Genomic DNA, 243,793 nt, shown 5'->3' on the forward strand with positions numbered 1-243,793 from the left:
TTAGGCATGTTCGTTGCAGGAAGCTGTGAACACATAAAAAACATTACTATATTAATCATGCAGATTATTTACGAGATTAATTTTTTTCACTCTAATGAAATGAAACTGGATTAAATATTTCAAAGGTTGCTCAGAATTTTTTTAACCCAACTATTTATAACTTTTTTTTTTTTTTAAAGTATTCTATTCTTATCTCAAATCTATCTTAGAATTAAAACAGTGTATACATGAAATTTGTGTGTGTATTATTAAATTTAAATTAAATTTAACTTATCTTATCACTTTATATCAATGATATTGTGCAACGTAGAAATTTTTGCTATAAGCGAGTTTTTTACTGAAAAGCCGCATATGTGTCAATGCGATCCTGTGGTTTATCTTACATTTCGATTGCAAAGATTTTAAAAAACGTGTCGCAGAAATAATGGAAAACCTTGATTATGATATTGAATTATAATTAATCGTACACGAAATATTTGGATTAAATTAATCCATTTACAAATATTCCATTTCTTCTCCCCGAAATTATGCGAAATAACATTCGAGTTTTCACGAACGTTTTATCGAATACGTTTTTAATTTCTCATTTAAACGAACAATAGGAAATTAAAGAGTAAACAGTACAAAATTATCCCATATTGCGCGTGTACCACAGATCTGACCCCCTTTCATTGTCAGTCTTTTCTTCGGGTTCACTGGCGTGTGTCGATTCACGCGGCATGCACGTTCCTAGTTCTGACGTTTTCGATGCACTTGACGCATACCGTATTACAATCCTGTTTCATTATTACAATTATCAACTCATTACTATTCTCTCAGAATCTGTAAAACAATTAAAAGAATGAATTTTTTTCTCATCGTTCTATAAAATGATAATTAATATCAATGATATTCTAGTACAACATTCTGATCTAATTAGTATTTAATAGTAATGCAGATTAAAAATATGAATCTTTCCTTTGTTGACTCTTTTTTCTTACCTAAATAATTGGTAATGGTAATCTTGAATTTTTGTTTACTGTAACATTTTAATATATGATTTAATGAAAGTTCTAACATAGAATTATAATATAATATAATATTGAGTATAATTCAAAATAATAATGCATTGAAAATTTTTATGATATCTTTTTCTTATCACCAGACGAAATGATTAATATCAATAATCTTGAATTTTTCCTTTAATGCAATAATAATGCGAATTAAAATTATTTTCAATCGTGTATTTTTTTATTTGTTCGATAATCGATAATTCTATTATAATATTCGTGTTCATTAAAAAAAACAAATTAGCATCGCCCGTAATCAGTTAAGTAAAATAATTTATCCGACTGACCTGAAATTGAGGTTAGACTTGTCATGAAAATTATTACGATAAAAAAATAAAACTATCATTTTAATTTTGTAATTTTTTTTCTCGTAACAAACACATAATTATTATTTTAATCCTTCCTAATTTTTTTACACCAAAGGATCGATTAATTTATATTTATCGTCGATATTGAAAGAGATAGTCATGTGTGACAAGAAATTGATGGACAAACGTCAAGAGCAAATGGTCGGAGGCAAGAGTGCGCGTATATCGTTACACAAAGTGGTGTAACCCCGTAGAAAAGCTTGAAAGCGGACCAGATGCCTGCTGTGCAAAGGCCCGTGATAGGTATACTCGGTTCCTTGTGCAATCAACAATGAACGAGTGCAAACGGTTGCAATATAACGTAGTACGAGGGACACGTGCAAACACCTTTCCTTACCCTTGGAAGAAGGAAGCCTCTGAACAAGATCGAGAATTATTGCGACCACTTTCCATCCGATGTATAACGCAGATACGTGGTGACAGGTAAAATTCTAGAAATTTAAATAATATTTAAATTATGAATTATTTTGTAACTTATATCGAATCGTAATTAAATTATGAATGTCATGGGAAAAACATAAATTGTAATTAAATTTATGTAGATTAAAATGATTTGACTTTATTATCTTTATCATATATTGTCAATATAAATTTTGTTTTATTATTTTGTAATAATATATATATATATATATATATATATATATATATATATATATATATATATATAAAAGAGAACAAATTCGGATCTCTGAGTGTGTTAAACTCGTTTGTAAAGATGTATCTTAAAAGATCTCGTTCTCTTTACGTAAAGAATTACATAACTTTTATTCTCTGCAAAATACATAACGAAACCACCCAAGACGGATCAATTTTTAATTTTCCGTTCAAACAAATTCATAAATGAGTTATGATGTTATCGATTCTATATATTTTCGATTCGATACGTGAGATATGCTTAGAAAAAATATATTTTCTGATATCTTTTTGAAATAAATATTAAAAATGGATATATAATTATTCTTAATTTGACTGGTGTTACATAACCTATATCGAACTTGTAAAATTTTATTACCAAAATTGGTACATAAATTACACAAACATGACGTGAATATATATTTGATAAATTATGTAAATATTTCAAATAATAGATTTATATTTTGTTTAGATTTTTTCACAAATTCTAGACTAAGAAAGGTAAAGAAACGCATAAGTATATTAAAAAAAAATGTTACCAATATACATATAAATGCATATCATTATAAGTCTTGATTTGTTTATAATTTTAGAATATAGATATTTTTGATTGAATTATATTTATTAACAAAATACTTAGCTTCTTTTCTCTCTAAAATCCAAAAAAAAAAAAATTAGAATCAGGATTAAGGATTAATTTAATCCTTAAAAAATAATTAATTCGAATAACAAAATAATTAAAAATATGTATAAACTTATAATATAATATAAATCTCGGATTTTTCTTAATACAATTAAATGAACTATAAAACATTATAAATGTAGCCGGAACAAAACCCTCATTAAAAGAGAATAAAAAGAAGGGATATACGTGGCACAAAGCTAGATTTCGTAATTTCTTGGTTACACTTGCACGACAATTCCGTGATTCACGCATGGTTATGCACGCGTAACGGTAGTGATAAATTATTATTCAACATCTATAGGATCTTTTGTCATCCTTTGAGATTGATTTGAATGAATGCATAAGGATCTGTTTAACTCCTCCATAGAATAACAATTGATCCTTATCATTAATAAGATATAGTCAATTCAAAACTTCTATTCGACGATATACTGAAATAAATATCAAATTTATGCATATTATGAAACGTCATTATTTCGATTGTTGCAATATTTTTATTTCAAATATATTTTAAATATATGTAATGCTCAAGATCTATAAGAAATTTAATATACGATAAAGCGAAACTCTGAAAGAACATTTCATATGATTAATCAATTCTTCCTGTTGTTTTTTTATTTTGTTCACAGTAAATGGTTTACTTTTTTCGGTTTATTTGAGACTGGAATTCGAAGGTGACAAGGACCAACGCCCACATACTTCAAGTATCATTCCGACCATCGATCATAATGAATTAACAATTCTGATGCAAGAGATTTGTACTTCTCTTTTGCTACAGATATCAAACATTCATGTTCAGAAAGTATGATGTTCGATTATCGTTCAGTATCACATCCTACCGATGTCTCGTTCTTGGATAATGAGAATATAAAAATCAACTTATCGTAAGGTAAATTTTTAGAATGATCGTGATATATATGTGATTTTAAAAGACGGCTCACATGCGAGATTGAACATAAAATTTGATTACTGATCGGAATGCAAATATTATCAATATCAGAGAAAAGGTGAACGTAGCCTTTCTCTTCGCTTTAATTTTAAACACTGGCTAAGTAACCGTTTGTGTATGTAATGTTTTCCAATGTAAATTTTTAATTAAAAATATTTAAAAATATATCGATTGAAAATACGATAATTGTAAAATCTTTGAAAAGTTTATTAAGTAAAATTCATTTGATTCTTTGTTACCTTTCTTTCAGTCATTAAATAAATATTTGTTATATTAGTATAATAAAAATTAAAAATTTGTTTTATATTTCCTTTAATATATTTTCCATTGAAATAAATTAGACAATAATTTCCATACAATTTTAATATATAATTTTTCCCCAAATTTTACATATCCCAAACGATCTGAAAACAACAAATTTAAAATTAGAATAACGATATTTGCCAAATAAATAAATTGAAAATAAAAATAAGCGAACAGACACAAACAAATGCAATTGTTACTGAAAATAAACGTCAGATTCTCGATGCAGAAAGGGTTAAGCCATTATTCGAACAAAATATCGTCGTATCTGAGTGCGTCTGGCCATGAGAACCACACCCGTGATACTTGAATACCCGTGGTGTTAAGATAAAGTTCTCTTAACCATGTACTATACTCTACACCGCAGGAACACAATAGCGTTTATCGTCGTTTCACCATTTACAATACGTTGGTCCTGTGACAACGCGAAATATTCGTTTTTGTAGATCACATTCGTTGCTTGTACACAAAGGGACGATTTTCCTTAAAATGACCACTATGAATCGACGTTCCTAAAACATTGTCATCAGGGCGCATAAATTTTCTTCACGACACTTAACGCGCAAATTCACAATAACTTTAAGTTAGAAATGTCACCAACGACCACACCTCGAATGACATTTGGTTCGATTCCTCGAAGAAATTTTTGCTTAACTATAAATGTTTATATGTATTAAAATCGATTTGCTTAAATCGATTTATTTAATTGTGAACAATATTGCGCATATGCCTATGTAAATAAATTTACATTCGATTTCTTCATTCAGTTTTAGTTTCGATAAAATAAATTAGATATTTAGCTAAATGTAACAATACGTCGATATTAGGGACCATTGTAAAACCAAAGTGATAGCAGTTGGCCTTCGCTTATGGGGGAGTGATCAACTTTTCTTAAAGTGGGTGTAGGATGTATAATCGATTGTAGAGACATATTTACTGCTCTTGCAAAAGCGCCACGACGTATACTAATTGTATTACAATTTGAACCCGATATATTATGCCGCTCACAATCTTAATCATAACATTATGACAATGTTAGAAGAAAAAACAGAATTATAATTTATATTTTTTATTATATGCAGAATAAATGTATTTTAAAAAATATCTTTACTTATTTAACGATATATATATTTTTATACTATTGGTTTTATTTTCTCTATTTTATAATACAAAAAAAAATTTATTAAATATTTTATTAAATAATTATATTAAATATTAATTATTGGATTTTTTAATTTGAAAAAAACTTAGAAATAATTTGAATATTTAAATTTTTTATGTTTATGATGTTCGAAAAAATTTTACATAAAATTTTATATAATATATTTTATTTAATTGAACGTTTGTCATCGTAATTATTAATTATTAAATAGAAAAAATAAACATTTCGTAAATCTATCAGGTTTTCTTACATTATAATTCAAAAAATTAAACGAATACGTTTCCTTATAATATTTTAGGCGCAAAAATGTTACATCCTACTTAACGATTAATTTCTAAGTTATAACATATTCAAAGATATGTGTGAAATTGTCCTTTTAAAAGTTTAAATATTACATTCTATTTTATTAAATTCAATACTTCTTCCAATATGAATATATAAATTCATATTGAACAATCTTTAAACTTAACCAATCAATCAAATCACTTGAGAAAGTAAAACTTTACAAGGACAATAATACTGATTCATACATAATTTTTATTAACATAATAGATATTTTCAAGATAAAATCGTGTGTATAAAAATTCTAATCGATTTTTAACGTCATTTTTTTATGAACAATAATCGTTATAAATTTATATTTACACTATCGAATTTAAATTAAAACTTATTATGATTAACGTATTCTATCGCAATAGTAATTATAAAACGCTTCCTAAAAATAATATATAATCTTAATTTTTTTTAAATTTTTTCTAGTTTCTGAAAGAATGCATTTGTGCTTTGTTTCGAAAAATCTTAATTACTAAAATTGAAAAATATGACAAAAGCATTCTCTCTTTGGCTCAATGATGCCCAAAGAAGGTACATATATGAAATTGAATTATAAAAATTACAATTTTTATACAATTCTTATACTCTTAAGATTCTATATATTCTAACGTATATATATATATATATCTGTATATAGAACACAATTTCTAAATTATTTGATAAAATACATATAATTAATTTTTTATTTGTAGATTAGTTGAAAATTATTTATCGAATTAGTTTCCATGATCGTACAAAGTTTTATAAATGAAATAAAATATAAAATTTTGATTATTGCTATATCTAGCCTATTTATTATTTCTAAATATATGACTGAAATTTATATACAGTATCTTAAATTATTAATACACATATAAAGCAATTTTATTGTCAATACATGCATAAATTGTCTTTATATATTCATAAAAATTCAACAAATAATTTATAATTTAAAATGAAGATTTTAATTTTAATTTCTAATTATAATTTTCTTATATTCTTGAAAAAAATGAATAACAAATGAAAAATTAAATATACTATAATCAAAATATTATCATATTAATTGCACATAGAATATATTTTTTAATTTTATATCACAAAATATAATATTATTTAATTATAATTATGATCAATTTAAGCGTAATAATAATAATATTTATAAAAAAACCAATAAAACCAAATAAAAAATATTTGATGAAAATTTATAGATCAAAATATTAAATAATATTTTTGTTTTTTAATAATACAAAGAATACTATAAAACAAAAATTTTGAAATTAAGTATCATCACTATCACTTTCTTGTTGCTCTCGAGATTCTTCCTCCATTGGAGGAACAGTGTCCATATTCCTATCAAAATGAGGATTCCAAGCTGGTAACCATCTATTTACAAACCACCAATGCACAGATAATCTACTATGATTACATTCTGCTCTTTCACATCTACCAAGAAATTGACAAATACCAGTAACGCTTCCACTCTGATTTCTGATACAAGAATCATCACACGTATGTTGACGTTCTGTTGAACGGTTAGCAGAACAAACGGAAGGATGTGAAGTTGAAGAATTGTGCGATGAAAAGATTGATCTAATATTTGATGATGTACTAGGTTCATTGATTGTAGATACAGGAACTGACATATTTGAAGTCGAAGCGCCAGGATCTGCGCTGCTGGATGAATTTCCTGCACTACTTGTATTTCCAAGAGCTGAAACACAAGGTCTACCAATATGAACTGTTGCATAAAGTGGATTATTAACTGATGGACTGCCTCTACTTATCCAATCAAGATATTTACTAAATTGAGCGGCAGAATTAGAATTAGATAAAACTTTTGATCTGCAAGTACAATTATTAGGATTTCTACAATGGCATTCCATTCTCAAAGATTCGGTAGGTCGACAAGCAGGCAGTTTTATATAAGAATATTCACCACGGCAAAAAGGGCATCTACAATTTCTTGGTAATTGATATATATAATGTCTAGAATTACTTGCAAATCCATCTTGATAACGTAATCTGTTATGCAAGTTATGGCAATGATGACATAAATATCTCGTATCTATATGTCTGCAAAACGAACACATACAATTGTAACCAAGCGGATAAATGGCACGTCCAGTTGACGCATAAGCAATGTTTTCAGTCGAAAAACAGTTACGACCTAGTCTACCTAATCTATTCTGGCAAAATTGGTTAGATAATCGTGACGAATCTAGATACAATTGTCTTGGTTGATCATATTGATTTCTGCCTTCCATTTCATTTAAAAAATTTGGAATATAATGATTTAAAATATGATATTTATAACAACGAGGATACGTTCTACTACTATAAGAATATCGATCATCTATTCTTTCGTATGTGTGATCATCCACATTGTTTTGATTATTTTGAACTGTGGACTCATTATGAGCAACCTCGTTATTATTTTCAGTATTATCGTCATCATCGTTATCCAGTCTTTCATAAATATTTTCTTCCGGTTCTTGTAACTGTCGATTACGATTATAATTATGGACTAAATCCACTGGATTTTGATAATTTGGATTGAGATTTGAGTGCATCTGTATCGAACCACCAGGACGATTTTGGAAGCCTCGTGAACCACGACCTACATTTTGATAGCTATCATCTCTTTCTTGATTATTTCTATTGTTCATGACCGCAGCTGCCACTTCACCATTTTCATACCGCTGACATACACAACGTGAACCTTGACAATTATGCCCAGCACCACGATATTGCTGAAGTACATTTTGGTCTGGATTCTGGACTTGCACACCGCTGGGCCCGGCTTCCCGTGATTGATCCGATATTTCGGCACCCGGGTCTATATTCTGCTCTGATATATGCCCAGCGGATTGCAATCCTCACATCGATGTTGTAGATGGCATTGGTTTATCGATTATTGCTACTCCGGCATAACTACGACCAATTCCCATACAAGTTGGAAGAGTTGTCCAAGTATCCGTTCTTGGAGAATATACTTCTACAGATGCCAAACTCGATGAACCATCGTCACCACCAACCACATATAAAAGACCATTTAATGCAACAACACCTAAAAATATTGATTTTTATTATATTATTATTTCTAAAAAAAATTTAAGCTGCATTTTTGATCATTTATTTTTCAAGAGAGATAATTTCTATTACTTTTACATCTATTTTTTTATACTATTATTATCATTGTAATTTCAATAAAAATAACATTATTTACCAGCATTTCTACGACAAAGAGCCATATCACTAACTGGAGTCCATTGATTAGTATCTGGATTGAAAGCTTCTACACTTTTTCTGACTAATGGGCCATCATGTCCTCCTACAGCATATAGAATTCCATCTAAAACTCCAACTCCGGCGCCACTTCGACGTGCAGACATATCAGGCACAGGTTTCCATTGATCTTTTTCTGGATTGTAACATTCAACACTAGATAAACATTGTCTAGATACTCCATCATAGCCACCAACCTATAATAATTTTGAATGAATGTTTAATAATTTTTTATAATTGCATTATTTCAAACTTACAGCATATAGTAATCCCTTAACAACTCCCACTCCAACACTACTTCTACGTGTTGACATTGGTGCAATAAACCTCCATTCATGAGTTCTTGGATCATAAACTTCAGCAGAATTAAGACCAGTTGATCCATCAAATCCACCAACCTATTTTTTTTTTTAATATATTTTTTTAAATACTTTATAGTAGAATGATTTTAATAAAATAAGATAAAATAGATTTATTATATATTATATATAATTTTGCACATAAATATAGTTTAATAAATATAATATAAAAAAAAAATGAAATAAAAAAATAAATTACATACAGCATATATGCAATTTCCAAGGACTGCTACACCAAGTGTTGATCTTCTTGCTTCCATTTCTGGACAAGGTGACCATTGATCTGTAGCTGCATCATAAATATCTACTGTTCGTACTCTAAGAGATCCATTAAATCCACCAACAGCATATACACGACCACCGAGGACGGATAAACCTATATATTACAAAAATAATGCAATAAATTTATAAAAAAATTGCATTATAAAAATTTTATCTAAAATATAAACATTATTTACCAGCTCTACAACGACGCGTAGGTAATTCAGATACTTGATACCATTTTTCTTCTTTGAAATCATAACATTCTACACTTCTAATTGCTTTTGGAGCCTGTCCTCCAACAACTAATAACACTTTTGGTAAACCTCTTGGTTGTCTAGGTTTTGTACGAGGTGTTTTGAATAATGACTTTTGTTCTCCTTTAAGTAAATGATATTTCAAAGCTTCAATCAAAAAATCTTTACCTACATAAATGAAAAAAATATATTATATTTATTTTATTAAATTATTAAGTATGTTATAATTTTATATATGACTTATGTTTATTTTATTATTTGTTTACATTGTAAATTTGCTTTAAGAAGTGGTTCTTCTTCCACACGTTGTACTAAATATTCTTGGGATAATAAAGGTAAGCGTACATGTTCCATTAATTGTGCTAAATGAGCTTGTCTTTTTTCCAAATCATGATGCACCCATGATATTACACATTCAAACACTTTTTCTTCTGAGGGGACCATTAAGCGATCACTGCAAATTAATTTAGCTACTTGCTGTGGTGCTAATGTCAAAAATTCTTCTCCGTCCACTACTTCTCTGTATATATAATGAGATTTTTAATTAGATATAAAAAATGTATTAATCGTAATGTAAAAATATACAATAATATTATATAAAGATATTGTAATCTCTTACGAAAAATGTTGTTCAATATAACTATCAGCATGTGACAATAACTCTAAACAACTATGAAGGTCAGCAAATGCACGAATTCCTAAACAATTTGATGGATGTAGTTGAGCTTGTAAAAAATCACAACATGCATCACGGACATCAGTTAATTGTAAAAGATTTGCAGCTGGTAACAACACTTGTACATTATCTTCAGTGACATGAACTTCTGCAGAATATACATAATCTACCAATAATTCAAGTGCAGAATAATCTACACCTTGTAATGTTATTCTTTCTTGATCTCTTTCCTCAAAACTGGTAAACATAGCATAAAAATAAGGACTACATGCAGCCAGAACCATTTTATGAGCAGGTACTTCTAAACCTCCATCTGCCACCAAGATTACATCACATAATAAATTTTTCCTAATAAATAATTACATTATATTATATTCTGAACATGATATGGAAAATCCAAAAAAAGACTCTGATATAATTCTCTTTTTTTTGGATATTTTCAATATTATTTTAAATTAACACAACAAAACAAATATTAAATGTTTCTTACTTTCTCATTTCATTAATAACATCAAATGCCCGATTTGTATGATGATGATTTCTATATGGTGGTTTATCTTTTCCACTCTCACGGGGTATGTGCTTTTGTGAACTTTCGTCCAATGAATTTTGACTAGCATATCGAAGTAATAAACAACTAGAAAAAAATAATAAAAAATTCATCAATTCAAAAAAATGATAAAAACAAAATAAATATATTAATAAATCAAATGATGAAAAATATATCACAAAATTATACAAATTAAAAAATAATAATTAAAAAAATATGTATGTAAATTATATGTAATATAATTTTACCTTCCCTTGTTTTCAGAAGTATCAGCATTGTTAGAGGCACTTTGTACCTGATTCTGATTTGCTGACTCCATTTCAATTATGTGACACTTAATAAAGTTAAGAGAAAAAATTAACCTGAATTAATGACAGGTAATAAAGATCCAATTCTTTTGCACAAATATCGGTTCATCGAGTTGAACAATCATTATCGAATGTAAAATCAGTTGAAAAAAACGAAAATGACGCTACTGATTTTATCGGCTCCGTGCACCGAAATGGAAAACATTTACAAATACATATTACATGATATTAAATCCACGAAATAATATAAGAAACTATAATTACAAAAGTACCAATAATAATATTCTAGTAAAGAATACAATCACTAGAAACAAACTTTCTTATTCAATTCTTGAATGTCATTTGCTACTTTTAATAGTTTCGTTAAGGAAAAACACACGTTGGTGTCGACATCTATATATGAATTTTTGTGTCTTTAAATTTTTATTTAATATTTATTTATTATCATTATTAAACGATTTACTAATCAGATGTATATATGTAATATATGCATAATAAAAAATTATATAGAAATTATATAGAAAAATTAATATAATAGGAAAGTAAAAATGAAAAAAATGAAATGCAAATATAATAAATATAATATAAATATAATATATTTTGAGTTTATTTTTTTATTGCGATTAATTGAATTGTTTTAATTTATTTAATTTTTATTTTTATTTATGCAGATTATCATTTAATTTTGAAAAAATAATTTTTTTATCATAGATTAGTAATTAATTGCGCGTATTTAATTTTAAAGGCTGGAAAAATATCAATATAGACGCTATAATGATAAATAACTAAGATAAATAATAAATTTTGACATTTTGTAGCAAAAACAAAATTTTATATATATATATATATATATTATATTCTCTTCTAAACTATTAATAATATATATTATTTTATAAAACGCAAATGTGTGTAATATTATTTAAAAAAAGTGTAAAAAATCTTAAAAATAGACATATTTAAAAGACTTGTGAATAAAATGTGTATTACAAACGTGAAATTTTTACATAATTTTAAATTATATATAATATTAAACGCGCGCAAATTTCCTCCATGTAAACACTACAGCGGTCGAATCGAAACTGTTTCTTCTCATTTGATACGCGTAGCTCGACGAGTAAAGTCACGTGTATTGGACTATATCGATAACTACGCAAGTAATTGTTAATAGATTTCAAATATTTTAATACAAAATATTTAAATATTAAAAAATAAATATATATTTATGTAAATAAACATTATACGTTTTTATATAAGAAAAATGGATAGAATATCGTTTCAATAAGTTTCAATAAAATCTAATAATAAATCATAGAGGGCGTAAAAAACACTTTTTTTTTAAAGTCGGTATTTCAGAACACATAATATAAAATTTCATAAGATATTACATCTATTCTATACATTGTTTATGATATTATATTATAAATATAAACTATAATGTAAGTTTTCTAGTGAATTTGTTGAAATTTATTTGAAAATTGAAACATAAATATGTATTTATATTGAATTTATTACAAATTTTCTAATCAAATATGTGTTGAGTGTATAAGTAATAATAATAATAATTAATTTTTTAAAGTGCATATTGTATATTGATTATATATACAGATTATAATATTTAAGCATATATAATTATATATGTTTATGTTAATCTGTATACTTTTCTTAACTATACTAAATTTTTTCAATAGAAAAGATATAAAAACAAAATTATTGGTAATTAACAATTTTAGTTTTTAACAGTATCATGTTATATTATAGTTAAACTATTAGTGGAACTATATAGTGGAACTTTTAATAGTTTAAAAATATTACTTGCAAAGTTATTCAGACAACTTAATTTTCATACCATAATATAATACCTATATAGTTATATAACAGTTTACAACGTATTTTCATCATGAAGCAAAGTACAAACTTATGTCATCACTATATACCATCTTTTTTATTGCAAAAAAGAGCACGACAAATTAAAATATATATCATAAAAATTCTGTTTTATCGGAGTTATTTATTATATAAATTTTCAAATGTATATATATATATATATCATTTAACTCATTTAACTTTAATCTAAATTTTAAAATACAAGTAAAATTAAAATTATAAAACTATTATTAATTATTAAAATTATAAAACTTATTATTAATTATAAAAAATTATAAGTAAATATATTATGATATTATAAATTCATATTATTTATCTAAAATAGCAAGAAAAAATTGAGTAATATTCCAATATGTGGAATTTATTGATCAAAATAAATCTAAGCGCATTTTTTAATTAAAAATCTAGTTTGAAAGCGGGAATCTGTTATATTTATTATGAAATTTGAATTTTTGTAGAAATTCGAATATTTTCTAAAATAAAATTTGTTTCTAATAAATATATAACAAATGTAATTTTTGAGATTTTTAACGTTGAAAAAATAGTTATAAAATTATAAACATATTTCGATAATAGTTGGAACATTATTCTTACAGATTCGGTATTAAATGTGTTTCAAAGCTCAGGGCGCCAGGTGTCGCAGTTCGAGTAGTGAGGATCGGCCGCGATATGGCTAGTCAGTTATCCAGCAGATTGCTGTGAGAGCGTTTCGTCGCGCCATAAGAGGCGTCGATGCTTTCTTACTTAGTCTTTTCTTTCTTTTTCTCGCCCTCGTGTTGCGAGAATTGGCGCGTCTCAAATTTCGAAATTCAAAACCCCGCGGAAACGATCGTTTATACATCTTGCACGATCAATCGCGTACCTGCAACACAAAAACTATCAGAGAAAACGTCAAGAAAACAAGCAAAAAGGAATTTCGCGTTGATCGTGAAAGTTGATCCGGTCCTCTCGACGTGGAATCCTATTGGCAAGGAGCAGCTTCTTCGTAACTTTCCTTGTTTTCGTTTCTTCGAAAGGTATGTTAGATTCGTAAATATATAACTCGATTGCGTCTTTAATTTCTTTGTTTATCTGTGGCCATGATGTAACGACTTTCTTAACATTTCAGTTATTTTTCAATTTTAAATTTATCGAAATCCAATCAAATTATATATTTCAATATATTTCAATATTATATATAAACGAAAGAATATGATTACGATACGAATCATCTTGATAGAATTTATTCGTTTAATTATTTCGCAAAATAGTTATTAAATTCGATTCGAGTTTTGCTGATTCGATAGAAACGCTTAAAAATTACATACATATATATATATATATATTATCGTATCGATGTATTCTATCGTATACACAATACGATATTTTCGTAAAATCGAAAAATACATCCAACAATCGATTAATACGAAAAAATCGATTTTTAAATAGAAATAAATCGTTAATAAAATTGAAGATTATATATGATTACGATGCATGAATGGCCATGAGATGTATCATTATAAAAACGTGTTCTTAAACACGATTCTTGTGCGTTGCTTCGTTTTACACTTTCGCAGAAACACACGTGGTTCAAAGTCACATCGCGTGGAGAGTAGCGGTATCTTCAGGAAGTCTGCAAGATTATTTTTATTTTTTTTTTTTTTTTCTTCGCCTCTATATATACATTCTAACTATGTTTTCCTTTTATTCTTACAAATTATATTTGATATTATCTGTTTATGATTAATCTAATCTGTCTGATTAAGAAATTTTAGATAATTCATTGAACTATTTCCCAATTTTCATTAGATACAGTAATAATATAATTAAATTTTATATTTAATTTCATTTCATTAATCTTATTTAATTTTAATCTATAATAAGATTATAATTACATGATGTATTTTTTCATTGATCACACTGTTTACTCAAATTGTGCGACATTTCAAAATACACGTATGCTAAGATATAACTTTTATATATAAGTATACCATTCTGTTTTGACTTCTGTTTAAAATTGCGAGCTGATGACACCATTGTAATAAATCGTATCTTCATTCCGTTAGACTTTCCATTGTATCATGTTATGCTATATTATTAATAACATAATTAATAATCGTCTCTTCGGTTATTTAATTAATATTTAAACGTAAAAATATGAAAAGCAAAATTAAATAGACGATGCTAACAGGTAATTCTAGATTATTTCAATAATTAATGGAACATATAGCAAGTAATAAACTGCATACATCGCATTCAATTAGAATTATCTTTACTAGTATATTGCACACCACGTAGTAATAATTAAATACATTATCGTCACTGTTTCGATTCATGCGAAACATAAATATTTTAATTACGAATCTAAACAATTAACAACGGTAATTTCGATTTCGATCGTATTTGCATATTAATTTTTATCGATTTATCTTAATATGAATTTTATAACTTTATTTGCCCCCCATGCAATATACATAAAATTATTACGATTCTTTCGAAAATAATTTCAGAAAAATTTCCGAAAATTTTAACGAGATAATTTCCCTAGATTGTTCGATGAAACTGAAATCTATAGAACGAAAACAGGAAAAGAGAGAGAGAGAGAGAGACAAGTAAAAAGAAAGAGGTAATAGTTATCACAGGATGAAAGGTGCCGACAGTGAGAATAAATACGTTCCTACGTATATATATATATACCATTGTTACAAGTGCAAGGTTACATGCAACGTGCATTGTGTATCTGGACGATTATTTTCCCACTAGTGGTAGACGATCGTCGATTCGCTGTTTGCACAATATGAACGGTTCTTTCCAGGCTTGTCGCCTTTCAGTTTCATACTCGACCTTCCGTCTAAATCATTCGGGGAACAACTTTATCGTGTAATTCCCGTAATAATTCCCTTCGCGTATATACGGCATTCCAATGCATACATTTTCATTGTCAAATCGTTTAAACGATCTAAATAGCCAGTTCAGCCGTACGAATTGTAAAATCGGAGATTTTTTTTTTTTCCTTTTTTTTTTTGGAATTTCATTCCACTCAGCCTTGTAATTACCGTATGTCATTTAATCGAAAGATAAAAACATTGCCGCAAATTATTATTATCTTTCGAGTAATTAGAAGTGTAATTAAGTTTATGATAATTCCTGGTTGGAATAATTATATTTCAAACGATAAATAATTTTTTTTTTACCATTTAACTTATTATTATTATTATTATTATTATTACTATTACTTTCTTTCTTTTTGATTAATATTTCGAGAAATTGGTATGTAAAGGTGATCGATCGGTATTCGAATTCGATTGTGATTTTCTCTATAATGCGAAAATAAAATGTTAAATACGCTCGTGTTTCGAATAATTTAAAAGTTCGATCGATCATTCCTGGTCGAAACAAAAAAAAAAAAAAAAAAATATCTATACCAGTTGATGATACAAGTTGGTTGAAATTTTTATGTGATCCAACATTAAAAAAAAAAAGCTTTAAAAGCCAGTCGGGAATTTTTTTTTTTTTATAATCGCGTCGTTGTTTTTTCATCGGAATTTAAATGGCAGAAATTAATTAAAAATACCGTCTGAAAATTTTTTTTTTTTCTCTCTCTTTTCGCGAATAAACTTTTTTCCAATTCCTCGAAATCGAATGTAAAGAAACCGTCACGACGTCACGGTTATATTACGTCGGCTTATTATCAGTCGAAAAAATTCGAGAACGTAAGGTGCACACGTGACACGAAGCGGGCAACGAAACATTGGTCGGAAACGAAAGTCGGACGATTTGATTTACGTTGCCACCATGAAATTTCTAATACGTGTACGCGCGTGCCATGCTTATCAAACGCAATGCCCCCAACACTTTACATGGCGATGGGTGTTTGGCAAAACGCCAAGCGGTGAACGAAAGCAGTTTAACCACGATAAAAACAGCGTTTCCAGGAAGGGTAATTGTATGAAGAAATAATTATTGCCGGCCGAGGCAGACGTTTCGCACAACTTTCGATAGCAAGCACACGTATTTTATTATAACGCGAATTCGCGAGGTTATTTTAGATTATTGGAATATTCATCAGCCACAGCACAGGATGTTGTCGCGTTTTAAAAGGGAATTCGTTTCGTTTCGCTTTGAACGAGAAAGGGAAAAATAACGATGGACAAAATTTTCTTCTCTTCTCTTTTATCTTTCTTTTATTTTTTTTTCGAATCGTTTGCGTCCGATCTCTTCCGTTCGTTTTCCTCCTCCTGTTTTCCTCATCGATGTAAAAAATTTCGTTTAATGAGATTATTTCAACGTTTACGTTTCGGATAGAGGAAGTAGTTTTTAACGCTTCGATTCAGTATTCAATAGTCGGACGGAAGGGAATCGTTTATGGATCAATAATACGTGGCTAATCAACCGGCAATGATGTCTTTACACATTTTTAGCTTGCGATAGAAGATACGCTATCGTAGATACACGCTCTTAAATCGAAATCAATAACATGGTGTTGTAACAGTGGCGATATATTTGTGCATATGTTTAAAATTGTAAACAACGAATGTATTCGTAATATACGATTGATACGTGACGATAATCTTGGGAGGGGGAAATTTTCAAGCGATATTTTGAATAAACAACTATTTTTTCTCAAAGTTACTTTTCTTAAATTTCCCTCTTTTTTTTTTTAAAGCAGTTTTAAACACACTTTGAACGATCAAATTTCGAATTTCCAATTTTTCGAAGTTGTAATTAATCCGTCGCTCCAAAGACACCTTTAGTCATTAAAAGAAAGGAAAGAAGCTTACGTAACGTGAAATATTAAAATCGATAGTTCGAAAGTACTTCGGTAAACGCGAGCAATACTCTTTCGATAAAATCGATGAAACGTGTAATGAAACGGGGCATCCTTTAACCCTTCTGAAAAAAAAAAAAGTTTCTCACACACAATTAATAAACATCCGCCAATTGATAAACATTAGAGGAGGGAGAATTGAAGGGAAAGTGAAACAAAGAAAAGCGAGGAGAGATAAAAGAGAGAGTCTTGTTTCTTATAAAGGGGACAAAGACCTTTGTGGAAAAGGGTAGTAAGCACGAGTTGATAGATTCAACGTCGATACGGGAGATGGAAAAGACGAGCGCTCTGGTAGAAAGAGGCGAAAACGTTTGTGGGCATAGGTGAGTCAACGAGTGCAGCGAACTCGTCGCGAAAACCACTTTAGATAATACTGGATAGAACGCATATCGTTATCTCCACTCGTCGCAACGTTATCGGGGACGGCAAAGTACTATATATCGGTGGCCAAACTATATGGTACACGATGCTCTATCCTCTACCCTTCTCAACCATTTCCGTATATACGATTCTTATTTCTTTTCATTTTTTTTTTTCTTTCAAATAAAATTTCGTTTAAACAGCGGATATCGAGGATTTTATTAAGAATCTTGCAAACGTTTCAAAACGTTTCTCGCGTGTTATTATTATTATTATTTGATAAAATTTAATGAATCTCTTTCTATTTTCAAAAATTTTTACAAAAATTTTTTAGATTAGTTTTATTATTTACAAAATTTGGTTTAAACACCACACTCTATCAAAAATGTTTTATACCTTTCACATACTATTAGTTTTATTATTTATTACAAAATTTGGTTATTCGTATCAAAAATGCTTTTTTAAGAATTTTTAATCTTTCCAAAGCTTATATATATCATATATATATATATATAATTGGTTTTATTATTTACAAAATTTAACAGCATATTCCATTTAAAAATTTTTTTTAGATTGGTTTTATTATTTACAAAATTTGTTTTTTAAACTGCACACTCTATCAAAAATGTTTTATCATCTTTCTAAAGCTTTCACATATATCACATACCATTAGTTTTATTATTTATTACAAAATTTGGTTATTCGTGTCAAAAATGCTTTTTTAAGAATTTTTAATCTTTCCAAAGCTTATCATATATATCACGGTATATAATCGGTTTTATTATTTAACAGCACATCCTATGGAGGATCCATTTAAAAATTTTTTGTCCTTTTAGATTGGTTTTATTATTTGCTAAATTCAAAAGCACGAAGGATCCATTCAACAATTTTTTCCCCCTTTAAATTAGTTTTATTATTTACAAAATTTAACACCACATCCCACGAAGGATAGAATTTCATTATTTTACAAAATTTCGTTTAAACACCACAATTCTTCAATCTTTTCATATCTTTCACAAATATATATATACATACCGATTAGTATTATTATTATCATACAAAACTTCGTGCAAACATCCTATCGGATGCGGCTTTCTAATCAAATTCCTCGTATCGCCACCTATTATTATTATTATTATAATTATTTACACACAAAATTTCGATCGAAATCGACGAATCCACATCCTCTTTTAAAACATTTCAATAATGACAAGGCGATCGCTCGCACCTTCGAAATCCGCATCCGCCTTTTTTCCCTTAAAATGGACGCGTCGATCGCTGCCGCCCCTCATTTCGATCGAGGATCGCCATACGCCGAGATAAAATTGGCGCGTCGGTGGCCGCCACCTTCCATAGATCGATCGGTGAGTCATCCTCATTTCACATTAATTAAACGGTTTCCGCTATGACGTTAGCCGTTTTCAAGGATCCGCGCTTTCCATAAGGAGCCAATTTTTCGAAATTGTTTACGATAATTTTCTCCTTTTCTCTTTTTGTTCCTCGAAATCGATAAAGACGGGAGAATCGTTTTTCCAAGAATACCTTTTGATATATGTAATATTGTTTCGTGTATGTACATGTATTTTTTTTTATCCTCGCTCGTTTCACGCTCGACTTGCAAAGAAACTAGTTTGTCCATTTTCTTTGCTCTTTCCATTTGCGACCGACGATGGCAGAATTCGCGACGATATTCTTTTTTCTCTCTCTCTCTCTCTCTATGCCAGCTTCCTATACACACGATTTGATAAAACGATAAAGATCGATGTTTGTTAGTATTTAGATTATAGAATTATCGTTCTCATCTGGCTTATTAAATTCGATTAAAAATTGTACGAGGTTGGAACGATTGTTGTGCGTTATTTCGTCTCTCTCTCTGTTTTGTGTATAGTGTTAGGAAAATTTCGTACATTGTACAAAATATCTGTAGAAGAAACACGAAGAATTCGGCCGTATCTCTAATAGACCGATCCAAAGAGGTGCAAGAATCATTGAATGAATATATTAACGTGTATAATAAGGTGAATTTAAGCAATAGTTGTTGGTTGGATATGATAAAAGTGAATATTCGAAGCAATGTTATTATTTAATTTTTATTCGTGTAATAATTGTCGAGTGCAATTTTTTTTTAAATTATATATTACGAGAATTATTTTGAATTTGAATCTCTCCGGTTCCGTGTGGACAATTAAGTTTTAAGGAATTGCCATTCGAGTTATTGAAGATATTTGTTAGAGATATTTGTTTGTTGTTGAGGTTGAGAATCATCGTTTGCGGTAGAATTTTTTTTTTTTTTTTTTTTCCGTCATATGTATGCATTATATTTTCTTATTTGTTCCTTTGTTCGGACAATTCGTTAAGGAATTATGGTACAAAGTGTTCAATTATTTACGAGACACAATGTGTTTTGTTAATGACAGAATTTTAGTCTTTTTTTTTTTTTTTTAATACGTTATTTTAAATTACTTACTGTTCTTAATTAATTTGAGAGTTGAGAAATTACTGCAGGAGTAAAATATTTGTATAAATTTTGTAGAAATATATTATTTCGAATTATTCCCTTTAATTTAATTTGATTAATTTTTTCAGGAGACCATAAAATGGTATAAGTAGTCGTATCAAAGATTGAGAACCACTGAACAACAGAATTTCAAATTCATTTCTCGTTAACGTTCGTTATTTTAAATTAAAATTACTCTCTTTGTATTAATTAATTTGTTGAGAAATTGTGAGACACAGGTTGAGAATCACTTAACAACAAAATTTTTTTTTTCGTTATATTATTTCGAATTATTCCCTTTAATTTAATTTGATTAATTAAGAAGGATACCATTAATGGTAATAGTCACGATATCAAAGATTGAGAACCACTGAACAACAGAATTTCAAATTCTTTTTTCGTTAACTTTAAATTATTCGTTATTTTAAATTACTCTGCTTGTATTAATTAATTTGTTGAGAAATTGTGAGACACAGGTTGAGAATCACTTGTAACAAAATTTTTTTTTTCGTTATATTATTTCGAATTATTCCCTTTAATTTAATTTGATTAATTAAGAAGGATACCATAGAATGGTAATAGTCACGATATCAAAGATTGAGAACCACTGAACAACAGAACTTCAAATTCTTTTTTCGTTAACTTTAAATTATTCGTTATTTTAAATTACTCTCTTTGTATTAATTAATTTGTTGAGAAATTGTGAGACACAGGTTGAGAATCACTTATAACAAAATTTTTTTTTTCGTTATATTATTTCGAATTATTCCCTTTAATTTAATTTGATTAATTAAGAAGGATACCATAGAATGGTAATAGTCACGATATCAAAGATTGAGAACCACTGAATAACAGAACTTCAAATTCTTTTTTCGTTAACTTTAAATTATTCGTTATTTTAAATTACTCTGCTTGTATTAATTAATTTGTTGAGAAATTGTGAGACACAGGTTGAGAATCACTTAACAACAAAATTTTTTTTTCGTTATATTATTTCGAATTATTCCCTTTAATTTAATTTGATTAATTAAGAAGGATACCATAGAATGGTAATAGTCACGATATCAAAGATTGAGAACCACTGAATAACAGAACTTCAAATTCTTTTTTCGTTAACTTTAAATTATTCGTTATTTTAAATTACTCTCTTTGTATTAATTAATTTGTTGAGAAATTGTGAGACACAGGTTGAGAATCACTTAACAACAAAATTTTTTTTTTCGTTATATTATTTCGAATTATTCCCTTTAATTTAATTTGATTAATTAAAAAGGATACCATAGAATGGTAATAGTCACGATATCAAAGATTGAGAACCACTGAATAACAGAACTTCAAATTCTTTTTTCGTTAACTTTAAATTATTCGTTATTTTAAATTACTCTCTTTGTATTAATTTGTTAAGAAATTACTGCACGAATTAAATATTTGTATATTCGAGACACAGAGGTTGAGAATCACTTGCAATAAAAATTTTTTTTTTCCTTTACTTCCTTTATTTATAATCTTTTAATTAATTTTTTAAGGATAACCGCTAAAATTATGGCTAAAATATTTATAAGATGCACGATGGTAATAACTATGATTCAAAGATTGAGAGCCACTGAACAACAGAATTTCGAATTTTTTTTTTTTTTTTTTTTTTTTTTTTTTTTTCCGTTAAACAAAATTGCAGTATAATAAAAATTGTGAGCGCAGAAGGGAAACCGAGTTTTATGACTTGGGGACTCTTGGGGAGTCGCCACGCATCCGAGTCTCGGCCTCACCCAGGCCGAGGCGTGCAAGAATCTTATTGGATCAATTTCACGTCAAGTACGATCATATATCACCTGTGAAATATGACGAATAATTATATTCGAATAAATAAGTGCCATTAACTTAAAAACAGAATGAATTTCTTTCGGGGCCTATGGATTGAGAACCACTGTTTTGTAACATTAATCTGAAATCTTTTTTGTCTTTACCTACTCAATAATGATATTTTAATTGCCACTCGAACCTTGTATCGTTCTATCATTAATTGATATTGTTTCTTTCGTTTTTGATTTTATTTCTTTCTTATTAGTCTTATTCGTTCGATTAATTCGTTCGTTTTTTTTTTTTTTTTTTCTAAAATCTACGCGATCTTTTTAAAAACAAATTAATTCGCGGTACGACGAACCTTTCTTTTATGCAATCAGCAAATTTTCGAAATTTTCGATTTCTCGCTTCTTAGAAAGCATACTTTTGTTGACAGTGCAACTATTTGACCACTCGTTTTCGAGATACTTAATTCTTCTCCTTTTCGCAGCCATCTTGCTCTCGCGATCTTCTTCAAACAAGACTGATTTCGACAGAAGGATCGAATGGTCTTTAAAAGCCGCGCTTTTATCTTTTTAAGTACGCTTTTTAAGTCCACAGAGACGGCGGGAGACTTGTATTAAAGCAACGCATTAACTATAAAAAAAAAAAAAAAAAAAAAGAAAAAAAGAAAAAAAAATCACAAGAAAATGACGTATATAAAATTACAAACTATCTAATTTCTATCCAATTTCGTATAATTAAGAAAACAATTTTCATGATTACAATTCCATCAAAACTTGCTTACGCGCGCTCGCACACACGTGTCTCTTACATTACACAAATATTATTTGCCTTGCCAGATCTCACGAAATTCTGTGGGGAAGATGGTTTAATCAACGAAGTGCCTCATAGGCATCGAAGTCTTGGATATTTGTGTATTTTGCCACGCATCGGCGGTTTTCGCTCACTGGCGAGGTATCAGGGGCGCCTAGGTGACGTAAGAATCGCAATTATAATACAAAAGTTGAAAGAAACGCGATATACCTGGACTTTAATGGTATTGGATTAATGTCGGTACCGTACACGACCTCTTGATCTCTCAATAAATCAGAAACACCGGTGGTGAGGATCATTCTTGGCGATAAATCAAACGAGGCAACGATTACTTTTGTATTTATATGCAAATAACTTGAGTGGAGTGTCACTTGGGACTAAAGACTTGCACGTTAGTCGCGGATAATGACCAGTGGATGAAATAATCGATAGCAATAAAGGATAAGTGATGTGGCCTCACGTTTTACACGCCCGTTAAATCGACCAAACTGACGAAAGACACGAAACGATGTTAACAGCTGCCACTTTAATTAAGTAACGTTCCATAAACGTATGTAGATATCATAAATGCACAAAACAAAATATTTTTATACGCAAGGAAAAATTTACACGCGACTATAGACGCAGCGAGAACGTTCTTTACGATATTAAGAAAAAGGAAAAAATTGTTTTTATAAAATTTTTCTCCGTGCACGATTTAATTTAGGTATTTTAGGTATTTTAAGTAATAAAATTCGCAAATGAAAATTTCCCGGTGTTAATTTTTCACGATATGACACTTTTTTCGCTTTGACGTCGATGCGTTCGCATATTATTATTATCGCAATAAATAATTTTTTTACATTTGTAACATGAAATACTTGCTACAAAATAGAACAATTTTTTCTGGATCCAGCGAAGAATTAATATTGATAGTAAACATGAGAGAGTAATTTGCAAACATTAATGTCCCTTTCAAAGCTCTCCCTTTGAGAAAAGCTCTCTAGAAAGAAACGAGACGAAATTTAGAGAAAGGTATCGAAGAAGAAAATCAAAGAGAAGATAAAACCGAAACGGGAGAGGTCAATTTCCTTACGCGATGAAAACGTTGCATATGCATATATGACTTAACCTGTTTATTATGTTTTATATTTTTCACAACGTTCGATTGGATATTTCTTTCGTTCTAATTTCTTTTTCGTCCTTTGAAAAGTAATGGTGTTTGATTGAAAACATTTAGTATTGTCGATCTACTTGCATTATCTCGATTATAATAGTATACATATGCATTTGTACACACTTTGAATTGAGACTCAAAGAATAATCGTTATCTTTGAAACGATGGCAGTGTTAGTCGCATTACCAATTACCTTTATCTGTCAATAAGCAAACGGCCTTAACGATTACCTATATGTCCCACGTGTATTGCGCACCGGTTGTAACTATTCCTGTGATATACTCGCGTGCTTCAGATATGTGTTATTTGCGAAACGAGAGCATTATTTGTCAGAGAGAAGATCGATACGGTAGTGTCAATAAGGAACTCTATGCTAGTCTACCTTGTTCTGGTTTTTCCCTTTCTCGAAGATCTAAGACGTGGCTCGTTTCTCGGTTTTCATTTCTTTCGTTTCTTCCATCTCATAAATCATTGTTTCTATATATATATATATATTGAAATATATTTCAATACAAATAAAAATAGAATTTATAATAAGAATAAAATCGATTTATTAATTATTTTTATATAATTATTAAAGATTTTCTATATTTATATAAATAGAAAAAGATTAATAGAGAATTTATTTTTATTTATTTCTATGAATCTATATTTATTTTTTCAATTACAAAAATAACGATAAAAAAAATTGAATTTTAAAATTATATTTCGTATATGATTCGAAACATTATTAAAGATCAGAATTATTAATTGATGGTTTAAATAATCATCTGTAAAATATAATAAATATGTTTATAATTAGTTTCCTTCCAGTAAATAAGTTATCATCTTTTGGTAAGGTTGTGAGGTTAACTTCCTAGTTAGTTTTCAAATATCCCGTTTGAGTGCGTTACTTGTAAGTCTCGGAGAATTTGTATATCATTGTTGATAAAGTAGATTTCCTTGATTCAAAATTTAAAATTAAAACTTATAAAAAAAAAAGCATTTCTTCCTAAAGCATTTCTTGATTGATTAATATAATCATTTAGAAAATCTAATTAAACTATAGTTTGCAACATTCTGAATATAACTCATTATTCAGAATATAACAATTTTCTTATCTAATGATAAAAAAAATCTACTCTCTTGTTTTTGGTATTTATTGAAATTTAATTATTTCATAGATATTCGTAATTTTTTAGATATTCGTATTATATGTAAATGAATTAATCTATTTATATATCTTTAATTATATATATTTGTAAAATATATATATAATAAACTTCAATTAAGATATGCTTTAGTTAATTATTTATTCGTATACATAATATAAATTGTATTGGTTTTGTTGTTATTATTTAAAAATTCAAAAATATAAAATTGATATGATAGTCAATTATTCACGTATGCGTTTTCGAAATTATTTTTTTTATAATTAATTCTTGTTATATTTGTATTCCATTTCTATATATATATAATGTATCCTAATATGTCTCCATAATTTTAAATTATTCTCTTTTTTTTTCTTTTTAAATATAATAGAACAATTGCATCGTAAAAATAAAAGTCACTTGAAAATTGAACCTTTCCAAAAATTACTGTACTCTGCTCTTTAGTAGTCTTTCAGAATTATAGCTTGCAATACAATGTGGAGAGGGAACAAACCGTACTCTTTCTTTATGAAGGTTTTATACAACTGTATGGACTATATAGACAGTATATATATATGCAGCACTATACATATGATTGTACGATGGCGAGTAGCGTGGTGTGTAGTCTAGACTGCTGTGCTATAGTCAGGGGCGAATCAAGAATGGATGCCAACACCCTGCATAATAATGCAGTGAGATATAATTAACCTTACAGTGTACTTCTATAATTAGCTATCTTCCTGTCTTTGAATCTTGTCTTTGTATTCTATATTAATATCATATGTACATAATATACGTATAATTTATATATATTTACATTTATTAAAAAATAAATTAATTTAATTATTAAAATATCTATAATAAATTCAATTAATTTATTATCTTTGCATTTCACTTTAATAGAATACCAAGATAAAACAAACTTATAAATTATTTTCAATAGAAGATATGGTAGCTTTTTAATATTAAAATAAGTGTCACAGAAGTAATAAAATTTTACGTTCTCATACTTGTATGGTAAAACGTTACTTACGTAATGCTCACGGTAATCAATTTCTGTAAATGGACAACTTCTACGGTGACCTTATGCTAAGTATTCTAAGAAGTAATAAGCCTAGGTAGATTAGCTCGACTAACGTAATTGATTGTCAGTTATATCCACAAGCTCGTCTGTATTTGGTATATTACATAATTCCTGAAACGATTTCTTCACTTTTATTAAATTATGATTTAAATGTACTAACTCATAAAAATAACTGTAACAAAGTTGGGAATTTTTAAAGTGTCATTAACTTATATAATTGATATAAATTGCACCAAACAATCGCAACGTAATATCTATACAATATACATAACTTCTTTTCACAAAGATTAAATCATTTCGTTTTAATTGATCAATAAATCAATTTTAGCCAAATCTATTGAACAAGATTGTATTTTCTATTTGAAAACGAATGGTGTGTAACGAGGAATCAAAGAGATACGGCCCTGAATGTAACGCGTATAGCACGCGGTCGTACAGTGAGAGTTCAGGTTTTGTCGTTCAAGCAGACGATAGTCAGTGCATGCAGGTCGTGCGGTAGATTCGTCTGTGTCAGCTTTTCGTCTGAGAATCGTCGATATTATTCCCGGTTTGAAAAGCACCTTTCTATCGAATCTCGAATACAAGGCGATAAACATACGTGCATTTATCTTACCACGTTGTCGATATTGCGCGCCACGGACTAAGAATTTCCGCAATGAAGGTAAACACAGTGATGTGCGTTGTTCGGTTTGACGATCAGAATGATGATTCGAACCAAGTCGTTTTCCATTCGATTTCAATCGATTTGTCATGTCACATGTCACATCATACTAACGATATTTAAAATACTGGTCAATGATTGATATAAAGAATAAATCGATTATATTGTCTAGCATTGCTATGTAACAGTATCAAATGATTGTATAATAGGACTCCATATTCGTATCATAATTCTATGATTCAAATTTAAATTCTATATATATTTTTATCAGATTTATCGAAATATGATATAATTTTCAATAATTTATTATAATACTTTACATCGTTAAACAAAGGTAAATAATATACGTAAGTTAGTGTTTTGAATGGTCGTTTATTTTGATATATCGAATGGAATACAATATGATAATACAAAATGTTGTTACTGATTAAATTAATAGGCTGAAATTAATTTTTATCAGTCCACACAAGCGTCGTGTAAAAATTTCAATAAAAATTGAACGCAATTTTGAAATATGAACGTTTCAGATATCACTCATACAATATCGACTGGATAGATTTATCAAAGATTTACTTCGTTTATCATGTATTATTGATTGATCGCTATGATAATAATATTAAGTAATAACTTTAGCTCAGATAAAAGCGAAATTTTTAACTAACTAAAATTATATAAAAGATTTTATGTTAAATCAAATAAAAATATTTTATTTTTTTTTATCAATGAATTTTAATTTTTTCACTAATTTTTTTTATAAAAATTCCATTTTACATGAAATTTATAAATATGGAAATGTTTTCTAAAAATATGTATGTATACATATTCAGTATTTTACGAAAATAGTAACATAGTTGATCTAATAATATAACTCTTACATAATACTGTATGCAATTCAAAAAAACTATTGCATATTATTATAATACAATTTTATTTGTATTGAATATTAAATGATGATGTTTTAAATGTTGACAAAATTCTTATTTTAAAATTTATACACATAAAAAAAAAGGAACTTTGTTATACAATTTTTTCTACAAAATGAATAAATTTAACTAAATTTAGTATCACTTGTTTAATATGTATAAGTTAACATATTTTCATTACTGTTAATTCTTTTTATAAATATTTATGTTTAAAATGCATTTTGTTTATATGTATACAACATGGAAGTTTTTATAACATTTTTAATTATCAAATATTATTTTATGCTTTTACTTATTAATAAATATATTAGGGTGCTTCAAAAATAGATAATCACTTCAATATATACAATATAATTATTAGTCAGTTATAAATTATTATGCAAAAAGATTCAGATATTTCAATTACTAACAAGTACATATATTATATATTAATCAAAGTTATAGCAATATGATTTGCGTAGTAAGCCATGTTACATCAGCGCCGCCACTTGGTTGTGGCGTTACAGCTAACAAAATATTTTTCTTCGACCGTTGAAATCTCTACTTCATCAAAAATGTTAATTATAGAAGAGGCCGTGATCTCGTTGTGAATATTCAAATTTTGCTTTCATGAATTCTTATATTCACGAAATAGTGTTTATTTAAAAAGTTACTTGGACTATTTCTGTTTTAAAAAAAATCAGGATTTCACGTTAATTTCAAGTCAATAATCGACGTCAATAGTGATATCTAAAGTTGCTGATCATTTGTTGTTCAATATTGAAATGGATGGAATATTAAAAAATACCTCATTGTTACTTCAATGAGGATACAACCTTAATAGTATGCGCGCTTTTATTATCTTCATTTACGCCAAGAAAGATCAAACGTATGTTTTAGTAATAAAAAACGTTTCATAAGGATATTCACGTTTATCACTTATACATGCATTGCGACACCGTGTTATGTGATCCATAATTCCATCGGTGTTCATAACTTTCCAATCTTTGTCTCATTATGCAAGACATAACAATGTAACTGCCAACGGTAAGATAGAAAAATATCTTTTTAAAAAGATGCATATGTCATGATATATCATTACTCTCGTAAAGTACTTTTCCAATGTAAAAAATTGTACGTACATGTTTAGAAATTTTAAAATACTTTTAATATTTGCAATTTAAAGAAGAAATGACAAAAGTGAAGTTGATTATTTTATTAGTAGATTTATTAGAGGTTATATAGCAGTAGTTCTCAATCTATCGTAATCTCCAAAGTTTGAAAGTATTTTTTGGAATCGTGGATCGATTATTTTTCGTTAACAATTACTAATATTCATAATAATATTCATAAATAATAACAATAACATATTTTTTTTTTCAATCATAACACGTCATCTAACTAGTTAATGAGAATATATGCTAAGATGAAACGAAAAAAAGAAATGATGATTTTATGTGAGATCGAAAGAATCGGAAGAATATTAACTTTTTAAAGAAAATAAATAAAATGAAACTACAGTGATCGTGTTTCGACGGAAGTATTTTTTCAAGAATGAAAACCAACAATGAAAAATACGACTTGATACGAAAAATTTCTCGGCCTATTGGATCTCGTAGAAGAAAAACTGGATAGGAGCAACCGAAAACAGAAGTTGTGAATTCACGGTATACCAATCATGTAAGTCTTTTCTCACAAATATGAAAATATTGAAACATATTTTAAAAAAAAGATTTTTTAATCTGAACTAATATTAATACGAATACTAATAGAACGAGTCTTTATGGTAGAATACTTTAATGCATAATTAACCAATATCAAACAACATCGCTTTCACTCGACAGCAACAAAATGTTATTAGTCACATTTATTTTTGGTGAAAGTAACTAGTTGAAAAAAAGAAACTAACCTTTCTTATTAGTAAACACATCTATTATGAAGGCAGATACATATATCGAGTATCGATGTACATTAATTATTATTTTTAACTATTTGATAATCTAAATTATTTCTAAGAACTGATAGTTTTGTTTTTTTTTTTAACCTAATAGGATAATAAAATTTCAAAATAACTTTGCAAGGATCAATGGATTTTTTTAATATTATCAACATAAGATATATCGAAGCGTAGAATTTCAAATGGAAATAGAATTGCATGTTCCGTTTCATAAATTAGATTCAACTTATTTTTGAAAATAGTGAAGAAGGTGGTGATTGCAAACTAGATTGTCTCCACAGAGACCACCTTTCGCTGCGAATTCGATTCAAAGCTTGTTCGCTCTTTCTAAAACCCGAGTTTTAATCTTTCTGCGATTTAACTATCTCGATAAAAACTTCATATGCGCGTTAATATTTATCAGTCAACTTTTTCTACGCGATGTTTTATTGCGATAGCGAAAGTAAGGAGGAAAATTGAAGTGCTTATCGATAAGATAAGAATGCTAAAACTTTTTGCGAGAACGTCGACTTGTTGCAGAGCAAGGATGGAAAATCGTTTTAAACGTATGAAACTGGTTTAAATTCAACCGGAAACAGAGTATCATTAACCAGTAGGTAATTCAGTTTCCTCGTTTGTTGAATTGTTTGTTCGAAAGTAAAAGTTACTCGAATTAAATGCTGCCACGATTCTAGATCTTTCTCGAATTAGTGGCTAATGAGTGTTTTTCGTGTCGATTGAAAAAAGTAAATTTAAAAAAACGATATACTTTCCCTGTTTTCGTGAAATATGTTCGTATCTGTGCTTTATATTTATTGCATGATGAAATACAATCTCTGATAGAAAATATTTGATCATTCTTCAAAATTTTTTAGATTTTGATACTCGTTGTTTGTTTTTATATCAATCGATTTTGATAAAATTTTCAATATGCATTATAATTAATATTATAACATAACAAAAAATGTATTGTTTAATTTTTCATTATGAAGTTTAAGTGAAAAAATTTTAAATTAAATTAGAAAGCGACTAACCTAACCTAACTTTATTATTTTCTTCGCAATTTCGATTAATTATAATTTTTCAAAAATTTTCTTCACATATTATTTAATAAACTGATTCTAACTTTCCAAAAAAAAAAAAAAATTAAAGTTGTTTGTATAATTTAAAAAAAAAATCATTCTATTTTAAAGAATGATCGAATATTTTTTTGCCAGATGTTTAAAAATATTATATAAAATTATTTGTCTTTGATTTTAGGAAAGTTTAACGTGTATCTTTGTTGAAATATGGCAATTTTCGTTAGTAAATTTGTGACACGTTTTCAAAGACAAGGAGGGTATTTATGAGTCACGATTTTAGCATACTAACAACGACACTCATCGTTCGTGACGATGTGTCATATATAATTTCTATGTGTTATCGTGAAAATATCGAGAAATAATTGAAAGAGCATCAGAATTCGTTATTATTCGATATAAAAAAAAAAAAGGGTATTGGTGTTAATGGATACCACTTTGAACATTCAAATAATACGATATAAACAGCATATTTACTTGCATCATTCTAACAGTATCTTGGAATTTCATTACATCGTCTGATATTTATATAGATGCCTTTAAGCAATAATTCATATAAATATTTCGTCGTTGTGTCAATATCAATTACAAGATGAAAAAATACGTAACTTCTCATGCTTCCTCGTGATAAAAAATGTCGCTATCTTAAAAAAAAAATTCGTGTTACATTTTAAAATACTATTCGAATTGTTATTTACGATAAATGAAAATATTTAATTATTATTCCCTTTATGCTGGAACAACAATGGAAAGTTGACTCTGTTTAATTAAAAAAAAAAAAAAAAATCTCGAGTTCTTTGACATTTCTTATTTGAATAGATTAATGCACGATATAAGCAATTGTTATTAAATGGGAAAATATTTGATCGGACGATTTCGATCAATTTTACGATTGATTTTTATTCGAATATATTCCGATACATTATCATTATATTGATAACCTCGCATCGTTTTTTTATTTGTTCATGTTTATATATATATATATATATATATATATATATATATATATACATATATACATGACTCATTGATCATCTAACGGCAATATGAATATGAAATATGATTTTACAATGTGAAATATTGTAAAGTAAAATTAACATATTTGTTTATAATACAAACTGTAATATATGTATCTCATATTGTATACTAAAAATATTCCTAAAAAAAAAAGTGAATCGTTTAATTTTATTTCTTTGTGTGTATGTGTGTGTGTGTGATAATATTAAACATCACTTCATCGTTTGTTATAATATAATTTGAAATAAGATCGAAAGAGTGGAGGTTATGGTGATATCATTTGTACTTCATCATCATTTCCTAATTTTTTTTAATTTGATGTTTCATGGTTTGACAGAAAAATATAATCTATAATGAAACTATAGTATTGTATCGAAAATGTAATCGCAAATTTGTTTTAACTATTAATTGTTAAGTACACATTGGAATAATGAAATTAAATTTTTGGAATGTTGCCTCATAAATAAGAAACTTACACTTTGGTGACTCAGGTATGTTTAAATTGACGTCACTAAGTAATCTGATTATTAAAGGTAAAACGAATGAACATGTACAATGTGAATCTGTGATAAAGTCAAACAAATATATGATATTTCTTATTTAAAATTATAATTGCGCATAAACATTCGTTTAGATACATTCTCATTTATGAATACGCCCACTTAAGTTGCAACGTTACCGGATGTACACTGACATATTGTAATATGTTACAGTTCGCCATTGTGACGTAACACGTCATTCCGCTTCGTTTATTCTATTTACAATAATGGTTAAATTTATAATGCATCATTAAACTCAACAATATTATCGTTAATATGATATAACTGTTAAAAAATATAATAAATATATAATCTTGTTATGTATATAACCTCAAAACATTATTCTGAACCTTTTTGAAAATGACAATAATTTCGCTTGGACATACGTACAAATCTAGCACGAGTAGAAATTTCTTGTTCGTAACTAGAAAAGAGGATATCAAAGTACATTATCGACTTTTCTTTGATCGTGGAGTTCCGAGTTTCGAGATATATATTTCTTTCTACTTCCGATAAACTGATGATATTTCGCTTTTATATTTAAAAAACGACAACGCTTTTTCTTTAAAAAATGATGAGGTTAGTTATAGTTCTAAACATGGTTGGAATTACATCAAGATATTAACGATACTTTATCACGAAGGTATGACAATTTTTACAATTATTTATAAAATATGTATTCTCAATAACTATTTCACAAATCATTACGAAAAATATTTCTCTTCGAATATTATTCTGCCTTTCAAATTTCCCCTAAACACGTGGTCCTAGTTACAAGATTTGGGGTCCCTAGCCTCATATTCCCTAGTACCCTTGCGCTCGAACGAATCGACTCGACTTTTTGCGTTTCAGAACGCAAACGCAATCACGCTCGAAGTAGGAGAGAACGTTACTGTAACGAGCAACAGATTGGTGAATAGGATAGTGTCAAGGTCCCGTTTGACAGTGAATCGTTCCTCGTCGCAATGCCGATCGTTGAGTATGCTAGTGGCAATGCTAATGGCCACAGCTTATCCCAAGTATTGTCGGCTTCTCAAGCCTTTTCAATTCGTCAGATGGCGGCTGATACGTAGACATGCGATCGCAGCGTGCATCCTCGCGATTATTATCAAAGCAGGAACAAGTGACACCGAAAATGTCACGTAATTCTGTAAAATCAAAATTTATTGTAAGGAAAATATTCGTCTGTTTTATTTTTTATTTTCTCTCTCTCTCTCTCTCTCTCTCTCTCTCTCTCTCTCTCTCTCTCTCTCTCTCTCTCTCTCTTTGAAAAATCTGATAACCTAGAAATATTTCGAAGGACATATTGTTCAATCGTTGTAAGTTCTTTCGAGGAAGGAACCGTCATCTTGCTCGTGAAATTGCAGTTGTCAGATTGCCAAACTTTTCCCCCCCAACTTTTTTATTAAAATTTTTCGTATAAAAATTTCTTTCTGATCCAATCTCTCTTTTGCAATAAAATCTCGCCAAGTTATCTCGCGAGATGGAAATAAATTTACAACGAGAGAACGAGATAAATATTCGAAATAACTCGATTGGAATATTGATAATAAAATTTTTGGACAATTGTTGTACCGCGTCTCTGAAGAAAATTTTTGATACTTTGGCGTCACAGTGTATAAATATCATCTTTACACACCTTGTACACGTATATACGCATCAGGTGGATTTTTCACGTTTCCCAAGAGGAAAATCCATCGTGCAAAAAATTTATGATTATAGACAAATTATATTCATAAATAGGGAAATAATATTGATCGATCGTATTTAATCAGGCCTTTCCAACAATGTTCCTAGTTACGAAATTAGAAAATACGTTGTAATTTATCCAGATAATCGTTAGGGGAAAACCAGGTTGACAGTGTATATATTACATACATATTACATACATATAAAGTGATATCATATGTATGCTATACATGTATCGATAATACATTCGTATCTCTAATCTTTCAAAATGTGTCTCATTTTATGTATATCTGATTCTTATCGGTATTAATAGTCAGTTATTGAATTAAATGAAATAACTTTATCAAAATTTCTAGCAAAGAAAAGGAAAAAAAAAAAAAAAAAGAACCATGTTTTCACGATTACACAATCGTCTCTATATGGGAAAGATTAGATATTTCTGAGGTCAGTGACGTGGTTAATTAAAAATTAGCCTTCCCTATACGTTTTATGGGACATGATAATTACACGTTTCGCTATCCGTATACACGATTATATCCCTGTGTATTCTCATTTTGTGTAACGTTTGATACACGATTACTTATACATACATATACACGCGTCTACACGGGTCTTAACTCTTTCAAGATTGACGTGATGATACGTTTCAAGGTAATTTTTACAAAGTGTGCATGATTGTTATTATTTTTCTTTTTCTTTTCTTTTCTTTTCCTTCTGTCACTATATCATACAGATAGATATAGATGATCTCATTCTGAAAGATTAATGAGGCTATATAAGGTGTCTCAGTTAAATCGAAACTATTTCCGTTGCTCGATTAAAAAAAAAAGGTGAGAAAATACGACTAAGAAGGATTTTTAATGGTTTCAAGGAGCGCATCTGATGGCGATCGAAGAAGAAAAAAGAAAAAAAAAAAAGTCTCTTCAAGGATGTTTTTTGACAAAGGTCATTCCAAAATAATCGATATTTTTTTTCTTTTTTTTTTTTTTTATACGTGTTAACATCTGCTTTTTGCAACGTAACTTTGCGCAGTCGACGAATGTAAAAGACTTGGGTTCAAAAATGTTGTGCCCTTGAAGTGACCTTGGAGAAGAAAAATGAGTTTAAATTGGAACGAGCGTAAAAATAATAAAAAAAGATGTAGAGAAGAATGATAAGCCGGTTTATTTCATATGAATATTTAAAAAGTAGACTTTTGCAGACACATTCGCACATTTCGTTTTCTCTGTAAACAAATACCATGTCCATTTCTTTTTCTCATTAAAATATTTTAAGCTATTTAAGTTCGGAATAAAAAAAAAAAAAAAAAAAAAAAAAAGAAAATTCGTTGCATGAAATTTTCAAAATTTAAACATCCGTTTCGTATATAAAGGGCATGAAAGAAGATCAGCCATAACATGCGTTTAAAAACTTGTGGGATCTGAAAGAAAATATAGAAAGATTATCTTAAAAAGTTTGCAATTTTGTAAATCGATATGTACATGTTTCACCATTTGATTCATTTAGCTATATTAGTGATTAAAAATTGAAATATCTTTGTGATAATTGAAAAAAAGTAGCGAAAGACTTTAGATACTATATTTTGTAAAGTATTTTGCGAAATGAAAAAAATTCGAGACGCAAAATTGTACTAATTTATATCTTTTCAACTTTCGAGCGCGTGTCGCGCGCTTTTCTTATTTTTCAAAGCGTGGAACAGAGACGACAATGAAAAATGCCAACGATAAATTATGACCAGTGCTATCCCTCGTCGTCCTCCTTTTGTATTCTCATTACGGCGATACGGTTAATATTTTATAATCAAAATTTGCATGAAAACGAAATTTCCAATTTTCGCATTGATATATTGTTAATCTCTCTGGAAAAAAAAATTATAATAAAAGATTAACGATAACAATTTTTTAACAATTTCACTTTTCATATTTGTTAATTTCGTTGATTTTAAATTTTTAAAAAAAAGCAAAAAAAGTCTCTATAATTCTAACGTATACAAAATTTAAATCATACTTCTTGCTTTGACCTGAAGATACAATTTTTTAGCTCACTTTTGTGTCGTAACAACACGTCGAATTCCACTAAAATCGGAAATTTAAAGGATTCGTTCGATTAGCATTTACTATTTCCTCGTGATCGAAAATGATTTGTCGTGTCGGTATACTCCACGCGAACGATGCCAAAAATAACATTTCGTCCAAGCATCGATAATTATAACATCGACCATTAGCCTGATGAGTTTGGAAACTGGATCTAATAATCGTAGGGCGTTTAATTAACCTCTATAATCGCGTCAAACACGAAAAGATGCGCGCGCATACGCACACGCGAAAATATCAGAATTACATTTTAATAATAAGAAAATTTGTTTACCACTCTTTTAACTTACCTAAATTAAGAACGAAAAAATTATCCATTCAATTCTTCACGAAATTTATCTCTGCATTCGCCTTAATGCACACCTCATCGTAGGCAAGGAATCCTTTGCGAACTCGAATTCAAATCTAACCTAACATTGTCTCGATGTCGTAAGATGGCGGGCATGGGATGACTCGATGAGAAATTGTAACGGAACACGCACGTCCCTTCTTCCTTTCCACTTACCAATGCTATTGCCATGCTATAATCAGTCGTACCAGAGGAAATTTGCCCGATTATTCCACCTCCTTTCTCACCAACTAGCCTGCCTTCTTCCATCCACCCTCTTCCTTTGAGACTCGACTCGACACGATGAACGCGTGGTGACGAGCTGTGTTGCTTGATCGGTATGGCGCTCGATCGGCAGAGTCGTTGCGAGACCGTTCGCGACACAAAAAGGAAACTCTTCTGCATTTGCACTTGCAGTTATACCGCAGCCAGTCCCGAGAACGACGATACGATTCATTGTTTTCGTAAGTCTGTGTCTTGTAACAAAATTTAATTGTTTCATTCATGTTTTTGAGTGTTGTTGTCTCGATACATTTTTATTCGTGATTTTTTATACAAAAATTTTTCGCGTGTATTATTTTATCGTCGAAATGAAACGACGAGTTGTATTTACGTAGATTAAACATCGAACGGAGGAAGGAAAGACTGGATTCAATTGTATAAATATAAATAAATTCATTTGAAAAGTGTGGATACATTTTTTTTACGTGATCATTGAAATTTTTGTACATAAAAAATTTTTCGTATGTACTATTCTATCGTACTTTTTTTTTTTTTCGTCTAAGCGAGACAAATTGTTTTTTAATTTATGCAAGTTAAATTAAAAAAAAAAAAAAAAAGAAAATGGAAAGAAAGTTTGGATGCAATTATAAATATAAATAAATCCATTTGAAAAGTGGTAAAGTGATTTTTTTTTCTTTTTTTTTTTTTTTTTTTTTGTTTAATATTTATTCTACGTATTAAGTTAACGCGACGAGTGATTAGAGATAATGCAAACGAGACGATAATGAAATTTGTTTATGCGTAAAACGATCTTGTTATATCGTGAAAAATGAAAGTAGCGGACCACTTATTTAGATATTATCGTTGCTGCAAGGATTGTCGATTGAGCTTATTAAAGCGAATGTAAGACGAAGTAATCCGATACACTCGCACGTGTTTTATTTCACTAATCAAAAATGATAAATACACGATTGTTAAAGAAGTAGCGAGCGTACGTATTTTGTCCGTGTCGTATCATTTTTCATAATACCGAAGAAGGAAGTACAGGTTTAACCGTATTCCCATTTCTTTTTTGTATTTAATTAACGTTCGAAGTAAAATTAATCCATTAATATTCAAGTTAATGAAGAGTAAGAAAAAAAAATTAAAAATAAGAAATGTGTCTGTTGTACTTATTACACTACTTTGAGCAGACGTGCGATACACTTTCTTACGAATGGAAAAAAAAAAAAAAAAAAAAAAAAAGAAAGAAAAATAGTACAGAGTGTACGATCGAAGGCTTAACTGCACATAGCTGTTTTGATTTTGTTCTGACGTTGTTTTGATTTTATTTCAGGTACGCGGAACGCAGTCAAGCTGGCTGCCTCCGCCGGTAACCCCTCCGCTGCCGTCGCCGCCTCCGCGCATCCTCCTGTGCTTTGGAGCTCGCGCAGGAAGCCCGGTAAGTCCATCTATGCAAATTATAAACGTGGAATTAGCATTTTTTATAAATTATTTTCAACGAAAAAATTTTTTCTCCCTTGGAATACCAATACCTTCGAATTCAGATCGAGATATCGATTAAATGAATATTAAACGATATGCAAATACGAATTATAAAATAAAACGTGTAGCACAATAACGATTTAAATATAGCCATTGGTTCTGAAAATAAACATAAATAAATATAAATTCGATCGTGGGAAAAATGAAAGAGAAAATCAAGCGATCCGTAATTATTTAAAATATCATCGAACTCGAGGTACACGCATAACCTTTATCGTACCGTTCGTTTTCTCCGACGCAAGATAAATTGCTCACAGGGAACGCGACGATTTCCTGCGTTGGAATGGAAAATTGTTACGCGCATTCAAAGATATGATTCGAAGGGAAAAAAGATTGGCGCGATTAATGTAACGATTGCAGCGATTGGCCGCTCGTCCCCGATTGCGCGCGCATCTGACAGGGCTGCGGACGCGAAGCGTGCAATTGGCTCTCGGGGGTTAATTTCTCCGCGACCGGCTAATTCGATACGAGTCGTGCTCGTTTGACCCCCACTTATTGACCCTGCCCGATTAATTCACAACCTCTCGGAGGTCTTTTGGGATTGCAGCGTGTGCAACCTCGTTTCCTGTGCCTTGTGTATTTTAATAATCGAGTCCGCGACAATAATAATTTTGCGATACTGTTCATTTATAAAACCGATAATTGTACGATCGGTGATACCGAACGTGATCATTACAATCGCGTTAATTTAATCTGTACGATTGCTTAATAATACTAAACGATTTGTTCCTCTATTTTAAATGTGGTGGCTCATTGAAAAATTTATAGGTTATAGGAGAATAAGATACAGTGATGAATAACTGAACATTGCGCATGCGCGCATTTCTTTCGCTATATAGAGACATTACACGTAAGGTGAAAAATGTAATAAACTTATAACACCGCACGAGCGTTATAAACTAAACGTAAAACACGAACGAATAGCGTGTACACTAAAAAATAAAAGTTTGAAATTACCATAAGGTCGAGAAATATATCGTTTATATTTTTTGGTACGAAATTCGGTCACAATTTCGATCGTTCAATTATTCGTAATATAATTAATTCGAGTAATCGTAGATAAAAAATTACGAAAAAATTTATCACGAAAGAAAAAAACAATCTTAAGTATTTTTTTTTTTTTGCCGTTATTATATACCACACGCAAAAATGTTCGAAACGGATGAAAAATGACAGATGACCTTTCGATCGTGATACGACGAAACTACCGTGACCTTGTTCGTACTAGCAGCGAAATGAAATCGAGGCAAGCGGTTCTCGCGGCATTGACACGCTTGTCAATGCCAATGGCAGCTTCGGTACCAAGACACGCTTTCAGACCGATCCTTTACCCCCTCCACCGATCTTGTCCCGCGATATATCTCGTGTTCCAAACAAGTTACGTTATTACTTTGGCCCGTACGTGGGCCGAGAGAGGAAGGTCGCAACCTCCGTGAATTAGCGGCGTCCTAATTGACGTATCCGTTCGAGCGTTTCCAGCTTGAAGAAGCGCAGCTGCGCGCGAGGATCAAAGTGGTTGCGGAGGAAGAAAGGAAGGATTTCGTTGAAGATCGGTTAAGATTATGAAATTTTGTCGACAGATAATTTGTAATTTAAACGCGTTGCTTTATTAAGACACAAATTTCGTTGATTTTATCAATAATTTTTTTTCTCTTTTTTATCATTTATCGAGAGATTATATTAATCAAGATAGGAAATTATATGTTTTCTCTTTTTTGTGAAATTATATATTTTTTGATTATAATTCATTTTGTCCCTTGGAAAATTATCAACTTTTTAATCGAGAAATCGGTTTATTCGATTGTTATGCAGTTTCTACGCGCTTCGATTATGAACGCGGCAACGAATTGCGTGTTTTAATTGATACCTATATCTATACTTGGTCGAATAAACATCACGTTGGAATAACATGGAAATTATCATCTTTGCTCTCCTCGTTACATTTTACATCGTACAATTTTCCTCATAATCGTAATATATATATATATCGTTTTAACACGGCCTCGATATAACGTAAATGAAACATCTCCATTGATTATTTAAAAGAGAGAGAGAGAGAGAGAGAGAAAAAATTACGTTAGATAAATAAAACGGGATAAAAAGGAGAAAAATCAGAAAGCAATTGAACGATACGATCGCAAGGAATCGCAATTACACGATCTATATTACATTCTCGCGGATGTCGCCGCTTTTGACGACACAACTAATGAAAAACGGCTGGAAGCGCGGGCGTGTCCGGTCGTGGTAGCGCAGAAACGTCGGCCGCAGATCGGGGATTACCTCATGTTTCAGGAAACGTTGCATTAACCTCTTGTCTCTCTTTTCTTTCCGTCGACGGAACATGGAAAAAAGAAAAGGAGTGGTCAAACGTGTTTACGATTCCCCGAAGCTTCAACCTTGCCTTATTCAACATATTTTAATTATTTTATCATTATTTTTAACCCGTTGACTTTTCCGACGAAAAAGGAGAAATTAAATTCCGGAAAAATTCTGATCGTACCAGGAAAGAAGAAGTCGTGTTTTACGTCAAATCCTCCTCCTAGAAGTGGATGAATATCTTGTGGACATTTTTATAAATCTCTTTATAAAATATTCGGATTAATTTTCGACAAAATTATTTCGATAATTATTCAACGATATATCCTTTTGTTGTGGAACGAGTAAATAGATTTTACAATCTTCAAGGAAATCGTCGTCGTCGTCGAAATGTTTTGACAATGAGAAATGAATAAGTGTTTCACAGGTAAAAGCGTTTCTCCGTTCGAAAGATAAATTTCATCGTAAAATTGGATACGCGATTTCGAGATTTCCATCTGGCGTATTACTCGTCATGGGTGAGGAAGAGGAACGAAAGGAAGAAGATTTCTCTTTTGAAGTCGCGGGTCTCTCGACCGTTACCTCACGAGACGACGACCGTCAATTGCAACTCTCTAATCGACGGCTGGGTACTCGTTAAGGAATTCTCTTAGCGGCGATCTCGTAATTAACTCGTGCATCGTTTTCTCCTTACCGTGCTAACTTTGCATTTTCGTGTCACAGTCTTGAGCAACATTGCCATTTTACACTTCCACAAGTTCGTAAAAAGCATCTTCACTTTTGCACAATAATGACAGTGCTTGAATACTCGTTTTTCAAAAGGTGTTTCTCGAATCGATGAAACGCGTGTTGTAATTTGGGCAATTTTTTCTTTTCTTTTTTTTTTTTTTAATGACAAAAAGATCTATTTGAAAAACGTCTAGAGAAGCTCATAGGGAATTTTAATCTAGGTATATAATTTCGCAAATCAGAAGTAAAAAAAGGAATTGAAACAAGTGGAAGAATTAAAAGAAAAAAAGTCGTAAGATCAACCATGCACATAAATTTATAGAACCTTCACTCGACAGCGGAGTAGTAGCGGAAAAGAAACAATAGAGCAGACTAATCGAGAAAGAGGAAGAGAGAGAAAGAGAAGGAGAAGAGAGGAAAAAGAAGGAGGGACGAAGAAAGAAAACGACAGCTAAGTTAGTTGGCTATTCTGTCACGTTTTCACGCGGTAAGCACACGCGCGTGCGCAGGCGTGTTGTCTGCTAAGGGGCCTAGTCGCGTACCTACACGATTTCGTTTAGGTTATGCAACTGATGAGCTAGAACAAGCTGGTTCGAAATATTATATCAATATTCGTACTATTACATCGGTATCCATATCCTTTAATCTCATTTCTGCTTCTCTTCTATCAGAGAAAATTTCTTCTTTCTCGTAATTTAATTATCTCGATCGAAATAATAGAATTTCCTTGCGTTAATTTATCTAATGTCATACGGTGATACGTGACGATTATTAGAATGGTGAGTCAATTTTTGCAGTTTTATTGAAAATATTTATTTAGGAGTATGCGAAAGTAGAAATTTTAATGATCTTTGTTAATCGAATAGCGAAAATATTTAACGATAACTAACATATTTTGACGGTTATTTCGCCATACGATGACGGGATTGTTAGATAAAGTTCAGAACCTCTCAACTCTAAAACGTCATTTATTTCGACATGTGTTAAATCGTTAATTAATAATTCGCCCACATAAACCAGTGCAATTTATTCAATATATGTGGGAGACGGAAACAGAGAAAAGGAAAAAGATGCGCGATACAAAAATATTTACTTGTGAAACATATAATACATGGCGGCTGATCAATGTATTTATCAATTTCGTGAAATTTATTATAATCGCTTTAATTTGCATCTAATATGTTTATCTTCAATCAAATAAGAACGATTTTAATTACACGTTATTGAAAACTATTCTTTAATTTCATTATACAAAGTTTATCGTTAAATCGTATTGTGAATTTTAATTTTCCATAGTAAAAATGTATTTTTATTTATGCAACCTTGATGTAATCGATGGAAGTGTTCGTAGCGCAAAGAAGTTTAATTGTTTTGAAACGACGCACAATATATATGATTTCATGCAGGCAATCTTGGTTTTCATGTTTCATGAGATAAGCAGGATTGCCTTCGTAAAATAGTCATACACATATATACTCTGTACGGAACGTTCTATCATGCAAAACGTGATTCTCTTTTGACTAGAATCAGAGACTAAAGAGTGATGAAGACTAATCATATTTGTTTTGACAAATTTGCACGATACCAAAAAATCTACTAATACTATATATTACACATCTAAGTATATTCTATATATATATATATATCTTCTTCTCACCTATGAGTTTCTCTCATTTCTCACTAGTCATTCGTATACTTATGTAAATAGATGAACGTACCCGTGGTTATCACACGAAAGTCGATGTAAGCACATACACGTCGACCAACAGAATAGATAACAATTTTTATCTGGCCTCCCGTCTTCCAAGCCATCGTTCTCTTTCGCTTTGGTGACGCCAATGCACTTTACCATTTTGCCGGTAAGCTAAACCAGCAAGGGACATAAATTTTGATAGCTAATTCAAAAATTCATATTATTACGATAGATTAATTTTTTTTTCACGCAGATTTATTTTTCAGATGATGGAGTAACATATAAATGTTAAATTTTGCAAATATAAATCGCGACATTAAATATTTGCATAAGCGTGAAAACGATTCTTCTGGAATTTTTTCCTTTTCGATCTCGTTCCTTTTTTTTTTTAAATTTTGTGCATTAAAAGGATTTTTGTTTTTCCTTTCATTTCGTTAATCTCTTGCCTTTTATTTCCCATTTGTGAGTTTGTGTTTATCGGCGATATCTGGATTTCAAATCGATACGTTCCGTAATCGATTATCGTTCACATTGTCGTATTTGCAATTCTTAATACAAGTATGAAAATTTCAAGAGAAATTGAAATTTATTTATTTTATTTAATTAATTTAATTGTAATATAAAAATTTAGATTTAAAATGAAATAACAATGAATGTTTAAATGATTATTGCAATATTATTCGATTGATTAGTTACGTTTAGTACGAATTATAGGTTATATACTGTTTCATTGAAATTTTACGTGAATAGAATAATCAAGTTTTCATAGTTGTAGAAAAAAAAAGATGATATTAAATTTTTCGTTATAATTGTCAATTTTCTTACTTTTCTTAAGTTTGAAAAAATCCTTTTTCTTTTCTTACTGTGAAATTTTTCCTTCTCTTTCTCTGTTCTTTTCCTCCTCTTGAATCCGTGAAATCCGTCTCTGTCAATCGTTTTGGCACAATTGTTGCGGTCTCTTTCTTTTCCCTCTCTTGTACTTAATCTTTTCTCTCTCTTTAGCTAACCTATCGTTGTTCTCGTCAGTCATACGCGTTTCTCTCTTTCTTGCGCTCCCTCTCTCTAGCTTGTTCGACTCTCGAGACCGTGACTGACTCGATTCGCTTCGACTCGGCAGTCGCGGTTAAACTCGCGCAGGAGGCGTTACGTGCGATTTTCGCGTCACGCGCGTTATTCATAACATAACGAGAGAGAGGAAAAAAGAAACCGTCATAACGGCCGGCTTTTTGTTTCTCAAATGTATAAATCCGAAAGTATGTTGTGTCGTAAAGAGTGAACTTTTGTATTTGCACATACCGATCGTTCTTCAAAACAATCGATTCAATTCGAGATGTAATGTTTAACAAGAGAATCGCGTTTATCCTAGTCTGTTGTTTGAAGGCGAACGTATTATCGTCAAATGTGGCACACGATGAAAAGAATTTCAGCGTGTTGAAATTCTGATTGTATCGAATATAAACGTCGTTTCGCAAGACAGTGAAAATTGTCCGCAAGAGAACGATCGATATTCGAATTGCGATCGAAGTCTGGTGACAAAGGTGAGAAAGTAAACAAGCTGCGCGTGCACCGTTGTCGTGTACGCCATGTGCGTCCCAGTCACATCCACAAGTGCTTTGAAGAAAGGTGGTTTTATCGTACGATAAGTCTTCGAATTCTTCGATAGCAAGAGAACGAAAATTATTTGTAATCAAATAGAAAATTTAAATTTAAAAGTGTCGTTAAGAATAACAGCGTGATATTGCATCTGCAAATGCAATTGTCTCGTTTTCTAAATTGTGAAAGAAACGGAATATTAAATTTCTCTCTCTTACTCTTTGTTGGAATAGTGCGATAAGGTTAGGTCGCAACGTTTCATCGAACGAAAAGAAACAGTTGGAATAATTAAAAGATACGATTCGAGCATTCTTGTTTCGCGTACTAAAAAAGTGGACAGGAAAAGGATTGCTCGTAAATCTCTCGTTTCTCATCTGTATTCTGTGTCGAATGTTGGATAAGATTGGGGTAAAAAGAAATTGGGCGCGATAAATTTGAAAGTCAGCTGTCGTTGAAGTGGGTGAGCGTTAATTCCTCTACAACGATTGACGTTCGATCGTTAAAACTATTTTAACGTCACGTATTTCGACAAGACGATCGCGAGATCATAACAGTAGTTCGGAATTCAACTCGAAAGTTGATCCATCCTGCATCCAGTCGTTAGAACTACAGTATTCGAGAGTGTTGAATTCATTTAAATACTGTTCACTGAAAACTAGTTACTCCTTCGTTTTCCCAACAGTATTAACAATTAGTGCCACGTCTTTTAACGAACAGTTTGATCGATCGTTAAACATTCTTTATGACTAACGATCATTTGCCGAGATGAAGAAATGATCGGCGTCGCGAATCGGAGGCGCAGCAGTCGGCTTCCAGCTCGAGAACGAGTCGATTGAACATCGTCTCCGACGAGCGACGTTTTCGACATCGTAATATCGATTAATGGGAAAAAAAAAAAAAGAAAACGATCGAATTGAGAACGATCGATTTCATCCATCTCTACCTCCATCGCGAAAACGAAGTTTCTGTGCGTGTTCAGGCCTCCCCAGGCACGTGGATGTTATCGAAGGAAATTTGCCCCGAGAGGTCGGTTCGCTACGTGGGAGCGATTACAACACAAGCGAGTTCATTCATCGTAGGGATTCCAGTGCACCGGAAGTGACGAGACGAGAGAGTGCTTCCCCGAAGTTGGTTGCGTGCGCGCGGGCGCACGAGTCGTCAACTTCTCTAGCGGAACGCGCGGTGGAGCGGTTGAAGAGCGTGTAACGTGCGTGTATAGCGGCGTTCCGTGTGGAACGGGAAACTGCTAGCGCGGAGTGGAGAGGAGAGGAGAGGAGAGAGTCGAAGCGAGTCGCGCGCGAGCGGTAAGCCGTTCGAGAGAAGAGGCTCGAGAAGAAGAACGCGCAGCTGGGGCGAAGAACGGTGAAGAAAGGGGGAGAAAAGGAAGCGACGCAGAAGAGGAACAAGGATGCGGTCGTGGTGGAGAATAGCGGGCTGCCGGACGACCGAGCAACGTCCTGCGAGACGCACGGTCGCTCCTTGAAGGACACCGCGGTTTTCGTGTCCGAAGGATGGACTGCTCTCTGTCGAAGAAGGAACGAGTTGCGTGCGAGACGAGCGGCGCTCGATTCTTACATGTCGACCACGCTGTTTTATGAACCTGATTGTTCCACTTCGTCGAGGCGCCTCGCCACACTGAGCGCACGATTATGCAGCTGAAGAAAGCGATGCTTAAGATATTCGATCAATGTGAGTTGCCGATTTTTGCTTCTCTATGTTCTTTTGTTTCGTTTCTTCTTCCTCTTCTTATTTAGATTGTTTTTGTATTCACGCGTGTCACGTTGTTTCATCCTTAATTAATAATTTAGATTAGCTTGGAAAAAAGAAAGTGTGAATTCAATATTTTGTTAAAAATTGTTTATTTTAGCAAATTAATCCGATGATACGTATAACTTTCGTTTTAGATCAATTGTAGAATTTTGGACTTTAATCAATAACGAAGATTCGATCTTTTTAATTTTCGTTTTAGCAAATAATATAAAACTTTCTACATTTTTCTCTCATCAATTGATTATTCGTTGGAAATTAAACACGTGAGATATTTCGTTCAAAGTGTCACGTAAACGATATCGCGTGACGAGATATCTTGTCCGCAGAGAGGTTAACGATATGCGGGAGAAAAAAAAAAGAATTTGTTTTTCATCTTTATTAGGTTAATACGTGTTTAGTTGCGCGTAACTACGAAACGTAATCGCCGCATTAACATTCAGAAAGAGTTTAAAACTCTGAAAGATGTTACGTTTTTGAGGTTATGGAAGAACAACTGTCAAAAGTAACGATGCCATCCGATATCGATTGTAATATATTTCTTCGTGCATCGTTTTCTCGATGAGCAAATATCATTGCGCGTCGCTATTCTATAAATTTTCGTATCTTCGTGCGTTATTCATTGCCCGAATTCGTTCCACGAGGAGACGAGAGCGCGCACGTAGTATCTCTTACGATCGCGAAACGAAAGTTAAAAAACGTGTTCGAGGGAGGGGGAAAAAAGGACCACCGCGCTTCAACACTCGCGCATTTATAGATAAGAAGCACGAACGAGCATCATGTATACGTACATACTAACGACGTAGTTGTCGCGGCTCTGTTATCAATAGCTCGGTGCAATCGCACGGGTAATAAATTAGATCCGCTCGTAGAAGAGCATCACCGAGCGTTTCTATTAAACAGTAGAAAAAGAAAGAACGTTGGTCGTGTCTTCGTCGCGTTTTGAGTCACGGTAGCTGCGCGCTATATCCAATCCCCTCCCCCCGATGGAAAAGTTTCGGTAGTAACAGACGCGTATCACCACCACGGGGCTGCGGTGGCTGTAAATGCAGCCGCTTGCTCGAACGTCACGTACCGAAAGTATTGTATTTCGTGTGTAACCGTTTCTTCCAGCATGGAGAGCAGCAGCACTCGGTGGATCGGAGGATGGGTGTATGCAATAAACGCAGCGACGCGAGGCGCATGACTACGCGTTTTCTGTACGCGCGTGTACACACGGTTGACCGTAGCTGCATGCGTACGTAACGTGATTCCTTCGTGCACAGCATGGGCCCCATTAGTGGCCCCCAGGTCGTAATAGCGTAATAGCTACGATAGGTTACTGGAAGGTATCCGCGAAAACCCATAGCCTCTTTAGGATAACTCGATCCGCCTCAACGAATAAATCTTTTATTTCAAGCTTCTCTGTATTTCCTAGTCGATGATGATTTTATTCTTTTTGAATTTTTATTCGTCAAAAAAATTGGAATTTCCTAAATTTTTTACAGAAAAATTAATTCTCCAAAATCGTGTTGAGGTTCTTACTCGAGCTCTTCTCGATTATCGTCTCGGTTTCTAAATAATTTCGATCGATCGATGCTCTGTGAAAATTTCTGTTGTAGATGTTGAATAGAGATTCATCTCTCTCTCTCTCTCTCTCTCTCTCTCTCTCTCTCTCCTCATATATATCGTGTCGCAATTTTCGAACGTGCGTAAATATGATTTAAGTAACACACGCAATCGCGTATTAGCGTATTTCATTGAAAACTCGCTATGAATTTCACCTAATTAAAATGGTAAGGCGTATATGGTGGAGAAGTGTGTATACTAAGAAAGCTTGTTGCTTGAGTAATTTTGAACGGGTTTCTCCATGCTACTCTCCTGAAATGAAATCGTAATTGGATACTCGCATCGTAGCAATTTACTTCGACTCTTTCTGAATTCGTTGCTTTGGAACACGCTCCATTTTAAACCACACACTTTTTCATCGTCGATTCAAACATTCCAGAAAAAATGAAATACGATTTCTATTTTTTGATTTCACCTCAAATCCGGAAAAGTTGACATCTCTCTCTCTCTCTCTCTCTCTCTCCAAGAGAAGACCACCAGAAGACGTTTCTTCAAGACGTTTATCGTTTATTTTGAGGGGAGAAAAAGCTTAAATATTTGCTCTCGGTCAAATAAAGTTATTGCTCGATGGCGAGCCGGAAGCATCGTGATAGCCGATGCACAATCTTAATTTAGTTGATATGAATTTATCAAATAATCCTTTCTCTTTGATAGAATTCTCTCGTGTTTGCTTTTCATTCGTGTTTTTTCGAATGAAAGAGAGAGAGAGAGAGAGAGAGAGAGAGAGAGAGAGAGAGAGAGAGAGAGAGAGAGAGAGAGAGAGAGAGAGAGAGAGAGAGAGAGGTAGAGAGAGGTTTAATTTAGTAATTTAGAAACGAAAAAAGAAGAAGAAGAAGAAGAAAAAAGTGCTATTATTATTAAAAAAATTCCCTCTATCGATTCTCGTTTGATATGCTGAAAAAAATAAAAATTTAAATCAAGCGTTTGAAGCGCTTGTTTCTTTCCCTCCCTCTGTTGTTTTTTTTGTTGTAATTTTCTAATAAAAAAAAAAAAAAAAAAAAAAAAAAACTTCAAACGGGATAAGCAACTTTTTTTTTTCTTTCTTTTATTATTTGTGAAAAAGAAAATAAAAAGAAACACACCGATAAAGTTTGGCCGGAAAAACTGGGACATTCTTTGTGTATATATTTTCTTCCTATATCTTCCACCATGAATTTTTAATTAGGTGGAAAAAGAAAAAAGAAGAAAAACTACTTACACTTTTTCCTCGACGAAATGATGCATCGAAATTATGAAAAATTATTTTCAATTATTATTATTATTATTATTATTATTATTATTATTACTCGTAGATTAATTTCATTAATTTCCAAAGAACAAGCTCTAAACATATTAGAATATCGATTAACATTCATGGGATTCGTCGCATCGTGACAAAATTGCGTAAAACGGACAAATGAAGTCCCATTCTTCCTTGGAATCATCGTTGTCACGGAATGATGTATCGACACTTGCCTTCGACCATGTAAATAAGCTTCGTTATTAGCCTAAGAGATGTTTGCTATCGTGGCCTAATCGCGGGTAATTGTGTAGAGAAAAATTTAGAAGCAAGTCTGTTTGTCGGCTACTATGAATTTATTCTTATATTATTATTTGAAATTATTATTAATTATTATCGAATCAACTTTTCGATCATGGATACAAAAATTGACTTTTTTTTTTTTTTTTTTTATTTTTCTACTTGATCGCGAATAAATAAAAAAATTATATTCAAGTGAAAGAACGAGGAGAAGCTTTTTAATTGTAAGCTTCGAAGCTTTAAATCTAAGGCATCTTAGTCTAACGGCATTAAATTAGCGTTAAAATTTCTTTACGAAACTTTTCGATGATGGTATGATACAAATTTCGATAATGATACAAAAATTGACTCCTTTTTACTTTTATATTTTACTTGGTCGGTAAATAAATGTCGGTAAATGAAAAATCATATCTGCGAAGCTTTAAATTTAAGCTTTGACGTTGCGTATAAACCGCAACGGTATTAAATTAGCGTTAAAATTGCTTCGGGTTTACGAAACTTTTCGATGATGGATACAAAAATTGACTTCTTTTTACTTTTATACTTGGTCGGTAAATAAATGTCGGTAAATAAAACATCATATCTGCGAAGATTCTTAAATCTAAGCTTTAACGTTCCGTACAAACCGCAACGGCATTAAATTAGCGTTAAAATTTCTTCGGGGAAAGATCTAGTTATTTTTTTGTCACTAGCGTCATTATTCGATATGGAAGATTTCCTTTCCGTATTTCTGGAATATACGAAAAAAATTTAATTTGACGCCGTATCGTGTATCGAATTCGCCAAATCCTAAAATAGTTTTTATTCATTTATGACGTACGATCCAGTAGTTGACGTATACTTGTTTCCGTGAGTTGAAGTTTATATCGACTATGTAACTGAATTGTACGTCATAAATAAATAGAAAGTATTTCAATATATCTAGTAGTTAAAATGATATATGATACTATGATTGGATTTTCCCCATATAATTTGAGAATATGAAAAGGAAATGTCAGTGTTACAATTGTGAATGACTTTGGTTTTTTTTTTTTTTATGAAAAAAGATATTACTAGAAATATTTTGGATGAATTAATTGCATCAAATGTAATTTATGTATGTAGAATTTACGATAAAATTTTAATCCAATTATTCCTTCGTCGTATCTGATTTTCGTAAAGAAGTGTTCTTAATAAATTGGAAATTGTCCAACTAGTTTGTAATTCTAAGTCGTGACTCATCTGCGGAAATTGTCGGCTAAAAATTCTGAACAAGTTTGCTAAATGATATGATGGATGATAGATAATAAAAAGTATAATATCGGAGAATGATAAAACTCAAAAGCTGATGCTCACCTTCAATTTTCTAATAACATTAATCATAGATTCATTTACCGGAATCGAATTTTTATCAGAAATCAAAAAAAAAATAAAACGATAACTGAGACAGATTTTCTAAATCACTCTCCGTATAATTTTCTGGCTCGTAAATTAGCAATTACAAAATATTTTATATTTCTAGACATCTTTTATTTATAATCATTATGCTTTTCACTAATATAGAACAAAATATTTATTTATTTTAATATTAAAACGTTTTTTTTTTTTGTAAAAAAACGAGAAAGAAAAAGAATATTTTCTAAAAAAAAAAACTTTAATTGAACATAACCTACATCTTATTCATTGATGTATTATCACGATATATTGATATTTTCATATCAAAAAATATAAATATATTTTCATATATTTATATGAATATTTCATTTTCAATCTTCCATTTGAAAAAAAAATAAGATATAAAAGGAAAGGAAAAATTAATCACATCACATTACATAATTTAAATATTACCCATTGAAGATCAATATGTATATCATAACGATATTCTTTCTTTCGTAATTAAAATCAAATACCTTTTATTTCCAATCGTAGAGAGAGTTTAAAGAAGAAAAGAAATTAGAATTGAAGGAGGATCGCGGATGCCAAATCGAGCATTGCCATTAAGAAAATGGTTGATTCGGGTTAAATGGGAAAGGCTGCCCGTGCTTGCAAGCTTACCGACAGGCTCACGCACTCACACGAGCATCGACCGAGTTTAATATAGACGCGCGTTCGTGCCGCGTTCTCTTCTTGCATACCGAAAGTGGACCTCGACGACGAAACCATCACGACTGTTGCTCAGTTCGCTACGGTGAATACGTTTATTTTTCTCTTGTCGATTCCGTCAAGCCAGACGGTACGTCGGCACGAGATTAAAACGGTGGTGGATGGCTCGGTTCAACGTTATTCTAGCGATCAAAATTCAACGACTGAAAGAAAAATTTTTTTTTCGTCATTTCGACTCGTGTCTTACGCGATTCGTATAACTGCGTTTATAGAGGTTAGATTTATTCTTTTCGCGCATTTTTGTAATTTGAGAGTATTTCATTTTGAATATTTAATACATATTTTATACAATTCGTTCGTTTTATGTAATTTTTCAAAATTATTGGAATACATATAGAGGTTAGATTATAGTTTTAGATATTTTATAAGGATTGATTTGAAATTAGGTTAGGTGTTTGAATTTTGTAGAGTATTGAATTTTTGATTTATTAATAAAGCATCATGAAAAATAAACGACATGTGAATAAATAAAAAATAATTGCATTGTTAAGAATGCATGTTGAAATGTACAAAAAGCTTTTAGTGAAATTATTTACTTCAAAAATTTATTTAAATAATATGTATATAAAACTATATACATATTAGCAATGGAATCAGAAACAGTATATGATACGTTATCAGAAACAGGATTCAAAGTAATATAATTATAGTAGTAATATAAAGTAATAAATTGAAAGCAAGTTTTCATACATCGAATTTCATTATGATTTTTAAATAATAGTAATCAACTATAATAATAATTTGGTTGTACATATATATATATATATATATATATATATATATATTGATTGTAAAAATATTATGTGCTTACTTTCAATATTATTTATGATAGAAACCTATTCTTTTGAGTTGTTTTTAAAGAAAAAAAGAAATATATATCATTTAATTATTGAATAATTAACTAAAGTACCATGTGTACGTTCAGTATCTATTTTGAAGGATTTCAGTGAATGTAACATACGTTTATAGAATTGTCTATGCAAACAATTTTGAGGAGTGGGGGATTCTTAATATATTTCGGTATATCAAGAGTCGCATATGCTTCAGAAGATGGATGTTAATTTAGGAAGACTTTGGTATCTTGTTATCTCTAATGATGGAATATCCCATTCCTAAATTGGATTTCCAAGTATGTGTATAAAGTTAGTTCCATGTTATCTAATTTGATCTTATGTTCTAGTCTATATTGACTTAGGGATTTTTAAAAATGTATTTACAATTAGTTTTTTTTTTTATGAAAAACTTTTATTTCATTCTTGATGCTTTAATCCATGTTTAAATTTATTAATCATTAAATTTATGGTTTAATATTATTATTTCAGTCAATGAAAGAAAAATCAAGAATAGCGAGTTGAGAAAATGGTCGCATAAATCCATAAATGCAAACTGATATTCAATAATAAATGTCGTAAAATTTTTGTCTATCGAAATTAATTTTAAATGGCTAATACGATTCGCAAATAGGAGTTTATCAGAATAAAAAATTTTTTTTGCAAAAATTATAAATTAAAAAAAATATATAAAAATAAAATGACATATAAGATATACAAAGGTAATACACAACAAATTATATTAAATATTTGCTTCTTTTTCTCTTGCGTCTTGTATCTTTGGAGGTTAGAAAAGTATTTGCATCTTGTAGGTGAACTTGTTATTTCACATGTACATGTTACTACCACTGCGATGTGATAAAAGAATATTATGAGTTTTAACAGGAATTTCAATGACACACTTTGAAAGTCTATGCTAAGAACATTTGGAATACTAATTGCCGGCTTGAATGAAAATTCCATAGCTACGTGTACCAACGCGGCCACCTATTTCCGTAATTGCAATGACTGTACTGCCACGGATCCAGCTTGTAAATCGTTGTGATAACACGTATACACTGTGCATATAACATGTACGGCGAACAGAAATGTCCTACGTTCACTTCGAGGAAAACATTTTTGTATTTCCTGCTTCCTTGTCTTCTTCTTCATTTTATTTATTCAAATTTTCTTAATCATATTTGCGGATAATCTTCATGAATATGTGATAGCTAATATACGATAGCATTGTAAATTATTATTTAACGCTTAGTTCCAGGGAATGTGAAACATACATTGATAAAATATTGAAGTTATAATTTAACACAAATATAATGTTATTATAAATATTATTATTCAAATTATTCATATTTTAATAAGATTTTTGTCTGGAATATATAAATACTTTTTTAAACAGTGCTTATAAAAATTCGCAAATATATTCTGAAATTTTTTTGAGGTTATAACCTAACCTAACTTAACTTAATTTCTATTTTCTACTATACTTGTGTAATATTTTTTCTGTAATATTCTAAATTCTAAATCCTAATTTTTGATTATGAATTCTTGAAAAATGTTAATGATTCAAATTTTTTTAAATGACAGTGTATTTGTTACGAATATCTTGGCGCCACATTTCCGTGAGTTGACGACGACGCCGCTCCGGATCACCGGTAGGCCGTTGTGATAACTCTCGTGTCAGGCAGCCAACGATTATATAGGCAAAAAAAAGTATTCTTACAGTAAGACATATAACAGCACCGTTTCGCCGACAACACCCATTCAACGTGAACTGAAAACCAAGCAAACTGTGCCATTATTTCTCTTTCAATTGCGACGTTTAACGATGTCGACCCTTTTTCCACACGTATTACTCATTATTCAGAAAACTCTTAATAATTATTAAGTGAAGAATACGTCGAGAAGAATAATGGACAAAAAAGGAAACAATTAACTTTTTCGATAAACTTTGTGAAAGAATAATTTTTAAAATTACCGTTAATTTCGATACATATACGTCGATCTATTATAGTGGTATATAACTTCCTATTGTTATCGATGCAATAAATAGATTTGATATAATAAAAGAACAAAGCAACGAATCTAACATCACAAGAGATTTTAAATCATATCATTGATGCAATATTGCAATCGGTTGATATCATATATCTGGAAAATTATTATCATTTCCGGATTGATTATCTCATAATGTTTACATCATAGTATTTTCTTTTTATTAGTTGTTGTATCTGCATTTAACTTATTAACGATTTATGTCTTTAGGATGTTCAAAAAAAATTACACATTAAGAAAAACCAACAACATAACAAGATATCAAACATAAAATATCATTGCAACATCTGGAGTGATAACAAATGATAATTGCATCAATGTAAACACAAACTAGTTAGTTTTTTATGATGCGAAAATGGTTGCTTTATTATCGACTTTCAAACAAATGTTCAAAGATCAATCGAAACATTAATTTTTAACAAAAATGATCGTAGACTCAACAATAGAATAGAAAAAAATATGAATCGCAGAAATTTCCAAAGACAATGTATAAACATTGAAATCACTTGGTCATTTCGTGACGCATTATCTCGATCAAAAATGCGAGACTCGCCACGCGAACGCGATCTTCTCGAATCGTCGTTTCGATTTCCTTCACACCCCGCCGCATTCATTTGGCGCTGCTGTAAACGTACACACGATGCGAGCAACGAATCGCAGACAGAGGAGCGATTATGGTAGCCGGTAGCTCGCCAGCTGCCCAGCTGGCTATCAATGACGTACGAAAGAGGCTTTGACGCACGGTAGCCAGCCGGAAGGAGAGAAAGAACCGGACACTGAGAAAAAGATGTAAGCAGTTTGTCGAACGAGAAGGTGTGCGTAGAACTGGCAAAAACGGAAATTCCAAGAGGAGAAGGCACGGAGATAGAAAGATGATGAAAAGAGGTGGCGCTGTTGAAGAAAATAGAGAAACTGTCAAAACAAGCGTTAGAGGTTAGAAAATTGATGTATAATCAGTATATATTATCAATTTGTGTTTGATTATAAAGAAAGAAGATGAAATTTGACTTATTGGAGAATCTTAGTTATTTTACGTTTTTTATATGGATTTTTAGACGTTCGATTTCTAGAAATTAAATATTATCGTGTGTGAAATTTCACTCCGTACAAATTTCATTTTTAACGTGATTTTTTTTTTTAACGATAATTTTTAAGGATTAACCTATATAAATTTGAACTTTGCAAAACAATAATACGAAGAAGAGTTGCGGTAAAAGCAGTGAAACAGCTATAATAACGGTAATTTCACACAAAATTGCATGCTGCATACATTATCGTTCCGGTAAAATAAAAAGATAAAAACACAAAAATTGTAGAATTAGATAGAAGTGCAGAGGAACGAAGAAAAATATATGAGGGAAACACAACAAGATGAAATTGAGACGAGGGTATTGAAGTGGAGGAAAGAGATAACGAGTCAAAGAAAGAAACAAAAGGAGAGCAAGATACGAAAAACGGTGGCATTGAACTTGACACAACGACGAAGTACCGTGGTCTTTGCAGGAGAAGAAGAGGACCGGTGCTACCGGGATTCGAAAAGAGGAGGGGGGGGGGGGGGAGATGAGGGCGACCGGTCGAAAAGCAGGTTTCGGTGGCCTGTTCGTATAAACTCAAAGGTAAAGTGGGAGGCCCCCGACGGACATGAAGAGAGATCGAGGAACGAGATGCGATAAATCCTTCTTCATCTGTTCGTTCCGCTTTTCTGTCCTTTTTCGGATCCCTTCGACCTTGTCGTGATCGCAGATACAAGATCGACGGTTGAAATTGTAGTAGCAATGATTCCGTTTCCGGACATTGTGAAATTCCAACATGTAAACATCGTTTGTATCATTTTCTTTTTCCCGCCTTTTTTTCTTCCCTGTTTTTTAATCTGTATAAAATTTATGTTAAATCATCAATACGATATTTTGATATATCCGTTTTCAAACTTTTCATTATATTACAGGACTAGGAATAAAATTGTTTTATTTTGAAACAAATGATCGTGAAACGCAATTTTACATCTGAACTATGCTCATCCCACTTCTGTGTGCATAACGGTGTAAGATATAATGACTTCTTGTTGCGGAATGTATCCGGTAATGACATTTTATCGTTTATCAATAATAATGTTAAGAAAATATTTACCTTTGTCTGTGAAAATCTTTAATTATTTATACACTTGCGCAGATCGAAATATTATTTTTCTTTTTTTTTTTATTACAGACAATAGCGTCGTATTTATCGAAACAGCTATAGCTCGATATTTGTAGAGCTTTGATACTTTTCTCGGTCTCCTTCCTAACTCTGCAATCGCTGTTATATATCCTGTCGAAGATAATCAAGTTTCCGGATATTTCACCGACGGTATATCCACTTTGTGGATACGATAAAAAAAATGACCGCGCGATAACGACCGCATCATCAAGCTATTCAAATATTTATCATTCATTAGAAGGAAAAAAAGATGAGTGAGAACACGATTGAAATGTGACGAGGGATTCCGTGGAATCTCGCGCGAAAATAATCCCCGGTATGAACGGAACAGTGTGTATATAGAAGGTAATTGATGGACCTTGCTTGGATCGAGAAAAAAGAAGTTCGCGAGATACGTAGACCGAGGCGATTGCTTACGATCACGCGGCACATCGTGCTCGATTCGTTCGTGGCGCACGCACACGTGAGAGGAGCGGACGTTACTTGCACGACGTGTAAACGCTATATAGAGAAAAACATGGTTGCGCGAGCACGTCTGCACTTTCCTGTGACTGTGCACACCAGCCCAGTCGAGCAAGACAGGCCGATGTGCAAAGGCGAGAGTTGTATGGTGTGTGTTGGTGGAAACAGATAGGTCAGCTTGGCGCCACCAGGCCGAGAGGCAAGCCGAGTGAAGGCCGGTCGGTTGCATGCTCTTGTTGCCTGGCTTTACTGTTCTTCGATATCCAACCATCGCTACCAACCGAACCACGCGCATTGTCATTGTCAGAGAAATCATGCATCGTGCGGATCGCTTCCCCCTTCGAACATCGATCGAGAAACCGTTTGCTCGTTCGAGTGAACGTGTTCGTTTTTTTTTTCTCTCTCTTTTTTTTTTCTTTTTATCATTTTATCACGCGTGCAGGGATTTTTATTGGAATGCATAGGAAGTACCGTTTACTACTGAAAAGAAACATTTTTTTTTAAAAAATCATGAATTTAGGTTTCTCGAATATCATACGCTACAAGAGATTTGTCTTGAATATTCAAAATAAGTGAATAGAGATGGGATTCTATTGTACAAATGATGTAATTATTTTCAATTATGAAGTCATGCGAGAGGTTGCATCTCGTCGTTTCATTAGACCTTCAGTTGTCCTCTGTTATCGCATAATCGAATTTGTATGCGTGTCCATGTTGACAAATAGCAATGTTAGGAACAAAAATGCGTGTGAAAATAGAACATTCCTCTCGAATACTGATCAAATTCTTCGGTATTTTTTTTCCAGCAGTGAACAACAGATATCGTTGATATTGTTTTTCGTTTTCTTTCATGAATGATGGAAAGCATTTGATAAGAGAATTAATTTTTAAATGTACGATTGAAAATACGTGTTTTATTTCTTTTGACAAGTAGAATGAGCATTATAAAATTATTTAATGAATTTATAAAAGATGTTGATGCGATATCGATAAAGTATTGAATGGATTATAACGCGGAAATGAGAAATAGTGGTAATAAAGATGATTTATCTGGAAAAAAATCAGGAATGATATACGGCAAAGAGAAAAAAGATGATAGTTATCGCGTAATTTCGAATTTAATTCTTCAATCTTTTTTTTTCGAAGCAATTATGTTGCGCTATATAATGTTATGAAATTGAACGATTACAAATTGATTAAGTAATCAGATAAAGAACACTCGAATCGATACATGGGTTCCTGATCTTCGATCGATATCTTTTATTTCATCGTTATCATAGTCATTTGATGTAATCCATTGTATAAAACGAGTGTAATCGCGTTCTTAGAATTGCATATACAGAGAAAATGAATCAAATGATTTTATGGAAAATGTTGGTTCACTCGTTAAAAATTCTTTATCAAACGTGACTTAAACCATGTGATAGTGAGTCAATTTTCGCTTATCTTTATGTTACGATTGCGTTCGCTATATAGTTGCCAAGTTGCTACAGAACTTTGTGCTTCAATCCTCTTGAAGATCGAAATTGAAGGTCATTTAACGAGTCGTAAAACCATGAAAATGAACTTTATCATATCCTAAGGATAAAAGTTTCCTCGATATGCTGAAGAAATGGGAAAAATCGATGAATTTGATTTATCCGTCAAGTGGCAATGTTGGAGTTTTTGAAAAAAATATGATGCAATAAAAATGCTTACCGCGTGAATATATTCAGTTTGATAAGTTTAATTAAATAAATCCCATGGAGATTACTCTTGATTGATAGCTGAGCTTGGTACTAAATCCTAGCTTGATAAATATAATTTGATAGATAAAATCATTAGATTAATAGAATAATTAGTGTCGAGTTATCAGTGTCTTTGAAATTTTAATTAAATCAATCTATAATTGTTTAAAACATTTTTTATATTTTGTTCGATTTTAATTATTCGCTCTTTTTCGTAAAAAATTTATTTTATAAAGAATCTAATCAATTTCAAAATTGAAATTTATCAAAAATTTTAGAACTTTAACCTCGAAATACTGTAACAATAAAATAGAGATACATTCAATTCGTTCTTCAATTCGTTCCTTTTTCGCTTCATTTTACGCATCAATCCAATATAATCGTATATATTCCTTTTAAAATTTTCGCGCCACTCGATTCTTCAAATCTCACGATATATATTTCGAAAGAATAGAACGAACGCATCACTCGCTTCATAACCTCAAAACATGTTATTGGATTCAAACATCCGGACGAAAGTTCACCGATAAATTAGAAAATTAGAAAATCGTTAACGTTCTATTATTTCATGTTAGCAAGCGACGAAGAAGATAAACGTTGCGCAGTCAAGCTGCTGTTTCTCGAGGAAGTCAAGCAATCAAACCGAGCAACCGTGGCTGGTAGAACAGATAGGTCAGCTTGGCGCCACAGCGCCGAGTCGCAGCGAATGAAGGCCGCTTGGTCGCATGCTCGTGTTCGCTACTTTACTGTTTCTCGCCACTCAACACCGGCAGCACCATAATGCGACTGGTACTGTCACCATTAGCGGTAACGGGTAAACGCTTGGATTCCACGCGATCAAACGAGCGATACAACCGATCGTATTGGAAATTCGTGAAATTCCTTCTTCGTTTGAAAGCAATGCGATTTTAGTTAGACATAGGTGATACACCTTATGTAAGTATTTTTGGCAACTACTTCGAAATGATTATAGCTATATAGTGAATTTGATCGATTAATTTTCATCAAATATCGAGGCAAGTGTTTTTATTTTTTGATATATAAAGTATATACGACACATACATGTTAATATATCCGTGAAACATCTGTAATGGATCGATTTTAATCAAAATAAATACAAAATTGGAATACAAAAATATCTATCGATGCTGATTTATTAAGTTACAAGCAATTTTAGGTTAGATTAAACGAGATAGTGATGGCATGAAAAAGATGAGAATTAATTTTATTGTTGATACATATAAAAAATTCTATTCGACGATACGAATATATTAACATTTTGCACATTTATATGTCAAAATACAAACAATTTTATAAATATAAGTTAATGACTTCCTCTATTTATATTCTCGCCGCCGTATAAATTAAACTCGAAGCAAGCACCCTGATTTTCCTTAAAGAAAATATTAAATATAATATTCGATCGTGATCAGATATACATATTTCGCACGTTGTATAAGAGCATTGTTGTTATATCGCGCGCCTATACTGCTTATTCCAATTATCAGCTATTATCGAAATTACGATCGCCCCATTTATTTTTATTAAGATCGACGAGGTAGAACGATATACGATCAACGGATCGTTGAATACGGGCGAAGACCGGCTGCAAAATATCCATACCTGCGGGGCCTGGGAAACGGCGTGTACCATTAATTGTAACTAACACGCGTCCCCATCATTAACGATGGTTAGCGATCAGTTATATGGGTTATACCGTTTAATGCATACCCGTGCTTCAATGTGCGATGTGCAAATCGTTCGCTCGCACCGTGATTGATGGAATATAGGCCAATGGAAGATATGTTTTATTATTTTTCTTTTTTTCTTTATTTAATCAATCATTTATGAGGATATATACAAAGTTGACAAACATGGGAGAAGTTTATCAATGGTTTATCAATGGTTTGAAAATATATATAAAGATGAGATTTTTAAAATTCGAAATTTGTTGCATTTTTGTGAATATTCTCTTTGAATAAATTTCGATTTCTAGAACTTTTTCAAACGTTGGAGAGAAAAAGTGTTGATCCAATGTAAAAGATGTAAAATACAAATCGTTAAATCAGAGAATTATGACACGAAATTTGATTACCCATCTGTTCTGTTACATGCTATTTTGGATCATTTCCAAAACTATTACCAGAGACGGTCACTAGTTATGGCATGATAATTAGATAGAGTAATCGATGTTTATTTTGATTCGCCTAGAATCGTGAAGTGCATCGAACAGAAAACAACTTTGGATTGTGCAACCAATTTATCCAGCTTGTGCTTCGCGATAATTTACATTAATTAAATATTTAACTTATTTGTAGTTTGTCCAATGATCGAGTCGATAAGAACACCATCTATTAAAGCAATCTAATCGTCCAGTTTTTAGTTTGACGAATGAAGAGATTAAATCATGCGTTCAATTCGAAACACCAATTACAATTATTTATGTTTGTCTTGCTGTGTTTTTTTATAATTATATTATATTAGTAACAAGATAGGAAATTAAATTTAACCGTATAACTTTTCCATATTATTAATTATTACAGATATTTGCAACATGCAATACTGCATGTTATAAATTAATCTACTATATCATAAATTTAAATATTATTATATAATAACGAATATACGTTGAATCATACATTGGCATCGAATTTTAATAATTTAGTTATAAAAATTGAACAAAAAAAAAAAGAAGATCGAGCCTTTGGAAAATCCCCTTTCTCAAGATTTCAAATACCAAGATTAAAAAAAAAAAAAAAAGAAAAAAGAAAGAAAGAAAGAGAAACGATTAAGAAAGGATTATATTAATTGATTTTCAAACTCGTCCATCAAAATTTTTCCTTTATCGTTGACGTATATTTTATCGTTGACGTATTGTGGTTTAAAATACAAAAGGATGGAATAACCCCGACGTGAATCGGTACACCGGTGGACGAAGCCACGACGGGGACCCGTGGAAAAACACGGCCACCGGTAAAATTCCTACGGTTGCTGGTTTGTTCCCACTGCAAAAAGTCCCATGCTAATTCAACGTTGAACGCTCGAGAAACTCGGCACGGATGAGTAAACGCGTCTCATAATCCTTCGCAACGTCGAACGCAGCTTTGGATATCTCGATTGCAAAAAGGCGAAGGGCGGGGGGAGGAGGAGGGGCGGGCGGGGGGGGGTCACGTGACACGAGATAATAAACCTTTCCGTAGTAGTGCCCCTTTGTATCGGCCCATGGGAGGAAACTAACCGCGCTCAACTTATTCCTAACCGTTCGTTTTTATCTTTTAAGTCGTGGGAACAGTTTGCGACACCTCTCGTTTAGAGGTTAGGTTTCTTTGTTTTCGATCTTCTCTCGATCGTCGGAAGCGAAAATTTTTATTTCTTTTTTTTTTTTTTTCTCTCTCCTTAATTAAAAATCATTGTTAATATTTTTGTTTATGTTTACGTGTACATTATATATATATGTATATATATATATTTTAGCATTTATTTGTATTTATAACGAGATCTTCATTAATTATTGATAAGGAAACAAAATGAAATGACACGGAAGATGAATTAACGGATGAATAATTATGATATGCAAAAAAGGCACACGTGCGGTTATTGTTTCTTTTTTTTTTTACTTTTTTTTTCATTTTCGCGATTCCTTTTTGGACATGGCGTATTCGCGTTTTGTAACGCGTGTTGAATAAAAAATAATCGTTTAAATAAACTATCGGATGCAAAATAATAATTGAAGCACAAAAGAATAGCACAAGGAATAACACTTAACCCGTATATGCGATTTCCTGCCACTGATTACAATTGTCGCGGGGAATAAGGATTGACAATAGAATTCCAGGAGACAATAGACATTATCATTTAATTTAACGACGTTTCTAGACTTATTAATACGCCACATGACGAAGAAATGGGTTTTGCTCGCGGATAATCGTTGCAAATATTAATTTATTGTAAATTAATTTATCGTATTATTTATCATTAATCTTATTAATCGATTTATGCATAAAAATTATTGACTAATAATATTCGAACGAAATTTCGTTCTTTTTTTTTTTTTTTTTTCATACGCAACTAAAATATAAATTAAAAATTATTATCCTTTATTTCGTTATCATCACTGTATACATTATATTCGTATATTTCTGTTCTGTTTTAAATATATATATATATATATATTTCTGATGCATTGATTAATGACACTGCATCCTTTCGATGCAGCGTTAATTCAAACTGGTGCGAAATCAAGATGATTTCAGCGAATGTTTGCGGTTTAATATACCTCGGGGAGGAATAAAGATCGGGAACAGTTTGCTCAGTCCAACCCCTTTTCTTTCGAGTTATTGCGTGAAACGTTTTCATCAACCTGGCCTGGGCTGGCTCTTTCGTGAAAATGAAGAGTTACGATCCGAGCGTAGCGTTAAGGAAATGGTATATCTTCCTCGATCACGCAGGGATCAAGGATATATCTCCGTGTTCACGTTATTATCGTCGTTGTCAGAATTCTGGAAAGACGATGTGCATTTATAAAAATTGTGCGTGTTTCCTTTTCTTTCTTTTTTTTTTTTTCCAACGATAAATTAAAATTTATTCTCGAAATTACTTTCAAAAAAACTTAATTTCAATTTTTCAACGCACATTTTTTAATTTTGAAAAATTGTCCTCGACGCGTTATGGATAGTTCTAGTTATCCATAAATATTTAATTAGATTTAATGATTTTTTTTTTTTTTTTTTACATTCAATATTGTTCATTATCGTTTCCTGCAGCATCGTAAAAAGAAAAATTTTCAAGGAATTTACGACCCAATTTAATATCTCTTAACTCACTGTCTAATACGTATATACGTTTCAGTTAATTATTACACGGTACAAAATGAAAAATCTTAATTTGTTAATTGTATTTTCGCGCGAGTAAGTTGGAAATACGTGTGTGGGTTTGAATATTATTACTTGTAAAAAAAAAAAAAAATCTGAAGTCCTCCTCTTATGGGTCGTAAAAGTGTCGCGCGTAATTTCAAACATTCTTTTGACAAACGTAGTATCGATCGCACACATTATGCGACACACATGACACGAATATTAAATCGTGCGCGAAACAATTATTCATCGATTTTTTTTTTTTTTTCCAACGAGCTTTCGATAGAGGATCCATGAAATTATTCATCCCGAACGAATTCTCGTGTTAAACTGACGAACGTCGATAACGCGGGGGATCGTATTAATCGACCAAGCCCAAGTTTTGTTCGCGCTGTTGTCAATTTTCCCAATTGCCGATCGATAGCGACATGTAACCACAGCACGATTTATTTACAAAGTCTTCTTCCGTCTTCTTAACGTCTTTAAAAAAAAGTTGTGAAAGCTTAACTTCTTCGCGCAACACCGACGTACTCATTCTGTCAACGGGTGGATCTTTTTCCTTCATAACCTAAAAATTTATAGTGGCCAAGGAGAGATGGTCATTTTGCGTTTCTTGTTTCACGGTAAAAGACGCATAAAAAATGCGCCACGCTTCTCTATTAGTCTTTGTCAAGATAAATTGAACATTACGTTTTCATCTCGAATTAATGAAGAAGCCTTTTCGCAAATTTATCATTTCAAATTTGTCCAAAGTGTAATAAATGTGAGAAAATATGATTCGTATATCATCCATTTGAATTATTCAAATTGATAAAAAAAATATCCCCTTTGCCGAACTACCAATAATTTAATTGAACAATCCATTTAATTTGTATATATAAATAAAATTTTAAATTTTTATCACATCGTCGAAATAATAAAATAAAATGGGAGAAAAATATTCGTTCTGATTGAATTTTATTCAAATCGATGATAGAAGAAAAAATATCTTCGTTGTCGGGACCAGTAAGATTTTCGCGAAATTTTTCTAAACGTGGAATACGTGGGATACGTGGTGTGTTGTATCTGCGGTGTATTCTTCGATTTTGTTTTATGGTGCATAAAATAACGTCGTAAAATTTATGATGCCTTTATACCGGTTGAGCGCGAAGAGGAACAATCGTTGGCTGTTGCAGCCAAACGTCTCGTTTTCCTTCCACCTTATTTTACGCGTTTTAAACGTATGGAAATTGATAAAAAAAAATATATATATATATATCGATAAAAATATAGCGGATTGAATCAAATTCGAAGGAAATTTGTCGAATTGTTTTCCTGCAAATTTCTATTGTAATTGGAGAATTCTCTCTTTTTTTTTTGTCCACGGCCAACGTGGACAACGAACAAAACGTTTCGAAAAGTTGAGTCAGTCGGTCGTGGAACGAATATAAATTTGATCGGCGACGCCATGCCGTCTCGGAATTTCCGGCATTGCTACTTGCACCGTGTATGGTGCAATTTATATTCCATCTTCGTTGTACGTTCGACAGTGTTTAACGAGGTCATAACGCGGCAAATGTTCGTTCCAATCTGTGATTCTAAGTTCTAATATTGGGGGTAATTAAAATTAAAAGGAATCGATATCGATTCAATATAAAATATCGATTCGATTTGAATTAATTAAATAAATATATGTGGTCGTAAATATATACGTCTCGTAGATAAAGTTGCGAAAGGTTAATCGTATAATATTAATCCCGATTGGGATTGAAGATAAAGTATTAAAAAAAAAAAAAAGAAAAAAAAGAAAAAGAAATTCTCCGCCAGTTTTATATTTATGAATCGGTTTTGCGAAAGGCTATTACCTCTTATTACGTCTTTTTGATTTCTTAACGCGTAATAGCGGTTTTGAATGAACGAGTTGAACAAGCTGAGATAATGTTATTGGTTATCAAAAGGTGAAACGTTTACAGTGTTGAATCTTCTTGTTTCTAGCGGGAGAAGTTGTTTTAGAAAGTTTTGATCACGGTGTCGGTTGTTCATTAAATCAGTTACGTAATTGAATTACATTAGGAGAGTATCTCCTAAATGAAATAAGGTATCGAGATATACCTGTAATGTTCATCGCATACGTGAGAGTTGTTCGATGAACCAGGTTTCAAATTTTTAAACTCACTTTCGACTGTTTTTCTTTCTTTTTTTTTTTCTTTTTTTAAGTTTCACTTTTCGTTTCTATTGCTATAAACAGAAAAACCACGAGTGACTTGTCAACGTAACTATTTATTTATTACTTCTAATTTTTTTTTCTTCGTTTTCAATTAATGAATTTCATATCAAAATGTTGTAACGAATTATATATATATATATATTTACGAATAATAATTTAATTATTTTATTTACATTTTAATTTAAGTTAAAAATTATATTACAGTTTTCGAAATTAATTATACATAAGATTTAATAATTAATTCAATGAGTGAAAGTTTTATTGGAGGAGATTAAATTTAACAAAGATGAATATAATTTAGTTATTAAGATCATTCTAGCAAGTTGGAGAGGAAAAGTTATATAAAGATGACGCAGTGATAACAATTTGCCTGTCAAGTAGGCCTGCACTTGCGGAGCATCGAAGAACCGAGGATGACGGCGGAGACGGCAGCTCCTTGTGTGCAGGGGATGCAAGGGGTGCAGACCGCTATGGCCGGCCAGGGGGCGTTGCAACAGGTGCAAGATGGAAAATCCACCGGTGGTGGTTACTATTCCTCCACTTCCGCCGTCTACGATCCGGAATACGCCCGCATGGAGGCATGGCTCGACGAACATCCCGACTTCGTCAACGATTACTTTCTCAGGTTTGTGTCATTCTCGTGTTGTGCTCTTCTTTCTATCCCGTTAATTAAATAAGATATTATTATTATTATCGGCTCGATAAATTAATTTTAATTTGAATTTGCAGCGTTGATCGAAGACAATGCTCGATCGAAGAAGAAAAGGAAGCTTCTCTTTCTCGTTATCTCTGTCTTTCCTTTAGAAAATATTATTGAAATTTATTCGATTTGTTTTGTTGAAACAGTCAGAGCGAGTAATTTATGCGAGGCGAGGAGATTCGATTTAATTTATCCGGATTGGAAATTAACTCGATCGTTATCGCGGGAGATCAAGATGAAATGTTATAGTAAGTCATAATTAATATGATAAGTAATGATTAGTGGGATACATTTTATCTGGAATTTAAATCTGGATGGTAAGTGATGGCCGGGAAAACACGTTTTTAAATTCTTTGCGTTCACCTCTTGTTCCGTGTGTGTTTACCTGTTTGCTTTTCAAATTTTTCAACAGATCCATCATAGATTTTGCAATACTTGTCCGTCTCTATTTTTCTGTTGACAAGTCGGATTATTCAACGATCGATAGATCATAAATCAGTCAGTGTTAAGGAAATTACAATGCAAATTCTTGGAATACGAGTAAATCAACAATACTGTGATTTGCAATATTAATGTGATTACATTAAATTGGTGAAAAAAAAAATAAATAAATAAATAATGAATTAAAACACAGCGTTTATTGTGTATTTATGTGTTGCAAGCAGGTAATTGAGATTAACAAAAATTTTGGCAATAAAAGATATATCTTATTATTTTTACTTTATCTTTCGAATTTCTTTATCTGTGATTGTTGTTACAGTGAAAAAAAGGATTGGTAACAGTTTTATTTTTCTACTTTTAACACTTCCAATTCCTCTTAAGATAATTTGCTTAATTGTAATTCTAGTTAGTTAGTTAGTTATTTCTAATGAAATTTGTAATCCTATATCATTTAATTTCTTAGTATCTATCGATTGTTCTCCGAAGACAATATATAATTCCTTCTCACTGCTCTATTCCATGGATATACTCGTTTAAAAAGATATCAAGGGCATGAATGGAAGGTATAAAAGTCACCACGAATTCAATTCGACGCTTTCAAACGATACAAGTTTGGCAGACGTAATTCAATAGTCTTTCATATAACAATATTATATTTCATCCAAACTTTTTCTCCCGTTAAATGTATCGTAAACAGAAGGTAAAAGGTAAACGGTGAAAAAGGATGGAAAAAGGAGTTTTCTTCCAAAAGTGTCGTTGGCAAGAAATTTCAAAATTGAGAGATCCAAATTTGTAAAAATTTGTATAAATTTTAAATCCGCTTGTATTTCTCTTTATTTCTCAAAAGAACAATCGAATTTATTAATTATTTAAAATAATAATATTGCACAATGTCACATTTCTCCATAAATTCAGAATTTTGCATCTTATTAAATTCTAAAAATTTCCAAATTTTTTTAAACTCGCCAATATTTCACGCATATTTTTCTTTACTTCAAAAAAAAAACAATCGAATTTATAAATTATTTAAAATAATAACACTGCCTATAATATCATATTCTCCATAAATTCAGAATTTTGCATCTTACAATTCCAAAAATTTCCAAATATTTTAAATTCACTCATGTTTCATGCATATTTTTCTCTACTTCAAAAGAAAAAAAATTAAATTTCTTTTCATTTGAATTAAAATTTTTTTCTTTCTTTGCAATTTTAAAAATTGCAGATAAATTTTAGCTTTACGTGTATTTCTCTTTACTTCCAAAAAAAAAAAAAAAAAAATTTAAATCACAATCCTTCCCATAGAAAAATGATTATATGAATTTTCAAATTTTAGGCCCACTCATGTTCTCTCTTGCGTCTATCTCTGTCGTACAAACAAAATACTAGAAAAAAAAAAAAACTGAAACAACAACAATAACAATAACAATGCATTTCAGGAAAGTGACGAGACAGACGGTAGACATGTGGTTGGTCTCACACGCGACGCCAACGTCCTCGTCGAGCAGCTGCGTCGAATTGTCGAGCCCGACCCATGCAGGTGGCGCGTCGTCCTCTGGCCGTGGTGGATCAGGCGGATCAGGTGCCACCACTCCTGTACGAAAAATCTCGGCACACGAGTTCGAGCGCGGCGGTTTGCTAAAGCCGATCGTGAACACGATCGACGGGACGCCCACGTTCCTCAGCGTTTCGCCCGGGGATTCAGGACAGCCTGGAGGTCAGCAGGTTGGCTCCGGAAACGCGGGCAGGCCCCAGAGACGGTCCAGACACGAGTTGAGGCATCTCGACGAGAAAGATCTCATATTCGAATTGGTACGGGTTGAAATTATAATCGTGGAGAAGTGAAAGAAGGAATAGATCGTTTACTTGGTCGATTAAGTATGGAGGAAAGATATGAATATGGATTAGAATTGGGATAAAAAAATATCATGGATCTTTTTCAGAACTTTTATTAATGAAAATTGGATTATGCGTTGGCTGGTAACACGAGATAGTATTATTTTTGAAAGAAAATTAACAGATAGTGTTAAATGAAACAATCAAATATGCAAATTGTGTTTTCTGGATCTTTTCTTGTAATTATAATTAATATCGTGATAATATCCTTATAATTTAAAATCTTTGAGAAATTTTAATTACATCGCTTACATTAGTCAAGTTATCTCGTATTTCTGTCAATTTTCTCGTATCATTATCGAATACTTTAAATTTTCCTTGAGATACTAAGATTATAATTATATAAGAATAACTTAATCTTTTAATTATTTCTTAAAAATCATAATATAAATGAATTAAAATATATCTCATCTTGATAAGCAAAAGCCTAGAATTTCTATTACAGTCATACGAAACATAAAGTGTCAATAAAACAAGAGGAAGATATAATAAAATTGCCATGAGAAAATATTTTATTATTATATTTATTATTATACACAATCGTTCACATAAATATTTCTATCCTATTTTATATTCGTAACTTTTTTCTCTATATACATATTTATATTTATTATTTATATGCTTATTTACCATATTTATTTAAAAAAAAAAAAAAAAAGTAGCACCTATGTGCTAAAATTTTTGTATAAAGAAAACTTTTTCGATTCGAGAATATTTTGTTTCTGATCACCTTGAATTTTGTAGGTGAAGGATATCTGTAATGAATTGGATGTGAGATCATTGTGCCACAAAATCCTGCAAAACGTGAGTACCTTGTTACACGCGGATCGTGGTTCCTTGTTCCTGGTGCAGGGAGAGAGAGGCGGTGGCTGCATGCCGTCCTCGCAAAATCACGACTCCACGTCGAACAATCCAAACGATAATGGGAATCCAGGAAGAACGGAGCAACGTGGATACTCGAGGAGCAGATGTCTAGTCTCTAAGTTGTTCGACGTGTGTTCGAGATCGACGCTACTTGAAATGGAAAAAAAAGATGAGATCAAAATTCCCTGGGGCACAGGAATCGTCGGATACGTTGCCGAAAGCGGGGAACCTGTTAACATACCAGATGCTTACAAGGCAAGAATTTTATTTATCTGTGAAAATATCCGTAACACAAATATTCTTTGTTAAACATTACACGATGGTATTTTTTTTAGAACACATTTTTCTATTCATGTCAAATAAATTTATGGATATTATCTTGGAAAGATTTTCTTGAGGTTGTAAGGTTGTAAAAATTTAAAATTCTAGATAATAATGTTATATGTTATGGAAACGGATGATTATTATTCCAATTAAAATTGTTACACTTCAAATCTAATTCTTAATAGAGAACTTGTTATTAAGTGTGTTTAAACTTGCTGTAAACTTTGTGAAGTATTTTATATAGTATTATGTATATATATATATATATATATAAATTATACATGTTATTATTATTAAATTATAATTATTTTTTTTTTAAATAAATTCTCTAAAACATTATCTATTATGACATATGATACATTAAATGTCATACAAGATTTCATCAAATGTTGTGTGTTCTTAGGATTCAAGGTTCAATCGCGAAATTGATGCATTGACGGGATACAGAACCAGAGCTCTTTTGTGCATGCCAATAAAGGATTGCAACGGAGACGTTATCGGCGTTGCACAAGTAATCAACAAACTCGGTGGTGAAAGTCAATTTACTGCGCAAGACGAAAAAGTTTTTGCTGGATATTTACAATTCTGTGGTATTGGATTAAGGAATGCGCAGCTATATGAAAAGAGTCAATTAGAGGTTAAAAGAAATCAGGTCAGTAAATAAATATACATATAAATTCTGTAAAATTACTTACATTCTCCTAATTATTGATATTTTCATTTCTCTTCTTCATTATGTCATTTCATTTGTCAAATAATTTTTAATTTTACACGTTTCTTTCTTTCTTTTTTTTTTTTTTTTTTTTCTTACATTCCAGGTTCTTTTAGACCTAGCTAGGATGATTTTCGAAGAGCAGAGCACAATAGAGCATATGGTATTCAGGATTTTGACCCATACGCAATCCTTGATACAGTGTCAACGAGTACAGGTAATAATCATTTTACACGACTCATTCGTAATGAGATAAATGGAAACAAAAAAAGCTTTGATATAAGCCTAATATTTTGTACAGGTTCTCCTCGTGCATAAGGCATCGAAGGGCAGTTTCTCACGAGTGTTTGATTTCGAGGCGAATGACCTCACCGGCGAGGATTCAGATTCTCGCACTAGGTGAATGAAGTTTGTAATTACGTTCTCATTTCTCTTCACTCAATTACCAGCAATAATTCAATTTCCTCGGAAACCTTATATGTATTCGGTTTTGTTCATGCAGTCCATTCGAGAGCAGATTCCCTATAAATGTCGGCATCACCGGTTACGTTGCTACAACTGGAGAGGTAAATGTTCCGATTAATCGATCGGAATAATATATTTAATACTACATTTGATACGATGGACGATTTGTAATTAGAGTTATTTTAATCAAATTTTCTTAGACCGTGAATATACCGAACGCCTACGAAGATCCAAGATTTGATCCTTCCGTAGATGATGGCACTGGTTTTAGACATCGTACTATTCTCTGCATGCCTATCAAGAATTCCTCGGGTCAGATTATTGGTGTTATTCAACTGATCAACAAGTTCGACGATCTTGCTTTTACAAAGAATGATGAGAACTTTGTCGAGGCGTTTGCTATTTTCTGCGGCATGGGAATTCACAATACACATATGTAAATATGTAAAAAAAAAGAAATTAATATCGATTAAATTAATATAATAATTAATATTAATCGTTTGGAATGAATGAATTTTCTAATGTTAATTTTGTTTTATTTATCAGGTATGAAAAAGCTGTGATAGCAATGGCCAAACAAAGCGTTACTTTAGAAGTGCTTAGTTATCATGCTTCCGCATCATTGGAGGATGCACAAAGATTAAGAGTAAGTTCGATTTTTAAATTATTAAAAATATTCAAGAGAGGACAAAATTTTCAATTTATAAGATTGATTATATTTGATTAAACATTTAATTCAATCAAATTTCAGGGTTTAAGAGTGCCTTCTGCTGCGCATTTTCAATTACACGATTTCAAGTTCGATGACATTTATATGGAAGACGACCAAACATTAACAGCGTGTCTTCGAATGTTTTTAGATCTTGATTTCGTCGAACGTTTTCATATTGATTACGATGTCCTTTGTCGTTGGCTTCTTAGTGTAAAAAAGAATTACCGAAATGTCACATATCATAATTGGCGTCATGCGTTCAATGTTGCGCAAATGATGTTTGCCATTTTAACTGTAAGAAAATTTAACGAATTAAATATATTACGTTTATATTGTATAAAATTAATTTATTTTATATTAAAAATAAACAATAAATTTATTATCGTTCAGGCCACGCAATGGTGGAAAATTTTTGGAGAAATTGAATGTCTTGCATTGATTATTGCCTGTTTGTGTCATGATCTGGATCATCGTGGTACGAACAATTCTTTTCAAATCAAGTAAGTGTGTAGTTTAGAAAAAAATGTATGTAGCTAAAATATTTTCCATTGTGACACAAATTTCATTAATAAGAGGGGAATAATTTAATATTTTTTTTTTTTTTTTTTTTTTTTTTAAGAGCATCTTCGCCATTAGCACAACTTTATTCAACGTCAACGATGGAACATCATCATTTTGATCAGTGTCTCATGATACTGAGTAGTCAAGGAAATCAAATTTTATCAAATTTATCTCCAGAAGAATATTCTCGTGTGGTAAAAGTTCTTGAAGAAGCAATCCTTTCTACTGACCTAGCAGTTTATTTCCGAAAGAGGGGTGCTTTCCTTAATCTAGCTCAAGGTGGTGGCTACAATTGGGCTTACAGTGATCATCGAGAACTTTTGAGGGGAATGTTGATGACCGTGTGTGATTTGGCGGCGATAACTAAACCTTGGGAAGTTGAGAAGAGAGTGGCGGAATTAGTTAGCAGTGAATTTTTTGAACAAGGAGATATCGAAAGGCGGACTCTCAATATTACTCCTATTGTATGTATTGATGTATTAAACTTTAATAATTCAATCGTAACATAGCTCGGCATATATTGATGACAGCCTAACATGTATGTGAAAATTAGCATCATTACTCGTGTGATATTGTAGGACATTATGAACAGGGAGAAGGAGGACCAACTGCCAATGATGCAAGTTGGCTTCATCGATTCGATTTGCCTTCCTATTTACGAGGTAAAACTAGCTTTCTACTCTATCGACAATTGTAAAATACCGTTTGAGCCCTATATAAAATATCATATGATGTTCTGATATTCAAAAATTTTTTTTTCATCAACATGTAAAAAATATTTCGTTTAAAACTAAAACAAATGTTTTTTAAATATAAGATAAATTTTTCTAAACAGGCATTCGCATTATTATCGGATAAATTGGAACCGTTGGTGGAAGGTGTTAGAAAGAATAAACAACATTGGCTTGAGATCGCGGAATCCAGATGTAAATCAGACAATTGTACGAATCACGACAGGACACTATCTGATACCGAAGAAACTTGCGAACAGGCGGATCAGTAGTTGTTATTTCAATGGAGAAGTGAAAATATGAAAATGGAGACAATTGTACATGGATAAATATTCGTTTTTAACGAGGAACAAACAAAACACGATATCAAAAGAGAGCAGCAGGTAATGACCATTGTCACATATTTGAAAAGATTTGCATCTTCGTCTCGATACTAGATATTATATAATTAATACACTGTGAGTTCATTTATTAGTTATATATTAATCAATATATTAATTATATAAAAAGTGATGAGAAACATTCTTCACATGGATGATTCATAATATTGTAATTGCAAAGAAAATAATTTTTCAAAGTAGTAATTTTGAAAAAATTATTTATTAGATTGAGGGGTTATTGATGTAAGTCTCGATCGTTTGCGAATGCTATTTATATATAACATTATTGTTTAAATTAAACGCGAATAATTTGTTCCGCTATTCGAATATTAAAAAAAAAAAACAACATTGTTTTTAGCGAGATTATCATGTACGTTTTATATGCTGTTCGTCGATGAAATAAGAAAAATCAATCAAGGAGGCTGAAGATGATTAATTTAAGATGATTGTGCTTCGTCCTCTCTTTGGTAATAAAACAGATCAACCCCGAGATGCTACTCTTGTACCTGATCGTATTGTACGTATACTTACTATGGCAGATCTTTGATGTCCAGAGAGGGCGAAGAAGAAGGACGATGATAGAATATGCGAAATCCGAAGGAATTGCGACGAAAATTGATTTTCTTTTCTTTGTGAAATTTCCATTATGAATTGAAGACCTGTGGCCAATCACATTTTATGTTTTCAAATATAAATATTAACGTTGATAATGAATATATTGTAATGGCTATATACTTGTTGCGGATGATAATTGGATAACGATCCATTGAAATGAAGGATAAAATGACGGTGCTATTGATGTAGATATAATAATATTGTTCACTTTTGTTAAATTTAGAATATCGTACGTATACGTATCAAAAATGTATTACCGAATTAAAGAATGTTTTTTTTTTTTTTTTTTTTTTTTTTTGCAGTATTTTAAGCTATAAGATTTGTTTTTTTGTGCTTATTTTTGTTAATAAGAAATATCGATAATTATATAATAATGATTTCATAAATTTATAAGAAACGAAATTGTAAATGTAACTGAAGAAATAATTGCTTGTTATCGAGATGTTTTGAATCTCGTTTATCGACAAAATTACTACAGGTCTTCAATTAACGAGACGGATAATTCCTCAATAATTACGTAGATATAAGAACTCTCAGCTCTTGTCTTGGAATCGCGTTTACAGGGAATTGTCTCCGATTTATGGACTCGTCCGACCAAGAATCGAGTCTTGCGTGTAATTATATAATGTATTCGTAAACCAAAGTGTACGTTTATACATCAAGATCAATTGTGATCTTTATTATTCGATATGGCAATGATTTTAAATGCTGTTGTGCGTGCTAATTATTATAATTAGTGGTTAGATGTGACGGGGAATAAATTTTTTCGTCGCTTATCTTGCTTATCTTGAATGTTTTTTAATATCGTTTAGACTCAAATAATCGTTTTCCTCTTCGCACAAAGCTTCGATGAGAAGAGCATTTAGAATTTAAAAGATATTTAAGGAAAATGATGATAACGTATCTTGTTACTTTTAAATACAGATGAATTTTTAAAATCATTATTGAATACAGGACATATCACTGTGATTTAACATAACCAAATATTGTGACTTAATACACACATAATATGTAACAGTGATTCATAAATTGTGCAAAAACGTACATTAAAGATCAAAATATTTGAATGCAAAAAGTATAAGTATTTAGATCGCTCAAAATCAATTTCTATAAATTTTACTTGATTTCACAAATTGTATATTTTACTCCCAAAGTTAACATATCTGCTCTGGAAATAAAAATATAGCTTTGCGAAGACGAAAGCATTTCAGGATTCGTTCGCGTGTGATCGTTACTTATAATGATAGTCCGTATTTTATATATGTTCCTTTCATTGTTAAAAAGAAGTGTCCTTTTTTTTAAAATCGTTAAAAACAAATTGTCGATTTTATTGCGTGACGCTATAAGAGAAGCAAAATGGTGTAAGAATTGTGTGATAAAAAAAATGTTTATTGCGTGTGATTGTTACATTGTGAGTGAATGTTACGCCGATAAAAGCGATGCGATGTACAGTTTTCGTGTAAATTATTGATACGTCAAAATCGAGTTGTTTAGCGTGTATGTTTATGACATGGTTTAACATATAGTATGAGAGTCATATATTATACTGAACAACATCTAATATATTAAAACAAGACTAAATTATGTGATATATCTATAATTTGTTTTTAATTATTTAATTTCCCCATTTTATAATTCTTCAAAATTAAATTTAATGCACAATATCATTATATATTATACTATGCAAATTATAATCCCATATATATCTCATATATATAATCTTTTTTTACATTAAACGTCGAGATACACTATGATTTTAAAAAAGAAACGATAAAAGTGTGTACAATTGATATCCTATATTTTGTCTACGCGCTAAGAACGAGTATGACAAAGAAAACAAATAATAGGAAAAGGACAGAGATAGAATAAAAATTGTGGAATCAGCGCCATCTCTAGAGTGCCGTAAATGAAACATATAAAGAAAGGATAGAAAATAGTAGAAGAAGGATAGAGATAGTATAAGAATTAACAGTTAGCTCCATCTTTTGAGGACTATAGACACCTTCTTTAAAAGACAGGGTAAGGTAGAACGAGAATTGGGTATTAACGCCATCTCGTGAATGTTTCTAAAAAGATTCTTTGAAAAACTTCCTCTATTATCTAAGAGATGGCGCTAACTGTTAATTCCTGCCCTATCTCTATCTTTCTCTTACTATTTTCTATCCTTGTGTATTGAGTTTCATTTGCGGCACTCTGAAGATGGCGCTGATTCCACAATTTTTACCATATCTCTATCCTTCTTCAATTATTTGTTCTCTTTGTCTACACATGTTCAGTACTTGTACAGTTAAGAAACAGTTTCGATATGTTATAATTAACTTTATTATTAATTATTTGTAGCAGTCAAAAAATCTATGCAATCTGTGCAATCCAACGTATGTAACGCATAAAAATATTTACGAGAGAACATATTAAAAAAATTACTTTTAAAATTTCTTGATTTTATCAATCTTTGTCGTTGAATTGAATACAATTTCCGCACTCATCATTCTAAATCATACAATATATACCAAATATTGTAATTTTTTTTGTGATCGATATGTATTATAGAATATTGGATTCCATGAAATTTACTCTCTTGTATCTCGTCTATGATACAAGTCCACGAAATAATTTTCAGATCTCGATTTATCATTGAAACGTAACGGTTAATTAAATTTGTATTTAAAACGTCATTTTAACAAACCGATGACTCATTGTTATAAAAGGTAAGATCGTAGAGGAGGCCGGATCAATAGTTGACAAATTGTATTTTGCAATGTGGGTCAATCGGTGACACGTAACGATAACATGATGTTGCAATCCTGTTTTAACGGACCTTGATTACCGATGCCAGAATCATCATGAAGATCGGCCAACAAACGATAATATTTATATTACAGTTTCCAATTATAGGTATATATTAACGATTAACTCAATTCAAAATGAGGAAATATTTGGAAAAAGGCACATTATTTTATTTAACAACATTAAAATAATTCTTTCGATAAAATCGTATCGTTCGCGCAAAGAATACTCGCTCGATATCTCGTAGCAAGACACGTGTCGATAATCATTTTCGTTAAACTTTTCGTTCGATTTTTAAATTTCGCACGACAGACAGCATAATTTCGTTTCCAGCTTTGACAAAGCGATCATGAACCTCGACATGCCTCAAATGCTGCACAGTTTCCCCGTTTATTTTGATCACGATATCGCCAGCTTGTAAACCCGCCTTATCGGCTAATCCTCCGAGGAGTACCTTGTAAAGAAGAAAATATATTTTAATCAATTAAATTGCCATTTCACATAAATATTTTACGATTATTATTATTTTTTTATATTAAAATAATTCTCTTGAAAATTGAAAACTAAAAATTTCTAAAAATTTCCATAATAATTATTATAATTTATAAAATTTACGTTCGATAGAAAGGAAATTAATCCTCCTTCGAAATCAGTGTTTAAAAAAAAAAAAAAAAAATACGAAAAGGAAATAATGCAAGCAAACGACAAAACGATCGTCGATCAAAATTTGCAAATGTTCTCAAAGAATACGCGAGTATTTTCCTTATCTATGATTCGATTAATGATTTCTTCCCTTTTCAAAGAACGATATTCCCTTGGACCGAGCACAGGATTCAGGCCGAGGGAAAACGAGGTTACGCGATTCGATACGAATCGTAGTGTCGATAAAAATCTCTAAAGCACCAAATCTGAATATTTTACGCGAAAATTTGTTCTAAATACGCAACAAATGGCCTATTACAGCTAATGATCGCGTGATACGAGTTCAAGAAAACGATTTATTTGATTTTATTATCGTACGATAATACGAGATATTAATGGAAATTATTAAGCAAATTTTGTACGCGTGTCACGATTCGAACGAACGTTAATTTTTATGTATACGTGCGATACGTTACCCTGACGACAGTCAAGGGAAAAGCAAAGTCAGCTCCTCCGGATAATCGAAAGCCCCAGGCTTGGTTCTCGTTGTTTCTCGAGAGTTTTATGTCAACGTCCACCATAATGATTTCTTCGATATATCAAAAGATCGATCTCTGTAACGAGAAATAAAAAAACAAATCTTTCAATCAATAATAAACCAATTGCTCTACAATTCGATCTATAACGAAGTTGTGGAAAAGTTTCTTAAAAATCGGATTCGACGACGAATGAAGAATGAAAGTTAATCGCGAGTGTTCGTGAAAATTGAGCGATCGAAGCGCCACTTTCTTCAACCTCTCGCGCACGAGTCGAAAATTATCGAAAATTTTACAGTCTCAATTGCAACTCGAATATCGCGAGACAATGAGAAAGTGTTTTCTGCTTACCTATTGAGCAACGCGACAACTCGAGGAAATTCCTTCGAACTTCGAGAATAGAGAACTAAACTTGGAAGAAGATCGATCGAACTGCGAAAGGAACTGACGATATCACGACGTCGATCACCTGCTCGATGTTTCGCGAGCATCCGCGCATAAATAAACGATGGCCAATGTCCGAATGATCATGACTTAACACTCTATATCACTGTTCATCCTATTATAGAGCAAGATCGTTCAAGTACAATGCCGGGGCCAGCTTTAAATTTTCAACTGTATATGTTTTCTATTATATTTTATCTATTATATCAGAGGTAACAAGCGTTTCGATATATACGAGACGAAAAAAATTTTATCATATTTTTTTCTTTTTTTTTTAATTAGAATTATCTTTTCAGAAATTTCGAAACAATTTTTTTTTTCGAATCTTTCGGATAGTTTTGTTTATTGATAAAAGGGTTAGTGTTAATTGTTGAAAAAAATTATTGAGATATTTAATTTTAATCATATGTTTTGTCTAATAAAGTAACATTTGTTGAACGAATTACTTGATTACTATGTTTCACCCTCGTGTTCGATCTGTTTGTTCAGTCTTATGAGTTCGTTTAAGTAGTTTATGTGTGGGTGGAGCTAATATTGTTAAGTAGTGACGTTAATATTCGATAGGGTGTTTAGGTCATTCTTTTTGAAATATTGCAGCCCACACTTTTCAAAACTTCGTTACGTTGATTCTTTAAAACTATGATCAATAAATCGTATAAAATTTTAGATACAATATTTAGATATATAAAAAAAAAAGTGGTACAGTATTGTTAAAGATAAGCTCACTTATTTACCATGAAAAAATATTAATCGGATTATAATTTTGTTTCGTTGATCCATTTTCAGAAATAATTCACACCCTGTATATCGATCATTCTATACATTTCTCGATTCTCAAGATAAAGCATAACACGATAAAAAAATGTTTAATTCTTGCAAATATGGCAGATTAAAGAGATAAGTATAAAGGTAAGTATAAAGAAGATAAATAAATTAAATTCTAGAAAAATAAGTAAAATGTTGAAAAAATGTTTAATATCTGAAATCTATGGCAGATTTAAAGGTAAGTATATTAAAGGTAAGTTAAAAGGTAAGTATATTTTAGAAAATTTTTTAAAATATGCTACCTCTTCTCACATTATATTCTCCTAATAAAAAAAATCTTGAAATTTAGTTTTCTCAATTTAGTTAAAAACTTTTACAGAAATACAAAAATTTCAAATTTTAAAAAAGTGGGAAAAATTTCGCGTGCCATCTCCTCTTATATTATATTCTCCTAATATAAAATCGAAAATTGTAGCAAAAATTCTTGCCAATCGAAATATCAACTTTGTATCAGGAGAACATAAGTGGAAAGGAGGTCGCTCGAGAAATTTTTCCAAGAATTTCGTCAGTTCTTGAAAATGACGTCAAATTCTTAGAATTTCTAAAATTCTTGGAAGTGACGTCAAATTCTCAGAATTTCTAAAATTCTTGGAAGTGACGTCAAATTCTTGGAAATTTCCGAATGGATCGAGCGAACGAAATTTTGGCCGAAAATTCGACTTTGTATTAGGAGAACATGAGTCGACAAGAGGTCGTTCGAGAAATTTTTCCAAGAATTTCGTCAGTTCTTGGAAATGACGTCAAATTCTCAGAATTTCTAAAATTCTTGGAAGTGACGTCAAATTCTCGGAATTTCTAAAATTCTTGGAAGTGACGTCAAATTCTCAGAATTTCTAAAATTCTTGGAAGTGACGTCAAATTCTTGGAAATTTCCGAATGGATCGAGCGAACAAAATTTTGGCCGAAAATTCGACTTTGTATTAGGAGAACATGAGTCGACAGGAGGTCGTTCGAGAAATTTTTCCAAGAATTTCGTCAGTTCTTGGAAATGACGTCAAATTCTCGGAATTTCTAAAATTCTTGGAAGTGACGTCAAATTCTCGGAATTTCTAAAATTCTTGGAAGTGACGTCAAATTCTCAGAATTTCTAAAATTCTTGGAAGTGACGTCAAATTCTTGGAAATTTCAGAATGGATCGAGCGAACAAAATTTTGGCCAAAAATTCGACTTTGTATTAGGAGAACATGAGTCGACAAGAGGTCGTTCGAGAAATTTTTCCAAGAATTTCGTCAGTTCTTGGAAATGACGTCAAATTCTCAGAATTTCTAAAATTCTTGGAAGTGACGTCAAATTCTCAGAATTTCTAAAATTCTTGGAAGTGACGTCAAATTCTCAGAATTTCTAAAATTCTTGGAAGTGACGTCAAATTCTCAGAATTTCTAAAATTCTTGGAAGTGACGTCAAATTCTCGGAATTTCTAAAATTCTTGGAAGTGACGTCAAATTCTTGGAAATTTCCGAATGGATCGAGCGAACGAAATTTTGGCCGAAAATTCGACTTTGTATTAGGAGAACATGAGTCGACAAGAGGTCGTTCGAGAAATTTTTCCAAGAATTTCGTCAGTTCTTGGAAATGACGTCAAATTCTCGGAATTTCTAAAATTCTTGGAAGTGACGTCAAATTCTTGGAAATTTCCGAATGGATCGAGCGAACGAAATTTTGGCCGAAAATTCGACTTTGTATTAGGAGAACATGAGTCGACAGGAGGTCGTTCGAGAAATTTTTCCAAGAATTTCGTCAGTTCTTGGAAATGACGTCAAATTCTCAGAATTTCTAAAATTCTTGGAAGTGACGTCAAATTCTCAGAATTTCTAAAATTCTTGGAAGTGACGTCAAATTCTCAGAATTTCTAAAATTCTTGTAAGTGACATCAAATTCTTGGAAATTTCCGAATGGATCGAGCGAACGAAATTTTGGCCGAAAATTCGACTTTGTATTAGGAGAACATGAGTCGACAAAAGGTCGTTCGAGAAATTTTTCCAGGAATTCCAATTCCGAGAATTTTCATCCGAATTTTCGACTTTGTAACAAGAGAATTGTCAATAATTCGCAAATGTGATATGCAAATTTTTTTTTGTTACAATTCTAAGAAAATTTTTTATATTTAAATTACACATATTTTATACTTACCTTGAGATACTTACCTTCTATACTTACCTTTTATAGCCATCATTTTTTTACATGCAATATTGCATGTTTTTTTCAGTTTTCTTAATTCTAAAATACTTACCTTCTATACACTTACGTTTTTTAAATAACTTTTCTACAAATTATCATTTCTTGATGTTTCAAGTGATAAATTTGAATATTTTACCCCGAAAAATAAATATAAATTATACACGCAACGTATAAAAATGTAAATATAATACGATTATTATAATTATCGTGTTTTTTATATCTTTTAAAAATAAGCAAAAAGCGTCGTCAAGTATTTTCTTCGCCCCTTAAGAACCGTTTTCTCATTAAATAGTTGAAATGCTACTGCTCGGCACTTGTTTCCAAGAACGAATCACACAGTGAAATTACAGCCTGTTTCGCCAACCGATTTAAAGGCGGAACTACTTTAGACATTAATTGATCGGATCAAAACTACTTGGCGAATTTACTGCCTTACTATATTATATCCAACTTATACTCAACCATTTTACTCTCCTTCTCATTCATGATCAAATAAAATGTTCTTCTATGTTTAATATAATTATTTCCAATATACGTTATATTCTTAAAAACTTGCATATAATTGATAATACATAATTCAATTTCCATTAAGAAAAAGCTAAATATTATTAAAAATTATTCTTCCACTTGTCACTATCAAATTTCAAAATATAAAATCTTCAGGAAACAAACTTCTTTAAATAATCAAATGAAACATAAATACATCCTCTATACTCTATTCTATATTTTGTACCCTATACCTCATTCTCTATACTTCATACTCTGTATCCTATACTCTACGCTCTACACTAGTATACTCGCAAAACAATTCAATTCCATTGAAAATTCTATTTAAAATAATCAAATACAGATAATATTTGTAATACACTTTACATTCCATATTTTATACGCTCTTCTCAGCACTTTATATATCATATTCTATATCTTACACTCTGCACTCGCAATACAATTCAATACCATTGAGAATTCCGGCTAAAATAATCAAATGAAACATAAATACATTGCCAAGAAACGGATAACGTTCGTAAAAGGACTCTAATATACTCTACATTCCATACTCCATACGCTCTTCTTCGTACTCCATACTCTATATTCCATACTTCACGTTCTATACCCTACATCTCCCAATCTACGCTCGTATATACAATTCAATTTCCATTGAGAATTCCAACAAATAAATAATCAAATGAAACCGTAAATACATTGCCAGAGAAATATGGATAACATTCGTAAAACACACACTCTACATTCCACGCTCCTCCATACGCTCTTCTCTATACTCTACACTCTATATTCCGTATTCCATACTCCATTCTCCGCACACTTCACACTCTATACCTTGTACGCGCTCGTATACAATTCAATCTCATTGAAAATTGCCTCCACCGTCTAAAACATGAAATTTTCACGGGGGATGATGGCCAGATTTCATCGGGCAACCCCGCCTAGGCCTGTTTTAACGCCGATCAAACGAGACACGTCCCGGTTGGGTTGCACCACCCAGTAGACAGGTGACGGGCCACGCAGCCAGCCGGATTCGTGGGTGGCCGAGGGGGGGAGGCGACGCAGCGCCCGTGGTGAATTTCCTCGAGTGGAGGCAAAGTTTGATTCTGCGGAGGGCGCACGCCCCGCTTCCAGCTGCACAACCGACTGGCCTTTAACCAGTCACGAACGAGCCCTCGTTCCTTCCACCCAACGTGTCGAACGTGCGCGCTCGCTCGCTCTCTCTCTCTCTCTCTCACTCACTCACTCACTCACTCTCTCTCCATCCATCCATCCATCCATCCGCCATTCCCCCCCCTCCCCCGCCTCCCCTCTCTTCGTTTCGTTTCTTTCGCTCAAGTGAGGATTGCGATTCGCGTGTTTAAAAATCGGTTATTCACGCGTGTGATTTCTCTCTCCGATTATCTTTCTCCGTTGGTGATCCATCGGTGATCCGTTTCCTCTCCTGTTTGGTGCAGGTTTTTTTAACCAGGAGGAGATGTTGCCGGGAGCAGAGGGCAAGGGTTACTTCGCGTGAGTGTGTACACACTTTTATGCAATTTTTTAATTCTGATCTTGATCTTTATACTTTTTTATATCATTAAATCGTTCTTATGCATGCTCCTTTATCTCTTCTACACGATCTGAAAGTTTGTGTCAGCGAGATACAAGGGGAATCAGAAAATTTGAATTTGATTTTTGTTTTAATTGAAACAAAAGTGAGAAATTATTTGTAGTGTTTTGTAGAAATTTTTTTTTAGGCCATCTAGGAAAGTTGATTAAATTAGAATTAGGAGGATTGTATACGGATTTAACGAGATCTGGGAGAGTTCATTGAATTGGAATTCTTAATTCTAAATTCGAATAGATTTACCAATCGTTTCAATAAATTTTCAACAGAGAGACAAATTCATTGGAAATTAGAAAATTTAAAATCTATTTTAGCATTTAAACATTTAAGATCTATCATCTATAAGATCCAGAAGAGTTTCGTATCAATCTTTTTTCATTTATTTATAATCCAATAAGAATTTTAATATTCTTGTTAAATTTGTTAAATCGAGATGATTTGAAACAACAGCGTTGAAAACAGCTTTTATGAAATTGACTGGATTAGGGTACCGTAACGACAGGATCACAGGGGTCCATACAGGATGTTCCAGCGACAGGTTAACGATGTCGAACGAAGGGCTTCGTGCGATTCTAATCACAACTGTTCCCCGCCGTTTAAAAATTTTTATCGAGCGAACAAGCGAGCGTGTATCGATATTTAATAAACGAGGCGACGGTGTCGTGTGTCAATCGTGTTGCCAAGCGCGTATCTTATTGTCGATGCAACATGTTCTCCACTTTAAATCGTATATTGATCATTATAAAATATCCCCGTAAACGAGATCATTACTTTCTGATTCTGCGTGCGATGTGATATTGAATACCTGAAAGAAATACGTGCGAATTTATTTTTTCGAATTTAATTTTCGATAATTAATAATTAATAATTTGAAATGAGATATTTTTTTTTTTTTTTTTGGTGTTTTGTAAGATAAAATTTAAGACGAGTTATATAATTTGATCGATAGAGGGAATGGGATTAAAACAGGTTGCTTTTATAATTGGAATTTATAATTAATTTGAATTTAATTGTAAATAAAAAAAAATTATACCTTTTAATTTGAAGTTTGCCTCTGTAATTATTTATCAATTAATTATTTCATTGTGCGTATATTGTAACGTATAGTGGATTTTAATTTGGTTTATCAAATTAATTATAATTTCCAATACACGTACAAATAATTCAATCGAGAGCGTGAAGTTCAATAAAGTGGTGGACAGTTTCGTGTAATAGGTCGAATCGTGGTTTGATTTTCTAGCAATACGATTCTAAAAATAATTTAGGCAAACTTTAAGACGTACCAGACTCGATGTTGAGCCGAAGCATGTATGTAATGATTGTCTGGATGAGGAAGTAATTGAACGAGCAAGTATGAAAGAATAGAATTGGAGTGGAATAAAAAAAAAAAAATATACAGAAATTACAATGGTAGAATATCATTAATACTACAAAGATTGTTTTATCGAGTGGAAAACGACTGCACAAGAAGTATAAAAAGCGACCAACGATTGAATTTCATCCAATTTCATACAAGGATTCAAGTTCAGCCTTAAATGCAACAACAAGCAAAGAGGCTAATCTCTACAATTTCAGAAACACAATTTTAATAATTGAATTCCTTTTATATATTACTTTCTTATTAAGCATTTTTCTATTTAAAAAGATAGTTTAGAATAAGATATCAATTTTCTACCTTTCTGTCCAAATTTTTCATATTCAAACAGCCTCGATCACAATTTCAATCCATCTTTATCCATTCACGTGGTAAAATTTTGGTAACGATATTTAACTTTAAAATGGAATTTTCATACAAGTACAAAGCAGATATCAGCCTCGACCACCTTATTGTTTCCTGGTACCCGGGCTATTTCTCTCTTTTCCCCTTTTTGTTGGCTTATTGGCCGCCAGCCATCAACAGTTTTTGACACTTCACAGCATACATCTCTTGTGCATCGTCCAAAAAGAATTTAACTAAATTAAAACCAGATCTATCGTTTGTTGAAATTAATAATTAAGAGTGTAAATATATTTCAGAGTAATATCATATTTTTCTCTTCAGATTATTTGCAAAATTACTCTCAATGTAATTTGTTAAAAAATATTTAACTGTAAATCAAATGTATTTCCACTTTGACTGTAACAATAATCAAATATCAATTCTTCTGAATTGTTAATACAATTTCAAATAAATAATTCTTCATTGGAAGAAAGTCTATGATGTAAAGTAAGGAAAAACATGGATAATATAAAATAATAAAAAAATTGAATAAATTGTAGTAGAAGAAAATGCTGGATATAAAATTCTAAAGAAAAACTTGATATTTTAAATATTTCAAAATACGTATCTTGAAGAATAAAGGAAACAATAAATTGTAATAAAAACATTGTAGAAGAAAGACTTGGAATTTCAAATATTTCAAGATACATTTAAGAAATGAAGAAAATTGCTGCTCTACGAAATTCTAAAGAAAGACTTGAAACAAATAATCCTAAGATACTTTAAAAAATGAAAAAAGAAGTACTAACAAAAAATTGAAATAAAATGAGGAATCTTAAACAATGTTTTGCCAATAATAGACTTTTAACACCGTTTCCACCTTATTATTTGCTACGTAGCATGGCAATCTTAAAGGAAAATGGCGAAAGAAATTAAAAAAAGGCACTGCTCGTATGCACCCTTGATTCTAAACAGACCGATATCCATCGAGGGTTGTCCTATCCGGTCTATCGATTTTTCCTGAAATCCATTGTTGACCTTAATAGCTGTCTGTCGTTGCTATCTCAATCCAGGCTTCTGCCTTCTTCAACGACCAACATCTTTTTAAACGTATCGACCAGAATTCTTAAGAAATCGTAATCAGAGAGAAGTTTCGATCCTTATTTCCTGAAAGAAAAAACCAAGTTTAGTTTTAAATAATCGTTAATCTCGAGCAAAAATATTCGATAGATCCTTTCAAAGTGGATTTTCTAAATTTAGTTTAGTTAAAAGTGAAACATATGAAACTTCAAATATTTTCAAAGAGAAGAAGACTTTTATATCTTAAATATCTTAAAATACTTGCAACTTCAAATATCTCAAAATACTTTAAAAAAAAAATGCTAAATATAAAATTCTAAAGAAAAACTTTGAAACTAAAACTTGAAATATATTTTAAGAAATATCTTAAAAAGTGAAGAAAATACTGACTATAAAATTCTAAAGAAAAATTTGGATCTTGGAAATATTTGAAGATACTCTAAGAAAACAAGAATGTTAGATGCAATTATTAATGATAAGAATTTAAGTAAGTTGATAAGTTGACCCTGAAGAATTCAGGAGAAACGATCATCTCTCACTGCTTGACAATAATTAGAATATCCTTGATTCGAGGATTGGTGCGAATTAATATGGAACGAACTTGTATAATTGGTAGGCGTTGATGATCGACGATGAACTTTCACTTCATAGAATATATGGATAATCGATTCTTTTAAAAATTCATTGTATTCACTTCACTGTTATTGGACAGTTTTCGCCTCTATCTTCTTTTCTCAAGGGAGATAGGGTGAAGTTGAACGTATAGAATATACAAGAGAGGCTGCAAAATAGATAGGAATTGTGAAGGAAAACAATCAGTATAACATGGTGAAGTTTGAATAGAAACAAGTCTGAATGATTGCACGAGTGAAATACAACACTTGTTGTAGTTTATAATCATTGAGTGTGGACCAAATCTAGAAATAAATGGAACGAAATTAAAAATGTGTTTTAAACTTACAACACTATTTAACTGTGTTAATTGTGACAATTAATATTTTTCATACCATTTGGATTTTATGTAATTTTGAGTAAAATTTCTTTGAAATTATTTCTCTAAGTAGTGCTTGACATACATACCTTGTATTTTAAACTTAGAAGCAAAATTAAAAACGTATTTGAGAATCTATTGAATTTTTCTCAAATCAGATTCTATCTTCATCACTGAATTGTTTTATCAATCTTATATAGAAAGAATTACTTAAATCATTAATAATAGCAATAATTAAGTTGATCATTTAATTGACATTCTCCTTAAATATAATTAATTAAATTCATTAGTTTACGTATTAGATATACATAGATATTTAGATATTTATATAGTGAAGAGTGTAATTGATATTATACTTAACAATCGTCCACGATTAAATTGCTGCGTTTCAAAACGTAAGTCCATTCATTACAAACGCATAAATACTCGAAGCAATTGGAGCTAATTTCCGACCTCATCGTCATTATTCTCTTGAGTGACAACAATCGAGAAACAACTTATTAACCAACTCCTTGAAATGAGACGTGCATTAACAAGATTTCAACGATGGATTTATTATATATATATAATAAAGCAATAAAGTCGATCGTTACACGATTGAATCTGCAATTAATTTTCCGTTATATTAATATAACAACAATAACAACAACAACAATAATAATAATAATAATAATAAAAGGAAGAATAAAAATTCAACTTCACGTAAATCTTTGCATCGTTACCCTCGTTCTTCAGACTTAACATCAACTCGTGACAACGAAGATTCTACTTAAGTGAAGTGGCCTAAGATGCACGAGACGTTTCTTTTCAAAGCACTTCGCGTAGAACCCTCTGATACGAAGATTAACCCTCTGCTGTGCCCTCTCAGATTAATGCTGGATGAGCGAGAGATATGTTGGCCGTTAGTCTTTTGACACACACACACACACATAGTCGGATGTAATTCGCGAAATTGGAGGCAGGCAGGATCGATAATTCACGAGATATTTAACGTCAAAGTTACGTTAAGCACTTAGTTTCATATTCTGTAGTGAAATCTGGCCACGAGATGGTGGGTAAGATGTTAGCCTGATGATAACCCATTCCTTCTGTCCATTAATCCTGATCCATCTGCAAAAATTTTTTTCAAATTTTTATAATGTTTCGACAAGGAGTAATATTCATTTTTTTTTCAATATAATAAATACAACTCTATGCACAAATAGGTTGATTAAAAATAAAAATCTTTCATCACACAGAAAATGGATGGATGAAAATGTGATATCTTAAAATCGAGTGTCATTTTATCTCTTAATCGTTGCAATTGTGCAGAAGTATATTAAAAAGCCAGCATTTGGAATCTCTTTCTTCGATAATGCATTGAATGGTCGTAATTAGATAAATGGAAAATTATATTTTCATAATCAATGCGAATGTCTATTAAAAAGTCGATGTTATACTCTTGGAAATTCTTCCTATCAAAGTTTTTCAATAAAACGAATAAACGATACGATACCTTAAAATCGAATATCCATTTTCTCTTTCAATCGTATTAAAAAGTATTACACTTTTCTCTATAAAAGTCCTTCACCAACAAAACAAATGGAAAATGTGATACCTTGAAATCGAATATCCATTTTCTCTTTCAATCGTATTAAAAATGTCAACGTTACACTTTTGGAATCTTTCTCTCTGTAAAAGTTCTTCATCAATAAAAGACAATACCATAATCATGCAGAAATCTATTAGAAAATTAGCGTTATGCTTTTGGGAATCTCTATGAAAATCCATCGTCAACCAAAATGATACCATACCTTAAAATTGGATACCATCCATTTCCACTTTTAATTATATTAAAAAGTCAATGTTACACTTTTGAAATGAAACCTACAATAGAACAGATGATACCATCATACCTTAAAATTGGATACCATTTTATTTCATATCCATTTATCTTTCAATCGTATTAAAAAAAAACGTTACACTTTTGGAATCTTTAAAAACCTTTCATTAACTCTCAATCATCATAACCATGCAAAAACCTATTCCAAAATTAACGTTATATTTTGTATTCTCTCTAAAATCATTTCACCAACAAAAACAAATATACAATATCATCGAAATGGAGTATCATCCATTCTCTCCTCCAATCATATCAAGAAGTTACACTTCTTGAAATCTCCCTCTGGAATAAAAATCTTTCATTAACAAAGAACATCCCTCTTTCAATCGCTGTATTAAAAACTCAACTTACACTTTTCCACATTTCTCTCTGTAAAATCTCCTTCATCAATACCTTGAAATTCTTATCCATTCTCAATCTCTGTCAGACGCAAAAAGGAATATTGAAAAGCCAGCACAATCTTGAAATCTCTCCTTTCCAAAAGTTCCTCGCCTGGATGGATGGAACGATGGAACACCTGAAACACGAGAAATATTACGTTAATTTTATACGCCGAGAGAAAGTGTAAAGTGTCGCGAGGGTACAACTTGCTAATCACTTAATATCACAGGGTAACGTGTTACGTTGGTGGCCACCAAATAAAATTGCGTGACTAGCTAATCCGGCTAATCGTAACGTGATCGAGAAAAGCAATACAAGTAGCTTGCTTGCGCTCAATTTGTACCACCTACGGATGCTTCTCCGTCACTTTCTCAAGGGCCGTCCATTGTGTAAGGCTGTTTGCACGAAAGCATACCGCCAGGCGCGATAATATAAAGGCGGGAAATGGAACAGGAAGAAGTCCAACGTTGTGTACCAGGTTTCAAATATGGATTTGTGTGTGTGCGTGTGCGTGTGTGAGTAGGTGTGTGTGTGTGCGTGTGCGTGTGTGAGTAGGTGTGTGTGTGTGTGTGTGTGTGTGTGTGTGTGTGTGTGTGTGTGTGTGTGTGTGTGTGTGTGTGTGTGTGTGTGTGTGTGTGTGTGTGTGTGTGTGTGTGTGTGTGCGTGTGTGGGTGTGTGTGTGTGTGTGTGTGTGTGTGTGTGTGTGTGTGTGTGTGTGTGTGTGTGTGTGTGTGTGTGTGTGTGTGTGTGTGTGTGTGTGTGTGTGTGTGTGTGTGTGTGTGAAAAGGAAGTGTGATTAAAAGAGAAAATATATAAAATATGTAAATATATACAGAAGGGGCCACGAAAAGTGTTTTTTTTATTTTTCGATGAAATTTTAATGAACAATTCCATTACCTTTTTTTTTTTAACGAAACTTTGCGATTGTACATCAAATAATTTCTTCTCGTTGTTGTTTTAAGGGGTTCAATGCGTTCAAAATGCGAATTTTTCTTCCTTTTCCTTTAAACGTCACTTTTCTGATGTAGAAGTAGAAGAACAAATGTTGAAATTGAAGAAATGTGTTTAGAAGAAACTTGTTAAAAATCGACAGATGAAATTGCCGATCAAGAATTGAGAAAAATAAGGTGATAACGTTGAATTTTAGCTGAACTTCACTGTGAAATAATAAAAATTCATAATTATCCCACATTCACGAGGGAGGGGAAAATTGTTTCTTGTAAAATAGTCAATGCAAATCATTTCAATTAATAAGAATTGGTGTCAATAATTATTCAGTTAATATTTTGCTTTATACAAGAGACATTTGCATTGAAACTGGGTAAATTTTTGCACGATCCCTGTTACTATACGTTTTCCACGGTGTCTCGTGAGAGTATGGACACATTTTTACATCACGTATAATTTTAAGGTGCTATAAAAGAGAATGTGAAGGTCCACGGGGGACAGATTGAAGAAGATGTAACAAAGATGGAGAAGGAGAGAAATGCGATTTTCAAAGTCTGTATTAGATTGCGTGTTTTACATTTTATTCAGATAAATTATTGCCTATTGTATATAATATATTCAAGAAAAAGATATGAAAATCTACTGTTTTTATTAACAATTAACAAAAAAAAAAAAAAAGGAAAAGAAAGGAAACAAAAATTTAAATTAAATTCAATTCTTCAATTTAATCAGACAGAATTATTATTATTATCCAATTAAATTATTTTCCAAGAATTATTCAGCGAGTATCATTTCATTTATATTTCCATTTAAAACGATAAAAAATATTGGACGTGAATTAACGATAACTTTCGATTCGGCTGGAACAAAGCAGAACATAGAAATTATTATAATTATTTCGAAAGCTGGACAGACCCTCACGCTTCCCCTTTTCACGATAAAAGCAATTAAATGCTGTTTTAAATAACGGTTGCTTAAACCATATACCGTGATTAAATTTTATTCATTTGCAGATGATAAGAGAAAAACTCGAAGCAAGATGGATTTTGTATCGTTTTGTTACAATATTTAACATTGTGTAATTACAATTGAAAGTGGAAACGACTTTTTTTTTATCGATTTTTCTCCTCCTTTTTATTTTTATTTTTCTGAAACAGAAAATTATCTATTATCTACTCCTTTATATAATTTCTTTGCTAAAATACTTGTCATTATATCTAATCTAATCATAATACCATAAAATTAAGAAAATTGTTTTTCCTACAAATTCTTCAATTGCAAAAATGTAGAAAGGAAAATATATATATATATATATATATGAAATAAGTGTAAAGTGTAAAAATTTCTGAGAAGAAGAAGAAGAAGAAGAGAGTTAGGTATAAAGAGAAACGGTATAAATTACATAAAATACCATGAAGAAAGGAAAGTGGGTTAAATCGAACTGCAAAAAAGAAGAAAGCACGAGTAGAATGTAGAATGTTGAAAAACAAAAACGGGGAAAAGGGGATACTCAAGAGAGAAAAATGAATAAAGACACTGTTTTTTAGACATATAGCATATATTATTATGAAGCGTATGAAGGTGTAAAGAGTAAAAGAAAAAAATGTAGTATAAAAAATGTGAAAAAAAAAAAGAAATAATTAAAACTGGTGTAGGCAAAACTTTAAATAGCTTCATCAAGCGAAAAAAATGATAAAAATGGGAAAGTAAAAATTGGTTCTTAAACTAACGAAGAAAGAAGCAAAAAAGTTTCTAACGAGAAATAGATAAATAATAGCATTTAAACTTGGAAGATGTATATACAAGATGTAGTTCAAGTAGTTCATTAAGATAAACATATGAAATAATAAAGAAAGTTTAATGAATAGTCGTTTAAAAGTCGTGAAGTAAAATATTCTTTTGAAAATAAATGCTACAATGTTTGATGTTCCACGGTTCTGAAAATTAAACGTACTCAATTTCTTTTTCTTTCTAATTAATTCATATCTAGTTCACTATTGCTACAATCATTTCCAAAAGAAAAATTTGAAACATAAGAATGAGTGAAAGAAAAATAAGATAAAAAGCAAATATCTATTTACATGTAATTCCACACTGTTACACTTATTATGACAATCATATTTAAAGGAAAAATTGTTTTTTAAAGTTTTAAAATGCAACAATACACAGAAAAAAAAAAGAGTAAAAGACAAAATTTGTACTGCTACGACATTACAATTGATTGTCAAAAGAAAAATTGCCTCTGAGGACTGCCTCTTTAAAACATGGCAAGATGGAAGAAAAATAAAAAAGCAAAAAGTAAATATCTACCTAAATCCTGCACCACTGTATTGTTAAAACAGAAAGTTTGTACTATTGCACTGAATGCTAAAAAAAAAAAAAAAAAAAAAAAAAATTGTCTCTCCAAAGATTTTTAAAATACGGCAATAGATAAAAGAAAAATAAGACAAAGAAGAAATACCTATTTATTCCATACTACTCTCTTGGCATTCCAATGATTGCCAAGAGAAAAATTGCCTCTATATAGGTTTGAAATGGGAATAGGAATGAAAGAAAAACAAGATAAAAGACAAATACTTCCGAGTTGAAATGCACAATAACGTTAAGGAGAGTGAAAAGACTGTTCACCACTTACAGTATTGTGACAAGGAAAGGAAAAATAGGAAGTCGGATGGTGGAGAAAATGGTGGCGACGCAACGCAATGGGGAAAGAGAGAGAGAGAGAGAGAGAGAGAGAGAGAGAGAGAGAGAGAGAAAGGGAGAGGGAGAGGAACACGGGGTCGTGAGATCTGGGGGCGGCTGGTTGTGCCGGTGGCTGCATCGATCGTCCTTACTGCGCGCGGTAAAGCTCTTCTCCAGCGAACGATACGCTCTCCTTCCCCCTGAAAACTATCGTAAATCTTGTTAACGACTCATTATGCAAACCGATCGATCTCCTATTTTTATCATCCCACTTTTGACAATTTTCAATTGGAGAGGGGGACCGCGCTTCGTTTTTCAATTGTTAAAAATTAGAAAAAGAGTAAACGAAGGATGTTCACTACACTTTAAAATTTGATAACTTACACGCGCAATTAATATATCTTGGCATCATATCTTTGTAAAAATGAATCAAATTGAATTTATATTATATATATTCTATATTTTTATGTTAAAAAAAGAAATATATGTCAGAGAAATTATTTGACGGTGAACTATATCGACTAATCACAGATATATGTACATATATATTCATTTTATCTAAGTTTTTTTTACTTGAAAGTATTACCTGTTGATTTCACAAGACCGGCTATAATATTTGTTTCAACGTGTACATTATTTACTCCAAGAATTTCGAAGAATCTGTAACAAAGTATTATTATATGAAAATAGAGATGGTTATTTTTTCTAAAAAATCTGATACTTTTTTCAATCGATTTTAGAATAAACGCATCGGCTATAATAAGTTTCATAAGTTCCTATTAATAAATTATTGTGCATCTTAAAATAGTGCATTCTGGCAAACAAATCCTTTTCAATGTTTCATACGAATAAACTTTGTCTTTGTTCGTCGAGAGAATAATTGGAACGCTTCGATGGATCCATAGATCTCGATATAACTGGTTAAGAGACATTAATGCATAATGAACTGAAGGATAACCATCACGTTCTCTCCGACGTATTTATCTCAAATTGTTTGCCATTATATTCATAACATTGTTGATCGAACGAAACCTGAAATTGAAATTTTGTTTATTTTTAAATTCTTTTCTTTTTTTTTTTTATGTTATCGCACATTCTTAGAAGAATAAAATTTTAATATTGATACAATGAAAAGGAACGAGTGATAAATTCAAGCTTTTCATTAGATTCAAAAATGCAAAGACAAGAGGCTTAACATGCTTTCATAATACATTCGTCCCTGAGCAGGATTCCCAAGGGTAACGGAAGTAGTTCGAGGTCCGACGTCCAGGAATGTTCATCAAACAGACCTTTATTACACTGGCCTTGACTATCGTCCTGTATTTTGATACACATTTTATTTCAAAATCGTTTTAAATGAGATAATCGTATTTGATTGTTACAAAAATTTTTCACTAGAGGGCATTGCATTCAGAGTGATTCTCAATCATTAATTTTTATTCCGGATGTATTATCTATTAAAATAATTAAAAGCAGTAAAAACTCTCGATTATAATTCTCAAAAGTTTTATCTTTCAAATATGTATCCTTGGAAAATATAATAATTTGCTGAAAGAAATGATTAAACACCATACTTTAAATAAATAAAACTTGACGAAAGTATCTATGTTGCAAAAATTTTCCACTAGAGAGCATTGCATCAAGAATAATTATCCTGTATTAATTTACACTGTCGATACAGTAGTTATCGACAAAGAACAACTCTCGAGAATTTTACTCTCAAATATGAATCCTTACAAAATATAAAATTTGTATAAATGAATAAAATGATTGACTGTAAAATAAATTATTTAAATAAATGAAACTTTACAAAGATATCTATGTCACTATCTGAAATATAAAATTTGCACGTTTCACTCTTGAAAAAATTATTGGTTATAAGTCTATTTGCGCCAAACAATATCGGAAAACGTTATTGTTGGGATAGAAAGGCCGAGAGAATCGTCAAAGCTGTGTACGGATAACAAACATGATATTTCCGATACGACGAGCGTTGGAATCGACATGTACCTCTCTTAATTCTTTTGTTCTCGTCGATTTAAAAAGTCGGTATTTAGCCAACTACACAAAAACTTATTGAATCTTGGACGAAACGGAAGGGAACGTTTTAATCTATTCTACCAAATCTATTTCTCCTATCTATTGTTTCAATCTTTCGAAACAAAATTTCCATTTATTATTCACTCGACCTTTTCCAATATTATGGATTGAAAGGTGAGGAATAAATAAATATGATAAAAAGAGGAATATAAACGTGTGATGAATCGAAGTAATAAATTTTCGTGTTTCGTTCGCGCACAACAGAAAGAGCTGTGTACATGATTTCATTTTCCACTAGTTAGTTATCTTCACTAGTCTTTGACAAGTGAAACGTGAAGATTTATTCAACCTTTAACAAGTTCCATAACCCCTATCAATAATTTAATATACGTATATCCATACGCATGTAGTTGTACAATTGCAATTGTATTAGACAATAACACTAAATAAAGAAAAAATTTCTAAAATATTCCATAAAATACTATATGTGTATGTGGATGAAATATCTCTGGAAGAACAGAACTTTATATCTCAACGAAATTAATTTCTGTGCTGTAATTTATTTACATATAGTAAAATATCATTGAATCAAAATTTTGAAATAAACGAGTTATTGTGTTACAATTTTATGGACGTGATAATTTCTTTTTAAAAAAAAAAAAAAAAAAAAATACCGTGTAAAAAGAAAACGAATTGCGCAAAATAAATAGCATCGTTGAAAAGGATATTAATCCATTTAAAATGATTTCAACATCCTCGTTAAACAGTCATTATAGATTCGCGATAAACGATAAATTTAATTTGTTAATGCACGAAGCAGGGAACTGGCAAGAAGATTTTGTAATGGTGGATAATTACACCATCGCACGAATTGCGGAAGGGCCCTTGAGAAAAATTCTATCATGGTCTACTTTATTTAAATTAACGTCCCTTCAGCGGCACGACATTGAAATTATTTCACTCGCGAGTATATGCACGCGAGTTTCACTGATATGGCAAACGTGTTTATAAGAGAGAGAACGTGAAAAATTTATTATTTATTATTTTCATTGAGATATTCTATATATTAAAACGATATATATATATATTTTTTTTTCTATTTATATTATTAAAAATTATCGAGAATAGATAATTTTATTTTATATAAGTGAATATACCTTTTGTTTGATAGAATCACTTTTTCGTGATGAATATTGAACAAAAGTGAGTGAAGTGATCAAAGAGAATCAAGAAAATCGTTGAGAAGAATGTCGAGGAAATCAGAGGGGGTGGATGAACGCCCCATGGATCCGGGGCTCAAACTTGGTGCCACTTGAATGCAAAAGAAAAAGGTTTGTTTTTAAATTAATATATTATTATGATATTATTAATCTATATTGTACTATTCAAACTCTTTTTACCTTTAACCATACGCACTTAGTTATGTATTTATGTATCACGTATCACTGAAAAAAAAAAGAAGAAGAAAAGAGGAATTAATTAATTAAAAAATTATCTTCGACTTTTTCTTCTTATTTTTATAAACACGATAATAAAGAATGAAATGACAAGCATTTATTTCAAAGTACAAATGAGCAGTACGCGGGATGGGCAAATCTTGGCTTTGGGCCCTGTTTCCTGCGACGATGACGATGATGGCGTACGCCACTGTAACGACGGCTACCTCGACCTCGGTACCGTCCCTCTCTACGATCACCAGCACCGAGATTCTCGATACGAAAAGGGTAAAATATCTCTTTCTACTATTCTCCTTAAAAATTAATCCTTAGAACTCTGAAAGAAGGATATTTCTCAATAACGTTGGACAAATTTTAAATATTAAATTATTCAAATGAATTAAATACCAAAAATAATACCTCTTTTTTTGTATTTTTAAAAGTACTCTTTAGAATCCTGAAAAAAGAGGGTATTTCTCAGTAACTTTTAATTCTTTAGCAAAAAATTTTTCCTTGTGTTCAAATTATTTAAATTAATTTAATATTGAAGTGCTAAATTTTAGAAAAATCCTCTAACAATTATAATTCTTGAGACCAAAAATTTTTGTCCTAATTTAAATTGTTTAAATTAATTTAACACTAAAAGCAATATTGATCTTGGAACATTTGAAGTTAAAGCTGAATTTTAAAAGAGTCTTCCATTGTTTATATTTGGATTCTAAGATTCAAATCCTAAAGAAATTAATGTATATTGAAAGAAGTTCATTTAAAATTACATTGGATTAATTAATAGAATCTATAACCTGTTCTATTTCGAAGACGGATATCGAAGAAGCTCTGGACGTGATAGAAGCGGCATCAACCGGATCACTGGGTGAAGATTGTGCCACGACAGCTGGTTTTAAATCTTTACCAGCTGCCGTAGCACTTGATCCTCGACGTTACGATACCGCACGTCAAAAAGCTGACATGACAGCCCTGATGCTCCAAAATCTTGGCACTGTGGGAGTGTCAAGGCATAATAGTGAGTATACTGAATAATTAAACAGAAAAATTAAAGATCTTAAGATAATATGAATAAATTATAACTTACTTTTGTAACGTTTTTTTCTTATATACACTGTGAAATATAATATTGAAATTTTAAAACAACGTATATTTCACAATAGAAAAATTTCATTTTTTTTTTTTTCTATCTTACCATGTAAAACTTTTGTACAATTCCTTCTCACGTGTTATTAAACAAGAAAAATGAGAAAGGATAATGGTGTTTCCAGTATTCCAAACTAAAGAAGATCTATTTTCTTTTTTTTTTCTATCGAATTCCAAATCGTTTCAATCTATAAGAGAAAGATAAAATCGATTTGGCTAATAAACCGTGCACGATGACAGACCGCATTGTCAACAATCCAATTTGTCCGGGACCTGGTATATCATCACCTAATCGAATTTCATCGGCTAAAATGGTAACGAGAATATGCATGCTATCGAGGTACATCGATTATATCTTCATGCTTTTGCGACTCTGCGCGTGTACTGATTTTAAAATCAGTTCTTTAACATCTTTGAACTGAAAAAATGAAATTTATTATAATTTATTATTCACATATGAATTTTATATATCCTATTTATCGTTTAATCGAACAATGATTAATGATAAAATATTATAATAATTACAAAATTTTAATTTATGTATTTATAGCCATTAAAATTTTCAAAAATAAATTTACATATATTAGATTTATATATATTTTTATACAATTACATATAAATATATATATATAATATATTATATATATATATATTTATATACAATTATTGTATAAACATAATGTACTATAAAAATATATTAATTGTAATATTAATAATAAGTATCACTTCTAGGAAGTATTTATACTACTTCTTGTCTGACTAGAATATGTCTACACTACTACTTAATGCCTGACTAGAACATGCCTACACTACTATTTATTGCATGAGTAAAACAGTATCTATTATACCCTATTATTTATATTACTCTTATTTTTCTGATTAGGACATGTTTACACTTATTTTCTATATCGAATTACATAATTGTTTTACATAGTTTTACAAAATTTTTACAATTTCTTAGGCTCAATATACAATTTTATCATCAATTTTTAAACACACAATTTTTGTATAAAAAGAGACAAACCTTTATATATTATCACGTAATACGTTAATAATAGTTGATAGCTGATACATTTATAATTCGTTGAAATTTAATATTGTAGCGCTTTTAGATGTGCTAGCAAAGTCGTTACTGATGTCAGTGAACGACGCCGTGGAGACAAGGGTGATCGCACTAAACGCGTCCACGGGTGCAGTAATTAGCGCAGTCTGGTTGGAAAGAAGCCCGGGAAGTGTCGGAGAACCATTCAAGGTCGAGAACCATGGACTCCAGCCGGGATCTATACCGGATTCTAATTTACCGTGGTTCGAAAATGCGGGTGCCAGTACAGAATTAAGGTTAGATTCATCTAACCGTTCGAACTTCAAACTCTCATGCACCTTTTTCGATTTTTATTCGATGCACGTTCTCGAAAATCGCATGTATCGATATATTCATATTTCGATCCATTTTTCATTTTTCTTATCGAAACCTGGAAAAGAGACATGTATTTAGTTAATATCGAATTGTGCAATTAGTATAATTTTTAATTTTTTTTTTTTTTAGCGAAATTAGAATAAAAGAAATATAGTTAAGTTAAAATTATATAATTAATATATTATATAAGTTCTCGTAATATTCATAAGAAATAACATTCATCGATTAATAAAATATAACGTGATCACATCTGCACCTAGCTTTTTAAGAAGCATCAACCTGCACGCACGCACACGCACAAGCACAGAAAAATTTTATTTTGCATCTCGCCCTCCATATTCAATTTTCGTTACCTCTTCTCGGTAAAGTAGTTGAACGCAGTAACCAAAAATCGATAAAAATATAAATATCATAAATTTTAACAAAACACGATGTTCTTACCATAAATCAATATTTATCTAAGAACAATTCTACCGAGAAGAAAATAAACATTTTATAGGCGCTCCACGATCATTCATCATCCTTCATCATCTTGTACAAGCGTCAAGTCATAGAAACTCGACACGCAGAAATGAGATTCGAATTTTTCGAATTTTTAATTTTTCTCTTGTTTCTAACATTCGTTAAAAAATATTGTCTGAATATTAAAAAATTTACAAACATTCGATTCTATAAATACGCAATGTCGGATACGAAAATTTTACAGTTTTTCCGTTTATTAAATATTAAAGATACGGCGCGCTGTATTCAAGGGTGTTCATTTTGAAGGGGAATGTAATCGCTTAAAGAGAATTCTACGATAATCAATATGCCAACGGTACATCGTTAAAAGCTTTTTATCATATGTGTATACGGCGCTACGATATTTATAGCTTGGCATCGTGAAACTAACCATCGAATATAACAATATGAAACGATTGACAACACTGATTACAGTATTATAGTATTATAGTATTTATAGTAGAGTCCGAATCAGGATGAAAAATGCAGTATGCATCGGTCGAATTATTGCGTGGGTGTTTATCGTAACAAAATGATTGGTATTTGGACCAGACGATCGTATTTGGATCGATTTCGACGAATATGTTCACCAGAGAAAACGACAATTTACAGACAAATGTGGATGTAGTTATTTTAATTTGTTTAATGCGAGCTATGAAAGCGCCAAAAAATTCACTCAATGGCCGTTCCTAAAGAAAACTGTAAATTATTTTTTTCAATTTTGTCTATTTGAAAATTATCTCACTTATATTATTTAAATTATTATTATATTTATAAATTAAAATTGAATTAAAATTTTAATGGATGATGGTAATTGAGAATAATTATAATATTGAAAATTAATTATCGCGATCGCTTTAGGATTTAACATGTTAAAACTAATGCATATTTTACGAGGCAAATATTTTCATACATATTTTATGAAAATATGTATGAGAAATAATCTCTGGTTATGATTCAAAACAATAGTTATAATATAGAGAGTGTTTCATTTTTTTCCCTTTTATTTTATAGATATAAATGTATTTATGAATATAGACTATTTTTTCAAATTTCTTAGAGTTAAAAAGTAAAATGCGAGAAAAATAATAATCTTTAGAAAGTAATACTCTCTAGTTTTTTTACTCGCAAAAAGAAAAATATTAATACAATATAACATAAAAGAAAAATGTCAAAGTATATCAATATTAACATATTACACGGTGAACTCTAATTAATTAAAAAGTTCTAGATGCACATTCAGACAATATCCAATATTTAATTCAAAATTTAATTATTCGTATATACCGGATGACCGTGAAGTGCCAGGATTTAAAAAGAAAGAGATAAAAAGAAAAAGCAAACTATACGATAATGGAGTCGTTGCACGAAACATGTATGCGTGAAAAAATCGAAGTTTCTATGGCGGTTTGTGGCGTTTGCGTGTTATCCCAGGTCACCGAAATTCATGCAGTCACCGGCGATTGAATCCTACAGGGGTTGGTGGACCATCCCGTATTTCTCCTGCAAAAGTCATCGATGGTTGATTTCGTACAGTGTTAACATACGACCGCCAGACGCTCGTCACGGGTTCGTATCAATCGTTTTAATTAATTTTTAACTTTAAATCTTTGATCTTGTAATTAAATAAAATTTTGATTCGTCAATGAAAATTACTTATGTAGTTAATGTGGAAAATAATGTTGTAAAATGCAACGAGATGGCTGTGCAACAATATTTCATTGATTGTGTAAAAACTTCCATTTGATAAGTCAATGTTGAGTCACTGTTTCGAATCTCAACAACTCTTTGGATCGATTTCCAATTGTTTATTCTGAATCAAACGATCAGCTATTTCAACAAATGTTGATGAAATTATATTTTGTTCAAGGGTTCGTGAATTTTTAAGCGTAGATATCGATATCAGCGGGCTAGAAGTGAATCAATGTGATCCATCGCCGCATAGCAATGAGAATGAAATTCTAAGTAATCAGATAGCATCTTTTAAAGGCACGCACAAATGTCATACCGATACCACTCAGGTGATTCTTTTAAAACTGAAATTATCGAAAAAGAATTATTACCTTTTAAGAATTCTTTCATTCAATTTCAAGAATTTGTCTCTACCTTGATTTTTAGTGTGAATATCAAAGTCCGAGCAATCGTATAAATCAAAATGGCGTTGGTGCTGGTTGGGCAAAGGGTGCATATATATGTAAATGTCGAAAAGGTTATTACGACAAGAACCAACATCAATCCGCTTTCAATGGAATCCTCGTCGAAAGTTAGTAAGGATAGTTCAACTCTTCGTCTCGAACGAATGCATCATTAGTATAACTTTTACTTTAGCTGAAACATAAATTTATAGCCGCCTGGAAGGAAATGCAAAGAAACATAAGCGATTGGTACATGACCATGTTTCGTTGCTTACGTTGTGCCCCCGGATGCGTTAAGTGTAAGGGGCCGGAACCTTGCCTGGCCACCTACAACTGGCCCTTCCGGTACGAATACGTTCCAAACTTCTTTAAACAAAAGTGGCCGAGTATTTCTGAAATTTAAGGAATTTTCAATTACGATGAAATTGTAGAAATTTAGTGAGAATGTCTTTTACTTGCAGAATCGCTCTTTTATCGTTCTCTATTTTCTGTGTGTTTGGTACTATCATCCTAGTCGTCTACATGTATCAACACCGTAAACTCAAAGTGTTCAAAGTTGCTTCACCGATATTTTTGTCTATCACGCTTTTGGGTTGCGCCATCATGTATCTTGAAGTATGTACAATTTGTTATTTCAAGTTGCCCTGCAATTTCTTACGATTATTTCGCGTATACATAAAAATGTAATAATATGTGCATCACGTGAATTATTTTTCACGTACTTTCTACGTACTTAGATGGCCGCAATATTTCCGGTTTTGGACATGTATTCTTGTATCGCGACCAAATGGACGAGACATCTTGGTTTTTGTATTTCTTATACCGCATTGCTGATGAAAACCTGGAGGTATGAAACACAAATTAATAATCAAAGAAGAAAATCATTAAAATTTTATTTGTAATTCAATAATGAATAATAATAATATACTTTTTATCATATCGTACAAATTGTCCTTTTTCTTTTTTTTTTTTTTTTTTATAGAGTTTCTCTCACATACCGTGTAAAAAGCGCGCACAAAGTAAAGCTCACAGACAAACAATTGCTGCAATGGATGGTCCCGATATTGTTAGTAATGTTAATTTATCTGGGCACGTGGACGCTCAGCGCGCCACCATACGCTGAAGAGATAGCCGACAATTATGGTCTGAAGTTCAATCAATGCTCCTTCAATTGGTGGGACCATAGTTTAGCTATCGGTACTAAAAAAAAAAAAAAAATTATAAAATTAGATTAGACAAAATATTTTTAAAAACATCAATAAAAATACATGGTAATTGAAATTTTCCTTTCAGGAGAAATTCTGTTCCTTGCATGGGGCATTAAAGTTTGTTACAACGTTCGCAATGCAGAAAGTCTTTTTAATGAGGCGCGTTTGATAAGCTATGCTATTTACAATATAGCAGCTGTGAATATAACCATGATCGCCATTCAGTATGAATTTTTATTTTTATTATATATTTCCAACGTTATTGTCGAATCGAGTGTTAAGTTCCACGTTTTTCTTTGCAGTCTCTTCATTTTCCCTCATGCTGGCCCAGATATCAAATATTTATTAGGCTTTCTACGTACACAATTGTCTACTTCTGTCACTGTGTTTCTTGTATTTGCGCCCAAGGTAATTATTCATCAGCTGTTTCACTTTCTTTCCCATACAGGATATTAATTTATTCGTGAGACACTTTGAAGAGGAGACACTAGAAATTAACAAATAAGAAAATAAACACAAAATTTAATATACAAAAGTATTATATTTAGTTCAACTTTATTTATTAACGTATTATCTCACATAATATATATGACATCTCTTCATTGTACATTGTTTATTAATTTTCAGAAAATTTTTCATATTGAACAAAGATTATTTTGGAATAGAAAGATTTCTCATCAATATATGAACACCTTATATAGTAAACTCTATATTGCCTTTTTAAACGATCATTAATTACATTTCAGGTGATTCGAGTTTTACGTGGTCAAGGAGATCAATGGGACAGCCGTGCTAGAGCCCGAGGTGTCACAGCGAGTTTCTCTTTAAATGGAATCGGTTTAGTATCCGAGGAAGCGACAGATTTGCACCAAGAAAACGAAGAACTGAAGGTATCATAGTCTCATTTTAAATTCTGCAGATATAATAATCACTAGACTCCACCAGAAATTTATGCATTTACACAGAAATTTAAATATAAATAGAATGTATATTTAAATTTCCATATTTCAATTCTATTTTTATAGATAGATACGTTCATCAAAATTTATATAAATATCCATCCAATTATCACATATTGCAGGAAGAAATTCAGAAATTAGCAGCACAGATAGAATTTATGAAAATAGTACATATGGAAATGTACAATCGTCACATCAAACCGAAAGCAGGTGGCTACTTTAGCACCCATGGACACGGGCATAGTCATCCGTCCTCGGCGCAGAGTCCAATTGCCAAAAGTTCGACGGCCAGTTTTATATTGAAAGTATGTATCTAACTCGTCTTATTCGTTATTCGATGTCTATTTTACGTGAATAAAATCAGGTGGAGGACATATTGAAAAATACAGTTAAGTAAATTATTGAGCAGACGGCCGTGGAGCGAGGTGCGAGTGCGGCCGCGGCTGCCGCGGTCGAAGATTCCACTTTTCCTTCTGGAAGTTTGCACAGAGCGCGTAGAATGGAAATACTTAGAGAGCGTAAGGCGGAAAGGGGCAGAGAACGAGAGAAAGAGCGGGAGAAGGAGAGAGAGAAGGAACAAGAGAAATATATGGAGAAGGATAAGGAGAGAGAGAAGGAGAAGGAAAGTGGAAAGGAAAAGGAGATTGAAAAAGAGAAAGAAACAGAAATGGAGAAAGAGAAGAGCAAGGAAAGGCAAAGAGAGAAAGAAAAGCAGGATAAAAAGCAAGATGATAATGGTGAAGCGAGTGGAGAAGTTTGACTAGTACTGAATAGCGATGAGGTGAGATTTATTATTATTTCAGTCTTAATTTTCTTTTAATGATAACAAAGAATTTTCTTTAAAAAATAAAATTATCGTGTCTAGATATGGTTGTGACAAATTCGAAGGATTGAGAAAAATAAAGAAATGAGTGGAAAATATGGTAGTGAAAATAGAAAAGAGAAAAAGAAGAATCTTAAATGGTACTTTCTAATGGACATTAGGCGTTCATGGTTTGTATAAATCAAAGAACTGTATTGGTAAATAGTGAATATTAAATCCGTATAACGTGTATATGTATATATACACGTGTGTATATATATATATATATATATTACGTGTCATTTGCTCGTGGTGACAATGTCTTCTTGTTAGCTTTATTGTAAATTATTTATGTTACCACCAAATGACACCTCGTTGTACGAAAGAAGCGTATTATGTATAATGACGATAATGAAGAAATATCTTTAATGATATAGTTATACAAAATTTTTATTAATTTCGTTACTCAATGAGAGTGACGAAATTCTTATTATTTCAATAGTTATAAATGATTGCGAATGTAGTGATATTACTCTTAGGTAAAAATAATCCTGAGATACCTGTGAAGTAGAAGAACGAAAATTGTATTTCTTGTTACAGAAACGATCACCTTTGTGATTCATGTTAAATCAAATCGTAAATTGTGTAGATCTATCCAAATAGTTCAATGATTAACGATCGATTATTTTACACGATTAATGATTTTGTTCTAAAATAATATATGATTTGAAAAGATAGTTGAAAGAAAGGAAGAAAATTGTTTAATATAATTGTAATGTTAAATGTGTCAGAATGTATTATATTGAAATGTGTTATTTGTATAGTTAGAAATGACAGACAATGACACAAATATTTATGATAATTACTTTGACTATTATTTTTAATTTATATATAAAAAATGATCGAATACGTGTTTCTTTAGAAAAATGAAAAATAGATGAAAACATTATTAGAAATTTTGATTTATTACGAACTTTTTTTTTTTTTTTAGGTTAGAAATATTACGCATTTTTAATCGAATCGTAGTAATCCTAATTTCCTAATACTGTTACCTGCGTATGAAAGAATCGCATACAAATTTAACAATGTTGTAAACAAATGCAATCATATCACAATTCATACCGAGTAAAAATTGAAATTATCAATTGTTCGCTTTGATCAATTATCTAAACATTCACTCGATATAAATTTCTAAGATATAACAGCTATTGCAAATTATAGTGACATACAAATAAGAAAATATAAAGAGACATAAATAATATTTACATACATATATACATACATTTGATTTGATTCATGACTTCTTTATAATTACGTACGTTGTGTCGAATATTTCAAATACTTTTATGCAATACATTGATTCAAATTAAAAATTCACAAAGCACCAAAGTTACAAAAAAAAAATATTTTTAAACAAATCTGAAAGTATAAGTTCAATGAATTGAAAACATTTGATACAAAATCCATTGTTTAAAAGCAATATTATCAAGATTAAAAGATTATTGCATTTCAAAAGCAAATTGATAGAATTTAACAAGTATGATACTACCAGGGCCCTCTCTTGCAATAATTTATTAACTAAAATATTGAAGATTTGTCAAGTTGTAAGTAATATAGATTTCGCTTTTACAATTTTATTAATTTACATCGAATAAATCAGATGATTCATAAGTAAAATTTATTTATAAAACTTTATTTGCATTTTATTAATAAAATTATTATTGCACATTTTTAATATCGATAACTTGTAGATTTTTAAATGATAAATAATATTATTAATTTACAATTGTTACAAGAGGGCTCAAAAAATTTGTCGATATATCAACAATATTCACACACTCGCGATCGTGTATGTATGTGTGTATGCGTGTGTATGTGCATGCATGCGTGCGCGTGTTAAATTGAGAGTGTGAAGAATCGCATACTTCGAACAATCAACGCACACTTCAGGTTAATGAAATTCGATTTTTATAAAAGAAAAAAAAAAAAATACTTTTCAATTGAATCGAAAATTGCGAAAATCACGTATTCGTATCGATTAAGATTTTGTAACCATTTTTTTGTTTCGTTTTAATTAAAATACGAGATACAGGTTCGTACATAATCATACAAAGATTGTGCGAAATAATAAATCGAATCGTCTTACAGAAATATCCTATTAGAGATATAAATCAAGAGAGATGCGAGAGGCATAAAATAGTTGAAAGTAAATACAGAATAAAAAAAAAAACATCGTTGTATCGCACAAAATATCGATAAGTATCGAGCACATAAAGCATTTTATTATATGATTGGGGTGTAAAATTCACTTGAAGATATGTCAAAAGATATATGCATTTTATACGACAATAAGATAAAATTTAAGGTATGTTCTTGTTATTAGTAACACACAAAAGCGTGCAGCTCGCAATTTGTAATTACTGGAACGACTTGTATTGTGTATAATTTTCGGTCCTGATCATTAAAGACTTCGAATATTAAATTATATACATATGTATGCATATGTATAATACAAATTCTGTGTATAATACAGGTATTTTCTGTGCGTTGCAATTTTTAATTCGTAAAGTAATTATTTAATTTTCATCGTTTCATTTTTAATAATTTTAAAATATAGAAATAAAATAAAATAATTTAAAAAAATATTAGAATTAAAAATAAAAATGAATGAATTTAAAAGCATAATTTGCAATTACGAGAAAATTGCTGCGTACAGGTTAATTGTCAATAAAAATTCTGCGTCATGTTTTATAGCATGTTAACGTGTTGCAACATTATTCCGCACGAGCCTGCCCAGCTTATGAACTATGTATAAATAAAATGACGATGGAAGGAAAGATTTCCATTATGAATCTATTCGAATGATTGTTTTCCATCCTTTTTAAATTTTAGTTATTGCGTATTACATGTTATGTTGTATGGTTGACAGATTTTTAGCCAATAAATATTAATGTTTATATCTAAGATATTTATCGCCGTTGTTGAATATGTATGTTTGCTTGCTTGTCTGAACGATACGCGTAATACTTGTAATTAAAATATTTTTATTCAAACCTTGATACGTATTCCGTGAATAAATTGTTTTCCTATTTTCCTCTGATTAATTCTAATTTACGATAAATATGTAATTTAAATTATATTATTATTATTTTGAACCACTACACTAAATAAATATCTTTATAAATCTTAATCAATATTTCGAATAATTTTGAAAAATTTTGTAATCCGGAGGAAAATAGATTTGAGAACAATAATCTTGATACAAGGTTTTAATATATCGATTTCGATGACAAGGACGTATGTATAAAGAAAAATTAATGTAAGGAATCGTCCAGATCGAATTCGTCTCGAGAAGCGGAAACAGAAGCTTATAAAAAGAACTTTTCCAAAGTTATCGTGCGTTTCTTCTTTGACGCAGCTATCGTAAAATGCATTTGCATAATATACATAAATGCAATCAATAGAAATAAGAAATAGAAAAAAAAAATATAGAAAAAGCATCGTGCTTTCGATGTTGCCATTAATATAAGATAATTTATTTAAAAGAAAAACACATAAAAAGTAAATCGATGTTAGAAAATACTAATTCACCGACATAAATTTTATCGATGAAATATCGTGATCACGATATCTCTCGAGGCCAATCTCGAACTAAGACGATTCTTTTTCGTAATTTTTTTATCAATGACATTGGATATTATCAGATTAGTATACAGTTTTGGCGTTACGTAATCATCGCAAATCGTGACGAAGAGAAAGTATATACGATTACGCTAAATGGAATAATTATCTTAAATTTCCTACCCGACTCTTGAAAAAGTTTGTGTATAAGCGAAAAGAAAATGTATTTGTAAAAATATATTATATGTCGGAGAATATAATGACAATTGCGAGTAACAAGAAGGAAAATATTTAGTATAGTAGTTTTTTTATTTTAATTATATATATCATTTTTTTTTTTTCATTTTCATCATTTCACCAAATTGTTCGTTGTTATATGTATTATAAGTTTTTCATATTTTTAATTTCGACATGTTAAATAACTCTTTTCTAAGAATTAGATGAAATAAAAAAATGATAAACAAAAATAAAGAAATTTTTTTTACACATGTAACATATACATTTACCATCATCTAAAAATTTGAATCAATCAATCTTTTTCTAAGATAATGAAGAAACTTTAATTCACTATTTTTTTAAATAATCGAATTTTATGGATTTAAATCAATGATTTTAAACTTTTGATCATTGATATACTTCAAAATATAAAAATATATATATATATATATATATATATATATATATATTTGGGAATTTATTAATTAAACTAGACATTGACTTTAAAATTTATTTACACATGCTACACAATATACACTGTAAGATATGAAGACTCGCGTACGACCTTCTGGACGCTCTAAAGGATTGCACCAAGTACACTCGTAAATTTGTCTACGATAGACCACGTGGAGGTCACGTCGCTGAAATAAATTGCACATCGCCGTAATAAAAGTTTTAATGCGGGAAGTGTAACACTGGTAAGTCGAGCAACAAGAATTTAACGAAATAAAATGCAATTCGTACAACAACAACAACTGATATTACAGAAAACACAATGAAGATGGCGTTAACGTCTACTACGTAATTATTATATATATATAAATATATATATATATATGTATATCACTCTTGAACTCGAACAAAATTGGCTTTCTGTTGATTCAAAATGAATAATTCGATTTCCACAAACATTTGTTATTTCATTTTTAAAACATGGAAACAATGATGATTGTTTATCTTATTTTTTTATCTTATCTTATTTGTAAGAGAAATATAAAAATTAAAAAAATTATTTGTATTTTCTATTGACATAGAAATGGCGAGTCAATACAAATAAATAACAGTGTCTCTAGAAAAAATACAAATGTAAATACAAATATACATTGTTCCATATTTTAAGTATCGAATTAATTCATTCAATTAAATGTAAGCGCAATTATAATAGCTACTTATAAAATTACAAAAACAAGAACACAAGAAAACGTCGATCAATCGAAAATCGTTTAAGAGACTACATTTCTAGTAAGAAAAAAAAAAAAAAACGAATTAACAAGTTTCGTTCATACGAACACAAAAAAAAAAAAAAGAAAAAATTGCACCGGCCAATTTTTGAACGCTATTCACCATACTGTTGTTTTTTCCATTTTTATTTTATAGTACGACAGGCACGCACACTTACGCACACGTATACTCTAATATTTGGACATTTGTACTTGAAGTATTTATAATCGCGTGTATAACAAAATATTCGAAGCTACATTTTTTTCTCGGCTCTAAGAATCTGAGATTGAGCCTCATCTATATAGATGTAGTTTGCACTGTCGTACATTTAACTGTAAACTTTAATTTTTATAGCAATAAGTTCAGAGAAATATATATTTTAAAATTAATTTTAATGACAAGTTTATTAATATTATATGTATATATTCGTATGAAAATTTAGAAAAGAGAAAAATTTATTTTTTTTGCATATAATACGATGAAGTTTTAAAAAGTTTTTTAGGCATTTAAATAATTCGAACATATCTTAGGCCTATATTTAAAAACATCTGTTCAAATATAAAAATCGTTTTATCGATAAAAATAATTAAAATAAAGTAAATTTTATGAAATTCTTCTTGAGCCAGAATTATGTATTGCATAATTATTTAATTATAAGCTTATCATGTAGGAGGAACAATATAAAATAAATAAACATAAGTATTCCTCCTAAATTAATAATTAATGAGAACATGAACAAATTCTGTAACTCGAATCAGTTAAACAGTTTCACAATGCAAACCATACCACAGTCTTCCAGCTTAAGTAATTTGGTCGAGTTTTCAACATAAATTTCATCTCCTAATCTTATCATACGATAGAAATATCGTATATTAAACGACGTAATGGATCGTCGTAAAATCCGACTTATCAGTACCTAAACAATCATCTCGAAAAATGGGAGATAAGGATTGTTTATTATTTTTTTCCTATATATGGCCTGTATTCACCCTCGGTTAGTTAATTTCATGTAATCTAACGTAGGTGCTTCAGGTACTCTTTCGAACAAATTTCTATTTAATCTATAACAAGAATACCACGAATCTTAATAAATAATAAATAAATACAAAAGCCGTGATAAAAATTATTTGGTAAGATTATTTCGCCTCTGCGAGGAGATCGAAGAGAGACATGATTACAATTATGATTTACAAATTAAGAAATCCAAATTTAAATCATGTTGCAATAGTTTTATCGAAAAAAAAAGACAAGATTTCGTTTCATTTTGTGCAAGATGATAATTCATAATAAAATGTTTTTAAGTTTTCAATATAAAAAAAGAATTTAATGATACAGTCTTTTTGTATAAAAACTTCGAGGTTAGACGATGAATGGAAGAAATATTCGAAGATTAAATATAAAGTCAGGTTATGTTCATTTAACATGTTAAATCATAGCGATAATTTTATTAATTTTAAAATTGCAAATATTCAGATAATTGAGACCTATTGGAGAGATATTAAATAAAAATTTAAATGCAAAGGATAGATTCCATAAGAAAAGTATAATTCCACGAGAATAAATCTATCTTGAAAAAATGAGTGAAATGATGCAATTGCAATAATCCATTTAAATAACTTTTACAAATCATAAAAGAACAAACCCTTTTTGAGTAATAATAAAATTTGATTATATAACAATAAAAAAATTTGTTTTATAATTTTTTGCAGTTTCTACTGTTTCTGCACAAAACTATCAGCATATTTACACTTTTTTATTGATACTTTAACGAGTAATGTTTTGTTCATAGGAATGGCTCACCTTGCATATAATGAAGTCCAACCAATAAAATTCTCATGAATTCAAATAAATTTTTCATTCTTGTCTTTTAAGTTTCGAAATAATTTTGAATGGAATTATATAGTTCGAAATAATTGAATTATTCATGCGAATAATTAATTACATTTTTTTGCACGTTGAATTGGTAACCCAAATACCTATATATTTTTATTTGTACGAATTAAATCTCGTTATTATCTCAACTACTTCGACGAAGTATTATAAAGAATATACGAAAGTAAAACAAATATGCTGAAATTTCATATAAGAGTAACAATCATTTCGCAACAATTTCATTCCATTTAAGTTTCGAAACGATGTAATATCTAATTAGCATTGTATATAGTGAAAATGTTTCTAATATAGTATATCGTTGCGTATTTATCTTAGCTATATAAATGTAATTTTTAACCAATTTACAATCTTATTAATTTACGTTGATAAATTAAAAATAACGAATTTTCTTTGAGAAAAATAAACATAGAGAATTAGAAAAATTATTGCACTTAAAACTTTTTAACTAATTAACATCCCATGGCATACTAATATGAAATTATTAATTAATTTGTCCCTCTTTATTAAAAGTTATTTGGACAAAGAAAAAACGAGAAAAGTACCTGATTCGTATCGTTGATCGAGAAGCTCGGTAATTTTCATCACTCTTTAACCATATTATGGTTTCTTACCCATAGAAAAATATTTTTTATAGAAGTACGAAAAAAAACGAGAAATTATTTAAACGATATCCTGACCATTTTCTACCTGACACCCATAATTGTCTTTGTCCTTATTCGCATCTTTATCTTTATCCTCATTTCCTTCATCCGTTATATCTTCTTCTTGTTCCTTGAGTTTCCCTTCGTTTTCAATGGATGCTAAATCTTCATTCTTCTCTGCCGAATTTGCAGAATGTGATTTGTTTAACAAAGAACTGAATTCTCCAAATTTTAAAATTTCTTCCATGGCTGACTGTTCTAAATTCACCTGTAACAGGCATTTGCATATCATTATCTGAATTAATTTTTCTATAATTCTATAAATGATAATAATAACTTTTATTACATTAATGTTTTTCAATTCATAATAATAAAGAAAGATAAAAAAAAATTGAAGAAAAAGTAAGATCATTCGTGAAAACATTTACAAATCATTGATTATATTATGCAAATGTTATGAAAATACGTCTAACCTTTCTCGGTCTACCCCTTTTTGCTTTACCAGGTACAGAGGAAACCGACTGACAACTGGAACTCGACAAGTTATTCTTTCTCTTCGGCCATTGTAAATGCGAGTCCAAATGCTGCTTCAACTTGTCCTGCCTAGCAAACATTCGTGGACAAATACTACAGGCAAAAGGTCGTTCACCTGTGTGAACCCTTCTGTGTCTAGCCAGATGAGAAGCTCTCGTGAAGGCCAAAGTGCAAAGATCGCAGGAAAAAGGTTTATACTGAGCTTTTTCAGACTTGGTCTGTATCGGTCTGCTCTCTTTTCCTTCATTCAATCCTGATCTCTTCGTAGATATATCGCCCTTTTTCTTCATGCTTAATCTCGAATTGTCGTCCATACTCTTCGAAGAATCCTGAAAATAAAATAGCGTCACGATGAAGAAAAATCGTTTCCAATAAGAATGATTTTGAACTTACAAGAACGTACGCAACAATTGAAGGATTCAGAGGCTAATCAATGTAAGTCAAATTCTCTGAAAGTGATTTACATAATTTAAAAATCAATTTTATCGTTCAAACTTTCAAATCAAAGAAATCAATTAATTCAATTGTTTAATATTGATTTAATTGATCTGTCAATCATTTGAACAATAAAGAAATTTTTGAAATTCGTCATAAGTCATTTTCAACAATATGATTTACACGGATTAATTGATCTTATTATCACAATCAATTTATTCCCAATTTATCACATCCTGCCTGATTATGAATACCGATCAGCCAAAATTAGATCAAGGAATAATTTAAATACCAATGAGAATGAATTTCAATCATGATCATCTTATCGTACCAGACTCTCATCTCGTTCTTGTAAGTCGTCGTTCATCTGTATATCCGGTACCGTAGGATCTGAGGAAGCGTTATTAAAATTCGACTCGCATTTAACCGAACTCGAATCCTCGTAACTCTCCCTCGTCGAATCTTCCTTCGAAATGACGCGATCCTTCGATCTATATTCCAATATATCATTGTTCCTCGTCGAACGTCCCACCGACACTCTTTTCTGACCCTTGAACCTCGTCTCTCGTTTGTACATAGGAGGCGGCATACGTCTCTGAAATGAGGAAATTACGTATTATCGAATTTTTAACGAATTAATACGATTCAAGCGAATTCAAGTAATTTTGATCAATATCCTTCGATTACAGCTTACGATTTGCGTGTCAGAGGTATGCAAAGGCTCGTCGAACGCATCCTCGTGGCCGTCGATCACCATTGGATCGTCTTCCACCTCGATCTCCTCCACCTTGATGTGATCCTCTAACGACTCTATGGAAGACTGTTTCGACAAGAATGGAATCACGGACGGCTCCTTCATGTACTCTGTCGTGTGAACTCTCGCTTCTATGTGACACCGTTGCATCCGCGTCTCGACCCTCGTGTATGGGCTACGACTGTTTTCTTGGTTCCTCTGGTCACCGGAAAGGCCACGGATCTCTAGATCCGTCGCAGTCTTGATCAAAGAGGGCAAATGCTCCTCGGCCACGTCGATCGAACCGCGATACATGAAGTCCAGAAGGCATTCCATCTCTTCGACTGCCACGCCTGCCCAAAATCCAAATTGTTTTAATAGATACAGTTTTTGTGAGTTCGTCAATTGAATTTGATCGTTGAATTAATTATCGAGTTTGAGTTGATTTATTTGTTAAAATTTTGTTGTTAAAAAATAACAAAATGTGTACCTGTTTCAGAGTTTAGCTGGCTTACCTTTTAAAATAAGAATTGGCTGTTCACCGTAATGCTCTTTGAAGACTCTTTCGAAGTAAGGACTACACGCAGCCAAGACCAATCTATGCGCTCTCAACATTCCATCTTGACAAGCTAACGTTGTATCTGTCAAGGAACCACTTTTGTACAATCCTTCGAATAATCCAGACAAGTTGGCCAGATGATTGTTCCACGTGAGGTTGAATGTCTTTTCGCCCATTATTGTGACGTATCCAGTGTTCCCTATGAAACATTCATGCGCATGAAACTTTTTTTAGAATTTTATCTACTAATTGATAAAAAAAAAAAAAAAGTAAATGTTTAATAATGATCGTTTCGTGTAAATTATATCAGGAAGAATGTGTCTGAAAAAATTAATGGTTCGTTAATCGATGCCAACGATGAAGCATTGCATAAAATTTTGTTAATTAATTTATTAATTAAATGGATATGTTCATAAGAAATATCTATATTCATCATATTTATTTTACATGTTTAATATTTACCTTTATTAATTAACCGTATGCACTTCATGTATGTAAGTTATTTTGAGCAATATTAAAAAAAGAATTTACCCAAAATTCAACACGTAAAGAATAGATATCTTCAATAAATTTGCATGATATTTATATGTCAATCATTTTGAAAATTTCGATTTTATTCTCCATTATTTTAATCATAATACAGAGATACAGATATCTGTCGAGAAAGTACAAATACATCGAATCGGGCAATGATTGCAATTCACACAAGGAAAATATTTCAGCGTGTTTGTAAGTGTTACATCATAATTGAATCATACTTGTATATTGATACTGACATTGAAACATCAGTTCATTTCACACGTTCCACGCAATTATTCGAATCCTTTGTGTCGAGATATTTATATAATAGCTCGCTTCTTATTGCTGTACACGCGATGCGACAAAGTCTAACAATATTGGTATATAAACATTCGTGTGCACGTGATGCTCGTGCAGTTTAAGCGTTCACAAAATCAGAAGTTCATGAACGACAATTAAAATCAAAAATAATTTATTACCATTATTGGAATTAATGTTTATTACAGAATTTATTATTAAAGAAATTTAAACTGACGAAAAGAAAAAGAAAGAAAAAATTTTTCATTGCATTGTTGAAATTTGGAATAATTGTTCAAAAATTAATCAAACTCGTAATTTTATTATTAATTAATTCCATTTGGTGAAACTGAAAAGATTATTTTGCTAATTTTCTCTTTAATTGATGTATGGCAGAAAATTACTTGTATATTTATTCAAATGTTATTTCGAGTTACATGCATTTTCACGCATGTACGCTGCATACAAATCAGTATAAAAATAAAAAATCGTTTATTATCGAGGATATAAAGTCGAAAGGAAAAAACAAGGATTCGATTGTATAATTGCAAGATATAGTAAAAAAAAAAAAAAAATTCTATGACTCTATGAAAAAAAAATTAAGAAATAGAAGATGCCGATATACAAGATCTTCAAAGAAATTTATAAATAGAGTTGTATCTAAAATACAAGAAATATACTCAACAACAGAAAGAAAGAAGTGAAATCAAAATTACATAAAATAAGAAAAAAAATACAAAAAAAGGAGATCGCAAGAAATAAAGTGAGGTTACATATCTTCTCATTTTATCAAATTAAAAGAAGAATGAAAAAAATCATGAATTCTCTTGATTAAATAAAGAGAATATTAAAATAAAGAAACATTTAACAGGATGATGAGAAAAATTATATCAGAATTGTTATCAGAATGTTTAAAATCAGGATAAAAAAAAATAGAAGAAATCGAAAAACAATGATCGCATGAAATTACATATTTCCTTATTAAATTATGAAAAAAAATTATAAAATTATCAAATGAAATAAGAAAGAGAATTTTGTTTAAAACAAACATTCAATATCATGATAAGAAAAATTAAGATTGAATTATAATTATGTATAACTCCACAATAAGAAAAAGTAATAGAAAAAAAAGAAAAATTAACAACGATCGCGAGAAGCGAAATGAAATTATATATGTGTATATATGTGATATATTATATATGTGATATATATATATCAATCAGGTAAAAACAAAAAAGAACAAGAAGACATTGCGAAATTATCAAATAGAGAAACTCACAATTTAAATACGATCGCAATACGATATCCGGCGTAACGTTGTTATTTATATCGCGTGAAATAAAATGGAACTAGGGGAAGAAAGCTAGGCTAGTGAAATACATGGTCATAGGGAGGATGCACGGTTAGGTGTATGGATACACGGGAATGTAGTGGAAAGTGGGCTGAAGAAGGGCAGAGCGATCTAGCGGTGGTCATGCGCAGACGTGCATGACTAGGTCCGATCCATAATTTCGTTGGTGGACCCCGTCACGCATTTGCCAAGGGGCTAGGCTCGTGTGTCGCACCCTTTTTTCCCTTTCGTTTCGAAACTGGCTACGTCACACGAGGGGGGACCACGAAAATCGACGACTATCTAGAGAGAGAAAACGGCCCCCTCTGCGCGATCGAGGATGGTCGTGTTCTTGCTGGGAAGAAATTTTAAACATGTTTCTTTTTGGCGACAGAAAGAAAGAGAAAAAAGAAACACACACACACGTCTTGTTTTAACCACGAAGAAAAAGATACTAAGAAGTGTGAAGTAACAATATAATGTCATAGGGATTTAATTCTTTACTAGTACTTTTTGTGTGAAAAATAAATAAAAAGAATGCGTTATTAAAATTATAATTAATAAAATAATGAAATTAAATTCGTTTATTATACGATTCAAATTTCAAGTTGAAAGTTAAATGCATTTATATAATATATATTTGTAAGTAGACAAATAGTCATTAATAATAAAATTTAATTATTTTTTTCTTCGTTTCGAAAATACGATAGAACTGATAAAAAGTGAAACTTATTTAATATCATCAATTTAAGATAAATTTTATTGTCAAGATATTTTCATATGTAAAAAAAAAAAAAAAAAAAAAAAACAAAGATAAAAACTTCATGAGGCTAAATAATATATATTCGATTAATACCAAATATTCTTAGTTCTTTTTTAAAAACATAAAACATCAATATCATCGAATATCTAATATCTATTATTATTAATTTTAAGTGATATAAAAGTTCAATGAGTTATAATCACGCGAAAATTATTTAAAATTATTTTTTAATTTTTGAAAATCAAGTTTTTTGGTTTACTGACTTATTGATTTATGACTTCAAATTCTAACATTATATGAAATATATTAAAATAATATTAAAATAATATTTGCATATTATCAAATAATGTCAAATTTACAACACTTATATACGACTAGATATATAATTTATACTATATGATTTGTGCTATATATGTACTATATGATATAAATTAATTAACCTAAATAAAGTAAGGATATAAGTGAAACAAACATTCATCAAGATGAAACATTGAAACATTGTAAAATTATTCTTGAAAAACACGTACAATATATGTAATATGTGCATTGATTACGTAGTAAATAGGTGCATGCAATAAAAAGATAACAAAGTTCAACTTATGTTTTTACAAATTATTCATTTACATTAATTTAAGATAAATCATAATTATAATTTGTCCATCTTTAATAATAGATTCAATCTTTAATAATTTTTCAGTTTCAGTCATATATTGAAAGATTTCGTTAATTCGATATATGTAACACCGTGATAAAAAAACAATTGATATCAGGTGTGTGTAATCATCATTTTAGATACACATTATGAAGATAAAGTTATCGAAACATTGTTAAACACATATAGAAATAATGTTTCTTGCTTAAAATTATAAGAATTAAATTTAAATTTCGAATATTAGATTTAGGTTAGGTTGTTCTACATTAGACTTTATATTTCTATAAAAAAACGATCAAAGTGACAAAAATAATTTTTTATTAACAATATTGCTTATAAAATAAAATTATTAATGAAAACGATTACTACGACATTTTCAAGGAAAATTTCATTCACGTTCGAATAGCTTGTGACTATATTCGATGTACCATCTGTATCCTCGTACAAGTATAATAAACATACTAAAACTATCCACTCAACGAGTTACGAAAATAACAGCGTGAACAGAAGCAGAAATTTTCACTAACGAATTATTTTCGTATCACTTTTGTATTTTACTAATATATTAAAATATTACAATAAATGTTACATTTTCATCAAATAAAAAAATGTTTATGCTTTAAATCGATAAAATATTGCTTACTCAAAATTTATCATTTTAACCTATACATATTTATAAAAGCGGTCGACACTATTAAGCAATCGTACATATTCAATTTCATAAAATTCAGAGTATTATACGCTTATGACAATACTTATTCATTATGGTTTATTTGAAATTACGTATCGAGGTCACTGATTCGCGTGACTAAGGTATCCAAGAATGCACAAGATCTCCCGTGGCTGGTTAGAGCGCTCTAGAACGCTGAAGATCAAGAGAGCAAAGAGTCGGTTTAAACCGTGTGCCCCGTCCTAACGTCGACTCTATTAATACCCGCGCCTTGTCGTCGCGTCTCGAGAACGTGTGCACAGATATAGAAGCATTAATACGACTGTCCTTTTTATTAAAAAAATCTTCTGTTCTTAGCATCGACAAATCGAACAATCACTTTTGTGTTGATCTCGATACGAGTAATACACGAGAGAAAATAAATCGAATACTAGAAAATAATCGAAACAATTTTAAAGCTTTAAAAATCGAGGTATCGAAGTCTATTTCAAGATTGTTATTCTACAAAAATAGAAACGTTGAGGGTCTATCGTTACGATAAATTAAATCAATTCAAAAAGTTTGTACAAAAATATATATTTAATCGTGTATATTCCCTTCGCGAATTTCATTATTTTACGATAAAATTGCGAATGAAACGACATGATCTTCGATATCAACTCGAATGCGAAAAACGAAAGAAAGGAGTTGCAGCTTTAACAGGACATGTCGTAGATGTCGTACAAGTGCATTCGCAGTCAATTATGTGATCAGCTACGACCATTCGCTTCATGAAGCTATTAGGAACAAGTTAATAGAATCATCGCACCGTTCCAGTGTACGATGGGTTATGGTAAACAGAAAGAGGAAAAGGTACAAACTGTTGCGATTCTAACTTAGCCTACAGATGTCGTACGAGGTCTTAAGCTCGATCGAGTCAGTGCAAATACCTAATCGACAATGTCATTTCACCCTTGTGAAAAGTTCTTTCGCCGATTCGAATCGATAATTCATCAAGAGATTGCTGTCAAACTACAACTATATTTAGCGATTTGTTGAACAAGTCTTAAATTAGAAACGCAACGATACCGAGCAAAAAAAAGAAGCGTAAAGGTTGTTTCCCGGGGATGGGTACACCCTAACCATAAATTATATTTTCTTCATATTCACTCACCTTTGACGATAAAGAGTTAAAAGACGATTAAAGTCTCGTGAGATTAAAAATATCAGCAGCAGGAGATCAATCGGGCGACCACGATCCAAGAAGGAAGGTAAGGTTAAAATACACCTTGGCAAGTTTTCACTTGTTCCTTTTTTCCCACAATCACCGTACGTACGTTACATACACCCTTATTTCATTCGTTCCCCGAAATAAGAAGTTTCGAGCGAGAACACCGGAGAAAAAAAAGCGTACGCGAGGAACGTACACCAAGTGTGGTATCGAGCAAGCTATTGGGCTCACTCTGCGAGGGGCACGGCACGTGTTGGGGCTCCCTCGACCGAGTCGCGACTGATATCATTTCCAGCGGGGGACTGTGGGGTCGGCAGCCAGAACCCCACCAGGGGGTCTTCGTGCAACCCCCACGCGGTGTCGTAGTAGTCGTGTTCGCCGTCGTGGTTGTAGCTCGTTGTCGTGGCTCCACCGTTGCTAGCCTCTCGAAACCCCCTTTGCACGTACAGGGAATAAGGGACCAGGATGTATACGTACATCATGGGGAGAGTGACTCTCTCTCTTTCTTCTCTCGTATCGCGATCCTTCCATCGTTCTCGCTCGCACTCTCTCGCTCTTGCACTCCCACGTACCTTTCTCACCTCTGTCTCGTTTCTACGCGCACTTTTATCGTCTACCTCGCTCCTCGCGTACTTCTCTCTCTTTGTCCGTATCTCCATCCTCGTTCCGCGCAACGCGTCAACTCGAAGCGTTTGTTTCTCTTTCGCCGTTCTACTAGCTTCACTTCGGTTCAGTGTAAAACACGCGCAACACCAACACGACTGTACATTCTTCCTCCCCCGCCCGTGGCCCCCTCCCCTCGCGCGAATCCCTTACCCCCTACGTATCCAGCAGCTTTATCCACCCTGAACCCTCCTATGTACGAGGGTTGCTTCTCGGCAGGCCTGATCGGACGTTCGCGAGAAGGGACTTTCCCCTCTGCCTCTCTACACACCGCCCTAACCATGCTTTTTTTTTCGTATTTCAGATTCGAGCTTGTTTCGCTCCCGAGAAAAATTTTATCCCACATGTTACATTTCACGACCTCTTCAGCATTTCAACGAATGTTGTAAAATATCGTATTATCGTAAATACAAATCATAGTATTATTTTTTAAAAACGATCGAATGATTATTCAGCAATTATTTTGGCTTATATCCAAAACTGATTATATTTTATTTATTTTTATTCATATTCCTTCTTTTTTTTTTATTTTTTTCACTTCTCAATTTGCAATGAAGGATTTAAAATGTTTTTAGTTGTTTGCCAAATATTACGATATGCTATCGTAAAGAAATTCGGCTTTAAATTGGAGGAAAAGCCAATTTTCGAATGGATGGCAAAGAAGATTTTTGGTATACGAATATCAAATTCTCAACAAAGTCCTCGAGGGCAATATTATCGATGCATTATTCGATTCAAAAAGTAAACTCGTATAAAAGACCTTGGAACATATAACTGCTCGTTAAAGAATATCGCAATACGATGAACACTGACTGCAATGGGCACTGACGTAATCATCACATTTATGTAGACGCTCATATTTGATGCGAACCTACATACGTATGCGTAAATCATAATAGTCGTATTCAATTCTTATATCTAGATTCGTGTGTCAATTTAATTTTAAAAAAAAAATCTCTTTCATCAAATTTGAAATCCTGAATGATATAATTGAAATTAAACGAGAGAAACTTGAATTTTATCGCCAAGTAGTGAAGAAATATTTTTACATTTATATTTTAAATTAAACATGAAATTAAATTGATACGGAAAAATAAATAAAACAATACCTTATTACAATATATAATTGATTGTTCACGCTCGAGATGACCGGGCGACCAATTCGGGGGCAGCGAGCGAATATCGATTCGTTATTTTTAGGGGTAGTCTATCCATGAACCCCACCTTCGTCGCGCCCCCGTTCAAAAATTTGTCTTTAATGAATTATTATTATGAATATATTTATAAATTTAGTTTGTTCTGCAAAATTAAAGAAATAAGTAAGTAAAATAAAAAAAATAAAATGTAATGAGACATAGAAAGTAAGAACAATTTTATAATAGTTATAATATTTTGTTATTAAAAAATATTTTACATACGAAAAAAAAATCCAATTTATATCGAAATAATAAAAGTTATGGTCATTTAAAAAATTGAAATAACATATATATATATATATATATGTATATATGTTATCTATAAATTATGTTAATTTATTATAGTTAATTTAAATAATATTAAATATGTATTTATCTATAAATACATATCTAAAAATAGATTAAATAAAAATTTGTTTAATTAGTTTTCAAATATTTATTGCACAGCTGATTAAATTTCTTTAAATAAACAATTCTTAAAAAATATAAGTACATTGATAATTTTTATTTAAAATTTATATTTTATCATTATTTTAGTCAATATATAAAATTTAATATCAAAAATAATAAAAAATGTTATTATAATTACACATGATAATTATGATAAGATATTTTCATAATATTTATTAATTCGTTAAATATGTTAAAATTAATATTAATTTTGTAATCTTAAAATAATATCACTTAATTATCTTCATTTGAATTAATAATATTAATTAACAATTAATTTGACAATAAATTATATTATCATAACATTTAAAATTATTTACAAAAGTAAAAATACAAAATATTTCTTTTCCTTAAATTAAGATTTAAGCATAACTGGTTAAGCTTTGCTTTTAACATTAATAATTATTTGTCAAGACCATGTGTACAAATTATTTGAAAATTTAATATTTTCTATAATTTGAACATAAGCTGGATCAGGACTACAAAAATGTTTTAATAATTCACTATTAAATCCACAATCGCTCAAATTTTCTTTGCCAAAAACATATTCTGGAATTGGTACATTTTTGGATTCCGTTTGTTCTGTAAAAAAAAAAAATTGTTAGTTCCTTATATAATATTTGTATTACAAAAAATAATCATAATTTAAAAGAAAAATATATATATATATATATATACCAAATTTCTGTTTCATTGCTGAAAATGAAGTTGTCGAACCTAACTGTGCACAACTGGCAGAATATTGTTCTAGCTGGCTAGATTTCATTAAAAAACAAAGAGAAGGCAACACATGAGGCAAAAGTGGCCCTTTTAATTCCAAAGAGTAATATCTTTCTTTATCAACACGAACTGTACTTTCTTTAACCTTTAAAAAATGAAAATAATTTTTAATTCATATTATATTATTATAAATATTTATATTATTTATTATTATTTTTATAAATATAAATATTAAAGTATGATACCTTTATTGGTTTTAAAGTTGCACCATGAAAAGCTACGGGTGAGAGGAGAGTTGGAGGTACACCTGCTAAAGGACCACTTGTTGTAATAGCAGATTTACAATTAATTAAAAAATTAAATAAAGCTTGTGCATCAACACCTTTTACAAAAATAAGAGATTGTTTCATATTATCTATTTCAGTTTGTTTCTCTAATGTTATTCTTGCCTACAATAAAATTAGATATTTATAAATAGTGTGTTAAAACACACTAAATATTATATGTATTTGAAAATTACCTGAGAATTATTAATTTTACGAATTTCAGAATTTTCAACTCCTAGACTTTCTAACCATTCATCTTGTGTTTGATCTTCTTCATCATCAGGATTTTCATTCTCAATAAAGTTTGATGTATTTGATAATGTTGAATCCACAGTATCACATCCTGAATCAATTGTATCTGATCGTCGTTTAGAATCTTTTTTCAAAGGCATTGTATATTCAATTTCTATAAAAAGATGATAAAATAATATAAAATCTTTACAATACATTTTTTTATACCTTCTTGTTTCAGAGATTCTCTAAAACCACGTGTTGTAGGTGTCAAAAGTGCATGAGCTTCAGAAATTCCACATATTCCAGCAGCACGGAATAATACAGTAAAATTGTTTGCACACACATAAAAATATGGACATTGCCGTGCTCTTAATAAATGAAAAAGAGATCTAAAACTTTCACTCCATTCTTTGTATAAAGCTTCTTTAATGGCTATATTGTTTACTATTGATATATTACTTGTTAAATTTGCACTCACTTTGCCAGCAGAGCGAGGAAATAACTCTAGCCATGGTAATGAAGGATGTTGCCAAATTAAACAACATCTGTGTAATCTGTTCAGCAGATACTTTAATCAATGGATCTGTCTTTTCTATTAAATTAAAATATATAAAATATTATAAAAATTACCTTGCATTTGGACTAGTATCTAAAGTTGAATCTTTTTCACTAATATCCAAACATCTTACAAAACCAGTAGTACCTGATGCTTCTTCACTAGTTTTTAATTTACAATTCCATGGAAATGGTTTTGGAGACATAAATCTCATTTTAGTTTTTAAAGTCCAATCCATTGGAATATATTTTTCTCCTTTTGGAATTTCTGAATCTAAAATATTCTTATTTGTTTCCAATTGTAAAAATGCATTACTGAATGTTAATGGACAATCGAGTATTACATTCTCAATTTTATTTTTTTTAGGAGTTTTAAGTTTTAATAATTCGAATAATGTGTTATCATTACTAGTTTCCAGCTCTGGAGATGTTATATTCAATTTTTTATTTTTTATTTCATCCTTAACGAAAGGATTTTTTCGTTTTTGACCTATACATTCATTAGATTCATTTAATTCAGTATTTTGCGTATTCTCAATTGTTTTTTGAGTAGGTCCTATTTTTGAATTTTCTCTATTAATGCGTGTATTATTTATACGTGCTTGAAGTGCACGTTTTTTCATTTTTAAACGATGCAACTGCATTACTTCGTCTGGTCTTTTCCATTCTAATAGTTGCACTTTGTTTATATTCTCCATTGGTAATTGAAATAAATTTTGTCATCCTATCACATAAAAAATATAAATAATTTACTAATAATAATAATAATGATATCTAATATTAAAATAATTGCATTATAACATTAATTTTTCTTTAAAAATTTCGTTTTTGAATTACAATTATAGGTTAAGATTTTAAATATTTTATATTTCTATTTCTTTGAAAATGTTGAATATTTTTTAATAATATTGTAAGAAGATAAATATACAATAGTTAGATATACATACGGCTATTTAAAACTTTTTTGTCAATTTAAAAATATTGTCAATTAAATGAAAATTCCGACACTCACTAAAGTCACTATTAAACTCACTACTACATAAAATGTAGTAAAGTAAACAAGATGTCGCATCGAACGCATATATTATAACTGTACTTTACTATAACTGTATTTTGCTTTAACTGTACTATACTTATATATATATATATATAAAATATACACATAATATGGAAAAATTTCAGCATATTTATTTTATTTTCAAAAATATTTCAAATTATATTTTATTATTTAAATAATAAAAAAATATATAATATTTAATATATAATATAATAAAAAAATATAATTTTATTTTTATAAATAAATAAAAAAATAATCGAAAAAATAATAAGTAAATTAATTTTAATATTTTATTTTATTTTATTAAAAATATAACAAGAATAAAATATTAAAATTAATTTATTATTCTTTCAATTATTTTTTTAAAAATAAAATCATATTTTTATATAATTATATGATTATTTGTTGCATGATATATAAATTTAAATCATAGATTTCTATAATACTAAAAATATAACAAGAATAAAATATTAAAATTTATTTATATAATTTATTTTCATTTATTTTTTCGATTGTTTTATATATATATATATATATATATATATATATATATATATATATATATATATATATATATATATATATATATATATATATATATATAATTAAAGCATATTATATGATATTTTTATTTTTCATACAGTTTTGAATAGAAAAGAATTGCTTTAGCCAATAAGAAAATAGCAATCAATGACGTCATTCAGTTATTAAAAATCGTGACAAGATGTGTCGTTTTCGGATCGATAAAAGTGTGTGATATTTGTAAAATTTTTATTGATATAATTTATAGACTATTATTAGCTTTTTATAATTAATACTTCGCTGTTTAATGATAATTTATTATAAAATTTTTTATTATATTCAAAAGAGACAATTACAAACGATCAGACATAGTTTATCGTGCCATTTGCATTTAGTCTTTCTTCATACATATTTGTAAGAAATTTTGACACATAACTATAATTTTTTTTATCGAAAATATAACTTCATTTCGTAGATATAGGTATGTAATATTGTTTTTCATTCTTTACGATCAGTTTCATTGAACTAAATTATTAATAATAAGACGCATTTTTTTCTATTTATTATTATATATTATTATATATTTTTATCTATTTATATATTTATGTATTTGTTACGTATACTTAAAAAAAAAATATTCATTGTTGAAAATTCTTACCACAATCTTTCTAGTGATTCGTGTTTGCACGATTTGTTGTCAAACTATCCCCTCTCCAATTTGAAATTCGATAGGCATAACGGCGCAAGATTCATTATTGTGTCGACATTTGTAATGTTTAGACGCCGCTTCTTTTCGTGCTGTGTAATTTTTCTGGTGCGTATTTACTTATTTCCAAAGCTATATTTTTTTGTTAGATATATAATTTATTATATAATAATAATAATTAATACATATTTATTATCATAGTTGATAATTTTTTGAAATTAAATTATTTTTTTTTATCGATTTATTTAGATTGGCAAATAATTTACATTACAGGTTTCGAAGATGAAATTTTAGCTTGATTCTTATTTTATTTTAATATAATTATTTTTGGAAGTGCATTTGATACATTTATTTTAAATTTTTTATTTTCTTTTGATTAAATCATTAGATGATTGCTGCAACGACTTAGAAGGCGGAAAAAGGATTTCAAACATAGACGCCATGATGATAATTCTTGTTTTAGAGACTAGAGGTAAGTGTAACAAATTTTCGTAACGCGTATTGAGCTTCAGTTGATAATGTCGAACAATATCAAAAGTGCACAGCGAGTGCTGCCACATGATAAGTACGTATTTTTAAAAATTAAGAGAAAATACACAGGTTTTAATATTTTTTAAATATTCAAAGTGAATATTAGAAATTTTTTTTTAAAAAAATATTTTTTTTTTTTTTTGGTAACTTATCGCACAATCTATCATGAAATAAATTTGATTTAAAAATATTTTTGGTCCCTTTATTTATATTTTTTTAGTTTTATTTTGATACATAGAAAGTCTTGTGAAGTTTTCTTTTTAAAATAAAACTTTAAGATAAAGATCTTATAAAATTATTTTACCTTCATCGTGATATGATGTATATCTATTACGAAAAAATATGAAAATTATAAAAAAATGAGGAAAAGGAAGTGAGATATAAGGTTATATGCAATTGTAGACAATATATATACAACGTTCGATCGCATATTTTTATTTCGAAACATCGAATTTCCTGACGTCTAAATATCCGCAACGCTGATACCAATGATAAGATGATTGTGAAATGTATTTATTATCAACGTCTCATTAAAGCATTATTAGGAAGGGCCAAGCTGCTTCAGCGTTTCCAAGTCTTGTATTTTTTTTTAATATTATTTATTTTGCGGTGCGTCTTTCCATCGATCCATCGATTTTGTAAATCGACATTTAGCAAAATGAATTTGCAAATCTAAATGGGCGCATACATTGACAACATCCATTGATCTAAAAATGTTTTCAACATTTGAAAGTAGGAAAGGGGGAAATAGGAAGATGTGGAGAACACGAACCTCCAGATTTTTATTTTTTTCTCTTTCTCTTTGGTTCGTCATTCTCTCTCCTCTCTCTCTCTCTCTCTCTCTCTATCATTCACACACACGTTCAAATAATTCGAATTTTTTTTTTTCGTTTAGAATTGCAAATACTCTCTCTTTGATTTGTATTACGCTCAAACACACACGTTCACAACATTCTTGCTTTTATTTGTTGTCTTTTGGCACAAAATTATCCGGCACTCAGTTTAGCAGTGACCAACAGCGGATGCCTTCTTCACCGCGGCCAGAGTAGCACTGGTATGAACAGACACATCGATAAATAATGCGATAACTTTTTCCAACATCCGAACGATCCTTTAAAGCTGTTACCGGCGCCTGAACTTTGCGCCGCTTCAGCTAAACCTGAACGATACAATCGATATTATTTCGTGCTACGTATTTATTTGATAATAGTCATCGTCGTGAAAAGGAGAGCTTACCGCCGATTATAGATACGTGATCCTTCCCTCGTGATGATCTGTCGAAACCAATCTTAATTTCTGAAAATAGATGATATATGCGTATATGTACACTGATAATATTTTCGTTAAAATTATTTTAATTTTAAAATCATTCAGAGAGAGAGAGAGAGAGAGAGAGAGAGAGAGAGAGAGAGAGGAAATAAATGGAATATATTAAATTATATCTATAAGTATAATATATTTCTGGGATATTTTTCATAGATTTTTAGAGGTTAAAATAAACATAAAAGTTATACAAAAATTGAGATCGATTGATTAGGTTATATTAAGTTAGATTTATTTATTAATTTACAAACAATTGAAAAAATAAACAGAGACAAAGAAAAACAATAATATCATAGAAATAGAATGAGATAGTTTATCAAATACAAATTTTAATTGTTTATAAATTTTAATTCTTAATAATTGATCATTTTATCAATTATTGTATTTGTTCAGCTTTTAAAATAAATCTTTTGAAAATATCCCACGAATATATTAACAATACATATATATTAATTTAAAAAATATATATATATAATGAAATTCTTATTTTTCTTATTTCATTATCAGTATATTAACATTCTATATAACTCATATTAAAACAATTTTTAAAAAATATATATATATAAACAGAAAATTTTATTTTACTTATTCCAATCAAAAAAAAATATATTTATTCAAATCGCATCTATACAAAAACAACAGAACTTACCATATAACCTTAAAGTGCCGTCGGCTTTGCCAAGACTGTTGGTCGACACACATTTGTAACTGCCTACGTCCTGCTCGGTAAATCCTTTGATTAACAACCACATCAGAACTTTGTATCCGGATCGTTCTTCCCTCACGTTGTACTTGAGTCTGCAATTCAACAACAATGAGGTTTTTTTTTTTTTTGCCAGCTATTTTATCGAAATGCTCCCACGTATATGCTGAATCGAGGTTTAAGATTAGAAAAGAACGGACATAACCTCACCCTTCGAGCAACATCTCGTCCTCTGAGCCCCGCCGGTTCTTTACCCAGTAATTAATTGTGTTTGGGAATGCCTCGACGTAGCATTCTAGCTGCACGTCCGTGCTCAAAGGTGCCCCCAGAAGCTGATTAGGCGCTTTGACGACAGGTGCAACTGTGAAAGCGATTTCAAATTAATTAGCCGATATTCATCTCGTTACACGGCTCGTCAACGTTTTAATTAACGTTTTCGTGCATGCTAGATATCGTGGAGACATATTAATTTGCTTTTTTGCTTTTTTGTAATCTTCTTGACTACTCGTGAATAATTTATATACTATATATTGTAGAATAATCATCGTAATTATTACGAATCAATCAATCAATCAACGTGTCTGCTTTAATTATTTTCGTTATTAGGTAGGACTAATTAAAATCTTTTTAAATTTGTGTATTTTTTTTTAAATTTAAAAAATTTTATCTTTTTAATTTTATCGTATGAAAACACACTTGTTAATTGACAGGCAAAATGGATTAATTTTGAAAATTTATCGAAAGGTCATCGATTATTATTACATCGATGAATTCAATTAAAAACGTGGAATTGATAAAGGCAATTTTTTCATTTTCGAATAATCATATATCCTCGTTGTCCTCGTTTGTAAAATAATAATATTTCAACGAACGAAATAGTGATGTTTATTCATTGAAACAATGCAAATTACACGATATAATTTGTTATTCCTTATTTTCCTATTATTAATACATTAAACGATTCCCTTTAGTCCCTTTAGCCGTTTGAGGATAATTTACGATTTTAGAAATACACCTGTCAATGTGTACGAGTGTAAAATCACAACAACTTCCATATGATAATTTTATGCGGGCTTTTAACGCGCCACGATAATCCATTTCGAAAGTAATATTTGCCAAGGTATTATTACGTTTGATGGCATTGTTAAAAAATGTATCGGTATTAAAGTATACAATATACGGATATTTAATTATTAACATCGGCGCTACAATGCTAAATTATGGAATCTATTTCACGTTATGAAAATTATGAGAATAATTAATTCTCGTTTTGTACCTTTTGTCTTGGAATAATTAATACCGGCATCAGTATCAATTTCGATTGGCGTGTGATCATTGGATATTGATATAAATTATTCTATGTATATATAAACACACGTGTTTTTCGTTAAATAATGATACATTCGAATTACAATCGAATTTAAAATTAATCAAGAATATCCGTAGCGAATAAAAATTATTAAACACGACATGTATTATTGTATGGATCGTTTATTAGAAAGGTAAATTCGTTTTCTTTACATTTTTGATTTATGTCATTTGCATAATTGAAATGCGGATTCTTGTACTTTTTTCAATTGTTAATTAAAATACCCACGAGCGATTATCGTATAATTTATTAAAATTGATAAAAATTTGAACTGCTACAATTTCAAAAATAGCAATTTCCGGTGAATAAGTGAGCGATCGTTAGAAGCACAGAACTTTATTCTTAAAAACTATTTTTCATTTATCTTGATACATTTTCCAGTTCTTGAGATATCATCGTGTAAAGAAAAGGGTAATTTTTAATCGTTTACCATCCTCGTCCTTGTCATTTTCATCGGATCTTTCACTCGCACTCATCTCACCGATCTATCTTAAATTCCAGACAAATGACAAACGCGATTCTTGGTCAAATCGCAGGTGTCATGAGACTCAAGCGGGCTCATTTATAATTCTTACATTATGCAAACTTCGAATCCACGTATCTCGGCAACCAATTGAGATATCGGAATAAAACAAAAAATGGCTTTAAGGGCATGGCATTCTCTATCTCTCGAATCGATTTTCATGACAATTTTTAGTTTTTTTCAGTTTTGGTTTTTACTTTCGATTTTTATTATTTTTAATTTCCATTCATTTTTCGTGAATGTAGCAATAATCTGTTGTTCCAATGAATATATACATAATATCTTTTGAATACGTTTTCACCTACATAAAAATCCATGCAATCTATTCACAATAAACGGTTCCATACAATTGAAATCTGCGCGAAAAAGCTCCCAACCAATGATAATTTCTCCTTCTCTCGATTATTATTTCCTCGATTATTCCGACAATGAGCATTATTGAAGCTCGTAGCGGATCAACGTTACCCATTCTTTTCATCGTTTTTTCACGGGAAATATCGTTTATGGAACTGCATAAGAATTATGAGAAAACTTTTTCACCGTTGATCATCGTTGATCCAGTTACTTTGTTTTCCACTTTGAGAGAGGAACGAGAGGATCGAATATTAAAATTTACATTTCTTTCACGATTTTAACGAAATTACACAATTGGAAAAGCGTGGACAAACCGAGGGGGAAATGTTATTGCGAGAGGTGATAAATCCAACAACGGACAACTTGTACACGTTTCTCTATCCCCCTCGTTTCACCTCGGCTCCCCGATAAGCGATCTCGAATCTCTTTCTTCGCCGCTTCTCTCGCGAAACGGAAAACCGATTCGATCTCGGGCTCGGTCTTTCTTAAACGGTCGCGTCATAGACGAAATCGCCCGGAAACACGAATGTTATCGGCCCTCGGCCATCGTCGAATTAGGAAACCGTGTATACAAATTGCAAACAGACTTCGTATCTTCGTTCGTTTCAACTCGTGTCTTGAAGATATGCGACGAGTTTTAAGTATTTGCATTTTGTGTTCTTCTTGAGAAAAAGTTGTTGGTTGCTTCTTCCAGAAAGTTCGCGTAAGCTTTTTTTTTTTTATTTTAATTTTTACTTTATTAAAGAAGTACGCGGAATTTGCATTATTGCAAATTCTTTTGATTATCGTATATTACGATTTTAATATTTTAATTTTTATAATCTTTTCTGTTTATCGAAGTTATTTTTAATTCTCGCTTTTGAATATTTTAATTGGTTCCGTTTTTCTTTCTTTTTTATTGACATTTATCTCTCTTCGTTAGAAAGAACAGCAATGTATTTTTATTATTTATTAATATCGAGCAGAAAAACTTGACGGGAAATTTGTTAACAAATTTTTTTCATCAAAAATATCAATGTAAGATTGTTGTCGTTTCAGTCTTAATATTTTATACCAAAAACAAATTTTTATTATTACTAACTTAAAAAAACAATTTACCAACAAATTTTACGAGAAACATCGCTTCAATGAGAATACAGCTTAAACATTTTGATTAATTTTCATTATTATTAGCTCGAAGAAAAATTTACAAATTTCCTTTGAGTTAAAAAAATGTGAACGTAAGATTCGATTGTCGCTTCAACGCTTAATATTTTATCAAAGGGACAATTTTCATCACTGTCGAACTCGAAGAAACGTTTGCCAAAAATTTTTTTCAAGAAATATCATCGCTTCAATGAGAACGAAACCTAAAAATTTCAATTCATTACCACTAACTCAAAGGAACCTTATATACAACAAGAATTTTTCAAGAAAGGACTTCCATACTTAATATTTTATCGAAACGACAATTTTTCGATTACCGTTAATTCAAAGAGACGTTTGCCAACAAAAATATTTTTCAAGAGAGAGACATTTGTCGCTTCAACGGAAGAGAGAACGGAACCTGAATATTTTAAATTAATTTCCACTACTCGAAGAAACGTTTACCACCAACAAAATTTTTCAAGAAACACGTGAATGCAATCTAAATATTTTAATTAATTCCGTAACTGCTCAACGAAATTTGTTTGCCAACAAATTTTTCAAGAATCGCGGCAAAAAAATTTTCTCTCTCGTCCCGTTTTCTTTAGCTTTGACCTTAATAATTTGATACCCGGCGAGAAAAAAAGAAAGACAATTACGCGAACGATTCGCGAGCGGTGTAACGCCAAGTTGCTTTGCCTTTTGTCGGGAGCTTTTCCGGCGGGTAGAATCAGGGATTAGGAGAAAGGCAAGCTTACAATTCACGGCGAGTGTCACTCGCTTGCTAACGGCGGGCGGCACGTCGTTGCTGGCGATGCACAGATACGCCCCCATTTGTCGCCTCTCGACACGATGGAACTGTAGCACCGAACCGTTGTAGGTCTCGTGCTTCTCGAAGCTGCCGCCACCTGCGCACCGAGAAAACCCCACTCTCCGCATGTTTTCTCGAAAGTTCTCTCCTATCCTCTTAGCCTATCTTTCCTACCGACCGCTTCCCATTATTCCTTCTCGATTCTTTTCCAAACGGAACGATTGGCAGAGAGAGAGAGAGAGACCAGTGGATAGGTTTGAGATCGTTAGCAAGGATTTTGGGCTTTTGTGGATTGTTGTGTGTAAAAAGAGAATTAATTTTGTGGACAATTCTTGGCAAGAATAATATTGGAATAACTTTTTTGATATTTTTGAAAAAGTGTTTCGGTTAGTGGATATTATTATACGATTAATTTGTCGCGTATTGAGATATTGTCGCGAAGTTGTTAGACTATTTGGATTATTTTTCTTGGTATTTTGTAGAGAAAGTTTTTAGTAGTGAATTGTATATATGTATGTGGTAAATTTGTAAGTGCGATGGATGTAGAATTGTCAGCAACGTTATTTTTTTGTTTTTGATTTATTTTTATAAAAATCGTTTGTTTTGAAATATCATATATATTATAAAAAGTAAATTATGTGTTCTATTGCTTAAATTTAAAAAAAAAAAAAAGAAGATTGAATGTGACAATAGATAAAAATAATAGGCAAATATATTTCCATAGATATGGAATTATTATGATAAAATATTCATTATTTGGACTTTCTATAATTCGAATATTTCATTATTATAGGTTTTATTTTTTATCTAAATATAGATTATCTATATATATATATTACGTATATAATATGTACAGATACATAGATAGTATTATAAATTTAAACTTTCTTTTTTATTGCATAAAAATTAATATTATAGATATACTAAAATAATATCTGTTAATTGTTATTATCCTTAAATATTCTTCTTCCTGATTTCATCAACGATGTAACAAGTTGTTTTTCGTAATAAGTTCGTAAAAAATTGTTTTAAATTACTTTTTAATTAGTAGCTCCGCGAACGAAATATTCTTAAAATTTAATTATTCGAAATTCGATTAACACAAATTAATTTTAATCGAAACGAAAACGTGTCAAGTACTTTGTATACATCTTCGTATAAAATAAAGTCAAATTACTTTATAATCTAATAACCTACATTCTATTTGTAAAATTAAATAAGGAAATAAACAAAAAAAAAAAAAATTCGATGACACTTTTCTCAAAATATATACAATATACACAACACACAAATATATAATCCTTGTGTCAAGTTAGAAGAACAAGGATCGTCAAAAAGGAGTCACGAAATTTAAAAAAAAAATGCGAACTAACAAAATAATAGTAATAAAAAAGAATTCTACGATCGAAAATGATGTACAATGAATGTGTGTATAAATCCTCTCGTCAGTCAAGTCGTGAAGATCGACGAAGAGGAACCGTGAAATGGAAAGAACATTATTTCTCAGGGCAAGAAGGTGCAACTTTTCAGATCTAAACGAATCCAGGTAGAACTTTTAACCAGGTCGAAACCACAGACTAATGCAATTGAACGAAGAAAACTACCGTCAAAGTGGAGTGGGTGAATGGAATCACCACTACTCCGCTTGTGAGAAGGAAGGGGAGCGAGAGAGAAACAGAAGGGGGGGCGATAGTGACACGACGCGGAAGGAGAGACGGAGAGAGGGGTAGCCGGAAGGTGGACGCACTATCGTGAGCGAAAGAAGAGACGAGAAGATATATGCTTAATTCACTACTTAGGTTGCTAACGAGTTTCTTAAGTGAGCGAACGCTAACGAGTTTGTAAAGCTCGTAAGAAAAGCGTCATCGTCAGGTAGAAAAGCGACACAAGTTGCACGTGAGCGGTTTTGTGTATTCAGAGGAAAAGCAGTTCGATGCAGTTTATAAAAAAAAAAAAAAAAAATGAAGAAAAAAAAAATTTGCAACGACGGATTAAACTTTTCGTTGCATTTAATGGTAATTCCTTTTTCGCGTGCACGGTGTTTGTTTAAATACCGATATTGTGCGTTTAAGAAAGTAGGGTAAAGCTGGCCTACCTAATTGAGCTTTTTTATGTTGAGAAATATAGGAAGGAAAGCAGGAAAAGAGAATAACGAGAGTTTTAAATTATTACTTTTAATTACTTTTTTTTTATCGAGGAAAAAAGATTTTTTTAAATTTGCAATGGTACAGAGGGAATTACAAAAATTTATATTAATAATAGAGAAAAAGAGATTTGGATACGTTATATTTATTAGCGAAAAATAATTATCGATAATTTTTGAGAGTTTTCTATTCTCAAATGTATTCGCGTCATAGAAATAACACGAAAGATTTTTCTCTAAAATATTATTTTTAGTTATAATATCGAGAAAAAGAAAACTTTTCGAAATTTTTCTTTTTCTAATTGATCGAAGAATCATATAAGGATAATTACAATTTAAATTGGTAACAAAAACTCAAAGAAAAAGAGATCTTTAGATGTAAGAATAACACAAGTATTTTCTCTCGAAATATTATATAACTTTTAGCCTTTAAAAAAAGAAAAAAGAAAATTTGAAATTTTTCTATCTCCTAATTGACCGAAGATCGGTATAGGGAACAATTATAAGAACCTACGGTCGGTAACGAAAAACGTGTCATGGCTAAATAGGTAACATTACCTCTTATAAAAGGTTCCCTAGGGTATTAATAACATTCTCGCGGTAAGCACACCATTAAAGAATGATTAAACCTCGTACTAAATTTCCGTTTACCCCATTAACCCCTTAAGTATTTATTCGTGCATTCGGGTAAATGTCGGGTAGCGTTTTTCGTGAACGACAATCGTTAAAATATCCTATCGTGAAGAAAAAATACGCGATGAAAGAGAGAAAGAGAGAAAAAAGAAAGACAAAAGGTTTTGAACGTTTCAACTGCATTCGAGCAAGGCTGGAAGTAGTAGTGGAACTACGTAGACCAAAGTTTTGCCAACTCGAGGCCCTGCAGCGGAAACTACCACGGTCTATCTCCTCTTCGATGTGTGTACAAACCGTGTTATACGTATACGCAACGCTGTATATATACCTGTTCTAGGCTGTGGTACAAGCGTAAGCTTCGTGGTTCGTGTCCCTACATTCTGTGTACGTACACTAAGTCTACTTTTGCGAGTATGCGTCGTACAAGATACCATGAAGAGGATCCTCATCCTCTGTTTCTTTACACGTGCGCCCGCTGTTTCTGTCTTCGAGTTCAAGAGGCGAAACTTGTTTCAACGACCCACCTCTTTATACCCACTTTACCATGTTCTTACGCTCAATCAGTGTGTCCGAAAATTTCTTCCGCGCTCTCGATTTCTTATCTTTTCGAGGTCTCGTTCTTAGCGAGGTATCGTTCATTGTCGATGAAGAATTTTTTTTTTTTTTTGGTCAATGAGGAACTTTTATGGACAATTGTTTTTAAATTCTTTCGAGGGAATCTAAATAAATAAAATTTCTGAATCGTAAGATTTAAATATTCGAAATTTGATTCGAGGAATTTTTTATTAAGAATTGTAGAAATATTCGAGTAGAATTTTTGATAAAAATAATCGAATTTTAATGATGAATTTTAGAAATTGATAATTTTAATTGGATTTAATTCGTGAAAAATTGAAAAATTTCTAAAAAAAAAAAAAAAAGTGAAAACTATTCTTCCTCGAAATTGCATTATTTCCCGTCTAGCGTATTTTCGTGATAGTTTTTCATTACATTCTCACAATAACCTCTTTTCAAGTGTCTTCGATGTATTTTACAGAAACATTGTTCTAAAAATACAGTGTTTAAATATTTTAATTAAAGTTTGTAATTACAATTTTAATTACGATCGTAATTAAATTTCGAAAGAAACGAAGAAAACTGTCATTCTCTATTGTTTCAAACAAATTCGCTATAAAAATTCGCGATAACGTTTAAAAAAAAAAAAGATGTAACGAATACAAAAAAATGGAATTCGAAAAATTGTCGCTTCTTAAATCTTCTCTCTACGATCATGCACACGAAAATTTTGAGGTTAAGAAAGGAATTATTTAACTCGATAAAGGAAAAATAGAACGAAATATTCTCTCGTACTTGACTTTAATCATTCATTTATTCCTCTCGTCAGCGTAGAATAAAAAAAATTCGAGATAGTTTTGCAAAATAACAAAATTTACTCGATCGTTGCACTAATTTGAAAATATTATCCAACGAAAAATTGAATATGATATTTCGTGTTAAGTCGTACAGTGAGTGAGTGTTCACTTGTGATATAGTTTGCGTGATGTGTGTGTGCGCATGCGTTATGTAAAATATTATTCTCGTTTCCTTCGAAGAGGATTTCTATGTAATTAGGATGGGTATTAGAGTTGCTTAATTATCCTATGAAACTAAATGTAAAGTCACGCGAATATTTTTGGATGTATACTTACGACTTATGTGTGTTTCTATCTATATATGGCTTTTATGTGGCGTGCTGTTTCTTTTCTTTTCGAATTAATTAATTAATTAAGAAAATTGAAATATATCGATAAGGAAGAAGGGGAGAAACAGTGCATTGAGATTGAATCGTAGGAAGAAAAAAAAAAAAGATTTTTACGTTATAGGAAAATAAATTTTTCCAAAAGTGTTGTAAATTTTGCTAGGTTCGAAGGCATTGCAAAATTGCAATAAATTAAAATAGGCAATAAATTTTCGTACCTGAGTAAAAAGGATGGCGAAACAAATCATATCTTGGAAAAATGTTATAAATTTTGGTAAATTACATAAGAAGAAATAAAATTAAACAGGGAAATGTTCGATAAAGGAAAAAGAAAGGAGCAGTGTGAATTGAATGTAAAATGCAAGAAAAAAAAAAGATGCAAGATTGATTCGTGAAAGATAGGGAAATAAATTTTTCCAAAGGCGTTGTAAATTTTGGTAGGTTCGAGGGCATTGCAAAATTGCAAAGAAAAATTTATAAAGCATAGGTCATAGGCAATAAATTTTCACATCTGAGTAAAAAGGATAGCGAAACAAATCATATCTTCGTTTTAAAAATATTGTAAATTTTGGCAAATTTAAAAGCACTGGAAAATCATAAAAAAAAAAAAAAAAAAGAAGAAAAAAAAATATACAAATTCATCAGGGCAATCGATCAATGCAATATATTTCCAAGATAGCAAACCAAATATCAAATTTTTTGCTCAAAAATGTTTTACCAAATGTTTACATCGCAATACATAAAGAGAGACGATCATTGCAAATTACAAAGTTAAAAAAAAAAAAAAATCTAAAAAACTTTTTATTTCATTGATACAAATTAAATTAATTAATTAAAAGGGAAAAAAAATAAAGCTTATATCGTAATATAACGAAACGATCGAATTGCAAATTACTAAAAAAAAAAAAGAACTAAATCTATTCGTACGAAACATATCGATCACAAGCACAACGATAAATCTCCATTCGATTAAAAAAATAAGAAAACAAAAATAGAAAAACTAATGAATATCTAAATCAAATTAAATCGTGCAAAAAAAAACCTTCCAAATTTAATTGAATAAAGGAAGAAGAGAAATTGATAAAGGAGAGGAGAAAGAAAAATCGATAAATTAAAGGAAGAAGAGGAATTGATAAAAGAAAAAAGAAATAGAAGAAAACAAAAATAGAAAAACTAATAGAACCAAATTAAATCTTCCAAAAAAAAAAACCTTCCAAATTTTCTTTCTTTCAAGAAAAACAAAAATAGAAAAACTAATAAAAATCTTCCAAGAAAAAAGCTTCCAAATTTTCTTTTCCTTAATCGATTAAAGGGAAAGGAGGAGAAGGAATTGATTAAATTAAAGGAAGAAGAATTGAAAAAAAAAAAAGGAAAAAAAAAAAGAAAATAAAAAGTAGAAAAACTAATGAATATCCAAACCAAATATCAAATCCTCCAAAAAAAAAACCTTTCGAATTCTCATTTTTTTTCTCTCTCTCTCTCTCTCTCTCTACATCTCGATACAACCAAACGATCCCTCCCATCCCCTCCCCTAAAAAAAGAGAAAAAAAATCAACTTCGATTCGTATAAATAATAAAACGAAACATCACCGATCACCGATTAACCAAGCATCGCGATAAATCTCTCGTCTCGCAGTGGAGAGAACACTTGGGGATGAGTGAGGGAGAGAAACGCGAACAAAAGGGTGGGTGTAATGGGTAGCAAACGAAATTAAAGCTTGGTCGTCGTCTCTCTGCCTTTTTTTTTCTTCTCTTTCTTTCCCCCTTTCTTTTCCCTTTTCTTTCTTTCTTTCTTTCTTTCTTTTCAAAGGAAGGAAAGGAGGAACGATATAAAGTGAAAGAGGTCTGTCCACGGAGATAGCCACGAGTTTTATAGTGTCATTATGTACCGGCAGAAGAGGCCCTTATGAGAATGGGTTCTCCGTCTTCCCTTCGCCAGGACACTCTCGGGGTCGGCCTTCCAGTCGCGCGACAGCTTAGAGTCGCATTGTCACCTTCCGAAACTGCCAAGTCGGCGCTGGTGTCGCCTCCGTAAACGATATCCGGCGGCACTGCCCAACAAAACAGCCGAGGGACGCGTTTCGCTTACAATCTCGATTCCTCGAAACAATGCTTGGATTGAAAGATGCTTGTGATGGAGGTGGCCTCGTGCAAAATTCAATAATAAAATACCATTCGTGCCATTTAAATCAGGTGTGTGAATCTTGATCACGCGTGAAAGACAGATATTAGAGAGAGGAGTCGATTTTTGTTATTACCACAGTAGGAAGAAACGTGGAACGGTTTATTTTCTCGTGTTTACTAACTCTGAGTGAGTGGGTGGGGGGCGTAGAGGACGTGTGAAGGTGTTGTAAAGTGTTCTCGAATGGTGCGACCTGATATTAAAAAGAAAGAAGGAATTAACCTATTTGTGCGTTCAAAAATTATTAGTTTTTTTTCAACAGATATTTTCAACTTCGTTTGAAGAGAGTTTCTCGAGTTGTCGATCTGAAATATTTATCATATGAAAGACGAGCAGAATATCGGTTTTCTCGTCTTTCTCGTTTCGTGAATAGGTTAATGCCTTTTTTTCCAGAGAATATCAACTGGTGAAAAATTAATTAGGAATATTACTTTTTTTGAAACCTGAAATATTTTTTCGTATCGAATAGGAGATTTCTCAGGTAAATTTAAGTAACATTTTTCTTTGCAAAATGTTAATGAGCTATTAATAAAAAAACATTGAAGAAGAAAAGTAGAGAACAGAATAGAAGGATAATGAAGGAGGCGAGGAAAAGGAGAAATTGATAAAGAAATAGAGCATAATATTGATAGATTTAAAGGAGGAACAGGAAATTGATGAAGGAAAAAAGGAAAAGGACAAAGAAAAGGAATTGATAAACTAAAGGAACAGAAAGAATATATAAAAATAATATATATATCATAACAAATGTGTCAATTTTATTTTTTACGAGTTACACGATGAAAATTAGTTTCAATGAGACAACGAAAAAAAAAAAAAATTTGGAATTCGAAACTCGTCGTAAAATTTTACGACGAATCAATCATTCGATCTCGATTCGACGCGATAAAGGATTTTTAAGATTCAATAATTCAAATATCAAATTTTAAACGATGAATTAACGATGATTTTCAGATAAAAGTACAGAAAAGATTCGTAAGAGATTAAAACGTGTCAAGTTTCAAACGGTGAATCGACCATAATATCGAAGAAGAACAAAGGATTTTCAAATTATAAAGGCGCCACCAGCTTTGGACGAAATCTACGATTAAATTAAACGGACAAATTTGAAGAGATGAATTTTACGTTACGTTGCAAAACAAAATACATAATAATCTTCTTCTCTTTCCTTCAATCGATGGAATTTTTTTTTCAAACGAGAAACAAATTCGAAAGGAAAATTGTCACGCGTTAAATAATAAAAATAAATCGAGTAAATAATTAAATTTAATTAATAGAATTATTGCATCATTAAAAAATTTATTTGAAAAAAATTGATATTAATATTAATAATTGTAAATACATATTTCGAAAGGTAGATAACAAACGTTTTCTGTGAAGAAGAAAAAAATAGTTTATTCAAAATTTTGGAAGTTATCGATATTGATTTAAATTTCTTTTGTAGTAAAGTAAAACAGTTAAAATATTATAAATTTAATTTAATAAAATTAATGCTTTTTTAAACTAAATTTAGCTTTGATAAGATGGAAATAATTTTAAGCAAGATATCGTAATAGAAATAACAAAATTTAAGATCATCCTCCTTGTATAAACGAGGCTCGAGTACGAGAATAACGATATTCCTCGAGGTCTTAAAAAGGAAGAAAGAAATTACGGTAAAAGTGGAAGATTGATGAAAGACACAACTTTGACAGTGTTCGAGTTCTCGTATGCATAAACGCAAAGGGGACATCATCGTAATGAGGCGGCCTTTAATGTTTAGCGCGGGTATAACTCGTGAGACGGATTTAGGGGGGACGGGGGGAACAAAGGAGGAACAAGGAAGGAAGAAGAAATTATGTTCGATGTTCGAAACGTCTTCGTCGTTGGACGCAATAATTATCCTTTCCAAGCACACCTTTCTGTGTGTGTTGAACGATGAGAAATGGGAACAGGAAGCGATTAAGAAAAGGACACAAGTTCTCGCCGCTTGATAAATTTCTATGCAAATTTTAAAATTTCATAAAACCGAGGATAAGGATGTTTTATAGAGCATAAGATAAAAAGATGGATACTTCTTTTTTTTTTCTTTCTTTCTTTCTCTTTTTTTTTTTTTTTGATAAATATTTCACGATAAATTCCACTCCGTTAAGCGGATTAAAATTAATTCTTCTGTGTTTGAATCGTTTTAATCGCGAGGGGAAGGGGGAGGAGGGGAGGGAGGGAAGGGGGGGGGGGAGAAGAGGAGGTTTGTGTTCAATTATGGCCAATTATTTGCGATCGAGAAAGAGGAAAAGAGAAAAAGAAAGAAAAATATTATTATTGTCGTACTTGGAATAATTTCGCGACCCCGTTACGACTTATTCCGGTTATCGAGTTGGAATCAGAACGGTGACGCGTTATTTCTATGGAAGAACTACGTTCCTACGTAGATACAATCGAAACAACTTTAATCAAATTAATCTTCTTAATCGTCCTTTCCAACATCCTTGAATTTATGAAATTATCCTTATAAATCATATTTATTAATTCTTAGCAGTTCGACCATCCATTATTTTCCGCAAAAAATATTCAAAGTATACAATATACATCGCGATAATCAAAATTCTTCATTTTTTTTTTTTTTTTTAACCACAAATTCGTACGAATTTCTATTTTTCCATAAACATTCACGATCTAATAAGAATTATTAATTCTTAGCACTTCAACCATCTATTCAAAGTGCAATATACGATAATTGAAAAATTCTCAAAATTCTCCATTTTTTTTTTTTTTTACCACAAATTCGTACAAAATTTTATTTTTCCATTAAACTCGTATTAATGAAAAAAATAAAATAAAAGAGATAAAAATAATTTAAAATTCAAAGCTAATAATAGTTAAAAATTACAACATTAATTTTGTAAATTAAACTCACGATCTAACGAATTACTAATTCTTAGCAAATCAACCGTCCACTATCTTCTAGCAAAATTAGAAAAACATTCGAAGCGCAATATACAGTGACAAAATTCCTCAAAATTCTCCATTCTTTTTTTTAAAATTCGTACAAAATTTTTATTTTTCCCAACAACAAACGCTCACGATTAAACATTAAACTGTCCAATTCAATTGTTTTCGTTATTTAAACATCGAAATGTACAACGAATGTACAACGAAAAGTTAGGTTAGGTTGGGTTAATTAACAATTCCGCGATAATTACCGGATATCTCGAGACTATTTCCAGTTTATTAAATCGATAACCCGAGTGTGGAGACCGAGCTGTTCCTCCCGATTCTGTCACAACCACGCTTTGACGTTCCGCCGTACGACTTTTCACCGAGGGTATCGGCGAAGTTTCATCATTTTTCGAATAACCGAGTCGCTGCAAACTTTCCTTGTTACTCCTCGCGTAACGTAAACGAGGATGCGCGCAATTTGTATCGCTTTGAGGTTAGAGTTGCGCAAAGACGGACAAATAGGTGGATCGATTCATTGGCAAGGGGCCCGGTGACACCCCCCGCCTCTCCTTCCTTTTTTTCTTACTTTCTTTCCTCGTGAAAATCGCGAGCCAAAAAAGAAACGGTTCCCCCCGAACTTTCCTCGTATCGAAGAAAAATTTTATTGTATATTTTTCTTATATTCTCGTTCATTTGTTCTGCGACTAATTAAGTTACGTTATCATGAATACGGATATAACGGGTGGTCAAATTGTGAAAAGTTGTTCAAACTGTAATTGCGCGGTTGGATGAATTTAATTGTTATTTGAAATCCAGAATAATCGACGTATCGCGAAAATTATTATTATTATTACTCGGGTATAATCGTTAAATGTAAATTGGAATAATGGTATATGTTTATAACGGGAATCAATTTGATTGAGAGCACGTATAGTTATTTTTTTTTTTTTTTTTTTACGTTTCGACAATTTATTTACATTTTTTTCTTTCTTTCTTTTTTTTTTTTTAATATAAAAATCGTATTTTCACAAATGTAACTTGATCATCCGTTATTTTATTTGCACGAATCAATTTGTATATGGAGTAAAGTGACGCGTGTGCACGCGTATTTTCGTATTTTCTTTTTACGTCCGAACGCGCTACCATATTTTTCTATCATTGATTCTTGAATGGATCGATACATCGTCGAAGTGAAATACGATTGTTCGACGTGTTGCGCAAATATCGCTTCTCCTCTTTGTTTATGTCGCCTGTATCGAATTATGTATCGTCGAAGGAAAGAAAAGGAGAGCGTGGCCGTCGAGAAAATTTCTCTCAACTGACGCGTGGCGGGCGGGGCGCCATATTGAATTTGAATGGTAAATTGGCGCGAAATTTGAACGTCAGTAAAAACAATCTTTTATTATTTTTCAACGAGGCGAAAGTTTCATCAACGTTTTAAACGTATCGATAAAACGTTTTGACGTTTTTAATGAAATTAAATTCAATTCGGAATTTAGCTCGATTTTCCATTCGATTTTTTCTTTTTTTGCCGATCTAACGATTTTTAATATCCTCGTAATATCGGCATTGCCTCGGAACGACACCTACGTGATTTTATGGATTTTTCTGGCGCGAAATTGAAAGGCATTGTAGCAATTTCACAAAAAGCTTACCTCGCCATAAATTTTATCGGCGAAAATATCGACGATTTCGAACATTCTTTTTTCTTTTTCTTTCTTTTTTTAAATTTCTAATCTCATCCACTCGTAATATACTTTGCTTTATTTGAAAGCAACGATGTTCCTATGTACGAATTAGAGAACGAAATTGGTTAAAGTGGTACAACAATTTTACCTTTAAAATTGTCGCAAATTTTATCACACCTCGGCGAGAAAGAGAGAGAGAGAGAGAGAGAAAGAAAGAGTGGATCGACGGATTTCGAATATTTTTAGAACTTTATTCCTGATTCGTCATTCGTGGATCTTTCGAGATTAAATATTGAATCGACTCGATTGAATTCCAACAACTTTTATACATATATAGCGGTGTATAATTGTATCACAATTAATTCGTCTATTAATAATAAAAGAAAAAACAAAAAATTACAACCCCTCTCAATTTTCAATAATTTTTCTACAACCAGACAATTTAAAACACTTACTATACTAAATCAAGCACGAAAATTCTTATTACCGAAAAATTATTATTATTATTATCGAGTTAGCTAAATCGTTGTTAAAGAAAAGAAAAAGAAATGTTTCGATCTCGATTCCCCCTCCCTTTTTCCCCAAACATGCAATAAAACTGATGGTTTCAAAAGCAGCGAGTGTGTCACGTTGTATATTATATTTCATTCGGTCCATTCAAATTATACACATCGTACAATTTTCGCCAATTTAAAAGCCAAGGCCAACGTCATCAGTTACACAATCGAACACATTTTTCGGATCCCTTCGTCATACCGATCGAAAACGCCCGGCGTGGACGGCGGCGAAGTCTCGAAATTAACGTCATTAATCTCGTTTCACTTGGATTGCTCGAATTCTCTCCCCTCCCCTTCCCCCCTCCCCCCTCCCCCTCCCACGGTTTGTAACCGTGAAATTCAGCGAATTCTTTCTTCTCTCTCTCCCTCTCTCCCTCTCTCTCTCTCTCTCTCTCTCTCTCCTTTTCGAATTTCTCCCCCCTTTGTCGGGGAGAGGGGAAAATATTTTCACGGAGTAAAATTTCGAGGATTTTTTAACACTTGTGAGCGATGAAATGGAAGTGATGGATCGATCGATCGATCGATCGATCGATCGATCGATCGATCGATCTTTTTTTTTTTTTTTTTTTTTTTTTTTAAAGGGGATTCTCGTCGTTTCATGGACGAGATATTTAAATGGACTGTGGATAATTCTGGAGGGATGAGGAATAAAAATTGTGATCAGCATTCTTATTAGCAGTTTTATTTAGCGGTATTATATTTATTTTTGCATGATGAAAAATAAGACCCTCCTTGTAGATTTCTTTTCATTAGGATTCACTAGTTTCTCGCTTTTCTCATTGTGTGTGATTAAGGAGAATCGTGAATTGAAAATTTAAGAGAATTGAAGATTTTTTTTTTTTTTTAGGATATATATTGTGCTTTTTATTTGTGTGTGTGTGTGTGTGTATGTGTATTATTGGAAGGAACGGGATATAAAAATTATAGATTGGAAAAAAGTTTAAAAATTTTAGTAGGAAAATTGAAAAATTCGTAAAAAAAATAAATTCTATTCGAATCTAAATGGTCCTAAATGACACAAATGGATGCACTCAACCATCCCATCAATATTATATTTTTGTATCCGATGAGAAAAGTTTATAAAATCCATTGACATCTCTAAATGACAGAAATAAATGTAATAAATGTACCATTTCATCGATTTTTAATATTGGAAAATTTGTAATACATAAATAAATGCGTTTGAAACACTTTCAATATTTAAAACCGAAATTGGGAAATTCGTAGATAATAAAATCGATCGATTCAACAAAAAAAAAAAATTATTCTAAAACCAAAATTAGAACATTTGTTGAAAAGTGAAATCGATCGATTCACACACGAAAAAAACCACCTTAAAATCAAAATTAAAACATTTGTTGAAAAATAAAATCGATCGATTCAAGATCTACGCGAAAATAATACAATAAATACATTTAACCAGCCCTAAAAACCAAAATTGGAAAATTTGTCCACACGAAAAAAATACAATAAATTCACTTAACCACCCATAAAAACAAAAATCTGAAAATTTGTTGAAAAGTAAAATCGATCGATTCAAGATCTACGAAAAAATACAAAAATACATACCAAAAATTGTTGAAAGAAATCGATCTTCACAAAAACATCCTAAAACCAAAATTAGAATATTTTTTGAAAAGTAAAATCGATCGATTCAAGATCTATATGAAAAAAAACCACCCTAAAACAAAAATTAGAATATTTGTAAAAATAAAATCGATCGATTCAAGATCTACGTGAAAAAAATACAATAAATACACTTAATCATCCCTAAAAACCAAAATTGGAAAATTTGTCCACACGAAAAAAATACAATAAATTCACTTAACCATCTTTAAAAACCAAAATCTGAAAATTTGTTGAAAAGTAAAATCGATCATTCACACAAAAAAAACCATTCTAAAAACCAAAATTAGAATATTTTTTGAAAAGTAAAATCGATCGATCAACGTCCATGCCAAAAAAAAAAAAAAATACAATACACTTAACCACTCGTAAAAACCAAAATTGGAAACCAAAATTGGAAAATTTGTCCACGCGAATAAAAATACAACAAATAACCTAACTAACCATCCTTAAAAACGAAAATCGGAAAATTTGTCGAAAAGTCGATCCAAATGGCACGCTTAAATTCTCAAAACAAATGAAAAAATTTGCGAAAGATATCGATCGTCCGAAAGAAAATAGACGCGGGGCATGCGGTGACTCACCAAGAATGTCCAAACACCCCAATTCGGATATCATGGGGCTGGTGTTAATCTGACACATGTAACAATCTCTGTCCGACTCCTTCAACTGGCGAATGTGGAGCCGCCACGTGCCGTTCACCACTTCCTCCGCGGCTTGGCTACTTCCTGTCACGCCGAACGCGCTTCCGCCCGCGGCCCCGGAACACCCGCTCGACTCGTACGAGACCGAGATACGCGCATTGTGCGTCACCGTCCTCGTGTGCACCGAGAGAATCGTCTGGTCAGAGGCCCGTAGCCAGCCAACCTGCAAAATTCGTTCTCGTGTCTCATCTCATCAACTTCCACTCGATATTTCAGAAAATCCAAGAATTTTTCTCTCCTCCAACCTTTTGCTTCGAGAATTGTGTTCATGGATAAGATAAATGCTGGAAACTAGCTTATATATATATATATAGGCTAGTAACAGGTAAATGATTTGATAATTGTAAACAAGTGGATGTTCATATAATCTATCTTTGTTTAATCGTGATATTAAATTATGATGTGAGATGAAAAGACTTTGCGTGTGTTTGAAATATATTTTTTGGTATTCGTTCGTTTACTTGTTTCTAATGAAATTATAGAATTTTCGAGTTGGCAGTGGTTTTGTTTGTAGAAATTATCGTGGATATTATTCCTTTTTATTACGATTGAACGTGATTGAAATCGTAATTTTTGTTTTTCAAGGAATTCAGTTTCTCCGATTGTATTGAATTAATTGCGTTTAAGAGGGATAAGGATATTGATTTTTCGTCAAAGGATATTGAGTTTTTATTTAGGAATATTATTCGATACTTTTTTTTTTTTTTTTATTATGATTGAATGTAATTGAAATTGCTATAATCCGATAATATAATTGGCAGGTTTTATTGAAAATTTTATTTCTACGATTAATAATTATATTACATCCTGTTTTTAGTTTAGTTGAAAAAAAAAAAAAAAAAGAATGCGAGAACAAAACAGAGGATCGATTGAATTTATTATTTTTAATCTTGAACGTTGTCGATTTCTATTCGATAATCCATCGATATTTATATTCAAAATTGACGAATAACGAGGAGGAAAGAATTGTGAATGGGATTACGAGGAGAGTAAATAAAATACATATTCCGTGTAATTGTAAAATGGAGCAGAATTTGATAAAAATACACGAGAAAAATTTTTTAATATAATTGTCAATAATTTTTTTCAAAATACGTATACAATTGAATTATATTATATTTTCAAAATGAATCGATATAATTGAGTCGGCCGAACGGAAGAGAAAAAGAAGAAAAGTTTAGAATTAAATTAATTTTTATCGAACGTTCAAATTTGAGAAAAGAAGAAGAAAAAAAGGAAAAATCAAATTAATCCTATCGATCTATCTTCGAATCGTTCGATTTGAGAGACGATAATACGAAAATAAAATATAATAGGAATAAAAGGAAGAAAATTTTCAAATGCAAAGATCAAATTAAATTTCCATCGATCCTGCTTTGGGCCATAATCCAATACTTATCTTTGACCCAATATGAAAATGAAATCATAATGCAATAAACACGTAACACATCGGCCGAAAAGAGAAGAAAAGAAGAAGAAAAACTTCCAAATGCAAAGATCAAATTAATTTTTTAATTCTTCATGTTATAAGCCAATAATTCATCTTCGACAGACTGCTAAAATAAAACAATAATGCAATAAACGTATAACACACGAAAAGAGAAGAAAAAAAGAAAGAAAAAATTTCAAATGCATCTTCGTTTAATTCGAGCGAGAATACGGAATCGAAACAATAAACGCAATGAACAAATAATCAAAAAAGAAGAAGAAGAGGAAAAGAAGAAAGAAAAAATTTCAAATGCAAAGATCAAATTAATCTTTTAACCCTGTATGCCATAATCCAATATTCATCTTGGAATCGCTCGATTCGAGAGACAATACGAAAGTAAAACAACATTTATAAGTTTGGCTGCCATCTCCCCTCATAAAAGATCTCCGGAAACTATTTGGATCTGACTGGGCAGGGGAAGGGCCCGAGCTTATCTTAATCCATCCCTGGCTGCCAAGCTGCCTTGAGTGGCTTTCTATAGACCGAATATTTCATCTGGCTAGGATACTTTACGGGCTGGAATCAGTCGCCAGGGAAAATGTGTCTTCTCCGTCTCTTCCTTCCTTTCTTTCTTTCTTTCTCTCTTTCTTTCTTTCTCTCTCCAATGCGCGCGCACACACACGTATCACCACGCCATCTGCCTCTTCGCGCTTTTCCTCATCCGTTTCATTCCTTCCTCAACCAATACATATATATAGATTTCGATCGAGAAACTTATTACTAAATATAGGTAACGTTGGAGGGAGGATGGATTGGTAGGATGGAAGGTGGAAGAATTTTCTCGCCAATGTCTACGTATAAACTTGATAGTGGGAATGTGATAGGTGGAATATTTTTTTTCTTTTTCTCTGTTTTTTTTTTCTTTCTTTCTTTTTTTTTTATGCAATTAAGTGGTATTTCGTTAATATTGGAGGGAAGATTTTCTTCATATATGCATATGAATATTTGATAATCAATATAGAGATATTTTTGTTTGTTTGTTTTTTGATGTAATTGAGTCTCGAGTTGATTCGATCATGATTTGTTTTGATATTTTGTTCAATTGGAGGGAAGGTGGCTTCGAAGATGGAAGAATTTTCTCACTTTTTTTTTAACGTAACGATAATTTAAGCGCAATTTTTTGGACTAATTTTAGAAATTTGTTGCTATATTTGTAAAATTTGTAGCTATATTTGGATTATATTTGGTTTGGAGGAAGAAGGAAAAGAAGAATTGTTAATAAAATCGGTATTTTTTCTTTTTTGTTTTTGTTCTGTCAAGTTTTTAAGCTCCTAAGATTTGAGTGATTTCGTTTGAGTATTGTGTACGTGTTCCACGTGTAACGTGTTGTTGTTGTTGTTGTTGTTGTAGATTGACACCAAAGATTAAGCGATCGTTCGTTGAATAGAGAATATTAAAAGAAAGTAATAAGAAAGAAAGAAAGAAAAGAATGAAAATCAATTTTTGCCTCTCGTCGGATATTATTATTAGAACTCTCTAATATCAATTACCGTCCGTCGATAAAACAGTGGCAAAATCATTACCCTAAATTAACGAATACACACATTTCGCATTTCAATTACCTTGTATTTCCCGATATTACGAACACTGCAAGAGAAAACAACTTCGCGACCAATAGCAGCCGTTTGATTTCCAACTGGGGCGATGAACACAGGTCCCGAAATTGTGCTCGAATCTGAAAAAAATAACAAACGATTCCAAACAAAATTTCTTTATTAAAAAAAAAAAAAAAAAAAAAAAAAATGAAGAAAATCGAGAATTGAACGGAATTTTCTCGAACGACTACATATATATAACCTTCTTATGCAAGTACATTCGATGCAAAAATTTGTCGCATCGATTCTCTCGTGTATTTCCACCCAACTCTTCTTGGAGGATGCAAAACTACCCTTATCTACATCAGCGACCCTACAAGAGATATCTCCCGCTTCTGCAGCGAGGCGCGTACATTAGTGAAACGAGGAGGAGCTTGATACTCAAAGAGCATGAAACGTACACCAGATTGGATTACGTATACAATCGATTGTAGTAGAATATCAAAAGACTGCACGAGAGTGTAACAACGAGAGGGGTAACATCATCAAGGGGTAGTATCTTGTCAACGTCATCCGAGGCACGTTCCTTCGAGTTTTTCCAAGCTAACCAATCGAAAAGTTAGCGGAGCCGGATTGGTAAATGATCATTTGCCGTGGTAAATGTCGATCGACTTGCAAACCGCTTCTCGTGTGATCTCGTAATACCGTGCACGTTTGATGTATGAAATATGAAATATGCATCACGTAACTGGTGGATGGAAGCATTAAGTATAACGTTAAAAAATCGTGAATGACGAGAGTTCGAAGTTTTTTATATTTCTTCTTTTTTTTTTTTTTTTTTCGTCGAACTCGAATTGCATCAAGGTATATAAAAAATTTCGAAGATTGGAAATTAAATAATATTGAATATCGATGTAATACGATTGTTTTGAAATAAATGTCAAAATTTAAATATATCACTTAACATTCTTTCGTCAAAAACAAATTAAATTGAAATAAAAAAAAATTTTATTAACATTATTAAGATCAATCAAAATCGTTCATTATCGAAACAAATATCGAAACTCGGCATCTTCTTCAATTCCATTCACTGATTCGAGAAAAAATTTTTTTAACTACTCTTCCAGATTGCCGGAAAATTAAATAGTCAAACAATAATAACTTAATTACATTTACCTTTAATTGAAATAATAGACTCTTAAAGTGCGAAAATAAATTTTCATCTGTTTTAAATTTAATCTCAACAACAATAATAATAATAATAATAATAATAATAATAATGAAATCGTCGCACGATGGAAAAAAAGAAATGTAATAAAAGATCAAATTATAAAAAACGACAACAGAAGTAAGCCGGCATGATCGGTGATTCAGCGTGTGGCGATATCAAACAATTGAGCAACTAGGTGGCGAAATTCTGCCGCAGGGATGATAGATTGACAGACTGGTTGAATGTTTAAAGCCAGGCTGCTCGGTTGAATGGCGGGAAAGGGAGGAGGAGGAGGAGGGGGAGGGAAAGGAGAGAGAGAGAGAGAGAGTCGCCCATTGCTCGTAGGCAGAAGTGCAGGCAAAGCCTGGGGGTGACGGTAACCGGAGTAAAATGGAGAACAACGTGATAAGATTACAGCATCGTACACCTGTAGAAGCTTTCCCATGTGTTTTTACGCCGTTATAGTTATAGTTTTCGATATAAAAAAAAAAAAAAAAAAAAAAGGAAAAATTTTTTATTCGCTTCCATATTTAAAATGTATCGGATTTAATCGAAAATACAAACGATATACGATGTTAAATAACATTTTAATTAAGTTTAATTTTAATTTTCGAACCGTTTAAAAAGAAAAAAGGAGAAAAAGAGAGAAATATCGGTCAAACGTTTTATCGATTTTGCTGTTAATTCGAAATCAATGTAGAATCACAAATATATCAAAAGTATAATTACTTTGCTTTGTTACAAACAAATTTTTTGCGTTAAATTATATAATCTAATTTCTTCTTTTTCTTCTTCCTTTTTCTTTTTAAGTTGTTATGAAACGATTCTATAAAACTGTGTTATATCTAAAGTTTTAAGCAAGAGTGTAAATAATATACACGTATCAGGTTACGTAAACATATCTACAGGGTGTTGATACATTTGTAAGATATTTTCTGGAAAGTCGATTTTAGATACCAAAACAAAGACAAAAGTTGATGTCAAACAAAAATGTCAATCCAGATTTATTTATTAAGTTACGAATAATTAATGTTTGATAGATTGAGATAGCTTAGATAAATCTTCGTATTTATTTTAGTCTCTCTAAAATAATTCACGAATATAATATCTGTAAAATAGAAAAATATCCGAAAATATAAAAAATGTATAATTTTTTAATAGGATATAAAACACTCAAGAAAGAAAACGTATATTTATGTGAAAATACAACTTTTTAATGGTGTATGAAATGTTTTAAAAACCTTGATCAGTACGATCAATTTTAAAACACGATACAATACACAGCCAACCACGTTACATTTTTAACGTGACCTTGCTCGTACCTCATTCAGACTTGTGCATTTTGCACTGCTCGCCGTCCACGTGTCAGATACGGTTACGATCGTTGAGAGGTTAATATAGACAATTTCGAACGTCGAAATTACAGAAAATCATCCAGCAATGCAATAAGATCGACACGTGTTTTCTTTCTTCTCTCCTAACCTCTTCATCCTTGAACTTCTTGAAATTTAATTTATTAGTCCAGTGCTCTGCACTCGTTCTAATTGGATATTTACAATTAGATTTTATACAGTTAATGTCACTACTACTTGAAATGTCGACACGGGAATTGCATTTACCATTTCTCCAAATTTGTCTAAACCAATCTCTTAGTTTGTCTCTTCCTTTCAAATTAACACACTCAAATATCCATTCTTCTCTTTTAAACTTTTTATTAACATTTAAATTGTAATAGACTTGTGTGGAATAAAAATATCTCTCTAAAGAATGAATATATATATATATATATATATATATATATATATATATATATTCTTTTAGTACGCTTTTCTCTGCTTCGTTTTAAATCGATGTTTTTTTTTAGCCTTTAAAAGACTGCTCGAATCAAATCGAGAGATCAATCACGTGATCTTTCGTGCTTTCGACAAATATATTAATAGGTAGAGAGTTAGAATATAAATGTAAGAGAAAGACGTTTTAGTATAATTTCGACATTTTTCACGTCACATTTTAATTTCTGGTTAAATTAGCACAGAATGAAACGTCGAATCGGAAGCTAGTTAAATCGTAGCTTATCGACACATTCCGCTGTCGAGCCGCAACAACGGTAGAAAATATTTCAAGAGGAGGGGGGCGTTAACGGGACAGGGCGACATTACTCTTGTCTCGCACACTTCCACTCGAGATTTCTTTCTCCCATCCCACGTATCTTCATTTCTACGTGTCTTTCAATCTTTTCCTCCTTACCGATCGAGTATTGGAAAACTCGTCGTTCGTCGTCGAAATAATATTCGTACCTCCTTTAACGCTTCCGAGTAAATTGTCAACGTGCGACCAGGGAATACGAACGATAAATAATAAAATAATAGGGAAATAAAGAAAGAGGAAAAGAAGATTGGAATAAAATTGAATCGAAATTCACTTATATTAACACACGATACCCGTCTCGATTTCTGTCGTATCCTGTTTTACCATTTGAAAGATTTAAGAGATTCGAAGGAATCGGGGAGTAATAATTGAATTGCCACTGCATTCTTATTTTTTTAAAAATATTAGAAAGAAATTAACTATATCGTGTTTGAGGCCTTTCCACCAACGATACAATTTTTTGGGATTTCTAGTAATTCTAGTAATTCTAATTCTATTCCAAAGAGATTTCTTCTTGGTAATTCTAATTTCGGATCGAAATATTTCGAAGATTCGAGAATTTTTTCGAAAAAGATTTCTTGAAAATATATATATCTCTGCATCGAAATGATAAGTGTCTATAGAACCATGAAGAGGAAAGGAAAAATCCGAGAGATTTCCTCCGGTGATCCCGGTCGTTTCGAAGGTTCGAGAATTTTTTCGAAAAAGATTCCTCTTTGAAAAATACATCCCCGCATCGAAATGATAAGTGTCTATAGAATCAAGAAGACAGCAAAGGAAAAATCGAGAGATTTCTTCCGGTGATCCCGGCGAACGTTTCGAGAGAATTTTTTCGAAAAAGATTCCTCTTTGAAAAATACATCTACGCGTCGAAATAATTTATAGAGTGGATATTTACAGAGTGGCGAAGATTGCAAAGGAAGACTCCTCTCATAATTCTGTACAACGCCGGCATAATATCGCCTCGAAGATTCGAAAATTTCCTCGAAAAGTGTGCATCTTTGGCATCGAAATGGCCGGGTATTTAGCGGTTTAGAGGAGGGTTAAAAACATCGGATGCATTCGTTTTTTCTTCCGCTGCCTATTTCTTCCTCGGTTGGAATACCTTATGTTTTCACAGGCGTTTTCATTTATGCGGCTTTCTATCCTCGCTCCCGTGTTTCTCTCTCTCTCTCTCTCTCTCTCTCTCTGTCTCCGTCTCTCTCTTCGCTCCGCTCGTTCTTTCTTCTTTCAGACGAGCACACCACCACCTTTCACGTCTTATTTTTTTCACTCTTTCCCCTCTTCCACTTGTTCGTCAGTTCTCTTCAGACAGCAGAGAACCACTCTCCACGTAAGTAATATCTAAATTGCTTCCGTGGTTGGAAACTTTTCTTCCTTTTTTTTTTTTTTCTTTCTTCTGTTTTTTTTCCTTTCTCTTTTTTTTTTTTTGGAGGGGAGGTTGGGACGGAAGATTTCAGACTTATTGAGAAAGATTGTGGTAAAATTGTCGTGAAAGCGGGAGATCGTAGAGGGAGGATTGTCTTTTGAGCCAATATTGGAATACATTGTTTCCATTCTTTCTTCTTTTCTTCTTTCTCTTCTTCTTACAAGTTGGACTTTTTTACTTGTATAACGCACATTTTCACACTAAGCTAACTTCATATTTAAACATTCCTTTTTTTCTCCCTTTCCCCCCCCCCTCCCCCCTTTTTCCGAGACTCAAAAAAGAATTAAAGAATTACCATTGCTTTCTTTCTTTTCTTCTCTCTCGCTTCGACTCGCACACAGTTAGCCAACATTTACTCACAGCGTACAAGTGTGTAAGCGTTTTCACGCTACTTTAACCACCACGTTAAAGAACTGTTTTTCTTTTGAAAAGAAAAAAAAAAAAAAAAAATGAAAGCAACGTTAGAATAAATTGTTCTCATTTTCTCTTCTTATTTCCAAATTAGATATTTGGAATCGCAAGAATATGTGCTGTCTAATTGGTTTTTTTTTTTCTTTTTTTGTATTAAATTTGTAATAAATATTTCTTTCTTCAAGGAAAAGTCGATAAACGAGAGGGATAATGGTGGAAAACTTTTCTCTCGATTTTGCAAATAGGTGGTTTGCGACGCGATAGATGGCGAGCAACGACCCAATTGTTTCTTTAATGGGTGACGATAAACGTCGGTCTGATAGTACAGTTAAGGTCCTACACGGGCGCTGGACGAGCCGAGAATTAGGTTCGAGCGTACCATTGAGAAACCCAGGAGTCGAAACCAACTGGATTTCAAACCTAGCTCCACGCTACTGTAATTGCGACCCGATCTCTGCGCATACGAATTGTGTGTAAATCGAGGGATTTCCCTTAAACGTGACAAACGGCGTGTGATTTTCAATTTAATATTTTGAAAAAGAAAGAAGAAGAAGAAGAAGAAGAAGAAAGGGATCTCGATGATGATCCAATTTTTTTTTTTTTTTTTTTGGTTTGAAAATTCTTGGCCTTCAGGAAGTCAGAAGAATTAAGGAAGTTTTTAGGAAGGAAAGTATCGAATCGAATCATCTTCTGTGAAGGTCGGTTTTTAAGTGATGGAATGAAAATTTAGAAAGTTCCAGAAATACATTGATAATCGAATTATCTTTTGTGGAAATTTCAAATGATGGAATGAGAATTTGATTGGGAATTTTTCGTCCAGAAGTAGATTGATAATCGAATCATCACTCGTGAAAATTTTAAATGATGGAATGAGAATTGGAAATTTTTCGTCGAAAAGTCGACTGTTAATCGGATCATCCTCTGTGAAAATTTCAAATAGCGGAATGAAAATTTATCTCTCGAAAATCGATTGATAATCGAATCATCCCCTGTGAAGATTTCAAATGACGGAATAAGAATTTATTTGGAAATTTTTCGTTCAAAAGTAGATTGATAATCGAATCATCACTTGTGATGAAAATTTTGAAAATGATAGGATAAGAATTTATTTGGAAACTTTTCGTACAAAAATTGATTGATAATCGAATCATCCCCTGTTTCGAAGATTTCAAATGACGGAATGAAAATTTTGTAGATAAACAAAAGAAGAATTGGATCATCCCCTATGAAGATTTCAAATAATAGAACAAGAAATTTGCTACGTTTCGTAAACAAGATCAAATAAGACTCGTGTTTATGCGAACTTTTTTCATTGTTTTCGAGTGGTGAATCAATACTTGGCATGGATCCCAAATACGATATATCATTTCTTATACACACGTTTTGCTTCCCCGAGTAAAGAATGACGCAACGGCAAAATTGCAAATTTTTAGATAAACGTACGAACATCCAATTTAAAAAAAAAAAAAAAAAAAAAGAAACTAAAAAATCTTAACAACAAAATTACATCGTCAAATTCCATATAATAACTTTTTTAATTCCAAAAGAAGGAGAAAATCATCGTAATATTCGTTTATAAAATTATATCATTAAATTTTCACGTTTCATTTTTAAAATACAAAATTTCATTCCATCGCATCTTATCTTTATTTCCAATTCCTATTTTCAACACCGATTATCCATAATCCATAATCCATCACATTTTTCAAAAGTAATAACACACGCGTTTACATTTAATTTTACACGAATTGGAAAATCATCTCTGACACGGAATCTTTCAATAATGGAAACAAAAAAAATTCGAAGTGCACCGATTAAATATGTTGTCCTCATCTCATAACACTTCGTTGAAAATACGGTTTAATACGGTGTAGAACCTGGACCAACATCCAGCCAACTCGAGGCGAACTCTCTCGAACCAATAATATCGATCGATTAATTTCTACGAAATTAAGAAACGATCGATTTCCCCCGATCTTCCATTATTCCACCTTTCATTCCATTCCTTCGTGCTACCTTCCAAACCAAATCAAAGAAACAAGAGAGAGAGAAAGAGAGAGAGAGAGAGAGAGAGACAGAGAGAGAGAGAATTAATTCCTTGGAAGCAAGTTTGTTTCACGGGTATTCCCCGCGTGGGAACAACACGAGTCGAGCAAAAGGAGGAGGGAGAGGAGGGGGGAAGGAGAGGAGTGGGAATGATCGAAAGGAGAAAATTGCGAAATGTCGAGGATGATTGATTATTTTTCCTTCGGTTATCCGGTGTTTCGAGGCAAGGAGAAAGGGGAAGGAGAGGGAAGGAGGCGAAGGAGGGGATGAAGGTGTATTATTATACAAGGGTAGGAAGGAGGGGCGGCGGGTGTGTCAAAGAAAACGTCGTCGTGGATAAATATACATCTGAAATAATAACGACAACCGAGCGTCTTCTCCAGGGAGTGATGAGAGAGTGAGAGAGAAAGAGAGGGAGGAGAGACTTGTATACAGTTAGAAAGAGAGAGAGAGAGAGGGGGGAAGAGAGATCAGAGTTAATTGCGATATCATTATGAAAATCGGTGACGTATAACGCCTGTCCTAGTTACGTTCGAAGCGAAAATATACCACGTACAATAATATAGCGCTATAACGTTTGACCGAGTTAACGTGCGCGCGCGAGAGAAAGAGAAAGATAAATGTGTATCTTTATGAAAAATATTTCGTTGGGATCGACGTCGCGATGATCGAGAGGTTTACTTCGTCGTAAAGTTTCGTGTGGACTCAGGGATGAGATGGTGAAAGCACGATGCGATGCACAATTGATATTTTTTCCGCACGAACGTTTCGATAATTAATGCGTTGAGGTTATACTCGATACTTCGTGCTAAATATTTTATTTGATGTGGATTTGGGGATAAAAAGTGATAAAAGAATGTTGCGATTATTGATATTTTGGAAGAATCGTAAGAACGTTTCCATAATTATTTTTCGAGGTTATGAACGAAGGTATTACTTGTGCCAAATATTTCGAGTTATACGCGTTAATTTGACGTGGATTTGAGAATGTAATGATAAAAAGGACGATTAATATTTTGTGATTAATGTTTTGGAAGAATCGTGAAAATGATTTCGATAATTTTTGAAGTTATGAACGATATTTGTGCTAAATATTTTATGTTGTACAAATTAATTTGACGTGAATTTGGAAATGAAATGATAAAAAGGATGTTGTGTTAATGTTATTGTATTTGATACGATTTTGAGGATAAAAATGACAAAAAGGATGTTTTTTTGTATTGTTATAAACAATACTTGTGCTATTAATATTTCAAGTTATACACAAGTTATAATTTGACTTGAGGATGAAATGACAAAAGGATTAATATTTCGGAAGAATGGTGAGAATGTTTCAATAATTTTTGAGGTTATGCGCGATACTTGTGTTAAATATTTTAAGTTATACGTTCATTTCGTGGATTTGATATGGATTCGAGGATGAGATGATAAATATCGGAATATCGTGCGAACATTTCAATAATTATCCGTTGAGGTTACGCGCGATATTTGTGCTAAATATTTTACGTTATATGTTAATTGGATTTGATACGGATTCGAGGATGAGATGATAAATATATTGGAATATCGCGCGAGCATTTCGATAATTATGTGGCTATATTTGTGCAAAATATTTTATATTATATGTTAATTTCGTGGATTTAATATGGTTTTTGGGATGAAATGATAAAAGGATGTTGCAACGCATGATGTGATGAATTGAGGTTATACGCGATAAATATCTTACGTAACGTATCGTGGAAACGTACGTTATTTAATTGAGAAAAAAATTTGATTAAATTCTATGTGTAATTTTACGTGTACCTTTGTTATCGTTATCATTATTATTGTAATCAAAAATTAACGTAGCACAATATCAATATGGCACGTGTTTGATATTAAAACGATGACGAATTAAAATAATTTCAACCACTTAAATTTTATAATCAATTTTGGATCGAGTTAAATGTATTATTTTGGAATTCCATCATTTTACAAAATTTTCTCTTTCGTTACACGTGAAAATTACACGTGCACGTATTTATAATCATAAAATCATATATTTATAACAACTTTGAAGTTTAATAACCAAAAAATCGTGTATCGTGCATACGCCTGTTTATCTTTAATTTACAAGTATGGAATGTATAATATCACAATTTCAAAAAACCTGTCGAAGTATTCCGATCTCTGATTTTTCTCCAATTTTTTCTCTCGAGATGGAAAGAAAATTATGCCTTTATTCCAATATTCTAACTTTCCAAATAACGAAAAAATTTATTCATTTCCATCTTCGTTTCTTCTTAACCGTAACTCTTTTACCTTTTAGATTGAAAACTGAAAACTATCCTAATCTTTCTTAAATATTGTAAAAATTTCTCCATTTCTCCCATTTCTTCTTAATCGTGTGCCACTTTTTTTTTCATCAAGACTGAAAACAAAACTATCCTACAACTACCCTAATATTTCACTGTTTTCTGTTGTTTCTTCTTAACAAAATTAAATCTTGCGTAAAATCGAGGGTTTTTTTTTGGCGAAAAACTTGAAAAAATAATCATCTTTTCGATTATTCTTAATCTTTCTTAAATACCTTCTTAAAAAATTCATTTCTCCTCAATTTTTACCCCTTTTAGATCGAAAAGAGAGAAACTGTCCTCCCTATGGATATACATTCCATCTTCCAATCTAAAAAACGCGATGAAAAAGAAGAAGAAAAAAAAAAGAAAATAATAATTTACCCCCAGTTTCCGCGATGCAAAATATTTAACCCATACATGCATACATTATGTCTCCCTCAATATTAATACAGAGGAGGAAAAAACGTGTCATCGAGCGCATTCGACGACACACCACCGAAACCACCACCGATCGAACGTCATTACGATTAGTGGTGAAACGTATCCTATGAAAGACTCATTTTTTTTTCAGCTCGGCTGAAAAAAAAAAAGAACAGTCTATCTTAATCATCGAAACGATCCCTCGATACACATATACACATACACACACACACTTTTTTCTCCATTTTCCCTTTTTTTTTTGTTTTTTATTCTTTCTGAAATGCGGGCACGAGAGAAGAGAGAGAGAGAGAGAGAGAGAGAGAGAGAGAGAGAGAGAGAGAGAGAGAGAGAGAGAGAAAGTAGTTGTGCTAACGAGAAGAAGGAAGGGAGAGACAGACAGGTGGAAGAGGTGGGGGAAAAGATGAGCTCGGTGGAGCAGAAGAAAATCCCCTTTCGGGAATTCCTTGTTCCTCGACCTCGATCGATTTTTCCCCTCGCGAGCCCACGTCCTGTACCTGCACGTCTTATGCTCGAAATGATATCGAATCGTAAAGTGGCCTGTACTTAGACGTAAAGCCGCGTCCACACTTGTTTAAGGATCGTTAGATGCACGGTGGGTTGAGTGTTTAGGGATGGATGAATTTTTTGAGAGAAGGAATTGAGGTTTGTTTTTTGTAGTTTTTTTTTTTTTTTTTTTTTTTTATAGCAGTTTTCCTCTTGATTTATATTTTTAATAATTTAAAATTGGTAATTCAGAAAATTTATGTTGAGAAGATTTTTTTCATGGGAGAAAGAATTGAGGTCGTTTTTTGTAATATTTTTCTCCTTGATTTAAATTTTTAATAACTTAGAATTATTAATTTAGAAATTTAAGTTAAGAAGATATTTTTCTGGAGAGGAAAAATTGAGATTTTTTTTTTTTTTTTTTAGTAATTTTTTTTCTTAATTTAAACTTTTAACAATTTAGAATCAGTAATTTAGAAATTTAAGTCGAGAAGATTTTCCTTTTTTTTTTTTTTTGAAATTTAAATCAAGTTTTTTTTGAGAGGAGAAATTTAAGTTTTTTTTTTTTTAATAGGTTTTTAGTAATTTAGAGATTTAAGTTGGGAAGTTTTTTTTTTTTAAATTTAAATTAAAATTTTTTTTGAAAGAAGGAATTGAGATGTCTTTTTTTATTATTATTATTAATTTTCTTCTTGATTTAAATTTCTAATAAATTATAAAACTTCGGGGTGGCACAGTTTTAGGATATATTTGAGAAAATTTTTGAAAAATTTTTCAAAGTTGGTTTATTTGTTGTTCTTACTGCGTTGAGGGTGAAAGTCACTTTCAAAATGATATCAATTTGCGGAAAATACTCTTGGGAGTAAATATCGAAAGTTGTCAACCTAAGCGTTATTCCCTGCCTTACGTTGTGTGCGTGGAAAAGAATTTTCAGGTATTCACACACGTTCAATATGATTGTCGCCATTAATATATAACACACAAATTTTCGTTTCATTTTTACAATTCTCCTTTGTACATTTCTATAAAAATTTATATCCACCGTTTTATAATAATCCTGAATTTTTAACAGTTTTTAATTGTCTGTAAAAGGAAGATTTATCGATGTCAAAAAATGATTAAATTAAGAGATTTTCACTCGCTCACTATTAACAATTACATTTATTTATTAATTGTTCACAAAAAGCATTCGATTAACGTTAAAAATAAAGATTAGAAAGGAACATAGCATAAACGAACGTTGTAAAATATCGATCAATATGTCGATTACAAAACGATGAGACGTCTATTATTATTCTATCAGTTCAAAAAGTGTAAAAGATACAAATGGAATCTAGATAGATAGGCAAAATAATTAAATAAAGTTACATCGATAAGTTATCTCAATAATTTATTGTTCGAAACATAATAATAATCAAATAGCATATAACTATAGCGTTAAACGAAGAGCGAATCAATTTATTCAAACATTTCAATAAATAATTGCTTAAAGTAATTTTCTTTATAGAGAATTAAAAACTGGGTAAAAAAAAAAATATAACACCTATTCAATATTCCATCGAAACATTTCTCGCTACGAATAATAATAATAATAATAATAATAATGATCGTAATTCGATCGTGATAACATTTATCGAGGCACGTATAAGAAATAAACCCGGCGTTAATTTAAATATATTATATAGATTCGTTCTTACTACTGTTCCACTCGATTTAATAACACGTTAGAGAAAATTGGAATGCGCATGCGTATCTATCTCCCGTATAATAACAAGGTGGGGATAGCAGTACGAAAATCCCGTAACCAGAATTCCAATTTTACGTGACAGCCGCGTTTCAAATGGCACGGGTATAGAATTATACGTTTGCAGAGTGGGAAGAAACTGGAATCCGGTCACGTACCAGTTTCATTTAAGGGAATCTTGTATTTAAAATCGTCACGACTTCCTTTACTCATTTACTCAGAAATTGGCAGAATACACTAGAAATCGTTGCTACGCATACATAACAGGCACGTGACTAATTTTTCCCTTGCGCTACACGTAATATATATATATGTGTATATATATAGTATGTGTTCCTTCTTCTTTCTCCTATTTCCCCTCTCTAGAGATCGAAACTGCAGCAACAGGTGAAGAGGAATTACGCGTTTAATTACAGGCGAATTAAAATGTAAATTGAAAATTTTTTTCTCTCTTTTCTTTTTTTTCTTTTTTTTGCGAAATAACGAAAAGACATCGAAATTCGTAGATTGATTCTTTGGCTGAGAATATCTTTTATCTTCGATTCGATTTTTGTGGTATTTTCCGTTTTATCTCATAGTAGATATTAAAAAGATAAAAGACACGTGTCGAAGAATTTCTGTATTGGAATATAGAGAGATATATTCGTGCGAAATGGAATTCTTGAGGGAGAATGGATATTTGAAATTATATATTATTGTCGGACGGTGAAAATTATATATAGCCGAATTGAATTATAGTCAATTTTCGATAAATATTTTGTTTCACGGCGATAAAATATAAAATAAAAATGAAATAAAATTGATTTCGATCAACAATTTTGTATGGAAAAACAGGAACGCGAAATATTTACGCGATCGAATTCGTAGATTGATTTTTTTTTTCATATACATAATATACATAATATTCGAGAATAGAACTTACAATAATAGAATTTTATTTTAGTATTCTTATAGTACCTATATAAAGTCTTAACCCTTGGGGTTTATATTCATTTTTCACACACACGTTTCTTATTTTACGATAATAAAATATACACAATATCAAAAAACGATTCTATGTCGAAATACTTATATATATCGAAATAATTATATATATATATATATATATAGTATATACATACGATGGCTGATGAAAGTATTCGAAAATTAATTTATAACAGGGAAATTCACTTAACTCGAAAATTCTAATTTTAACGAAACTTTTCACACATACACGTAGAACACATATTTTAAAGCAATTTTCTCGTAAACGAGAAATCACTTTAGGGTGGGGGGGATGAGTTTCAATTTCATCTCGAAACCATTTTTACAATAATAACCTGCGATGATAGAACGTTAAATTCTGAACTGAAATTTTTTTTCTTAAAATCGAAAATTATAATTCAAAGAAACGAAAATTCGATTTCGCCCTCGTTCAAATGAGTTTTCCAAGCGAGAAACAAATCACTCCGTACACGATCCATCTCGAAGTTAATAAAACTTTGCTCGCATAGACACGTTCCTCCAACTATTGATTACCATTATCATTATCATTATCTTTTCAACCCTTACACCATTTATCCGTTCCTCGTGAACGAGAAAACGCACTTTTGCACGGAATCTTATTACCATTAGAAGGATCGAGGAAAATTTCGGTTTCGAGATTATCTATGCCAATTTGTGAAGCGTTCGTGGGGGCGCACCCTCCGCGATCTCGATAAATGGCCGCCGTGAATGGGGTTCGAGAGTGAAACGACAACAGGAAGGAGGGGACAGGAAGGTCGTACAAAAGGATTTTGCCCCGCACCTGTGGATTCCTGCGGCTCTCCTCTCTTTCCGCTTAATTCCTCCGATTTCGCACGTGCGTGCACTTCGAAAAAAAAATCCTTTCTCTCTTTTAAATCGTACGATTTTTTTTTTTTATTTATTTTTTTTTTTTTTTCAATCTTTTGATTTTACTCGGCAACGGTTTCCTTTGTTTCTAATGTTTCTCTCTCCATCCTCGTTCCATTGTCTCTGCAATTCTCGAGATTCTTCTTTATTTCCCGGTTCCGGATATATATCTTTTGGACGTTTCTTTTTTTTTTTTTTTTTTTTCCTTTTTTATGGCTAGTTTCGCGTAGTTTAGGGGGGACGATTGTGTCGTTGAAGTGAAACTCTTTTGACCGTTGAAAAGGATAATTTTATACGTGTTTCCAGACGTTTTTCGAAAAGTGCGCATTTCGAAATTTTTTCGAAAAATTTTCGCATTGCACGCTGCGCATTTTTCTTATTTATTAATCAAGTTTATTATTACATGTTCCGAAGGTAGAAATTTTGAATAGTTTTGAACAGGTTTGTCCATAGATATTACGCTTAATTGTAGAATGATTATTTTTTTTTTTTTTTCGGATAATCACAAGGAAATTTTTTAATAATTTTTTATTTTTATGTATAATATTAAAACGATACGTTTTGCAAATTGTTCAACAGTAGTTTGACATATTAATTGATTGAACTTTGTTTTAATTTTAATGATAAAACGTGCTCGATGAATTTGCGAATTTAATATTCTTCGAATACACTTCTTTTTCAAAAGTGAAACGATTCTTTGCTGTTCATCTTCCACGCATTTAAGAGAAAATTTATCCGAATTTATTCTATTTGTCGACACTTCAAGACTGAAAATGGAAAAATTTCAAAAAAATTACCCTTTCCAAGGAGACAAATTCTTATTCATTCTTCATTTTTCGCGCAAGAGAACGATCCATCAAATCTTTCAAGTTAAAAAAACAGAGAAAGCCTCAAAAATATAAACTACCACTCTGTACAAATTCTCATCTTCATTCTTCATCTTTCGCGCAAGGGAACGATCCAGATCCATCAAATCTTCAAACTTGAAAGCAGTGGAAGCCTCAAAAGTATAAACTACCCCCTTTGAAGAGACAGACCTCGTACGAATTCTTATTCTTCATCTTTCACATATTTCACACAAGAGAATAGTCCAACGTCGCATCTTCAAAAAAAAAAAACGAAAAAGATTAAAAACCACCCCTTCTGTAGAGGGTGCACTCTGTACGAATGCTTCATTCTTCATCTTTTGCATAAAAAAATTATCTGGATCCACCAAATCTTCAAACTTAAAAACAGAGAGAGCCTCAAAAATATGAAGTACTTGATAACCTTTTTTGAAGATGCATCCTGTACAAATTTTTATTCTTCATTTTTTGCACAAAAAAATTATCTGGATCCACCAAATCTTCAAACTTAAAAACAGAGAGAGCCTCAAAAATATGAAGTACTTGATAACCTTTTTTGAAGATGCATCCTGTACAAATTTTTATTCTTCATTTTTTGCACAAAAAAATTATCTGGATCCACCAAATCTTCAAACTTAAAAACAGAGAGAGCCTCAAAAATATGAAGTACTTGATAACCTTTTTTGAAGATGCATCCTGTACAAATTTTTATTCTTCATTTTTTGCACAAAAAAATTATCTGGATCCACCAAATCTTCAAACTTAAAAACAGAGAGAGCCTCAAAAATATGAAGTACTTGATAACCTTTTTTGAAGATGCATCCTGTACAAATTTTTATTCTTCATTTTTTGCACAAAAAATTGATCTGGATCCACCAAATCTTCAAACTTAAAAACAGAGAGAGCCTCAAAAATATGAAATACTTGATAACCTTTTTTGAAGATACATCCTGTACAAATTTTTATTCTTCATTTTTTGCACAAAAAAATGATCTGGATCCACCAAATCTTCAAACTTAAAAACAGAGAGAGCCTCAAAAATATGAAGTACTTGATAACCTTTTTTGAAGATGCATCCTGTACAAATTTTTATTCTTCATTTTTTGCACAAAAAAATTATCTGGATCCATCAAATCTTCAAACTTGAAAGCAGAGAAAGCTTCAAAAATATAAGCTAAAATATAAATCCTTTTTGAAGAAGCATCCTGTACAAATTCTTATTCTTTCTTCATCTTTCAAAAGGATAATTATATTTTATTATATTATAATTGTATTTTATATATATATTATGCAAAAGAATAATTCAGATCCATCAAATCTTCAAAATGCTGCAAAAATACAGATCACTTCTTCTGAAGGAACAAGAAATGCTTTTGGAATTTAGAAATTTTTATTCATTGTTCATCTTTCATGCGTTATTGCACTAACTTCTATTTGTCAACTCTTGAAAATAAAAAAATTTCAAAAAACTCATACAGAATCTCATACAAAAGAATGATCTAGATCTACTAAATCTTTAAAAAGCCTCAAAAATCAACAAACCATCCCTTTTGAGAAAACGTTCTGTACAAATTCCTATTCATTCTTTATCTAAATACTATTTGTCAATTCTTCAAACTTGAAAATAAAAAAATTTCAAAAGAAATCATTCCTTCTGAAGAGACACGCTGTACAAGTTCTCATTCTTTCTTCATTTTTCATACAAAAAAATAATTCAGATCCAAAGTCTTTAAAAAGCCTCAAAAATACACAAACCATTTCTTCTGAAGAAACATTCTGTATAAACTTCTATTCATTCTTTATCTCTCACACATTTTCATGCATAAAAGAATTATCTTGATTTATCAAATCTTCAAACTTAAAAATAGAGAAAGCCTCAAGCCATCCCTTCTGAAGAGACACCTTGTACAAATTTTTACTCATTCTTCATACAAAAGAATAATTCAGATCCATCAAATCTTCAAAAAGCCTCAAAAATACAAAAAACCCCTGAGGAGGCAATTCTGTATAAATTCTTATTCATTATTCATCTTTCACCCAAAAAAATGATCTGGATCCATCAAATTTTCAAACTTGAAAGCGAAGAAAGTCTCAAAAATACAAGCCACTCCTTCTGAAGAGACAGATTCGTATTCTTTCTTCATCTCTCATACAAAAAGAATAATTCAGATCCATAAAGTCTTTAAAAAGCCTCAAAAATACACAAACCATCTCTTCTGAAGAAACATTCTGTATAAACTTCTATTCATTCTTTATCTCTCACACATTTTCATGCATAAAAGAATTATCTTGATTTATCAAATCTTCAAACTTAAAAATAGAGAAAGCCTCAAGCCATCCCTTCTGAAGAGACACCTTGTACAAATTTTTACTCATTCTTCATACAAAAGAATAATTCAGATCCATCAAATCTTCAAAAAGCCTCAAAAATACAAAAAACCCCTGAGGAGGCAATTCTGTATAAATTCTTACTCATTATTCATCTTTCACCCAAAAAAATGATCTGGATCCATCAAATCTTCAAACTTGAAAGCGAAGAAAGTCTCAAAAATACAAGCCACTCCTTCTGAAGAGACAGATTCGTATTCTTTCTTCATCTCTCATACAAAAAGAATAATTCAGATCCATCAAATCTTCAAAAAGCTTCAAAAATACAAACCGTCCCTTCTGAGAAAACAAACAAACTCTCAAACAAACTCTTATTCATTCTTTATCTCTCACGCATTTTCATGCATAAGAGAATTGTAGATTCAACGTCAAATTTTCAAAAAAGTTTCAAAAAACAAATAAAAACATACGAGTCATCCCTCGTGAAGGGAACACAAATGAATCTTGTTCTAGAAATGAGACAAAATTCGAATTTCGATTTTTCGAGGAAACGAAAGAAGAAATATGACAGCCGATGTTATCGCCAGATATCGATTCGAATCATACTCTGGAATACAATTTTTTTTTTTCTTTTTTTTCTGAATGATCGAGGAACAATTTAACTTTCGCGTCACGTCACGAATAGAATTCTCTCTCTGTCTCTCCTTTTCGATCGTTTCCATCCTCTCCTATCCACCATTGTTCCTCCATTGGTTTCTCCCCCTGACAATTTCTGACCCGAACTTCCATCGTTTTTTTCCCCCTCCCTTCGTCTCTCCTCGCCCTCCCCCCTCGCCCAAGTTTTTGTGTTTTCACGCGTTGTTACGCTCGCATGAATGCAAATTCACATTTTCACCGGATTATTCGCACGCGAATTCCTCCCCGCGAAAGGAGAATCCCTCCTCCCCGTTTATCCGTTTCCAATCTACTTTTATCGACTTATTATTTTTCGCCCTTCACTCGACGTTTTTCCTTTCTTTCTTTCTTTCTTTCTTTCTTTTCTTCCTTCCTTCTTTCCTTTTTTCTTTCTTTCTTTCCTTCCTTCCTTCCTTCTTTTCTTCCTTCCTTCTTTCCTTCTTTCTTTCTTTTCTTCCTTCCTTCCTTCTTTCCTTCTTTCTTTCTTCCTTCTTTCTTTTCTTCCTTCTTTCCTTCTTTCTTCTTTTCTTTCCTTCCTTCCTTCCTTCCTTCCTTCTTTCTTTCCTTCCTTCCTTCCTTCTTTCTTTCCTTCCTTCCTTCTTTCTTTCCTTCCTTCCTTCTTTCTTTCTTTCCTTCTTTCTTCCTTTCTTCCTTCTTTCTTTTCTTCTTTCCTTCTTTCTTCCTTCTTTTCTTCTTTCCTTCCTTTTTTCTTTCTTTCCTTCTTTCTTCTTTCCTTTCTTCCTTCTTTCTTTCTTTCTTTCCTTCTTCCTTCCTTCCTTCCTTTCTTTCTTTCTTTCTTTCTTTCCTTCTTCCTTCCTTCCTTTCTTTTTTTCTTTCTTTCCTTCCTTCCTTCTTTCTTTCTTTCCTTCCTTCCTTCCTTTCTTTCCTTCCTTCTTTCTTTCTTTCTTTCTTTCTTTTCTTTATTTTTTCGTTTATCAATCACGATTATATACGTACTTTCTTTCTTATCAGTGTTTCCTGTTTCCCCTTTCTTCTTCTTCTTCTTCTTCTTTTTTTATGTAGTTTCGTTGTTTTTGTAATCGTAATTAGACGTTTGCACGATCGCATTTTTATTCAAGTTTATATGGATGTTTATAGAATTTTCCTTTTTCAGACGAATTTTATTCTGACGAATGGAGAAATTAAATAAATAATTTATCTTGATTGTTAATTGATTGTTACGTATATATATATTTTTTTAATCATTTCTTCTTTATACAATTTCGCATCTTTATTGAGAGATTGTATGTAGAATTTTCCTTTTTTAGAAGAAGATCGAGTAATTTGATAAAAGGAGAAAGTAAATGAATAATTCGTTGATTATTAATTGATTCTACGTGTATTTTCTTTTATTATCGCACTTTTTTATTTGGATTTATCGATGTAGAATTTTTTTTTTTTTAGAGGAAACTCGAGTTGTTATCGTTATTTTTCTTTTAGAGGGGGATCGAGTAATTTGATAAAAGAAGAAACTGAATAAATAATTCGCTTTAATCTGATCGTTATGTAAAAATTTTCTAATTGTATTGAGAGAATTTCTTCTTTTTCTTCTTCTTTTTTTTTTTTTTTTTTTGACAAAAGATGAAAAGATTTGCACGATAAATTTTTTATCAAGAGATCAATATGCAGAATGTTAGAAACAATGTTTTTGGTTCCTTTCTTCTCGCAGTTTTCAACCGGAATAATTCCCACGTTTTAAATATATATCGCTCGAGAAAATTTATTATTACTCTAAAAAAACACAACGATGATAATTTCAACGGGCGAAAATAGAAATTTAAAAAGCAATGGAGTTTCTCTTTATTTAAAACGAAATATTTCTCTTGTATCTCACTTCCTCGATCGATCCTTCAACGATGAATATTTAACAAGAATTTAAAATTATGTACTTTATCAACTATATAATTAATGGATCTTAGATTTTCCCCATAAAACTTCCTCAAACTGTCGTAAATTATAAGCGCGGGGAGGGAGGGGAAAAAAACCGATTTAATTTTATCGACGATTTCGAGGTGTAAAGAAATAAAGAATAAAAAAAAAATAAAAAAATCATCGTTCCATTCTAAAATTGAAGAAAAAGAAAAAATTAAAAAAAAATACCTTCATCTCCTCCTTCCTTTAAAAAAAAAAAAAAAAAAAAAAAAAACGGTCAAAAGAGCACCTTTAAACTGAATTTATTACTTAAGTAATCAACCGCCACGAACGAGCACGCGAGAAATTGCCACGAACGTATTTTCTCTCTTATTAATTGAAATGCAAGCTTGAAAGGAGAGAAAAAAAAAAAAAAAAAAAAGAAAAAAAAAAGAAGCGAGAAAAAAAACTGCGAGAAAAATCGTTAAAAGTTAATCGATGATTAAATTTTAACGCGAGTGTATATGATATATATGATATATACATATTTGACAAAGATTTGGAAAAGAAAAGAAAAAAAAAAAAAAAAAGAGTGGAAGAGGAAGCAGTTAAGCGATATGGTGCAAAAAAAGTTTGCGGAGGACAGGTTGCGCCCTCTTGGGGGGGGGGGGGAGGTCCTGCGAAACGCGGACAGCACGATGTCTCGAAAGGGGTCGTCCCGCGAGACGTCTAATGAAAATCCTTTAGTTTCGCGGTTTAATTTTAGTTAAACTGGTTTTCATAAGTTTGACACGCTCACTCGTGAGAAATAATGCGATCTCATTAATATTCGTTTTTCTCCTCTCCTGCCAGGTGGAACGAATGAAATTTTATAATTGCGATGTAACTAATGGAGGAAGCAACGTGAAGAGGAAGAAGAGATGGAAAAGAAAGAAGATTATCGTTCTATCGGTGCAATTCTGAAGGATATGGAAAATAAGTGAATAAGTAAAAATATGAGAAATGTTAAGTTGTAAGAAGCAATGTGTAAAAAATTGAAGGCCATCGAATTTAAAAGATTATGCAATTCTGCAGATTAGAAAATATGTAAATAAGTAAGTATATTTCATTGTAAGTAAATTATAAGTAAACAAAATTTTGTATTACACAAATTTTGATAAATATCCTCTCCAGGTGGAATGAATGAAACTTTTTAATTGCAATGTAACTAATGGAGGAAGCAACGTGAAGAGGAAGAAGAGATGGAAAAGAAAGAAGATTATTGTCCTATTGGTGCAATTCTGAAGGATATGGAAAATAAGTGAATGAGTAAATATGAAAAATATAAAGTTGTAAGAAGCAATATGTAAAAAATTGAAGGCCATCAAAAGATTATGCAATTCTGCAAAGTAAGAAATATGTAAATAAGTAAGTATATTTAATTGTAAATAAATTATAAATAAAAAGAATTTTGTATTACACAAATTTTGACAAATAATGTAATAGTGGAGAAAGCAACATAAAAAAGAAGAAAAAAAAATGGAAAGCAACAAGAAAGAAGACTATTGTCCCGGTGCAATTCTGAAGGATATGTAAAATAAATATATGAGTAAATATAAGAAATATAAAGTATAAGAAGCAATGTGTAAAAAATTAAAGGCCATCGAATTTAAAAGATTATGCAATTCTGCAGACTAGAAAATATATAAATAAATAAGTATATTTAATTGTAAGTAAATTATAAGTAAAAAGAATTTTGTATTATACAAATTTTGACAAACATCCTCGATTCAGTCCACGTTTAATATTGCAAAGGTATCTCATAATTGAATAAAAAGAATAAAAAGTATCTTCAAATAAATATTCTTGGTTTAATATAATATTTTAAATTTTTAAGGAGAGAAAAGAATATAACTTTGAATCGCATCTTTCAATTATTGAAAATGTGTTCTCCATTCTGAACATTGAAGAAACAAGAGAATTTGAAACAAGGGAATCTCTTTTTCCGATTGAGGTTATGTCAGTTTGCCTTTCTAGGTATGGCAATAATGCGTATCATAAAGAATTGAACAGAACAATCTAACCTCAAAATAGAAGGTTAGAAGAATTTAATATTAAGAGATGCCTCTTATTTTCCGACTCGAATATCGATGTTTCAATCTCAATTATTTTTGGCATTTCACTTTTATATACATATTTGAAACGCGTACCTTTATTGCTCGATTTAATTTTATTAATTGAAGGGAAATCGAGATAATTGAAATACTAGGTGGATAAAACATTTTATTAGTTTGAGAATTTTATCAATTTAGAGAGATAATTGAGATGTTTGATGAATAAAATAGATCGACGGATAAAGTATCGGGAATTTTATTATCTCGCGAATAGCTCTGTTTAAAATTCAATATTAAAAATAACAATTAATAACCTATAAATTGAATTACAAAGCGACAAATAAGATAAACATCTGTTAAACTTTTAAATTATATTTTAAATTATATTAAAAGATGAGCACGTTAATAATACATACATTTTTCTAAAAATTCTCAATTTTAAATATCTTTAGCTTTAATTCCTTTTTTTCTTTTATACCTTTATTCATCGAAACAAACGTATTTATCACTACTGGTCAATCACGTCAAAAATATTATGCTAAACTAAAATTGTTAAAAATTATTCAAAATAATCTCAATTCCACCTATCTATATTCTACCTACGAGAGAAAGAGTTTTCACACGTGCAAATTTCTAAAGAGAAATTTAGTTTGAATGTTTAATAGAAATGTTCGTACACAACGTGTATCAATGTCCATCGTTTCACACTACAATGATTAATGGAACAATGCACGCGGACGAATAATTGTGATCACGTTAAATTGCAGAGTTGGCGCATTGAAATAAGGGTATATACCGTGTTTCAATGCAATAATTGTTGGCGTTTCAGTAATCAGATTTGAACTTGGTGGTATTTTATAATAAAGCCAGCTCTCTCTCTCTCTCTCCCCCCTCCTCTCTCTCTCTCTCCAGAACTTGTTATCGCAGGATAATAAGGATTATATTGTTTCAAATTTCCCCATCTCCAAGATACTTGCAACATTGTTTGTCTCTTTTCAATCGTTTAAACAATCTTCCAATAATCTTCCAAAAACATCTAGACGCCCAACTTCTCACCTTGGAAATCTGAGAGGATAGCAAAAGAATTTTTAACTCCTCCTGGCTCTTTTTTATTATTGAAAAATAAAAATTCGAAAAAATTCGAAATTTTCGAGCGAGAAGATTTTTGAACGTGTCTCTTTCAGCGCCGGAAATCTTTTCACGCGATTGTGAACATTCGTAAAGAAAATTTTTCGCGGATCCAATGTGGAACGGGTGCTCAATTTCATAGATGCGCCATAAATGCAATATTGTGTGCTAACCGGTTTTCACATCAGCAAAAAAAAAAGGAAGGATGTTCGACAAAAAGTTTCACTTTATGTAATGAAATATCCACACAATATGTGTGTATATATATATATATATATATATATATTCTCTGGTTCGTTTTGTTCGATTACGTTTTTTCGAAAAGGATTAAAAGTAGGAAAAATGTATAATTAAATTTGAATAAACAATAGAAAATTATTCGTCTCGTTTAAATTATCGATTTTTTTATCGCGTTATTTATTTATTTATCTTTTTTTTTTGGACGAGAAATTATTTCTTGATTGGTTAAGCGTCGTCCATTTTTCTTTTCTTCAGAATCGATCATTAAGACAGCGGGGAATTCCATTGGCTTGATTTACCGCAGAGACACGTACCACCTTCCGGACCGCTACTCGTAAAAGCACGCTACTTTGTATGGAAACCGATGAGCCCATTGCTCAATGCTTCCAGGCCAAGCATTGACTCGTACCTTCAACCAGTACTCGATTTTGATTTGACAGGAATCTGAATGTACACTCCAATGATGGTTTCATGTTCGAAACTAGAGCTCTCTTTCCCTCTTTCCCTCTCTCTCTCCTCTCCCTTCGCCACATCGAAGTGCACATGTCCTAAATTTCACTCAAAAAAAAAAAAAAAAAGGAGAGAGAAAAAATTATTCAACTTTAATTTATCACGTCGTAACGTGAAATGTAAATTTTTCTAAGAAAAAAAAAATATAGTTGAAAAAACATTGCAATAAGTAAAACGCTAAATCTAAATCCATTGTTTTCGTCGAAACGAAAAAAATATCGATCGATTCCTTTTTTTATCGATTTATCGAGCGATTGAAATTGAACGAAGACGAAGTTAGACGAAGCGAGACAAGGCGATAGGACGAGGCGGCAGTGCAACGAGGACAGTAACTTGATAAATAAGCTTGTTTTGCTCGATTTTTGTATATCAACTTTTCCATCTTCGTTTCGAATTCGATTCTTCAAAAAAGTGTGTTTTGCAAAAATATCATCTTGACGTATATCTTGTCTCGTGAGAAGGCAGAATCAGTATAGATATTGGTTTAGAATATATTACTTCAAAATGAGCGAGGTTGCGGTACGGCCAGTTACACAGTTACAGATATTCGTAGAGCACGTATATAGATGCATAACACGATGCTCGCCGCCTAATCGTGGTTTGCAACAGGTTCCTTTCAAAGCCTCCAAGTTCCCCCTTCATTTTCGTAGAGAGAAGGGGGGGAGAGTGAAAGAGAGGGAGGGAGGGAGGGAGGGAGGGAGTAGCGAAAACGTGGCGTAAGAGAATGATCCCGTTCGATCGAACGAGCGATTAAACTCGAAGGCTGGCTGGCTTCTACTTAACGATAATTCTACCTCGCTCCCCTCCTCGAGTTGCTACGTTCAAACTGTTTGCCCGTCTGTTTATTCGCCACGGTGATTGCGAATCGAATTTTAAATGGATTAGTTTGGTTTTCGTCAATTTTCGCAAACGCAAACGTTGGACAAAGTAAACGTTGTTACGTTTCGAAATTCTCCACTTCGAGTTTTGTGCGTGGATCCATTTTGTTGTATCTTGAAGTCGGTCGAAATTGATTTTCAATAATAATGAGAATCGTTTTTTTGTTACGTTATATTGGATTTTCTACGAGTCAATCTGCCACTCTTTTTAATCTGTTATTGGTAAGGTGAAATAATTGTACGTATACGTTAATTGAATTTTTATATAAATTTGCTATACATACTTGTAAAAGAATTTGGCTTTAAAGAATTGATGGAAAATCGGATTTTCTCAAAGCGATGGAATGGAAGAGCGCCGGTTGGAAAAGGAGTGCAAATTATAGTGGATTTTATTTCCATTAAATAAATGTAATATTAACCGAGCTATGCAACTTTAAACATCATCCAGTTAAAATCCACAATTAATTCCTTTGGACAATTTAATAATTCAATAAAATATAATAAGTAACATAGCAAGCGTGATATAGGTTGAATGTAATAAAGGTGTAAATGTAATAAAGGTCGAATTATAATTTTGTCTCTTTTGTCTGAAATTGGGAAAAAAAAAGAAAATGATAATTTTATACTGGTTAAACTTTATTATTCTGTGGTATGATTTTTTTAAAGTGCAGTTGTAATTATATTTGTATACCAAATTTTCTTTGCATTATTATATCCCAAGTAGAGAAAAATTTCTCACTAATTTTAACAAACTTCATCATCCTATGAACAATTTCTTCGCAGTCCCAAAGTATAATTATATTCGTACTTCCAAATTTTTTTGCGTTATATTTTATATAAATTTTACGATAATTTCATTTCCTTCGAATATTACATCTAACAATATTTTTCCAAAATTCCTATTCATTGCATGTAAAAAAAAAAAAAATAAAAATTGTAAAAAACAATTTTTTACCATTTAATAAATTTCATACTTATCCTATGAGCAATTTTTTGACAGATGCAATTGTCAAATTGCATGATAATACTCGTATATCAATACTTTCAAATTTTCTTTCCATTATATTCCATATACTTATATAATATTTATCATAATTCCATTTCCTTCGAATATTCAGCAAAATATTCTTATTCCATTCTACATCCGTCTTCTCTTATTTGTATCGATACATAATACCGAAAAATATTCGCGAATGCTACAGAAATATTCTGAATGGGGAATAAACTGCGTACACAGATCGTGGACAAAAGCGAGAAACTCTCGAAGCTCGTACGTGTCACCTCGCATTCGAGTCATATGAAACACGATTTGATTTATGGCCTTCACGGTTATTCCCGATTTTCGCACTGTCGAATTTTTCGTTTCGTTCCGTTCCGTTCCGGATTGTCGCTATTCCCGATTGGGGAACGTGCAAGAATCTTCTCCCACCATCGCAAAGTGGTGCGATTCTACTGGCATTCCACTCGTGCGCTCTTCTTTATCCGTTTAACCGTCTCTGAGACCGACTATCCCCGCTCAGTCGGTAAAACAGGATGAAACGAACGATTACTCTCTTCCGTCGATTGTTCTTTTCTTTTACCCCCACTCATTCCAAGCTCCATTTCTCATCCGGTCAGTTTCTTCCGTTTTTTCTTACGTCTCTACTTTTTTACAGCTTCACGTTCTTTCCCTTCACCTTGTTCTTAAAATATTCTCTACTTATGAAGCTAATGTCTTCGCTGATAAAATCCATTAAGAATATTATGCGACGCACAACACATATTCTTTGTATTAGCGTTGAAACAGTTGTGAAATAGTTTGATTTTTTGTGAAATATAATAGAAAATTGGTAAAGAATTTTTACAATTTGGAATTGAATTTGAATTCTAAAGAATTTATTATAAATACTAATAAAAAAGTTTAAAAATTTTTTCTTTTTATGAAACTTTAGCATCTTTGCTAATGAAATCTATTACAAATATTAAATACATCTTTGTAATCGTAATTATTAATATAATTGTACGAAATTTGATAAATTTTGAGATAATAATAAAAAATTATAAAGGGTTTTTGCAATCGTTGTTTCATCTAGAATTTTAAAATCTTTAAAAATATTCTCTTTTCATAGCGAAATCCATCAAGAATATATTATATACGTATTTGCTCGTAAATATTGGAATACTGTATGCGTTCAAATTTTAAATTTTGAAACAGTAGAAAATTGTGAAGAATGTTCACAATTTATCCATTTAAAATCTTAAATTCTAAGTAACTTATTCAATATTAACAATTAGATTCAATTTATATTGTCGCGTGATTTCGTTCCATCCTATGGTCCAAATTCACGTGCATTTATCAAATTCAACGTAACACAAGCTTAGCTGCAATGGAGTGGACAGTTTTCGTACGGTACGCTAGAAAATAAGAGTTTCTGCAATTGCTGGTCGCTTGGTAAATACAAGGTTAACCCGTAAATAACTTTAGCTGTACTAAATAGCATGTTCGGCGAAAGCTTCTAACTTTTTCCGCGCAACGAAGTTGTCAGAAATATTTCCTGCTCCATGCCCGAGTTAGGTTAGGCGACACGATTTCACTCGAAATACTTTCGGATGGAATTTTTTTTATTCTTGAAAAAAAAAAAAATAGAATTAGAAACAAATTTCTACATCACAATAATAAATGTGGAGAAATAATTAGATTCGCTTAAAATTAAGGAATTTTAATGCTTTCAATTCTATTGGAAAAATTTATCGAAAATTATGTTAATCTTCGATTCAACAATTCGGTGTAGATTGAAGACTTCGTTTTATTTTGTGCAAAGTGATAGATCTTTGTATATTCGATAAATTCAGTTGATATATATATATATGTTTTTGTGCGAGAAACTTCAATTTAAGTTAGGTTAAATTAGGTTAAGTGATGAATGGAAGGAATATTCTAAGATTAAAGGATTTAGGTTATGTTCAATTAATCTGTTAATCGCAGCGTTAACTTCGTTAATTTAGCATCTCTCCGAGGAAATAGAAATTTAGAATTTCAAATGTAAATAAGAACAAGTGGTTGAATCAAGTATTACAGTGGTTGAATCAAGTCAATGGATCAAATTGTGCAATAGAATAAATCCATTTGAGTATATTATATTATAGATCATCAAAGAACAATATTCCTATGTGAATGAAACAATGAAGAATATTTATTTATCATTATTAAAATAATTAGCATTTTTCTTAATGAATGAATAAATTAGAAACAAATGTATTTTACATATATTGTTTATAATAATACATCGAATCGTTGAATCGAATACTATTTTTAATAAAGCTGAAAATATTGTTTTATCAAAGATTTGTTTCTAATTAATCTCTGTATGTGTTTCTGTAACGTGCATGGAATCGTTTCGAAACTATCAATTGTTCACAGAAATGGGAACTGTTAGGAGAAACTTTCAAGATTGTTCGGTCCCCGAGTGGCTCGAACGAAAAGACTAACTACGCAATTAGAGGTAACGTTTCGAGTCGAACGATAAAAGTAAGGGAATAAAACGTGTGATTAACGTGCGTGAAAGAGATCTGATTTGTAGTCAACTTATTTTTCAACGTGTTTAATAAAATGATTTATGATAAAAAAAAAAGAGAAATATCGTTTATTGTGGTAATAAGTTAGCCAATTACTCGAGAATTTTTGATATTTTAAAACGTAAAACCTATTATTTTTACATACACTCTTCGTTTCGAAAATACTTCTTTACTTAAAAATTTGAAAAATTCAAATCCGGTTGTCAAAATTTTTCTCATGGCTGAGAAATTACAATCTTTCCTTTATATAAAAGACTCTTTAAAATTTACTGTATAATTTTTTTTTTCATCAAGTTATAGAATATATTTGAATATTAAGATCAGAAAATTCAAAAAAATGTTAAATTTTTGTTTTCTGTTTTTGTGAAAACAAACGGTACAGTAAGTTTCAATAAGTAAAGAGAAAATTTTAATCTGCATGTTTAAAAAAATATCTTTTCTATTTATTTAAAAATTGACTCAGAACTGAAAGTAAGTAGTATTCTCTCTATACTTTAAAATATCAAAAATTTTTCCAATGATTAATTCATTCATGCTTCCTATTAAAGATAAAATTCAATTTAAAAATTCCAAATATTCTTCATGCTCAAAAAAAATTTGTATTATTAATATAATTTTTACATTTATTTTCTGGCCTATTAAAGAAAACATTCAATATTAACGTTATTTAAACAACATCTTTCTCTACATAGTAATACAATGTAATTTAATCCATGATAGCATATAATAATAAAAGCAGTCACAGTTTCCACGAATTTGAAACAAGAACCGTGGAACATTCGTAAGACGCGTAATATGCGCGAGGAACTTGGAGGAGCAAAGTTTTCAATTTAAAATAGCGCGTGAGACGACCAGAGGACGCGAACCCCCTTAATTAATTTCCTGTGGCCTTAATTAATTCACGCGATCGAAAGGAAATTCGAAATCAAAGGAGAAAGCGGCGTGTAACTTGTTTATTGAATTCCTACTGCGTCCGTACTGCGGCTAAATGCGAGGGAATGTTTAAACTCGGGCAAGTGAATTAAGAGTATCGTGTAACCAAAGGAAGTTTCACGAGTTTCAAGAAATTAGCAAAGTTTGCGCGGCGCAATGCCTTATCCCCTCCACTCAACCTTCCCTCCCACTCCCGCCTTGTCGAACACGAGAGATATCGCGGTTCAATGGTTCCAAATAAGGCCGAGGGACAAATAAAATTCTTCTTGTTATTTCTCGGCTCGAAGTTGGACAAACACGATATTTGTCCCAACGCAGCGATAGGCTCGCAGTGAAATACTTCTCTCTGTTTCAGAGTTATTATACGTAGCGGCTGCGAACTGTGTACGATTTACTCGTAGCCTGGATGAAGCATGGATGACATTTATCATGCGAAGTTTTCTATTTGTGGGTAGAGAAGGATGGAAAAGTGCACAAAAATGTATAAATTTATGTATTATTGGTATTTATCGAAGAAAAAGTTTTTCTAGAGAATTTTAGAATTCTAGTAATTTTTATACAAGTAACGAGTTTTTTTTTTTTATAAGGAATGTATTAATCATGGTAATAAAATTAATTTTAATAATTTTAATAATAATAATAATAGCAACAGATTGTTAATAATAACGAGTTAGTTAGCATTATGTTTTAGTTACTGAAGATTGAAACAGGGACATAACATTATAAGTACTTATTGCTACACATACTGGAAAGTTTGGAGAATTTCAACTGCAGTAACACATAAGTACATATACCTGTAACATTCTCATATACCGCTACTGCTAATTCCAGTTTAAATTTTCAGAGTGACTTTGAGAAATCTCACACTTGGTTCTGTATAACTTAAATTAGAAACAGAATATAACTTTTAAAATAAATAATTATTATATTCCTCTTTGTATAATAGCGAAGATTTAAAAGAAAGAAAAGATGATGTATATAAGGAAGATACGTGCTACTAAGTTCTAAGTAATAAAGATTAGGTCAAGTATTTGTAGGAAAAGGACAGCTAAGAGAATTGTGTTTCGGTGTGCGAGGTCCCTCTGGTGGCACGTATAGTAGGTCAGCCGCAAGTTATTTCATTATGTTTAAGGGGAAGCTACTTATAAGCAGATTAGGTATTATGTTAGATATTATGTATATGTGCATTTATGAGAAATTTATATATGTATGAAATGTGCATATAATGATGCAAAAATATACCGAAAATAAAGTGCTGTGGTATAATATTTCAAGGATGAAACAAATCTCTACCTAGGTTCCATTTCTTTCCTGCACTCATAAAGATACTAATTTGCATAGAATCTGCAATGTACTTAGTCGACATGCTAATACTGTTATTACTATAGTATTATATTATCATATTAATTAACGCGTACATCAAGGATATTGTTAAAGGATACAAAGTACATAATTACTTAGCACTGTATTATTATAATATTTCTCAACTTTTCTTGAATTACAACCTTACTTTTTATAGTAGTCGAGTAATCTGTTCACTTTTCCATATTTCATGTTTAAAAGAATAGAGAAAAAAAAAAAAAAAAATAGGACGAAAGAAAAATATTTCAATACGAGATGTAATAAAATTACGACACGATAGATTTCAAGATAAATTCTACAGAGATAACAGTTCACAGTGATCGTTATTGGTCATACGAATTGAACAAATGTTACATATCTACAATGATATCGAGAACGGTAGTAACATCTTTTAATACTCGCGATGAACGACTGTTTTTATATTCGGTTCGAATCTAATATCCAAGAAATTTATTTGCTTGTCGCTTCTCTTTCCCTTCTCCGTATCTTTCGCGCACTTTTATTCTTTTCTTCCACCTCGTCACCGAACGAGCACTCGAAATAGCACTCGTAAAACGAGGCACTCGATAAAAATCATGGCGTGATGCAACATCGGTAAAGCGGTTTCCTTTTTTTCGCCCCCTCTCACCACTTCTCTTCCGATCACGAGAGCCATTAAGCTTTTCCACTAGACTCTGTCAAGTGTCTACTAATATAGGCTCCACTAAATCATTCGCGCTTCCTGCATTCCTAAAAAAAAAAAAATGCGTGTGCAGCGATCTATTCGTACACTTGTTCTGTACGTTTGTAAAAAAAAAAAAAAAAACAAACAAAAAAAAAAGTTCAAAAATATACACTTCGTAACATTGATGAAAGAATATGTACGATGTTTGTTTATCGATTTATGCGAATAAAAGTACGAGAAAATTAATGCGTGTGCCAAATTGTCTGAATTGAATTCCAGCGAATAAACGTAACGTGAAATTGTTAATTGATAGAAAGGAAATAAAAATTGAAATGAGTGGAAAGCCGATTTATTTGAGGTTGAATAATATTGCTTGCGAAGTGAACTGTACTACCGACCGAAAGCTTGGAATCGCAAATATGCACGTTTCATAGAGCGTATTCGAAAAAAGTTAGGTTAGAATTCTCGTAGTAAATTTTTTCATCAAAAATCTAATAAATTAAATCGGATTATAGATTAATCTTTAAAAATATAGGTTTATTATAATTTATAATAAGATTATTTAAGCCACGTCCATGCATGATGCATAATTTAAGCAGTTATTAGGCTTGCAAAACTATTAATAGAGCTTATGGCCGTTCTGATAACTTTGTTATGTTCCTTAATGTGTATAGACTTACCGAATTGGAGCAGACGTACATGGTCAGTAATATAAGTACTTAATTATACTAGCGAATGAAGTCGATGATCTCATCAAAGAGGATCCTCAAACAAATCGAAACCGAGTTCAATTCAAACAAATTCTTTTTATTCCTATCAGATTTATTGTCAATAAATGAAACGGTTGAGCCAGATAACGCGTGATACCAAACCCAATTACAAACTGGCCATTTTCACGGCATTTCGATTGGCGTACGAATAGATTTGATATGTTTCCATTCACTTTTAAGTCTGGAATAAACTTTTTTTCGTTCATGTCACGATTTTTTTAAACATCTTATATATGAATATTTATATACTCTTACATTTAAATTTTTTAAAATTGCAGATTTTTTCAAAATTCGATGAACGACAGATGTATTTCGAAATATGAATTCGAAATATAAAAATATTTAATTTCGCGAAAAAATAAAAATAATCGAAATTTATCGTTCGTCGATCTTTTCGCTATTTTCTCGATATACAGGATTAAATTGCGTTCTTTCAAAGTGGATGTATACTTTTTCTCTCTCTCTCTCTCTTTTTTTTTAGTGCGAATTTTATGGCACATATTTTTACTACATGCTTTTGCTTTTTGTTTGACGATTGCAAAGCGTTTTATGTATAACATTTATATGTATATATATATAAAACTATACAAATGTTTGTGATATGCTATTCATATATTCGTTCCTGCATATATATTTAATGTGATATGCATGCATATCGAATTTGTTAGAACATGGTTGACCTATTTTTGATGAAAAAAATTAATAATTATTTCGTAGAAAAATGAATGGAAATGTCTTACGGTTTACATATACTCATATTTAATTTGGTATAAACGAAAAGCCAAAATAATAAAATAATCGTTCCAGATAAATAGACCTAGATTCTTACACGAAAGGAAAACAATTTCTAGAACAGTGAAGCATTTGCGATCATTAATCTCTTTAAAGCTCTCGAATCAATCAACGACACTCGGCTATAATTGTTCATGCATAGGTTTTCTGAATTTTTCCGCTCGTTTTACTCTTTTACCTCTGTTAATCAATCTGAAGTACCGGAGAAGAGCGTGCTATCGGTATCTGCATATACAGTTGTCACGTGTCACGAATAAAACGTTATCCTCCAATTGTATCTAGAGCAATGGTACGTCAAACACTTTGTGAATAAATTTTATTCTATTTTACTTTCGACTCATTTTTTCAGTCAACAATTATTCATTTCTTTTTATTTTATTCTTCAACAATTTCAAAGGTATTCTTCTGTATTTTACACTTTTTTATTTTTTTAAATTATACTTTTTAAATCAAGAGTCATCTCCTTTCTCAATTCCACTAATTTTTCAGACTTTCTATTCTTTCTCTTTTTTCCTCTCTTCTTTTTTATCGCGTTCAATTGTGCTAAAAATAAGTTTTTTTTTTATCAAGACTCATTCTTTTTTCACAATTTTACAGATATCCCCCTGCACTTTGCACTTTTGATAATACTACTTTTTTTCTCTTTCACATTCGTTGCACTTAATTATTTTATGCCATGGCAATTAAGTAAGTGAGTGCACCTATATTCCACTAATTTTCAAATATAATTTTCCCCTCCAAAAAAAAAAAAAACAGGATCCTATACGAAAAAATTTTATCCTCTAAAATTTTTCGATTTTCATATTTGCATTTTTAAATCAAGAATCATCGACCGTGTACCACAATTTTCTCGATATTATTACGCTTTACATTTTTTTCGATGACACCACCTTTTTCCCTTTCGCATATACTATAACAATTTGATAATATTCCACGAATCTTAAAATATAATTTCCCTCCCTAAAACAGGATGCTATATGAACAAATTTTCCTCTAAAATTTTTCGATTTATGTTATCGACCGTGCACCACGATTTCCCCTAAATATTCACCACTTTTTCATAACATAATTTTTTTCCCTTTCAATATTCGTTCCACTCAATGATTTTATACCATAACAATTAACCAAATAAATGCCTACATTTCACCTAATTTATTCGAATAGAAAAAATCGGGATCCTGTATGAAAAAATTTTATCCCCTAAAATTTCTCGATTTACATTTTTAAATCACGAGTCGCTAACTTATCGACCGTGCACCACGATTTCCTAAATATACTCGCGCTTCGCACTTTTTCGATGACACCACTTTTTTTCCCCTTTCCCTTTCCCCTCTTTTCACATTCGTTGCATTTAATTACGGTAAAAATAAGTTAGCGCCACGGTAATTAATTTCGAATTCCCGGGTAAAAGTTTAATCAGAAAGTTTTACCGGGTTCGCACGGAGGGAGTATCACGAAAGTGGCTTTTTAAGACGCCGTAAAGGGCGGAAGCGACGAGTGAACTTAAAGATATGGAGGAGTGGATGCCACCACCTTAATCTTCCCTACGGAAAAGTTTCCCTAGTCGCAAATCTTTCCTTCGCGCTCCCGTGAACCTCTCCACCCCGCCCCTCTTATACGGCAACGGGCGTGTAAATCAGGGGACATTCGACTTTTTAAACAGATTACGCCATTTTCCCGGAATACGAGGAATACGTCGTATTCTCCGTTACGTCAACGTTCGAGAAATTGAAAAATCGAGAAAGATGTCGCCACCTGTATTTCATCCTCGAGATTCGCCTTATATAAGGTGTTACCGATATACGAATATGAATGGTCGTGAAGATAATCTATTTTTATTTGCTCGAATTTGGTGGAAATTGTCGCTTGTTGATGGACGATGACTAAACGCGGGAAAATTTTATGATACAAGAAGTTATGAAATACGTTTCTTTGATGCTGAAAATTCTATTTGTAAACGTTATGCGATATCTTTTATTTAATTTTACAATGTACGTAAACGTGAGGATTTTTGTGGGGAAAAAAGTAATTCTAATTTTTGATGTTGCTTTTCATATTGAAATATTCATATTTTGACGTTTTTTTTAGATATTACGTTATTTTCGATCTAATTTTTGATTTTGAAACGGATTAGTAAGGTAATGGAAAAATAGTTGTCGTGAAAATGATTTATTTTTATCCGATGGAAAATTTTTGCGTGTGATGGATGGCGGTTGGATGAGAATTTTTCATAAGAAAATTTTATGACGTAAGAAATTATTTTTGATATTGAATTTTATTTGTAAATTTGTAAATGTTGTGTTATCTTCTGACCTAATTGTAGTTTTAAAGTGTAAAGATTTTTATGAAGAAATTTTGTGACATAAGTTATATATATATAATGTTAGAAATTCTATTCGAAATACGGCGAATAATTTCGAATTATTTTCTAATTTTCTATTGTTAAGAAAATTTTTAAAGTTTGCGAACGAATAGCAGCAAGTAGTTAACTGTTCTCAGGGAAACTTGGTTGTCGGCGGCTTAAACGAAATTTTATTCTCGAACCTCTTTCCACCGAATTTTTATTTTTTATTATACCAAGTTTCAAACGTTGGACTTAACGAATGATTGTATAATGTAGTAGAGAAATCATTTAAGTAAGTGTCTCTGAACTTTCTCATAATCTTCTGGAAAGTTTAGTTTGCCTAAAAAGATTTAAAAGTTTTTATTTAAACATTAATACTTTTTTCTTCATATCGAAACAAGATCGAACGAGATATAAAAATTTGTGCAATTTTAAGTGATCAAAGATGTCGGTATTTCGAAAGGGAGTTTAATTAAAGAAGCTTTTCGAGGGTCTAACATGGAGAAAAAATTCACTAACTTGTCTGATCATCTTTCACATCCACTCACTTTTTTTTCGATTTCCGCTTGCGTTAGGATCACGAAAAGGTTTCCACGGTATATTCTGAATGCACGCTAACTCGACGTTTCCTATTTTCGATGAAATTCAATCGTGATGCGTATTTTCAAAGAATTGATGAAAAATTGAAAAACTGAAAAATTAAATTATCGATCAAAAGTTTGAAAACAATTATTTTAATTTAGATTAGAATTAATTATTAGATAAATCTAATCTACCGATACAAGTTGATAAAATTAATATCTGATTTTTTATTAATATAGATAGATAATATAGATAGGTAATGTAGAATTAATAGTAAACAAGTAATGTAGATAATGTAGAATTAATAGTAAATAGGTAATGTAGATAACGTAGAATGATTAAGCAAATGTTTAATTTAAAATATATGCGAGGATTATTATTTACCTGATCCACTGATCCATTAATAATTGACAAAAAAGTCGATGTAAAAAAAAAAGTAGTCCAAATTCTCTCTAGAATATCATTTTGTTTCTCACAGCCACAGATATGGTATAATACTCTTATAATTAGTATAGTAGAAAATTAGATCGAAAATAAGATTCTTCTAATTTGTTCTTGAGGGATTCATTGATACATAAGGGACTTTATCACGCGGACCATTTAATGGAGAGGAAGGTTATCCTCTGGGACAAAAGGACTTCTCGTTAACTCGCTCCTTTAACCGTTTCGCTAAACTCCCGTGACGTCTTGAGCTTAAAATCCCGTTGGGTTGCTTGTCACTCCCTCTACTTTCGCCTTGTCTCACTGTTCCTCAATTCATCACACATTCCACTCTGGTAATTGAAAAATCCTCTGATCTTTTTCTTTTCAGAAAGATTCTTGCTCCTCTTCTTCATTTCCTTCATCAACTAATTTTTTATTACATTTATGTACATCTTTTGCTTCCGCCATATTCGTTATGAAACTAAAGTTTCGAGAGTCGTATACTAACCTGTACGCATGTCGCGAAAAACTTGCTAAAATCCAAATTAAATTTTTGTTCTTTTATATATTTGAAATTAATACGATTATTTTAAGTGTACGTGCTTTTGTGTAATGTGATATTGATGTAGTCTTTCTTCACGAGCATTATAATTTATATGATTAATCTATTAATGTATAATTCAGATTTTATTTACATTTCAATTCTCTCTCGATATTACTTTTTCCATATTTTATATTGTTTCAATTTTGTTTATTTTTATTTTATTTTATTTTATTATTATAGTCGTTACATTTTTTAAATTATTCTTATTTCTTTTTAAATTTTACTCCTCTGCTTTCAATATTTCCATGTTGTATCCACACTTGTCTTGCTTCTTTCTCCTTCATTAAATTTTTGTAGCCATCCATTCTCTCTCAACATTTCACGCTCTTTTCCCTTCTCGTTTTTTCGTACACGTAAACATATCCATTCCCGCGCAACACGTGCATGTGACTAAACGTCGCCACCACGAAATCTCCTCGTATTTTCGTGGCAACATTATCTTCTATTCACCTCAGAAAAGAAGGATAGAGATGTCCATTATACCTTCCGCACGTATACGTATAATAAACGCAAGCATTCATCTAAGCGCCACCTAGCGCTGAAGCATGAAAAAAAGAAGAAGCGAAACTAATTTTGACATAGCCAACTTTTCTACCTTAGTTTCCTATTCGAAGTTCAGTTATAATTTAACGTGATACAGTGTTAAGAGGATGGATAAAGTCGATGAAAGTGCGAATCGGAGAGCAGTATTTTAAACTGACCTGGATTTTCTGTTTCTCCCGATAGAAGGAACATCTCGTGTGATGCTACTAACCTTCTCTCGACCAGTGATCGATATTCAAATGAAATTCCACAAGTAGATCGAAAAGAGGAGCAATATACAGTTTACGAATAAGTTATGTTGATTTCGTTTGTGCAATTGTGTATTTAATTTGTTGTTTAGAATGTTTTTAACGTATTTAATAAGATAATAATTCGGTTCTAATCATTTATGATTGATTGTTTTGATTAGTAATGTTCATGTTATTAGAGATAGTGTGATATTTATATAATTTTATGTATTTATTAAATAATTTGTTTGCGTGTGTTTATTATAATAATTCGGTTTTGATCATTTGCAGTTAAATATTGTAATTTTCGTATTAGTACGATGTATACGATTATGTATTTGGTTATTTGCTTTACGCACGTATTTAATAAAATATAATTCATAATAATTCGTTTTAATCATTACGTTAAACATCGTGATTTGTAATTTTTGGTGTTAGAGTTAATGATACATATACAAATAGAAATATTGTAATATATTACACTATTGCTAATTTATTAATCTTTAGAAAATTTCAAATCGACCAAAATATCCGAATATTCACGAATGGTAGAGTAATTCATAAAACGCATTCGAATTTTAATCGTTCCACAATAGTAGCACAGGCCGACAATCAATCACGGTAAAGGTGAAAATTAGTCGCAAAACCAATGGCTGCTGTAAATTCATAAACGTCGCTTTGAACGAGATGAATTTCGGTAACACCAGCGGTTAAAATTGTGAACGTGACAACACAAAATTTTTATTCAAAAATAAAAAATATAAATTCAAAAGTAAGATTTTAAATAATTTTTTATTATAATAAAAAATTCTTATAGTTTTATACAATGTTTACTTGTAAAAGATTATTTTCGAGTTTCAAATAAGTTTTAAAAGTTGTATTGAGTATTTTTTCATAAATAGACATGATGTTCAGAGTGAAAATTATATATCTTTTGGATAGTTATTCTCAATATAATTATCAATTTGTAAAAAAAAATATTATCGAGAGCAATTCTCAAAAGTTTTACTCTTAAATATATTCGCACTTTTAGGATACGACTGCATTTGAGAGTAAAACTCTCGAAATTTATTTTTGAAGATATTTTTTTATAAATGGACACCGTACTGACTTTTACTCTCAATACAGTATCTATTTGCAAAAAATGTTTTCGATAATTTTACTCTTGAATATATTACATCTATTTTTACAATGGAAATTCTTGAAATTGGTTCCGCGATTGTACCAACATTTGTTACCAACATTCTAATAAATCTGCGATAGCCGACGTTGGTACGCCTGACGCGACTCTGCGCGTAATCTTCCTAAAATTTCAGAGACGACATAACCTAAATCAGTCAGTACTGCAATTGCGACAATGCCGATGGCTGTGAATCGCGGAAGGAGGACGACAGACGACCATGCCTGACGACAGGAATATAGAAGAAAAGAACGAAAAGGAAAGGAAACGTGAAAAGGTAACTGAACGAGAGGAAGGGAGAGAAGAGAGATAAAAAAAAAGAGAACACCTCGGGCGAAACATCACGTTCGACCTCACATCGAACCAGAAAATTGTACGATGCGCGAAACAGACTCGAACCAATTTTTTTTTTCTTTCTTTCCTCATTCTTTTACTTTTTTTTCTATCTCATCCCAAATGTATATTTCTTCTTTCTTTTTTTTTTAATTTTTTGCCATAGCAAAACTGCAAGTGCTTCAAAATCTATGCAATCACGGTTATCGCTGTTTGTTCACTTCCGTCGTGTTTCAAAAGCGAAAAATTGCGATCGAGATCAAAGAGGCACTTTGATTGACAGAATGAATAAGTGCACAGTCATTTTTTTTCTTCTTCCTTTTTCCGACCAATGGGAAATTTTAATACACCGAAGGGAAAATGATTCGAACAAGTTTGAACAATTTTTAAAATATCGCAAGAGCAATAAACGTCTGTACTTTATATATGAAATCTCGATATACGTAGATAAAATTCAAATCATTGAATAAGCGAATTCTGTAACATAGATATATTTATATTTTTATTTTCGTGTAATTTAAATATCGAGAATTGAAAAAAGAAATTTCGAAAATCAAATATGAATATTTATTCATTTTTTTTCTTTCGTGTATAAAGTAATAAGATAAAATAGATTGTTGAAAAAAATTTTTTGAAAATAGATATAACGAAAAAAAAAAAAATTTAAATATGTTTTTTCCTATTCAGATTATGATTATACTTGAAAATGGGAAATAAAGTTACATATAAAATAACTACGTATCATTACTGCATTGAGGGTAACAATAATTCTTTTTAATTTTATCGCTCTCTACGTTGACATTATTGATCCGAAGAAAATTGAACACTCGTATAAAGTTTAATTATAGTAACTTCTGATAAAATAAAATGTTATTTATATGTTTATCGTCGAACACGCAATTACTTTTGTCCACTCTATTCTTCATCCGCACCTGGATATGATACCAGTCATAATCAAATTTTGATCATGAAAATTTAACAATTACCTTCCCATTGTATTAAAATCATGGAATTTATTAATTTTCCTTAACATTTTCCATTTTGTTTGGTTATTGAAAGTAATTTCAGTCATATCGTAAACTAATACACCATCGATAAACTTAACCTCTTTTTAATATTCAAACCCAAAAGATCAAAACCATATTTTTCCATCATATTTCTCTCTACGATCCTCATTCATAATTAATATTTTCCAAATAAATTTAAAAAAAATTCTCCTGCGAGTTTGGAAATATATTATATTATTCCATGTTTTTTTTCAGCTGTTACATTAAGGTGATTGCATTTACCTAGAATGCATACCTCTTAACTCATTGCGCAGCACTCTGGTATACTATATTAATATTAAACTTAATTTATTTTGCCAATGTTTAGTATCAAGAAGAATCGTACAATTCACACAATTCGATTTATCTTCATTTATTCGAAGAACTCCATTTGTTAAATCGAACAAAAATATTATCCTCAATTAATTAAAAAGTTCAAGCCGAATTTTAAGATATTAAATTTTAAGATAAGATTTTAAATTTTTGATTATTGCAATATCAATTATATAAATATTTTTTTCACAAATGTATAAATATATAATTTTTGTACATTTAAATTATTAATTTTTATCATATACTTTATGTAATGTGTATATTTCGTTTCATGTATGGTCAAGTATTCGATCAACAGAGTTTAGATAGATGACTATAATGTCTGATGCTATAGTATGCATCGGTTACTTTCGCTATTAATCAAAAGTTTCTCGTAATAGTGAATGAACCTGCTAAATTAAGGATAAATTAGCATATAACGTGACTTCGTACCTGGTTATCAATCTTTTATTAACCTCATCGAAGTTCGAAAAAGTATGTAACATCGTATTAATTGTACTTATCGTAACATATTACTATCGATAGAACATTCCATATTATAGCGAATTCGTGTGATATATTACAGATTTTATTGCTTTTCCGAACTGAGAGATTAATCTGTAAGTATATCTGAAAATAAAGAAGAATTTTTTTTATTGTGGATATTAAAATGATTAATTTCATTGAGGTTAAACATTTGGTTTCTGGAAAGTTAACCTCTTCATGGACATATACAAGATATTAAAGACATGATTTACAGTATTTATTAACAGTGATTGTCGAAATAAAGAAAAATATTGTCAGTGTTTCCAATTTTTTTATTATTATTATTAAAATATTCTGCATTAAAAAGTTCTTCAACAAATATTAATTCAAAGAAAAATTAAATGTATACATATGCGTTATCAGTGTCTCTAAAGAGATTAAATACTAATTATACAAGGTAATTCATTTAAATTGGCTCATTTGAATATCTTGTGATGATGATACTCATATATTCTCATACTGTTAGTATTATTGTATAATATTTTAATTATATTATATTAAAAGATTGTGATAATACTCAAAATGTTTTAAACAAAAATTATGATTATATGATATAAAAATTTTTTCTTATATGAATATATAAAGATCATTTGTTAAATATAATTATTCAATTTAATATATTGGTCGATACATCTCTATATTCTCTATAAGAAAGTATTTATATCCATTTATGTTATTAAAACCATTAATTTAGAATTTAGACTTTAGTGATAATAAATAAACTTTACTTTTACTTTTCATTTATGATCTACTATTGTTTAATAATCTTATCTGTCGACATGTTTCTTGAGAATCGACAAAAATTTGTCTCGTATCGTATCTTGTAGCTGTAAAAGGAAACGATGCATTATGATATTTCCACAATGCTGCAACGCATTTTCTTTAACAATCACGACACGAATCTCGCATCACGGCAATTTTTAATAGGCCAGAATGCATCAAAGCTTTTCAAAAGGTACAACAACATCGTTTCTATGAAACCACGTCGTGTTTCTGCTCACGATTCTTTCTTTCGATCGAAGCGCATTGAAACGCGTTTTCGATTTTTGAGGTTAACATATGTATGCATGTAGAAACGAGATTAAACGAGATTCGTTCCTTGCAAATCTTCAAAGTTCAAAAAAGAATCGAAATTTTTGGGTTACCAAAGTTTTCCTTTATTAGGTTGACTACGAAAATTCCGAAATCTTTCTAAAATTGGATAGTTTGATTTTTTCAACTCATTTAAATATTCCAAAAAAAAAAAAATAATTTTCTTTTTTTTACTTTGAGAAAAATTTATTTTTGAATTTAGATAGTTTAATTTTTCCAAATTATTTAAATTTTAATAGACACTTCAAAGAAAATAATCCTTTTTTTATTTTGAAATAATTGAGCGATTTAATTTTTTCAAGTTATTTAAATTTTAATAGATATTTCAAAAAAAAAAAATAATTGAGTTTAATTTTTTCATATTATTTAAATATTAATGGATTTTTAAAGAAAAAAATAATTTTTTTTTTTTTACTTTCCAAATGAAATTTATTTTTGAACGATAAAATTGGAATTAAAATTAATAAATATAAGAATAGGTTCTTGTTTGAGCGAAGTTAAACAAACAATTGTTCATTGATGTTGCTGCAATTTAATTTACTTAATAGTATATTTTTCGTAAGTTTACTTTTTAAAATTGTAATTTTTTTGTTCCAGTGCTAAACATTTGTACCAAACTCATCGATATTATTGTCAGAGAAAATTTCAAATTTCAGTAGATATAAAATTGCAAATTCAAGATTGAAAACATTTCAAATTAGATTGCACTCGTGTATGCTTTGCCAGATACATCACAGCACTTGCATCCATTCCTTTTCCTTACATATGTTCATTTGAAGCGTTATCTTTATTAACTATTTGATCTTTGATATCTCATTAAACTGTATATAGTTTATATTACGCGTATATACAACGTTACAGGAAGTTTCTTCATTAGCAAGTGTTTTAGCTGGATAAGCTGTAAATTGACATATAGACACTATATGTTACTCTTGATTTAGAGAATTTACATTGCGATGCAGTTCTTTATGAATCAAATATTTTGTGACTGACAAAATATATTACATTAATTTTATAAAACTTTATATGAATGAATTTACAGTTACATAGTTTACAAAATAAATCTTTTTAAAGGACAATTGAAAAATTGAAATAAATAAAAGAAAATAATTGAAAAATATCATGAAAAATATTTCTACACATTAATAAATAGTTACAGTTAAAATGAAGATTTTAATAAAAGAACCTAATTACAATATTTATTTTATTATTATTAAATTATAATTGCGCTTTGAGCGTATAAAAATTTATATATCTCTATATTTAAATATTTGGAATAAAACAAATTTTTAAGTTTCCTTTTTTTATATACATATTCGTTTATTATATATATATAAAAAAAAAGAATGCAATCTCAATTATAATACCGCACGTTTTACACAATGTTCCAAGTGTAAAAATCAAATTTTTAAATTATAATAACATTATTAATAGAGAATATATCATAGAAATGCAATTTGTAGTGAATTAAAGAACAATAAAGAATCTTTATGAAAAATAGTTTACCAATTATTCTATAAATAGATATAATACATAAACAAAATATTTTATTTTATATTTATTAATGAATTATATAAGATATAGATTGAAAAAACTTTTTGTAAACATACTTATATAAATAAATATCATTATCAAAAGATTAATTAATAATTTTAATAAAAGAATTCGATCACAATTTCACTATTATAATTTAAATTATAATCAAAGTTCAAAATTACAACAATATAACATATCATATAATATAAATATATATCATATAAATACAATGGTAAAGGAACCTTGAGACTTTTATGAAAAATATTTTCAATTTTTCTACACGTTAAATATCTACGCTAATTAAAAATAATTGTAACAAAATAGCTCAGTCACAAATTCACTATTATTAATTCAAATCACAATCAATGTCAGGATAAATCAAACTTCTATATTACAATCGTGTGTGATATATCATGATCACTACAATGTGTGGCTGGTAAATTAGTAAAGAACGATAGGGAAAAAAATCGTGGAGTTTTGTAGCTAAGAAAACGCGAAACCGCGTTATGAATTTCCAGCTACCTCCAGGGAAATGGATCGTTTGCCAAATTTATTTTCGTCGTTCCAAGCAGTGTGGACCTCCGTTTCACGATCGATCATATTTTTTCCCCTCCATCCTCTCTCTCACTCTCTCTCTGTCCATCTATCTGTCTTTCTTTCTTTCTTTCTCCACGCCTGTGAAACTGTACGATCGGCAGTGGTAACTGGAACGTTCGTCCATGTTCGAGCTGCCGTTGTGTCCAAAGTTGGAAATGATTCATTAGTAATGGTACCGGTGGTACGGCCGGTATTGAGAATTCAATGGCTTCGTCGGCAAGTTTTCGATTAAATCAATCGTCATGGAGTTTCAGGTGTTATTTGAGTCGAACGTTTAAATATCCTACAAAGTATTTTCGAAGTTGAGAGAAAAAAAAAAAAAAATTGGGAAGGATATGATGGAAACTCAATTCGCAAAAGATGAAGGATAGAAATGTGGTGTGAATAATAATTACGATTTTCGAAGAAATTTCACTAGTTCGATTATTTGGATATTTAGAGGATGGAGGATGGAAGTGTGAATTGAATGAATAATCAGAATTTTGAAGATTAAATTTTATACATATCGAGTACTTTTATCGTTTGTTTTGATATTTGGAAAAATAAAGAATGCAAATGTGAATAATACTTATGATCATAAAAATACAAATGTGTATTAAATAAAATAATTATTTTACTTGTATATGTGTACAGAATAATAATTACAATTTTGATAATTAAATTCTATATCGATTATAACCACTCTTTCGATATTCACAAGATGAAGGATAAAAATATATATACTGATTTATCATTAAAATTTTGAAACCTTATTATTTTAATTTTTTTATTTTTAAATCTTTCTCAGAATTAAGACGATCATGCGTCGATTGTGGCCCCTAATATCGGTTATCGATAATATATTGCACCACCGTCAAGCAATAGATCATGTAAAATTAATAGAGTTATGTCGCGTCGATGTTGATACGTTTGTCATGCGGCAAACAGTATCGATGCGTGGACAATCCGATTTTGCACTATGCCTTCCTAAACAAGCGCAAGAAAACCTATTTAAATGTCGATACACGATTAAATGAGAACACGAATGGGAATATTTTAATTCCAATTTATCGTGGCAGCCTTAAATCCTTCAAGAAAACATTTTCCGCGCAAATTTTACATAATCAGACGTAGGATCCAAGTAAAGCGAAAACCGACTTGAATAATAAAAAAAAGGAGAAAATATGATTTCATAAATTTTAATCTTGATGAAATACAAAGAAAGTAAAGAAAAAAATATTCTTCTTCTTCTTCTTCTTCTTCTTCTTTTTCTTGTCTTTCCTTATGCTTCGAAAAAAACATCTCTCTCTCTCTCTCTCTCTCTCTCTCTCTCATTCTCCATTTTATCTCCACTGTTTGAAAGAGAACGAATAAAATCGTTGTACAAGTCGTTTTATGACCAGTTACACACGCGCACACGCACACACACACACATATATGTATGTATATATAAAATATATATATTACGAAGTAAAGCCACATTATAAATGACACTGGTTGAAGTATAGTTATTTAACAAATGGAAGGACGTTAGAAATTGCAAGGTATAATTTCATTTCGCGTATTGTGCACGGATTTAGCCTTGAAAGTCAGGGCACAAAGTCAGCCTGTGCAAGATTATGCGAATTGCCTCGGATGCCGGGGGTAAATTTGGGAGAACGGATAGAGTTTCACTGGTGAAGGTGCAAAGTTCCCTCCCCTCCCCCTCCCACCCCGAGGCTTGTTTCGAATTTTCCTTCTCCGCCAAAGTGCAACGTAACTTTCAAGTATATGCAACCAATTTACATATATTTTACATTATTTGCCTGGAACATAATATTATTGTTTAATTAGAAATTGAAATAAAGGATCGATGGAGTGTAATGAAATATTCGGGTAAAAAAATATCGGGTGATAATAATTTTTTCAATAGAATGTTTCTTTCTTTCTTTCTTTCTTTCTTCCTTTTTTTTTTTTTTTCGTTGTTAAAAATTTTATCTCGACGAAACGTTCTTTATTTCGTGTTTTTAATATGTAGAGGTATAATTTTTTAATACGTAAAGGTATGATTTATAATTCATGATACGAATAAGGTATATAAATGAGGTCGGAGAGATTCTGCTAGAATAAAAATAAAATTTAGTGGAGTGTAATAATAATTTGATGGAAATTCAATAAAAATCAGAAGTTTGAGAATTTTTCAAATACCAGTGAATAATTTCTCATTGGATATTGAATGAACTAAAGATTGAATGATTGGATTGCACGTAATAATGAAAATAAAAATGTGGAATCAAGCTTTACTTGGAATCCTCCGTTTATAAACGATACATTTTCTAATTTCACTATGTATTTGAAAAATTAATTTCGCCATGGAATCTTCCTATTCTTCATCCGTATTATGAATTTCGAATTACGAAATGACAAAGAAATATCGTTAAATAAATTAAAGATGAAAGAGAAGGGCATTTCTGAAATGATAAAATAATTAATATTAAATATCTAGTATTAAAAATTGTGTCGTTGGTTCGCAATTATACCGGTATTAAACGTTCCAATATCTCCCCTTCACTCCCCCTCCCCTCCTCTCCCCCCTTCCCCTCCTCCCCAAGTATTGCGACCGTCCATGATGCAATGGTAAATGTAAAAAATATGGCGGTAATTCGTTTCTTATTGCGTTGACAGCAGGATTTAAAAGTGTGCACGTTATAAAGTTCAATGAAATTACCTCGACAGAATTAATAAAGCGAGCCTCGTTCCTATCGAAGTGTACAGAATTCGCGTTATCTTTAACATGCAATTCCCTGAACAAGGTTCCTTGTATGTAGGCGAACGGTAATACCGAGCGATATTAAATTTCTTCATCAAGCTTCTCATTAAGTAGTCAACTTTACATCGCCCTTTCGGAAGAAAACGCCCACGAGTTGATAAAATAACAATAAAATTTATCAAATTTAGACGAGAAACGAGGAACGAGATAATTTTAAAAAAGAGTACAAGAAAGAGAAGAAGGATTTTTTTTTTCTTTTTTCTAAAGGTTATGGCAAATTAATTTTCTTCGAGATTTTACAAGAAGAATTAAATTCTTTTCGGTGTGGAAATTTTCAAACTATTTCACGCGAAAAAAAGATATTTGATATAAATTTGTCAAATTGATGAGAAATAAGGACAAAGAAGTTTTTTTTAAAAATATCAAAGAAAAGGATATTTTAGGCCCGTTGATTTCCTCTTAAAATTTCATAAAATTAAATTCCTTCGAAACTTTCAAATGTCACATTAGCAAGATATTTTATGTTATTTACTAAATTAATAAAAGATTAAGAAGTTTTAAAAATATCTAATATTAAAAAAGTAATCCAATATTAAAAAAAAAAAAAAAAGAAAAAAAGGATGTTTTAGGTTAGGTTCCCTCCGAGACTTGGCAAAATTAAATTTTATTCCATATTGAAACTTTCAAATTTCATATTTAAAAGAATGAAAGAAAATATTAGATTCGTGAATTTTAATTTACGAATTAATTCGGGGAAAAATAAAAATTAACGATTCGAAAGATATGAAAGATATATTCCAAGTAGGTTTTGGCAAATTAAGTTTGCCAATTTCATTAAGATATACGTGTCAAAGACTTTGGAAAATGAAATTCCTCGGTTTACCTAATTCCATTAAGGTATACGTGTCAAAGACTTGGGGAAAATGAGATTCTTCAACGTGGAAACTTTCGGTTTTCCCATCACCGACGTGAAACAACCCGATCTGTAATCCGAGAATAAAAACTCTTCTCTCCTTCCCCCCCCCATCCCTCCCCTCCCTCCCCCTATCTAATTCCAAGAACAAAGAAGTTAAATTTGACATCTCCCTCGTAAGATTTGGAAAATTCATATTATCGGCCGACAGCCGAACTTTTTCTTAATAACGAATCCCACCCAAATTCCGACTGTTTCACGAACTAGGTCGCGCTGCATGCGATTTCCACCGCTCGTGTTCGTTTTCTATCCTCCTCCTCTCGATTCTTGTACACAATCTTGCGAGAGAACCGTTCGAAATGCTGGTACACATTTCCGTGGAGAGGGGGAAGGAGGTAAACCACTGTCTTACGGCACAACTTGTCTCTATGTGTGTAATGTATGTACTTTGGTATGTAGGTGTGTACAAATCCACACTTTGAAAAGTTATCTTTTACGAAAGAAGGGGCGAGGGGAAGTGTGCGTGTACACAGCGATAGAATTATTTAACGTGATCGTTTCGAGTATTTTCGTTGCTTACTTTCTTTTTCTTTTTCTTTTCAAAGAAAAACGTTTTCAACTCGTCACCTTCAACACTTTCGCGTACGATGATATTAGCTGTTGGAATAATTTTAATGAGCTTTAAACAGCTTTTTTTTATCCAATGAAAAAGATATGACGATTTTTATTCTTAATATACGAGTAATGTAAAAAAGGTAATTACTGTTTTATAATATAACCTGTACGTAGATCATTTAACACTATGTAGATCAATTCAATTGTTTTTGTCATTAATGAATCGATTAAAATTCTTTTGATTTTTAAAATCTAACGATTTTAAAGGATTTATCACAATAGTATCATATTTGTTCAAAGGAAGCGGTGATTTTTATTGTTGTTAGTATATAAATTTAAACTATAGATCTATAACTATAACAGAACAGAAGATAAACCATCACTTTATGCTACAACTTGCCTCTATATTTTGCACATACGCACTTCAAAAACTTATCTTTTGTGGCCAGAGAAAAAATGTGTACCACGTGCACACATTTTTGTACGCTCTTTCTATGGACCCAACTGCGCGAGAGGTAAATGAAAAGATGGTTGTTTGTGCGTGTGCAATAGCTGTGTATCACATACACATACCTCAGATGTGCTAAGTCAAGGTAATGATAAGCTCTGTATTTTTTATCGTAAACGTTATAAACATTTTTTATTAAAAAAAAAAAAAAAAAAATTCTCTCTCTCTCTCTCTCTATTTTTTCAAGCACACAGGATTAAAATTTAACGAATAGTGTTTAAATTCAAACTTCAAAGAAACGATGCTCGCCATACGCGCTAACCTAATATGTACACTGCAGTTTCACACTTGTTTTTATTCATCTCGTTCATAGATACAAAGTTTCTTGCCATTTTATCTCGTATAAAATTATTGTTTCATATTAATGGCAATGATAAAGGAACAAACGCGTATAATTCGTATATAATTGAGATGGGTATTTCTGGTTTTTTTTTTTTTTTTTTTGTTTTTAATTTCAATCGTACGAAAATACGAAAACGGGATTTGGTATTTTCAGAAATTTATTAGGCGAATTAAATGTCAAATTAAGCGATGGCAATGCCGTTTCTTCGAAATTGTCATAAACAAATAAATGTTAAAAAATATTATAAATTTAAAAAGGGCGGCTTCAATTTAAATTTAAACGCAATCGAATTACTTTACATCATCAAGTATACATTTTTTTTTTAACGCATTTATCTTTTCCCTCTGACATACTCTTTCTAATTGCAATCAACGATAATAACTGCAACGAAGACGAATGTAATTTTGTTCTTTATAATTTCTCCCCTTTTATACCTTTAATCGAACGCGATACGTAACGAGAAATATTAATTCCTGTTCCAGTTTACGCGACTGGGGAAAAGGATAAAATAAACATAAGCATAATGGAGGAATCGAAGCGGATCGAGAATACGGTCAATAATATTTTTCATGCGAAGAATTTAAACTGTCAGTAAGAAACTTTTCGCAATAGGATTTCGACTCGTCTTCGATACGATAAAGGCTAATTTTCTACGAAAGTTTGCACGACAGGTTGACAAGCCAACTTTCTTCTATTATCTCCGTCCATGCACGCGTGCATACTAAACGCGTAAATATAAAAGAAGATAACTTTATATTCTTGGCGAAATATTTTTATAGAATATATATGTGTATATATGTACGGCCACGTATCGATCATTGGAAAGAGAGTTTGTTGAATTAATTTTGAAATTGTATCTATTATAAAGTTTATCGGGTTTATCGGTTTCGTGTGACGAGTTTAATGACAAAATATTATACACGCCGTGTTCTACAACATTATTTACGGGAATGCGCGGGGCCTTTGATCAATTCATGTTTGATGTGAAATTGTAAAATTGTGAAAAAGTGGAAGTAGGAATGACAGATTTAATGACACAGCGAAATTGAAATGTATATCTTTGATTTATTTGAAAACAGAAAAAAAAAAAAATTGTTGTAAAAAATCTAGATTTTTAAACAAAATTATATGAAATTTATGGTTGTTTTACGAAAAGAATCAAAATCGATATAAAAATTCGTCTTTTCTTTTTTATTAATTTAATTCTTAAAATTTCGACATGTATATTCAAGATAGACATTCAATCATAAAAGTAAAAATATTTTTCAAACGGTACAATAATTGCAGCCAATTTCAACACACAATTAAAGAAATGTAAAGAAATTTAAATAACAAATAATAATAATAATAATAATAATAATTATATAAAAAGTTTCTGGTAAATCAAAAAAATATATATCTTTTGCTGATCTAATATTTAAAATTCCAATGCACGTATTCGAGAAAAGCATTCAATATTCATAGGTAAAAATACTGTTTCAAACAAATAGCACAATAATTGCAGTCAATTTTAACATCGCACACAATTAGAGAAACATGAGGCAAGCATTGTGGCAAGCGCGTTGTTTGGCGGAAACGTTCGAAACAAAAGTGAACACGAAGGCAGAGAGGCGAGAAGAAAGAAAGGAAGAAAGAAATAAAGAAAAGAGCGGGAGGGAGGGAGAGCGAGGGATATGTAGAGGGCGCTAAATCGAGGAAATACGGTAAGCACCGGCACATGGCATGTCTTGTTCCTGTGGTAAAAAGTGTACAGGCTGCGAAATGACTTTTTGCCCGTGGGCTCGAAACGGTGAAGGGTTGAACGATCGCCTCCAGCCAACAGAGTACATTTTGGATCTTTTTTTTTTTCTTTCTTCCTTTCTTTCTTTCTTTCTTTTTCGGCTTAAGTTGACCTTACGCGTTAGAAGGGAAAGTTTGGATCGTTCGTTAAGTTGTACAGGCTATACATACACTCCGAATTACGACACTTTCCGTTCGTAATTTTCCATCCCTTTCTTTCCTCTTACTCCTATTTACTCTTAATTAACAGCGATCCACCCGTGTTTTTCTATCCGACAAATTTTTTTTTTTTTTTTTTTTTTACCTCCCTCTAATTTTCTCTCGTTCGCTCCTTATTTCGAACTCGTCAGTGTTTTTACGTTTACGCTTATTTACGATATTTTTGTTTCGGATGATGGAAAATGCAGGATTGAAACGAATTTTTTTTAACGTACTTTTTCAAGATCGATTATTTACAAGTTAATGTGATTACAATTGGAAAAATTTTAATGCATGATATTAGATTATCAAAATAGAAGATTTGAGGTTATGAAAATTCGAACAAATTGATCATGATTGAAAAAATTCTATTGTATAGTGTTAAGTCGTTAAAATCGAAGATTTGATATTAAAAAAAAAAAAATAATAAATTTTAAAAGATAATTAATAAATCAATCATCCAAGAGTTAATATAATCGAAAAAATTCCAACGATATAATAAATATGAAAGCCAAAGGAACGACATATTTCTCGTCGACTTAAAAGTCAATTCAATATTTTTTATTGCCAATATAACAATAGAAAAATTTTCTTCTTTTCCTTTACTTCCTCGTTATTTCCTCCACTCGTATTTCATGCATAATTTCATGTACTCATGATGCACGCATTATAATGTATAAAAGAGATAGATCGTAGATCGAACGAGCGTCGAAGCGAATCGAGAGGACGATGTAAAACAATAATTGCCGATATACACCATCCATTAGAGATACTTGTCATGAAGTATGCAAGTTGGGTACAAATAGAGGTGATTTTTGGCGCGGTTTCCCTTACGATGCCATCGAAAAACTGTCGGACTAGTTGAGTAGCGATAGACATTTACCGATGGCCTGTCAAAAATTCATTTTCGCGCTTTTCACCTGTCAATACGCGTTACTGTATGCATTCCATCCCCGCGTTCTCTCGTTATTCACAAATCGGTATGTACGACTTTCAGTTGCAAGTGAAACTAACCTGTTTGATCTCGTTCCAGGTCTCTTTATCATTTATGAATTTAAAAAAAAAAAAGAATGTAACGAGGTACGTAACGATACATATTTTTGACACTTTTGAAAATTTAAATCAAAGATTTTTGGACTAAAAAAAGTTCAGCGAAAATTGGATATACTTTTTTTTTTTATAATTAATCGGAAAGTTTATTTATGATAAAATATTATAAATAATTATTATTTTAAGAGTACATTATTTATAAGAAAAATGTTTAGAACCGCGTAGTTCGCGTGTTTTGCTTCTTCGTCTTACGTCGAATTTTCGTTGACATTTGCGTGTAAAGTATTCGGATTAATTAATTTTCTTGTGATAAACTTTTTACATTGCTTTTATATAATAAATTATTGTTTTTTATCGTTGTAATAATTCATTTGGTCTAGATGCTTTTTTGGCTGTTAATTCCTATACTATAATTATTTTTAGGAACTTTATCTATATACTTATTGATATTTATATTAAATGTATTAATTTAAATGTATTATTATTTCCAAAGTTTTATGTAAGAAAACTTTTCTAATTTTTATATGGAATATGAAATATGGGACATGATGTAATTTTAAAATTTTGATCGATGTTTCATCGTTGTGTTATCAAAATTTTACGTGACCAAAATTCAGGTAGAATTTAAATCCTATAAATGTTTCATCGAGATCTCCATGAACGATTAATTAAAATTTCCACAACGTTCATTACTATTAGCAACACAATTACTGATCTATCGATCAATCTTCACTGAACGATATGTAATAAACAGAATAACCATGATTGACTTCTTATCGATGAACAATTTTCGATCGATAATAATTGTCCTTTCTTCTTCGAGTAAAAAATAAAACGAAAGAGAAAAAAAAAAGAAAGAAAATTGTTAAACACAATATCAGAAATTTGGAAACACTTTGAATTTTCTATTTATCTTATAATTAAATCGAAACTAACATCCCAAATATCGACAATAACATTAGTTTTCTTAATAGATTAAAAAAAAAATACGCCAATATAATATCCAAATTTAATTTTCATTTCAATTTTCAAATTCTATTAATTCCAAATTTCTAAGTCACTAAACAAAAAAAAAAAAACCATTTTTTTACCTTGATGAAGAGTATTCCGCTCAACATTGTGTCCACTGACGTGTCCCATGCCGTCGATCCCGATGAACGTGAAAAAAAGAGTCGTCAACGAAGCGATCATCGAGATCGTCCTCGAAGCGTTCACGGCACGAGCTGCTGCTGGCATTCCTGCTTGCCGGTTTCCTTCCCTCGCCGAGTAATCGTAGATCACGTGACCGATGCGCCGAAATTCGTTAAAAAGAACGAACGCGTGAACGTGCCTTGAAACGTTCTATTTATCGATACCACTGTCACAATTTCGTTTCCACAAATCGGTCCCCGATTAGCGCACCTGGTGCCGCTCGGAGCGCCTTCTGCGTGCGAGGCACGTGCTCCGAGCAGTTCCCGGCCGAACCATTCCGCTCATCGTCCGCGTCTTCTCAATTCTTTTCAAACTTCTTCTCCACCAATAATCGGTGGTTTCTTCGATATAATCCACCAATGACAACGTTCGATATGTATCTATCACGATGTATTTATCTATCCAAGACAACTACCAATCACTAGAAATATAATCTCATCAAAAGATCGATGATGACTTGTCGAGTTTATTATCCTATTTCATTATCACACTGGATCGTGAACTTCGCGTTACGTTCAAGGTTAACACTAGCAACACTGAACGATGATACAATACATAGATCACGGTATGTGTACGAGAGGAGAAGAGGGTCCACGACGAGCTCTCCTTCCCGAGGCTGGTCCTGGTCCCTCTGTCCCGGGCCGTAGACTGTCTGCTACCTGGAAATCCTCGGTGTACGGAGTATGCCTCCTCCTCCTCCTCCTCCACCTCCACACCGTCCACCTACAACCCCCTCCTCCTCAGCCACCGCTCCCACCCACTGCCACTCGCCGCCGATAAACTTCCTACGGGCACCCTCTGACATCCACCCCGCGCCCCCCCCATTCGCTCCGTGCCGCCTGCAGCCCGCACCAGGAACAACCGTCTACCGTACATACGTTAGCGCATGCGCATTACAAACTGTGGCCCTGATGCCCGGGCACTGCTGCTGCCACTGCTGCTACCTCTGCTGCTTTCTCGTACCTTCACAAATCTCTCCTCTCCTCCTCCTACTCCTCCGCCTCGTCCTCCACCTCCTCGACTCCCGTTACTGCTCTCTTGCCCCTCTTAGCCTGGCTTGCGCGTTTCCTTTTCTCTATCGAGGTTGCTGGACTGCATCCTCGTCTCACGTTTTCACGTTTCCTTTTCTGTGTAAGGGCCTCTCTTACACATTTATACATCTTTTTCAGTTTTCTTCGTTTTCAAAATTTACATTCCATACATATTGGAAGTTTCTTTTCTCCGTCAAATTTGGCCTTTGTTCTTTGTCACGTTTGCGCGTTTCCTTTTTGGTGGCACACGGTTGATGGCACTTCTCTTTATCGGTTCTTTCAGATTTTCTTATCTCATTTCTTTTCTTTTTCGTTATCTTTTCTCTCTGTCGTTTCTCTCCTCGTTGACTTTTCTTCGTTTTTCTAACAATATTTATCTTTATTCGTTATATTATCTCTCTTTCTTTCTACTTATTTCCATCTTTATATTATGCGAATATTTCTCTCCTCTTCGAATTTCTTTATTCCTTTCCCTTTTCTTCCACTGATTTCTGTCTTCGTTCCTTCGATATCTATCTCTTTTCTCTATCATAATTCGAGAATCCTCTCCTTGTCGGTTTTTCCAAGCTTCCTCCTATCTCTTTCTCTATTTCTCCTTGTCGCTTATATGTTTCTGTTTCTCATTCTCGTGCACGTGGTTTTTTAGTACCATCTTCGTCTAAGAGAGAAGTTAGACTAGAGGTTTGCTTCCTTTCTCGAACACGTGCCTCGCTCGAGTTTCTTTCTCTTCGTTCCAGACGATCTCGCTCCACGATTCGCCGCATCCCTCTTTCTTACCTGCTCCTCTGGATGACTTTGGTATCAGGTATAACGAGTTTCGTTCGAGCTACTTCCAGGGTAACGTAATCGGTGACGTCTAGGCCGTAACGCTATTTAATTCGAATGGAGAAGTCGATAGCTTTTGGAACTATTTCTGCAAAAAATATATATGCCAATATGGAAAATAATCGAAATGATTAATTCCTTATTGATGTAAAAAAATGTGAGGAAGATATTGTTCGATTATGAATTTTTTTTAGATTATGAAAGTGAATTGGAAAGAAAAAGAGGTTTGTTGCAAATCGTAGATTTGTAGATGATTGAAAGTACGAAGATAAAGGCTGGTAAGGGTCAAAGATTTATCGCTATTTACTCTGAAAATGTGTCGTATTTATCTGCAAAAATACACCTTTGGGATTAACTTTCAGTTGCAAATACACCGATATTTTGGAAAATAAATCCGAAATATTTTTAAATAAAATTTTGAAATAGAAAATGAATTATATATTTGTTTAAATAAAAGCAATCAAGATTTTTGATATTTCAAAAAGTGGTAAAAAAAAATCTAAAATATTTTTTAGAAAATAACAGAAATAAAAATTGAAATGAATATTTAATTAAAGAAAAATATTCCAAACTTTCAACAATTACAAATATAACAATACATATGTAAAAAGAAAATAGGAAGGAAAATAAATTCAAAATATTTTAATATTTTTAAGGAATATTTGGAAGAAACGATGAATAAAAAATATCGAAATATAAGAAATTAAATATGACCGGTCTATTGTACCGCATAATTTTGATTTTTATTTATCCACGATTTTCACTATAGTTGACGAACATCTGTCGTATTCCATTCCGTGACACTATGGTTAGAAGGCTTGTTCTGTTTCCAGACACGAGATAACGAGTTTCGTTGCGACAATTCCACGCATCTAAGAAGATCACGACCTACTACCGAGGAGCTACTAGCAATAGGAAGAAGCCGATGTAGAAGGTAGGTCGAAGCAGACTGAGCTGACGTTATGAGAATACGAGAGACGGAATTTAGAATCACGGATTGCGATTGCTACAAAATTACGACATACGATCCGTAAACCATTGTTATTATCGAGTGAAACGTTTTTAATCTAGATAAAGAAAGAGAACCTTGATTATGTCTGACTTAACCTCTACTTATACTACTTTCCGTTTCAATTTATTCATTCGTATGTATTTATTATTTTCATTTGCACACATTTCATTTTTCGTTTAATTCATATACGGTGATTATCACAAAATTTACTTATCATTCTCTGATCTCAATAATTTTTTTATATGCTGTCAAGATTATCACTTTAAATGGTATTGTGCAAATTTTACTTGGCCTTATTGATCTAACCTAAACGCAAAATTTAATATAAATCAAAAAATTAGATAAATTTTTGTTTGATATCAATTGTGATGTTAATTCTAAAGTTCAATTTCACAACTCGAATCAAAATTAAATAAAAAGTCGATTGCATTATTTATAGCAAAAAATCTGATTCAAACCTAACCTAACTTAACCTAATTGTTTCGAAGAAAAAAAAAATCATCGAGATCGAAGAGATATCTATATCTTTTATATATAATATCTTTTTTGTAAATATCTATCTCGACATGATATTAAATTATCGTACGCTATACGACAAGTTTTCTAAAAATAGAGAGAAATCGAGAATAAAAGAGATAGTTACTGCCAATCATTGAAGCAGTTTCGTGTCGTGATATGCATATAACTGAAAGATTAATCGATCTTGTAAAATACTTGAAGTAAAACTATTTAAGAAAAAGAGACTCGGCTAAAATTCTACGAGATTATCTTTAATTAATCATTTCGAAACTTTGTATACATATATATTATATACATATATTTATATAATATTTGTAGATTCATGTATAATCCAACAACTCCTTATATCATACTTAACTTAGAAAAAGGAAAGAGTTGTCGAAGTAAATTTTACATAATCAGTTTATAATTTTTAATTAAAATATAATAATTTATCTTGAAAATCACGAAAAGCCTTATGATTTTAAAACATATAATTTCATTTATTTTTAAAGGAAGAAGTTTTCTAATTTACATAATTCGTAATGAAATTTACAAAATCGATTTTTTTTATTTTCAATATAACAGTGTTTTAGCAGAACATTTGCATAACAATTGGCTCGCCAAATAATTTTGCAAAAGAAATCATTTGTTTGCCTGGAAATTGAAAACAACTTTCTTTTCAATCGTGAATTATTACGTACAGAGAGGTAGTTGAATTATTGTTCCACGTCGAGAGTGTTTTAATTAATTCCAAATATTTCACACTTTGCACGATATCGTTTATAAACAACTCTGAACGATTACGAAATAAGCTTATTGTGCAACGTTAAAACTTTGATTTCGCTACATTTGGAATTACCAAGCCCCATCTCGTGATTATTCGCAGAATATATCTTCTCTCTCTCTCTCTCTCTCTCTCTCTCTCTCTCTCTCTCTCTCTCTCTCTCTCTCGACTATTGACTATTTGATCACGCAATACGAAAGTGGTTGCTATAATTGTTTGTTCGGATTATTATGTATATACATTATACAGTTATTGCTGAGCCGGGTTACAATGATTAAAATAACACTTTGTTTCGATGAAAATGGATTTTGAACGTGTAACGACTTATGTATATGCACTTAACTATGGCATCGATAAATCAAACTTGATAAACTGATGAACTATATCTATAATTGTCAGCAATATGCAATAAACTAAAATTTTAACTATTTTATAAACGAATAAATAAAGAGAAAATAATAAATATATGTAAATATATATAGATTAATATTTTTCGTGAAATTAAGGTTAATTTTAAAAAATTTTATTTCGTATCTTCTATTACTTTTTTTTTTATTTTTTTTTTTTTTTGAAAGTACAGAGAAGCTTGACTTGCGCAAGCCATAATTAAGAATTCGCTTTGATTTAATTTTCCAGGTCTCAAGAATTCTGAAAGAACTCGAAATTCGTCCCTATCTTTTTATCATTTTTAATTTTAAAGGATGAAATCTAATTAATTTTCATCTTCAATAATTCAAACTGTTAAAAAAAGGAAGAAATATAAGCATACTTTTCCCGACAAAACAAGAGATCACAGTTATATACAATTTAGCAAATTTATGCGAATCAGTCATTTTCTTTTTCAATTAAATTTTTATAAGCAATTTTTGACCGGAAAAACATTGCATCGCGAAACAATCATCGTGTTACGTAATAATTCTGAAAAAATAACCTGGGAAACGGGATTAAACTTCCTTTTCACGTATTTGCACTATTTTGTTCTGAAAAAAGAGAGAGAAAATCGAGAGTCGAGTGGAAGAGAGAGATATGAAAACGAGAAACGTTAACAAGTGCTTATATTTTGTCGATGAATAACCGACAAATGCGAGAGAAAGAAATCGGGAGCGAGGAGATGAACAGATCATAGTCAAATGAAATGTTAATTAATAATAAATTGTAAATTGCAAATCGTTTCGCGCGATTGAATATCTTGTTCTCGTATAATAAAGCACTCTTATATATATATATATGTATACTTCGACTGCATTGATTGCTATAATGGAACTTATTCCCCCGTATTCTTACGCCATTGCAGTATTTATCGAGCTTTGCCATTCATTTGACCGTACAATTGAATTCTTTTTTTTTTTTTATGTCGATTAATTTTCATTGGCATTATATTATTTTAACGTAAAATAGCATAATATGAAAATGTTTTTCACCAAAACTGGATCGATCTGATATTTTTATTGTATAACAATGATTACGTATTCTAGTATTTTGTGTCTTTTGAAAAAGATTATTGTTAAAAAGCTAATGTTGTTATTAACGTTTATGTTGAGAAATACATTGGTAGATTATATCAGTGGACTGGATAAAAATGCTAGATAAATTCAACACTAAGTATGTATATTTTAACCTATATTTTCAAATGAAATATTTCTAGTAATCATGATCACTCTTGGACAATTTTATATCTAATTGCATATCTAAGCTTTTATATTTCATATGAGGCTTAGATATTAATATAATGTAATTTTAAAGTTTTTTAAAGAAGACTTTAAAAACATTTCATATAGCCTTTAACATAAAATTAAAAAGAAAAAATATTGCTCTCTCAATATTAATCTATTATTCTAATATATATTTTCTAAATGGAATATTTTCAATCGTCAAATCAATCACCTTTATTGAACTTTTTTATAAATTTATAAACTTTAATAATATGACATACCTCTTCTGGCCTTAAATATTATACATTAGTGCATCCATTTTCCTAAAAAAAATTGAGAATTCTAATTAGAAAAAAATAAAAAATTGAAAATAGAATATATCACTCTAATATTTTCTCATTTATCTCTAACCTATATTTTCTGAATAAAACATCTTCAATAGCCATAATTATTCTTGTTCAATTTCTGTAACCATCTATAAATTTTTCAACACAGTTTTATCCTTCGAGACTTAATAACTATAAGACACTCGTAATTTTAAATTTCCTTAAAAAAACTTTTAATTTCCTATGACAATCTTCAATTGAAAGAGAATGAAAAGGAAAATTAAAAGAGAAAGTGTCGCCCTCTAGACAATCATCAATATTAATCCGTATAATTCTTCAGTAGTCTTAATCACTTGTATACGTGCGGATATTCGTAATATTTTTTAACACTTTATATTATTCTCTCTAGAGATTAATTAATATAAAATTCTCATAAGCTTTCCATTTAAGAAGAAAACGAAAAGATAAAGCAGAAAGTGTCGCTATCTTTAATATCCATTAATTATTATCCATCATTTTTGAGGTTAAATATCGTTCGCACAACAATCGCGTCGTATTTCGATATGTTTGCGTTTGGACCAATGGCAAAGCTCGATTGCGTATTCACACAATACGGTTGGGCATATAATTAACAGACGACAGCAAGCGGGTGTAAACGGGGATTCGCGTGAAAGTAATTAATTGTCCTCCCGTCACACGTGACAAGGAAACAGACCAATTAACCTTGCCACTTGCCGATCCAGGCCAAAAGTGTTTAATTTCTAATTGTTTCCCCATGCACTTAATGCCCGCGTCAATATTCGATGCCCCCGTCGTTAACGAGTTTCGTTAACGACCTTTCTCCATTGGTTGGTTGGTATGCCGGTTATTACGATGTTTACCGTGTTTAAGCACTTTCTCTCTTCGTTCTCCGCCTTTTTTTCTAATTTTTCTGTGCCATATCTTTCCTTTGTTCACATGTAATCTTTCGTAAAGTGGAAATGTGTAAAAATTTGAATAAAAATATTCTTTGTGAAATACAATAACTAATATGAAATACATGTGACTAACCTCACAAATATTTGGAAATTATTATTATTTATTTTACGTGTTATAGCATTTGAATTATTAATTAATTAAATCCAAATATATTATATTTCATATCATAATAGTGGTTTCGTGTAATTGTTAAGATCTTATGAAGTATAATACAGGATGTTGATTGAGATTTATTTATCGAGTTGCAAGCAATTCAATTAGCATTAGATGAAACGAAACAAAGATAGAATTGTCTTCTAGAATAAGAATAAATAGAATAAATAAGATGGGAAATAATTCTCTTACCAATATAAATATTAACACTTTGAATATTGAAATATATAGGATGTTGATATATTTATGGGACCTTTGAAAAGTCGAAAGTTGACGTCTAAAAAACTGTCAATTGCTTACAATCAAATTATGAGCAATTTAAATTTGCATTAGATGAAGTGAAGATAAATGATTAACACTGTCTTATGATTTTGCCAATATATAATATTATATATAACATAATAATAAAAATATTAATATGATACGAAATATATCATATTTTAATATATTTTAATATAATATATTTCGTATCATATTAATGTTTTTATTATAACTGGAAAGATGTAGTAATATGAAAGTAAAATCTAAAATATAACGAAAAAAATATTTTATCGAAAAATAAAGATATGTGCAAATACAAAAATTTTATACTCACTGTATTTCATATGTAACAATCGAGATACTCGATATTACAGAAACTTTTTCATACAGTTGACAGTGTACAAATTTATATTTTGGAAATATAACGTATACGTATATATATGTATTACACATAATATTGTTTATGCTATAATTAATGGAGTGATTCCACATAAAAAAAAAAATAATAATAAATCAAAAATGTAGAATAACATTTATTCGTTTAAATCTTTATGTTAAATACATTCAGACTTCTGAAATTGTTTCAAATTTGTTAAAACAAAATATTTATCATATTGCACAATTATCTTTATATGTTATTCATAATTATATTGCAAGGAAAGTGTATCTAAATTATGAAATTGTAGAATTTATATTTGTCTAAATTTTTTTATATAAAATATTTTTGAATTAGTGCATTCTTGTTAACTAAAAGGTGGAATACTTAGAAATATCAACATTTTCTTTCACAAAAATTGAATAAATAAGCTCATAAATAAGCACAGTCTCATTTTTAAAATAGGAAAATAGAAACAAACTAAAATTTTTTATTGATCCAATAATTTCAAATTGGATAAAAAAGAAAGATCTCTTTCTTAAAATAAAATAAAAAATAGCACAAATCAAATATAATCAAAATATCTAATCTAATTTAAAAATATTATCTGTTTAAAAGTAATCAATGATAATCGTCAATTTCTATTTTTTCAGAACAATAAAAATTTCTTGGCTAACTGAATGAAACATGTTGTAACCTCATTAGTTTTGAAGACAAGTTTGTAAGCCATTCATAAAAAAAATCCAATTATTAAAAAAAAATGTATCTAATTATCTTACTAAAAAAAAGTCTGAATCTCTTCTTGCATCCAACCGCAAATACAATTATTAAAAATATAATTCACCTTGTACAATCACTAAAAATATTAAATTTCGCTTTAAATTCACGTGACATCCACGTTGAACGCCAGTAGGTAGATTTTGAATGACATTAAATCAGTCTAATCTAATTTAAGCTTCAGAGCCTTGTAAAGTCTTTCTCATTTCACGTGGCGCTCCACTACACGTATACATACACACACAGCCAATACAAACATCTTCGCCTCTCCTCCTTTGAAAGGGAAGTGAAGGGAGATGAGGGACGTCATATTAGATCTGTTAGAGATGTCGTCCTTTTAATAACACAAGGTAAAGGAACGGCACTGGCTTCGACGTCTTCTGCCCTTCTTACACGTACTTTAAACATGCATAAGTACGTCTACTAATCTGCGAAAACAGGGCATCGACGCTCCTCCGCCTCCTCTCAACGCCAGGAAGGAAATGCTCGCGTGCTGATTGCAAAGTAATTGCACGCTACTCGTGTATATTCGTGTGCATTGTTCGGTTGTCTACCCGTCAAGCGCAATGGATAACAAGAAACTAATCGAATTGAGTTCGAGGATATATATATATATATATATAACCAAATCTGATAATAAAAGTATCATGGTTAAATTATCGTGTATTTAAATATTCGAATGTTAAATGTATTTTTTTTTATAAATTATATGCTAATATTAATTATATTTATCATTGAAAATAGTTTTGATTCGAATAATGTTATTAAGATTATTAAGATCATTGAAGCATCTATTTTCAATGATTTTAGAAATTGATTGAAATATCTTTCTTTCGATATTTTAAAAATGATTCAAAACTGATCATTCATGATTTTCAAAAATCATCGAAACATTTTTCTTTCAATATTTTGAAAATGATTTTGTGGAATCTTTTCAGACTTTCATTCATGACTTTTAAAATTATCGAAATGTTACGAACACCGTTCACTATGAATATTATCTTTTCAATTATTCTGATGATAATTTTGTGGATTGTTTAGAATTATTATTAAAGTCATTAAAGTCATCGAAATTCTCTCAATATTTTCTCTATGTTTGGAGAAGGAAATTATTGATCATCACAATAATCAAAAGTAACACGATGGAAGTTCTGAAGGTCATCGTCCTTCGAAACCATTTTCAAAGTTGTCGAAGAGGATAGACAAGACGATGATATTGGAGCATAGTTTCCTAAAGGAAGCACTTTGAAGATGACCATAATAGAATTCAGCAATGTAGTAATTTTACCATAAGTTCATCAATTTTATAAGATTAGATTTTTTATTTCCCAAAATTCTACCAGAAATTTAATTTCGCCTATTTTTATCTTTTTCGAATTGATATTTCTCTCTTCTTATTTAATATTTTTATCATAACAGAGCTGCGAATATTTACACGCGTAAAATACAAGTCAAAACAAGTAAATAAAATATGTGAAATATAACGTGAACATTTTATATCAAAAAACATACGAATATACGTAAAATTATAGAGAATGCGAAAATAAGTAATTAATCGATGACCTTCGTCAATTAAAACTAACTCGACGTATATTTACAGGGATATATGTATATTTATATTTGCTCCAGAAGCGTCATTCAATTTGTGCCGGCTTTTCAATAAATTTTATCTTTCGAAATTTCACTTATGTTTGTAACATAATTTGGATATGTAAAATCATCATTCAAAACTGAATTTCATTTTGAGATATCATACTTTCCCAAAAACTTTTAATCGTATCGATTAGAAATTCCTCTCGTTCTACGATTAAACCGGATCAATTAATATTAATTTATTCAAAAATTTACTCGTATTTTCGATAAATATCAATATAATCTTCGATATAATATCGAGTTTTATAAAATAAATACGATGGACGAATATAAAACATGCTTTTTAAATATACCTTTGAATACATGTTTAAAAAAGAATATACGGAATATGGAAAATGTGAAAAATATGTAAAATAAATATATGATTAACAATTTTCAAATGTGAAATCAATTTTTTAATATGATTTTTTATCTCATTTTATATGTTCTTCATTAAAGAATGATATTTTTTAGAAAAGTTCTCATTCTCGAAATATGAAAATACAAATATTCTTTCTACATTTCTTCAAAAAAATTACAATTATTTATAAAAATATAAATAATTATGAATAGAAGAATATCTTTTTTTTCTAAGTTTTATTAAATTTTCTCTAACGTTTCTCTAAAGAATAATAATTACTTACAAAAATACAAACAACTATAAATGTATTTAAAAAGAAGAAATTTCTAAGTTTTTCTAAACTTAACCTAATTTAATTTTACCTAATCTAACCTACATTTCATAAAAATTATTATTTACAAAGATATAAATAAAGTTGTATACATGTAAAAAAAGATTTTCAAAAAATATACATAAATATAAATATGTATAAATATACGCAAAAGATTATTTCTAAGTTTCTCAAATAATAATAATTATTATTATTATTATTATGCATAAAGATTCGAACAGTGAATGCACGTAAGAAGAAATCTCTAATTATTTAATTAATAATTAATAATGAGTGCAATGTCTAGGTGACCAGGAGCCAGTAGATCGAAAACGAGGTTTACACAGGATCGTGGAGTGGTCCATTGTCGTCGACAACGCAACGAGCTCTCAATTTCCGTCCGTAGGTAATCACGGTAGGGAAGCCGCACAAGGTATACGGCTTAAAGCGAACTCCTTGCCGATAGTTAATTATTGCCGAGCAGAACTGATTTGCAAGTACGTCGTTTATAATCCACTTAAGTCCTAATCGAATCCTGACCGGTATCGATACAGACAATCGTACCCCACGATTCATCCTCAATCGAATCGATATCATTCGTTTTCTTTGATTTTACATATTTTTCTTTGAACATTGAACATCATTTTTAATGTCAATGTTTTTTGTTTCTTTGATTTCTGTTCTCAGCTACGAAAAAAAGAATAGATCTGAATTTTCGTCAACAAAATATTTCTTTTTCATGATTATTTATAATTATATCCAATAAAATTCTAATTTAATCTTAATAGATTTTTAATTTAATCTAATTTAATAGATTCTTGAATTATTATATTATATTATTATATTTAATCAAATCATAAAATTATGGCTGTAGTTTTTGATCAATTTTTTTGTGATTTTTGTTTATGGCAAAATAAAAATACTTACTTATATCATTTAATAGATCTGAATTTTCTTCAACAATATTCATTTTTCATGATTGCTATTGGAATTCAGTTATATCGAATAAAATTTTTTTGAATTTATAAAATCCTAACCTAAATTTTAATTAATTCCTTCATCCTAGAAACATGTCACTATATTAATTATAAATTATAATAATTACATTTAATTATAAAGTTATAAAAGTTTGCAATAAATAAATATGCTTCAATTTTCTTATCAATTATTTAAAAAAAAAGAATTGAAAGAGAAACATCAAAATATTTCGACATATTTCCACACGTACATACATGCATACTCACGTACCAATCTACTTATCGGTTTCACAAGGGAAAGCAATGCAAATATATTACGACGAAGAACTTAATGCTGTTATCGCAAAGCGAAGAATACCCACGTATTAAAAAGATCGACATACCAAAAGAACGATCGAGAAAAAATGGAAAATAGTTCAGCGGCCAATTACTGGTGGAATTTTTACGGACGATTTAACGCCGCTTACCTTCGTTTCTCTTGCGAAACCTCTCCGTTTCCATGGCGCCCTCTTCCTTCCTTTTCAAGAATCAACGAAGAAGGAAACGACGAGAAGAAAATAAAGAAGAAACGGGAAAAATTAGCTTGGGATCTCGTGGAAAATCTCGTGTCCTGATATTTGCATGTGATCTCTCACCACAGGTTTTACGGAGAAAAGAAGGTACATACACCGAGCTCTCGAAAACGAAGGAAAACGGTAAGATTGAACTATTGACTTTCCGCTTTTTTATTTATTGTATTTTTTACGTCTATTGATAAAATTGTTTTTTTTTCTTTTTAGCTTTGACAAAATTTCTTAATAATTTTTATGAATTTTTAATAAATAATAATGTAATAAGCTATACTAAGTTAGATTAGATTTCAAATGATTGAATACTTAATAAAACTATTGATATTTGTAGGTTTGTTGAGAATAACATTAATTGACTCGACAAATTTAAACAAGATTAGAATCATTGCAATTATTTAATTTGAATAATTTGTTGTAATTAGATATTAATTCCTTCATATGTTTTATAATTATATTTATTTTTCAAAGATTTTATTAATAATAATAGCTATTTTTTTTATAGGTTATGTTGAATTTTCAATCTATAAGAAAATACTCGAATTTGATATTGAAATATAATTTATCATAATAAAGTTGCTTTTTTATAACAAGACAATTGATAAATTCAAGTTGCATTCATCGAGCTTCAAGATTTAAATTAATGCGTAATAAATATAATTCAATACATTATACATCATACAACGGTATATTTAGTCACATATTTTTTAATATCTTTACAAATTTATGAAATCAATCATTTCATATACAGCAACTTAACAGAAGTTATTGATCGAAGAAATTATTGAAGACGAAGTTAATCGATAAGCAACCTAATAGAAGTTATCGAATCCAAAACGAAGTCGTAATTGAATAAAATTGAACATCACGAATAGCGTATTTCTCTGGGTTCTTTTATCTGACGTATTTCTCTGAATTCTTTCATATATTTCATTAGATCCATTATTTCTTTCTTTCTTTTTTTTTTTTAATCTTTAAGCAGATAGATGTTTCTTTTTTAATTATTTTATTTATTATTTTTTATTCTTTATTTTTTTTTTATTTGTTATTGATTACAATTTTTAATTTATTTCGAATTTTCCTATTCTTCTATATAGTATATTTCATCGATTTCCTTATTTCTTTTTTTATCTGTGATAAATATATTTTCCATTTTGTTCATTATTTTTTATTCTTCGCTTTTTTGTTATTTATTGATTACAATTTTTTTATTTTTCGTTCAAGATAATAATGCAATCACGATAAATTTTTTTCTCCTTTTGTGTTTCAATTTTTCTTTTTACTAGAACGAAATTTGCGCGGCAATTTTAAAACAAACCCACCGGTTCCACCTTTATAATTCGTTCACGTTATTCTCGAGAAGTAAGAACTTGAACTGTTTCAAAATAGCTAGTATTTCGTGCTAAAGAATAAATTAAATCGTATCATGCGGAACACGAATCTCCTTTCTTCGAATAGTGGTAAGAAAAGAAAAGTGGAATGTAAATTAATTTAAAATCTCGGAAGAAGTTGGTATCCTAATATTTCTATGTAAACTTGCTACAATAAAACTTAAATGAAACCAAATTTTCGGTGCCGATTTGTATTTGAAAGAAGAATAGAATATTATATACTTTTTGGCCCCATGTCTATAGAAATAAACTCTCAAGAAGGTTGCTCGTTCGTGGGAAACACGGGAATGAAAATGGATTGTAACGAAAAAATTAAACGATAAAGAACAATACTATTATTTTTTAATCTTTCTGTGAATTCTGTTCTCTTAAAATGGTAAAGAGCAGAAGAAGAAAAAAGAATTCGAAAGAACAATATGTATCGTGGAACTTGTTACAAGTTTTGTGAGCTTTTATTTTATATTTGCGGTGGAAAAGTTTAGAATTTAAAGAAATTCCTGAGAAAAAATGTTAATCGTGATAAATTGTTTTTCGTAAGTTGCTACGTGGAAAATGTCGATTCTAGAATTGAAAAATACAAATTAGGTAGATAGGTCCAAAATAATCTTAAATAAAACAAAAAATAATTATAATTTTCTCAAATTGGTGAATTTCTATTTCCAACTACTTTTTCTGCATTTTTTTCATTAAACAATTTTTATAAATGAAATACTCATAAATATGCATTTATGTTTCAGGTACATCAATCTAATAAATTTATATTTAATTGAACGTTGTACGTATTTCATATTTGAAATATGATGGAAATTCATATTTAAATAGAAGATAGAAATATTAAAAATAGAGCATAGTTGATATACAATTCAAAATGATTTGCCAAATAAAATTTTCTCAGTTTGAGAAATTCTTCTTTACTTTCAAAACAAGTAATTGTAAGAAACACAGGAGAGACTTGTTCAAGTAAGAGATATTATTTTAAACAAGTACAATAATTTTTTTCTTACCAAGAGAACCAATTTATATTCAAAGATTACATTTTTGTCTCTTTGATAGGGTTTCTTGAAGAAACGAAGATACAAGTGGTATTGTATCGTTTAATGACAAGAAAAAAAGGGGAAGAATGAATATTTGTAGCGCGACAAAGAAAGAAACAGGAAGAAATTATAAAAGAGGTAGAAAATACCGTGCGAATCTCCATTTTCCTCTTTTCATTAATACGAAAAAAATCTCTTGATCTGTGTGCGAGAGTGGAAAAAAAGAAAAAGAAGAACGAGAAATGGAATAGACGAAGAGGCGAGAAATCGATTTGACTTTTCCGGCACATCTGTTTTCGGAATTTGCATACGAATTCTTGGCCAAAGATTTAAAAGAAACAGGCATTCCCCGCAAAAGAAGAAAGTGTGGAGTTCGAGCTCCCTGGCCACACGTGTCAATTGAATGTTTTCCAGTCTGAGAATTACAAACATGTGGAAGATGGAAACTCGAAAAGAGAGTTCAATATGTATATTTATCTATCATCGATGAAAATCAATAGAGGAATATGCTCGAGGAGTTGGAGAAGAAGAAGGGAAAACTGGGTATGATTCTCTCTTTTTATGGTATTGAACAGAGAACATAAAATTTCTATGCAAATTCTTACTCTAGTATTTACGAGAGGAAGACATTGCGGCTGGAAATAAAAAGAAGAAAAAAACAGTTCGAGATCTGTTTTAGCGCCCGCGTGCCAGTGGAAAATACGAAGATATAGTGGAAAAACCTGAAAATTGCGTAAAACGACGAAAAAGTGTGACGAGATTTATGCAATTAAAAATTAGAGATGCGAGAGGAGAAACGTGAGAGAATTTTTAGATAAAATTTGAATACGAAATTTTTTAATGTGATGAGTAAATAGAAGGAATGAATTAGTAAAGTAAGTAGTTGACGAGAAGAATTTGCGCGCCATCTAAAATATTGATACATGGTAAAACAAATTGTTGAAAGCGAACTATACGTATAAAGTTAGGAAGAATTAAGAAGGGGAAATTAAAATTTAAAAATGAGAGGCATCGCGAAAATTCTTTTAAAATGCATATCTGAAGATTTTCGTACGAATTAGAAATTCAGAAATAAATGAAAATTGGAAGAAAGAAGAATAATAGAATGGAAGATTGTCTTCGTTCATACATATACATACGCATATTTTTTCATATATACGTTTATTTTGTAACAATATACATAAACTCGACAAACGAAAATTTTTTTCTAAAATTCTATGAATAAATAAAACGATTTTGTGATTCAAAGTCAAAAAATATTATTATAAATATTTCAATTCATTGAAATATAGCATTATTATTATAAGTATTATTCAATACTAATTATTATTTTATTATTTATTAGAAGTATTATTTATTAATAGTATCATTTTTATAAAATTTTCAGATAAAATTTATATTTTAATCAATTTATCGAGGAATAAATGAAACGTTGAAAAATTTATTTATGAACTTTTACAAGGAACAAAAAAGCGCAAAGTAAAAACAGTCAAAGATACACAAAATATGAAATGGTAAATACAAACATTTCAGAAACACGCGTTTTGTAATAACAATACGCATTTTCATTTCGTATTGAAATTTTATTACCGAAAAAATTTTATAGAAATATAAGATTATTTATATATTAAAATAATTTATTAAATCATTGCATATACAATTAAATAAATCCATTTTCTAACGATATTCTGTTTCTTACAATATTAAAATCGATTATCAAATTTAAAAAAATTATATAAGTATACTATTATTCATAATATAATTAAATTCAAAAAAAGCGCCAAAATATTTTCATTAATTATTTAATTTAATTTAATACAGTTATTTATTTTAATATTGTATTTTGCGAATTAAAAGTATTAATCATAATTTTTAAATCTTAAAGAAAACAGAACCATGCATCGTTAATTCGTAAGCTTCATTATTAAAGTAGGAAGATTATGGATTCATTATTGGACATTCAGCCACTTCGAACAACCGCGGTTGCACACACAAGTTTCGTTTAATATTTATCCTTCCATTTGTAAAAGCTCGGCACGTATCCACGAACACGAAAATGTGTATATATATATGCGCATGCGCCCACGCGTTTTAGGCTTGCGCTTCAACCTTAAATCTGCCGGTAAGCCAGAGCACATCTGCCACCCACACGGTTTTCTTCTATTTCACCTTATTCCTAGTATTCCTCGTCCAAACAAATACAGCAACTACAAAATCGAAAGCCGAGAGATTGTCTATCTTACCTCCTTTCCTTCATCGAATCTAGCTTTACGATTCCAATGTATAAAGATTGAATTAACTAATTGATGTTTTTAAAAGAATTAACTTCTTTTGTTTTCTTGTTCTACGTCATTATAATAATATTATCATTGATTTTATTTTTGTGATGTTGGCAACTTATTTAGGGAAAAGTTAGTGAAAAAATGGACGATGTGTATTGAACATTCAAAGGTAATATGATAAGTTAATAACAAAATATAAAATTGGATAATATCGAGATATTTTAGATATTAATAGTTTATTGACAAAATATAAAATTGGATATTTTAGATATCGACACAAGATTAATAACGAAATATGGTCGAATATTTTAGATATTGACACAATCAGTTATCAAGGAAATTGAATGATATCGAATACTTTGAATATTGATACGATGGATTAATATAGCAATATAAAATTGAATGATGTCAAATATTTTGGATATTAACAACGCTTTACTAGCGAAATATGAAATTGGATAATATCAAATTATTTTGAATATTCACATAATAGATTAATATTGAAATATAAAATTGGATGATATCGGATATTTTTCAATATTGATTAATAACAATAATTTAATATCAAAATATAAAATTAATCGCGGATAAATCATAAATTTAAGTGCATAGTACATGGATATATGGGAGAATCGAGACTGCTAGGCAAACAACAATCCTACAGTGAATCTGAATCAACTTGGAATTCTAAAGAACGCTATTCTACCGAGCGAAGAAACTTTCTTTTCATGGAATAGGACAAGCTCTACGGGAAAAATTCACCCTCCTACTAGATTCCCAAGAAAAGGGAACCTAGTAGGTATAGAAAACCGAGGTAGTTTCCTGTTCTTCTTTCTGCGTGACAATGAGTTTCAATTTTGAATCAAAGTGAACGAATCAATTGTCGATCACTGATTTTAACCAATTTTCCATTCTTTTTTTTTTTTTTTTTTTTTTTTTTTTTTGATGAAATAATTTTATTCAATAATCTTGAGATCTTTTATTCTTAAAATTTAAATTGTAAGTCAGATTTGAATACAATATAATAATTTGTAATTAAATATTAAATTATAAAATCCAATGGATGTTCCAATATGAAAATTTTGATTATTTTAATCGTAATTTTACTCTTTTTTGTATCCAATATAATGTAACAGGAAGGTAACATAATACGAGGATCACAATAGAAGCATACTGAATTTTAAAGCATATCCGGAGTTATAGAGCGAATGGGATTCCCCTTCCTTCCAAGGATAAGGATAAACAAGCTTTGTAGCTCAACTTTTTTCAAAATCTTTCGATCATTGAATCGAAATCATTCGCACGAACTCAATATCTATATCAAATCCAGTTATTTAAATAAAAAAATATCTTTTTGATATTCTCTCTCTCTCTCTCTCTCTCTCTCTCTCTCTCTCTCTCTCTCTCTCTCTCTCTCTCTCTCTCTCTCTCTCTCTCTCTCTCTCTCTCTACCATTTAAAAAGATAAGTAAAATTTTAAAAAATTACCTGATAAAGTACAAATGAAAAACTATATTTTCTTACAAAGATTCAAAATTATTGTTTTGTAAGCTAAAAAACATTTTAAAAAGAAAGTAAAAATTTCCTAAAAGTCTCACAAATTTTAGCATTTCTGAATTACACATAGAATTTCTAAATTTAAAAAAAAAAAAAAAAAGATATTAAGGAAAAAAGTTTTGGTGTAACAGTTTTAAAACTTTAGAAAGATCGTTTACACGCAAAAGAAGGAGAAATTCTTATCCTGTTAGTCTGCAACAGCTAAGCTTTTGTTGAACTATCTTAAGTGCTCGAATGGATCTGTAGAATTAGCAGATATAAGAAATATTGATGTTAAACTCTAATAGGCCTTATAGATCACTTATTATTAAGAATAATACTTTTATAAATAGACATAAATCAAATTAATATTGATAATTTTTTAAAAACTATCAAATAGTAATTTTTATTTTTATTAAAAAATCAAAGATGTTTTTAAAGAATGAAGAATAGGTTTTATTACGTCTATCATCAAAGTTCTATCATCCAATTCGATTCATCAACATCGAGAATTGAGTTCAGAAAAAGACCAAGCTTAATTCATCATCTTCAGTTGTTTCAGTCTATCCAACCCGTCCACCAACGTTTACTTTTTCGTCGTTTCTCTATTTCTTTGTTGAATCTCCGTCCTCGTTCTGTTTCCATTTTATCTTTTAAGGTTACCATTAATACTGTGATCTTATCTTATACTTTCCAGTTGTCCTTTCTTATTCGTTACTTTTTCTTATATATTTCCATGCTCTCGTTTCTTTTCTTTCTTTCTTGCTTCTTTCTTGCATTTAATTTTATTTCTTCAAGCTTTCTTTTTTGTATGGTAATTTTATTTCAATTTTGGTTACTTTTTTTTTTTTTAACTTTTCAACATGTTGATACAAAATTATTTTATGTTATACTCTTATGTTAATATTAAGACACCTCTACACAATTGTTAAACTATTTTTATAAAAAAAAAATTATATATTAATTATAATAATTAAAGAAACAAAAGGTTATACAATATTAAATTTGAAATCATTAAGTTTACCCGCGTAGTTTTGATTTCGTAAAGTGCACATGCGCAGTATCAACTCCCTTCTCTTCACGTAAAGTATAAATAGCGATGCGAGAGCGTATTCGTATTCTATTCGTAGCCGTCTATCGACGGTTGAACTTCGGCTTGTCAACAGCGAAGCTATTCGTATTTCAAATTTGTTCTGATTCTTTTCATTTAAAAAGCAAACATTTAGATAATCTAACTTCTTGTAAATCAATTGATGCCTATACTTAACATTTGATTGAAAACTTTATGATTAAGATTTCAGTATTATAAGCTGTAGAATATATTTAAATAGATATTGAAAGATGCCGTTGCAAAAGACATTTATTAAAACTTCAAAGAAAGTTAGATTTACAATGAATTTATATAAGAATTTTTAAATACATATTTTTTTTGATACTATTTTATTATATTAAATTTATCTTCTACTTTTAATATATACTTCATAAAAGCTGTTTTATTTTTTTCGTTACTATCTGATGATATCAGTGCTTATAAATATACGTATAATGATTTTATTTAATAATGTTATTTAAATATCAGTTTTATTATTCAGTAAAAAGTCACAACGCCTATTTAATTTCAGAATATATGCAAATTGAACTATGTAATCTACTCGGTTAAACAACACGTAAACTTCATATTTTTCCTCTTACTATTTCATCTTTGAAGTTCTATCTGTTAGAATACCATCTACTACTTTATGCCAAGTTTTGCTTTTCTGTTTTAAACTTCAAGCGTGCAAATTAATAAACAGACACAATAATTCATATTTTTTATATTTTAATATATAAATTACATTTTATTTGTGTCTTAAATCTAATAATTAATATCAACACTTAATTTAATCAAAGTAAATTTTATATTTCTCTATGAAAAATAAAAGAACAATGAAATTTTCATCAAAAATTATCAACATTTAAACTAATTCATTATTTTAAAAAATAATCTTATAATAATTCGCTTGTATCATCTTATAAAAGATTTTAACAATTAATTACTACTCCCACAAGTCCAACCGTTCAGCTATTGCTTGTTCTCACGGTACTAATCGTCATTGATGGTTCTGATAACTCACGTCTTCACTGTCAGTTGTGGCACGTACAACCTGCATTATCTACTGGTAAGACAGCGCATCAGGTCCATGGGGAAGTCATGTTCCAGAGGATTTACGAGCAGAGATCAGAACGAGGATGATGACAGAGACCTTTCAATCTGTCGAATCTATTTATGGTGAGTGATCTTTCTGTAATCATTTTTCATTAGTAGAAAAAATTCTGAGAATTCTCAATAGTTCAAATTAGTTCAAAATCTTAAATTTTACTCATTATATTAAGAAATCTGTTGGAGGAAACAAAATAGGCAATATTACTAGTCAGATTATAAATTAAATTTTTGAAATACGATATTGAAATTTGTAAAATTTTTCGATGATTTTTACCTAACACTATATAGGTGAAGTTAATTAGAAGCATGCAATTAAATTACAAAATAAATTGTGTATAAAGTTGAACAAGGGTAATATAGGTTGGCTCCTCTAATTTGATAACTTCAGATAATTTTTAATGAATGGTAGAAGGAGATAATGTGTTGTAATTAGTTTTTCGTAATTGGATGTGTAGAAGAGATATAAAAATTGATCAAAATGATGGGATGAATAACAAAGAATATTATGGAGTAAATTTCCATTTTATACAATTAGAGATTTTTAAAATAACTTTAAAAAAAGAATGAACATATTGATGAATTGAACTTGATAATTAAGTCAATCTTTATTTTAATAAATAATTATTTTCTTTATATTGTTTTATTAAATTACATAAAATTCTATTTCTAATTGAATAATTCTTTTGTATAGATACAAAATATTTTATTTAAAATAAAAATATGCCAATATCATCATTCATTTCAGTCATTTTGCATCTTTGAAATTAAAATATCTATTATAATTCCATTAAAAGCAAATTGATATATTTTCTCTACTATTTATATATTCTGTCCATCGACAGAAGAATTAATAACATTAAATTATATTTCTTTACGTTTTTAATTCTTTTTTATTCAATTTTTGTTTAAGGACATTTGTTTATACAACAAACAATTTAAAAATCATTTTAAAATGTCAAGTTGGAGGTCTCACTTTATATAAAGGAAAAAATTTTGCAGAAAAGAATTAAAGAACAAAGACATTATAATAAAGAATGACATATAACAAAGAATATTTTAATACTAAATATTAAACTTTCAAATTGTTTGAAATTTGAACATCTTCTATTTTTGAAAATTTTCATTTTTTTTTTTTAATATTTTATTTTAATGAACCATGCAGACAAAATCAAAATTTTATTTAAAATTATGTTATTAGATTAACTTAAATTAAATAAATTAATTTCGATTGATTAATTGTAAAAAATTGCAATTAATTCAATCAATTTATGAAACTCAATAGATAATTAATTAAAAATATCGATCATCAATTGTCATTTAATAACATTAAATGTCAATCATCAATTATTAATTTCTAACCGAAATTAAATTAATATTATATCTATATATGTTCATATACAAATATCTATTAGATTAAGTGAATATTGTTAACCATCGAAGCTGATTGAGATACTAAATTTGCAGATAAATTTAAATATCAATTTCACGCCACAGAAAATTTGAATAATTAATCATATGCTCGATTAATGATTAAATACTTACTTGGATCTTTAATTTTTTTATTCAAAGTCATATTCAAACCGAAAGACTATATGCTGTTACAGCATTAAGTAATTTATCTAATACATTGTTTTGTCATGCAATAACAACATGCAAAATAATTGAAAAATATCTGAAACATTAATTTTTTTTTTCTATTTGTAAATCCGAATATTGATTTGCGTTTCTATTGATACCTTTCATTTCATTTCTCTTTGTATATGGTCCTCCCTAATGTTCACACAGTTAATCATTCAAATTTAGCTTTGCACATGGCAATTCTTCCTTAAAAGAAAAATACAACAAACATTTCAATACTTTTATTAAATTCGATTAACATAACCTATATAGTTTTCAAATTCGTTATTTATTTTTTGTACTATATTTAACCAATGTTCAACATAACCAATTATTCCATCAAAAAGATTTCGATCAAAACGAATCGTTCATTGAAAATTTCAACAAGAATATGTGAAATAAAATTAAAATCGAACGATTAAAGCATAACAAGAATCCAATGAGAACCCCATTAAAGTTTAGATTATCAAGGGTCATTAGCTCGGTAACGAGGTATCGGCTCATTGGGAATGTTTATAGGAATTCTGTCGTTCTTTATCATACACATCGATTATGTACACCGTGTAACATAAATATTGTTCGTAACGGAAATTTATATCAGTCCCGATAAGCATAGCTAATTTCACGTGTATAGAATTTACGTAGAAACTAAATTTTCGGCATCGATTCATCGCTCGTGCATCCAGGTTAATTAAGAGTTACTTGGGATTTCGATAAACGTCGACCGAGACTGATTCAAGCGATAATTACCGTAGTTAGAAAACTTATAAATTACCAGGTAATTTAATTCTCGATATCCATCGAGGAAAATCACTATGCACAAAAATTCGACCAACTCCACTTTCGATTAATTGCAAATGAAAAGAATAATTTGTCTTATATAATTATTTTTTTCGATTTCGTGATTGATATCGACAAAAGAGAAAATACACATTGACTAGTTCCATTTTTTAATGTATGACAAAGAGAATGGTACAAAGCTTTGTTTTACTAAAAGGTACCATTAGTGGCTGCATCGAAAGTAAATGTTTTGTTTTCGTGTGTCAATTAATCATGTATGTCAACAAATCACGAATTGATGAGAGATTAACATGAAAATTGGTTTAAAGATAACAGTTAATTTTGTGTATTGGGATATGTAAAATTAAAGAATAATGATTTGGTAATACTGAATAGAGTGAAAATCTGAACTCTAACTGAGTTTTCTATTATTTGAAATATCAAATGTCGAATGTTATTCCATCTATAAGAACAAATAATATAATTACAAACATTATCTATAATAAAATAAGTAAAAAATTAATTCGTTAAATATTAGATCATTAAATTCTTTGTTTTTAAAATATTATTTATAATATTTAATATAATGAAACTTTGTTCATATGAATTTCATTTATAGAAAATTTTATATAGTACTTGATTATATGAACTTTAGCTGAGTTTACTATTATCTAAACTGATACCGAGCGTGACTCCATCTATATAGACATCTTTGTAGTAAAGGTTAGAAATTTTCATTGTATTTATGATACAAAATAAATAAAAAAATTCATTTGTTAAACATTAAGTAATTATTATGTTTGCAATATTGTTTCTAAATTTATATTTGATATAATGGAACATTTGTGAACGAAATGTTGTTAATGAATATAGTGATTGGTTATTCAAACTCTAGGTAAGTTATTATCTAAAATACTGCCTAGCGTCATTTATATAAACTTCTTTATGATATAATATAGGTTAGAAATGAATATCGCGTGATATAAACTAAAAAACTAATTCATTAAATATTACAGAGTTATTATATATTTTAGAGAAATTAAATCTGGTTGAGAAGAATAGATTATAAATGATAAATATAATTTTAATATATGTATATATCTTTCTTTTTTTTTTTAAAAAATTCTATATTCGAAAAATGAAATTAAAAACTGATTAAAATGATACAATTTCAAAATTTCTTAATATTATTTTATAAAAGAAACGAAATTAATTTCTATTACCATTTCTAAATTACGAATTTAGATATTTGTAGAATTCTGTGTGTTCAATCATGCATGATAACAAACGTTGCAAAATTCATTACTTCCTGAGGTTGTACGTGGTTTTCGTTAATGATTATTTAATCATTAGTTGGTATGTAATAATCACATTTCTTTCTACTAAATGTTTATTCGATAAATTGTTATAAGCGAATTTCGTATGAATATGTATTGCAAATATAGAAACATTTTTTGCAATATCGAAAATACAAATTTTTCTGTGTATCTATTGAATCTATTTATTGAATATATCTATTGAAATTAATATTCAATTTATTATATTTGTATTAATTGCATTTGTGTTGTTATTATGAAAATAATAATTTCAAGAAGATTATAAACTGCAATCGGACAACTACAAACTTGTATTAATCTGAAATATCCAGTTTTCGAGTGGATTTAAGGAATCGTAATAATATAATCCTGTTCGTTTGATAAAATAGACATACTGAATCGATTAGATATTTAATTGATAATTATCAATTAAAAAATTAAATTATTAAAAAAATTCATTTTTAATTTATTATGTTAAATATTTAACTTTTCTAAGTTTTAATCTTTTGAAATACTAATTTGTAACTTTCACACAAAAAGTACATAAAATTTATATACATATACAAAATATTAAATATGTATGCAAAAATTATTAAATATAAAGACAAACAGTAAAATCCAGTTAATTACTATAAATTTTTTTTTCTAGTTTCTTACAAATGAATAAAATCGACAAAGAAACACCTAATTAACTAACATTTTTAATAAAATAAATTTAATCAATATTTTTTTCAATACATCTATCTTTTCGGATAATTATTACTTTCCATATCATATGACAATTAATTTTATTAACGTGTATTTTTTATTATTTTTTATCATTAATTCAATTGAAAAGATTGAACTTATAGATTGAAACAATATTTCTTGATTATAAGAGAATAATAATTACCAATAAATTTTGAACCATTCGTGACTAATATGCATATGCATACACAGACGTGTATATGTATATTGTACTAGATATAGAATACTTTGAGCAGGCAACCCACTTGCCCCTCTTTCCGCAGGGCAAAACGGCAATCCCCGTAAGCGAGGAAGTTCATTTCGGGTTTTACGTCCGTCACAAGTGTGTTCCTCCACTCGTGGCCATGGATTTAGCGCAGTAACGAGGCCTGATAAAGCCACTCAACTCCTCGCTTCGTACCACCGCGGAAGTCACGATGACCGTCAGATCGTTTCTATATTCCGTTTTTCGACCGACTGTTGCTTTTTTTGTCTGTTTTTCACCGAACATGCTTTTGTCTGCTATTCGCAACTTAGAAACTGTTCCTTTCAATGTGATTACAATATATATATAATGCTGTACTAACATAAAATGTACATTAATAAATTATTTATATCCACAGATATCTCATCTTTGATGAATGAAAAATTTAATTCGTTCTCTATTAAATGAAACTTAAAATTAATACATATCAAAGAAATATTGGAAATGTCAACGAAAAGTGTGATGGAAACAATATATATAATGTATCCTAATTTTGTATAAAGATTATTTAATTATTTATTAAATCATATTATATAAAAATTGTGTTATAAGAATTTCTATTTTATCGAAAAAATGTTTTCAGAATAATATCATAAGAAAATTGATTATATTCTGCATAATATTTTAAAAAGGGATATTTTATAAACGAAAATATCATTTATATTTGCCAGTCGATCAATTGTCGATGATTGTCAGATGTCCTATAAACGTTTTAATGTATATGTGATGCAGTGATTAATTATAAATTCAAATGTATCAAAATGTTCTTGTATGATAATGTTAAACAAAAATATATCGATAAAATTATATACATAAATATATAATATCTTCGATTTAAAACATTAGACTTTTCTTATCGATCAAAGTTTCAAATATATATATTTACAATGGTATTATAGAAACAAATATAGGTTAGGAAGCCATTATTTCATTTTGGTCGTATCTCAATGACAAAGTTACAGCTATAAATAAAAATAAATTTAGCTCAACTGCTACTACAGGAGAATAGGAAAAGAAAATCAATTTGCAATCTTTACTATTTTAATCTTGAAATTTGAACGAAAAAGAAATTTAAATAAGAAAAAGATATAAATAGCTGAAAAATAAATATTAAAATAAATGGTAAATATTTAAAATAATTTATAAACATTTATTAATAATATATAATCGAAAATATAATTATGTAACAATTGTTTATTACATAATTCAGAATTAATTCTTCATATTATTAATTTCAGAAATCCTTTGATAAGAAATTATTAATAAATTCCATAATGTATACAATATAATTACAATATAATTAATAAATTTGTCATAAAAATTCAATGAAAGTGCAATTCTCTGCGAATCAAATTTCATAATTTAATTATTATTCAGTTACAATAATGCTTCATTTATCTTAAAACAAAACATTCATAATTAAATTGGAAATTTGCGAGTATTTTAAGATTCAGGATTTCGTATTGAATATTTTGCTGATGAGTAAGTAGTAATTTAATTTTGAGTAGATATTTAGAATAATAAATGAAATGTTAATAGATGCCGCAATATTAAGAGAACGTTTAATGAATTTTATAAAAAAATTAGAAAAATCATTACATTTTTAGAAAATTACAAAAGACGACAAACCATTCTTGGATCATGGTAAATGGTAAAACTGTTACATATTTCTGACACGCTCATAGACACGAATAGGATGTCAACAGGTGAGACCTTCGTGCATTTTCCAACACATACGGGATTTCCTTCTTAACTTCCTACATATTCTTGTTCATTATACAGTTTAAACTTTATTTGAACAAGAATCGAAATTTATTAGAACTATGAATTTTAAGATACTTTCTTTCATTGTACACCAGAAATTAACAATTTGAAATTTTTTATAAGAAACAATATCAAGTTTCATTTTGGAGAAAATTAAAATTAAGTCCGCATGCAATGAATACATTGAAAAACTATTAATTAATAACTAGGAAATAGGAAATAGGAAAATAATATTCTGAATAATTTCATTAAATTAAATGTGAAACATTTATTTGATAGAATATCATATGATATATATGATATTTTTTTGGACATTAACATTAACTATAAGTATTCTAAAAAATCTTACGATTTTCTATAATTTTTAGGACAAGTTATTAGTTTTCTTCATTACTACATATTATAATATTAATGATGTTATTAGTATTCTGCAATTTTTTTTGTAATCGGAAATATTCTATGACTTTGAAAAACTTCAAAACTATTGCAACAGAGAGGTAATATATTCCGAGGAATTAGATCAATCCAACTTAAGCTCCGCAGCTTGCAATTAAAGGAATTCCTCTCAAAGAGGTGAAACACATACCAATATAAACTTTTTATCTTATTTGAATCAGTTAAACCAGTGAAATTTAAAGTCTTCGTCATTCACTAAGTATTTAGATATAATTTCTATTTATTTAAAATAATATATCACAAAATTTCAATAAAAAAATCGAAAAATGAAAATAATTTGCACTAAATTCTTATTCGAAATTTTTTAAAGTATAATCATATGAATAGAATACATTTAAGGAATCGTTTTTCTTCATTTTATATAATTCTTCGACATCATTTCAAATATCTTAATATAAAAACATTGCACTGTTTTTGGCGAGTATGACCCAATTTTCTTCAGTATTTATTCAAAAAAATTAAATTATTTTCAGCTTTCTATTTTCATCTATTCAAATAATAATGAATATATAGACGGTATTGTACTTTTAAATTAATTTTAAAGTTAATGAATCTTTTCACAAATTTAACTATGAAATTTGATTTATTATACCTGTTATAATTCAGAAAAAAATTGCAAATGAATTTATCAATAAAATTTAGATTAAAATTAGATTATCTATAGCGCAGATGTTATGATAATTTGCATAAAGGTGCATTATGGTACAAAATAATATCGATGTTGATAGATTCTTCATAGATTTATCTTAAAATTATTCTATGATTTATTTATAGCTATAGTAATCGAACAAAAATTTTAATATTCATTGATATTCAACAATAAAGTTAAGGTTAAAGTTTAGGTAAAATTAGGTTAAGTTAGATTGTCCATAGAACAAAGTTATAATCTATCTATACGTGTTGCCTACATATAATTGCATTGTGATGTAAAATCACAAGTATTAATACTAATATTTTTATTTATGTACGAAATTTGATTTAATTATACTCGTAATAATTAAATAAAAATTGATCAATCAATTTATCAATACTCGTCAATAAAATTTAGATTAAATTAAATTAGTAGTTAATCTGTAGTTCAGAGTTATGATGATCTCTGTATGAGTTGCCTTCACACAGGTGCATTCTAGTACCACTTATAGCCTGAAAAACAAACTATCTTATCAATAATTTACATCACTTGCACAATAATCTTATCGTGCTTATTTCAATATCTGCGATCGATTTTCCAAAAATATTCCATGAATCCATTATTAACATTTTATAGAATACTAAAATAGAACCTTATATAGAAATCAGGACGAAGATAAACATTTTACAAAAAAATGAAATTTATCAGGATATTTAAGAAAGGACAATTCACTTGCGATTCATCGATATCGACGTATATACAGGGCAACGTTCGTTTTGAGAGTGCATTACTCTGTTCTGTCGTCAACATGCAACGCATCACGTATTCATCAAACTCGATTCGACATAATTATACATAATGCTATTCCCAAATATTGACATCTCGTGAGAAGTCCACTTACAATTCTACGATAATTCGATGAAAATACACTTGTGTTTGTCCCACTAAAAACCTAACCTAAAAACTTCTTTTGAATTGTGAGAAAACGAAACTTGTTCGCAAAAATGTACGAATATTATTTTGTCTCTCGATCGGTGGCTAAATTTGAGGATTTTCAATAGTGATCTTGTAACGTATGCAGAAAGTTTCGCGTATAATGTCATGTTTGGTCTAACTGTTATCGAGGGCAGTATCCCTCGGATGTGAAGAAATTCAGCGAGGCGAGTTCGTAAACGATAGCCAACCGGAAGTGGTTTCGTTCTCCATAGTATAGATATACATCCTAGTGTATTTCGGATAGTAACCGATCTCTGTAGCGATAGGAATGAACAAGAGTTCTGGAACAAGAGTAGACAGTCATATTGGAGAATTAGATTTGAATTGAAGCGAGAGAAATTTTCAATTTTATCTTGAACAACTTTAAATTTAAATTAACAAATAATAGATTACGAGAAAAATTGGATAAGAGTGAATTTTTACAAATGATATGTTTTTTAATGAATGAAAGATCGAATTATCATCATTCAACATTACATATTAAGTATTTGTTGATATATTATTTAAAAATTTAGAAATTTTTAAGTATAGCACTTGTTTAAAAAAATAGTGATATTGTTCCAAAAGGATCTGACAATAAAGTGATACAGATAAGAGTATTCTAAAAAAAATATATATATATATATTCATTTCAAAAATCTCAAAAATGATCAAATATTATTTTTCTATTATAAAAATAATACGACAGAATTCTTTTGCTTACCTATTATCTTTATCATTTTTGCAAATATATAATTAATAAATATATAAATATGTAAATAAAAGATGTCAAATTTCTTTTATCTTGCATATCTTTTCATTTCGTCAGCATGAACAATTATATTTTAACAATTAATTATCGATTATTAATTCTTTCTCTATTAATCTATTTGCAGTTCCTGAAACAACTTCCTCACGAAGATTCCAGTTCCGACAATGAGTAAAGAAAACGACCTCGTCTTCAATCTATTCTTCTCATGAACGAACACTTATCAGGCCGCTTATCTACATGCATAGTCCGTAATCTTTTCCTTATACAACTTCCCTCTGTGTACACATACTCGAGCTCCACCTCTTGCATTGTCTAGCTGCTCAGTGTAACGTACGTATGCCAAAAGATGGCTAGAGCAGATTTACGCTCTCACTCTATTTCATTTCTCTTGCCATCACATGTATTGTCGTTAATGAGGACAATGACAAAAATCGACAATGAATTAATCATTAAGAGTTGAAAAATTAATTAGTTAAAATTTTATAATAAAATTAATTTAAATAATAAATTTATTTAAAATGTTTATATAATCTCGTTTGTTCAATTTTAAGGCTATCGAATGTTTTGAATAGTAAAATTGAAATAACTTTATTCTTAATTTCAATTTTAAATTCAATTTTAAATTTTATCCATTTCTGACTATGGATATATCGAAACAAAGTGAAACAGAATGATAATATCTTTCAATCAAAGGAATTTTATTTGTTTATAACCGATATTTTAATTAGAAGGTTACGCCAATGTTGTGAAATCATATTTTATCTCGATCGTCAATTTTAACAATAATGATAGTAGGAAAACTGGAACAGAATGAAAATGCATACTTGTCATTTTCTGAATGTACAATACAAATAAGAAGAATGATATAGATAAATAATAATTCAGACAAGAGAATAATTCAGATACGTGCTATTTAGATAGTCAAGTATATACAAATTAATTGAGAAATAGAATAGACAAATAGTAGATCAAGAACAATAGTAGACGAGAAGTAATAGTATACATATATAAGATAGAAAGTTTATAGATATATGCTATTCAGATAATAATTCAAGCACATATTAATGAAACACACAGAAGATAGTTAGATACAATATTCATTATTCCATCTTTTTTATCATCGTCATTATTCACTAAGGACATTAACAAAGATTAATGATGAAAAAATAAATCAAGACAAAATAGAATGAAATAGAATGATGACTTTGCAACATAACCTCTTAATCAAAGAAATTCTGTTATATTTCTATTTCTCATCAATTTTATCATCGGCTAATAATGACAATGCGTAATGGCAGAAGAGATGGAATAGAGTGAGAATGCATACTTTGTCTTTTATTCTTTTCTTCTGACAAACGGACAGTATTTCTATGTACAGCGATATCCTCCATTTCTCGCGCGAAAGTAGTGCCACCAGTGGCGGTACAGCAAAATATACATCTGTTCCTGTGTTAAATGGTCTTCCCTTCACATGCGTATAAACGCACACTCTGGTGAATGCACCGAATTCGGAGGTTTCTGGACAAAGGGTGAGCAGAGAAGGGAGGTGTTACGCTTCGTCTGGTCCTCCGTGAGATTGCACACCGTGACCAACAAACTACCACGGTTTACGGGATATAACTCGGGAGGAACGAGCTCGACAAGAGGGAAAAGGAAAATGCGGGAAAATGGAGATGGTCAGGAAAGAATAGTGTATGTGAGAACAGGGAAACGTACTGGTTCAAGAGGTACGTACATAGTATGGTGAGTGTGAAATCTTGATTTTAAGGTTAGACTTAGATTCTAAAGGTTATTTTTAGGTTATGAGGAATTGAACAAAATTTATCTTTGAGAATTGAGATGAGAAAACGTAAATTTTCCTCAAAACTGAGGAATTATTTCTTTTAATTTCTTTTTAAAAAATAACACTATTATGAATATAATTTTTTTTATGACTTAATTTAAATTAAGTTATATTAGATCTAATTTTAGTAAAAATTCTAATAAAAATCCTAGTAAAAATAGTAAAATTGAAGAATTTTTTCTGATGAAATTAATGATTGGTAAATGTCACAATAATCATATATCTATATTCTTTTAAAATATATATCAATACCAAAAGTTCACAATCTTTGAAACTTAATTAAGATTCTTCGATCAAAAAATGCAAATTTCTTCTAAAAATAATAATTTCTTCTCTGATTTTTATTATATTGTTACGAATACAATTTTTTAAAGATTTGATATTAGAATTTAGGATTTATAACATTAAAATCGAAGAAATAGTAAAATTAGTTGATTAGAAAATGTAATAATTTTAAATTATATTGAGTTCTTTGAAGAGCTATAAATTAATGACAGTAATTTATAATTTTAAAAATAAATATTTAAAAAAATTTGAAGTTTAGATAAAGAAAGAAAGCCTCTTGAAAAATGAACTTACTATTATAGTAAACATAGTGATATTTGTATACCATTATTAACACATTATATACACATATATGATATCACTCAGTGTTTCACTAATGTAACTATTACGATATAGGCGGCAACAGAGAGAAGAAAGCTCTCTAAGCTCCAGAGCTTAACTCGAACGGCATTGAATTAAGTTATCCAGGTCGTTGACGAATTCCTTTTCTCCACGGTCCTTAACTTTATACATAGTTGCCACTTAAATAATGAGATTCGTGACACTTTTAAACCTGTTAATATTTCATCTTCCCTCGAAGAAGGAAAGTGGAAATTATTCTTGGAATAATATAATATAATATTCTCCAATATTGATGAGAATTTTGATTTTTGTATCTTTTTTCTTCTTTCAAATAATGCACCATTAATATAAAATTTAAAATATTATTTCAAAAATGGCAATGAATATTAACAAACATTATTAATAGCATAATTAAATATTGAAAAGAATTCTTAATATAAAATATAAATTATTAAAATATAAATAGATAGATACAACGAATAAAAGTACAAAATGAAAATATAAAAATTAAGTTTCGAGAACTTGTAAAGCGTAATAAGATTACTATGCATGAAATCGAAAACCAAGGGAAGAAAATGAGGAGATGAGATGGATTATAATATAGTGTTTCTTATTCTATGAGAAAAAAGCAATTATAAAATATATGTATCTTGAAAACAGAAGGAAGTGGTAAAAGAGCGAAAAAATGGGATAAACTTTTTACGATGTAAACGATATTACAATGAAAAACTAAGGTAGAAAATACATGTGGAAATAAAAATATTTAGCAACGTTGAAACATACAAAACATACGGTGAAAATTTAATTAATAATAAAATAAAATGAGTACTCATATATTAAGAAACGAAAAAGACTTGTTTTAAATGTGAACTGTGAAATATATATATATATATATAGCGATAATTAAAAATTATATAAATATAATTCTAATATATATCATTCAATGTCTTCAATATCTCACTTCGATAATTCTCTAATAATGAATTTCTTAATTTAAAAATTCAGATAGTAAATCGATACACAAATTTGTCAAATAAAATCACGTAATTTTTAACTTCCACAACTTTAATTTTCTAAATTTTAACTCTCAAAAAGTTTGACTTTCAGAATTTTAATTTTTACTACTTTAATTTGTCAATTTCTTCAGCTAAATTTTAACTAAATTTTAATTTTTGCGAATTCAATTTTCAAAATTTTAATTTTCACAATTTTAATTTCCAAGATTTTATTTTTTTTTTTTACACTTTTAACTTTCACATTTTTTAACTTCTACAATTTTAACTAAATTTTAACTTTCCCAATTTCTACTTTCTTCTACTTCAATTTTCACGTTTTTTAACTCCACTTCAATTTTTCAATTTCACTATTTAAAATTACATAATCAAAAAAAATATCTGTCTATCGATTCATCTTTAATTTTCAACAACACTGAATTTCCCTTTTCTCTTTCAAAATTTAAAAAACTTTATTTCACTTTAAACTTCAAAATACAAAAATTTCTCTTCACTTATATATCTTTAAAACATAAAACGACTAGTATCACACTAGAAATAAGAGGAAGCGATCAGGATGGCTTTTATTATTCTCTGACTAAGTACAATGGCAGAGATGCTTCTCGATAGTCTTTTAGAGGGCCTGTGTCGAAATGGTTCCGCATCAAGGTTCCTTTTCGCGTTACACAGGTTTATCAGAGAAGGCAGACCCCTTGGTCAAGGATGGGACCCACTCAAAACCAACTTCGACCTCGTGGAATACCCCTTTGGTTCGATCGATGGATTTTATTTGTGCCTTCCTCGCCTCTCTTCTCCACCAACTAAAACGTGCCTTTTGTGCGCTTCGAAACGTGGCACACGCGTGAACGTGTGTTCGAACAAAGCTTTTATCGATTTTACGTCCGATTTCGTTTCCTTTCTTTTCTTTCATCACCCTCTTGCCTCAATAATAATATCTTTACACGAGATAATATCACGATCAAAGGGAAATTTAATATATCTATTGAAGAATATAATGATGTATCGAATCGATGTGAATTGGCCTGAAAGTTTAACCTCTCTTTTGTGCGCGCATTATAGGTTTTTGTATGATTAATTTATTTTTCATGTAAATCTGTTTTATCGGCTGGTGGTAAAATTTTGGAGAATTTTTGTCGTTACGAGGATGAGTTACGTTAAAAAAATTGTGGGATTATCCAGTTTGTATTTTTTGATAAAATTCTGGGATTGGGCTGAATTATGGGATTAATTTGAATTTTTTGAGTAAATTTGCTTTATCTTTGTTATAATTTTGAATTATATAATTATTGTATGAATTTTAGGCATAGAATATTAAGAATAAATTACATGAAATAATATTTTTTTTTATAAATATATGTATTTTATATTTTTCTTAATAATCTTATAGTAAATAGATATAAAAAACAAATAGGAAAAACTATCATAAAAATATAAACGTGCAAATATGTAAGAAATAACATAGAACGTGAAATAAAATCGAAAATTTAAAAATTTGCAATTTTTTGTAAACAAAACGTAGAAAAATAGAAAACTAAGTATTTAAGAAACTTTAATTTAGAAAAACGTTACTTCAGTTCACGATCTTCTTCTGTTAATGTTTCGAGAGATCCAACTTTCTAAAATACATTAAGAGATTGTGGATGTCCTCTTGCTGGAACAGCCACCATAGGATCTACCACCAAACTACAATTTCTCGAAAATCCTAAGCTAACCATTCCTTTCATACAAATGTATCCTTTGATGTACCTTTACTGATGAATCCACTTCTTTTCTTTATGTTACAGCGTCACAAATGTCATACTGGTATCTTGAATTTTCAAAATAAACAATTTCAACAGAAGAGATACTCGTTCAACACTCTTAATAATCAAATTGAAAACCACAAGACTTCTTCTAAATTTTTACTAAAAGTTTGGTTAAAATTGATAACCTCAAAAAATTTTTTTGACAAAAAATACATGGATATACTCGCACGAATTTATTAGAATTTTTAACGAGAATATGGAGAACTAATATACATTTAGGAAACCACGATTATTAAACATTCCAATTAAAACGAATCAATAAGGTTAATTGGTTCGCATAATTCTAGCTGAATATGGCGCGCTACGAAATGCGTGCGGTAAGTTATCGTGGAATGCAATTTATATTTAGGTAGGTAACTTTACTAGAACGATGTAATTCATCTCCGTTACAACTGTGATATCAGTGGTTGGCTTTTCGTTTGTCGTATAATAGTGGAAAGTGGAAATCCAAGGATTTATGCCGCAGGTATATATAGAGATATAGTTATGAATAAATATAAATACACTTATTGCTTTGGTATTAAAATTAAAAGTATTATAATCATTTCTTAGAATTATAAATTAAGTATTATATTTTTATATTATTTTTTTGTGTAAAAATGTGTTTACAAAAGACATTTTCGTTTTAATCCAATAATAATCTTATATATTATACTCTATTTTAGTTTAATATACTTCTATTTCAATTGATCAAGATGGACATGTTGATTGCATTTTGTGGAAATCCCACTTTCACTCTCATCGAGAAGCAACGTGTTCTAACTGGCTCTTCGAGTCTGGCCTGGAATTGTTGATCACCTTCGTCGGTCACTGGAAGTAATAAGTAAATACATGCGGTATTTCGTACACAAAGCGAAGGCATTCCACATCCAGTACAAGTTTAAGGACTTTACATGGCAAATTCCTCGCATCCAGAGATGTTTAGCCACGATAATCATTAGACCGAGCGTGAAATTGCATAATTTTCTGTGTACATTACGAAAATTACGATTAGAAATATGATTGAAAATGATTGGCGAATAACAAAAAGTTTTTTGGTCGGATTTTAATAATTTAAAAAAAAAAGAAAGAATGTGTTTGTGATGAGAATCGATGCGAGAAATGACTAGAAATTAAGATTTCCTCGCTTTTTTATCTGACTTATTATCCATTTATCACAACTTATTATTCTACTCGTTTGACCAAACGATTAGCAATATAATCTACTGGCCGAATTAATGGTTGACCTATACCTCTTGTCTGGCCCAGCAAATGCTATTTATCTGACCAAATGATCGATATATTATCGATCTGACCAAAGGTTGACCTATACTACTTAATTGACCAAATAATTGAAGATGCAATATTGGTATGAACAATAATCGACCTGTATTATTTGACTGATTAATATATCATGATTGAGGATATACTACTGTTATGACTAATGGTAGAGTTATACTATTGTTTGACCGTAATTATCTTAAAATATTTAAATATTTTATTAAAAGAAAAGAATATTTCTTCAATTAATAAAAGAATTGAATAATTGTAATTTTATAGAAAAAAAAAAAGAATCAATTCCTGCAAGAAATTTTGCTGATCGATTATTTTAGTTTAATTTAAAAAAAGATCTAATTCGATTGATTAATTTTATTTAACTTAATTTATATGTTCATAGCTTAATTTCAAATCAATTTATAATTTGATTTTGATTTCTGCTGTTATCCATGTCAAGAATAATGCATTTAAATCTTGTAAATTATTTACAACAATTGTTTTGATCACATCAAATTTTTGATTGGAATTTTTAATATCGAATACTTTGTATGATGCATTGATATTAATCAAGAATTAATCAAAAATTAATTTTAATAATTTTAATAATTAAATCAGCAGTATCTTTGATCTTTGATTGTCAAACAGTAATACATTGTATATAGAAAAAGTTGATTTTAGAATATATCTGATTGTTTGTCATAAATTTAGAAATGACTAATAAATTTCCTTTATCTTCTATGTTTTACTTATTAAATAAGATATTCAATTATGATCAAAAGAATTAAAATTGTAAATTCTCAGAATTAAAATGATATATTAATCATAAATTCGTATAAGATGTTTCTTAATATTTTAAGCAATGGAAGGATTATATAGTACAAAAGGAATATATAATATTGATAAGCCTAGTAATACTCAGAATGTTTCATTGCTATCTACGTTGAAATAGGATAAATTAACGTTTAATTACGTTTAATCTGGGATGAATTTGTTATTCTTTTCATGATTATTCTCTTTGAGTTAATTTTGTGATTATCTTAAGGATTATGACTGTTGTAATTGTAAGGAATGATTTATGGTTGAATTTATGCAACGAATGATTTACAGTAATTCAACTGAAAATATTGTTATATTTGAAAATGAAAATGAAAATGCAATGGAAAACTTTATATATGCACTTATTTTTATCTCGAATGATTAAGAATATTCTATTTGTCTGATCAATATTTGATTTACACTATACTTTGTCATATAGTCATGTTTGAAACATAAATGGATAAAATTTAATAATTGAAGAATAGTCAATTTAATAGTTAAGAATAAAGTTACTTCAATAAGTTCGATAATTTATTACTCAAAATATCAAATAATCATAAATAATATCATAGTGGCAAACTGAGATATATAAAGGCGAATCAACTATAATAATTATTAATAAACATTTCAAGCATTTTAATAACTTAATTACTTGAAATAATTTTATTCAAAATTTTTAATTTTTATTTTTTTAACAGATGTTTTCAACTCTGATTTAAAAATATAAAACTAGCGAGAAATGATTGACTTATTTGGTTATGCAATTAAGGATATGAAATTGGTTTAGCAAATAGTTGACTTGTACTACTTGTTCGGTAAGAATATAAAAGTCTTTTATTACTTATTTGATTAAATAATTGAAAGTATATAGTTTTATATTATGTCATAATATAATTAATATGATTATAATTTTTTATTAAGTAAACAGCTCTGAAAAAATATTAATTAATTAAAATGTATGTATTTTTTAAAATCAACATACAAGTCTGTTTATTTTCACATATTTGAACGTACAGAAAGTGGTAAATATGAAATTCAATACAAAATTATACCAAAGAGAATATATATTTTATGATATATTAGCCGTTATTGGGTATGGATTTAAATCAAACTGAGAGCAGACATTGACATTTCAAAAGGATAATGATCATAAAAGTTATGTCATACGAAATGAAAAGAGAAAAAATGGGGATTTGTCAATTCAGTGATTGAAATCCGATTGTAACGGCCATCATCGAATAAAAATTTGGTGAAAAAAAGTTATTTCGTTATTGAAGATATCGATAAATTATGCTGAAATATAAAATAAAAGTTAATATCTATTTTATACGCCTAAAAAATTGATGAAACGCATGCTGAAATGTTGCTAATTAATATTGAAGGTAAAATATATAGATTTTAATTTATGAGACAATTTAT

The 243,793-nt window shown here is 30.4% G+C and overlaps 9 protein-coding genes and 16 long non-coding RNA genes across 49 annotated transcripts; 10 read left to right on the forward strand and 15 right to left on the reverse strand.

The window, feature by feature from the left end:
* Window positions 1-438: 438 nt before the first annotated feature.
* LOC147656169 (uncharacterized) lies at window positions 439-1,291 on the reverse strand. The gene is made up of 2 exons (XR_015294956.1): window positions 981-1,291; window positions 439-822 (listed from the first exon to the last, which is right to left on the reverse strand). It is a non-coding gene; the product is annotated as an uncharacterized LOC147656169 (long non-coding RNA).
* A 250-nt stretch (window positions 1,292-1,541) lies between these two features.
* LOC100872926 (uncharacterized) lies at window positions 1,542-3,865 on the forward strand (the record flags this gene model as incomplete). Its single annotated transcript, XM_012485108.3, has 2 exons — window positions 1,542-1,833; window positions 3,365-3,865. Coding segments are annotated over 2 exons (471 nt in total), but the record flags the coding sequence as incomplete, so codon positions are not given.
* Window positions 3,866-3,870: 5 nt separating this feature from the next.
* On the reverse strand, window positions 3,871-4,954 carry LOC147656170 (uncharacterized). The gene is made up of 2 exons (XR_015294958.1): window positions 4,173-4,954; window positions 3,871-4,088 (listed from the first exon to the last, which is right to left on the reverse strand). It is a non-coding gene; the product is annotated as an uncharacterized LOC147656170 (long non-coding RNA).
* Window positions 4,955-5,244: 290 nt separating this feature from the next.
* Window positions 5,245-8,127, reverse strand: LOC147656171 (uncharacterized). Its single transcript, XM_086916574.1, has one exon. The coding sequence runs from the start codon at window positions 8,125-8,127 to the stop codon at window positions 6,739-6,741; it is 1,389 nt and encodes a 462-aa protein (XP_086772700.1). The 3' UTR covers window positions 5,245-6,738.
* Window positions 6,248-12,214, reverse strand: kel (kelch protein). Of its 2 annotated transcripts, XM_086916571.1 has the most exons (10): window positions 12,162-12,214; window positions 11,098-11,183; window positions 10,790-10,936; window positions 10,243-10,647; window positions 9,890-10,143; window positions 9,564-9,791; window positions 9,309-9,481; window positions 9,004-9,144; window positions 8,688-8,943; window positions 6,248-8,528 (listed from the first exon to the last, which is right to left on the reverse strand). In XM_086916571.1, the coding sequence occupies exons 2-10, from the start codon at window positions 11,166-11,168 to the stop codon at window positions 8,338-8,340; spliced, it is 1,866 nt and encodes a 621-aa protein (XP_086772697.1). In that variant the 5' UTR covers window positions 11,169-11,183; window positions 12,162-12,214; the 3' UTR covers window positions 6,248-8,337. The 2 variants fall into 2 exon arrangements, with proteins under 2 accessions (XP_086772697.1, XP_086772696.1); XM_086916570.1 differs by lacking the exon at window positions 12,162-12,214 and having other exon boundaries at window positions 11,098-11,530.
* A 23,441-nt stretch (window positions 12,215-35,655) lies between these two features.
* Window positions 35,656-37,305, reverse strand: LOC147656172 (uncharacterized). 2 transcript variants are annotated; one of them, XR_015294965.1, is made up of 4 exons: window positions 37,113-37,305; window positions 36,898-37,012; window positions 36,522-36,761; window positions 35,656-36,372 (listed from the first exon to the last, which is right to left on the reverse strand). It is a non-coding gene; the product is annotated as an uncharacterized LOC147656172 (long non-coding RNA). The 2 variants fall into 2 exon arrangements; XR_015294966.1 differs by having other exon boundaries at window positions 36,898-37,017; window positions 37,113-37,277.
* Window positions 37,037-75,057, forward strand: LOC100863053 (dual 3',5'-cyclic-AMP and -GMP phosphodiesterase 11). 7 transcript variants are annotated; one of them, XR_015294961.1, is made up of 16 exons: window positions 37,037-37,399; window positions 38,494-38,598; window positions 66,774-67,020; window positions 68,976-69,348; window positions 70,177-70,551; window positions 71,024-71,272; window positions 71,439-71,549; window positions 71,634-71,731; window positions 71,835-71,898; window positions 71,998-72,233; window positions 72,344-72,443; window positions 72,549-73,009; window positions 73,129-73,534; window positions 73,649-73,732; window positions 73,906-74,184; window positions 74,540-75,057. XR_015294961.1 is itself a non-coding variant. In XM_012485225.3 (16 exons), the coding sequence occupies exons 1-16, from the start codon at window positions 37,276-37,278 to the stop codon at window positions 74,071-74,073; spliced, it is 3,105 nt and encodes a 1,034-aa protein (XP_012340679.3). In that variant the 5' UTR covers window positions 37,037-37,275; the 3' UTR covers window positions 74,074-75,057. The 7 variants fall into 7 exon arrangements, 3 of the variants coding, with proteins under 3 accessions (XP_012340679.3, XP_031771747.2, XP_086772701.1); XM_012485225.3 differs by having other exon boundaries at window positions 72,549-72,803; window positions 72,900-73,009; window positions 73,906-75,057; XR_015294962.1 differs by having other exon boundaries at window positions 37,165-37,399; window positions 66,777-67,020.
* On the reverse strand, window positions 37,586-44,532 carry LOC147656173 (uncharacterized). Its single transcript, XR_015294968.1, has 2 exons — window positions 44,304-44,532; window positions 37,586-38,608 (listed from the first exon to the last, which is right to left on the reverse strand). It is a non-coding gene; the product is annotated as an uncharacterized LOC147656173 (long non-coding RNA).
* On the forward strand, window positions 55,614-58,393 carry LOC147656174 (uncharacterized). The gene is made up of 5 exons (XR_015294967.1): window positions 55,614-55,884; window positions 56,152-56,190; window positions 56,268-56,762; window positions 56,897-57,029; window positions 57,157-58,393. It is a non-coding gene; the product is annotated as an uncharacterized LOC147656174 (long non-coding RNA).
* A 2,672-nt stretch (window positions 75,058-77,729) lies between the features above and the next one.
* On the reverse strand, window positions 77,730-79,254 carry LOC100867926 (PDZ and LIM domain protein 4). Its single transcript, XM_003692824.4, has 3 exons — window positions 79,113-79,254; window positions 78,702-78,839; window positions 77,730-78,037 (listed from the first exon to the last, which is right to left on the reverse strand). The coding sequence occupies exons 2-3, from the start codon at window positions 78,804-78,806 to the stop codon at window positions 77,858-77,860; spliced, it is 285 nt and encodes a 94-aa protein (XP_003692872.1). The 5' UTR covers window positions 78,807-78,839; window positions 79,113-79,254; the 3' UTR covers window positions 77,730-77,857.
* A 3,767-nt stretch (window positions 79,255-83,021) lies between these two features.
* Window positions 83,022-90,496, reverse strand: LOC147656175 (uncharacterized). 2 transcript variants are annotated; one of them, XR_015294976.1, is made up of 6 exons: window positions 90,325-90,496; window positions 89,587-90,255; window positions 88,448-89,201; window positions 87,702-88,353; window positions 85,997-87,187; window positions 83,022-85,126 (listed from the first exon to the last, which is right to left on the reverse strand). It is a non-coding gene; the product is annotated as an uncharacterized LOC147656175 (long non-coding RNA). The 2 variants fall into 2 exon arrangements; XR_015294977.1 differs by lacking the exon at window positions 83,022-85,126 and adding an exon at window positions 85,595-85,884 and having other exon boundaries at window positions 87,702-89,201.
* A 3,588-nt stretch (window positions 90,497-94,084) lies between these two features.
* On the reverse strand, window positions 94,085-97,295 carry LOC147656176 (uncharacterized). Its single transcript, XR_015294979.1, has 3 exons — window positions 97,182-97,295; window positions 94,571-94,644; window positions 94,085-94,191 (listed from the first exon to the last, which is right to left on the reverse strand). It is a non-coding gene; the product is annotated as an uncharacterized LOC147656176 (long non-coding RNA).
* A 261-nt stretch (window positions 97,296-97,556) lies between these two features.
* Window positions 97,557-107,058, reverse strand: LOC116414214 (uncharacterized). 4 transcript variants are annotated; one of them, XR_015294974.1, is made up of 15 exons: window positions 106,917-107,058; window positions 104,236-104,360; window positions 103,664-103,865; window positions 103,388-103,506; window positions 103,121-103,309; window positions 102,941-103,057; window positions 102,637-102,858; window positions 102,187-102,566; window positions 101,880-102,033; window positions 99,637-100,084; window positions 98,662-99,030; window positions 98,554-98,580; window positions 98,264-98,460; window positions 97,881-97,917; window positions 97,557-97,797 (listed from the first exon to the last, which is right to left on the reverse strand). It is a non-coding gene; the product is annotated as an uncharacterized LOC116414214 (long non-coding RNA). The 4 variants fall into 4 exon arrangements; XR_015294972.1 differs by having other exon boundaries at window positions 98,554-99,030; window positions 103,399-103,506; XR_015294971.1 differs by having other exon boundaries at window positions 98,554-99,030.
* LOC100863171 (putative G protein-coupled receptor CG31760) lies at window positions 97,611-109,531 on the forward strand. 6 transcript variants are annotated; one of them, XR_015294969.1, is made up of 16 exons: window positions 97,611-97,748; window positions 98,280-98,484; window positions 99,716-99,950; window positions 102,007-102,099; window positions 102,401-102,551; window positions 102,649-102,793; window positions 102,878-103,010; window positions 103,127-103,280; window positions 103,403-103,512; window positions 103,648-103,862; window positions 103,959-104,097; window positions 104,176-104,281; window positions 104,620-104,763; window positions 104,955-105,137; window positions 105,197-105,613; window positions 105,698-109,531. XR_015294969.1 is itself a non-coding variant. In XM_012485251.2 (16 exons), exons 1-15 carry the CDS (start codon window positions 97,611-97,613, stop codon window positions 105,590-105,592), a joined length of 2,547 nt encoding a protein of 848 aa, XP_012340705.2. In that variant the 3' UTR covers window positions 105,593-105,613; window positions 105,698-109,531. The 6 variants fall into 6 exon arrangements, 4 of the variants coding, with proteins under 4 accessions (XP_012340705.2, XP_012340709.2, XP_086772702.1 ...); XR_015294970.1 differs by having other exon boundaries at window positions 105,227-105,613; XM_012485251.2 differs by having other exon boundaries at window positions 101,965-102,099; window positions 105,239-105,613.
* Window positions 109,532-109,968: 437 nt separating this feature from the next.
* Window positions 109,969-121,012, reverse strand: LOC100863488 (uncharacterized). 2 transcript variants are annotated; one of them, XM_086916578.1, is made up of 6 exons: window positions 120,872-121,012; window positions 115,444-115,686; window positions 114,890-115,281; window positions 114,578-114,790; window positions 113,700-114,089; window positions 109,969-113,494 (listed from the first exon to the last, which is right to left on the reverse strand). In XM_086916578.1, the coding sequence occupies exons 2-6, from the start codon at window positions 115,661-115,663 to the stop codon at window positions 113,246-113,248; spliced, it is 1,464 nt and encodes a 487-aa protein (XP_086772704.1). In that variant the 5' UTR covers window positions 115,664-115,686; window positions 120,872-121,012; the 3' UTR covers window positions 109,969-113,245. The 2 variants fall into 2 exon arrangements, with proteins under 2 accessions (XP_086772704.1, XP_003692762.2); XM_003692714.4 differs by having other exon boundaries at window positions 114,527-114,790.
* On the forward strand, window positions 114,885-115,924 carry LOC147656177 (uncharacterized). Its single transcript, XR_015294978.1, has 2 exons — window positions 114,885-115,320; window positions 115,428-115,924. It is a non-coding gene; the product is annotated as an uncharacterized LOC147656177 (long non-coding RNA).
* LOC147656178 (uncharacterized) lies at window positions 119,933-125,143 on the forward strand. The gene is made up of 3 exons (XR_015294975.1): window positions 119,933-120,968; window positions 121,896-124,671; window positions 124,756-125,143. It is a non-coding gene; the product is annotated as an uncharacterized LOC147656178 (long non-coding RNA).
* On the reverse strand, window positions 123,209-126,132 carry hd (humpty dumpty). The gene is made up of 7 exons (XM_086916577.1): window positions 126,020-126,132; window positions 125,148-125,796; window positions 124,743-125,071; window positions 124,478-124,689; window positions 124,203-124,406; window positions 123,916-124,102; window positions 123,209-123,819 (listed from the first exon to the last, which is right to left on the reverse strand). The coding sequence occupies exons 2-7, from the start codon at window positions 125,768-125,770 to the stop codon at window positions 123,647-123,649; spliced, it is 1,728 nt and encodes a 575-aa protein (XP_086772703.1). The 5' UTR covers window positions 125,771-125,796; window positions 126,020-126,132; the 3' UTR covers window positions 123,209-123,646.
* Window positions 126,133-126,827: 695 nt separating this feature from the next.
* On the forward strand, window positions 126,828-173,205 carry LOC116414175 (uncharacterized). 2 transcript variants are annotated; one of them, XR_015294985.1, is made up of 7 exons: window positions 126,828-127,132; window positions 127,324-127,465; window positions 127,746-127,829; window positions 171,982-172,223; window positions 172,303-172,536; window positions 172,615-172,923; window positions 173,006-173,205. It is a non-coding gene; the product is annotated as an uncharacterized LOC116414175 (long non-coding RNA). The 2 variants fall into 2 exon arrangements; XR_015294984.1 differs by lacking the exon at window positions 173,006-173,205 and having other exon boundaries at window positions 172,615-172,969.
* LOC100868045 (lachesin) lies at window positions 128,297-205,394 on the reverse strand. Of its 3 annotated transcripts, XM_086916579.1 has the most exons (9): window positions 204,645-205,394; window positions 151,338-151,450; window positions 148,167-148,449; window positions 140,500-140,661; window positions 134,044-134,193; window positions 130,125-130,275; window positions 129,861-130,009; window positions 129,125-129,184; window positions 128,297-129,047 (listed from the first exon to the last, which is right to left on the reverse strand). In XM_086916579.1, exons 1-9 carry the CDS (start codon window positions 204,787-204,789, stop codon window positions 128,920-128,922), a joined length of 1,341 nt encoding a protein of 446 aa, XP_086772705.1. In that variant the 5' UTR covers window positions 204,790-205,394; the 3' UTR covers window positions 128,297-128,919. The 3 variants fall into 3 exon arrangements, with proteins under 3 accessions (XP_086772705.1, XP_086772706.1, XP_086772707.1); XM_086916580.1 differs by lacking the exon at window positions 140,500-140,661; XM_086916581.1 differs by lacking the exon at window positions 151,338-151,450 and having other exon boundaries at window positions 204,645-205,383.
* On the reverse strand, window positions 186,314-187,830 carry LOC147656179 (uncharacterized). The gene is made up of 3 exons (XR_015294988.1): window positions 187,365-187,830; window positions 186,947-187,089; window positions 186,314-186,738 (listed from the first exon to the last, which is right to left on the reverse strand). It is a non-coding gene; the product is annotated as an uncharacterized LOC147656179 (long non-coding RNA).
* LOC105735180 (uncharacterized) lies at window positions 189,319-235,187 on the forward strand. Of its 4 annotated transcripts, none has more exons than XR_015294980.1 (3): window positions 189,404-190,234; window positions 207,434-207,534; window positions 213,297-215,348. It is a non-coding gene; the product is annotated as an uncharacterized LOC105735180 (long non-coding RNA). The 4 variants fall into 4 exon arrangements; XR_015294981.1 differs by lacking the exon at window positions 213,297-215,348 and adding an exon at window positions 235,138-235,187 and having other exon boundaries at window positions 190,066-190,234; XR_015294982.1 differs by lacking the exons at window positions 207,434-207,534; window positions 213,297-215,348 and adding an exon at window positions 191,553-192,143 and having other exon boundaries at window positions 189,319-190,234.
* On the reverse strand, window positions 215,616-217,219 carry LOC147656180 (uncharacterized). Its single transcript, XR_015294987.1, has 3 exons — window positions 216,972-217,219; window positions 216,651-216,785; window positions 215,616-216,410 (listed from the first exon to the last, which is right to left on the reverse strand). It is a non-coding gene; the product is annotated as an uncharacterized LOC147656180 (long non-coding RNA).
* LOC147656181 (uncharacterized) lies at window positions 228,766-230,955 on the forward strand. The gene is made up of 2 exons (XR_015294986.1): window positions 228,766-229,003; window positions 230,435-230,955. It is a non-coding gene; the product is annotated as an uncharacterized LOC147656181 (long non-coding RNA).
* A 1,204-nt stretch (window positions 235,188-236,391) lies between the features above and the next one.
* Window positions 236,392-240,711, forward strand: LOC116414191 (uncharacterized). Its single transcript, XR_004224657.2, has 2 exons — window positions 236,392-236,756; window positions 240,281-240,711. It is a non-coding gene; the product is annotated as an uncharacterized LOC116414191 (long non-coding RNA).
* Window positions 240,712-243,793: the final 3,082 nt, after the last annotated feature.

This window comes from Apis florea, unplaced genomic scaffold (genome assembly GCF_048593485.1).
Source record: "Apis florea isolate Af1SG1 unplaced genomic scaffold, ASM4859348v1 contig_3802_pilon, whole genome shotgun sequence".
Taxonomy (NCBI): domain Eukaryota; kingdom Metazoa; phylum Arthropoda; class Insecta; order Hymenoptera; family Apidae; genus Apis; species Apis florea.

What these genes read in the sequence shown, in the direction of transcription:
- LOC100867926 (XM_003692824.4), bottom strand. Translation starts at nt 78,806, where the DNA reads ATGGTGGACGTTGACATAAAACTCTCGAGAAACAACGAGAACCAAGCC. An exon ending in TTCCCTTGACTGTCGTCAGG is followed by an intron (nt 78,038 to 78,701) that starts GTAACGTATCGC and finishes CTTCTTTACAAG; the next exon opens with GTACTCCTCGGAGGATTAGC.
- LOC100868045 (XM_086916579.1), bottom strand. Translation starts at nt 204,789, where the DNA reads ATGCCAGCAGCAGCTCGTGCCGTGAACGCTTCGAGGACGATCTCGATG. An exon ending in GGGGTGTTTGGACATTCTTG is followed by an intron (nt 140,662 to 148,166) that starts GTGAGTCACCGC and finishes TTTGTTGGGCAG; the next exon opens with TGCCGCCGGATATCGTTTAC. An exon ending in CGGCACTTTAAGGTTATATG is followed by an intron (nt 129,185 to 129,860) that starts GTAAGTTCTGTT and finishes ATCTATTTTCAG; the next exon opens with AAATTAAGATTGGTTTCGAC.
- LOC100863171 (XM_012485251.2), top strand. Translation starts at nt 97,611, where the DNA reads ATGGGCAAATCTTGGCTTTGGGCCCTGTTTCCTGCGACGATGACGATG. An exon ending in ATAACCATGATCGCCATTCA is followed by an intron (nt 104,098 to 104,175) that starts GTATGAATTTTT and finishes TTTTCTTTGCAG; the next exon opens with TCTCTTCATTTTCCCTCATG. An exon ending in CGGCCAGTTTTATATTGAAA is followed by an intron (nt 105,138 to 105,238) that starts GTATGTATCTAA and finishes TAAATTATTGAG; the next exon opens with CAGACGGCCGTGGAGCGAGG.
- LOC147656171 (XM_086916574.1), bottom strand. Translation starts at nt 8,127, where the DNA reads ATGAACAATAGAAATAATCAAGAAAGAGATGATAGCTATCAAAATGTA.
- kel (XM_086916571.1), bottom strand. Translation starts at nt 11,168, where the DNA reads ATGGAGTCAGCAAATCAGAATCAGGTACAAAGTGCCTCTAACAATGCT. An exon ending in TATATTGAACAACATTTTTC is followed by an intron (nt 10,144 to 10,242) that starts GTAAGAGATTAC and finishes TTATATATACAG; the next exon opens with AGAAGTAGTGGACGGAGAAG. An exon ending in TACGCGTCGTTGTAGAGCTG is followed by an intron (nt 9,482 to 9,563) that starts GTAAATAATGTT and finishes TGTAATATATAG; the next exon opens with GTTTATCCGTCCTCGGTGGT.
- hd (XM_086916577.1), bottom strand. Translation starts at nt 125,770, where the DNA reads ATGGAGAATATAAACAAAGTGCAACTATTAGAATGGAAAAGACCAGAC. An exon ending in GTAAAATTAATAATTCTCAG is followed by an intron (nt 124,407 to 124,477) that starts GTAATTTTCAAA and finishes ATTTTATTGTAG; the next exon opens with GCAAGAATAACATTAGAGAA. An exon ending in CAACTTTAAAACCAATAAAG is followed by an intron (nt 124,103 to 124,202) that starts GTATCATACTTT and finishes CATTTTTTAAAG; the next exon opens with GTTAAAGAAAGTACAGTTCG.
- LOC100863488 (XM_003692714.4), bottom strand. Translation starts at nt 115,663, where the DNA reads ATGGGCGAAAAGACATTCAACCTCACGTGGAACAATCATCTGGCCAAC. An exon ending in ATACCTCTGACACGCAAATC is followed by an intron (nt 114,791 to 114,889) that starts GTAAGCTGTAAT and finishes TCCTCATTTCAG; the next exon opens with AGACGTATGCCGCCTCCTAT. An exon ending in AAAGGGGTAGACCGAGAAAG is followed by an intron (nt 113,495 to 113,699) that starts GTTAGACGTATT and finishes TGCCTGTTACAG; the next exon opens with GTGAATTTAGAACAGTCAGC.
- LOC100863053 (XM_012485225.3), top strand. Translation starts at nt 37,276, where the DNA reads ATGGCGCTCGATCGGCAGAGTCGTTGCGAGACCGTTCGCGACACAAAA. An exon ending in TACAGTGTCAACGAGTACAG is followed by an intron (nt 71,550 to 71,633) that starts GTAATAATCATT and finishes TATTTTGTACAG; the next exon opens with GTTCTCCTCGTGCATAAGGC. An exon ending in GGAATTCACAATACACATAT is followed by an intron (nt 72,234 to 72,343) that starts GTAAATATGTAA and finishes TTTATTTATCAG; the next exon opens with GTATGAAAAAGCTGTGATAG.